At 45.7% G+C, this 288,358-nt stretch overlaps 1 protein-coding gene across 1 annotated transcript; it reads left to right on the top strand.

Moving 5' to 3' along the window:
- Window positions 1-115,456: 115,456 nt before the first annotated feature.
- Window positions 115,457-268,500, top strand: nyap2a (neuronal tyrosine-phosphorylated phosphoinositide-3-kinase adaptor 2a). Its single transcript, XM_078201955.1, has 6 exons — window positions 115,457-115,659; window positions 196,452-196,712; window positions 213,583-214,718; window positions 235,733-235,954; window positions 239,835-239,950; window positions 268,279-268,500. The coding sequence occupies exons 1-6, from the start codon at window positions 115,457-115,459 to the stop codon at window positions 268,498-268,500; spliced, it is 2,160 nt and encodes a 719-aa protein (XP_078058081.1).
- Window positions 268,501-288,358: the final 19,858 nt, after the last annotated feature.

The raw sequence follows: 288,358 nt of genomic DNA, 5'->3' as shown, positions 1-288,358 counted from the left end.
TCTAAAATTATGAAGGGCATAGATAGAGTGAACAGTGGTGACGAACACAAGGGGTCACAGGTTCAAGGTGAGGGGGGCAAGGTTCAACACAGATGTCAGGGGGACGTATTTTACACAGAGGGTGGTGGAGGCCTGGAATGCACTGCCAAGCAAGGTGATTGAGGCGGACACGCTGGGATCGTTTAAGACTTATCTAGATAACCAGATGAACAGACTGGGGATAGAGGGATACAAAAGAATGGTCTAGTGGGCACATGAGCGGCGCAGGCTTGGAGGGCCGAAGGGCCTGTTCCTGTGCTGTATTGGTCTTTGTTCTTTGTTGTCAGCGCAGTCTTGATGGGCTGAATGGCATCCTTCTGTGCTATGGCAATTCAATGATTCTATGAAATCAAACATTGTGAATATCTTGGATCCCACTAACTTTGCCTCCAAATGTTGAGGGGCTGGCGGTAGATTCTCCTCATTGTCAACTGCCTGATTGATTGTATCTTTATACTCACTGCATAGTCTCATGGATTGTTCTAACAACCTTTCCTCTCCTGTGGCTCAGGACGACCACGACCTCCCCTTTCACTCTCCCACCACCCAGGTGTCCACTACCCCACATATCTCTCCCACAACCACAGCTTCCTCACCTTCCCTGTCACCGCTGCCACCTCCCCTTAATGCAGCATGGAATGCTGATGGTCCAGTGAAAAAAACAGAAAGCTAGGAGGAAAACGTCAGATCGACATTTTGAATGAATAAAATAAAAGTAATTTACATGTGAGAAAGAGATTGGGATGAAAATTGCAACAGTGGCATCGTTCCAGAGTTCTGAATGAGCAAGAAATGGGCTGAGAGACTGGAATAGATTTTCCTTCTTTGCCTCTTCCATTATGTTCCTGATCTGTTAGAATGTTTCATATATTGCTGTTAATCAGCTGCTAAATGATCCAGTAGATGAATCTGTCATTTATTGTTCCCTGCTAGCTCTGAAATTCATTACCTTCATCCTTCCCCCATTTACTCTTGGTCCTCTGTCACATTCATGTCAATGTGGCAGAGGACCGACGCAGGCTTCACCGTATCTCTGCAGGAGTAACAGGACAATAATACAGTGACGGCACGGTGACACAGTGGTTAGCACTGCTGCCTCACAGCGCCAGGGACCCGGGTTCGATTCCTGGCTTGGGTCACTGTCTGTGCGGAGTCTGCACATTCTTCCCATGTCTGCGTGGATTCCCTCTGGGTCAAGGGACCTAACTAGATCACAAAAGGCTGAGCAAAATTTGAAAAACAAAAGACCAAAAGAGGTTCTGGGTTATGGTTTGAGGACAGTAAGAAGTCTTACAACACCAGGTTAAACTCCAACAAGTTTATATGGAATCACGAGCTTTCGGAGCGCTGCTCCTTCATCAGGTGAGCGGAGAATTGGGTTCACAAACTACGGCATATATAGTCAGAGACGCAATTGCAAGATAATAGTTGGAATGCGAGTCTTTACAGATAATCAAGTCTTTACGGGTACTTGTAGAAACTTGGCGGGCAAGTCTTCCAAAAGTGATGAATTGGCGGGAAAACTGTTCCAGATCGTGACAGTTCTGACAGGTCAGCTTCTCACCTGAATCTCCGCACTCTGTGCACTGCAGAAGGCCCAGTCGTGAATCTCATTAAAAACCCAGTGGGGGGGGCCTATTCGCACCGGAGTTTGACAGTTCTGGAGCTCTGCGCATGCGCAGTGGCCCCAAACTGTCAAACTCCCATTTGCTGGCCAGCCTGATCACTGGCCAGCCCAGGACCCCCAGAGTGCTCCGCCTCCAGCCCCCTCCATGACCCGATTGCGGCCCCTACAACAATTCCCAGGCCAGCCCTGTCCCGGAGCGCCCCAATGCCCAGGCCCCAACCCCCAGCAGTGGTGATCCACCCACCCCCTCACCCTGGCAGACCGCTCCCCACGCAGACCCCCCCCCCACCCCGGGGTCAGACCCCCTCTGAGGCAGCCCCCCCCCCGGCAGACCACCCTCCCTAGCCCACCCCAATAGCTGCCCTGCCTCCATCCCAGACTGATCCTGTCTGCAGAGTGGCAGCAGGACCCCCCCTGCCCATCCTCACCAATTGCACCTAGGCCCTGCCCACAATAGACCCCATCCCCCTTGGCACTGCCCGATGCCCGATGGGCAGTGCCAAGATGCCCCCTGGGCATGGGCACTTTGCCCCTTTGGCAGTGCCAGGGGGCACAAGCTGGTACTTCCAGGGTGCCCATACCCAGGGGGCACCACCCCCCCACCACCCGACCCCCTGGGGGGCCCCGATTTCCCCGCTTCATTCCGGCGGGGTCTCCCGCTAGCTCCCCAAACGTGTGGAGCTCGTCTGAATCCCGCCGGAATGTAGTACTCCTGGCGGGGTGGGAGATTCAATTGGGACTTGAAAGGTCCTGGTAATTAGCAAATCTACAAATTTAAAATAGATTTTAAAAAGATTTAAATCACTTCCCTGCCTTCCCGCCGGTTTCCAGCGTGGTCTGACTGGCGACTGTTCGCCAGCTCTGGGAGATGCGCATGCGTTCCCCACGCATGCACAAATCCCCGTTCAAGGCTGCAGACGCGCGTCTCCCGGCCGGATCCTCCAGAAAAGTGGCGGGCGTGGATGGGTGAATCGCGGCCTTGATGTCTGTGTCGATATGCAGACCCTCTTGGAGATCCTCTTCACTTTGAGCCAGCGGCTTGCGGTGTCAGTGGTAGCCATGATGTGAAGATACGTCTCCACACTATGGTTTGGGGAGATTGTGGGTTTGGAATTAAGGAGATTGTGAGCTGAGGTTGAGGACACTGTGGGTCAAATCAAGGTCAGGGTGGATCTTGAAGGGGATGGGCTCAAGAATTTACGCATCTCGATATTGAGCTTAAATATTATTGAGATTGAAATAAATCAATTTTCAAACCATAGGATTTCATGCCCTTTTCTTTTTCAAGGGATTCTTAAAGCTAGACAGTGTAGTATGTCTGATAATTGACTTCTCTTACTATTTAAACAAAATCATAAACAACCTGAAGAGAGTCGCAGACTTTAGCCCATCTGATATGGATGCATTTAAATCAGGAATTAGGCACATGGCTTCTCCAAGCCTCTTTACACCACTGGCCTCAAAAGGAGGAAGATGTCTCTTTCTAACTAAGTGAAAATACTGAATTGCGTTTTGTATACTTCCTATATGGTCTCCCTGTTGAGTCTAACATTTCCTGATGTTTCATAACCATTCAAGTGTGTGAGCCAATTGCCATATAGTAATGAGAGGCTGTGTGACTTTTCACATCATATTGTTACTACTTCTCATTGCTTTTCCCGAGCCATAGTTTTATTGTAAACAATATTTGATGTACGCTTCATTGTTATGTATTGCTATTTTTTTGTGCACCATTCTCCTTCTCTTACATTGAACCCTGCTGGGATGAAATCCCATGGTTTGAAAATTTATGTATTTCAATCTCAATAATATTTAAGTTCAATATCGAGATGTGTAAATTCTTCAAGTACTAACTGAAATATCTTTACAGCTCAATGCTTTTGTCCATGATATTCATCCTTCTCTAATGTTATCAGTGTCACTGAGGGAGGAAAAGACAAACCTTTCGAGAACATGATTTAAACCAGTTCTGTTCTGTCTTTGTGAGAATTTGAAGTAACATAAAAAGGATATTGATTTTTCTTTTACAAGGAGAGAGATCCTGCATCAGGGCGAAGATTGAATGAGTCAGGGCGGATTCTGGGTCAGGGGGGAGATTGTGGGCGGGGGGTGGTGATTGAGGATTGGGGGAGATTGTGGGTCAAGGAGGTTGTTGTCCAGGAAAGGTTGTGGGTTGGGGGGGGGTGATGTGTGAATTGGGGGAGGCTAATTTCAGGCTGTTTGGGCAGAACAAAGGTTAAAGTGGGACTGGGTAAAAGTGCAGCCCATGGTATGATGTAGAGGGTCACATGATGGTGTTTAGTAAAGTTTGAAAGGAATCAGCATGGAGACAGCAGCCATGGCTGCTGTCTTATGAGGAGACTGGGTCTGTATTCCCTAGATTTTTAAAGCTTGCATAATTCTTACAGGGTGCAACAGGGTGGGTGTAGGTAAGTATGGATATGTATATCATCATGGGCTACCAATGAAAGCTTTATGTTCAACCAAACAAGCTTCCAGACCCCTTAGTGAGACTCCATGTTGGCAGTAAAGGATGGTGCCCCTAATCCCAGAGAGGCTGGAGAAGGAACACAGACACTGCAAGAGGTGCATCAGAACTGAAGACACAGTGGAGACCACCTAGAAAGAAGTTCCAATACAGACATGGGGGCTGCAGGACTCCACGTGGGCACATGGAGATTCACTGCCAGACCTGATCGAACGCAGAGTCTAGGGATCTAACTGGATCACAAAAGGCTGAGCAAAATTTGAAAGAAGAAAGGCCAAACGTGTAGTGGAAGAATTCACTGAGCAAATGAAGAAAATAATCTGAGTGAGTGCAGAGTCAGGGGCCTGGCCAGATCATAGCAAGGGTGAGCAAAATGCTGTCAAAAGGCAGAGATTACCTTTTAAAATAGGCAGCAATCAGGGTAAGTACAAGCATACCAGAATGCATCAGGAGGAAAGCTCCAAAACAATCAGTCCACAGCCGACATTATAACAAGTGATGGCCAAGAGCGACTGAATGAATGAAATATTTTTTAAAACAGCTGACAAAGCTGAAAATCACATTCCATTTGATTCCCGGGCTTTAGGAAGCCAGCAGCTGGCCCAGACAACTTGTTTTGAAGATTTCCTACAGAGCCTAGTTGAAAGATTCGGACCAGTGAAAAGAGAAAGGGAAGCTGCTATAATACTGTCTTAACAAGTTACTCACCTGTTTGGAAAATGGCTATGGATAGAAGATTAAAAGTCCCAGGTGGAAGAGTCAATTACTAGGGGACACAGGTTTAAGGTGCGAGGGGCAAGGTTTAAAGGAGATGTACGAGGCAAGTTTATAACACAGAGGGTGGTGGGTGCCTGGAACTTGTTGCCGGGGGAGGTAGTGGAAGCGGATACGATAGTGACTTTAAGGGGCGTCTTGATAAATACATGAATAGGATGGGGATAGAGGGATATGGTCCCCGGAAGGGTAGGGGGTTTTAGTTAAGTCGGACAGCATGGTCGGTGCAGGCTTGGGGGGTCGAAGGGCCTGTTCCTGTGCTGTAATTTTCCTTGTTCTTTCTTCTTTGTTCAATCTGAGCTCATGGGAAAGCCAAACCAGACACAAAATTGGGCGTCATGAGAAAAAAATATTGAGATTACAGGAATGCGTCATGATTAAGTAAGAAATCAGAAAAAGTAGAAGTTAATATGTTTTTATACTTGTTAGGAACATGGAAAAAGGGTAGGCCATTCAGCCCAACGAACCTGCTCAATTTGATCATGGCTGATCATGTACCTGAAAGCCACTTTCCCGCACTATCTCCATATGTCTTAATGTCAATAGGCTCCAGAATTCTATAGATTTATGTCTTGAACATGCTCAATGACTGAACTTCCACAGATTCCAAAGGCTCACCAGCTTCTGAGTGAAGACATTCCTCCTCATCTCAATCGTAAATGGACCATTCCTTATCCTGAGATAATGGTTTTAGACTCACCAGCCAGGAAAAACATCTTACCTGCACCCACCCTGTTGCACCATGTAAGAATTGTGTAAGCTTCTAAAGTCGAGGGAATACAGACCCAGTCTCCTCATAAGACAATCCCACCATCCCAGGGATTAATCTGGTGAACCTCCATTGCACTCCTTCTATAGTAAATATATTCTTCCTTAGATAAGGGGACCAAACTGTACATATGATTCCAGGTAAGGGCTCACAAAGACTCTCTACAACTGCAGCAAGATATCCTTACTCCTGTATTCAAATCCCCTCGAATACAGATCCGAATACAGATGTTGGCCTCCATCATACTATACAATGGTATGACGGAGGCCAACATACCATTTGTCTTCCTAATTGTTTGCTGCACCTGCATGCTAGCTTTAAGTGACACATGAGCAAGTCACCTAGATCCCTTTGGACACCAACACTTCCCAATCTCTTACCATTTAAAAAATACTCAGTGTTTTTGTTTTTCCCACTAATGTGAATAATTTCATTTATTCACATTATATTCCATGTTCCAACCCATTCACTTAGCCTGTCGAAAACCTCTTGAAGCCTCCTTGCACCCACCTCACAACTTAGATTCTCACCTAGGTTGGTGTCATCAGCAAATTTGGAAATATTACAATTTGTTCCCATTTCAAAATCATTGACGAAGGGTCATCCTGACTCAAAACATTGGCTCTACTCTCTCTCCACAGATGTGTCGGACCTGATGAGATTTTCCAGCATTTCCTATTTTTGATTCAAAATCATTTGTGTTGGTTGTGGACAGCTGTGGGCCTCGGATCCTCATGGTACCCCATTAGTAACATCATGCCATCCTGAGAATTAGGGGGGGGGGCGGCATGGTGGCACAGAGGTGGCACTGCTGCCTCACAGCGCCAAGAACCCGGGTTCAATTCCGGCCTCAGGTCACTGTCTGTGGAGTTTGCACGTTCTCCCCGTGTCTGTGCGGGGTTCCTCCGGATGCTCCGGTTTCCTTCCACAGTCAAAAGATGTGCGGGTTAGGTTGATTGGCCATGCTTAAATTGACCCTAGTGTCAGGGGATTAGCAGAGTAAATATGTGGGGTTACGGGAATAGGACCTGGGTGGGATTGTGGTCAGTGCAGACTCAATGGGTCGAATGGCCTCCTTCTGCACTGTAGGAATTCTATGATTCTATGATTCTACCTGTTTATCCTGACTCCCTGCTATCTGTCTGATAACCAATTCTCTATCATTACTCATATGTTTACCCCAATCCCATGTGCTCTAATTTTATTTACTCATCTGTGTGTGGGACCTTATCTGAAAAACCAAACGCAGCACATCTACTGGTTCTCCATTATCTCTGCTACAAGTAATATCCTCAAAAAAACAACTTTGTCAAACATGATTTCCCTTTCATAAATCCATATTGACTCTTTCCAATTTTTCCATTCCTTTTTAAGTATCCAGTTATCATATCATTAATAATAAGTTCTAATATTTTCCCTAATACCGATGTCAAGCTAACTGATATGTAGTTCTCCATTCTCCCACTTTCTCCCTACTGAAATAGTGGGGTTGCATTTGCTACTTTCCAGAATTCAAAATGTTTTGAAAGATAACCACCAATTCATTCACTTCCATCTCCTTCAACACTCCGGAATGAAGCTGGCCTGGGGAATTTATCAACCTTCAATCCAGTTAACTTTTCAAGTCCTACCTCTTTACCAATGCAGGGCGGGAATTTACAGTCTCGCTCAGACGAGACAGGAAATTCCTGCCCAATGTCAACAGAGATTTCCGTTGTCGGACCCTCACTCGCACCAATTCTGTGATTTGATTTGATTTATTATTGTCAGATGTATTAACATACATTGAAAAGTATTGTTTCTTGCGCTCTATAAAGACAAAACACACCATTGATAGAGAAGGAAAGGAGAGAGTGCAGGATGTAGTGTTCCAGTCATAGCTAGGGTGTAGAGAAAGATCGACTTAATGCAAGGTAAGTCCATTCAAAAGTCAAACAGCAGCAGGGAAGAAGCTGTTTTTGAGTTGGTTGGTACGTGACCTCAGACTTTTGTATCTTTTTCCCGACGGAAGAAGGTGGAAGAGAGAATGTCCGGGGTGCGTGGGGTCCTTAATTATGCTGGCTGCTTTGCCGAGGCAGCGGGAAGTGAAGACAGAGTCAACGGATGGGAGGCTGGTTTGCGTGATGGATTGGGCTACATTCATGGTTGGTGGGGTGGTAGAATTCCAGCCACTAACTTCTTTTAGTTACACAGGAAAATGTTCATCTCAAAGCTGTTGGAAAAACTCAATCAGATGTACTGCCAGGCACAACAGCAAACAGAAAAGTTAAAAGAAATGTACCGAGAACCATCGAGATGTTAAAAACTGAAATGGCTGGAATGAAAGCCAAGAAGCTAGAATACGAAGAAACATAATTAACACTTGCAAGGGAAAGTAGAAGTTCTCACAAAGGAGGATGAACAGTCTTAGGAACAACGAGCAAAAGTAAAATGAAAGAATATGAGCTTGAAGGATAGCGCGCAAGAATTTGGCTCTGCTAAGGATAACCTGTTCCGTGTAGAGAAGCAACCTTCAGGTACAGAAGATGAGTTTACTAATGAAAAATTAGAACTGGATCAACTTCAAATATCAGATGTGTCTGTTAATTATTTGTGAAAAATGCTTGGCACAGGAAAGGGAATTATTGATTATTCAGAATAGTTGGTTGAATGCAGAATTAAAAACCAAAACTGATGAAGTATTGGAACTTCATAATGGAGGAGAACAATGAAGCCTTTTGAGAAGATGATTGATATCAGCTCTCTTCACATTATTGTTCCGTCCTTGTGAGAATTTGAAGAGACACAAAAAGAGATTGATATTTTTATAAGGGGTGAGATCCTGTATCGGGTGAAGATTGTGGGTTTGGGGAAATTTGGGGTTGGGGGAGATTCGTGGCTAGGGGAGACAGTGGGTTGGAAGGTGATTGTGGGTTGAGGGAATCTGAAGGCCAGAGGATGGTGTGGGTTGGGGGAGGGATTGTGGATTGAGGGAGGTTATGGGTAGCGGGGAGGTCATTGACACGGTGTTCTTGTATTGCAGGTTGGGTGGGGATGGGGGATCCTGATTGCAGAGAGGGAGGCTGATTATGGGGCAAGTAGCAAGTCCACTTGAGGAGCTGAGGGAAGCATTCCTCCTCTTGCTCACCCCCTCCTCCACCTCCTCTTCTCTCTTTTCCACCTTTTCCCCTTCTCATGCCCACTTCCTCCCAGTCCTCCACCTCCTCCTCCTCGTTTCCTCCTTCCCACCCCATCCTCCTCTCCTCTCCCCCTCCTTCTCTTCCTCCCCTACTCTCCTCCTTCTCCTCACCCCTCCATCCCCTCCTTCTCCTCGTCCTGGTCCACAACCAGCTCTAAAAAAGCACTTACCTGATTGATCTCCTTCCTTTCACTTCTGATTTAGAATCATAGAATCCTGCAGTGCAGAAGGAGGCCATTTAGCCCATCCAGTCTGCACTGACCACAATCCCATCTAGGCCCTATCCCCACAACCCCATGCATTTAACCTGATAGATCCCCTGACACTAAGGGGCAATTTTGCATGGCCAATCCACCTAACCCGCACATCTTTGGACTGTGGGAGGAAACCGGAGCACCCGGAGGAAACCCACGCAGACACGGGGAGAACGTGCAGACTCCACGCTTGCTGCCAGCTTTCCCCTGTTTGCAGGTTCAATCAAATAGTCTCTTAAAATTTGAGCGTCACAACCTCATCACAGCATCTCAGTCGCTAACCTGCTTCATTAAAGCTGGTGATTTGCCCAGGCCACCTGCACAACAAGCAAAATTCCACATACTCAAGGTGAGTTTCAGATTTTTAAAAAATGACCTTCCCTGCATCATGAGAGTCCCCCACCTCCTGTATTCTATCTGTGGGTTAGAATGCTGTTTGGATTCATTATTTGTAACCAAAGCTCCATCCCTTTGTAAGTTTATTGCTGACTGTAAGTGTAGCTAATCCAATGCAATGTAATATGTATCCATTCAAATTAAATCAATTTAACAAGCTTTTATAAGGCACTTGACCCCTATAACTGGGTATGATTTTGTTTCTGCTGGTGCTAAGTGCAGGAAAAGCACATTAAAATGCAAGCTATATTTAAGGAAACAGGGAAAGTGAAACATTCATTGGAAGAGAGAAACCGAGGGTTCAGGTATTGCTATATTCCACTGGTGGATGTAGAAATGGTAAAAAAAAAATCAACAAAGATCGAAAGGGTTGCAGAAAGTGCTTTGCTGACTTCAGAGTTTGATTCAGCTGGAATTGGCCTTTGGTTAACGAAGGATAGACAGGAGTGAAGTACTGACGCCGTGGGCGCAATCTTACTGGTCATTCACGCTCCGTTGCTGTTGAAAGTGAGGACAGAGAACTTGGTGCTCAACCAAATCTCCATTTGCAGCAGCGGGTCTGGAAAATCCCGCTGACGTGAACAACTGGAAAATTCTCCCCCGTAAGTGTACAGCAGACTCCCAGCAGGGCACCTGCCATTAAGAAGGAAACCCTGGTGTTACAGAAGGCTCACAGATATAACACTAAAAGAGGCAACTTAAAGTGGCAGAAGTGTCCCGAGGCTTGGGTCAGAGGTTCACCTCTGAAGGCCCTCACACCCAAACCTGTCCAAATTTTGCAGCACTGGCTCTTGAAAAGTAACATTAATTAAATACAATTGCTTCATCTATGCCGAATAAGTTGTGTTTAACAGCAAGTTCTACTGAAAGGAACATGTGGCCCTGAATTTTTTTGGACTTTCTGCGCTGTATAAATGGGGCATCTGGCAATGCAGCAGCAGAGAATACTCAGGAGCAATCGCCGGAATTCTACCACCCGTCTGCCACGGAATCGGAGCGGGCGAGGAGCGGAAAATGGAAATGTCTGTTGTCCTCGGGCAGGATTTTCCGGTCTCGCTCGAGCAAGCCCGTAAAATCCTGCCCAACGTCTCCTCCATCAGCCTCCCCAACTCCTTCCTCTGCTGATGTGAGGCAGCTGCTGCCAAAATGAGCACTCCACTTGCAAGACACAGTCCCGCTGCTATTTAAAAGGACTAAAACGGACTAAACATCAAAGTGATTTACAGAGTTTACTCATACTGCTGTTATTTAAGGTGAAATAATCATTAGCTGACTTACATTAGTCAATAGTTTTGGCTGATAAGTAGCACTTTAGGCTTCGCATGTTAATGCCATCCGTAAGTTTCAATGGAGCAAATCAGTTTATGGACCTAAATGTAGGGCAACATTCAACAGACAAGATGATTCAACCCAAAGCTCTTTAAGATAAATACTCCCAAAGCCTGCCGGGAGTAACAGCAGGAAGAGCCCAGAGGGGAAATGAATGACAGCTCTGCAACCTCATGCAAGATTCTGTTTGTATTATTTATTTATTCCTGTTGGTGCTGCAGGTTCGAATTAACAAGACTGTTACCTACAACTGACAAACCCACCTCCAGTTCTGTAGCAGGGTATGTTTTGTTACATTTGCCTGAAACATTCAGCTCCATGCTCAGCATTGTGCGAGGGAGGATCAGCATTACGCACGCTAATTCCTTCTGCTTTTCAAATTCTCTTTAAATCAACTCAGATTAATTTGGCGGCGCAGCTCTGACATTTGAATGCTTAATGTTTTAATACAGTTCTGGAGGCTAGGATGATTCATCAAGACCTTGGAAAAATTAAGCTCCTCCTCCACATTGACTGCAGTGTGGGTTCACTTGCTCAACTGTGGAGCAAAAATCTGGAGAGGTGCTGGGTTCCCAAACACAGCCAACCAGGATTTGTGACAAACAGTACTTTATTCACAAGCTGATGCACATCAATTTAGACACGAGGCTTGAAGCTCAGTAAATGAAGGCTTTTATTTACTATTAATGAAGCTACCAGAACTTATGTACACTATCCCAGACTGAAGGGGTCTCGGCCAGAGCAGGGACTCTTATACCTCTCCCAGGAGGCGGAGCCCGACTGGGATGTGCCACAGCACTATCATACAAAGGTGTAACAACCCCACCCTAACCCCAACAGCAACAATAGCACAATCCAACAGTAACATATGTACATCCTTGTAGTCCTGGCCAGCCCCTGGCTCAGCGCTATCCAGTGGGAACCAACGATGGTTCACCACATTCACCCCTCCTTTGAAAACAAAGGCCGGCGGGGTACAAAAACCAGAATAAAATGTCAGCAGTCTATAAGTTCAGACGGTCAGGGGGACCGCACCGTCGTTGTGACCTCCTCAATACCGGCGGTGACACCGGAGTAGGCACTCGCGGTGGCGTTCTCCCCAAAACGGCGTCCAGCTGTTCTTCCACGGACTCACAGGCCGGTTGACCCTGAGGTGACGGTAGTCCAGGGGATCCTGACACGCCCTGCGGTGGCGACCATCTTCTGGGCTCAGGCAAGCTGTACATGGGAGTAAAATGGTTAAGCAATGGTCCCGATGCTGCCCGCGCCGTGTCCGGGGAAGAAATGAGAGATAATGGGTTTGTTACTGGGGGTATGGGAGCGACAGGAGTTGCTACGTCCCCTGCTGGCGCCAGGTCTCGGATCGAGACCGTGCCCTCTCGCCCGTCAGGGTATGCCACATAGGCATACTGAGGGTTGGCGTGGAGGAGATGGACCTGTTCGACCAAGGGGTCGGACTTGTGGGCCCTTACATGTCGCCGCAGGAGGACGGGTCCTGAGTACGTCAACCAAGACGGTAAAGAGATCCCCGAGGAAGACTTCTGAGGGAATGAATACATCCTCTCATGGGGAGTAGCATTGGTTGCCATACACAGGAGGGAGCGAATAGAGTGGAGCGCATCAGGGAGCACCTCTTGCCAACGGGAGACTGGAAGACCTTTGGACTTCAACGCCAGTAAGACAGCCTTCCAGACTGTAGCATTCTCGCGTTCCACCTGTCCATTACCCCATGGGTTGTAACTCGTGGTCCTACTAGAGGCAATCCCGTATGAGAGCAGGAATTGCCTCAAGTCATCGCTCATGAACGACGAGCCCCTGTCGCTATAGATGTAGCTGGGGTACCCGAAAAGGGTAAAGAGATCACGGAATGCCTTGATCACCGTGGCAGCGGATGTATCAGAGCAGGGGACAACAAAAGGGAACCGAGAGTACTCATCAATGATATTTAGAAAGTACACGTTCCGATCTGTTGAGGGAAGGGGGCCCTTAAAATCAACACTCAGTCTCTCGAAGGGACGAGTGGCCTTGACTAAATGTGCCCAGTCAGGTCGGTAAAAGTGCGGTTTGCATTCCGCGCAAATCCGACAGCTCCTTGTTACCGACCTGACGTCCTCCACCGAGTAAGGCAGGTTGCGGGCTTTTACAAAGTGTTAGAGCCGAGTGACCCCAGGATGGCACAGATCATTATGGAGGGCGTGCAAACGGTCCTCCTGAATACTAGCGCATGTTCCGCGCGAGAGGGCATCCGAGGGCTCATTGAGTTTCCCTGGACAATACATGATATCGTAGTTATAGGTGGAGAGTTCAATTCTCCACCGCAAGATCTTGTCATTCTTGATCTTGCCCCTCTGCGTGTTGTTAAACATGAACGCCACGGACTGCTGGTCCATGATCAGGGTGAACCGTTTTCCCGCCAAGTAATGGCGCCAGTGTCTGACGGCCTCCACAATGGCCTGGGCCTCCTTTTCCACCGCTGAATGCCGAATTTCGGGGCCTTGGAGGGTGCGGGAAAAAAATGCGACGGGCCTGCCCGCCTGGTTAAGTGTGGCGGCCAGGGCGAAATCAGATGCATCGCTTTCCACCTGAAAGGGGATGGACTCGTCTACCGCATGCATCGTAGCTTTCGCGATGTCGTCTTTCAATTTCTCGAAGGCCAATTGGGCCTCTGGCGTTAGGGGAAAAGTCGTGGACTTAATAAGCGGACGGGCTTTGTCCACGTAGTTGGGAACCCACTGCGCATAATAAGAGAAGAAGCCTAGGCATCTTCTCAGTGCTTTTGCACTAGCAGGCAAGGGAAGTTCAGAAAGGGGGCGCATACGGTCTGGATCAGGGCCAATGACCCAGTTTTCCACCACGTATCCTAGGATGGCTAAACGGCGCGTACGAAACACACACTTCTCCCTGTTGTAGGTCAAGTTCAGGCGAGATGCAGTGCGTAAGAAGTTCAGGAGGTTTGTGTCGTGGTCCTGCTGGTCATGGCCGCAGATGGTGACATTATCCAGGTACGGGAAGGTAGCCCGCAGCCCGTTCTGGTCCACCATTCGGTCCATAGCACGCTGGAAAACCGAGACCCCATTGGTGACACCAAAGGGAACCCTGAGAAAATGATACAAGCGACCATCCGCCTCAAAAGCCGTGTATTGTCGGTCCTCTGGGCGAATGGGGTGTTGGTGGTAGGCGGACGTGAGGTCTATGGTGGAGAACACCCGGTACTGCGCAATCTGATTGACCATATCAGATATGCGCGGGAGAGGATACGCATCCAGCTGCGTATATCGGTTAATGGTCTGACTGTAGTCAATGACCATCCGGGATTTGTTCCCGCTCTTGACCACCACAACCTGTGCATCCACGGACTAACACTGGGTTGTATGATCCCTTCTTTGAGGAGCCGCTGAACCTCAGATCTAATGAAGATCCGATCCTCAGCGCTGTATCGCCTACTTTTAGTCGCGATGGGCTTGCAGCCTGGTACCAGATTCTGAAACAAGGAGGGAGTGGTGATCTTTAGCGTCGAGAGGTTGCAGGCGGGGCGCGTTGGGCAATTTGGTGGCTGCTGCTGTTTTCCCACTGCCAGTGAAGGGAGTGCCCACCGTACTGTAGGATTACGCTCCTCAAGTGGACCATGAAGTTTAGTCTGAGAAGTATTGGCGCGCAAAGATACGGCAACACAAGGAGCTTGAAGCGCTCGTAAACTGTGCCTTGTACTTTCAAGGTTACCACGCAACTCCCTAGCACGGCAACAGACCGGGACCTTGATGCCACAGAGATTGTCTGTTTGGCAGGTTGAATCTGGAGTCCACACCTCTTCACAGTGTCTGGGTGGATAAAGCAATCAGTGCTCCCGCTGTCAAACAGACAATAAAGCACATGATTGTTTACCTGGATATTCATCATTGAACGATCGAGTCTATGAGGCTTGGCCTGGTCCAGGATGATCAACGCCACCGTTGGTTCATGAGCGCCACTGCAGGCAGCTGAAATCGATGCGGAGGACCCCTGCTGGTCGTTCGTGGTCAGTGTCGACCAACATGGCTGCCCCCATGAATCGCACGTGGGTGAGGGCGCCAAACTCCGCGACCCCTGGTGGTCATACTCCTCCGACTCCGTCGACCGTAATGGCGTCGTCCTGGCCTCGCACGTGGACGAACCCCGCGACGACTTCAACGATGATGATGATCCAAGCTCCGAAGAATCGCAGGCCGCACTGCCGTTCCTGGGTTTTGATCGGCACACCTTTGCATAATGCCCTTTTTTACCGCATGCGGTGCACAATACAGCTTTAGCAGGACACTTTTGCCGGGTATGTTTTGCTCCTCCACAGAAGTAGCACCGCGGGCCGCACGGGGCTGCAGCCGTCGTCTGGCCCGAATGGGAGCACGCCATTACACAGCATTTTGAACCCAAGGGGCGAGGAGGGATTTGTGACTGCTCCTGCCACGTTGTCTCCACGTGGTCCTCTGGATATAAGACTAAGCTCTTTGAAGCCGACTCGAGCATCTCTGCTAACTCGATGGCCTGGGTAAGATTAAGGTTTCCCTTCTCCAACAGTTTAAGTCGAATGTACGACGATCCGACCCCGGCCACAAATGCATCTCGGGTGAGGTCGTACATGCTCTGCTCAGCCGACACAGCTTTGCAGTCACAGTCAGAGCTTCCAACGGCTCTCTGACTCAGAACGGTGGTGGGGAGGCGGGGAGGGGGGGTGGAAGGCAGAGGCAGAAGGCGGAGGCAGAAGGCGGAGGCAGGCCAGATCATTCTCTGGTGGGGGGGGAGGGAGGAGGGCAGATCGTTGTCTGGTTGGGGGGGGGGGGATGTGAGGCCAGATCATTCTCTGGGATGGGGGTGGGGGGAGGGAAGTGAGGCCAGATCATTCTCTGGTTTGGAGGGGGGGGAGGAGGGAGGTGGGTCAGATGTATCTCTGGTGGGGGTGATGGGGGAGGTCCACTGCCACTCTGTGGGCGATCAGTGGGGGGAAGGGGGCAGGGGGCAGGGGGTCGTGATCAGTTTGGGTCACGGGGGGATGGGTGAATAAGGTGGACAGTTATGTTGTGGGGGTGGGGTGAAGTCTGTGGGGGCCATTGCTCCCGCTTTTCGCCCCCGGGCCACTTTCTCCGCTTTTTGCAGCCCAGGAACGATGTGACACGGGCGCGATTTTTCAAATTTTTTTCTCACTGCGCAGGCGCAGTTCAAAGCTCTGATGGTTTCGGATGCGCTAAGCCCTGCCCACAGTGCGATTCAGACCCGTGATTTTTTTTCGAGCTGAGTGCGTATGAGGGCGCCTGAAAGCAGATTTCCAAGTCAGATCTGAATTGGGCCCAGATTCAGCACTTAGAATGAAAATGGTAAAATCAGGCCCTCTGTGTGCGTTTTGATTAATTACCACAGAGAGAGAGGCCAATGAATATGTGTGTTGTGTTTGTGAGAGAGGGGGGTGAGTGTGTGCATGTGTGAAAGGGAGCGAGGTGAGTGTGTCTGTTCTGAGAATCAGCTTTCCAGCATTATACCTCCAATTAAAAATGACAAAAGGTAAGACTTCAATTTTTTTTAATAGGAGAACTTTTTAATTATTACCAAATTACCCACTCCTAAACTGGGGACTACTTCCAGGGGTTAATGTTCAGGGGTCTTGGGGGGTGGCTTGGTTAGGGGTTAATATGAGGGGACATATAGCTGTTGAATGTATTTGTGACTGTGATCTTCCTAATTTCTGATCTCTACATAGATATAGCTAGAAAATACTTGTTTACATTTGATTTTTGTGTAATTTTCCCGATTAGCGCGACCTGCGTCTGGTGCAACAGAGTCCGGAAATCTGTTCCTCTCTCCACCGACGCTGCCAGACCCGCTGAGCTTTTCCAGCTTCTTCTGTCTATTATTTAAAATTTCATCCGTCCCTTCTAACAGAAAGGTAAGATACTGCAGAGGATGAAAATTCAAAATAAGAACAGAAAATGGCTGAGGCACTCAGCAATTCCGGCAGCATCAGTGGAGGGAGAAGTAAATTTAATGCGTGAAATCTTCCTGGCCCAGCAGAGACGGGTTTGGAGATGAGGGTCAGGAGCCAAATCTGAAGACAGTACATTGGGTCAGCTCTGCAGCCTGCTCCCCGCTCTGGGGCTCCTGCCCGAGCTGGGATCAATGGGGTAGTGGCTACCTGCCTGGCAGAGATGGGTACCCCAGTCGGGCCACGTAAAGGACAAATTGGGGACAAGATGCTGCCACCGCCAGGATCTTTCTGGGGACCCGCTGAGGCCCAGGTTTGGCCGGTTCCTGGAGGCAGCCTCCCTGCAGCAGACTGGAAGGTCGTGATGCCTCCATTAAGTCTCTCCATCGTGGAGTCATGGGGATCAAAGGCCCAGCTTGGATCTGTTGGAGCAATCAATCAGAGGAGTTTCTCCTCCACAATGGTGGCCTTCTTGTTGCAGCCATTCTCCACTTTAAATTTCCTTAAGACAGTGCCTCCATCTCAAAGAGAAGCTGCATGATGGGCGGCGTGGTGACACAGTGGTTAGCACTGCTGCCTCACAGCGCTCGGGACCTGGGTTCAATTCCCAGCTTAGGTCACTGTCTGTGCAGAGTTTGCACTTTCTCCCCGTGTCCGTGTGGGTTTCCTTCAGGTACTCTGGTTTCCTCCCACAGTCCGAAAGACATGCAGGTTAGGTGCATTGGCCATGCTAAATTCCTGCTCAGTGTACCCGAACAGGGGCTGGAGTGTGGCAACTAGGGGATTTTCACAGTAACTTCACTGCAGCGTGAGGTTACTTGTGGCACTAATAAATAAATCTTTAACTTTAAAACTTTTATCTTTAGCAGCACCAACCCCTGCCCACTGTGCCACTGTGCCGCATCTTCAGCAAGTTGCTTGTGCGTGGCCTGTTTGTTCCCACTGTGGTTGGTTCCACGTTCTGCATTGTTGCATAAAGGGTATAAAGGGCAACCGCTCAAATGGACATCATCGCCTGCGAAGTGATTTGTGATGCCCTGAGGATGGGGCGGCACAGTGGTTAGCACCGCTGCCTCACAGCGCCAGGGACCCAGGTTCAATTCCGGCATCAGGTGACTGTCTGTGTGGAGTTTGCATGTTCTCCCTGTGTGTGCATGGGTTTCCTCCAGGTGCTCCGGTTTCCTCCCATAGTCCAAAAGTTTGTGGATTAGGTTGATTGGCCATGTTGAATTGTCCCTTAGTGTCAGGGGGACTGGGTGGGATTGTTGTCGCTGCAGGTTCGATGGGCCAAATGGCCTCCTGCACTATAGGGATTCCTTGATTGTATAATTGTAGGTTCACCAAGATGTGAACTCGTCGTGAGGATCCCACACCGCCCCCCCGCTCCCCCCTCAATCCCCCACTAAAAGGTTTAAAGGTGAGGGTATCCACCGGGGGAGAGGGACATGGACAGGCAGCACTCTGGAAATATCCTGTGGCACTGGCCCTTGGAACAGGTTGGGCGGCACGGTGGCACAGTGGTTAGCACTGCTGTCACACAGCGCCAGGGACCCGGGTTCAATTCCCGGCTCGGGTCACTGTCTGAGTGGAGTCTGCACGTTCTCCCCGTGTCTGCGTGAGTTTCCTCCGGGTGCTCCCGTTTCCTCCCACAGTCCAAAGATTTGCGGGTTAGGTTGATTGGCCATGCTAAATTGCTCCTTAGTGTCAGGGGATAGGGCCTGGATGGGATCACTGTCGGGCTTGATGAAGGGATTCAATGATTCTATGTGAAAGGTGCTTGATAAACGCAAGCTCTTTCTTTATTTTCTCAGGATCCAGGGATGTAACTTAATAAGAAATGCACTGTTATCTCTGCCTACTGATGAGATACAGAAACGTTTCATCATGAACGATGAGCTTCCTGCAGGATTCCAGAAGCTCTTTAATGTGTTAATCTGTTGTGCTCTATTTTCCCTGTTAAATTTTTTTGCTTGTTCAGTATAAATTTTTGTAACCATGGTAAACAAGTGTAGAGCCAATGAGACTAATTACCTCAATATCCAACTGTGCTCCAGCGCTTTGGGTGAGAAAAGTCCTTCAAAATGTTTTGATCTTTCTATCGCCTGATTTTGAGATTTACTGTCAATCTAAAAACAGAATAAAGTCTAACTATTCGAATGTTTTGATGATGGATTTTATTTGTTCTTTCCACACAGACAGCTTCCCCAACAGAGGAGGTTTGAGCAGTAAAAATGCCACGTTAATGGCCTGAACTGGAATTATTAATAGTTAGTTTACACGTTTGTTGTTGCTCGTTGCATCAGAATTAATGTCATGTTTAAAGGTCTTTCTTTTGTGGTTCACAAGTTACATATAAAAATGAAAGGCCATCAAAGTTCCTGGTGCATGTGGAATCCTTTGATTTACTAGCACCACTGAGGATCGTAACCATATTCATGACCACGATTAACAGTAACCAGAACTCACAAAGGAAATGCTTTTTCCACAACGAGAGTTTAGGCTTTGGAATGCACTGCCTGATAGGACAGTGTCAGTGTCAGGGTGCCAGGGAACAGTAAAAGGGCAGTGTAGGGTGCCAGGGACAGTGCCAGAAGCAGTGTAGGGGCAGTGAATGGCAGTGAAGGGTGCCAGGGATCAGCGAAGGGGCAATGTAGGGTGCCAGGGTAGTGCAAGAACAATGTCAGGGTGCCAGGGAGTGTCAGAATGCCAGGGAACAGTGAAGGGGCAGTGCAGGATGCCAGGGGTAATGCCAGGGGCAATGCTAGGTGCCACAGGCAGGGTACCAGGGGTGGAGATGCCGGTGTTGGACTGGGGTGGGCACAGTAAGAAGTCTCACAGCACCAGGTTAAAGTCCAACAAGTTTACTTGGAATCACAAGCTTTCAGAGCACTTCTCCTTCCTCAGGTGAATGATTCTCAGTGTATCTCCGTGTATGTGGGATGGGGGGAGTTCTTTGCCTCTTGTTGGAGATGCCAACATCACATGAGCCCCACACTGTGTCAGCACCTCTGAAGAGATGGCCGCATAACGAGCGATGGAGCAGCGGAGAGTTTAAGGTTTTCTAACCTTTAACAGCAAAAAAATGGCAAAGGCTGATTTCTTCAGCTGGCAGAGAGTCGCCATTACATGGGGATCTCATGGAGGTTAATGTTTCCACTCAGACTGATTACAGCTCCATTGTGTCCCTCCCATGCTGGCTGCGTTTCCTTTGGCAATACTTGCACTGCAGACACGGACTGCTGGCCACCCTGGCAATGGTGGGCACCAAATCAATTCCATCCCTCCTCAAGCCGCCGGCCAACCCTTATTAGATGGTGAGTTCTTAATTGGGACCTGCTGGAAGATTGAACCGGAAGGCATGCTGCCTTTAGTCACAACCCGAAAATGGTCCAGACGGCTGAAAATATTCAAAGGCTGGGAAAGTCTGCCCTATATTCTAAGTCTGGTATAATATGGATTAGATGCAGAGTGAAGCTGCTCCTTCACTGACCATCAAACATCCCCAGGTTAAATGCAGCATAATGAGGTACAACAAAATCCTCTGTCTACTCAGACTCAACAACATGTGATTGCTAGAGTCTTCCAACAGCAACCCCAAATACTCCTCCTGCATGACTTGTTGCCTTTCGTACAACCAGGATAGAGTTGCCTCCTCAGTCCCAGCCAGTGCTAATTTGCTGATCTCTTTGTATTGAGGGACCATAATTTGATTAACCACATGTTGTGACTAACCAAATTAATTTCAAATTTCAGATGTCAGAGAGGTAATTGCCATTGCATCTGACTGAACTGAATTTGAAGTGAGGTCTCAGGATGTTAGACATAGTTTTCAGTTCTATCTCAATTCTTAGTCTTATCTCAGTTCTAAGTTCTCTCTCAGTTCTCAGTTATTTCTCAGTTCTATCTCAGTTCCAACTCGGTTCTCAGTTCTTTTTCGGTACTATCTCAGTTCTAATTCAGTTCTAAGTTCTATCTTAGTTCTCAGTTTTTTCTCAGTTCTAGCTCAGTTCTAACTCAGCTCTATCTCAGTTCTATCTCAGTTCTCAGTTCTTTTTTGGTACTATCTCAGTTCTAATTCAGTTCTAAGTTCTATCTTAGTTCTCAGAGGGTGGTGACAGTCGGGAATGTGCCGCCTGGGAGGATGGTAGGGGCGAGTTGCCTCACATCCTTTAAAAATTAGCACTTGGCACACCAAAACATTCAAGGCTATTACCAAGTACTGGTAAATGGGATTAGACGGGAGATAAGGTGTCTCTCGCGTGTCGGTGCAGACTCGATGGGCTGAAGGGTTACTTCTGCACTGTATGATTCTATGAACCAGAACAATATGAATAAGTAACTAAAATTCCATTTATGAGCAAAGTTGATTAAGTCTGTGTCTGCAATTTTTACAAGTTCCGCTGCATTCTGAAATTTGTTTGAACAAATCCTAAGCTTTCAGGGAAAAAAACCAGGATCTTGGGTTCATGTCACACTATCTGTAACCCCCATGACTTGCCCTGGGCTTGCAAAATCTCACTAATTGTCCTGGCTGGAGACAATTCACACCTCTTTAACCTGTGCTTAACCCTCTCTCCACTCACATTGTCCATACCTGTAAAGACTTGATTACCTGTTAAGACTCGCAATCCAACCATTATCTTGTAATTGAGCTTGCGTCTATATATGCCTTGTTTGTGAACCCAACTCTTCACTCACCTGATGAAAGGGCAGCGTTCCGAAAGCTCATGCTGCCAAATAAACGTGTTGGACTTTAACCTGGGCTTGTGAGACTTCTTACCATTGGAAAAAATGCATTAAATCGAACTGGACAAAACGTTGTCAGAATTATCCCCCCTCAATTTTCAGGTAGTCCTTTGCTTAAATTGACCAACAGTTTGAAATCAGTATCTTCCGAATTCACAAAATGTTCATAGCCATCCCAGAGGGGATGCGACTACTTTAATGAAAACCTCCTGCTGTCTATTGTTCCATAACCTCCCATAAACTGCTATGAATGTATCTTGAAGGCATGTTGCTGATGACTTCAGACAGGGGCTTTGATTCCAATTCAGGTTGCACAAACATAGTTAAGTACTACCTGCGGGGCAGGTTTGGATGGGTTTAACCTTTATATTTTCACCTTTCAGTCTCTGGATGCCAGCCAAGATGACATAAGGGGCATTGAATGTCTGCTCTCCCCAGTAGCTATAAAGCACAGGCCAGATGCAACGATGTCACCTTTTACCAGAATGTAGCGAGGATGATGTGCCACCTCCCAGGCAGTGAAATAAGAGTAATGTTCCTCAACAACAGAAAATGATCGATAATGTTTGCCAGAGGATTTGTTTACAAATTGACAACTGAAAGAAGCCTCATATATCCGAGGTTTGTGACTATGTTAAAGGGGTGTTTTAGTTTGTATCTAAATCAGCAGGATTTCCATTATTCTCTTAATGTTTAAGGGAATAGGATAAATTCCCTTTATGCTTGCTTTGCTCTATTCCAAATTACTTTGTAAGGAGAATTACATCTCAGTCTGCAACATCAATAAAAGCACTTTATGATATTCCTTCTCACTCAGACACACTGATCAATCTTTTTCCCTCCAAGCTTCTCCCTAAGATAAGCCATTGGCCACAAAATTGATCTCCATAGTGCCACTGGGGTTGGCCCTTCAGAAGCTGGGGCAGTGGAAAATAATGAATGCAACGCACCTGTGTATGACCTGTGTAGCATCCAATGGACTGCATTGGGTCCGAATCCCGCCATGGCAGGTGGTGAAATTTGAATTAAATAAAAACCTGGAATTAAAAGTCTAACAATAACCATGAAACCATTGTCAATTGTCGCCAAAACCCATCTGGTTCACTAATGTCCTTTAGGGAAGGAAATCTGCCGTCCTTACTTGGTCTGGCCTGCATGTGACTCCAGAGTCACAGCAATGTGGTTCACTCTTAAATGTCCTCAGAGATGGGCAATAAATGCTGGCCCAGTCAGCGATGCCCATCTCCCATGAAAGAATTAAATAAAAGCATGGGTGGCAGCAGTCTGAGCTGGTTGTCTGATGGGCAACAGCAAGGACACTGACAGGGTGGTAGTGATGGAAACACAAACATTGTCACCTTGAAAGAGAGCAGCAGGTTCATGCAGCATGGTTTCCCTGGAAACCCCCAGGGTGGTGCCTCCACTGGAGGACAGAATGGTGGACTGCTGTGAAAGTCTCAATGCCCCTTGGAGCACTGAGATCCAAAGCCACGATGGCCATTGTCTGAGCCAGCATTGCACCAAGGAGAGATCTCATGACCCCTGTCTGAGATGGCACTGCAGCACGAGGACATTGGGTACCCAGCACCTGTGCTGCACTGGAATCTAAGACAGTGACCACCAGATGTTGCATCACGGTTGAGTTTGTTAGTACCGCCATAGGGTTGGCTATCGCTTCCATTCTAGAAATAATGGTCTCCAGGTTCTGTGCAAAGCCCTGTGCCACAATGGAGTTGGACTCCTCCATAATGTATACCACCCTCTAAGGCATCCATAGTGCCAGCACCTGAGCTGGTAACAGTGTCAGATAAAGTGATGGCGCTGCTTCATCAGACATCTGCTGTACCTCCCATCCATCTGCGTGCGGCTGTAGTGGGCAGACAGGTGGCTGTTTTGGGGTAACCGAAATCATCAATGCAGACTGGAGTGAGGGAAATTCAATGCGTGGAAAGGAAGAGGTCCAAGTACACGTCGCCTGCAGGTTGCACTGTGGGCCAGATGGCAGGATAAAGCTGAGGTGAGAGTTGAGAAGGAGCATAAGGCAGGAACATGCCACCATCCTGAATGTTCCCAATAATGCCTGATGCAGTAGAATATAACAGAACCATCCTCACCATGAACAACACCATCTCCTCCGTCAGGCTCAGTTGCCTATCCCCCTCTGGCTTTTACTCTCCACTCTCCTGCTACAGACCACCTTGTTCTCTGAGACAGAAGGATGAATGTCTGTGAGTCTGTTCCACAATAGTTGGGTGATATGCCTCAGGCATTGCCTTGAGAGCTTCCTGCCCCCCCCCCCCCCCCCCCCCCCCCCCGGTGGAGACATTGCCCCCCCCCCCCCGTGGAGACATTGCCACACACCTTTCCATCTGAACAAACGTCACCGACCGGACCTGAACCTTAATGTGAGAAGTCCAGTGGTTTGCCTTATCTTGTGCCCAAACTCTATCATGATAGGTGCAATCAAGAAAATGCTGCCTCTCAGGCAAACATAGAACATAGAACAGTACAGCACAGAACAGGCCCTTCGGCCCACGATGTTGTGCCGAGCTTTATCTGAAACCAAGATCAAGCTATCCCACTCCCTATCATCCTGGTGTGCTCCATGTGCCTATCCAATAACCGCTTAAATGTTCCTAAAGTGTCTGACTCCACTATCACTGCAGGCAGTCCATTCCACACCCCAACCACTCTCTGCGTAAAGAACCTACCTCTGATATCCTTCCTATATCTCCCACCACGAACCCTATAGTTATATCCCCTTGTAATAGCTCCATCCACCTGAGGAAATAGTCTTTGAACGTTCACTCTATCTATCCCCTTCATCATTTTATAAACCTCTATTAAGTCTCCCCTCAGCCTCCTTCGCTCCAGAGAGAACAGCCCTAGCTCCCTCAACCTTTCCTCATAAGACCTACCCTCCAAACCAGGCAGCATCCTGGTAAATCGCCTCTGCACTCTTTCCAGCGCTTCCACATCCTTCTTATAGTGAGGTGACCAGAACTGCACACAATATTCCAAATGTGGTCTCACCAAGGTCCTGTACAGTTGCAGCATAACGCCACGGCTCTTAAACTCCAACCCCCTGTTAATAAAAGCTAACAGACTATAGGCCTTCTTCACAGCTCTATCCACTTGAGTGGCAACCTTTAGAGATCTGTGGATATGGACCCCAAGATCTCTCTGTTCCTCCACAGTCTTCAGAACCCTACCTTTGACCCTGTAATCCACATTTAAATTAGTCCTACCAAAATGAATCACCTCACATTTATCAGGGTTAAACTCCATTTGCCATTTTTCAGCCCAGCTTTGCATCCTATCTATGTCTCTTTGCAGCCTACAACAGCCCTCCACCTCATCCACTACTCCACCAATCTTGGTGTCATCAGCAAATTTACTGATCCACCCTTCAGCCCCCTCCTCTAAATCATTAATAAAAATCACAAAGAGCAGAGGACCAAGCACTGATCCCTGTGGCACTCCGCTAGCAACCTGCCAAATAGTGATTATGGAATCTGCAAGCCTTTGGAAATACAGGCATGAGTGACATGTCCAGTTTGTTTTAAGTTTATTTATTAATGTCACAAGTCAACTTACATTAACACTGCAATGAAGCTACGGTGAGAATCCCCTAGTCGCCACACTCCGGCGCCTGTTCGGGTACACTGAGGGAGAATTTAGCATGGCCAATGCACCTTTCAAACTGTGGGAGGAAACCGGAGCACCCGGAGGAAACCCACGTCGACACGGAGAGAACGTGCAGACTCCACACAGACAGTGACCCGAGCCGTGAATTGACCCGGATGCCTGGCACTGTGAGGCAGCAGTGCTAACCACTGTACCACCGTGAACCCAGTCTGCCAGAAACTGTTTTCCCTTACTCCACAAACCGTCCCACTGAGGGACACAAAGCCTTTTCTCAACTCTTCATTACTAGCTAGTTCCCACATGTCACTATTTATTTTTCTTAACTATATCGTGAGCAAATCACATTCAAAAGCCAAATATATCCAAATGCTGAAATATAATTGGCCCTCGGTGTTTCAGATAAAAGATGCAGGACCTGTACTTCATCACTGGCATTGTTGTCACTGTTTGCTTGTTTTTAGTGAACACTGCTTCTTGTTCTGTTCCCCAATCCCACTGTACATCCTTGGCCGTGAGCTGGCGTAATGGCTCACACTCTGAGGACAGCTTGGTCACCGCATCACTGCTGCAGTTCTCACCTTATCAGGATCTGGGTGAAGATAATTTGCTGTCAGTGACCTCTCTCACATGACTTCTCTCACACTGGGGAGAGGCCATTCACTGGCTCTGATTGTGGGAAGAGATTCACTCATTCATCCAACCTGCTGACAGACCAGCGAGTTCCCAATGGACAGAGGTCGTTCTCCTGCTCTAAGTGTGGCAAGTGATTCATTAATTACAATTGCAATTCTTTCTTTCTGAAGCTCTACAGGCTCTTCTGTGAGCTTTCTCTGATTCTGATCATGGTCAACAATAGTTTCTTCCATTGCATCTCCACATCCATACTCTAGCAGGTCATCCACTTTGACTTCCAGTGCAGGAAGGTCACTCACTATCCTACGCTGTCTGCATTGAAATTCTTCTGGAGCCGAGGAAATGCCGGCAAGTGCAACCATCTGTATCTCCCAAATGGTGTCCAGAACATAGAAACATTTTATCCAGCCTCACTTGCCAGTAATCATATTCCGCACCTAGGACAGTAAAGATCTTTGCCATGGCAAGTTCTGACAAAATTCCTTTGATGGTTGGCCTGGGGCAGTGAGATCGCTTCCGCGCTTTATTTAGATCCTTTGGGTCTAAACCCACTCTCAGCGTTCCACTTTTTTCACTGCGACCATGCTGCTAATCCAGTCTGTAGGAGCTGCCGGTCTCCTCCAGATTTCTCCTTTCTTTTCCAGCTTTTCTATCTTGTTTTCTCAGCTGGATGTGAGGGCAGCTGGAAGTCTTCTCGGCAGGTGCTGAATTGGTCTTACACTCTCATCTACTTCGAGATGATATTCACCTGGTAGACATCTAAACCCCTGGGAACACATCTTTATACTCCTCCAGAGCTCAGTGTTCAATGGTTTAGTGTGCTGCAACATGTTGTGAATCTCTTTTGGTACCTTTAGAGTTACCAGTCTAACTTTAGACTTGTTCCACCTGAGGTGAGTGACTTTTTCTACTGGAGCTCTGGATCTTCATTCTTGCGATTGCATTGGGTTCTCGGATTAATTTGTCCTCTCAGTATGCGTATTGTGCCATCATACAGCCTCAATTTTACTCATATGGGCTTCATTTTTGGATCACCTTGTTGAGCCACTTCGCACAGGCCTGTGAAGGTCATGAGGTACCAGTGTCTATCTAACAATTCATGTTCACTTGATGCTGTCCTTCATCATTGTAACAGTCACAAACCATTTACCATCTCCCAGACTTGACAGAACCAACCTGCTGTGTCAGAATCTTCGGCTGATATCTCTCCAGTGGCTACCATAGGCTTGTTTTGCTTCTTTCTTGCCAAACACTTGTGTGAAAAATCAGTCAGGTCCTTGCAGTTGGAACGCTGCTTTCCCCATGTTGGACACATTTTCCTTTCTTCTGTGTAATGTCCTCCGCAGTATTTGCATCCTGCCCTTTGTCCATGATCTTTCTGTTCCTTCAGCCTGGAATGTCTATCAGCATAAAGCAAAGCCTGATCTGTTCTGCCATGAATATGCTCTAGCTGATGGTTTACAATCTCTGTGTTTCTGTTGGGGTCTACCTCTTTCTTGGAAGTAACTTTCTCCTCCCTCAATAGATTACCTCTCACTGCAGGATCTCTTATGCCTAAGACAATCCTATCTTCAAAGAGATCATCTTTTAATTACCCAAATTCATAGATTCTGCAAGCTGCATTACTGCATTCACATTCTGAACAATAGATTACTTTTCACCTTGATCCACAATGTTAAATACATTTTGTTCATAAGTTACATTCACTTGGAGTTCAAAGCTTGACTCCAAGGCTTTCAGGGTTTTTGCTGTCTGTTTTTTAACTGTTCTTCAGAGAGTGGAATAAAATTTGTAAGTCTCTCCCCAAAACGGTTAACAGTGTGTTTTCCTGGCTCTGGCTTGTTAATTAAATCTGTTGGAATCTCATAATTTTATCATTGTAAGTGGAAAAACAGCCAGTTCTACCACATATCACCTTTTAGTTCGAAAGGAGCCAGGAGAGGAAAATTAACAACCATTTAGTCTCACCCACTGATTTGCTTGCTTCTTTTGTTTGCTTTTCCTTGTCAGTGGCTTTTTGCTGCTTTGGACATTTCAGTGTTTCTCTTTCAGTAGCTGTGGCCTCCCTCCAGCTTTTCAAAACAACTTCAGCGCCACTCTTGACACCATGTTGCGAGCTCAAAGAGGGTCTGGTGGACTGAAGTGCATTTGTTTCAATGTGAGAAGTGTAACAGGTAAGGCAAATGAACCTAGAGCTTGGATTAGTACTGGGAACTACGATGTTGTTGTTATTACAGAGACTTGGTTAAGGGAAGGACAGGATTGGCAGCTTAACATTCCAGGATACAGATGCTTCAGGCGGGATAGAGGGGGATGTAAAAGGGGTGGGGGAATTGCACTACTGGTTAAGGAGAATATCACAGCTGTACTGCGGGAGGACACCTCAGAGGGCTCATACAGCGAGGCAATATGGGTAGAGCTCAGGAATAGGAATGGTGTAGTCATAGTGTTGGGGGTTTACTATAGGCCACCCAACAGCCAGCGGGAGATAGAGGAACAGTTATGTAGGCAGATTTTGGCAAGGTGTAAAGGTAACAGGGTTGTTGTGGTGGGAGACTTTAACTTCCCTTATATTGACTGGGACTCGCTTAGTGCAAGGGGCGTGGATGCGACAGAGTTTGTAAGGAGCATCCAGGAGGGCTTCTTGAAACAGTATGTAGATAGTCCAACTAGGGAAGGGGCCATACTGGACCTGATATTAAGGAATGAGCCCGGCCAGGCGGTCAACATTTCAGTGGGGGAGCAGTTTGGGAACAGTGACCACAATTCAGTAAGCTTTAAGATACTGATGGATAAAGAAAAGTGTAGTCCTCAAGTGAAGGTGTTAAACTGGGGGAAGGCTAGTTACAACAATATTAGGCAGGAACTGAAGATTGTTGATTGGGGGCAGATGTTTGAGGGCAAATCAACATCTGGCATGTGGGAGGCTTTCAAGTGTAAGTTGATAGGGATTCAGGACTGGCACATTCCTGTAAGGATGAAGGATAAGTATGGCAAGTTTTGGGAACCTTGGATAACGAGAGATATTGTGAGCTTAGTCAAAGAGAAAAAGGAAGCATTCATCAAAGCTAGGAAGCTGGGAACACACGAAGCAAGTGTGGAATACAAGGAAAGTAGAAAGAAACTTAAGCAAGGAGTAAGGAGGGCTGAAAGGGATCACAAAAAATCATTGGCCAGCAGGATTAAGGAAAATCCCAAGGCTTTTTATACAAATATAAAGAGCAAGAGGGTAGCCAGGGAGAGGGTTGGCCCACTCAAGGACGGGGGAGGGAATCTATGCGTGGAGCCAGAGGAAATGGGCAAGGTATGAAATGAGTACTTTGCGTCAGTATTCACCAAAGAGAAGGACTTGGTGGATGATGAATCTGGGAAAGGGTTGCAGACAGTTTGAGTCATGTTGAGATCAAAAAGGAGGAGGTATTAGGGTTCTTGAGAAATATTATGATAGACAAGTCCCCAGGGCCTGATGGGATATACCCCAAAATACTGTGAGAGGCAAGGGAGGAAATTGTTGGGCATTGAGAGAAATTTTTGCATCCTCACGGCTACAGGGGAGGTCCCAGAGGATTGGAGAATAGCCAATGTTGTTCCTTTATTTAAGAAGGGTAGCAAGAATAATCCAGGTAATTACAGGTTGGTGAGCCTTACGTCAGTTGTAGGGAAATTATTGGAGAGGATTCTTCGAGACAGGATTTACTCCCACTTGGAAATAAGTGGACGTATTAGCGAGAGACAACATGGTTTTGTGAAGGGGAGGTCATGTCTCACTAACTTGATCGAATTTTTTGAGGAAGTGACGAAGATGATTGATGAGGAAAGGGCAATAGATGTTGTCTACGTGGACTTCAGTAAGACCTTTGACAAGGTCCCTCATGGCAGACTGGTGCAGAAGGTGAAGCTGCATGGGATCAGAGGTGAGCTGGCAAGGGGGATACAGAACTGGCTCGGTCATAGAAGACAGAGGGTAGCAGTGGAAGGGTGTGTTTCTTAATGGAGGGCTGTGACAAGTGGCGTTCCTCAGGGATCAGTGTTGGGACCGTTGTTGTTTGCAATATATATAAATGATTTGGAGGAAAATGTAAATGGTTTGATTAGTAAGTTTGCGGATGGCACAAAGGTTGGTGGATTTGTGGATAGCGATGAGGACCATCAGAGGATACAGCAGGATATAGATCGGTTGGAGGCTTGGGCAGAGAGATGGCAGATGGAGTTTAATCCGGACAAATGTGAGGTAAAGCATTTTGGAAGGTCTAATACAGATAGGTGACAGAACCCTTAGGATTATTGATAGGCTGAGGGATCTGGGTGTACAGATAAACAGGTCATTGAAAGTGGCAATGCAGGTGGAGAAGGTAGTCAAGAAGGCATACGGCATGCTTGCCTTCATCGGCTGGGGCATTGAGTTTAAAAATTGACAAGTCATGTTGCAAATTTATAGAACCTTAGTTCGGCCGCACTTGGAATATAGTGTTCGATTCTGGTCGCCACACTACCAGAAGGATGTGGAGGCTTTGGAGAGGGTACAGAAAAGATTTCCCAAGGCGTTGCCTGGTATGGAGGGCACTAGCTATGAGTAGAGGTTGGAGAAACTTGGTTTGTTCTCACTGGTTCACCGGAGGTTGAGGGGTGACCTGATAGAAGTCTACAAGATTATGAGGGGCAATGGACAGAGTGGATAGTCAGAAGCTTTTTCCCAGAGTGGAAGAGTCAATTACTGGGGGGCACAGGTTTAAGGTGCAAGGGGCAAGGTTTAAAGGAGATGTACGAGGCAGATTTTTTACACAGAGGGTGGTGGGTGCCTGGAACTCGCTGCCGGGGAAGGTAGTGGAAGCAGATACGATAGTGAGTTTTAAGGGGCATCTGGACAAATACATGAATAGGATGGGAATGGAGGGATATGATCCCTGGAAGAGTAGGGGGTTTTAATTCAGTCGGGCAGCATAGTCGTGCAGGCTTGGAGGGCCAAAGGGCCTGTTCCTGTGCTGTAGTTTTCTTTGTTCTTCGTTCTCTTTGTTTTTAGGACAATCATTCCAGTACAGTGACTATATTCGAACTGAATGTAACATTCAGGGGGTTGCTTGGCCATGCTAAATTGTCCCTTAATGTCCCAAAACGTCCAGGTTAGGGGAATCAGCGGGGTAAATTTGTGGAGTGGCGGGGATAAGCTCAGGGTAAAATGCTCTGTTGGAGAGTCAGTGCAGACTTGATGGGCCTGTAAGGATTCTATGAATATGGCTATGACAGTGCTCACATGACCATGGCAAGCCTGGTAGGGCCTTAGTGCTACATTACATTTCAATCTAATATAATAAGGCTGGGTGACACATTTTATTGCCTGGGCCTATTAGCTCAACTGAGGCGAAGGTTTGTTGGATCAGGAGATAAGGAACTTTCTGCATTCTGGATCTAGTATGCCTGTCCTCAATAATCAACTCCCCCTCCCTCCAACAATCCGTCCGATCTCCCCCCTGTTCACAACGCCTCAAAGATTTAGGACGACGCAATGGTTAGCACTGTTGCCTCACAGCTCCAGGGACCTGGATTCAATTCCCGGCTTGGGTCACTGTCTGTGTGGAGTTTACACATTCTCCACGTGTCTGCGTGGGTTTCCTCCAGGTGCTCCAGTTTCCTCCCACACAGCAAAGATGTGCTGGTTAGGTTGATTGGCCATGCTAAATTGCCCTTTAATGTCCTGGGATTTGTGAGTTAGAGGGAATGGTGGGGTAAATGTGTGGGGTTGGGGAATCGGGCCTGGGGTGGGATTGTTGTTGGTGCAGACTCGATGAGCCGAATGGCCTCCTTCTGCACTGTAGGGTTCCTATCTCTGACCATTCCTCCACCAGGACTCTATCTCTTCCATTCAAGATCTCTGACCTCTCCCCCTTGAGGCCCTAACCATTCCTATTGAGGTCTCTGACCTCTCTTCCCTCTTTAGGCCTCCAATCAAACCTAGATCTATGATTCCACCAAGCCGCCCCCCCCCCCCCCCACCGCCCTCCATTCCTGGATTTGGACCCTCCCTTTTGTCAAGGCCTTCCAGGTTCTTCAATCTCTGCTGGACCTCTCCCTGCCCAGCTGGAAGCTGAACCTGCCAGTCAGACTAGCTTCCTGTTCAGGAACGTGTAGGTGACTGGACTGACCTCATACGCACACCCCACCATAAACCCTGCAACATGTAGGGAAACCCTGATATTCAGACTCCCATGGTCTGCTACTGCCTCTCCGCTAACCCACCCCACCTGCAATGCCCCCAGTCCCCAGACCTCACCACCCACCCACACGTCCTTCTCAGCTCTTTTTTTAATTCATTTGTGGGACATGGGCATCGCTGGCTGGCCAGCATTTATTGCCCATCCCTAGTTGCCCTTGGAGGGCAGTTGAGAGTCAACCACATTGCTGTGGCTCTGAAGTCACATGTAGGCCAGACCAGATAAGGACGGCAGATTTCCTTCCCGAAAGGACATTAGTGAACCAGATGGGTTTTTCCGACAATCGGCAATGGTCATCAGTAGATTCTTAATTCCAGATTTTTTTTATTGAATTCAAATTTCACCAGCTGCCGTGGCGGGATTTGAACCCGGGTCCCCAGAACATTAGCTGAGTTTCTGGATTAATAGTCTAGCGATAATACCACTAGGCCATCGTCAAAAGAAAGAAAATAATATTTGAATTTAGATTTTTGTTTATTGATACTACCACTGTCTCCTTCATAAACGAGTACAGGTTTTTGTGGCAGCAAGGTACGTCTCTACAAAAGCCTTTGCCAGTGTTACTTTCCGCTACCATTTTTACAGGAGCCCTGAGTTGCGAATCTGTAAGTAAATGACATATTGTCATTTGATTTCCAAGCTGCAGTACAACTTCCCAAGCTGCCTCTCTTTGGCAGATGGAATAAGCGCATGAGTCCATCCCCATGGTAACTGCAGCTGTGCCAGGCAACCAGTACTCTGCTGATTAAAAAAAGACTGCAAAAAAAAAACCCCAAGTTGTGTAGTGATCAGCGACTGGGATCGCTATTAGCCCAGATAAGCGACAGGGAAAGCAAAGGCGAGACGCAGGAGCTATAAATACAGCGAGAGAGAGTGGGTAATTTTGACTTTGATGGAAGTAAATATCAGGAGAGATGTAAAAAGGGCCAGTGATGCGTTACCACCCACTTTCCACTGTGGCACAAAGTGAAAATTACCCCCAGAGAGTGAGATAAACACTCACGCAGAAAACAATAAGACAGCGACTGTGAAAATAACACACACGAAGAGACAGGCAAAAGAGAGTGAGAGAAACACAAAAAAAGGAACAGGCACATAGAGATTTTTTTCATAAAGGATGGTGTGTTGTTTTTCATTCATTTCAAGCGATGAAAAAATAATGAGAAATTTCATTTGAATCAATAGCTCCAGTTGAAGAGGTTCACAAGTTGTAATGGGCTGAATGGCGCCCCTGTGTTCTGTAACTTCTATAATTCAGTGTAAAAATGGAGAGCAGGATTAACGTGGCGGCACGGTGGCACAGTGGTTAGTACTGCTGCCTCACAGCACCAGGGACCAGGGTTCAATTCCGGCCTTGGGTCACTGTCTGTGTGGAGTTTGCACATTCTCTCCGTGCGTTTCCTCCGGGTGCTCCGATTTCCTCCCGCAGTCCAAAGATATGTGGGTTAGGTTAATTGGCCATGCTAAATTGACCCTAGTGCCAGAGGATTAACAGAGTAAGTATGTGGAGTTACGGGAATAGGGCCTGGCGTGGGATTGTGGTCGGTGCAGACTTGATGGGCCAAATGGCCTCCTTCTGCACTGTAGGGATTCTATGATTCTAACTGTACATGGTTTTACATGCCTCAACACATTGAGCTTCTAATTTCCTGGGCACCACTGAACAAAAGAGCAACTCGCAGGAATGATCTTGTTGATGCATTGTCTGTTCGTTATATTGCATCTGGGATGGTGATCTCTGAGATAGGCTTTCTTCTGTAACTGAATAAACATATTCACTTTGCTTTTTTAATAATCCATGCTTCCGGTATCCGGATCCATTGAATATATTTGCTAGGACGACTGCAAAGGTGTGGAAATATAAGCTTAGTTGGAACAGACAGTGATGGTTTTTTTGCATAATCGTTTCTGTAACCTCAGGTCGGCACAGGAACCCTTTTATATTTCACCACGGACACAATATAGCTCTTGTGATCCAAGCTGCTAACTCAAAATATTAAAATAGATATATTTAGAATAACAAACATATATAAATGAGAAAGAACCTGGGGATGCAGCGTTAATCCAGAAAGTATATCTTCATGTTTGCTTCAGCCCATTTATTACACAAATATTAGTCACTAAGAGAGACCCTTATGTTTATCCCCTTGCCTGTTATACTAAATAGGGCTGCACAAAAGCCAGCATGTTCCTCTGAGGATTGGAGCTCCGTGTAAAGGCAGCACTAGCAGCACACTAAACACAGACAGAAACACTGTTGGTCTGGAAGGAAATGTGTTTGTTTCTTTCTTGATCTTGAATCTTAAACCTTAATTCAAAAATCTAAGTTTTTAAAATAGAATTCACATTATCATCAATTATCAGTCCTCTCTCGTAGGCTTTACTGGGGTTCCAATTGTGTTTTTTCCTCCCACTAACCCTGATCTTTTGTTTACAATCTCTCCATCCTGTTCCTCCAGCAGTGATACAAGGCATTCTGGGGATTGTTACCATGCTAATGCACAAGGTGTAGAAAATGGCATTGTTTCAAAATACAAGTCCTCATGAAAAGGAATATGAGAATCTGAAGCTACAAGTATTATTAAAATCAGTGTAGGCAATAAAATGTTGCCACCTACATTTGTCTTGTTTAGGAGTGAAATGGAATGGGTGAGTGCTCGACTATATAATTTATCTCATGGCATAAACTGCTTTGCATTTTCCATTCATTGCTAGTATTCAATTTTCTTCCTTGTTCACATTGCCAGATCATACAAAGTTACACGCTGTCTGAGGTAATAGTTAAAAAAGTGGGGATATAAAGTATGTGGAGCTGACTATATCATGAACTTATGGGCTCGTAATTCTGCTGTGTCCCTGCAGCGTTGGCCCAGAGTGGTAGAGAGGAACCATTACCTTCATGTGTGCATTGTATCTGGCCTCGATCATCCTTCACACAAGTGACATTTCATTTGAGTAGTCAGCTAGAGCTCAAAGTATTTCACTTCTGAGTCAGAAGATTGTAGATATGAGCCCTGGGCCAGACCCCTGAGCACATTTAAGCTAACACTTCTATGCAGTGCTGAGGGAGTGCTGCATTGTCAGAGATGCTGCCTTTCAAATGGTACATGAAACATAACTTAAACTTGCCCATCCTATCTAAGAGGATCCAATAGCACTATTTGAAGAAAACAGTTCTCCCAGTGATTAGTCAATATTTATCCCTTCACCAACATCACCAGAACAGATTATCTACTCTTGCTATTTATGGGATCTTGCTCTGCGCATCTTGATTTGATTTGATTTGATTTATTATTGTCACATATGTTAATATACAGTGAAAAGTATTGTTTCTTGCGCGCTATACAGACAAAGCAAACTATTCATAGAGAAGGAAAGGAGAGAGTGCAGAATGTAGTGTTACAGTCATAGCTAGGGTGTAGAGAAAGATCAGCTTAATGCGAGGTAGGTCCATTCAAAAGTCTGACAGCAGCAGGGAAGAAGCTGTTCTTGAGTCAGTTGGTACGTGACCTCAGACTTTTGTATCTTTTTCCCGACGGAAGAAGGTGGAAGAGAGAATGTCCGGGGTGCGTGGGGTCCTTAATTGTGCTGGCTGCTTTGCCAAGGCAGTGGGAAGTGTAGACAGAGTCAACGGATGGGAGGCTGGTTTGCATGATGGATTGGGCTACATTCACGACCTTTTGTAGTTTCTTGCAGTCTTGGGCAGAGCAGGAGCCATACCAAGCTGTGATACAACCAGAAAGAATGCTTTCTGTGGTGCATCTGTAAAAGTTGACGAGAGTCGTAGCTGACCTGCCAAACTTTCTTAGTCTTCTGAGAAAGTAGAGGTGTTGGTGGGCTTTCTTGACGATAATGTCAGTATGGGGGGACCAGGACAGATTGATGGTGATCTGGGCACCTAAAAATCTGAAGCTCTCGACCATTTCTACTTCGTCCCAGTTGATGTAGACAGGGGCATGTTCTCCACTATGCTTCCTGAAGTCGATGACAATCTCCCTCATTTTGTTGACATTGAGGGAGAGATTATTGTTGTTGCACCAGATTCACCAGATCACCAGATTCTCTGTCTCATTCCTGCACTCTGTCTCATCATTGTTTGAGATCCGACCCACTATGGTGCCGTCATCAGCAAACTTGAAAATTGAGTTGGATGGGAATTTGGCCACACAGTCATAGGTGTAAAAGGACTACAGTAGGGGGCTGAGAACGCAGTTTTGTGGGGCACCGGTGCTGAGGATGATCATGGAGGACGTGTTGTTGCCTATCCTTACTGATTGTAGTCTGTGTCTTTCCGACATTAGAACAGTGACTACACTTCATGTGAACTTCATTGACTGTAAAGTTATTTCTTTCCCCTGATTTGCCGGCTGTGCTGTATGAGAATACCAATGTGCCAGAACAGCACTAGCAAGGTATTCTAGTGATAGGATGAGAAATGTCTGTAACACCATGGTGTCCACATCAGCTTTCCTATCTATTGTAATGATAGTGTGAAAAATGCCATCAATGTTCTTGGAAAAGGATGTATTTGTATTTATTTGTCGGTATGTACATGTGATGACCCCCAGGACTTACATGGGAAATCCCTGATTGACCTCCCTGTAGGACTCGTTCCCAGGTGATTGGTAATTACCTTACCAGGCGTAACTGATATTCCGAGCCCTTTATAAAGCAGGCCCCTGAGTGGGTCCATTATTGTAATGTCCAGGTTGGGACATGTATGTATTAACCATAGGCTTGTAGCTTTGCTTTACTTTAACTTTGTGCAATAAGATACTGTTACTTTACAGCTGACTCTTGGAGTTATTACAGTACACTTGTAGAATTAATTGAAAAATTAATGGAGAGAATCAAGAGCTGTGTACCTGTGATTGTATGTGCCTCAGAACATTTGGACCACAGCATTGTGATGCAACTCCATGTGTGTTCCTGCTCTGGTGGAATGTTGGGATTCAAAATGGCCTCATAAAACCTGATCATGCACATGGATTACCTATCTGCTATAAAATATATTCTCGCAAAATGAAAACAATAACCGTTTATCCGTAACAAAAACAGAAAACTGTGGAAATACTCAACAGGTCAGGCAGCATCTATGGGGAGTGAAATGGAGATAGCATCTAGAGGAGGGTAGAACAATTTGAAGGAGGGTAGTCCTGGAAGAGAAGTGGGAGCGAGTTAAACATTAAACCAGCTGCAAAGTGGGGATGCACAAGGATCAGTGCTGATCAGCCACTGTTAACTGAATTTCTAACTCTGATTCGGATTTAGGAATGTGTAACTCAAATATGCAGATGATGCCAAACTAGTTATAACTGAGGAATAATGCAACATAATACAAGAAGGGATAGAAAACTTGCAGACAGGGCGGTTAAGTGCCAAATGAACTTTAACATAGATAAATGAGAGCTGATGTTCTTTGGGCGGAAAACCAGAAATACCACAGACACCTTAGGAAATGGAAAAACTGAATAAGGTCGATAAGCAAAGGAATCTATAGGCATAAGAATGACCAGCACCACAGGTCAGCAAAGCAATTAAAATGCTAATAAAGCATTGGAATTTATTGCTATGGGGTTAGAATTTAAAAATAAGGAAGTTATGTTAAATTTCTATGGGTGGCATGGTGGCAGAGTGGTTAGCACAGGTGCCATACAGCGCCAAGGACCCGCCCTCAATTCCGCCCTCGTGTGACCATCTGTGTGGAGTTTGTACATTCTCCCTGTGTCTGCCTGGGTTTCCTCCAGGTTCTCCAGTTTCCTCCCACACTCCAAAAAATTGCAGCTCAGGTGGATTGGCCGTGCTAAATTGCCCCTAATGTTCTTGGGGAGAAAGATCAACTTAATACAAGGTAAGTCCATTCAAAAGTTTGACGGCAGCAGGGAAGAAGCTATTTTTGAGTTGATTGGTATTTGATCTCAGACTTCTGTATTTTTTTCCCAACAGAAGAAGGTGGAAGAGAGAACGTCTGGGGTGCATGGGGTCCTTAATTATGCTGGCTGCTTTGCCGAGGCAGCAGGAAGTGTGACAGAGTCAATGGATGGGAGGCTGGTTTGCGAGATGGATTGAGCTACATTTATAACCTTTTATTGTTTCTTGCAGTCTTGGGCAGAGCAGCAGCCATACCAAGCTGTGATACAACCAGAAAGAATGCTTTCCATGGTGCACCTGTAGAAGTTGGTGAGAGCCGTAGTGGACATGCCAAATTTCCTTAGCCTCCTTTTATACTCATGTCAGATGTTTATGTTAAACTCACTTCATAATAAACCCTATTGCATAATGTGTGAATGGAGGGATATCTTTTGTAACTATTATTTCACTGTATGAAAGCAAATGAAGCTTCGGAAGTTGTGAAGTACCATGAGAACTCTACATGGAGTAGGAATACTTTTTATAAGCTTCAAAACCATGCAAGGATATGCTTTCCGATGAACACAGAGGCCTAGGACATAAAAAGGAAATCTCAGTTCAGTCTCAGCATCTTTTCATCTACGAAAGATGATGGACCTGCTGCAAACTAATCCAGATGGGGTGGTTTCATGTGGTGCACTTTTCTGATGACTGCAAGAGGCAGGTTCTGTCAGAAGTGCAGCACATGAAGCTGCAAAGTGTCATTGTGGGTTTTTTGTTGACAGTATTAGTGCTTTTTTTTATTCAACCGTGGGACATGGGCTGTAAAAGTTAGTTTGGCTGGTCAGCATTTATTGCCCATCCCTTGTTGCCCTTGAGAAGGTGGTGGTGAGCTGCCTTCTTGAATCGCTGCAGTCCACGTGCTGTGGGTTGACCCACAATGCCGTTAGGGAGGGAATTCCAGGATTTTCACCCAGCGACTGTGAAGGAACGATGATATATTTCCGAGTCAGGATAGTGAGTGGCTTAGAAGGGAACTTGCAGGTGGCATTCCCATGTACCTGCTGCCCTTGTCCTTCTAGATGGAAGTAGTCATGGGTTTGGAAGGTGGTGTCGAAGGATTTTCAGTGAATTGCTGCAGTGCATCTTGTAGATAGTACACACTGCTGCTACTGAGCGTCAGTGGTGAAGGAAGTGGATGCTTGTGGATGTGGTGCCAATCAAGCGGGCTGCCTTGCCCTGGTTGGTTGCCAAGCAACTGTAGTGATTGTGGTGGTGCAAGCCAGACACACAAAAGGTGTCACATCATAACATTCAGGGCTATGGGCCAAGTGCTGGCAGATGGGATTAGGTGGGAGTTCAGGTGTTTCTAATGTGTCAGTGTGGACTTGATGGACCGAATGGCCTCTTCTGCATTGTATGATTCTATGATTCTATGATTTTCCTCTATCATCGGTGTGTAAAATCTATGACATTGAGATAAATATAGTATTGCAGATGCAAAGCATGATTCTATATTTAATAAGATCGAAAATTGTATTTGTGCCTGCAAGACATGAGGAAAAATTTCTGCTTGACTTCAGCAATTAACCTTTCCTCTATTTTCAAATGTACAATGGTGATGTATCCCAACATCAGAGAATAATACTCGGCTGCCCACGACAAGATGCTGGCCTCAAAACAATGCGTGTTCAGTCAGAACGTTAATGGTCTCCATGCTACCACTGATCGGTCCAAAGTGCTCAGCCGCAAGGAGGATATTACCATCATAAAGCCTAAGGCATTGTTTTCATGGAATTGCCAATAGGATGAATTCGATGTCAGATGATGCATCCAATGATTTTCTTGCAAGCTTTAGATGCAACCTCTAACAACAAAGCAGAGAACAAGAACTATCAGACAAAAGTGGAGCACTTGAAGCTTCTTAAGTGCAGTTAATGTTGCAAAAGTGTATCATGATGCAGGACGATGTGAGGCTAGAAGGCATGCTATGAAAATAAAAAGAGACGAGTGTGAACTTACAAGAAGCGTAATCATGCAATAATGATCCTGTCATTCTGCTGTTGACTACAGTCTATAATCAATCCTGATCAAAAGGATTCTTGGAACTACTGTTAATGACTGAAAAATCAACTCATCTCCATCAAATTCTCGAGGATATTGTCAGGGGAAAGCGCTGCACTAAGTTGGCATCTAACCCAACAGACTGTAGCTTGGATCCATCTGCACGGAACTTGCAGAGGGTTCTATACAAAGAGCTCTTGATGAAACGGTCTGATGGAAGAATGGGCTTCATTCTGTATCACTGAGCTAATGGTGCAGCAAGCAGCATGAACAGTATTTACGTCAAATTTCTAACAGCTGCTCTAGATGGAGGAGGATAGAGAAGTGATCTAATATACCAATACCAGGAGCTATTCCCTTGAAGCTGGGCTAAAAGATTCTGTACGAAGTGAGCATATCCTGAGTGTTCCAGAGCACAATTGACTTCTGGTCAGAATGAATCACAAGTAAGCCTGTAAATTGCTGAGGGATTTTGCTGGCAAAAGCTTGTAAGTTGCTTTTTGTTGAGTAGGTTGTTGAGTTTCACATTAGATGCTTTGGAAACTGATTGAGTAATCAGAAAGGAACATTCTGGATGTTACTTTTATGAAGAATGTGCAATATTGGGCTCAGGAAAAACACATTGGTGCTACTTCCATCGACTTTTCTAAAGCATTTGGTCTAAAATCTGAAGTTTATTCATCAGTTACAAGTAGGCTTACATTAACACCGCAATGAAGTTACTGTGAAAATCCCCAAGTCTCCACACTCTGGCACCTGTTCGGGTGAACTGAGGGAGAATTTAGCATGGCCAATTCACCTCACCTGCACATCTTTGGAGTGTGGGAGGAAACCGGAGCACCCAGAGGAAACCCACACAGACACGAGGAGAATGTGCAAACTCCACACAGACAGTGACCCAAGTCGGGAATTGAATCCGGGTCCTTGGAATGGTAAGGCAGCAGTGCTAACCACTGTGCCACCATGCCGCCCTATTACAGCTTACAGCTGTACAGATCCTATGAAGGAGCTAGAAACTATTGGCAAATATGGCCAAATAATTGATTTTGTCCAGGATGTGTACGCGAGCCTAAAGATTTCAGTCAACATTGAAGGATAGAAACATAGAAACCCTACAGTGCAGAAGGAGGCCATTCGGCCCATCGAGTCTGCACCGACCACAATCCCACCCAGGCCCTACCCCCACACACCTTACCCGCTAATCCCTCTAACCTACACATCCCAGGACTCTAAGGGGCAATTTTTTAACCTGGCCCATCAACCTAACCCGCACATCTTTGGACTGTGGGAGGAAACCGGAGCACCCGGAGGAAACCCACGCAGACACGAGGAGAATGCGCAAACTCCACACAGACAGTGACCCGAGCCAGGAATCGAACCCGGGACCCTGGAACTGTGAAGCAGCAGTGCTAACCACTGTGCTACCGTGATTGGACACTCACTGAGTGTATGTAGGAGAGATCAGATACAGTTGACCCTGTTATCTATCCAATACAATGTTTTCACCAATGAGATGTTGGATATTATTATAAGGGATGGCCTCAGGAATTAAACTGTTGTTGCAAACCTAGTATAGGACTCTTTAAATGCATTTCTGTAACGATCGCACCCCAGCCGCCCAGAAGTCCATTTGATATTAGAAGTTAATGACTGACATAAACAATGGGACATGACAAAGACTAATAAATAAAGGGTCAGTTTTAAAAATAGGCCCAATAATCCACATTATTGTGGGCAGAGGCCTGATACGTACAATATACCCAATGCACCTAATGCATCCAAATGCATCTAGCCAGTGGAATATTCAGTATGTCCTCCCTCTTCCATCCAACAAAAATGTCAGATCAAGGCCTGATCATAATGTCGCTGGAACACTTCAGCATTGCACCACTGTACCCAATTGGCCTTGAAGAGGAGATCTAAAGAAAAACCCTGAGATAAAAGCAAAATACTGTGGTTGCTGGAATTTGAAACAAAGAAAGAAAATGTTGGAAAATCTCAGCAGGTCTGACAGCATCTGTGGAGGGAGAATAGAGCCAACATTTCGAGTCTGGATGACCCTTCATCGGAGCCTTTTTTTGTCAAGTGGTATCATCAAAACAGATGCGGCGAAGGCGAAGGTACTAAGAGAATGAGATGGAGTCCCATTCTGACTCGAAACACTGGTTCTATTCTCTCTCTACAGATGCTGTCAGACCTGCTGAGATTTTCCAGCATTTTCTGATTTTGCTAAAAAAAATCCCATTGTCTTGTTCCCCACATCATCCTTGAGGTCCCTACCATTTCTGTCACCCCCTCACCTCGTTCCACCTTTGACATACTATTTTGGGCTGATTTCCCATCCCAAAATATCCCATTGGTTCTCTGTGGGGAAGCCAGTGGCACTTAATCTGCTGCAGGTGCCTAGAAGTTTGGTTCTCACCATCCCCAGAGAATGGCATGTCAGTTATATAAATGAGAGATAGGTTAGCTCAGATTATCTGAACAGTTATACAGCTCAGTGGGAGCTGACTTAGCAGCACAATAATTAACTGCAAAGGTTCTCAAAACCAAACCTGACCAGGAAACCAGCAGGATGCTTTATGGGTGGAAATCTGGGATAACAAGTCTCCGCTTCTCTTTCTATTCAGTCACGACCACGTCATGCCCATTATTTGGGCAGAACTGATCAAAACTCTCCACTATGATATCTGTGAAGGGATCATGGGGAGGCGATAGACTAGTGGTATTACCGCTCGTCAATTAATCCAGAAACTCAGCTATGTTCTGGGGACTTGGGTTCGAATCCCACCATGGGAGATGGTGGAGTTTGAATTCAATTTAATAAAATCTGGAATTAAGAATCTACTGATGACCATGAAACCATTATTGATTGTTGGAAAAACCTATCTGGTTCACAAATGTCCTTTAGGGAAGGAAATCTGCCATCCTTGCCTGGTCTGGCCTACATGTGACTCCAGATCAATGTGATTGATTCTCAACTGCCCACTGAAATGTAGAACAGCTCGGGATGGGTGATAAATGCTGGCCAGCAGGTGACACCCATGTCCCATGAATGAATTTTTTAAAATCTGCATTGGAGTGACCTAACATGTCTACATCCATTATACTTGAGTTAATTATTATTGTATGTACTGGTTGTGGCATCCCACTCAAGCTTATAATCCTTTGAGCTCACAGAATTACCTTTTCCCAGAAAGAGAATGCTTTTAAGCAGCAGCCTAGATAGGTAGGGGAAAGATTAAGCACCGTGAATTACAAATGTCAACTCTTTATAGATTGATCTGCTCTAGTCCCATCTGAAAAATCTTCATAATAGAATCACAAAGAGATGGTGAGGATAATAATTCAGCGATTGTAAATGCCCAGGTACTTTAGGAATCTTATGCATAACCATCCTCTACAAAGACATGCTGTGCTATCAATGAACGTTCAGTGCTCTCCTTTTATCAGTTACTTTTCAACCCATTAAAGAATGATCCTAGACAAGACAGTTGTATCTTCTGACAGATACCCTTACCACTAAACTGTATTGATTTTTGCTAATCTTTCTATTCAGGAATTCCTGGCTAGTTTTTGCACTGTATTCTAGGTTGGCATGCTGTGCTGTGTGCTGTGGGTTGACCCACAATGCCGTGAGGGAGGGAATTCCAGGATTTTGATCCAGTGACTGCGGAGGAAGAGCAATATATTTCCAAGTCAGGATGGTGAGTGGCTTGGAGGGGAACTTGCAGGTGGTGGTGTTCCCGTGTATCTGCTGCCCTTGTCCTTCTAGATGGAACTGGTCGTGGGTTTGGAAGGTGCTGTCTAAGGATCTTTGGTGAATTGATGCAGTGCATCTTGCATATGATACACACTGTTGCTACTGAGCGTTGGTGGTGGAGGGAGTGGATGTTTGTAGATGTGGTGCCTATCAAGCAGGCTGCTTTGTCCTGGATGGTGTCAAGCTTCTGGAGTGTTGTTAGAGCAGCACCTATCCAGGCAAGTGGGGAGTAGTCCATCACACTCCTGACTTGTGCCCTGTAGGTGGTGGACAGGCTTTGGGGAGTCAGGAGGTGAGTTGCTCGCCACAGTATTCCTAACTTCTGACCTAATCTTGTTGCCACTGTGTTTATGTGATGAGTTCAGTTGAGTTCCTGATCAATGGTAGCCCCAAGGATGTTAACAGTGATTCAGTGATGATGACACCATTGAATGTCAAGGGGCAGTGGTTAGAGTATCTCTTATTGGTGATGGTCATTGCCTGGCATTTGTGTGGCACAAATGTTACTTGCCACTTGTCAGTCCAAGCCTGGATATTGTCCAGATCTTGTTGCATTCGAACATGGACTGCTTCAGTATTTGAGGAGTCACGAATGGTGCTGAACATTGTGCAATCATTTGCGAACATCCCCACTTCTGACCTTATAAAGAATAAAAAACAAAGAAAATTACAGCACAGGAACAGGTCCTTCGACCTGCAAGCCTACACCGAACATGCAGCCCGACTGAACTAAAACCCCATACCCTTCCAGGGACCATATCCCTCCATTCCCATCCTATTAATGTATTTGTCAAAATGCCCCTTAAAAGTCACTATTGTATCCGCTTCCACTACTTCCCCCGGCAATGTGTTCCAGGCACCCACCACCCTCTGTATAACAAACTTGCCTCATACATCTTTAAACCTTGCCCCTCGCACCTTAAACCTATGCCCCCGAGTAATTGACTCTTCCACCCTGGGAAAAAGCTTCTGACTATCCACTCTGTCCATGCCCCTCATAATCTTGTAGACTTCTATCAGGTCGCCACTCAATCTCTGTCGTTCCAGTGAGAACAAACCAAGTTTCTCTAACCTCTCCTCATAGCTAATGCCCTCCATACCAGGCAACATTCTGGTAAATCTTTTCTGTACTCTCTCCAAAGCCTCCACATCCTTCTGGTCATGTGGCGACCAGAATTGAACACTGTATTCCAAGTGCGGCCTAACTAAGGTTCTATAAAGCTGCAACATGACTTGCCAATTTTTAGACTCAATGCCCCGGCCGATGAAGGCAAGCATGCCGTATGTCTTCTTGACTACCTTCTCCACCTGCGTTGCCACTTTCAGTGACCTGTGTACCTGTACACCCAGATCCCTGAGCCTATCAATACTCTTAAGGTTCTACCATTTACTGTATATTTCCTATCTGTATTAGACCTTCCAAAATGCATTACCTCACATTTGTCCGGATGAAGCTCTATCTGCCATGTATCCGCCCAAATCTCCAACCAATCTATATCCTGCTGTATCCTCTGATGGTCTTCATCGCTATCCGCAAATCCACCAACCTTTGTGTCGCCCGCAAACATACTAATCAAACCAGCTATATTTTCCTCCAAATCATTTATACATATTACAAACAGCAAAGGTCCCAGCACTGATCCCTGAGGAACGCCACTTGTCACAGCCCTCCATTCAGAAATGCACCCCTCCACTGCTACCCTCTGTCTTCTATGACCGAGCCAGTTCTGTATCCACCTTGCCAGCTCACCTCTGATTCTGTACAACTTCACCTTCTGCACCAGTCTGCCATGAGGGAACTAGTCAAAGGCCTTACTGAAGCCCATGTAGACAACATCCACTGCCCCACCCTCATCAATCATCTTTGTCACTTCCTCAAAAAACTCGATCAAGTTAGTGAGGCACGATCTCCCGTTCACAAAACCATGTTGCCTCTTGCTAATATGTCCACTTATTTCCAAGTGGGAGTAAATCTTGTCTCGAAGAATCCTCTCCAATAATTTCCCTACCACTGACGTAAGGCTCACCAGCCTGTAAATACCTGGATTATTCTTGCTACCCTTCTTAAATAAAGGAACAACATTGGCTATTCTCCAATCCTCTGGAAGTTCCCCTGTAAGAAGTTTAACAACACCAGGTTAAAGTCCAACAGGTTGACTTTAACCTGGTGTTGTTAAACTTCTTACTGTGTTTACCCCAGTCCAACGCCGGCATCTCCACATCACAGTTCCCCTGTAGCCAGTGAGGATGCAAAGATTTCTCTCAAGGCCCCAGCAATTTCCTCCCTTGCCTCTCTCAGTATTCTGGGGACTGGCCCTGGGGACTTGTCTAGCTTAATGTTTCTCAAAAACCCCAATATCTCTTCCTTTTTGATCTCAACATGACTCAAACTATCTACACATCCTTTCCCAGACTCATTATCCACCAAGTCCTTCTCTTTGGTGAATACTGATGCAAAGTACTCATTTAATACTTCGCCCATTTCCTCTGGCTCCGCACATAGATTCCCTCCCCCGTCCTTGAGTGGGCCAACCCTCTCCCTGGCTACCCTCTTGCTCTGTATATTTGTATAAAAAGCCTTGGGATTTTCCTTAATCCTGCTGGCCAATGATTTTTCATGACCCCTTTTAGCCCTCCTTACTCCTTGTTCAAGTTTTTTTCTACTTTCCTTGTATTCCACACTTGCTTCGTGTGTTCCCAGCCTCCTAACCTTGACACTGCTTCCTTTTTCTCTTTGACTAGGCTCACAATATCTCTCGTTATCCAAAGTTCCCAAAACTTGCCATACTTATCCTTATCCTTATAGGAATGTGCTAGTCCTGAATCCCTATCAACGTACACTTGAAAGCCTCCCACATGCCAGATGTTGATTTGCCCTCAAACATCTGCCCCCAATCTACATTCTTCAGTTCCTGCCTAATATTGTTGTAATTAGCCTTTCCCCAATTTAGCACCTTAACTTGAGGACTACACTTATCTTTATCCATCAGTACCTTATGACGGAGGAAAGGTCATTGATGAAGCAGCCGAAGATAGTTGGGCCTAGGACACTACCCTTAGGGACTCCTGCAGAGATGTCCTGGAGTTGAGATGACTGACCCTCCACAACCACAGCCATCTTCCTATGTACCAGATATGACTCCAACCAACGGAGAGTTTGCCCCCGATACCCATTGATTCCAGTTTATTAGAAGGAGATCAGGAAAACTGGTCTCTAACAGTAGATGCCTGCATAGCTGAGGCGTCCCAATGCAGCTGTGACACACGGTCACATGGTGCAAACCCTAGTCCCTTCTTCCACTGGATTCAACATCCTTTCACCCTCTGTTCCAGGCTTTCCCATCTCTCCATTGCCCCAAAACAAGGTGATGTTAGTTGGAAAGCCAATATAATCCCGGCCAATGTAAGTTTCACTGGAGGAGGTTTGCAGGTGATCGGGAAACCCTTGTGGAGCTGTGGGATTATTGATTAAAATATTCAATGAGGCATTTGATTCTGCTTTTAATCTAATCCTGTCTATTACTGGCCAGAGGGCCAGTTTTCCGAGCTGCCTGAACTTCACCAGGGTCAGCAAAGTGAGAGCACAGCGGAGAGACGTATAGTGCAATGAAACTGCCAGGCTCCAAATAGTTTAAATAGTGAAACTGCATCTCGCATTCTCACACTGTCTACAGAACATCCTGTGTTCACAGCACTGGATCTGAGAGCCAGAATTCCCAATTTCACAGTTGACTTCCAGCTTTTTGGAACTTGACTCACCCGAGCTTCACATTGAGCTTTTTTCCCTGTTGTCAGCCTCGTGGCACGGTGGCACAGTGGTTAGCACTGCTGCCTCACAGCTCCAGGGACCCGGGTTCAATTCCGGCCTCGGGTCACTGTCTGTGTGGAGTTTGCGCGTTCTCCCTGTAACTACGTGGGTTTCCTCCGGGTGCTCCGGTTTCCTCCCACAGTCCAAGGATGTGCGAGTTAGGTGCATTGGCCATGCTAAATTGACCCTTAGTGTTCCGGGATGCGTAGGTTACAGGGGTTAGTGGGGTAAATATGCGGGATTACGGGGATAGGGCCTGGGTGGGACGGTTGTCGGTGCAGACTCGATGGGCTGAATGGCCTCCTTCTGCACTGTAGGGATTCTTTCTATGGTTCAGCAGCATGGGAACAACTACAGCTCAGACATTTGATGAGGAACAAGAAGAGAAGCTACAACAACACCAGCAGAACCAAAGAACCACCCCCACAGCTGCTGCAGCATCCTCTCCTCAGCCACCAGCCCCTCCATTGGGCAGAGTGAATGGGCTCAGGATGGGCTCCAGGAAGTCAATATCTCCAAGACAGCAGCTGTAGGCATAGAATCAGCCCTCAAACATGTGTAAGGAGCAGTGACTCAAGGAAACACAGGCTTTCATTGCATATCATTACTGACAACTGCAGCCTCTTGGACCAAGGTCTCCTTCCCTGTGGCTGCCAAAGCGTCTGTTACTGGAGGCCAACTCCCTCAATCAGCCCCAGGCCTCTGTCACTCCCTAATGTTGTGCACTCTCAGAGCGCAAGAAATGGGTTGTGTGAAATAGAGGGAAGGACATCTTTTATAATAACTTCATAAGTTTATTAGATATAGGAGCAGAATTAGGCCATTCGGCCCCTTGAGTCCACTCTACCATTCGATCATGGCTGATATGCTCCTCATCCCCATTTTCCTGCCTTTTCCCCATAACACTTCAACCCATTACCAATTAAAAATCTGTCTAACTCCACCTTAAATTTACTCACTGTCCCAGCATCCACCACACTTTGGGGTAGGGAATTCCACAGATTCACTGTTGATAAATCATTAATTGTTGGTGATGACTGTATGAGGCATGAGTGTGAGATGGCACAAAGATGAGGTTGAGTGTGAGTGTTGGCTGTTCAGCGACGTGAGGAGGTGCCTGGAGAGAGAAAAAATAGTGGAGCTGCAATGTGTGTTGGGAAGTCAGAATGTGGAGCTGAGGGCCTGCAGGTGTTGTGTCACTCACCTTTCCTGCTCTCCTGAGGTCCTTGATCTGCCTGGGCACTCTCTCCATGTTGAAGGAACTATAATCCTGCTGCTCCCTTCCTCAGCCTCTGCTGTGCATGCCTACTTGGCCTATGAGAATGACTTTTCCTCCCATCCTTGGAAAAGCACACCTCAGCCTCTCAGATCTTACAGCAAGACACCTCAAAGCAAGAGTGAAAGACTCATGGTGCTACCTTCCCCGGTCTCCTGTCCATTCCTGTAGATGCTCCAGTTTAGCAATCCACATTCAGTTCAGTGTTTCTGATTGATGCTGGAGTCCCTTTAATTAGAAATTCTTCCTTTGACAAATTTGGTGAATCATATCCTACCCATCCTTTCTGATTGGTTAGGTAACCTGGAAGTGGGTGTTCATGCTGTGACTCAGTTAAAGCCCCACAACAACGTTCCCGCCTTGCTGCACGTCCCGCCATTTTAGCTGGAATTATCATTTGAAATTCTCCCCCATTGTCTTTGGTTACTGCTACTGTCCACCATTTCCATCTTTGGTAACTGTCTTAAGCTGAATAAAACCATTCACAACCTTTGTGTTGTGTTTGACATTGAGTTGCGTTTCCAACCTACACCATCACCAAGGCTTTTTACATTCACTTCTGTAGCACTGCTAGGCTCTGACTTTCCCTCAACTCGTCCTCTGCTGAAACCCTCCTCTGTGTCTTTATTACCTCCGGGTTTAATTATTCCAATGGCCTTTCATCTTCCCCTCAAATAAACCTCTGCTCATCCATAAATCTGCTTCCCATTTCTTAACTCACTCCAAATCTCTTTCACCCATCACTCTTTGCACTCGCTGGATTTCACTGGCTCTTCCTTTGACAACACATCAATTTTAAAAACCTCACCTACAATTCACAATCCCGCAAAGGTTCACCGTTCATCGAGGTTACAGCACAGAAGGAGACATTTTGACACAAGGTTTTCCTCCAGAATAACTTAGCTAGTCCATTGCTTTTGTACTCTATGGGCAGATTTTTCCCCTCCCGCCTGCCACGGGTATCGTAGCAGGTGGGATACGGACCACTCAAATGTCCATTGACTTCAAGCAGGATTTTCCAGCTTTGGGGTGAGTGCAGCCAGAAAATCCCACCCTATGGCCCTGATTTTACCAGAACGGCCGCCCTGAAATCGGGGCAGGTGAGGCTCGCAAAACGGCATTCCCCATTGGCCTTGGGTGCGATCTTACGAGCCGGTAAAATCAGGGCCTATATGTCTCTATAAAGCCCAGGATCCCACTTGCCTTAACAACTGCTTTCTCAACTTAGCCTGCCACCTTCAATGATTTCTGCATTTATACTCCTCGGTCCCTGTGCTTGTGCATCCCTTTTAGAAGTACATCCTTTCCTTTATATCTTCTCTCCTCGTTCTGTTTCCCATTTTTCTGCATTAAATTTCATCCACCACATGTCTGCCTATTCCACCCAGCCTGGCTATGTTCTCATGAGCTCGATCTCAATCCTCCTCACAGTTCACAATACTTCCAAGTTATGTGCAGTCTGTAAATTTGCTGTGTTGCCTCCTCCAACCCTCTGGGGCTTCTGTGCTCCTCCAATTCTGCACAATCTTGATTTGAATCATTCCATTGCATGGTGAGTGTGCTTTCCCTGTCTTGGTCCTAAATTCAGGTATTCCCTCCCTAAACGTTTCCTCCTCTCTCCTTCTCCTCTATTAAGATGCTCCTGAAAACCTGATCAAGCTTTTGGTCATCTTTCTTGACTTCACTTCCTGTGGCTTGGTGGCAGGAAATGTCAAAGATGTTTATCCCACTCTCATTATATATATTATATATTATAATTATATATATAATATAATTATATGCATATAATATTATATATTATATATATATCATCTATATTATATATCATACCTTGAGATGTCTCACTGAATTAAATGCACCATATAAATGTAAGATGTTCTTGTTTTAGAATCTTTGTGGCCAGCTTCACACTCGCGTATTCTTGGCTAGTTTTGTATTTTGTCTTATTGCTGCTTTGTTCCATTTTACTTGGGGAGAAAAGTGTGTCCCATGGCTTGAGCGGCATGCTTTCCATCAGCCCGTTAGCTTGTACAGAACTCAACAGGTTTCCTGCTGTTTTGCTGAGATTTTAGGAGTCATTTGGGGTGACATTGGTTTTGGGCAATGGTACAAAATAGGCAGTAGCGGATCGCAGCTGCTTCACACCATTAAAGTCAATGGAAAATTAACTCAGCCAGAGTGTAAAATGGGCTGTTAATTAGCTACTGCCCACTTCATGCCACTGCCCAAGACCAATTTTATCTTCAATGAGGAATTTCATGGCGTCTCCTTGATTTTGTAGAACTCCTAAAAAGTGCAGCCTGTGAAGCATAGAGGTAGATGGTTCCTGGCACAAAAGCAGGGTTATGTGGATCTGCATCTGACTTTACGAAATCTTGCTTCTGGATGGGCGGCATAGTGGCACAGTGGTTGGCACTGTTACCTCACAGCGCCAGGGACCCGAATTCAATTCCGGCCTCGGGTCACTGTCTGTGTGGAGTTTGCACGTTCTCCCCGTGTCTGCGTAAGTTTCCTTCAAGTGCTCCGGTTTCCTCCCAAAGTTGTGCGGGTTAGGTTGATTGGCCATGATAAATTGCCCCTCAGTATCAGGGAGATTAACAGAGTAAATATGTGGACTTACTGGGATAGGGCCTGGGTGGGATTGTTGCTGGTGCAGGTTTGATGGGCCAAATGGCCTCCTTCTGCACTGTAGGGATTCTATGATCTATTTTATGGTCCTACGATACATGTTGGCAGACTGCCAGCGTGTAGTGGCAAGATTTCGTAAAGTCACATGCAGACCCTCGTACTCACTCTCAGGAACAGTTCCGATGCGGATCAATTAGGAGAAGTACAATATTAATATATCTAATAGTGAAAAGCCATGTTTGTTGATCAATAAAGGGTGTTTACTTCAGATAACTGAGTTTATAATGTCAATATCAATTCAATATGTGGGAGGTATATGCAGGAATTGCTGGTACAGGAGAAACTCTCAGCTGAGAAGCATATCAATTCTCCTTCACTCATATAGATGTTTGTGTATTTGGTGATTTGAGTGCTGCAGAACTATGGAAATGGCCGATGAAGACCACAAAGCTGTTATAATGAGAGGAATTAAATAGATTGCAATGTTGAGCTGATAGCTACAGAGGTTGTGTGGTTCAGTAAATGGAATTCATAATCTTCTGAGTTCTACAATCTCCCGTTCTCTAACGATATGAGCTCCCCATTCCCTCATGATCCCTGCATTGTCTCATACTGCAGTGTTTTCTCAAACTCCCTCCTCTCATCCTGTTATTCATTTTGCTCTTTTCCACTACTCTGAAATGATTCCCCCAAGAGTCTTTGTGCCCATTACATGTATTTTGGAAATTATTTCTCAGGGTTGCTTTGTGAACCTTGTGCTTTCCACTTGCAGGCTGTGGAGTCTGACTGTTTTCAAGAACTGAGTATGCTTTCCAATATGCTGGAACTGTTTGAGGGAAAATACAAGGGAGCAGTGGAAACAAAAATAATTATTTGTTGATCTTTGAGAGTCAAAAAGATTATTTCAAGGTTTAATGCGTCTAATGTATAACATTTGATAAAATTCTGTGCTCTAAATCTTCAGTTTAAGTTTTTTTACTATTGTCAGAAGTAGGCTTAATTAACACTGCAATGAAGTTACTCTGAAAATCCCCTGGTTGCCACACTCCAGCGCCTGTTTGAGTACACTGAAGGAGAATTTAGTATGGCCAATGCACCTAACAAACACATTTTTCGGACTGTGGGAGGAAACCAGAGCAGCCGGGGGAAACCCACACGCAGATACGGGGAGAACATGCAGACACTGCACAGACAGTGACCCAAGCCAGGAATCGAACGGGGTTCCTGATGCTGTGAGTCAGCAGTGCTAAACACTGTGCCACCATGCTCACAGTGTGGCACGGTGGCATGGTGGCACAATGATTAGCACTGCTGCCTCACAGTGCCAGGGACCCGTGTTCAATTCCCGGCTTGGGTCACTGTCTGTGTGGAGTCTGCACATTCTCCCCCTGCCTGCGTGGATTTCCTCCGGGGGCTCCGGTTTCCTCCCACAGTCTAAAGATGTGCGGGTTAGGCGGATTGGCCATGCTAAATTGCCCCTTAGTATAAGGGGGACGAGCAGGGTAAATACATGGGGTTGTGGGGATGGGGCCTGGGTGGGATTGTGGTCAGTGCAGACTCGATGGGCCAAATGGCCTTCTTCTGCACTGTAGGATTCTATATGTATACTCATAGTAGCTTTAGAATGGACAAATATAATTCTATTTTTGAATGGATATTTTAATTTTTAAAACTCCAATATTGTATTGTTTGGGTTAAAAAGTGGATTTTCACTGAAGAAGTTATCTGTTATTGTTTAACTCATGTCGGCTTCAATAAAAATATGGCAGATAATAATCTCAGTAAGACAATGGCTGGAAAATTTGAAATGTTCTTTCTTCCTGGATGAAGAAACAACACCGCCTCTGGAAAGGTAAATCTCTCCTCACGCTTTAAAGGTCAAAAGCCCTGATCCGTGAACCCAATAGCGTTGATGTGACGTTTACATGAAATATAATAACAGGGTTTATTTACAAGAAAGTGTCCTCTATTAATAGAAAATGAATGCAGATTTGAATGAATTATTCATACACTGCAGTGTAACCTAGAGTCACACTGAGGGAACGGAAAGCAACTCTCTCGTGCTTATTCTTTCCAAACTGGCATTGTGGTCTTTAATTAAAGTGACAAGCATTCGGACGTATCAATCGGATTAAAAATAATAGCCATCGCTGAGGATTGCGTAATCACCTACATCAGCACTGGAGTTCTAACTGTCGGGTAGAGTGTGGGTGGCTTGTTACTGGATCAACAGAGCTGTCTGTGGTACTTGAGCCAGCTGTACTGCCATATGGATCTGGAGCAAATGATTGTCTGAGGGGTGTGCTCACTATTCTGCCATGCCAACCTCGGCACAAGTGTAAAAGAGTGTTGGGGTAACACACTTAACAGAAAGAAAACGCACGAATGTTGCGGCGCATCATTTCCTGTCTATCTGTGCAGGAAAGTGAGAGGAATCTGGAGAATAACAAGGAGAAGACAGATAGAAAGACAGGGAACAGATGCAGGGCAGTCGCATGAAGACAAGTCTTCATATCCCTTTTATTTTAACAAATGCATCGCTGCATTTCCTCGACACAGTGCTGACAATAATATTTTATGCTCTTAAGGCTCAAGACGCACCCTCAAAGAACTGTGGGTGGAATTTTCCCGTCCCGCCCGCCTTGGGAACTGTAGCGAGCGGGACGCGGACCATGCCGAGGTCCATTGACCTTGGGTGGGATTTTCCAGCCTCGGGGCGAGGGCGGCCGGAAAATCCCGCCTCGTGTCTCCAAACGTCCCCGTGTTCTCTATCCGCAGAGCTGAGAGAATTCATGTTGTTCTTAAGTCAGCAAGAAGGCACATGATAATTATTATTACAACACTGAGCATCAGACTGATTGTGGCAGAAGTCCCCAGGCAAAACAAAATGCGAGAGGCTGCCAACTGTTTTCTCCATTTAAAATGCGTACAGTAAATTAAGTCGAATGGTTTCAGCTATGCTGAAAGTTGTCCCACTTAGATTCTGAATGATTGTCTAGGGAACTTTGGGGGCAGGTGGGAGGGGGGGGGGGGGGAAGCACATTTCGATTACAGGACTAATGAAGGACTGTAGCTCATTTCACTTTGCGGCAGCTTACAATTGAAATACTAAGCCTGCTTTAAATAGTTTTCATCTTGCTGAGAGCTTAGACTGAGGGTTTTTTTAATCCGGTGTAATTTATGTCGAGGTGGGGGTGGCGCTGTCAGAGCAAAAAAAAACGAGGCAGTTTCTAAAATTATTTCCAGTATTGTTTCACGGCACTGAGATCGGGCTGATGGATCTGGCGGTTTAACTGCAAATTCGACGCCCTGCACTTAAAGATATTTCACAGCCGTTTGACGGTGTGAATGTGAGTCATTGCCGAGCGGGGAAGATTTATCTCCTCTCTCCCCCTCCCCACCCAAAACATTTCAGTGTTATCATTCGGAATTTGCTTCCTTTTTTTTAAACCAGAAGCGGCAATAATTTATTGTTTGACCCAATAAGCATAAACAGAAGGGTCTCTGCCGCATATCACTGAAGACCAAGCCGACTAGACGTGGTGAACTATCAGATCAAGGCAAAAGTTAATCCTTTTGTGCTTCCATCTTGGCAACTATCCAAAGATTTACATGTTAGCTGAGGGTTAGTGCTGAACACATCAGAGATATTACAATCTGTCCCATCAACCCGGAGTCTCTCAGTTCTCCAATTTGAGATCTACAAAGTAATGTCACAGATGTAACAATCTTTTTCTTTTGCAAATTGACTGTTGTAGGCAGCACTGGATTACCCACAGAATGATTCATGGTTGAGATATTATCATTCTTTTCCTGGCTCAATTTTGGGTCAATTTAATCACTTCCAGTTCAACCAGCTAGAAATTTACAGACTGATTCGATTATTGCTCTTCCATTCTTCCAGCGCTGAAGTAAAAATGTGAACAGTTCTGAAATAAATATTCTCGCAGTGACGGAGGCTGCACAATATTTCATCTCCCCCTCAAAGCTCAGTATGTTCAAAGAGATGATATTGCCCAGTGAAGTCTCTAATGGGAAGAATCTATTGCTAGGAGACAAGATAATTTTATGTATACAGGTTATATTAAGAGGAATCTCATGAAACAAAATAAACAGTGCAAATGCATAATCTAAGATAGACCTGCAATCTACTAGGTGCGTGGCACAGTGGCACAATGGCTAGCACTGCTGCCTCACAGCGCCGGGAACCTGGATTTAATTCCCACCTTGGGTCTCTGTCTGTGCGGAGTCTACACGTTCTCCCTGTGTCTGCGTGGGTTTCCTCCGGGTACTCTGGTTTCCTCCCACAGACCGAAAGATGTGCTGGTTAGGTGCATTGGCCATGCTAAATCCTCCCTTAGTGAACCCGAACAACAGGCGTCAGAGTGTGGCAACTAGTGGATTTTCACAGTAACTTCACTGCAGTGTTAATGTAAGCCTACTTGTGACACTAATAAATAAACTTTAAACTTTATTTTGTTTCAGCTGCATTCGACTAGTAGTTAGCTATGCGTTGCTCAGACACAGCCCCACAATCCATCCCCCTCTCCCCCTACCGCACCAATCGTAACACCAGGCTTGACGGCAGTACAGGGGACAGATATAGTAAGTTTGCTATTGGCTTTGCCATTTTATTTAGCCCTAAAGAGTGTAGAGATTGGCAGGGACACCAAGGCTGGTATATTTACAAATGTTCTACCATAACCATTTCAACATTTAAAGAAATGTGAAGCAAATATCCCCCCCAATCATTGTCATGTTGATATTTCTTCTAAGTATATTTGTGTAAAGTTTGGAGCAGGTTGCATTTTTAAACAGTCTGACTGATGGCTGTATGTTAACATCTGCTTGTATTTTATTTGTTTAACATTCAAGTTGGTTTCTTTTTAGTACAGCCAATAACAACTGATAAGCCATTCCTATGAGATCCAGAGACTACTGAAGGGGTCCTACATACCTATGATTTGATTTGATTTGATTTGATTTATCATTGTCACATGTATTAGTATACAGTGAAAAGTATTGTTTCTTGTGTGCTATGCAGACAAAGCATACCGTTCATAGAGAAGGAAATGAGAGTGAAGAATGTACTTTTACAATCATAGCTAGGTGTAGAGAAAGATCAACTTAATATGAGGTAGGTCCATTCAAAAGTCGAATGACAGCAGTGAAGAAGCTGTTCTTGAGTCAGTTGGTACGTGACCTCAGACTTTTGTATCATTTTTCCGTTGGAAGAAGGTGGAATAAGGTATGTCCGGGGTGCTTGGGGTCCTTGGTTATGCTGGCTGCTTTTCTGAGGCAGCGGGAAGTGTAAACAGAGTCAATGGATGGGAAACTGGCTTGAGTGATGGACTGGGCTACGTTCAAAATCCTTTGTAGTTTCTTGCAGTCTTGGGCAGAGCAAGAGCCATACCAAGCTGTGATACAACCAGAAAGAATGCTTTCTATGGGCATCTGTAAAAGTTGGTGAGAGACCTGGCAGACATGCCAAATTTCCTTAGCCTCCTGGGAAAGTAGAGGCGTTGGTGAGCTTTCTTAAGTATAGCGTCGGCATGGGGGGACCAGGACAGGTTGTTGATGATCTGGACACCTAGAAACTTGAAGATCTCGATCATTTCCACTTTACCTCCATTGATATAGACAGGGGCATGTCCTCCACTACGCTTCCTGAAGTTGATGACTATCTCCTTCATTTTACTGACATTGAGGGAGAGATTATTGTCATCGCACCAATTCACCAGATTTTCTATCTCTTTCCTGTATTCCGTCTCATCATTGTTTGCGATCCAATCCCACTATGGTGCTGTCATCAGCAAACTCAAAAACCGAGTTGGAGGGGAATTCGGCCACACTGACATAGGTGTATAAGGAATATAGTAAGGGGCTGAGGAGACCGCCTTGTGGGACACCGGTGTTGAGGATGATCGTGGAGGAGACGTTGTTGCCTATCCTTACTGATTGCGGTCTGTGGATTAGGAAGTCTAGGATCCAGTCACAGAAGGAGCCAAGCCCTAGGTCACAGAGTTTGGAGATGAGTTTTGTTGGGATAATGGTGTTGAAGGCTGAGCTGTAGTCAATAAATAGGAGTCTGATATTGGTGATGTTTGTAGCATTAATTGTAGTATAAGGCACCTCATTTTAAAATAGTATTTGTGATGGGAGGGGTTTGTTATAGGAGTATCGGAGTGAATGGCTTAAACTGTATTGCAATGGTTGAAACTCCTTTCGAAGATTTACATAATAAGGGCAATTTGCAAATCAAATTGTTTTAACTCTATGTGCAGCTTTTCAAGGTCAATTTGAGAAGAGCAACAAATGCTGGCCTCGCCATCGACACTCACATCCTCGTGAAATAATTAAAAGAAGTAATAGGGCATCTTGGCTTGGATGGCTGTCTTCTCATTTTCAGCAGGAAGTTAAAACGATGGTAATGGTTTTCATAGTGTCAGGAAAACAGCAATTACGGGTCATTATTGGTTGGCATATCCAATTTATAGCAGCCTGCGACAGTTCCTGAGAAGTGAAATGGGACGCTCATTAAACGGTTTCCAGTTCCCATGCAAAAAGAAATGAGCCAAATAACTTGGCAAATCCAGCAAATGAATAGCAATATGCTATCTGCTTCTATCATGGCTTCCACAGTCCGGTGAGGAGGAACAGAACGAATCAGTGGTTAAAGAAAATCTGGCTATCACTCATTTCCAGTTAAGGAAAGCTTCAATAAGATAAAATGCATCATGCATCAGTCTGAATGATAGCTAGTCGCATTGATGGAACTATCATGTCAATCTGCATTGTTTGAAAGGTTACATATACATATGTATGACAATTGCAAAATAAAATATATTGTCTGCTATGGAACAAGTTGTCCTCTCTCTATTACACAAGCATCCACTACTATTATCTGCTGCCTCGCTGTTAATTAAACAGATAAATAACAGAAGGGGCAAAGACAGAATTAGTTAAACAAATTTACTCATCAACCTTTTTAAAAGTTTGCTAATATATATTATGTTGTCTTTCCTTTATTCCCATAACACCATTTGAATATTTTCCTTACAACTAAATCTGCTTAATCCCCTTTTCACTGAAGTTGCCTTAGGTGTCTATTTATCTGAGATTAAACAACTCATATGCTTACTGTCACATCCACGCTTATTAACAACCTTCCAATCTATTTTTCTGGTGCAATCTAAATACGTTACATTCATGTGATGTTCATCCTTAGGCTTTGGAAAATGTCACTTCTGCATCCACCATCTCTCTCCACAGACAATTGTCAAGCTACAGTACCGTGTTCCCCAAGCCCTTTCTGTTTGTGCTGAACACTTGCATTCAATTCTACACGGCCACGTAACTGTTCGTTGACTTTACTCCATTACTTTATTTTGATACATATATTCCATGATCAACCGCAGGAGCCATAGATAAACCCTGAAACTAGTTGCATTGCACAGTTGTGTGTATAATAACCAAAAGCTGAAGAGTGATACTCATGGGCGGCACGGTTAGCATGTTCTCCTCGTGTCTGTGTGGGTTTCCTCCGGGTGTCCCAACATCCTCCAACTGTCCGAAAGAAGTGCTGGTTAGGTGTTTTGGCCATGCTAAATTCTCCCTCAGCGTATCCGAACAGGCACCGGAGTGTGGCGACTAGGGGATTCTCGCAGTAACTTTATTGTAGCATTAATGTAAGCCTACTTGTGACACTAATAAATAAACTTAAGCAATGTCAAGTTTTATTTAATAATTGTGTCATGGTATTGTTTACAGAGGGAATATAGGTCATCTGTTTTAATGTCTCATTGGAAAGAGATGGAGCTCTCTCAGCACTGCACTGGAGCAGCAGGGTGGATTCTATTCTGCTCAGGTCTCTGGGGCAGGACTTGAACCTACAACCGTCTGACTCTGAGGCAAGAATGCTTACCTGTTGAAAAAATCCTGCTCTGACAAAGGGTCATCCAGACTTGAAACGTTGGCTCTTATATCTCTCCACAGATGCTATCAGACCTGCTGAGATTTTCCAGCATTTTCTGTTTTTGTTTATCCAATAATGTTCCTGTAATACGCCTTGGGACACATTACGATGTTAAAGGTGATGTTAGTACAGGTTGTTGTTGTAGTTCCAATCAAATATTAAGAAACTGGTTCCGTTATCTGCTCTAGTTAACCTTGACATTGAAATACATCAGGAGAATTTAGGGGAGACGTTCAAAGATAGTTTTTAAGGAGCGTCTTAAAGGAGAGGTTTAGAAAGAGAATTCCAGAACTTAGGTTCTCAGCAGCTGAAGGTACAATGGTTTGTTCTGGGATGGCCCTTCTATCCTGGACTCTAAATGTGGGACTTGGTTAGAAAACCGACATAGTCGTACTCTAGTACCTGCTTAATACTTGTTTATTAGTACAACATCTATTCAAGTTCCAGAGTGGCCATGTTGTTCCAAGGCAGGATTCCAGCCTCTTGGACGGCACGGTGGCACAATGGTTAGCACTGCTGCCTCGCAGCGCCAGGGACCCGGGTTCGATTCCCGACTTGGGTCACTGTCTGTGCGGAGTCTGCATGTTCTCCCCGTGTCTGCGTGGGTTTACTCCGGGTGCTCCGGTTTCCTCCCACTGTCTGAAAGACGTGCTGGTTAGGTGCATTGGCCATGCTAAATTCTCCCTCAGTGTACCCGAACGGGCGCTGGAGTGTGGCGACTTGGGGATTTTCAAAGTAACTTCATTGCAGTGTTAATGTAAGCCTACTTGTGACACTATTAAATAAACTTCAAAACTTTCTCTGAGAGAGGGAGAGAGAGAGTCTAACACACAACTAACTGATATCTGTGGTACATCATACATGAGCATATCCTATCTTGTTAACCTTTATACTTTACCTGCCCCAAGTATACTATATTACTTTTAACAACAGCATGAAATTATATATTTAACTATTTGCCTTGCATTTCTGTAACTCCTTTCTGACAATTGCAGGTTCTACCCAACTCCAATCTTTACTATTCCACCTGCGGCCGCCCCCGCTCCCCCCACCATCAAGTCACAGTCCTGGGGGATTCAGACTCCAGGGGTGGGTTTTTCCAGCCGCGTTCAACCCCAAAACTGGAAAATCCCACCAGAGATTAACAGACCTTTGCTTGGACAGCCCCCTACGATTCTCATGGTGGGCAGGACGGGAAAACTCCCTCTCCCTATCTCAGCCCTTAGGGAAGGCGTCTTGAAGATATGAGTGCTTTCTTTGCGTGCTAGGGCATCATCACCTGCAGAATAGGACAATAATTTAGCAGTATTGCTGGGAAGCAAAGTTGTAAATTTCAAAATGATGGAACTGCAAGAACAATAAAAGTCTTTTCAATGAAAGACTTCTCCAAGACAGAAGACTGAAGAGAATCAACCGTTAGATCCTCTGGGACTGGAACTCAGGACACTCTGAGGAACTTATTGCTCCCTTATTGCAGACAAGGAAAAACCTTCAGAAGACGAATGACTTTCAACCCCGGGGAAGACTGTCACAGCTTTGCAACCCACTGCTGTGTCAAAGACTGAATAGGCATTGAAGATCCACAATTTCAATGAACTTAAACAATGGAGTTCAAAAACAACCAAATTTCTGTAATACTGTCAAGAAAAGAAGAGGTGATTTTCTAATAATATTTCAGAAGGACTGTCCACTTTCTGTAGGCTCTGATAAGAGAGCCACAATTCTCCCTGTGTGAGGCAGTTCCACCATGGGCAATATGAAGAATTGCTGACAATATGGAGACAAGACGGTCTCATCTTCTGTAATGAGGTTAATTTCCTATAGACAATTAACTCGGGGACAAGATTGCTGTGCAGGATTCTGCAGCTTCAGAAGTGCTAGAAATTTCATGGGCGGCGCAGTGGCACAGTGGTTAGCACTGCTGCCAAACTGCGCCAAGGTCCTTGGTTCGATTCCCGGCTTGGGTCACTGTCTGTGTGGAGTTTGCACATTCTCCCTGTATCTGCGTGGGTTTCCTCCGCGTGCTCCAGTTTCCTCCCACACTCCAAAGATGTGCGGGTTAGGTGGATTGGTCGTGCTGAATTGCCCCTTAGTGTCAGGGAGGCTAGCTAAGGTAAATGCATGGAGTTATGGGGATAGGGATTGGGTGGGATTGTGGAGGTGCAGACTCGATGGGCCGAATGGCCTCCTTCTGCACTGTATGATTCTATGATTCTATGAAATTCTACCGCAGTTTCTGTGCCGAGCTTCAGCTCCGCAGGAAAGAAGATTTTCAGCTGGGGCTAAAGAATGGGTGTCAATTGACTTTCACCCCTGGTAGATACCAGTTCTTTAGCAGTGTGATCCTCTATGGACTCTGACATGGATTCAGGCGAGGCACCTTCTCTGAAAGATAGTTTGTTATGGACAAGAGGAGATGGGCTCGGCAATATGTTGGTCACATCAGTGAAACTAAGACCTGCCCAGCAACTAGAAACACAGCTGACTTCTCTAAAAAGACAACAGAGACTTTGTAAGGTACATCTGCCAATTGGAAAGCGGAAACATCCTCCAGGACCTCAATCTCCAAGAGATTACTCAGAACCGCAGGAGATTCTTCCTCATCACTCATAGAAATACTCAATTCAGGTCCAGCAAGTTTTCGTGGAGATGGTCACCTATCTGCTGCAGTGCTTTCTGTGTCCACCATCTCTGACCTTACTTCATGAAGAACTGACCGATTCATAACTTCAGTTTCCACCCAGCGTCGAGTGGATGGTATTTCTGTGAAAGAAAGTAACTTACTGTTGATTGTATAAACTTCCTCAGTGCCTGAAGGCTGTAATTCCACCACTTTAAATAAAAGGTTGAAGATTGATGTTTGAAAAATACTGGGTCATTCAAATGATGAACATCACCTGATTTGTCGAGCATTTTTAGATGTACGCCAACATTGCCACTCAAAAGGGATGCACATTGATTGTGAGGAACATAGAGAGAGTCAACAACCTGTAACCTCTTTAATTAAGAGGAGCAATAATCCTGCCTTTGATTAGAGGGTCTATGCCACTGGACCAGGTAACTTGATATCTGATGGATGAAGGATCATTGGTTGAGGCAAGTTAAGGCCTTCTGCTAATATGTCAACAGCAACTTCAGCATCAATTTTAAAAGTAGCAACAATGTCTTGAACTTGCACTATAATTGACTATTATCCTGGAATCTTGTGTGGCAAAGCTATGATATAATTTATGAATTGCAATGTAGATTAACTTCCCAGTAACTTCATTGCAGTGTTAACGATAGCCTATTTGTGACACCAATAAATAAACTTTAAATATGTGTTTTGTGTTGGCTGTTGATCATTGAGGAGCAAGGTGCATTGAGGTCAAGGTGACAACGTGTTGGTCAGTGACAGAGGGAAATTAAGGAGTATGAGACTATTGGGGTTGAGGCTAGTTTTTCACATACAGCTGGAGAGAAAGCGGTCGTCTACTTTGCAAGCTCCCTTTCTCTTCTCATATCTTCCTCTTCCTTCTACTAACAGCCTATCTTGTTTCTGTGTAGCTCAGTTCATCTTCCCCTGTCATGGATGGCGTACAAACTAGTTATTCAATTTTAACAAGAAGGTCAACTACTGCATCCTTGTCTGGGAACAGCTAGTTTGTACACAATCCCTGAATTCAGCAAAATGTACTTCAGCCACACCACTCGCTGTAATCTTTCGAAACTTAAAAAAACTCTGGGAAGCACCAGAGCAGCCAGAAGAAATCAACCAGCAACTGATCTGTAAACAGTTGTGCATCCCTTTTAAGTAATACAGGTGAGGATTTTTTCCTGCTGCTTAATATATGTTGAGCTGTGTAAGGTTAAGCGAGGATGTCAGCTTGAGAAGAGATCTTCAGAATGGCAGTTCTAACATCAAATCAGTGCTGCATTGTAGATTGACATGTGGGTAGATCTTCCTACACTGCATATTTCTGGTGGACATTCAATGTATGCGTGCTAACCCCTCTAACAAGATGTGATACACTTTTCATTGGAAGTGTGTGTGCATTGTCGATGCCATTTTGGAATCCTAAGGCACTTGTAGCACTCAGAAAATGGGTGCTACTGAATCCTATTTTGTGCCCAGATTGCACAGAAAAGAAAAACAGTCAATAGTCCTCTTATTCCCTTATTGTAATTAGTGCTGTAATTATTTTATTCCCACAGATATCTAAAGATGGCTGATTGCAGTCTTTTAAAAGTAGATACAACTCCAACATATTCACTCATACCATTTCATCCCGTTGCGAAACTTCTTCAATTTAAAGGTTCCAGCATTTGCAATTTGATTTCCTCATCTTGGCAATTTGAGGTTCTCAGTCAGGGTGTTAAAGATTATTTTCACATTTTGAAGAACCAAAGTTTGGATGCTGTCTGCTATAATCTTTCTCAGTCTGAACAAATCACACTTCCAATTGGAATTGGAGAAAAACTCCCCGCGGGCAAAGTAACAGTTTATGGTGATTCACACAGATGGGAGAATAGTAGAAATGAGAGGATTAACTGGAGCACACCAATAACTCCAGGTTGATCATTGTTATACTTTTTTAGCAAAGTATGTAAAGGCAGTGCCTCCTCAGATGATTCAAGCCAGATTCACTGTTGTATCATGAAAAATAGTTATGAATGATTCTCCAGTCACATCATTTATAATCTACAGCGCCAGTCAATCTGAATGTCTATACTTATACAACCCAGGTCACAGCGAGCACACTTGTGTTACATCGTTCTTCAAAGATCGAAATGTCAGGTGTGGCAGTTGAACCAACATCACCAACTATGACCTCAATTCATCCTCATCAGTCTCCTCATATGTTTAACTCATTAATCCATTTGATTTTCAAATACAAATTTTTCTATGGTCGTTGTTCCTCTAAACTTTCCCAATCAGTTCCTCTTTAATTTTTTTTATTCATTCATGGGCACGGACTGGCCAGCATTTAGTGCCCATCCCTAGTTGCCCTTGAGGTTAGTTGAGAATCAACCATATTGCTGTGGCTCTGGAGAAACATGTAGGCCAGACCAGGTAAGGACGGCAGATTTCCTTCCCTAAAGGACATTCGTGAACAGGATGGGTTTTTCTGACAAGCGACAGTGGTCACCAGTAGATTCTTAATTTCAGATATTATTGAATTCAAACTCCACTATCTGCCATGGTGGGATTCGAACCCAGGTTCCCAGAACATTAGTAGATTAATAGTCTAGCGATAATACCACTAGGCCATCGCCTCCCCTCTTCCTTCCCCTCCCCATGTGCTCACAGTGTTGAAATCAGGATTAATCGTATGACTAAACACAACACAGGAAGATAAAGATAATGATGATCGTTTATAAGATTGGTGGGGCTGCAGTTTTGAATATCCCATTAAAGAAAAAGCAATAGAAATGATGCAAGTAGATTTACTACAAAGATCCGTGAAGATAGCAATATAATGAGACTCAAATGGAGAGGAAAGATACAGTGAGGGTGCGGCCAAAGGAGTTAGAGAAAGATTGATGGCTGCACAGTCAAAGGCAGGTGCCGTGGTCTATCGGCAGGTTCAAGCTGAATGATATCAAGAGCCGATGTTTTGTCAGTTCTGGTTCAAAATCATCTTTAGACTCAAATCGCAGCAAATCATGTTTGTTCCTTGAAAATATGTTGCTAGTAACAACCTGAGCTTTCAATAGCCCAAGCTACTCAGGTAAGTCAAATAAGAGGGAATAGAAATATGTGCTGCAGAGTGGCTAACATTGGTAGAAAGAAATTTTTGATTGAGTGCAGACTACAGAAGTGCTTGACCAGTGTGGCTGGAAGCAGAGATGTAAAGCTGCAGTGAACCAACAACTGACCAGCAGCTGCCCCATGGCAGCTAAGTGTAGCTAAAAATAATCCCAGATTGAAAACAAATTGAAAAACTACCCAGTGAACAGCATTGACCTAGTCACCATTCACAGCAGCTTGGGAGTTGAGTTACATTTGCTTGGGCACTGTATGAGAGAATATTATTAATTTTAATATTTTGGGGGTCTATTGTGTTATTCTGTGAAGCAGGTTTGTGGGTCTGTCTGTGAATGAAAATACATTAAGTTGGGGACTGAATTTCTAACAGGGTTTGAGACATAAAAGGCATGTAGGTGTTAAATGGCATACATTTACAGTGGGTATGACCAAGTGAATTTTCTTTAAGTAAACAAGCAGTGGGCAGAAATTTGCATGAGGAGATAAGGTAAAGGTTTGGATTTTCAACTGTTAAATTTCAAAGGAGAGGAGAAGGTTTTACAATTTGGAAAAGGTTGTAAATAAATAAGGAAAGGTTATTAACTTGTATTTGACCTGAAAGTGGAGGCAATCGGGATAAAATAAAGCATACATATGTGAGGAAAGTTAAGTTCAAAGGCTGCTAAAGACAATGGAAATGAAGGTGAAGGAGAAAAAGGGTATTAAAGGAGAGATGTTGAGCTGTGTTGGGTGGTGGTTTTGTGAGATCTCTTAGATTACAGCTTTGAGTAGGGAAAAGGCAAAAATTAAAGGAGCCATTCCAGAAAAGTGGCTGTTTTTCAGAAAGCAGGGTTTTGTTTATGAAGTTTTGTGAATTTCGATAGCAGAGTTGAAGCGATTTTGAGAAAACATGTGATATACCTTTCCTAGAGCAATAGTGGAGTTGCCTTGTGCTACTATTATTGGAATTTTGTAGTTAAACATCTTTAAGGGAGTGTTGTCCAGAGGGTGCTTATTATGTGTGCCTCGTCAAATGAGGTTCATTTGAGGGACGTTCTGTGAAGCAAATTTTAACTGCGCAACTGTAATCTTGTGTGTTTACATTTTCTTTTATTTTCTTAATAAATGTTCTAATTTCATGTTTAAAATGCCAAAATATGTTACTGGAATTTGTGAATTCGGAGTTCAGTAGACTATTTTACTAATTGGAATACAAAATAAAAGGTTGTGATATGTGAGCCAGGTTTCCCTTTGGGATTTGGTTTGTGATTAACTTCTGCTGAGTCATAATAGTACTTACTCTTATTTGGTAGCTATTATCCACTCCATATTTGGGAGGTGTACGTGGCAGACTGGGAAGTAGAGAGATTTTCAAATCTGTTCAAAATTAACCTATAGCTCACAATCTACTGCCTTTCTGAAGAGAATATCAACATAATCAAGGCAAGGTTGGAATATGTTGACCAGTGATTTTCTATTTCACCAGCAATCACAACTGCCAAATTAGATCAATTTTGTGCATGTCTGGCTGTTTGTGCTCCCCCGGTTTTAATTGTTATACAACTGGCAACCAATTCCTCACCTTCCTCGGCCCTAAACTATGGAATCCACACCTCTCTACCTCTCGTTCCACTTTTAAAACACTCCTTAAAGCCTACCCCTTCCTGTTCTAATATTACTTTACGTGGCTCAGTGTAAATTTTTGTTTGATGATGTGTGAGGGACATGGGATATTTTACTATATTCATGATGCTTTTTTATATTTATCATGGGATATGGGCATTGCTGGCTGGAATTGGTTGCCAGTTGTAGAACAATAAAAACCGGGGGAGCACAAATAGCCAGACATGCACAAAATTGATCTAATTTGGCAGTTGTGATTGCCCATCCCTAGTTGCCCTTGGAGGGCAGTTGAGAGTCAACCACATTGCTGTAGCTCTGGAGTCACATGTGAGGCCAGACCAGGTAAGGACAGCAGATTTCCTTCCCTGAAGGACATTAGTGAAATACAAGCCAATGCGTTAAGCAGATGGAACAACTGGAGGTATGTGTGTATCATTTTCAGTCCCATTCCACAACTATTAACATCTCCCAACTTCCCCACCATCCCAATCCACCCCTCAGTGGAGCTGCAAAGAGATCTTCATTACTTTGGTACAACCGTTATTGCATCAGGACATGTTGGCTCACTGGCCCTCACTGGCTTCCTGAGGGAGTCCTATCTCTTCTTTAGTACAGGCACGGTCCTCTCTTCCTGGCTATCCTGGCTGCCTGGCTTTATACAGGCTGAGGACTCAAATGTCTGAAATTCCACCTCTGGCCTGGGACTGCTCCCAATTGCTGTGGGCATTCTTGCCCTGTAACATGACAGAAGGATTGATTGGCATCCCAATGGTTGCATGGGCAGTTCAGCAGCATGCATGCCCATGGCAGCTACTAAGCCCTTGCCAGTAAGTGATTCAGAAGCAGGATGCCCTGCAACTGATACAACGATGAGAGTATGGAGTGGCTGGCACATACTCAGTGCAGATGTCTCACCTTCTGATGAGTGCTGCAATTCAATCTCTGGTCTGACATCCCTGTGCACTCGTACACTTAGACTGCCTGATGCCCCTATCAGTGCCTGTTTGCAGTGAGTGGATGGTGCACTTAACCTCGTGAAGAGCAGATCAGACAAAGTGCAGGCTGCAAAAGTGAGACACTGGGAGTTGAGTTAAGTGTCGGAGTTTATTGAGAATAAATGTTAATGTTTTGCCTTTTTAAAATCTAACAAACTGCCTGTAATTGGAAGGATAGACATTTAAGTTTCTTTCAGGACCAAAGAAAGTTTTTTTAAAAACAAGCACTTCTATTCTCTTGTATTCAAGAGGCGGCTGGATATAGCACTTGGGGCGAATGGGATCAAAGGTTATGGGGAAAAAGCAGGATTAGGCTATTGAATTGGATGATCAGCCATGATCATAATGAATGGCAGAGCAGGCTCGAAGGGCCAAATGGCCTCCTCCTGCTTCTATCTTCTAGTTTCTATGTTTCTAGTGTTGCAACTCATAGGGGCCGGCTAATTAAGTAAACTGGTTAAATCATTCAACATCCTCTAACACTGCTGGGCATTTCTGTGCCATAGAAACTAGAAGCAGGAGTAGGCATTCGGCCCTTCGAGCCTGCTCCGCCATTCATTATGATCATGGTTGATCATCAAATTCAATATCCTGATCCCCCCTTCCTCCCATATCCCTTGATCCCTATAGCCGGGCTCCCTGGGTATTATTCTTGGCTACAACCTCTGTCTAGGCCACTATGGTCAGACAGGAGGACCTCCCGCTGTTATTCCGGGGAAACCTCCTGCCTTTCCTGGATGGGCTGGAGGAGAGTTTCCAGGGAGGCTTTGCTGAACTGTGGGACCGTGCACTGCTTTCTTCTCTGGGATATTAAAGGACAGTCAGGTTGAAGCTTCTGACCGGAGTGAATGGCTGCCTCGATGCCAGTCCTTCAACCGCATATGACAACGGCAGAGACCGCGACGTGCTGTCTGTCCCCACCACGAAGTTCACCATGCTCCACAAAGACGCATATGTAATGAGCTGAACAGCACAAGATTGAAGAAAGTTGGCATGTCAGCTACGACTCTCACCAACTTTTACAGATGCTCTATAGAAAGCATTCTTTCTGGTTGTATCACAGCTTGGTATGGCTCCTGCTCTGCCCACGACCACAAGAAACTTCAAAGGGTTCTGAATGAAGCTCAGTCCATCACGCAAAGCAGCCTCACATCCATTGACTCCGTCTACACTTCCCACTGCCTCGGAAAAGCAGCCAGCACATTCAAGGTCCCCACGCACCCCGGACATACTCTCTTCCACCTTCTTCCATCGGGAAAATGATACAGAAGTCTGAGAACACGTACTAGCTGACTCAAGGACAGCTTCTTCCCTGCTGCCATCAGACTTTTGAATGGTCCTATCATATATCAAGCTGATCTTTCTCAACGCCCTACCTATGATTGTAACACTATATTCTGCACCCTATCCCTTCCTTCTCCCTTATGTACTCCATGGACAGTATGTTTTGCCTGTATAGCATGCAAGAAACAATACTTTTCACTGTATCGCAATACATGTGACAAAATTAAATCAAATCAAAGATTGTATGTGGTCAGCCCTGCTTCCCCCTCCCCAAGCAAGAATCATTTCCATTTCCGCACCCGCCACCAAACTTAGACTCCAGAATGGAAGGTTTTACCCTCCCTCTTGAACAGCAGTTCAGTCAACAGAACAGTTCAGTCGGGCAGCATGGTCGGTGCAGGCTTGCAGGGCCGAAGGGCCTGTTCCTGTGCTGCAATTTTCTTTGTTCTTTCTTTGTTCTGTTAGCACTGTGGCCATACCTACACTACATGAAAACACTGCAGCGGTTCAAGAAGGCAGCTCACCACTACAAGGACAGCCAGAGATGAGCAATAAATGCTGGCCTTGCTAGAAATGTTCACATCCCATGAAGGATGAAAAGAAATGCCAGCAGCAGGATGTTTAACGCTCTGCTTTCCTTGATGTGAATCCTTCTGAGGATTAACACAGGGGAAACGGCCTCAGTGAAAAAAAAAACAAGAACCAAATGGTGAAATATTGATATAAATTTCAAGGCGCAGAATTGTACTGCCTCGCCTACAAGTACATGAATGTTAAAGGCATCAAACGAGCTGCTTTCAATTGTGCAGCTGGTGGGGGCAGGGAAAAAAAATATTTAGGTTTTGATCAGAGGAACTCGCGATTTGAGAGGGGCTCCTCCCATCCATCAGTGAATTGATTCTCACTGTTCCTGTCACGCGAGGATAAAGGTGATTCCTGGGCAGGTTGCTGCTGGCATGAAAATGATGAGTCCTCCAAGTGTATGCCGAACATAGACAAGAGGATGAGTGAGCAATGATAAGGATAATGATCAAGGAACAGCACCCAAGAAAAGCATTGAAATTGCAGCTTTGTCTCCTGTGAAAAAAGGTGATCAAAACTGGCACAGGCTGGCTCATTGATCAGTTGCAGGTTATTCTCCAGGGACTGAAAGAAATGGGCAAATATTAAAACAACTTGAGTGTCCCAATGTGTTGCAAAATAGCACAGATTATTAAGATGGTCATGAATATTTATTCCTACCTCCTGCATCTTCAATGTACTTGAAGTATGAATGATGTTAAACATTGAGATACTTGCATCTGTTGTCTTTAGATCGTTTCGAATTTTATAATTACAAACAAATATTGATGAAACGGCAGTCAAGGTGAGTGATTGCTGGATTGCCAAGACATGGCTAAAGAAAACTCAAATTTGGGAATGAAACATTGCATGGTGTAACTTATTTAGACAAAAGAGAGAGAGGACAAAAGGGAAGTGGAGACTGTGTTTGTTCAGGATAACATAATGGTGGTAAAGGAAAAAGGTGCAGCAATCAGGACGACAAAAATAGAGCCTGGAATTCTCTGGAAGTTTAACGGACAGGTTGCGGAGAATGTGAAACATCATCGATGGTCGGGGGGGAATTTCCGGCTCTTAGACCAGCGTGGCCGGAGAATTCCGCCCAGAATTTGTGGCCAGAATTTCACCTTCCATAGGCGGGCACATGCCTCACCTGTGTGTGAAATCACACAAAAAGACGCTGGACGCCCGTCCCAATGTCATCGTGTACCCGTGCAATATTTTGGTTGGTGGCATACACAAAGCCCAGCTGCCGACAATAAAGGAGGAAATTTAGCCCATTAAGATGCCAATTGAACGCAATTTAATGTTGCCCGTCGGCTTTTAGAGTTGGCAAGCGAACCGATTAGCCAGGCAGCCACTGCGTTTTATCGGCAACTTTGATCCAAGGTGGGATAAGACCATAAGATATAGGAGCCATTTGGCCCATCGATGAACTGTCAGGGCTGAAAGAAAATTTACAAAGGTGTTGAGGTTTGTGCTTGAATGTGCTGCCCTGATGCTCTTTGCAGCATTTTTCCAATGCAATTTATCTTTTTACAAGTCCTAGGCTCCCTGAGACAACCACAGCGGCTGTTTCCCCAAAGGGAGCAGGTTCGAATCGCCAGCGTGCCCCCTCCCCTTTCTCTGCACTCTCCCTCCCCGGCAGTGTTGAGCCTTTCCCAGTGCGTGTTACACACTGGCTGCCCATTAATTCACCAGCCAGCATGAAATTGTATTCCAGGGCCGCTCAAGGCTGGGAGCATACTTTATACCCGTGTCTGTGCCCAACAAGTGCACGTGCCCAGTGGGTGAAACATTCAGGCCTACGTATATCGAGATAAAAGGTAATAAAGGATCAATCACATTATCAGGTGTAATCTACAGACAATCTAACAGTAGAATGGAGGTGGAGGAAGAAATATACAGATGAATTAGGGAGTTTGTGAAAATCATACAGGGGGTGATCTTAGCTTCTCACTCTGCTGGTTGATGGGCGGGGTGAGCTGTTCAGATTGTGAGAGAGCCGGAAAATCAGGTTTGCGCCCAATTTCTCACCTCTCGCGATCTTACCAGTACCGGATATCGAGTGAGATCAGCCTCGCACCCAAAAAGGGCACGAGGCTGATTGTAATGTTAAAGTCTAGGTAAAATAGAATTTAAATATTACAAGTGAGCCAAGGACACAATCTTCCAGGCTCACTTGCCTTCCAGCCTCGCCAGTGAAGGTCCTCACTAGTGAGGGTCATGTATGGTCTCCACCAACGGGGACCAGATGTGATAGCCCCACCAGTAGGAATGGAGGCCATTGAGGCCCCTTTGGGATGGTCCCAGACTGGCAATGCCAGCCTGGCACCCTGGCACTGCCCACCAGGGACCTGGCACCCCATCGGTCAATGCCAAGGGAAGGCAGGGCTTACTCGGAGGGGACAGGCCTGAAGGGGCAGGGCCTAAGGGGAGGGGGCAGGGTGCTGCGCACTCGGCAACTGGTGATCAGCCAGTCCATGCCGTGGGGGGTGCGCTGCAGGGGATGGTATCTGACAGTCTGTCTACAGCGGGGAGTGGTCAGCTGCAGAGCTAGCTATCGCTGGGGGAGGCAGTGACAGATATCTCTGTTCTTTGCTGTTGCACAAAACAGAGAGATCTGCACATGCGCAGTGGCTCCCTCTGCTGTGATCTGCTGGCTCTCGGGTGATCAGGCCTTCCCCCTGCTGGCAGGAAACAGATCTTGCTTCATTTTTTCCTCAGAGTGTGGTAAGATTCGATTTTTAACTTGTCCAAAAAATCGATGTGATTTTCTCCCGTTTTCAGGCTCATTTGGCACTTAGCTTATTTTTTTGGGAAGATCACCCCAGAACAATAACCATGTGGGATTCAAACTACCCCAATATTAATTGGTTTGAAGAGGTAGCTAAAGGAGATTAGGGAATGGAGGGCTTACATTGTGGACAGAACTCCTTTCTAACCCAATATGTAAAAATCCCAACAAGGGAAAACTAGATTAATAGATTGGAAACCAGTTGATTTTGAAATGTTGAAAATAGAACTTGGGAAAGCAAAATGGATAACGACATTGGCAAACAGTGACATAGAACAGCAATAGGGAACATTGTCAAGGGTGTTCATTAAAGTGCGGAGAATTATATATTCTGCTATAAGGTAGCAACAAAATAAATATTAATGAGATTCCATTGAAGAATAAAGACATAAAGGAACAATTGAGGGTTAAGAAATACGCATATGTTAAGATTGCATGATCAGTCAGAATACAAGGAGATAAATAAAAAAAAAACAATCATGAAGGCAAAGAGAAACAATGAAACTGAATTATCAAAGAACTTAAGACAAAATGGTAACTCATTTTACAAGTACATCAATTAAGAAACGAAAACTGGGACAGGAATAGAACCATTGGGGATAGACAGGATAATACCACAACCAACAACAGAGAGATGGCAGAAATATTAAATACTTATTCCTCTTTGGTATTTACTAGGTGCCTTTGATTAATGAGATGAGCAATGGGATAATTGACTTTACAATAAAAAAGGTAATTTATTGAATAAACTAAACAAACTCCAACAGGATAAACCCCTGGCCCAGCTGGATTGCATTCATAGATTTTAAAGGAATCTAGGGAAAAAATATCAGAGAGAATACAACACATATTTAATATTTTTTTGGAAAAGGTATAGTGCCAAGGGCTGGCAGATAGCTAACGTAATTCCTATATTTTAGATGGGGACAGAACATGCCCAGGAAACTACGGACGACATCAGTTGAGGAAAAATAATGGAATCACTCAGGAAAGAGAGGATCGAAGAACATCGAGAAAATAAATATAATGAATAGTCAATACCGATTTCAAAGAAGGAAACCCTTGCTTAGCCAACATTTTTTTTCGAAGATAAAGTTTTTTTAAAGTTTATTTATTAGTGTCACAAGTCGGCTTACAATTGACACTGCAATGAAGTTACTGCGAAAATCCCCCAGTCTCCACACTCCGGTTCCTGTTCGGGTACACTGAGGAAGAATTTAGCATGGTCAATGCACCTAACCAGCATGTCTTTCGGACTGTGGGAGGAAACCGGAGCACCCGGAGGAAACACACGCAGACACGGGGAGAATGTGCAAACTCCACACAGACCCAAGCCGGGAATCGAACCCGGGTTCCTGGCACTGTGAGGCAGCAGTGCTAACCACTGTGCCACCAGGCCACCCTCAGGTAATAGAGAGAGCAGAGAATGGTAAAGCAGAAGTTGTCATTTATCCATATTTTCCAAAGGGCCTTGATGAGATGATCCATAGTCAACTAATGAATAAGGTCAGAGAATGTGGAGTCAGGGAACAAGTGCCAGAATGAACTGAGAGCAAGCTTCAAGATAGACAGCAGAGAGTGGAAGGACAGGTTAGCTTTCAGAGCAGCAGAAAGTGGAAAGTGATATTCCACATGATCAGTGCTGGGACCCATGTTGGTCAGACCTGAGATTAACAATGTGGATTTTAGAATAAAAAAAACAAATTCTAAGTTTGCGGATTATACCAAATCAATACTAGGGAGTGTTGTCTGCATCATTACAGGTAGATATTGATACATGTGCAAATGGACAAATAATTGGCAAATTAATTTCACCACAGATAAATATGAGCTAGTACATTTTGGTAGACAGAATAGGGAGATAATTTATTACTTGGAAGGTGTGAATCTTGGGTAGAGGAACAAGGGGATCTTGGTGTACAAAGGCAGTAATTACTAAAAGTTGTATCACAGATTAGTAAGGCCATAAAAATGTAAACCAAGCACTATGCTTTATTTCTAGACAAATAAAATTGAAAAGTAGGGAATTTATGCTAAACTTGTAAGGAATCTTGGTTAAGAGTAATTAAAAGTACGGTGTACAGTTCTGGTCACCAGATTACAATAAAAATGGAAATGTAGACAGTGACTTACTAGAAGTTGGGACCTTGAATTTGGGCAGCTAACATGGAGGTTTGGAGATTGGGTTGGAAGGTGATACTAGGCAGCATCGAAGGCCACACGAATGCCATAATATCATAGATTTATAAAATGATACAGTACAGCAGGAGGCCAATTGGCCTGCCTTGTCTAGGCTGGTTCTTTGTTAGAGCTATAGTCACACACCCCTGTTCCTTCCCCATAACCCTGTATTTTTTTCCATTCAGTATTTATGCAATCTATATGTTTACATTAAAATTGACTGCTCTATTTGAATCCAACCATCCAGAAAAATAAAGCTAGGAATGCAAGAAATAAAGAAGAAAGAAACACAACCATTAAAGAGCTAGAAATTAGCTAATGGCCCAAAGAGAGATTGGAGTGGAGGCTGAAGAGACAATCAGGAATCTGACTTCATTTTCAATATGATTAAAAAGCGGATAAGTAAATGAATCCAGACAAAGTATTAAGATAACAATAAAATCAACTTGAGGAAAAGCTGAGGTAGCAACTTAAATACACAATTTCCTTTTCCAGGAAGATTTGTGTGAACGGTCACAGATTGACTACAAAGCTACCCAGTGGCCAGATTGTGTAGTGATAGCACCACAAGTGCACATTGGCAAAACCTACATTAAATGTTAATTTATAATGAGGCAATGTCAACACAAATAATGGGAGAAGAATATAACAACAGGAAGGCAAGTTGAACAGCCAGGAAATGCAAGCTTTTTGAAAAGGTGTAGAAAGTTGATAGATATCCATTAGTGTGCAGAGTCCTCCAACAATGATGGGGAGAATTCTCCCCAAAAAATTCAAAGTGTGGAATTTGTGTGATAACTAGAGTAATTCATTCTGTTTTTTTCAGTGGGAGTTCAGAGAAGAATCTCCCACACTCTGTGCAATGCAGAGGTCACCAGCGTGAATATCATTAAAATTTCAGAGGGCAGGGCCTATCCCCGCTGGAGAGGCTGAAATCAGCGCGCTGAACGGGCCACTGCGTATGTGCCGATCTGTCAGTGCCGAGATCGGCACACGCGCAGTGGCCCAGCACTGCCGGCTTCCCGATTACTGGCCAGCTCGATCGCTGGTCAGCTCCACGACCCGCGCATCACTGGCCCTAACATCCCCCCCCCCACCCCCACATCCCAATTGCTGTTCCCCCAAACATGCCCTGGCCCAACCCTGACACCCCCGCAGTCCCGCAGTTCCGACTCCCAACCACTGCATTGCCGACCTTCTCCCCGGCTGACCGCCCTCCCCCACCGCCGCCCCCCCCTCCCCCAGCGGACCCCCCCCCATCCAGCCCATGCCGATCATTAGCCTGCCTGCTGCTCCCATGATCCCGATGCAGAGTGGCAGCGAGACGCCACACCCCCACTGATTGCCCCTTTAGGCCCCGCCGATTTCCGGTGCAGAGCAGACGCCGTCAGAAATCCAGCGCTGGAGACACAAGTGGGGCACGAACACTCCACAAATCGGCTGACGCGAGAATCTCCCAGCCCGCTGCACTAAAAGATTAGCACGGCAGGATGGGGGAATCATGGCCTACATGTCTGAAGCCTCAGGGTAGCGCGCTCCAGGATAAATCCAGATGTCTCTTGAATTCAGTTGAAGATTTCAGGTCTCATTGTCCACTTGCTCTTTGTCCTGTGGAAATGTACGAATGTAGTTTTTAAAGATAAGACCATCATTCACTGAAACACAGTGAAATCTCTGAAGAAAACTGCTTCCTGTACTAAGGCCGGAATTTTACCGTCCCATCCATCAAGGGAATTGGAGCAGGTGAAGGACGGACCATGGAAAGGGCGGTTAACCTCGGGCAGGATTTTCCAGTTTTGGAGCGGGTGAGGCTGGAAAATCCTGCCCTAAATGTCCTTTATTCTCAAGGCGGCATGGTGGCACAGTGGTTAGCACTGCTGCCTCACAGGGACCCGGGTTCAATTCCCGGCTTGGGTCACTGCCTGTGTGGAGTTTGCACACTCTCCCCGTGCCTACGTTGGGTTTCCTTCGGGTGCTCCAGTTTACTTCCACAGTTCAAAGATTTGCAGGTTAGATTAATTGGCTATAGTAAATTGTCCCCTGGTTTCCCAAGTTGCGTAGGTTAGATGGACTAGCCATGGGATAGGGCGAGGTGATGGGCCTGGGTTTGATGCTCTGTCAGAGAGTCTGTGCAGACTTGGTGGGCCGAATGGCTGCCTTCTGCACTGTAGGAATTCTATGATTTTATGATCATATCAACTATTTTCAATTCCAATATCTTAATTGCTGTGGTCTTGCAAACAGTTCTTTGTGTTAATGGCACAGTGGTGGGGGCCCAGGATCGATTCCTGGCTTGGGTCACTGTCTGTGTGAAGGCTGCATGTTCTTCCCGCGAATGTGTGGGTTTCCTCCAGGTGCTCCAGTTTCCTCCTACAGTCCAAAAGACGTGCTTGTTAGATGCTTTGGCCATGCTAAATTCTCCCTCAGTGTACCCAAACAGGTGCCGGAGTGTGGCGACTAGGGGATTTTCACAGTAACTTCATTGCAGTGTTAATGTAAGCCTACTTGTGACACTAATAAATAAACTTAAACTTTTGCATAGTTCACAACAATTGTGGCTTTCCTTCATCTCCAGAGTTATGCACTTTTAAAGTCATGCAATTTCCGCTATCTTTCCCATCAGGTTCTCACAGCGGAGAATACACCGGGGGGAATTTCCTCTAGGTGCTAATTGTAGAAAAATCACAAACACATCGTCTAATGAACATTTTACTGTTCCATTATACTGATTGCACAGAGGAAGCCTTCCCCCCAGACTTCATACTTTATGAAGAAGAAAGAAGTTGCAATTATAAAATCTCTTTCATTTTCACAAAGCAAACCAAAGCACTTCACATCCAATTAATTACGTTTTGAGTATTGTCACTTGTCATGTAGACAATCCGGAGGCAGCAATCATGTGCAAAGTAAGATCCTGCAGCAATATTTGGTGCTGTAAATCTCAGTGATGAATGACCCAATTCACCTGTTTTAGGTGGTATTAGTTGAGGATGAATATCGTCCAGTGGTCCAGGAGAAATTGGACATCATACTATGCAATTGATCCGCGTAAGGTCAGTTCAACTAAAGGTCCATTTCGGGGGAGGTGATATTCCAGTGGTATTATCACTAGACTATTAATCCAGAAACTCAGCTAATGTTCTGGGGACCTGAATTCAAATCCCACCACGGCAGAGGGTGGAATTTGAATTCAAGAAAAAATATCTGGTCTATTGATGACCATGAAACCATTGTCGATTGTCGGACTATCTGGTTCACCAATGTCCTTTAGGTAGGGAGATCTACCATGCTTACCTGGTCTGGCCTACATGTGTCTCCAGAGCCACAGCAATGTGATTGAGTCTCAATGGTCCTCTGAAATAGCCAAGCAAACCACTGAATTCAAGGGCGACTAGGGATGGGCAATAAATGCTGGCCCAGCCAGTGATGCCCATGTCCCACAAATGAATAAGATCCTTCATCCCAAGAACATCTGAAAGATGGGTTGGACCTGTTGGGTCATTTATCAGGGTTTCCTGACAACCACCTGAAGCAGCTTATAAGGTCCCTTATAGAACATAGAACATAGAACAGTACAGCACAGTACAGGCCCTTCGGCCCACGATGTTGTGCCGAACCTTTTCCAAAACCAAGATCAAGCTATCCCACTCCCTATCGTTCTGGTGTGCTCCATGTGCCTATCCAATAACCGCTTGAAAGTTCCTAACGTGTCCGACTCCACTATCACAGCAGGCAGTCCATTCCACACCCCAACCACTCTCTGAGTAAAGAACCTACCTCGTCCATCCTCCAAAATATTCCATCACGAACCTTATAGTTATGATCTACATCCATACAGCTACATCCATCTGAGGAAATAGTCTCTGAACGTCCACTCTATCTATCCCCCTCATCATCTTATAAACCTCTATTAAGTCGCCTCTCAACCTCCTCCGCTCTAAAGAGAAAAGCCCTAGCTCCCTCAACCTTTCCTCATAAGACCTACCCTCCAAACCCCCAGCATCCTGGTAAATCTCCTTTGCACTCTTTCCAGTGCTTCCACATCCTTCTTATAGTGAGGTGACCAGAACTGCACACAATATTCCAAATGTGGTCTCACCGAGGTCCTGTACAGTTGCAGCATAACCCCATGGCTCTTAAACTCAAACCCCCTGTTAATAAACGCTAACACACTATAGGCCTTCTTCACGGCTCTATCCACTTGAGTGGCAACCCCAAGATCTCTCTGTTCCTCCACATTCCTCAGAACCCTACCTTTGACCCTGTAATCCGCATTCAAATTTGTCCTACCAAAATGAATCACCTCGCACTTATCAGGGTTAAACTCCATCTGCCATTTTTCGGCCCAGCTCTGCATCCTATCAATGTCTCTTTGAAGCCTACAACAGCCCTCCACCTCATCCACTACTCCACCAATCTTGGTGTCATCCGCAAATTTACTGATCCACCTTTCAGCCCCCTCCTCCAAGTCATTTATAAAAATCACAAATAACAGAAGACCAAGCACTGATCCCTGTGGTACACTGCTGGTAACTGGTCTCCAGTCTGAAAATTTTCCATCCACCACCACCCTCTGTCTTCTATGAGATAGCCAGTTACTTATCCAATCGGCCAAATTTCCCTCTATCCCACACCTCCTTACTTTCTTCATGAGCCGACCATGGGGGACCTTATCAAACGCCTTACTAAAATCCATGTATACGACATCAACTGCTCTACCTTCATCTACACACTTAGTTACCTCCTTAAAGAATTCAATCAAATTTGTGAGGCAAGACTTACCCTTCATGAATCCGTGTTGACTATCCTGGATTAAGCTGCATCTTTCTAAATGGTCGTAAATCCTATCCCTCAGGACCTTTTCCATTAACTTACCGACCACCCTTGCACATGTAAATGAATGACTACAGTCTGTTTTAGGCCACTGAAAAATCGGATTGTGCCAAGTGGAGTAGGCACCAAGACTGCTTCATTTTGGATGCATCAGCGTGGTGATTGTCCATTTAAGGATCCATGCGCAGGTAAGGGTCACATGACCTGGGGAACCAATCAGGGAGCAGGGTGGGGGATCACCCTGGTTTGCTTGAGTTCCTGTTCCAGAACTTTCTCGGAAGCTGACTGGCAGCCATGAGGTTGTAAGCCTCTGTATTATAGTTATATGTAAATAAACGTTGCAGTTGTTATTTATCTAACCGGTGAACAATAATTATTACAATCAGCAGCCCCTGCCACCTAACCAGCAGCCGCCAAAGGCATGTTCTAATGTATGCTTTGCTGTCGGTCTGTAAGGAATAGGAATGATGAGGGGCACTGAGGGTGCACTCAGAAACAGATCAGAACTCCTGATCTGAAAAACAGTACCTCAGTCAATGCAACACGTCCTCAATACATCACTGAAGTGTCGGCCAAGATTGTGTGCTGTTTTCGAGGTGAGAGTGTTATTGCTGAGCCAAGGTGACACACGTGTCACACTGTGATCAACCGTTTTGTACCAAAAATGGTCTCTCATTTCTCACTGCTGGAGTTGGTAAAGATATGCAGGCAGCAGCCTAAAATTTTGCTCGTTAGTCAGCCATTTTGCTCAAATATTGTGCCCTGAACAGATTTTTCAAATTGAAGAAGCACTAAACAACAACGATTGCAATTGTCTCAGGACAGACAGTTTTCTTGTTTGTTCCAGTTGACAAAATGAATATTATAAAACTGTATCCTCACTACACTGTTAGCGGGGCGTAAATAGCAACACAAAATAAGAATTCAACAACTGGCGAATATCGAACTATGGTAACCAGCAGGCCACAGACATTGAGGGGGTGATTTTCCAGCCTCGCCGTGCCTGGCACAGATCGCACCGATCCTGGAAAATAGCGTGCAGGTTTAAAAACGGATTTCGCGCTGAGCGCCAAACAGCTTGCGATTGTCCCAGTCCCTTTCTACAGTACAAACCGGATCACACCCAGAAAGGGCTCGAGGCTGATTAACATATTTAAAGTAGTATTTAAATATGCTTAGTCCGTTCAGTGCTGGATTCTCCCAGCCATTGACACCCTCAGGTGGTGGGGGTCATGGCTAGGCAGGGCCCATCTGGCAGTGCCCACCTGGTAGTGCCAATCTGGCACCATGGCAATGCTAACCTGGCAGTACTAATTGGGGACTGATAGTCAAAGAAAACAAAGAACAAAGAAAAGTACAGCACAGAAACAGGCCCTTCGGCCCTCCAAGCCCGTGTCATCATGATGCCCTAACTAAACTAAAGAAAAAACCTTCTGCCCTTATCGGTCCATATAAATTGCCAAGGAGGTGGGGCCTGAGCGGGGATGGGGCATGAGTGGAGGCTGTGAAGGATGGTTCAAGAAGGTGGGTCATGAAGGGTGGATCCTGAAAGGGGGACGTGAAAGGGTGGGGCACGATGGAGTGGGGCATGATAGGGTGGGCATGATGGAGGAGGCATGTTGAAGGTCATGAAGGGGACCCCATTGGGGGACCCCAATCCCCCGATGCTGGTGATCCATGTCATGGAGGGGGGTGAGGAAACATACTCCAATAACAGGGGAGGTGGGTCCCAAAGTCTGTATAGGGAGGGGCCTCCCAGTGCACTGTGAGACCAGGGAGCCCTTTCAAAAGGATGCTTTGCAGCCGGGCTCACCAGAGTGTATATGCCCGGCCCCTCCCAGAACCAACGCACGACTCACCGATCTCCCAACTAATGACTAAATGTGGGATGATTGCAGTCCAGTCTGTGCCAGATCGCTCCAGTTTTCTCGCTGTTATGACACTTCATTTTTGGGGAAAATGGCGGCCTGGATATCTGCCTGCTGTCGCTACCTTCATGTGTCTTGTGCAGATGTTCTTGATGCCGGGCTAATTTTACTTCTGCCTTTCTTTCAGCATCTTGCCCTGTAGTCTACCTCGAGTTTCAGGGGGGTTTTTATTTGCGAATGTTGCTGATGCTGATGCTGCCAGTGTTTCTGGCAGATTGATATGCTCCATAAGAAAACACTGCTGTTTTTGTTGCTTATGCCCGGCTGGTTAAATTGCTGGGGTAAGCTGAAATTTTCTGATTGCTTTACCAGACATATCACATCAAATAAAAGCAAATTACTGCGGACGCTGGAATCTGAAACCAAAAGAGAAAATGCTGGAAAATCTTAGCAGGTCTGGCAGCACCTGTAAGGAGAGGAAAGAGCTGACGTTTCGAGTCCAGATGACCCTTTGTCAAAGCAACTTTGTGCTGAGGTCACAAAGACAGACCGGGGTAACTGTGTAAGGATAGGAAGAGAAGCCATTGCAATTTTAGTTTTTAGTTTCAAGTCCAGATGACCCTTTGTCAAAGCTGCTTTAGTCGAAGGGTCATCTGGACTCGAAACATCAGCTCTTTTCTCTCCTTGCAGATGCTGCCAGACTTGCTGAGATTTTCTAGCATTTTCTCTTTTGATATCACATCAAATCTCTCCTTTGGGTAGAAGGGAGTTAGAAGAATCTAAGCATATTTGGGGCCCCCCGTACTCCAGACAGGGTGCTTATCTCTAATCCATAGTTACACAGCCCTCATTGCAGGATGACTATCTCAACACCCTTTACAGAACCTTTATTATACCATACTATTGCAACTCAATTTATAAAACCTTCATCTTATCATGGTTACCTGATTATCAATTATTGAACCCATATTATTTCATGGCATAAACGACAGGTGGCAGATTTTCCCTATATTTGACAGAGTGCTACAGTGGGCAGCAACACTGGCATTGAAACCGTTGGCATCAACGGTGGTTTCTCCACCGTATCATTGGGAATACAGAAGAAGAAAAGCCAAGAGGCGGGCCCCACAATGTAACCCTGACAGAGCCCGTCCTGCCAATAGTCGTAGTCTTTTAAGTGCGCAAAGGTTCATATGGTACCCCACACACACCCCACACAACAGCCTGGCACTGCCCAATGGCATTGCCGGATGGCATTTCCCCCAGCACTACTCCCTGGTACCCTGGCTAATAGTAACACAACCCTTCTGTTAGCTTGGCTATCTTATTATTGGTTGCATAGCCATTATTCAAAAATGGTACAATTTATGACATGGTGTCTTTATCAACGTTTACTGCAATTCAGTAGTCTTATTGTATTATTGTTCATGGCTGATATTTCTTACAAGTCACCTATCTTTCCAAGAGCTGGTTGGATATTATTAAAATTTGAGAGCACCCACTCTTGGGTGCCCTTGATACTGCTCCACGCTCAAATGATGAGGTCTAAGGAACACCTGAAATTAGCTTTGGGCCTCCATGTTCTAAAGATGGCATAGTGAGAGAACACATCATCAACAAGTTTGGGCCAATGTTGGCTAACGCAGATCAAAACAAAGTCACAATGGAGGCTCGAGGCAGGCATTAAGCCTTTGATTCCTATATAAAATGAAACAATAACTGACTCATGCATAGATAAAGCACACTTTGTACTTTTATTCTTTTTTCTTTATTCATTCGTGGGACATGGACATCGCTGGCTGGTCAGTAATTATTGCCCATCCCTAGTTGCCTGAGGGCAGTTGAGAGTCAACCACATTGCTGTGGCTCTGGAGTCACATGTAGGCCAAACCAGCTCAGGACGGCATTCCCTTCCCTAAAGGACTTATTATTTAGGGAAGGTCCTTATCCCTAAAGGGCGGCACGGTGGCACAGTGGTTAGCACTGCTGCCTCATAGCACAAGGGACCCATGTTCAATTCCGGCCTCCAGTCATTGTCTGTCTGGAGTTTGCACATTCTCTCTGTGTCTGCATGCATTTCTTCCAGGTGCCCCGGTTTCCTCCCACAATCCACCGATGTGCAGGTTAGGTGGATTGGCCATGCTAAATTAACCTTAGTGTCAGGGGGATTAGCAGAATAAATATGAAGGGTTATGGGAATAGGGGCTGGGTGGGATTGTGGTCAGTGCAGACCCGATGGGCCAAATGGCCTCCTTCTGCACTGTAGGGATTCTATGGGAAAACATACTGTGGGAAATTCCTTATATGCCATACCACATTTCAAATTGGAACCGTGTGTATGTTTCTAGCTGGTATTTAGGATCCTCAGGAGACCATGTGTCTGAAACACAGCCCAGTTGTACCCTGTTGAAATCCGATCTCTTCAACGTATTTGAGGACGTTATTGCGTTGAATATGATTTTGCAAGAAGTTTACCACGATTCTTAACTAAAACACAAAATTAGAACAATTATAAAGGTTTGATTGAATATTTTACCCATTTCACACATTTGTGGGTGTTACGAAGAGGAAACATTTTTTACATGTCACTTTTCACATTGCTGGCCTTCATCTCGCATCGTCATACCCGTGTGAGTATTCTCAGACTGTCTCTCGCTCTTTCTTTGCACGGTGCAATTATTTGTGCTGTCACATTCATTTATATGCAGTGTGTGTGAACTAAAAAAGAAAGTTGGATTTGCTTTTTTGTAACAATGGAATAACAATCGTTGAAAATTGTTTTTGTTTTGGCTTTCAATGCAATGGACTCATTATTATAGAACAAATGGACATCATCACACTATTCCTCCCAACAGTAACTGGGGAAATGTCATCATGTGGATAATGGAAAAGCTGACCACTCTATATTGACTTTATCGTGTTGTGGCATGTCTCTGAAAACTACGGAGAACAGGCTTGCTGTTTCAACAGACACAAATTTAATAATCTTTCCCAAGGATGGGAGGAAGAAGCCAGACTCTCAAACCAAGAAGGTGTGTATGGCAGGGACCAAAATAGTGAGCAGCAAGAGAGTAGCTTGTCCCACGTGCAGACAGTGTACAAAGAGGATCAATGACCTGGGAACGGCAGGAAAGCAAGTGGCAATGCACTTTCAGGTACCAAGCTCCACATTCTGACTTCCCTGGTATTTCCTGCACAGCATTCCTCAGCTCCAGTCATTCCCTCTCCCCAGGTACCTCCTGGCATCTCCACGTGAAAAGCTTCACATTCACCCTCATCTTTGTGTCACTCATGCTTCATGGTGACCCCCCACAAACGTTGTCCTTCCCTCCTCTCTGCACAGTCCATTCCTCACAACTCTCTGCTTTCTCTCCTTGTAGAAGAGAGTGTACAATTTGAAGGAGAGACAGTGAACTGGGGGGTCGGTCACCCTCCACCAGTGATGACCATGGGCAATGTGTGCCCACCTGGTCCGCTGGGAAGGAAGTCTTGGTCCAGGTGGCTGCAGGTGTCAGCAATGACCTCTCGTGAATGTCTGAACCTCTTGAGACACTGGTGCTCACACGTGCTGAGAGAGCCGATTGTCTGCCTGTAGATGCTGTGTTGGTGGTCTTCTCTCTTTTGAGTTGGATCACTGTGTCCATCCCCTCTGCCCTCTGACGGGGCATGTGGCTGAGGAGAAGGCAGCTGATGATGCTGCCACTGTTGCCCCTGCTGTTGGTCCTGGTGCTATTGTCATTGCTTCTGCTCCTGCTGTTTGTCAATAGGTGTCTAAAGTAGGGTTGCATGTCCCTATGCTGTGGCGAAGACTTGAGGTGGAGATGCTGGCATTAGATTTGGGTGGGCACAACAAGAAGTCCCACAACACCAGGTTAAAGTCCAACAGGTTTATTTGGAATCACGAGCTTTTGGAGCGCTGCTCCTTCATCAGGTGAGTGCTCACCTGATGAAGGAGCAGCGCTCCAAATGCTCGTGATTCCAAATAAACCTATTGGACTTTAACCTGGTGTTGTGGGACTTCTTACTATGGTGAAGGCTGACAAGACAATGCAGATGACGGTGAGCGAAATGCAAGATGGATGTACTGACTTCCGAGGAATTGGAAATCACTTATCAAACAGTACAAGTATATTCTCAGAAGAAGTGCTGTGAGTCCCAGCCTCTCACCTGGGCATGGCTACAGCTACAACAAAAACAGAAAATGCTGGACAATCTCAGCAGATCTGACAGCATCCTTGGAGAGAGAATAGTGCCAAAATTTCGAGTTTGGATGACCCTTCGTCAGAGCTTTGTTCATGGCTACAGCTAGTCTGTTTCACTGTTTGAAGGCTTCCAAACCTGCCAGTTTCACTGATTGATCCAGGCAAGTTACACACAGCTTGGGAAACGTGTGTGCTGCTTGTTAAAACCAGAATGTTGGGTTAAATCCTCAGTGTATAGCTTAATTATTTACCTGAAGATTCTATAAGTGCTCTTCGTTCAGCTGCACATCTGCCCTTGTTCAATTTGGAAGTGGGTGGGTTCATGTTGGGTTCCTGATGTCACTTTTTGGGACACATATTCCTTCTGTACCCAAACCCACATCCATTAAAATGCTGCTTAAAGTTTCAGTTTGTGGGGCAGGAAACAATTAGAGGAGATAAGTATAAAATAGCCATTAAGACATCTGAATGTGGATCTTGCTGCCGTAAGTAGTTGTTGAGGTGAATAGCATTGATCCATTTAAGGGTTAGCTAGATAAACACACGAGGGAAAAAGGAATGTAAGGTTATGCTAAAAAAGGCTCCTTCGCCTCAGGACCAGGAGCCCCACTCCCAAGACTTAAGCACCAAATCTAGGCTAATACATCAGTGCCGTACTGAGGGGTGCTGCTGTATCAGAAGTGCCTTCTGTTGGATGAGATGTTAAAAATTAGATCACCCATCTGCCCTCTTGGGCGGACATAAAAGGTCTTATTTGCACAGTTTCAAAGTGCAGAGGAATTCTCTACTGATCTCCCAACCAACACATTAGTAAAACAGATTATTGGACTACTTATGACCTCAATGTTCTTTGTGGAAGATTGCCTTTTGGAAACTAGTTATTACATTTCCTTTTGTTACAATGGTGACTCAACTTCGAAAGTTCTTTATTGGCTATAGTGTGCTTTGGAATGTCCTGAGGTTCTGAAAGATCCATATAAATAGAAGTTCTTTCTTTCTTTAAGTACGCAGCAATTGTAGGGCTAATTTCCAAATTGGTCACTCTTGGCGTGGAGCAGCGCTCATCAGGAAATTACGAGCCTGCCCTGCTTGGGGTTTTATCTGTTAATTGTTGTTTAGGCTCTTGGTTTAACCTTATGCCCAGAAGTAGTGAATGATGCAAACATAATCCAGCTGCCAGTACAAACACAGTAAGGTACGATTTCTTCTGCTCTAGTTCCTGGAGAAAGCAGAGTTCTGGAAATAACTGAGCTTAAAATTTTATGAATTATATATTCTTCGGCTTCAGAACGTTAGATGACATGTGTGATATGTGCACACTGCATGAAAAATCAACGCCAAAGAAGCTAATTAAGCTTTGAAAAGCTTCAGAAACAGAAGGAAGCATGGGTGTGCGTGCATTAGATATATATTATAGATATAAACGTATATAGTATGTACAAGGAGAGAGAGAGATAGAGAGTTTACAACTCTCATTAGGCAGCCAAATGCAGTTTCAGAAGATTAAGTTGTCATATTGGAACTGGGAATGATTATCGGATGCAAAGTGAAGGTGATAGTTTGTCACAGTTGTGGGGAAGTGTTTAATTCTCAGCTCTCAGAGTAACAATTCAATAGGATGCGTGTGTCTTTAAAGGTAGGCACATATGAGGTTATTTTCAAAACCTCATGCAAGAGTCGCAAGTCAGTTAATTTATATAGGTAATGCACACAACTAGAAGTATAGTTGATCCTGATTGGAAAAGACTAGTTTCTCCGAAAACATTCACTCAGATCCCGTGCTAATCTGCTATCCAGCTTCTCCCCTTGAGGCATCTAATTTTATCCCAAGCTGCTACCCTCTTCCAGTCATAGCCAATTCCATCTCAGACACGATGTGGTACTTACCAAACCTGTTGCTACGAATCCCATGGTCACCCTTAATCCTTCCCAGTTCTATAGTTATTCCTCTCATGCACATTGTTCCTGCTTCATCCCCATTATTATTCCCAATATTTGTCACATTTTCTCTGCGTTGTCACTGCTCATCTCAAGGTTGCTGTAAATTTGGTCCCAGTACTGCATTTTATTTCCGTAATCACTGTCACCATTTTTCCAAAGTTGTACAGCAGCACAGTGGTTCGCACTGCTGCCTCACAGCGCCAGGGACCCAGGTTTGATTCCCGGCTTGGGTCACTGTCTTTGTAGAGTTTACACGTTCTCACCGTGTCTGCGTGGGTTTTCTCCGGGTGCTCTGGATTCCTCCCACACTCTGAAAGATGTGCTGGTTAGGTGCGTTGGCCGTGCTAAATTCTCCCTCAGTGTAGCCGAACAGGTGCCAGAGTATGTGGCGACTCGGGGATTTTCACAATAACTTCATTGCAGTGCTAATGTAAGCCTACTTCTGACACTAATAAATAAACTTAAAACTTTTATTACAGAGGGAAATCATTCCCCCCAAGTTGGTTGATACCATTATCATTAAAATTGAGAATGTCCATTTTGTTCCACCAAGGACTAGGAAATTGGGCACCAAATTTCCGACCTTGCTGCCATGGGAACGTGGTGTGAATGGCCAGAAAGATCGCGCCCAGAGTGTGGAATCACCCCATGGCGGAGACATTCTGGGAGCTAGCGACAGCCTGGAGGCTGCCATACAATTCTTATTAATAAATAACATTTTTGTGTCCACTAATGGAGTCTCTGGAAGTGCATCATTACACTGTCCATATCTTGTTTTACCTCCAGTAGCTGGAGAGTGTTCTTCTGTCTCCAAGCCAGGAGGCTGTAACTTGCAATTACTTTAATTTACTAAATTAGTAATTAATTAACCAACCAAATAAATCACTCAGTTTAGACATTGATGGACTGGTGGAAAGCCCACAATGCAACATATGGGAATTTGAAGAATTCATTGCCAATCTGGGCACCCAGATCTGTGGTACGTATCCACAGCTTTCTTTCAGAATTGTTAAGTTGGAGGCCAAACTGCAGACATTGCGGAACAACAGCAAGGATGAGAGGTACAGTATCTGGATACTTTGTTCCAGGGGGAAGCAACACTCCTTAGGTTAAGCAGAACTTCAAAGATGGTCAATGGTCAGGAATAGGAAGATGTAACAGGCAGGTATGGGAATCCAGCATGTGGTGATGAAGGAACATCAGTCCTTGATATTGACCAACAGGTATGAAGTACTTGGGTTGGAGAGAGGGGGGTTTGATTCATGGGGCAGTGGCATCATATTCAGGGATAGGGGAGCTGCTCCATTGAGGTGAGCTCTACTTAAACAGGGATGGGATCAGTGTCCAAGTGCATTGTATAGCCAGGGCTGTGGTTAGGGGTTTAAACCAAAAGGGGTTGGTTCAGGTGAAGGAAGAAATTAGAAATCCTCAGAGAAGAGTGTGATGACTTCAATCAGGCCATTGAGGTTGGTCTATTGGAATATGAACTCCCTGATTAAGGAGTCAATTGATGGGCCAATCAGGGAGTCTTTTCCTTATATTTAACTGGGAGTGTCAGTTCCTCTGGCACTCCCGAAAGTACACAATTAACTGTTAGCACCCTGTGTACTGCTGTTGGAATTGTAAATAAAGGAATTTTGGTGAAAGGATTTCTGCCTCTGAACACTTATTACAAAGAGTTAGAATCATAGAACCATACAGCACAGAAGAGGCCCTTTGGTCCATTGAGTCGGCACCGACACATTAGAAACATCTGAACTCCCACCTAATCCCATCTGCCAGCACTTGGCCCATAGCCCTGAATGTTATGACATACCAAGGGTTTATCCAGGTACTTTTTAAAGGATGTGAGGTGATCCGCTTCCACCACCCTCTCAGGCAGTGCATTCCAGACTATCATCACCCTCTGGGTAAAATGGTTTTTCCTCACATTCCCCCTAAACCTCCTGCCCCTCACTTTGAACCTATGCCCCCTTGTGACTGACCTTTCAACTAAGAGGAACAGCTGCTCCTTATCCACTCTGTCCATGTCTCTCATAATCTTGTACACCTCGATCAGGTCGCCCATCAGTCTTCTCTGCTCCAACGAAAACAACCCAAGCTTACGCAACCTCTCTTTACAACTTAAATATTCCATCTCAGGCGGCATCCTGGTGAATCTCCTCTGCACTCCCTCCAGTGCAATCACATCCTTCTGACAATGTGGTGACCAGAAATGCACACAGTACTCCAGCTGTGGCCTCACCAAAGTTCTGTACAACTCCAACATGACTTCCCTGCTTTTGTAATCTATGTCTCAATTGTTAAAGGCAAGTGACCCATATGCCTATTTCACCACCCTACTAACATGCCCTTCCACCTTCAGAGATCTGTGGACAAACACGCCAAGGACCCTTTATTCCACAAAACTTCCAAGTTTCTTACCATTCATTGAGTACATTCTTGTCAAATTACTCCTTTCAAAGTGCATCACCTCACACTTTTCACAGTTAAATTCCATCTGCCACTTATCTGCCCATTTGACCATTCCGTCTATATCTTCTTGTAGCCCAAGACACTCCGCCTCATTGTTACCCGACCATCCAACCTTTGTGTCATCGGCAAACTTACTAATCCTACCCCCCACATAGTCATCAATGTCATTTATATAAATGATGAATAATAGGAGGCTCAACACAGATCCCTTTGGTACGCCATTGGACTCTGGCTTCCAGTCACTAAGTAACAGTTTTAACAACACCAGGTTAAAGTCCAACAGGTTTATTTGGTAGCAAATACCATTAGCTTTCGGAGCGCTGCTCCTTAGTCAGATGGAGTGGAAATCTGCCCGGTTTGAGAGCAGATTTCCACTCCATCTGACGAAGGAGCAGCGCTCCGAAAGCTAATGGTATTTGCTACCAAATAAACCTGTTGGACTTTAACCTGGTGTTGTTAAAACTGTTACTGTGTTTACCCCAGTCCAACGCCGGCATCTCCACATCTTTCCAGTCACTAAAGCAGCCTTCTGTCATCACCCTCTGTCTCCTACAACTGAGCCAATTTTGAATTTACTTGATCAAATTACCCTGTATCCCATATGAATTTATCTTCTTTATAAATCTCCCATGTGGGAACTTGTCAAAGGCTTTGCTGAAATCCATATAAACTACATCAACTGCACTAACCTTGTCTACACACCTGGTCACCTCCTCAAAAAATTCAATCAAATGTGTTAGGCATGACCTCCCTCTGACGAAGCCGTGCTGACTATCCCTGATCAAGCTTTGCTTCTCCAAGTGGAGATAGATGCTCTCCTTCAGAGGTTTCCCCAATAGTTTCCTCATCACTGACATGGAACTCACTGGTCTGTAGTTCCCTGGTTTTTCTCTACAACCCTTCTTAAATAGCGGAACCACATTAGCTGTTCTCCAGTTGTCTGGCACCTCCCTTGTAAGAGTTTTAACAACACCAGGTTAAAGTCCAACAGGTTTCTTACAGTAATTTGACAAGATTGTACTCGATGAATGGTAAGAAACCTGTTGGACTTTAACCTGGTGTTGTTAAAACTCTTACTGTGTTTACCCCAGTCCAAAGTCGGCATCTCCACATCATGACCTCCCTTGTGGCCAAAGAGGAATTGAAAATTTGGGTCTGAGCCCCTGCAATCTCCTCCCTTGCCTCCCACAGCAGCCTAGGGCACAATTCATCTGGACCTGGAGATTTATCCACTTTTATGGCTGCCAACACCTTGTCCTCCCCTATGTCAATTTGCTCAAGAACTTCGCAGTCTCTCTCCTTGAATTCCATACCATGTCCTCATTCTCTTGGGCGAAGACGGATGTGAAGTATTCATTCAACACTCGGCCAATGTCCTCTGGCTCCCCTCACAGATTGCCCCCTTGGTCCCTCATGGGCCTGACTCCTGGTTATCCTCTTCCCATTGATAAACTTATAGGATATCTTGGGATTTTCCCTACTTTTACCAGCCAGAGCTTTCTCATATCCCATCTTTGCATTTCTAATTGATTTCTTAAGCTCCACCCTACACTTTTTATACCTCACTAATGACTCCACTGATTTGCTTCCCTTGAACTTTTTTAAAGCCTTTCTTTTCCTTCTCATTGTATCCTGACTATCTCTGGTCATCCATGGTTCTCCGGGCTTGTTATTCCTACCTACCACCTTAGAGGGAACATGCTGGGTTTGCACCCTCCCCATTTCATTTTTTGAATGGCCCCCACTGCTCTTCTGTAGATTTTCCCATTAGTAGCTGTTCCCACTCTACTTTGGCCGGATCATGTCTTATTTTACTAAAATCTGCTCTCCCCCTATCCATGCCCTTATTCTGCGAAGAGTCTGTGTCCCCTCCCCCTGCCAAATTAGTTTCAACTCCTCCCAACAGCACTAGCAAAATGTCCCACAAGGATGTTAGTCACGGTAGCACAGTGGTTAGCACTGCTGCTTCACAGCTCCAGGACCTGGGTTCGATTCCCGGCTCGGGTCACTGTCTGTGTGGAGTTTGCACATTCTCCTCGTGTCTGCGTGGGTTTCCTCCGGGTGCTCTGGTTTCCTCCCACAGTCCAAAGATGTGCAGGTTAGGTTGATTGGCCATGCTAAGATTGTCCCTTAGTGTCCTGAGATGCGTAGGTTAGAGGGATTAATGGGTGGGATATGGGGGTAGGGCCTGGGTGGGATTGTGGTCGGTGCAGACTCGATGGGCCAAATGGCCTCTTTCTGTACTGTAGGGCTTCTATGATTCTATGATTCTGGTTCAGATGTAGACCATTCTGCTTGTACAGGTCCCACCTTCCCCAGAAATGGTCCTGGTGATCCAGGGATCTAAAACCCTCCCTCCTGCACCAACTCTTAAGCCACGCATTCATCTGCACTATCCTCCTATTTCTGTACTTGCTAGCACGTGGCACTGGGAATAATCCCGAGATTACAACCCGGGAGGTCTTGCTTTTTAGTTTACCGCCTAACTCCCTGAATTCTTGATACAAAACCTCATCCCTCTTCCTATCTATATCATTGGTACCAAATGTGCCATGACCTCTGCCTTATCACCCTTCACCTTCAGAATGCCCTGCAGCAACTCAGTGACATCCCGGGCCCTAGAACCAGGGAGGCAACATGACGGCCACAGTACCACCTATCTGTACCACTGACTATAGAATCCCCTATTACTATTGCCCTACCTCTCTTCACCCCCCTCCCCCCCCCCCCCCCCCCCCCCCCCCTCCTATGCAGACAGGCTGCTTGTGGTGTCAGAAGCTTGGCTCTGCCTGCACTCCCTGGAGGAACAAGCCTTTAAAATGGAATACCGATTTGTGAGCGAGACCCCAGGGGACCCCCGAACTACCTGCCTACATTTCTTGGCCACCCATTCCCTTCCTTCCAGAGGTCCCTTCAGCTGCGGTGTGACCACTCCCCTAAATGTGCTATCCATAATGCTCTCAGACTCGCCGATGCTCCACAGTGCCCCCAGTCACCGCCGTTCCAGCCCCGAAGCTCGAGCTTCCAGGAGGTGCAGCTGGACACACTTCCTGCACACATAGTGGCCCCAGGCACTGGAAATGTGCCTGGAGTCCCATATGGAGCAAGAAGAGCAAACCACAGCTTCAAGCTCTCCTGCCATGATTAAACCCTTTAAGTTTAAAAACTTTATAAGATTTTTTTAAAGAAAGAAATAAAGCAAATAATTCCTTACCCTTGCCTAAACAATGAGTTTCAATTTAATATGGTTTGAAAATATCCACCAGGACTTACTCACCAATCAGCTGTGTCCATTAGTCTCATGTTACTTTCTGACCTGTAATGTCTGTGCCCCTTTTTTTTGAAGTGAAGATGCTGATGTTGGACTGGGGTGGGCACGGTAAGAGGTCTCACAACACCAGGTTAAAGTCCAACAGGTTTATTTGGTATGACGAGCTTTTGGGGCCTGCTCCTTCATCAAATAAATCTGTTGGACTTTAACCTGGTGTTGTGAGGCTTCTTACTGTGTCCTTTTTTTTGGTCAGAGGAGGAGGGAGGGAGGGAAACACTAATGTAGAGTTTCGGGCTTAACCACTCCTTGACTCCAGTTCTTCCTCTTCCCATTTTTTAGTAGATGTGACTGCGCCGACTTCTCCCAAAATGCTCCTCAGTGAAGTCTCTCTGCTGCCTCTGCTGGATGCTCTTCCTCCTGTTTATCACCGGACGGGTTCTTCCGCTTCCCACTTGCCTCTGCAACAATGGAGCAGTCTAGTGATTTGGGTAAAGGTAAGCAGGGTGGGTGGTACAAAGAGTTTAATCCTAACAGGGCATCAGCGAATATTGTTCATGCGACTAAAGATAGTAAAAAAAAGTTAAAAGCACTTGATCTGAAAGTTCTGATAGGTGATTAGTTCAGTCAGGAGCAAAGTGTTAGAATAAAGGATATACTTTCAAGTTGGTGGGCTTCTACTGGTGGTGTGCTACAAGGATTAGTACTGAGGCCTCAGCTATTTACTATCTGCATTGATGATATCAATAAAAAGATCAAGAATAATGTATCTAAGTTTCCTGATGATAGAAAATTAGGTGGGAATGTAAGATTTATGAAGGACAGGCACCAGGACTTATGCACCAATCAGCTGCGTCCGTTGGTCTCACGTCACTTTCTGACCTGTCATGTCAGTGCCCTTTTTTTCTGGTCAGGGGAGGGAGGGAAATACTAATGTAGAGTTTCGGGTTTAACCGCTCCTTGACTCCAGTTCTTCCTCTTCCCATTTTTTAGCAGATGTGACTGCGCCGACTTCTCCCAGAATGCTCTTCAGTGAAGTCTCTCTGCCGCCTCTAGGAAGTTGTAGGGAATTTAAAGTCTGCTAGCTGGAGAGTTGGTAAGAGCCCTGTTTCACCTCACTGCGGGGAAGGCTCACCATATTAAGTGCTTGTAGGACACCGAAGTGACCAATATGGGCCTTCCCCAGGATTAAGGACCCTGGGCCAGCAATTCCTCATTGCTGGGAAAGTAGTGGCAACTGCTGGCAATGTACCTGCCGGGGATCAGTGAGGGACCCAGGCTACAGGTGAGTGAGGAAAGGATGAGGGTTTTGGGGTGGGGTGTCGCTCTCTGAGAGGGCAGGATATTAGAAGAAAAGGCAGGGGCTTGGACCTCAGCAGGCCCCCTCCCCATTCCCAATTTGTTCTTGTCAATGACGGGCCCCCTTTTCCCCTCGAGCCCACAAACCAACACGACAAGGTTTACTTCTCAATCTCCCCATCTGGCAACTGCAACTGACTGAATAACAGCAGAGGCAGGATGAGGCACTGAAGTGTGCAGTGATTGCTACTCAATATAGCACCCTATATATGTTGCGGTACTAGTAATAACAGTTGTATTAGTAATAAGCTTTGATTTAATTTTCAACAAATATAACTCCAGGCTGCATCAGTCTGTACTTGTATTTGTATGACTTGCTGCTATTTTTGGTTCAAATGACAACATTTTGCAACGTGTGAGATTCAATGAATGAAATGGATTTAATTCAATGAGACTTTTTTTACAAAATTGAAACTGGTTCTCAGTAATTAACGCATTCACAGACAACATCTGGGAATTAGCAGCAACATATTATTTCTGCATAACCAAAACAATTTGGCACTACAACACAGCATAAAACTTTTTTAAATCCTCAACCGTTAACATGCTTCAAATCGCAATCTGGCACGCATTAGACTTGATTGGTCGAATGCCAGATAGACTGATTTCCATCAGTGACTCTTCAGCCACCTCGACTGGTCTTGCCTGTCATCCTGGACAGAAATTTTAATTGTGCCTAAACCAGTTTGCTTCATGTGCCACTCATAACAGCCTGAGAACCAAACTAAGTTTAGCCATGGTGGGCTTTGGGCACTAAATGGGCACTGTTTCATTTCTACATTTGCTTAACACAACCTTATCAACCTCAAGCAGATTGATAAAATAGCAGATAAACTAAACATAGGTTTTGATAATTTGAAGATAAAGGATAGGATTGCTCAGTCAGCAGCTTTACTGTAAAGATTCAACAGCTATTGTTAATAGGGACATACAGCTGCAATTCCTTCACACCACATGCCGCTAGCTAAACAGAAACTCCTCTGAACAATGTCTGTGGGTTACATGGTTGATATTACATGGTTTACTTCGTTATTAACATAATATCTCTTAAAGCAATATCACCATAAGCACAAGCTGCAGCCGCAGTTGGAAAGCATAGCAAATCATCTGATTCCTATGCTGAGCTGGCGACTAGGCTGAGTCTGGTCCAGTAAAGGTGGGAGGGTGTGGGGAGGGCCTTGCATGGGCCATCAGCAGATCAGATATTATTTCGCAGTCATAGGAAGAAGACTTGTGAACCCAGAAACTCAAAGTTTCCTTGGTCATTTATTCACAGAATCATACAGTGGAGAATAGGCCCTTTGGACCGTCGAGCTTGCACCGACACATGAGCACCACCTAACCCACCTACATAATCCCATTTACCAGCACTTGGTTCATAGTCTTGAATGTTATGATGTGCCAAAGGCTCATCCAGGCACTTTTTAAAGGAGGGGAAACAACCTGCCACACCACCTCCCTCACTATCCCTTCTGCTCATCACCTCCCTCATTATCCTGCCTGCCTCACCACCTCCCTCACTATCCCACCTGTCACACCACCTCCCTCATTATTCCTTCTGCTCATCACCTCCCTCACTATCCTGCCTGCCTCATCACCTCCCTCGCTATCCCTTCTGCTCATCATCTCCCTCACTATCCTGCCTGCCTTACCACCTCCCTCACTAACCTACTTGCTCACCACCTCCCTCACTATCCCACCTGGCTCACCACCTCCCTCACTATCCCTCCTGCCTCACCACCTCCCTCACTATCCCTCCTGCATCACCACCTCCCTCACTATCCTGCCTGCCTCACCACCACCCTCACTATCCTGCCTGCCTCACCACCTCCCTCACTATCCTGCCTGCCTCACCACCTCCCTCACTATCCCACCTGGCTCACCACCGCCCTCACTATCCTGCCTGCCTCACCACCACCCTCACTATCCTTCCTGCCTCACCACCGCCCTCACTATCCTTCCTGCCTCACCATCTCCCTCACTATCCCTCCCGCTCACCATCTCCTCTCAGCACAGCTGATTCTGTAACTTTTCAGCCAATGTGATCAATCGCTTTGCTGGGATAACATTGGCCAAATGTGAAGTCGCACCTCAGAAACAGATACTTGCTCCCACAGAACTCAGAGTCCCTCAGAAACCATTCACTGGTTTTCAGTGAATCAGACAATCTTCCCAGCTCCTCGAATGATGGCTCGTTTTCTGCACCATCTGCCACCACTAGAGTTCTCCTTCTCTTCCTATATTCTTATTGGGCAAGGAGCCAGCCAATCAGTTGTTGTCACATGGTCTGTCCAGCTGTGAAAAGTGTGATCAGGAACAAAGGGAAATCTGGCCAACGGGGTTGCGCCACACCTTCGCGGCGCATCAGTTCACAGAGCAGCAGAATTCTCTCCATGCGCCATGTGAGCGACGGTAAGTGCAGGGCACTTGATGGATTGGTGCATGACCATGCAAGCATGCTGCTTTAAGTAAACTTAGATCATCAGTATCCTGACCCCATTTCCCAGCAAGGTAGCTGGAAAGAAGGAGGCCAGTCAGCTCAATTGGCTAGATGCCTAGTGTGTGGATCAGTCAAACACTTTTAGCAAGGGCTTTGATCCCCATTTTGACAGGTGCAAACTCGGTCCCTGCATTCACACCCTATTCAAAGAACAAAGAACAAAGAAAATTACAGCACAGGAACAGGTTCTTCGGCCCTCCAAGCCTGCACCGACCATACTGCCCGGCTGACCTTCCCGTCGCTTGCCATTTTAACACACGATCCTGCTCCTATGCCCACATGTCTGCCCTTGGCCTGCTGCAATGTTCCAGTGAAGCTCAACGCAAACTGGAGGAACAGCATCTCATCTTCCGGCTGGGCACGCTACAAGCTTTCCGGTCTCAACATCGAATTCAACAACTTTAGCTCTACCCCACCTCAGCCGCCTTTGTTTTACATAGAAACATATAAGATCAGAGCAAGTGGAGGTCATTTGGCCCTTTGAGTTTGCTCAGCCATTCATTACGATCATGGCTGATTGTCCAACTCAATAGCCTAATTCTGCTTTTTCCCCATAACCTTTGATCCCATTCGCCCCAAGTGCTATATCCAGCCACCTCTTGAATACATTCATGATTTGACATCAACTACTTCCCGTTGTAATGAATTTCACAGGCTCACCACTCTTAGGTGAAGAAATGTCTCCTCACCTCCATCCTAAATGGTCTACCCCGAATCCTCAGACTGTGACCCCTGGTTCTGGCTCCCCCACCATTGGGAATATCCTTCCCGCATCTACCCTGTCTAGTCCTGTTGGAATTTAATCAGTCTCTATGAGATTTCCCCCCCATCATTCATCTGAACTCCAGCAAAAACAATCCTCACCTAATCAATCTCTCCTCATACATCAGTCCCGCCATCCCCGGAATCAGCCTAATTTTGTTTAATTTTTAACTGTTCTCCACATTTTATTTCTTTATTGTCTTTCTTTATTTTTCTTTCTCCCCTCTATCTCCCTACTTTATCCCCCCCCCCCTTTTCTTACCTTTTCTCCCCTTTTGCTTCCCCTTTCTTCCCATATTCATAGTAGAAAATCATGCCACTTTGCCATGATTCACCAATAATTGCCAAGGGCTGCCTCCAGGCAGAGAACTCACAAAGAAGAAGAAAATGCAGGAGAGAGTTCGGAGGACCTGCTCACTTTTTTTTTATACTTTTCCAATTCAATCAAATCAAATCCAATTCAGAGTCTCAACAAGTTGAGACATTTCAGATCCAGGCTGACAAGACAGGGCATGCGACCAAACCATCCTGTCCTGGGCCTGATCTACATGAGCCAAGCTGATTGGAGGAGGGGGAGGTTCCTCCTCCAAGACTTGAGCTCATTTGCATCTTAGCCAAAAGGCCGAGATGCCGCTTCTAAAAATTGCTTCATATGAAACATATGAAGCCTCAGCGTAACCTAATGACCTCAACCAAGTGCGGCCGACCATGGGCTGCCGACCTTACTACACTTGATCTTAGCCAAAAGGCCGAGGACCTGCTCACTTTTGTGATAGTCAGCGCTGCTCCTTCATCAGGTGAATAGAGAGGTTAGTTCACAAACACGGCATATATAGACAGAGACTCAATTGCAAGATAATTACAGATTGGAATGTGAAGAATGGTTGGAATGCGAGTCTTTACAGGTAATCAAGTCTTTATAGGATAGACAATGCAAGTGGAGAGAGGGTTAATCACAGATTAAAGAGGTGTGAATTGTCTCAAGCCTGGACAGTTAGTAGGATTTTGCAAGCTCAGGCCAAATGGTGGGGGTTTACATGTAGTGTGACATGAACCCAAGATCCCGGTTGAGGCCGTCCTCATGTGTGCGGAACTTGGCTATCAGTTTCTGCTCAGCGATTCTGCGTTGTCATGTGTCCTGAAGGCTGCCTTGGGGAATGCTTACCCGAAAATCGGAGGCTGAATGCCCTTGACTGCTGAAGTGTTCTCTGACTGGAAGGGAACACTCCTGCCTGGCGATTGTCGTGCGGTGTGCATTCATCCGTTGTCATAGAGTCTGCATGGTCTCACTGATGTACCATGCCTCGGGACATCCTTTCCTTCAGCATTTGAGATAGACAATGTTGACCGAGTTGCATCAGTATGTACCGTGTACCCGGTTGGTGGTGTTCTCACGTGTGATGGTGGTATCCATGTCGATGATCCGGCACGTCTTGCAGAGGTTGCCATGGCAGAGTTGTATGGTGTCCTGGTCGCTGTTCTCCTGAAGGCTGGGTAGTTTGCTGTGGACAATGGTCTGTTTGAAGTTGCGCGGTTGTTTGAAGGCAAGTAGTGGGGGTGTGGGGATGGCCTTGGTGAGATGTTCGCCTTCATCGATGACATATTGAACACTCCGAAGAAGATGTCGTAGCTTCTCTGCTCCGGGGAAGTACTGGATGACGAAGGGTACGCTGTTGTGCTCTTATTGGGCAAAGAGCCAGCCAATCAGCTGTTGTCACATGGCCTGTCCAGCTGTGTTGAGTGGGATCAGGAACAAAGGGAAATCTAGTCATGGGTTGCACCACACCTTCGCGAAGAATCAATTCACAGAGCAGTAGTTATGGTGAGTGGGCGGGTAAGTGAAGCTGAGTCCACAAAAAGATCAGCCATGATCTTATTGAATGGCAGAGCAGGCTCGAGGGGCCAGATGGCCTACTCCTGCTCCTAGTTCTTATGTTCTTAGGTTCTTACTCTCCGTATGCTATGTGAGCGACGCTAAGTGCAGGGCACTTGATGGATTGGTGCATGACCATGCAAGCATGTAGCTTTAAGGAAACTTAGATCATCAATATCCTGATCCCTTTCCCAGTAAGGTAACTGGAAAGAAGGAGGCCAGTTAGCTCAATTGGCTAGATGGCTAGTGTGTGGATCAGTTAAACACTTTTAGCTTTGATCCCCATTTTGACAGGTGCAAACTCGGTCCCTGCATTCACACCCTATTCATAGTAGAAAACCATGCCACTTTGCCATGCAAAAACAAGAAGGCAGAGCAAAAACAAGAAGGCAGATAACTACCTGAATGGCTGTAAATTGGGAGAGGGGAGTGTGCAGTGAGACCTGGGTGTCCTTGTGCACCAGTCACTTGAAGGTACGCATGCAGGTGCAACAGGTGGTAAAGAAGGCAAGTGGCATGTTGGCCTTCATTGCGACAGGTTTTGAGTACAGGAGCAGGGATATGTTGTTTCAATTATACAGGGCCTTGGTGAGGCCATACATAGAGTATTGTGTGCAGTTTTGGTCTCCTTTTCTGAGGAAGGATGTTCTTGCTCTCGAGGGAGTGCAGCGAATGTTTGCCAGGCTGATTCCGAGGATGGTGGGACTGATGTATGAGGAGAGATTGACTAGGTTAGGATTGTTTTCGCTGGAGTTCAGACGAATGAGGGGGGATCTCATAGAGACTTTAAAAATTCTGGCAGGCCTAGAGAGGGTAGATGCAGGGAGGATGTTCCCGATGATGGGGGAGTCCAGAACCAGGGGTCACAGTCTGAGGATTCAGGGTAGACCATTTAGGACAGAGGTGAGGAGACATTTTTTCACCCAAAGAGTGGTGAGCCTGTGGAATTCATTACCACAGGAAGTAGTTGATGCCAAAACATTGAATGTATTCAAGAGGCGGCTGGATATAGCACTTGGGGCGAATGGGATCAAAGGTTATGGGGAGGAAGCAGAATTAGGCTATTGAGTTGGATGATCAGCCATGATCGTAATGAATGGCGGAGCAGGCTCGAAGGGCCAAATAGCCTCCTCCTGCCCCTATCTTCTATGTTTCTATGATTCGCCAATAATTGCCAAGGACCTGCCTCCAGGCAGAGAACTCACGAAGAAGGAGAAAATGCAGGGGAGAGTTTGGAGGAGCTGCTTGCCTTTGTGATAGCCACACAAGAGAACTCTTTCTCTGACCCTTTCAGAGGCGACAGTAATGTTTGTTGAGAAACCAAAGATGTAATTTGCCTCAGATCAATTTCAGGATTTAGCAGACCTGAGAAATAGACTCTCTTTATCCGGAGAATAATTGTTAAATGTAAGAATCCTTTCAAAGAGACCCCAGGTTCACAGATAGCATAGGGCAATTTGAGAGGCTTTATACTTCAATGACCATCTCCAACAAGACAGAATCTAACCATGTTCCCTTGACATTCATAGAATTCCTACAGTGCAGGAGGAGACCATTCAGCCCATTGAGTATGCACCAACAACAGTCCCACCCAGGCCCTATTCCTGTAACCCCACATATTTACCCTGCTAATCCCCTGACACTAAGGGTCAATTTAGCATAGCCAATCAACCTAACCTGCACACCTTTGGAGTGTGGGAGGAAACCGGAGCATCCAGAGGAAATCCAGACACGGGCAGAAAGTGCAGACTCTGCACAGACAGTGACCCAAGACTGGAATTAAAGTTGGGTCACTCGCACTGTGAGGCAGCAGCGCTAACTATTGTGCCACCGTGCCGCCCAAAATCTCAATGAAATACTTTTGAAACGTGTCATTGTTGCGATATAGAAAATACGGCAATCAATTTGCGCACAGGAAGCCCCCAAAAACAGCAATGTGATAATGACCAGATAATCTGTTTGTACGAGATGATGAATGAGGGACAAACATTGGCCAGGGCACCTGCTCTACTTCAACATAGAGCCATTGGATCTTTCATACTCACCTAAGAGGATAGATGGAACCTCCATTGAATGTCTCATCTGAAAGATTGCCTCTCTGACAGTGCAGCATCTCCTCAGTACTGCGCTGGACTGATTTTTGTGCCCAAATCTTTAACACGTACTTCATAATCCCAAACTGAATTGGAACTGCAAATGTCAATGTTGTTGTGTTCGGTTCTTTCAGGCAATCAGAAAAACTTAACTGGAAATGGAGAACAAAAATGGAAATGAAGGCTGATGTTTCGAAAGAAGTGACCTTGATATTTAACCTGCAGTAAGAAGTGGATCACACATGATGGAAGGTTTCACAAAGAAATTGACATCGTAGCTCTCATCCTGCAGCTGACTGTGATGCAAATGAATCTTCGTCATGCCCCATCACTTCCTGTTTGATAGTTTCAGCCATTACTTCTCTTTCCTTCTCAGAGATGTCTGTCTGAAAGTCTATTTTCACAGCAAAAACATACAGTGCACAAGCTATCACTATTCTAAACACTGGAGCTTGGAGCATACTGCAAAAAACCTGCTGACCTCTGAAGGCACTTGAATCTTCATTTCAACATACCAATAGTTTGCTCCATCCTGATTCCAGTCCAGATGTGACCCAATGCTCCTCTTTCACAACAGTTTAATGTAGTGGGGTCAAGAGACGTGGGAGCATTGGCAAGAATTGGCACCAAGTAGCTTTCGATTAACTCACCCTTATTGTTAAAGGAGCAAGGGCTTAAGACTGCTTCAGAATAAAGGAACGATAGCAGTTCCCTGCAAACATAGCATTAATGTGAAGGAAGGTGTGATGCTAGTTATATAATCAAGGAACAAAATCCCTTAGCAGCTAATTAAATGGTGAGGGTGGATATATCACCGCACAGACATAGTGAGCGGATTGCTCCAACAACTTGGAAAAAACTTGCAATTCTATTAAAGTTAATAGCTTTCTCACTCACTTACCTGCCTCCAGGGTCAAACTGAGATGAACTGAGGCACTCGGACGCATAAGTCATTTGTGCTCTTACTAATGCAGCAATGTGATTCACATTAACTAACTTGACACAAGTCAGCAGTAGCCTCTTGGTATGACGCAGTAATCAAATATTACATTCAGAATTGCTTTCTCCTGTACTGGAGCCTCATCCTTCTTCTTGCTGTGTTCTGCAGCTCATTCTTTTAGGGGAGAAAAGGTCTTCATGGAACCCCTACAGTGCAGAAGGAGGCTATTCACCCCGCCAAGCCTGCACTGACAACAATCCCACCCTGGCCCTATTCTTGTAACCCCACATATTTACCCTGCTAATCCCCTTGATGCTAAATTTAGCATGACCAATCCACCCAACCTGCACATGTTTGGAGTGTGGGAGGAAACCGGAGCACCCAGAGAAAACCCACGCAGACACGGGGAGAATGTGAAAAATCCATACACTCACCCAAAGCCAGAATTGAACATGGGTCCCTGACGCTGTGAGGCAGCAGTGCTAACCACTGTGCCACCCTTCAAGAGTGAAATGAAGCATCTGGAAACATGACGGCAATGAGTTTTTTGGAAATGAACATCATGGCCTGTGTTCACAGGGTACCTCTACAAGGGTTTCCAATCTAGCCTGGTCTCCCTGTTTGAATGACAGCTCATCCTCCCACTCTGCTCCCTCCAGGTGAACAGGGTAGATAAAAGGAATGCATTGAGGGATTTCTTTCAGGCACAGAGACACAGTGGTTAGCACTGCTGCCTCACAGCGCCAGGGACCCAGGCTCGATTCCCGGGTTGGGTCACTGTCTGTGTGGAGTTTGCTCATTCTCACCTCTGTCTGCGTGCGTTTCCTCCGGGTGCTCCGGTTTCCTCCCACAGTCCAAAGATGTGCGGGATAGGTGGATTAGCCATGCTAAATTGCCCCTTAAGGTCTGGGGGACTAGCTAGGGTAAATGCAATGTGGTTGACTCTCAACTGCCCTCTGAAATGACTTATTAAGCCACTCAGTTGTCATGTGGACTACAGCGTATTAAGAAGGCAGCTCACCACCATCTTCTCAAGGGCATCAAGGGATGGGCAATAAACGTCCCATGAATAAATGAACAAAAAGCACAGTAATTTGCCTTAGCTAGCAGGTTTATGGGGATAGGACCTGGGTGGGATTGTGGTCGGTGCAGACTCGAAGGGCCGAATGGCCTCTTTTTGCACTGTCGGATTCTATGATTCTGAGGCACAGTGCCCAAATTGTGCTCAATTGAAATGAACGCTTCCAAGTACAAAGATCCCAAGATGCAGCCTGATTATTTTTTTACCCTAGAAACACCAAAGCAAGAAGAAATCACAATTTCAAAAATAACAACAGAAAATGCTGGAAAACCTCAGCATGTCTGACAGCATCTGTGGAGAGAGAATAGAGCCAACGTTTCGAGTCTGGATGACCCTTTGTCGCAATTTCAAAAATGCTGGATAACATCAGTTTTTGTACTTTCCCTTCAAGAAACCCCTTCTGAATTCACCAGCAGCTACTTGCAGAACTGCCTGTTAAACACGGGGATTCATTCCGCGAGCGAATTTGAAGCCATTCTACACATAATGAGACACCACAACCGGCAGTGAAATGAATATTTAACCGATCTGTTCCAATCATCTACGGCACCAGTGAATTATTTCTCAGCAATAATATTCTTCACATCGCACTGAATAGCGAACCCGACATCAAGCAAACAACAGTGACTTTTTATGTTTGATTTTGATAAGTGGCAGCAAACCTGCCAGTCAAACATCAAAAAGATGATATTGTGGTCACTGCTTTCAGGAGTCAGATAATAAAAGCCAGATATTGCTGTTGGAGAGTGATTCAAGAGTTAACTGAGCATCTCTTCAGCTTTTTGATTGTGAACAAGCATGTTTGTTAACGCAAGATTTCATTATTTTTGGGACCAGCGATAAATTCATCATAATGTCCATTCAGTGGGCTGTTCAATCGAGTGGCAATATTAATAATGAGTGCTAACATCTGTCAGCAATGTTAAACGTCCATTTAAACCTCTGTGGTAAAGCAGGGGAAAGTAGGGCAGCTGGTAAACATTGCAATTTTTCTGTGCAATGGAAGCTGGAAGGCAGCAAAAGGAAGCGTTATGACCAGCCAGTGAAGGAGGGAGAGACCAGAAAGAATGGTAATAGTGGCCACTGCACAGATACGGGAGCAAGTACACACATCTTTCAAAGCTATCTCTGCTACTTGGCAACTCTGTAATGATATGAGGGGGTGAATTTGGTCTTGAGTAATATTACAAAATAGGCAGGAGTGGATCGCCAGCTCTTTGATTCGATTTGATTTGATTTATTAATGTCACATGCATTAAAAGTATTGTTTCTTGCGCGCTATACAGACAAAGCATACTGTTCATAGAGAAGGAAACGAGAGAGTGTATAATGTAGTGTTACAGTTATAGCTAGGCTGTAGAGAAAGATCAACTTAATGTGAGGTAGGCCCATTCAAAAGTCTGATGGCAGCAGGGAAGAAGCTGTTCTTGAAGCTGTTATTAAAATCCATGGAAAAGAAAGCAGGCATGGTGCAAATTGGTTGCTGATTTGTTTTCAGTTGCTTTCGGCTGCTGCCCAAGATTAGTCTCAGCTCCCAAGCTGAGACTAATGCAGCCTAAGGCAAATTACTGTGCTTTCTGTTCATTTATTCGTGGGACATTTATTGCCCATCCCTATTTGTCCTTGAGAAGATGGTGGTGAGCTGACTTATTAACATGCTGCAGTCCACGTGACAACTGAGTGGCTGACTAGGTCACTTCGGAAGTCAACCACATTGTTGTGGCTCTGGAGTCACATGTAGGCCAGACTAGGTAAGGACAGCAGATTTCCTTCCCGAAAGGGCATTAGTGAATGAGATGGGTTTTTCCAACAATCAACAATGGTTTTCATGGTCATCAGTAGATTCTTAATTCCAGATATTTTCCCCAGAACATGAGTTGAGTTTCTGGATTAATAGTCTAGCGATAATACCACTAGGCCATTGCCCCCCCTGCATTACAACCGCTGAAAAAAGTCATATGTAACAAGATTTGCCCAGCTAAACTTTAAATTATTTTCTGCTGAATCATGTTATCGGATAAAAGGGGCTTACCCAGTGCAATATAGGCATTACTGAACTAGGACAATGAATACTCGATATGAATGGTAACGTATGTGTGAAAGGCAATGGAGCAGGTACACCCTGCCTGAGAGACTGCAGAATCAAGCAGAGAGACTCCAGCTTTTCCCAGTCCACTAAGTCCTGAACCAGTTTGCCTACTGATTTGCTGTAAAGCTGGTTTAATGGCAGCTATCAGATCCTGAAAGCTCAGAGACACAGTGGTCTCCACATTCTGAAGCTGCAAATCATTCATGTGCTCTATTCCAGAACTGCAGCCTGTGCGTCTGCTGAGTTGGAGGCACTGATTGACTCCTGGCCACTTGTAGCTGGGGATCTTCTGTCATTGAAGTTGCCACTCCCTCCCTTGGTGACCTTCATGAAAGACAAAATTTCCAAGCAAGCTGCCACCTGTGGTACTTGCTTCTTCTCTCCTCTGCACCAGCTCAGAGACCATTACCTAGGGAGGGTGGGGGGAATTAGATCATGGCATTGAGGGTATGGCACCAAATTATTCACTGAATATGAGGGGCAGGAGGAGTTGGGAGTTCATCGGGATGTGGCACCTTCCCAGTGTAGGCTGAGGATAAGGCTGTAAATGGTTTTGGAGTGGTGGAGCCCAAAACACATGGGGGATGGCCTGAAGAAAGGATGTTTGAAGAGCATTATATCTATGTGAAGGTCAAAGATCAATTTCCAAGGATTTATGGCAACTGAAATGTATAATTCTGCTGCCGACAGGTGTGCATTGCTCTCGCATCGTATGGAGGATAAATTCTCCTGCTTCTCTTTCTTCCCCTCATTTTTATCATCATTATTCTCCTCCTGTGCCTCCCATTGCTATCGTGGATCTGCAAGAAAGGAAGGATAGAAAAGAGTGGGTGATCAATACCCCTTGAGTTTAAGGAGCTAAAGAAAGGGTTTGGAAAGTTCCATCTGAAAGGTGCTTCAGAGGGATGCCAGATAACAATGTAGCTTATTATTTATTAACCTGGCACCAGCAAGATACGACCAAACCTGCCATTGACTGCATCAAGTGTTGAGTCCATGATCTCCAGGGCCTTGTCCCTGAAGAGGCAGAGGATTTAAAGGTGGGGTTGCCCCCAACCCACTTCCCAACTATCCTCCGCCCCCCCCCGCCCCCCCCCCCCCCCCCCCCCCCCCCACCGCTCCCACCCCACCCCTCCCAACCCCTCCTCCCTCCCAGGACGATCTGTCTTTGGCAGGAATTATGCGTTCACTTTGTTTTGAGAAAAGGTAGAGTGAATGATGGTAAAGTTAGTGGTTTGGAAAATGTGCCAGATGGCATAGGCAAGATGAGGAATGAGGCTGTTAATGTGCACATGGGAAAATAATGTACCTGGCTCACTTTAGAACAAGTTGTCATATTAAAAGCAATCTGAAAGTGAGTACAATGTGGTGCCATGGGAGGTCAAGGAAGAAAATCATAGTTTTTTAAAATCCGTTTACGGAATGTGGGCATCGCTGGCTGGGCCAGCGTTTATTATCCATCCCTAATTGCCCTTCAGAAGGTGATGGTGACCTACCTTCTTGAACCACTGCAGTTCTTGAGGTTTAAGTATACCGACAGTGCTATTGAAGAGGGAATTCCAGGATTTTGACCCACGACAGTGAAGGAACAGCAATATATTTCCAAGTCAGGATTGTAAGTGACTTAGAACATAGAACATAGAACATAGAACATTACAGCGCAGAACAGGCCCTTCGGCCCACGATGTTGCACCGACCAGTTAAAAAAAAAACTGTGACCCTCCAACCTAAACCAATTTCTTTTCGTCCATGAACCTATCTACGGATCTCTTAAACGCCCCCAAACTAGGCGCATTTACTACTGATGCTGGCAGGGCATTCCAATCCCTCACCACCCTCTGGGTAAAGAACCTACCCCTGACATCGGTTCTATAACTACCCCCCCTCAATTTAAAGCCATGCCCCCTCGTGCTGGATTTCTCCATCAGAGGAAAAAGGCTATCACTATCCACCCTATCTAAACCTCTAATCATCTTATATGTTTCAATAAGATCCCCTCTTAGCCGCCGCCTTTCCAGCGAAAACAATCCCAAATCCCTCAGCCTCTCCTCATAGGATCTCCCCTCCATACCAGGCAACATCCTGGTAAACCTCCTCTGCACCCTCTCCAAAGCCTCCACATCCTTCCTGTAATGTGGGGACCAGAACTGCACACAGTACTCCAAGTGCGGCCGCACCAGAGTTGTGTACAGTTGCAACATAACGCTACGACTCCTAAATTCAATCCCCCTACCAATAAACGCCAAGACACCATATGCCTTCTTAACAACCTTATCTACTTGATTCCCAACTTTCAGGGATCTATGCACACATACACCTAGATCCCTCTGCTCCTCCACACTATTCAAAGTCCTCCCGTTAGCCCTATACTCAACACATCTGTTATTCCTACCAAAGTGAATTACCTCACACTTCTCCGCATTAAACTCCATCCGCCACCTCTCGGCCCAACTTTGCAACCTGTCTAAGTCTTCCTGCAAACTACGACACCCTTCCTCACTGTCTACCACACCACCGACTTTGGTGTCATCAGCAAATTTGCTAATCCACCCAACTATACCCTCATCCAGATCATTAATAAATATTACAAACAGCAGTGGCCCCAAAACAGATCCCTGAGGTACACCACTTGTAACCGCACTCCATGATGAATATTTACTATCAACCACCACCCTCTGTTTCCTATCCGCTAGCCAATTCCTGATCCAATTTCCTAGATCACCCCCAATCCCATACATCTGCATTTTCTGCAGAAGCCTACCATGGTGAACCTTATCAAACGCCTTACTAAAATCCATATATACCACGTCCACTGCCTTGCCCCCATCCACCTCCTTGGTCACTTTCTCAAAAAACTCAATAAGGTTAGTAAGGCACTTGGAGGGGAACATCCAGATGGTCGTGTTCCCTCTGCTGCTCTTGTCCTTCTAGATGGTATTGGTCGTGGGTTTGGAAGGTGCTGCTTAAGGAACCTTGGTGAGTTCCTGCAATGCATCTTGTAGATGGTACACACGGCTAGCATGTCAGTGGTTGAGGGATTGAATGTTTGTGGAAGGGGTAGCAATCAAGCAGGCTACTTTGTTCTGGATGGTGTCAAGCTTCTTGAATGTTGTTGGAGTTGCACTCACCCAGGCAAGGGAGGACTATTCCATCACACTCCTGTCTTGTACCTTATAGATGGTGGACAGGCTTTGGGGAGTCAGGAGGTGAGTTACTCGCTGTAGGATTTCTAGCCTTTGACCTGCTCTGGTAGCCACAGTATTTATATGGCTAATCCAGTTCAGTTTCTGGTCAATGGCAACCCCCTGGAAGAATTCAATGATGGCAATGTCATTGAACGTCAAGGGGCGATGGTTAGAACCTCCCTTATTGGATGTAGTCATTGCCTGGCACTTGTGTGGCGAAAATGTTACTTTGCCGCCCAAGCCTGGATATTGTCCAGGTCTTGCTGCATTTCGACATGGACCGCTTCAGTCACTGAGGAGTCGTGAATAAGACCATAAGGCCATAAGATTTAGGAGCAGAATTAGGCCATTTGGCCCATTGAAACTGCTCCACCATTCAATCATGGCTGATAAGTTTCTCAACCCCATTCGCCCGCCTTTTGCCTGTAACTTTTGATCTCCTTACCAATCAAGAACCTATCTATCTCTGTCTTAAATATACTAAATGACCTGGACTCCACAGCCTTCAGTGGCAATGGATTCAATTTGCATTGCTGAACATTGTGCAATCATCAGCAAACATCTCCACTTCCGACCTTATGATGGAAGAAAGGTCATTGATGATGTAGCTGAAGATGGTTGGGCCTAGGAACTGGTTGGGCCTAGGAACTAGGAATACCCTGAGGAACTCCATTACTTTACAGATGATTGAGAGTAGACTCATGGGAATATAATTAGCCTGGTTTGATTTGTCCTATTTCTTGTGTACAGGATGTACCTGGGCAATTTCCCACAGTTCTGACGGATGCCAATGTTGTAGCTGTACCGGAACAGCTTGGCTAGGAATGCAGCAAGTTCTGGGGCAAAAGCCTTCAAGACTATTGCCAGAATATTGTCAGGGCTCCTATCCTTTGTTGTATCAAGTGTCTTCAGCCATTTCTTGATATCACATGGAGTGAATCAAATTGGCAGAAGGCTGACATCTGTGATGTGGGGACCTCTGAAGCAGGCCGAGATGCATCACCCAATTGTCACTTCTGGCTGAAGATTGTTGCGATTGCTTCACCCTTATCTTTTGCACTGATATATTGGGCTCCTCCAATATTGAGGATGCGGATATTTGTGGAGCCTCCTCCTGCAGTGAGTTGTTTAATTGTTCACCACCATTCACGGCTGGATGTGGCAGGACTACAGAGTTTATATCTGATCTGTTGGTTGTGGGATCGCTTAGCTACACTTACATACATTTGAATATCATTAACCACCCCCCTCTGTCATCTTATCCCCCGGAGCCATATTCCCATACTCTGACAATGTGGCGTCACATCGATGAGATTTATAACAGGTTCACCCAGACGTGGGGATCCCCCGGGATGTAAAGGTGAGTACTACCCGTGGGGGAGAGGGACAATGCCAGGCAGTGCCTGCGCACTAATCCCGGTACTGTCCCGGCACAGTGCCACCCTAGCAGTGCCACCCTGGCAGTGCCAACCTGTGCCAGGGGGCAGTGCCAGGGGTGGACCCTCGTGGGAACCTCGTGGAGGGGACTCATTCACTTCTGGTTGGGGGGGGGGAACGGATGTGGGAGTGATGAGGGTACTGGTGATTTGGGCATGGGGGGGGGAGGATTCGGAGCAGGCGTAGACTGTGGGCGGGGTGAGGAAAGGGGTCCAATGTCGGCATTGACTGTTTAAGGTTGAGGGGGTTTTTGGGGGGTCCAATGCTGGCAATGACTGTTTGGGGGGGGGGGGGGGAGGGAGTCGGCACAATGCCAGCTTTGATCACAGGGGCGGGGCAGGGTGGAGGATGTCAGCTTTGATCATGATGGGAGGGGGAGCCATCGTGGGGGGCAGGGGCAGGGTGGAGGATGTCGGCTTTGATCACGATGGGAGGGGGAGCCATCCATGTCTAGTGGGGGGGAGGTTATTTTCTCCACTGATCCTTTAAAAAAGGTGCCCGATCTCGGTGCGAGCTTTGCTGGCGTGTTTAGGCCCCCGCCCCTTAACGTGATGGCATAAAACACGCTCCATTTTTTTCTGGACAAAGTGCCATAAGATCTGGCGAGAAAACTGTCCTGTTTCTCTGGATAGAGACATATGGGATTTCAGTCAGACCTTCCCGGACACTTTGCCATGTTTTGGTAAGATTCCGCCCGTTAACTTTGTGACTTCCCAGATGCTGCTTGACCTGCTGAGCCTTTCCAGCACTGTCTGTCTGTATTTAAGGGGAAAAGCTTGTCTTTACCACGTTATGAAGTGCTATCAGACCTTCTTTAGACATGGGGGCGGGGGGGGGGGGGTGCCTGAGGAGGAAAATGTGATGTCGAGGTGAAACAGCATCACACACAGAGAGACGGAGAGAGGGAGAAACATTAAAGCTGAGGCAAACCCAAGCGGCTCACTTCAAACCCTTCAGATATTGTTACAGAAATGCTTTGGTTTGATCACTCACTGTTGTGATCTGCGAGGATGATGCACAGAAGGAAGAGTGGGATCAAAGGAGGAAATAAAAGCAACGGAAAAGAGAAAGACAAAGATAAGTGCTTTTTGTTCATGGTGAGGTGTGAATCTGGGACACTCAGTGGCTTTAATCATCATTTCGTAACTGGCTGAATGCCTTCAAGTTCACTGAACTCTGGTGCTTGTGCAGTCATTGGCTAGGCACACATTTCACAGACCAAGGAATCCACCAATACAGATATTTTTAAAATAAAAGACTTTTCGACATTCTGGCTTTTAAGGGAAAGGCCATACATTCCCAAAGGATCTGTGGTTCAGTGCTGGAGAAGGAGCTGACACTGCATTAGGGACCCCCAGCTGCAGTCACAGCTTAAAAGCCCTTTCTGACGGCATGATAGCGAATAGTATACAATTGTAATTAACTCAAGAAGGGGAGGTAATAGAATTGCACGGATTGGAATGGGAGCTGTGGTCTTTGACGAGCTGTTTTGATAGATGCAATCATTAAAAGTCATTGGCATCAAAGGATGAAAAAAAAACAGAAGCAAAGCGCTGGCGAGGCAGCGGCACTAGATTGCTGTCCATGGTGCTAAAAGGATAGCGCAGAAACTAAGTAATAAAACTTTAATTCTCATTTAAATTTTGGCACCGAGAGGAGGCAACATCAGAAAAGCAGGTTCGACACAACAGACCACCGACAATTTGGACGGTGCTGTTTTAACAAGATTAAAAATGTCCCCAGCTTTTCTCCGGCAGATTAATCTCGGTGGAGAATAATTTGACATTGCACCATAGCGTGGAGGGAGAAGCATTGATGGGCGATGTGGAGCATTGACTGCCTTGTCAGAATGAAGCGGCTGTTCATTTTACAGAAGAAGCGTCACATGCTCAAATTCACCTTTCCCATCACGTGGGAATGAGCCACCTCGGTGAAAGGTTCACTTTGACTGTTTTCCAAGGGAGAAACACAAGGTGTGCCCCCACAGTGGAATTAAGGCAGTCGTTTTAATTCCGTGCCAACCTCGTTCGCTAATTAAAGAGGAAGGCTGCGGGGAGGGGAGGGGAGCAGGAGATGCTGCCTAGACAGCAGCCTCTAATGAGGACCCGACACCCCTGGGAGCTGCTATTGAGAGCAGAGTGAGCTCGCTTTGCTGCTTTCTCTTGCCACCACAGACACCGATCCCCTTCCCTCCATCGATGGGCCCAGCCAAAAGCTGTCCAGAGTGCTGGCATGTTGATCACACGGTCAGTAAATACCTGCAGACTGCACACAGACCGAAACACGAGAAGGTAGGCTGCCTTTTTGTTTTAACATTCAGAATCCTCGATTAATCCGCAGTTAGTTTCAGGGGCTGAAGCGGCTGAGAATTGTAGCCTGCCAGTACTTATTGGGGAGGGGTGAGTGGTGAGGGAGGGAGGTGTGGGGGGGGGGGGGGGGAGGAGAGATGATGCCACAAGACAGAATGCACAGAACCTGCTGCATCTGAAAGGGAGAAGGGAAAGGATGAGAAAGCATCCCTCTGCTCCAGGAGGAAACCATTAGAAGATGCTGCCCTTTATTTGTTTTCCTCCCCTCTTTTTGCCTGGGTGAAATACCATGTGCAAAGAAAGCTGGCTCGGCGAACTGGAGGTGATTGTATTAGGGCTGTGCCGTTTGCTTCGGTGTTTTAAAGTGGGTGAAAAGGATCCAGCTGTCATTTCAATGGACTGAGAAGCAGGGTGTAATTTACAGCAAACCCCCCTTCCTCTCCCCCCCCCCCCCCCGGTTTCTTTCTATGGATGTGGATAAGAGGAAGACAGCACCTGTTCTCAATCTGAGCTAAACCCAACAACAAAGAATCCAAGGACAATTTTTTTGCTCGATAAACAAACGTAGAAAGGGGGGGGGGGGGGTGCCGTGGGGGAGAATAATCAACTTGTCATTTTCCTGCTTGTTTTTGGCGCACTACGGGAATCGACAGGACTTAAAGCTTCATGCAACGTTCTGCAAGGATAGATTGATTTGAAAAGTGTTGCTGGAACAGCGACCACGTTTACAGTATTGGAGAGGAAAATCCTTCAAACTGCACTGAGGTGATCCACAGGGAAGGAGAAGGGCTTTCTTTCAAAGTTCATTTTGTTTAATGCCAACATAGCAGACAGTGGTCTCATAGCTGCCTCCCTTCGAATATCTCAGCACATGTGGGTATGTTTGCTGATTCTTTCTTCCACATTGTCTGTGTGTGTAATTTGGTCCTGTGCTTGTTGGATTCCAATTAACCGTTCGAGGGCTGCAATGGCATTTCAGCACCGAAGTAAAAATTAACATAGATCAAGGTCATTATTCCATCGCTGGTTCCAGGACTAAAACATTCCAGAAATAACATCAATTTTCTTTTTTTTAATTGGCTTCCTGCTTTCTGTGAACCTTTCCTATTATTTCATTCTCAAAATCAAATGGTTCAGGTAATAGACATGAAAGGAAGTGTGTGTCCTATTAGAACAAAAAAAGGCCCTTCAGAGCTCAGAAGGTTAAGTGGAATGAATTCTCCCTCTTAACCAGTGACTACCTATATAGCTGGTACGATGAGTGCAAATCTAAAAAAGATACTAATATTTTTTTAAATTAAAGTTATTACCATGTATTGCCTTCACAAGTTACTTCTTTATTAATAAGCCAATAATTTCTATTAATAATTAATTATAGCTGGCAAACTGAACAGAGCATTTCTACATAGTTTATTAATCATTTATGTTATCGTGGCAGAGTCAACCAGTTTTTGACGAACACCATAACTTCCTCCTGGAATCACTCATTACACATTCATCCAGAATCTCAGTCCATCCGTTAAATGGGATTGCAGTCTGTGATGCCCTGAGTCTTGTACATCCTACATGCAATTCTGACATTTGTTGTAGAATCCATTTTGTTTGCCGTGTGTGCAATTTATTTTGCAGCCATTACGGTATGACACATGAAAGATGCCTTATTTTGAGTGTGCATTAAAAATACTCTTGCTTTGCCCTTGGATTTAACCAGAAAGTGCACTCGGAGTCGATTCTCCCTGGAGCGCCATGCAGAAACTGCATGCACGTGTACCCATGGTATCCACAGCAAGAATGAAATCAGCTTGCCCACATTCTCTTGTTTTTGATTGTGAGCACCCTCCGCACCCATCAAGAGGGATAAATGTGATTCAGAGAGAGAGACAGTGATTTCACATCACTGCCTCACAGTGCCAGGAACCCGGGTTCGATTCCCGGCTTGTGTCACTGTGCGTGTAGAATCTGCACATTCTCCCCGTGTCTGTGTGGGTTTCCTCCGGGTGCTCCGGTTTCCTCCCACAGTCTGAAAGATGTGCTGGTTAGGTGCATTGGCCGTGCTAAATTCTCCCTCAGTGTACCCGAAGAGGCGCCGGAGTGTGGCGACTAGGGGATTTTCATAGTAACTTCGTTGCAGTGTTAATATAATCCTACTTGTGACGCTAATAAATAAACTTTAAACAAATGGTTATTTTGCCTATCCTGGTGCATGCAACTGGAGCAACGGGCAGTGTTGAGACTAATCTCAGACAGCCGGTCATTCTCTTCACTCGCCCTTTCTGATCAAGCTAAAATTTAACATCTTCCAATTCCTGTTTAAAGAAGTTTCTGAACATTAGATTCTGATTTTTGTGGGACTACAGGTAATTTTACTGGGAGCTTCTTATGGTTTCATTTCCTGCGTGTTAGCGATGAAATGGAATCAAAGCTTGGAGCAAATACTCATCGTAACTGTTTAAACCGGTGGGTTGACCCTTTGTGTAACACGCTGCAATAGGGGATTAGACTTACACAACAGACAGAGAAAATAAACCTTTAAGTCTAATTAGGAAACATTTGACTTTACTGCTAATAGCTGTGATGAGTAATTTGAACGTGCTTGCTGTTTTAATAGAGTTACTCTCTCCACATCACACAGAACGTGCTACTCCGTTTCGCATCTGCTTTTTGAAGGAAGATGACTTCTAAGCAGGAAGATGCTGCCTTGACCAATTTCCTCCAGTTCATTGAAGACAAGGGACTGAGGGCTTATGATGCTTTGGTGATTCAGAATGCCTCAGACATTGCTCGTGAAAATGATCGCATGCGGAATGAAACAAATTTGGCATATCTCAAAGAAAAAAGTGAAAGAAGACTGAGGCAAGAGGAAGCAATAAAACGGTAAATATTAAAATACATTTTGCATCTGATGACCAAGTGGGATAAAAAAAAAAGCATATTCCAATGTCAAAGACATTTATGAAATAGTAGCGAGTGCCCGGAAAAGATGTCCACTGTAAGTCATAGAGTTGTAGATTCTCAGAAACTACACAGAAGGGGGCCTTCAGCCCATCATGTTTCTGCTGGCTAAAAGAACAGCCATCCACTCTAAGCTCATGTTTCAGTCAATATTCTTTCCGGCTATAGCAATTCAAGTGCATTTCCAAGTACTTTCTAAGTGTGTTTCTGTCTCTCCCACTCTTAGTTCCAAACACCCACCAGGTGGAACTAATTCTCCTCAATTCCCCTCTACTCCTTCTGCTAACTCCTTTAAATGTCTGTCCCCAGTTGTCGACTCCTTTGCGAAGGCAAATAAGGCCTTCCTTTCCCCTCTAAGTCTTTATAACAACAGTACAATGTGCACAGTACTTCAGTCCTCTGGCATCACACCTGCGTGATTATTAGCATTTGGACCTTGTAGCCTTAAATGAACAGACTGATCACACTTAACACTTTGTCAGTAGCCAAAGATGATATTGTGTGCCATGTGGTTTTATGTTCCAGTCCTTGTACCACACACCGCAGATGGAATTTTCCCATCTGGGACCGAGTCCCACAGCAGGAGTGGCGTCAGGGAGTGTTTCCCGCAGCAGAGGCCACCAGGAATTTGTTCCATATCATGCACCCCGGCCTAATTAAATATGCATGGGGGTGTTTTGTGATCTAAGAGCTCCGAAAGCTTGTGTGGCTTTTGCTACCAAATAAACCTGTTGGACTTTAACCTGGTGTTGTTAAACTTCTTACTGTGATCACACCTGTGGCCAGAGAATTGCAAAATGATGGTCCAAATCTCTGGTATTTTCCCCGTGGCTTCATTCACTAGCCTTGGATAGATTTCATCCAGTTGGAGGACATGGGGTTGAGTTTCCTGTGTATCCATCACCCCTGCTCCGCCCCCCCCCCCCCCCCCCCCCCGCCCACCCTCAACGTCCTGAAGTGGGTTTAATGGTGGGTGGGGAGATAGAATGGGGAGGTCTAAAAATTGGTTTCAAACGGTTTCAAACTGGCATAGAATGGTGGGATCATTGCTCCTGGCCACCATGGCAGGTCACAATTCACCTGAGGTCAGCGTGAAACTTATTCCTCTTATGGGATGCAGATGAAGGCCCGACCGGAATCAAATGTATCCAGAACATGTCTGGACTAATGTGGTGTGCGAAAGTTGGGACTTACCTTAGGAAGGAATGCGGCTGTTTCCAGCGTTTGCGATGGAGGCCTTGCAGCAGTGGGTGAGGGAGGGGCATCTATGAAATGAATCTCCCAGTTTACGTGTCTTCAAGGAGGTCCATTTTCCTTCTTCAGAGTATTCCTGGAGATCCATCTTCTATCTTCAATGGCTTGTCAGTTATGTCTGGATTCCTTTTCAAGATGGTGCCTGGATATGATTGTGGGGCACGAGTTACCCAGCTCGCCCTGCCATGAGAAAGATCACAAAACACCCCCGTGCATATTTAATTAGGCCGGGGTGCGTGATATGGAACAAATTCCTGGTGGCCTCTGCTGCGGGAAACACTCCCTGACGCCACTCCTGCTGTGGGACTCGGTCCCAGATGGGAAAATTCCATCTGTGGTGTGTGGTACAAGGACTGGAACATAAAACCACATGGCACACAATATCATCTTTGGCTACTGACAAAGTGTTAAGTGTAATCAGTCTGTTCATTTAAGGCTACAAGGTCCAATGCTAATAAATAGTAGCATTATGAGGTCAATTAGAGGTTTCTTATGGATTAATTAGGGGCTAATGGTTTGTCAAGTGAGAGCTTTTTGCCTACTTGTGACACTAATAAATAAACTTTTTGGTAATCAATGTCTCCTCCCCCAATCCAGAAAAATGTGACCGGCTATTAGCTGATCTTAAAATTGTTTTCCATCTGTAACAAGGTGTGGCGTTTTAAAATGTGACAGCTCAGGTATGACGGACGCAGATGTACGCTATATGAAAGAAAGACTTCTTTGTTATGTGCTATATATATAAATAGAGTGAAAATGGGCCCATGAGACCATATGACACCGACGCAAATAGAATCCCTTGAAACTGAGTAATGCTTCAAGACTATGCATCAAACAAGATTTCCAGACTGTATGATGTAAATTATGTCCTGACAGATGTGAGTAACGCACTAATGTTTACTTATTTTGTTATGGAAAATGCTTCTGAAATACAAATTGTTGTACCACGGAGTCTTGCACTGCCGGAGATGCTGTCTTCTGAGGGGAGACAATAAACTATTGCCAAGGCTGCTTGATGCAGTGATGAAGGTGAACATAAAAGATCTCAAGCACTATCCTAAAAGTTCTAGAGAGGTTGAGGAAAGGATTGCGGAGTCAATCCTGCTTAGGAGTGAAAGTAATAGGGCAATTGTTATGGGGGATTTTAACTTGACTAATATTGACTGGAATTGTTATAGCTCTAGCTCGTTAGAGGGGTCAGTTTTTGTTCAAAGCGTGCAGGAAGGTTTTTTGACTCAGTATGTAGACAGGCCAACTAGAGGTGAGGCTATATTGGATCTGGTGCTGGGAAATGAGCCAGACCAGGTGCTAGACTTGGAAGTTGGTGTGCATTTTGGTGATAGTGACCACAATTCGGTTACGTTCACCTTAGTGATGGAAAGGGATAGGCATGAACCTCGGGCCAGTGGTTTTAGCTGGGGGAAGGGTAATTATGAGGCTATTAGGAGAGAATTAGGAAACATAGGTTGGACTAGGAGATTACAGGGACTGGGAACGTCCGACATGTGGAGTTTTTTCAAGGAGCAGCTACTGCGAGTCTGTGATAGGTATGTCCCTGTCAGGCAAGGAGGAATTGGTAGGGCTAGGGAACCGTGGTGCACCAAAAAAGTTTCTTTGTTGGTTAAAAAGAAAAAGGAGGCTTATGTTCGGATGAGACGTGAGCACTCGGGTAGTGCACTAGAAAGCTTTAGATTGGCTAAGAGGGAGTTGAAGAGCGAGCTTAGAAGGGCTAAAAGGGGACATGAGAAGACTTTGGCGGATAGGGTTAAAGAGAATCCTAAGGCGTTCTATAGGTATGTCAAGAACAGAAGGTTGGTTAGGGCAAGTTTAGGGCCAGTTATAGATGGCAGAGGGAAGTTATGTGTGGAACCGGAGGAGATTGGTGAAGCATTGAACCAATATTTCTCTTCGGTGTTCACGCAAGGGGACATGAATATAGCTGAGGAGGACACTGGGTTGCAAGGGAGTAGAATAGACAGTATTACAGTTGATAAGGAGGATGTGCAGGATATTCTGGAGGGTCTGAAAATAGATAAATCCCCTGGTCCGGATGGGATTTATCCAAGGATTCTCTGGGAGGCAAGAGAAGTGATTGCAGAGCCTCTGGCTCTGATCTTCAGGTCGTCGTTGGCCTCTGGTATAGTACCAGAAGATTGGAGGTTAGCGAATGTTGTCCCATTGTTTAAGAAGGGGAACAGAGACTTCCCCGGGAATTATAGACCGGTGAGTCTCACTTCTGTTGTCGGCAAGATGTTGGAAAAAATTATAAGGGATAGGATTTATAGTTATTTGGAGAGTAATGAATTGATAGGTGATAGTCAGCATGGTTTTGTGGCAGGTAGGTCGTGCCTTACTAACCTTATTGAGTTTTTTGAGAAAGTGACCAAGGAGGTGGATGGGGGCAAGGCAGTGGACGTGGTATATATGGATTTTAGTAAGGCGTTTGATAAGGTTCACCATGGTAGGCTTCTGCAGAAAATGCAGATGTATGGGATTGGGGGTGATCTAGGAAATTGGATCAGGAATTGGCTAGCGGATAGGAAACAGAGCGTGGTGGTTGATAGTAAATATTCATCATGGAGTGCGGTTACAAGTGGTGTACCTCAGGGATCTGTTTTGGGGCCACTGCTGTTTGTAATATTTATTAATGATCTGGATGAGGGTATAGTTGGGTGGATTAGCAAATTTGCTGATGACACCAAAGTCGGTGGTGTGGTAGACAGTGAGGAAGGGTGTCGTAGTTTGCAGGAAGACTTAGACAGGTTGCAAAGTTGGGCCGAGAGGTGGCGGATGGAGTTTAATGCGGAGAAGTGTGAGGTAATTCACTTTGGTAGGAATAACAGATGTGTTGAGTATAGGGCTAACGGGAGGACTTTGAATAGTGTGGAGGAGCAGAGGGATCTAGGTGTATGTGTGCATAGATCCCTGAAAGTTGGGAATCAAGTAGATAAGGTTGTTAAGAAGGCATATGGTGTCTTGGCGTTTATTGGTAGGGGGATTGAATTTAGGAGTCGTAGCGTTATGTTGCAACTGTACACAACTCTGGTGCGGCCGCACTTGGAGTACTGTGTGCAGTTCTGGTCCCCACATTACAGGAAGGATGTGGAGGCTTTGGAGAGGGTGCAGAGGAGGTTTACCAGGATGTTGCCTGGTATGGAGGGGAGATCCTATGAGGAGAGGCTGAGGGATTTGGGATTGTTTTCGCTGGAAAGGCGGCGGCTAAGAGGGGATCTTATTGAAACATATAAGATGATTAGAGGTTTAGATAGGGTGGATAGTGATAGCCTTTTTCCTCTGATGGAGAAATCCAGCACGAGGGGGCATGGCTTTAAATTGAGGGGGGGTAGTTATAGAACCGATGTCAGGGGTAGGTTCTTTACCCAGAGGGTGGTGAGGGATTGGAATGCCCTGCCAGCATCAGTAGTAAATGCGCCTAGTTTGGGGGCGTTCAAGAGATCCGTTGATAGGTTCATGGACGAAAAGAAATTGGTTTAGGTTGGAGGGTCACAGTTTTTTTTTTAACTGGTCGGTGCAACATCGTGGGCCGAAGGGCCTGTTCTGCGCTGTAATGTTCTATGTTCTATGTTCTATGTTCTATTTGAAGAAGATCAGGGAACTCACCCAGTGACCCGGCCAAAATTCTGCCCTCAACCACAACACCCAAAAACAGGTCATTCAGCTCATTTGCCTTTCATGGAACCATGTTACATTTTAAGTGGTGTTCAATTAGTCTACACAACAGTAGCTTATTTATTAGTGCCAGAAGTAGGCTTACATGAAGTTACTGTGAAAATCCCCTAGTCGCCACACTCCGGCACCTGCTCGGATACCCTGAGGGAGAATTTAGGGTGGCCAATGCACCTAACCAGCACGTCTTTCAGGCTGTGGGAGGAAACCAGAGCATCCAGAGGAAACCCACACAGACACAGGGAGAATGTGCAGACTCCACACAGATAGTGACCCAAGCCAGGAATCCAAACTGGGTCCCTGGTGCTGTGAGGCAGCAGTGCTAACCACTGTGCCACCGTGCCGCCCCAACTGCTTTCCAAAATCATTGCCTGTGAAGAGTGTTTCTAAGGAATGTGGCAAGGTGCACACATTAAACCAATCTTTGCTTCATTTATTCACGATATAATGGCCTTGCCTCTTCCATAAAGACATAAGAAATTGGAGCAGGCATAGACCACATGGCCCATTTAGCCTCCTCTATCGTTCAATATGATCATGGCTGACCTTGGGCTCTAATTCCATTTTTCCGCCCACACCCCATAATCCCTCAAATCCCTGAGAGACGAAGGGCAGAAATTTCCCATTTTTTTGTCAAAGTGTCAGTTCAGGCGGGATTAGCAGAAAGTAGCCCACCAGCTGCACTACTGGCTTCTCCTCACATTTTCTGATACTTGGTCAAGGAAAAAGTAAAGGGCAGGTCCCACGAGGCCACACTGGTGGGTGGGCTTTGATTGAGCCCTCCCTGCCAGCCACTTAGAATTAGTAAAGTAAATAGCAAAAGGGAATGCCCCACAGACATGGACCAGCCCCCATCCCCATGGACAAGGAAACACTGCCCCCTCCCACCATGGAACTACCTCCGCCCACCCACCATGGAACTACCTCCAACTCCTCCTGCCATGGAACTACCTCCCCCCGACCCCCCCCCCAACCATAGAACCCCCAGCACCTCCACCAAGGACCCCCTGCTCCTCCCCTCCCCCCCCCGGCACTTCCCCTGGCATTTCTCTGACACTGCCCAGTGCCACATGCCGCCAGGCATGACCATCTCCCCCCTTGGGGCTATACTTCCCTGTGCGCCTCCAGCAGGTTCTCTTCACCGGGTGCATGACATGGGGTTGGGGGGATGGGGAGGGGGCAGTCATGATTCACATCAGTGTGAGGTCATGCCAATGTGAATGGACAGTCTAATGTGGGGGGAGGATTAGGCGTAAATCCCTGAGACGCAAATGCAGTCAGATGTAAATGGGGATTCCAACTTTTAAAGTTATGTCATTGGAACGAGAACCGGGACAATTGAGCAGGGAAATCCCGCCGGTGCAAAAGCTGTTTTGGACCTCCCACTCAATTCCCCATCCCTTCCACTGTTTCCACCCCCTCCCCCCCCCCGAAAACGGGGACAGAGAATCCGCCCCCAACCGGGCGGCACGCTGGCACAATGGTTAGCACTGCTACCTCACAGCGCCAGGGATCCAGGTTCGATTCCCGGCTTGGGTCACTGTCTGTGTGGAGTCTGCACATTCTCCCCGTGTCTGTGTGGGTTTCCTCCGGGTGCTCCGGTTTCCTCCCACAGTCCAAAGATGTGCGTGCGGGTTTGGTGGATTGGCCATGCTAAATTGCCCCTTAGTGTCAGGGGGACTAGCTGGGGTAAATGCATGGGATTATGGGGACAGGGCCTGGGTGGGATTGTGATCAGTGCAGACTCGATGGGCCGAATGGCCTCCTTCTGCACTGTAGGATTCTATGATTCTAACCTAAATATACTCAACAATGCAAGATCCACAACCCACTGCGGTAGAGAATTCTAAAGATTCACAATGCTTTGACGCCTGCTCATCTCAGTCCTAAATGATTGGCCTCTTGTCTTGAGACTGGGCCCCCGTGTTTTGGATTCCCCAACTAATGGAAACAATCTTTAAGTGTCCACACTCTCAAACCGCTTCAGAATTTTGAAGGTTTTAATGAGATTGCCTCTCATTTTTCTAAACTCCAGAGAATGTTGGCCCAATTAGGTTTCATCCATCACCTGAAAAATGTTTCGCTGTGCAAGGTGCTGAAAGTGCAAACTGGACTGAGGGCTTCTGGGATCTTGATGAACAATGTACTTGATTGGCAAATACATTTGGTTCTGGGCAACACACCTCAGGAAGGAAGTACTGACTTCAGAGTTGGCTCTATATCCCCTTTCCACAGATGCTGTCAGACCTGCTGAGTTTCTGCAGCATTTTCTGTTATTGTTTCCTTTTATTTGTGCCTCCTTGTGCCACGACACTCCGTTTGATGTCGGTACAACAGTTTGGAAAGAAGTTGTAAGTTTTTGATCTATGACAATGAAAGGTATAGTTCCAAGACCAAATGGTGTGCGTCTTGGAGAGGAACTTGCCAGCAAAGCTGTTACCATGCATTTTTGCCCTTGCTGTTCTAGATGGTGAAGGTCATGGGTTTGGAAAGTGCTCTTGGAGGCATGGCAAGTTCCTGCAGTGCATCTTGATGATGCTGCATCGGTGGTGGAAGGAGGGAATGTTTAAGGTGATAGATGAGTCGCTGATCAAACGAGTTTCTTTGTTGGGTGACTATCTGTGTGGAGTTGGCACATTCTCCCGTCTCTCAGTGGGTTTCCTCCGGGTGCTCCGGTTTCCTCCCACACTCTAAAGATGTGCAGGCTAGGTGGATTGGACATTGCTAAATTCCCCTTCAGTGTGTCCCAAGATGTGCAGGTTAGATTGAGTAGTCATGGTAAGTGTGTGGGGTTATAGGGATAGGATGGGGAAGAGGGCCTGAATGAGATACCCTGTCAGAGAGTCGGCGGGCCGAATGGCCTTTTCTGCACTGTAGGGATTCTATGATTCTATGATTTTTTTGTCCTGGATGGCTGTTCAGCATAGTCAGACTCAGGGACGAGCCTCTTATATAAATGCCAATCAAGTTCCTACAATATCAACAGGGCCTTGAAGTAATTTTGACCAGGGTTTGAGCATGGAAGCCCCTCGAGGTCCTGCAAAGAAAATCACAGTCTTTTCCGTCAGACCTCCCTCTCTTTCCCACAAAACAATGCAAAAACCTGTTTCTTGCTCATTGCTTGCAAGCCCCATCTTCATCTGTCAGTCGCCACTCTGCACCTTCCTCTTGTCCATTCTAGATGGGAAGTCAACTGGTGACATTGAAGCGAGCTCCACGCAGGACATCAGATACCTCAGGCCTGAAGCTTGGGATGCCACCACCTGCTCAAAATCAAGATGTTAAAGTAGTCTTTGCTCTTCTGCAATCAGACAGCTGATAATTAACTGTACGATAAGCTCACACTTAAATTATATAAATAGGATAGTTAACAAAAAAACAAAGTGATGCTCTGTTAATGTTACTGTACAAATGGGACAGCTGGCGGGTAGCTGTGTGATAGACCAGTATTTCTCAACTGTAACAATGTATAAATAGAACTAGTTGTGTATTATTTTGGCACATAGAAATTCGTTACACTTCATCAGAATTGTAGGGGCTAATTCCTGATTGTCAGCGAATTATGCACCAACCAGATGACATTTCAAAAATGTGAAGATTTGCGGTTTATGCACTTGTGACAGAGGAACAGGAATCGGTTTTGAAAAGAATTGGAAAACTCAAGCTGGATAAGTCACTGAGTCTTAATGATAAGCATCCCAGGTTGTTAAAGAAAGTCAGAGAGGAGATAGAAGAGGCAATGGCCTAATGGTATTATTGCTGGACTATTAATCCAAAAACTCAGCTAATGTTCTGGGGACATGTGTTCAAATCCTGCCGTGACAGATGGTGGAATTTGAATTCAATTAAAATATCTGGAATTAAGGATCTACTGATGACCGTGCGACTATTATCGATTGTTGGAAGAACCCATCTGGTTCACTAATGTCCTTTAGGGAAGGGAATCTGCCGTCCTTACCTGGTCTGGCCTACATGTGACTCCAGAGCCAGAGCAATGTGGGTGACTCTCAACTGCTCTCTGAAATAGCCTAGCAAACCACTCAGTTCAAGGGTGACTAGGGATGGGCAATAAATGCTGGCCAGCTCGCAACGCCCATCTCCCACGAATGAAGAAAGGAAAATGAATAAAGAATAGCACAGATTCTAATCACAATTTTCCAGTGTGCCTGGGATGGACTGGTGGGTAACTATCGTCTATAACAGAGAGTGTGGGCAAACTCTTAGGATGGGATTTTCCGGTCCCACCTAAGTTAACCATCCATGGCAGGTTCCCCGGTGGCGGTGTGCCATGCAAAATGCCATAGTCTTCAGCGGGACTGGAAGGTCCCATCGGCAGCCAATGTCTCGCTGTATCTGCCGTGAGAAAACCTGCCATGAGTGGGAGGTAGGGGTGGGGGATGGGGGGGGGGATAACAGAAAATTCCAGCCTTAGAATCCACAACTCAAGATCAACTAAATGATCATTTAGAAGAGCAGAGGCTAATCATTATGAGCTGCATGCATTCGTTAAAAAGCATATCAAGATTAATATATTGCATAGGTTTCTTAGAAAATGGAAAGGCTTCTGTATGGCGAGGGATTGCAGGAGTTGTGTTGTATATGGATTTTCAGAAGAGGTTTACTAGATGTCTCACAGGCCTGTTACAAGAATTTAGGCAAACTGTATGAGACCAGGATGAAAAGAAAGGTTATTGACAGACAGGGTTAAGGATAATTGATGTTGCTCAGATTAGACAAGGGTTGGAAATGGTGTTCTCAAGGATCAATGCTATCTCGGTTTTAGCCCTCATTGATCAATGATTAGACTTGGACTTCAGATGCACAAGACTGAAAAGGCAACACAAAAGCAGAATGCTTGACAAATGCAAAGAGCATTGCACAAAATTTCAGCAGGCCAGAGGTTTGCAGAACAGGCAGGCAGGCGACAGGGAAATGTTGGTAAAACATGTTGGGAGAAAAACCCAAGGATTGAGTGTATCTTTAATGTAAAGATGCTGAACCCTGTGGATCACAAAGGAAGCATTGGGGGTTAAACACGGATTTTCTGCGCAACCTGCCACATGTTTCCCGGCCACAGAGGCGTCCGCCATTGGCTGGCGATGGTGGGATCTTCTGGTCCTGCCATTGTCAATGGGGTTTCCTGTTGAATGCACCCTTCGTCACTGGGAAACCCGCAGTGGGGTGCGCGGTCGACAGAACCGAAAGATCCTGCCGGCGTGAACAGCCAGAAAATCGCAGCCTTAGGGTGTGAAATTCAGTCCCGCAAGACCAATTCTAGTTTTATTTTATCTATTTATGGGATGTGGATGTCGCTGGCTGGACCAGCATTTATTGTCCTCCATTTCAGAGGGTATTTGAGAGTGATTGCTGTGGCTCTGGAGTCACGTGTAGGCCAGACCAGGTGAGGGTGGCAGACTTTCTTGGACATTCGTGAACCATATAGGTTTTTACGACAATCGACAATGGTTTCATGGTCATCATTAGATTTATTTTGAATTCCAGATTTTTTTTTAATAGAATTCAAATTCCACCTGCCGTGGCAGGATTTGAATCCGGGACTTGCCCTCGTCTCTGGATTAGTAGTCCAGTGATAATACCACTCTGCCACTGCCTCCCCCACAGCACAAGCCTACTTTGCCTCCCAGGGGCACAGGCGACTCTGTGGGCCGCGCATTGTTCTTCATTGATCCCACTCCTTTCCGAGCTTGGTCATTGAAACCTGGCCCCTCCCCACTCACTGCTGCCAACGACCTTGACATTGCTCCTTGTGCCAACCTGCATTTCTGTTGCCTCATTCGTCAGTATGGACCTTCTGTGTGCCCTCGTGTTCAGTTTGCTAGAATTTTGACTGCAGTGATATGCATGTGCAGCTTCCCTTTAAGAGAAGCCTGTCTGTAGGAGAGAGCAGGCTGGCTGAACCATATGCCGGCCAGGCCTGCTGCTGTGTGCCGAGCTTGCTAGTGGCATTGAAGAGAGGCCACCACAGAAACACGGGCCGTCGCTGAAACTGTTCATATGACGTGGGTAGAGAAATTTGATGCCTTACCACCTCGATCTTATCAGACATGGGTATTCTGCCAACCTTGCCCCCTCCTCTCCCGCCCACAGGGCGAATGAACTTCATGTCCATAATACCTTGAAAACACACTGGCGTAAGTGGGAAAAAAGCATTCATCAGGCTCCGCTCATTTCTTTAATTCATAAATAGGGATGTGGAATACAAGAGCAAAAAGACAACGATAAATTTGTAATTAGACAGTGTGCAATTTTGGATGCCTCATTGTAGGAAAGCATTAAAACCATGAAGAGCACCCAGGCTGCATTCATCAGGAATAAAACACTAATAAGACACAGGGATTGTTTTCACTGCAAAATTTGAGCCTAAGCAATTTCATAAGAGATTTGAAAACCAAATGTAAAAGTTTTGATCAAGTGTGTAGCACAGGACTACTTTCCTTATAGATAACGATGAGGATTCATTAATTTAAAACTGTCCCTGCAAGGGTAGTAGGTGAATTTAGGAGAGATTATGCAGTAAGTTGTTGGGAGTATGAAATGGTGCGCTAGGTGATAGTTGCTGAAATAGAGATAAATGCACTATTTCAGAGAAAAGAGGAACGAAAACTTGAAGCAGAGGAAGATGTAGAATGTTTGGGAGAGAGCGGAACAGTGAGATCAGCTTTGGATCGTCCAGAAAAAGGGCGGATACAGATATAAGAGCTGGAACTTTCCTAGGGCTGCGGAGGTGGGAGCATGAAAACATTTAATGCATTCACATCTCCGAGCGCTTTTGCAGGAATTGGATTAAGGGATTCGATAGCAACCTGCTCAGCAGGGTGGGGGAAGGAGGGGGACGGGAAAGGAAGCCAATCAAGGCTAATAATGAGCCAATAACCTGCAATTATCCTCACTTTTCCCTGGGCCACTGTGTCAGGAATCCGGCAACAGATCAGAGTCAGCTTCACAGCAGAGAGTTAACTGAGGGTTTAGAAGTATTCTCCAGTTGTAATTCACAAAGAGGATCTATGCTCAAGCAATAGGCATGCACTTGCAGCCACCTCCCAGAGACTGAAATCTCTGCTAATTCTTGCCCTGCTTTAATGGCAGCTGCTTTGCTCCCAGTTGATGGCACCGACATGCCATCACTGTCATTCCTACTGATGGCCAGGCAATGACTATATGATGAAGATAGACCGTGAAACCATTGTCAATTGTTGGAAAAACCCATCTGGTTCTACAATGCCCTTTAGGGAAAGAAATCTGCCATCCTTATTTGGTCTGGCCTGCATGTGTCTCCAGAGCCACAGCAATGTGGTTGACTCTCAACTGCCCTCTGAAATGGCCTAGCAAGCCACTCAGTTCAAGGGCAACTAGGGATGGGCAATAAATGCTGGCCAGCCAGCGACGCCCATGTCCCGCGAATGAATGAATAAAAAAGCTCTATCCATAGGCCACACTGATTGGACCTCCTGAAGCTGGAACTCAGCCCCATTCATAATTGATTGGGGGATCCCAGAGGTGGATTCATAATTGGCCGACTCCAGGAAGATCATGTCTGATGTCTTGCCACGCACTCTTCTGAGCTCCTGACCTAGAATTCATCACGATGGTTGGACTAGCAGTCTAGTGACAAAATTCAGCCAAAAAGGTCAACTTCCATCGCCGCTGTAACACTCTCTGGTTCTCTGTCTGCTCAGAAAATATGATAAGTTACATCTCCAAATATGTGCTTAACTAGAGTAAAAAATCTCACTGCCAATCGATTGAAAACGCCAAAGTCAATTATTAACAGCTGATTCAATCAAATGAAACAATGAGTGATCCTTGACAATTGTATCCTACTGCACAACTTGTACAGTACATTCAGCTGCACTAACATTTATTGATATTTGGGATAGAAATCCAAACAGTGATGAGATTTCTTTGCTTTCAACACATGGGCCTCAGTCCATCACGCAAACCAGCCTCCCATCCATTGACTCTGTCTACACTTCCCACTTCCTCGGAAAAGCAGCCAGCATAATCAAGGACCCCACGCACCCTGGACATTCTCTCTTCCACCTTCTTCTGTTGGGAAAAAGATACAAAAGTCTGAGGTCACGTACGAACCGACTCAAGAACAACTTCTTCCCTGCTGCCGTCAGGCTTTTGAACGGACCTACCTTATATTAAGTTGATCTTTCTCTACACCCTAGCTATGACTATAACACTACATTCTGCACCCTCTCGTTTCTTCGTCTCCTATGTACTCTATGAATGGTATGCTGTGTCTGTATAGCGCGCAAGAAATAATCCTTTTCACTGTATCCCAACACATGTGACAATAATAAATCAAATCAAGAGGAGGAGGAGTAAGAAGGAAGAGCTGAATATTCTTACAGGATCGAGAAGCAAAGATTCTTACAGGAAAGAAAACCAAACACTCTTCACCTTGGAAACGATTATGCTTTTCACCGGGTTTAAATCTGCTCGATATTCTGAAAGAAGAAATCATGTTGGGGGGGAATCAGGTCATGTTTGTTATGTACTAAACCTCCACACTCCATTTGGAGGGATTTTAACTGCTGTGGTTCTGAACGTCACCATAATCATAATTGCCTTCATCGCTGGTTTGTTCCTGGCACCAAGAGGTGAAATTCTTGTGTAGATAAGAGGGATTAATAGCGTCCTTATTGAACAATACTTCAACCAAAGCAATCCCTTTAATCAAGCCTCTATCATGAGGCAGCATGATGGGGCTGTTAATATGATCCTGGCGCCTCTTCTCATCAGATGTTGCAGTTCATTTGAAGATTTTATTGTTGCTCCCAGCGCATTACACATGAAGTGTTCATTAAGGAAAGCAGGCCTTCATTAAATAGGAAATAGGATCTAAATGCGTCTTGCATACATTCTCTCTACAGTGTAAAATCTGCAACTGGTGTACTTCATGGGACGTTAAGCACATCAGGTACTGAATAGGCTCCAGCACCATGTAAACTGAAATCATTTCACTCAAAGACAATCGTGATTCTGGTGCCACCAATCATAATTGCATATAATATGATAGTTGCGTGCAGTTCTGGTCGCCACACTACCAGAAGGATGTGGAAGCTTTGAAGAGAGTGCAAAGAAAGTTCACCAGGATGTTGCCTGGTCTCGAGGGTGTTGACTATGAGGAGAGGTTGAATAAACTAGGATTTATTTCACTGGAAAGGCAGAGGCTGAGGGGAGACCTGATAGAGGTCTACAAAATTATGAGAGGCATCGACAGGGTGGATAATCAGAGGCTTTATCCCCAGGGTGGAAGTGTCAATTACAAGGGGGCACAGGTTCAAGGTGAGGGGTGAAAGTTTAAGGGAGATGTGCAGAGCAAGTTTTTCATGCAGAGAGTGGTGGGTGTCTGGAATGCACTGCCAAAGGAGGTGGTGGAGGCAGGCACATTAGCAACATTTAAAAGGCATCTGGATGGGTACATGAATAGGGAGGGAATAGAGGGATGTGGACTGAGTAAGGGCAGAAGGTTTTTCTTTTAGTTTAGTTAAGGCATCATGATCGCCCCGGGCTTGGAGGGCCGAAGGGCCTGATCCTCTGTTGTACTTTTCTTTGTTATTTGTTCTTTACATCCACCTGACATGCACATTGTCACAGATATAGGTCATAAAATATATCAATCAAGAGTGCACAATGGAATGGAAAATGCCACCCTGGCACTGTGCTACTGGACCATTGTTCATCAGGTGCTGCATACCCTGGTGCCGAAGTGAATTGGCCTGATGCGGTAATGTAAACTCAGTTCAATATTTCAGCAGAGCTTTGGGCATTCAGCACTGGCACAAGGGAAGGCCACATGGTTCAGAGATTGGAATGTTGGGTGCGAGCAGCAATTAACATGGATCCCATAAGGGGAAGCCAGATAAGCAAATGAGGGAGAAAGGAATGAAGGAATATATTGATAGGGTTGGATCAAGAGAGATAGAGGAGAAGGCTTATATGGAGCAAAAACACCAGCATGGACCTGTTGGGCTGAATGGCCTTTTTCTGTGCTGTAAAATTCTGCTGTGCTGGTACTGCTGACATCTCTTTTCTCCTGGAAGAAATCGTGGAGTGAAAAGACCACAGTTAAAAGTTATTGGCGCAGGTCAAGGGAATGCAGGGACATAATTGCCATGCATCCTCTCAAGGCATCTTGCTCATAGAATGTACTGTGCAGAAGGAGGCCGGTGGGCCCATCGAGCCTGCACGGACAACAATCCCAGCCAGGTCCTATTCCCATAACCCTCAATATTTAACCCCTAATCTCCCTGACACTAAGGGGCAATTCAGCATGGCCAATCCACCAAACGCGCACATCTTTGGACTGTGGGATGAAACCGTGGCACGGTAGCACAGTGGTTAGCACTGCTGCTTCACAGCTCCAGGGTCCTGGGTTCGATTCCCGGCTCGGGTCACTGTCTGTGTGGAGTTTGCACATTCTCCTCGTGTCTGCGTGGGTTTCCTCCGGGTGCTCCGGTTTCCACCCACAGTCCAAAGATGTGCGGGTTAGGTTGATTGGCCAGGTTAAAAATTGCCCCTTAGAGTCCTGAGATGCGTAGGTTAGAGGGATTAGTGGGTAAAATATGTGGGGGTAGGGCCTGGGTGGGATTGTGGTCGGTGTAGACTCGATGGGCCGAATGGCCTCCTTCTGCACTGTAGGGTTTCTATGATTCTATGATTCTATGAAACCGGAACCCCCAGAGGAAACCCACGCAGACACGGGGAGAACATGCAAACAGACAGTGACCCGAGGCTGGAATTGACCCCGGGTCTCTGGCACTGTGGACTTTAATCTGGTGTTGTGAGACTTCTTACTGTGAGGCAGCAGTGCTAGCCACTGTGCCACTGTGTCATTCTGTATAAATGAGTAAAATTGCAATGTGGGACATTGGTCACTGCACATTGGAGTCCAGCCACTTTGTTTTTCAGTATAGTTTGCCTCACTAACTCAGGCTGGAAGCTAACGGGGTGAAGGGGGCAACTTGGAAGCCTCCTAACTGCATTAAGTGCTCCTCGCGCTATTAATTGCTTGCAGTCGGATTTTCCGCCCATTTCAGGGAGGGTGTCCATTCTACAATTACTGCTGACCATTCGGAAGCCTGGAAGCTCTTCAATCCCAGCAGTGCCTGTGCAAACGGGATTGCAGATAAATTGTGTACGTTGTCAGGACCTGTCAGCCAAGCCCCAGCAAGGGATGGCAGGGACAATCAGTCATGAGAATGGTGCAGGCGTTGTGGGGGGTTTCCCACAGTGGGGTCTTCTATGGGATGGGTGGCACGGTGGCCCAGTGGTTAGCACTGCTGCCTCACAGCACCAGGGACCCGGGTTCGATTCCTGGCTTGGGTCACTGTCTGTGTGGAGTTTGCACATTCTCCCCATGTCTGTGTGGGTTTCCTTCGGGTGCTCCGGTTTCCTCCCACTGTCCAAAGATGTGCGGGTTAGGTTGATTGGCCATACTAAATTGCCCCTTAGTGTCAAGGGGACTAGCGAGATAAATACATGGGGTTACGGGGATAGGGCCTGGGTGGGATTCTTGATGTCGGCTCAAAGGGCCATATGGCCTCCTTCTGCACTGTAGGGATTCTGTAATAGATAACTCTTTGGCAGAGATAGATTACATCTAAATAGAAAACAGGGTCACAATTTGGACATTGTGATTAGAAAATAGTTTTAAAGCAGAGATGGAGCGAAGAAACATTAAACAGGGTATAATAAATAAATGTACTGTCTGAAAATGTTGTTAGGATGGAAATATAATAATTGTACAGTTTACCCTAAAATAGAAGTTCAAATTTAGAACTCAGCTGAACTGTTTTTAATCCATGATACAATAATCTATATTCCTTTATTCCCAGTTGAAAATGATCTATCCAATTTCATTTCAATATTTCAATCAGGTCAGCCATCCAGTCATCATGCTTGCTATTTTTAGCATCAACATCCATTATTTTACCTTTATTAATATTAAATACAATCTGCCTGGATTTTAAATCTATCTTTGAATTTTAATATCATCCAAAATCGCTCAATATCCTAATCTAGAACATTTGGGTCCTGAAATGACACGTCCATCCCATTCCTCTGTCCACAATTTCAACATCTTGTGCAGACCACTTACACTGTCAGCTTTACTTTCCACACTGTCGAGACTAAAGGGTTAGAGGTTGAGGGAGGAAACTTCGCCTCAGGCATTGTCAGTCCCAGTTTGTAGAATAAAGATTTTTGTTCTCCACTGGCTGTAAATCTCCGAAATGAAATAGTCCAGTTTCCAGTGATTGCTCCTTTACAACACAGAGCATTTAGCATAAATTAGTTCTTAATTATGAGTTTCACTTAGAGAGGCCCTCAGGATCACTGGTGTTGGGACAGGGAAATTGAAACTGGCACAGCAGGATGCGTGACCTGAGGGGCGTGATACTGATGTTCAGCAGCAAAATTAGAAAGGCGCTCTAATCCCTATCAACAGCAGCTTTTTTTTCTTTATTCTTTCATGGAACATTTCATTATATCTCTGCAGTGCAGAAGGAGGCCATTCAGCCCATCGAGTCTGTACCGACCACAATTCCACCCAGGCCCTATTCCTGTAACCCCATGTATTTACCCTGCTAATCCGCCTGACACAAGGGTCAATTTAACGTGGCCAATCAACCTAACCTGCACATTTGGGAGGAAACCGGAGCAACTGCAGGAAACCCACACAGACACGGGGAGAATGTGCAAACTCCACACAGACAGTCATCCAAGGCCAGAATTGAACCTGGGTCCCTGGCACTGTGAGGCAGCAGTGCTAACTACTGTGCCACCGTGCTACCCCACTTTTGCAGGCATCATTTGTTGCTCATCACTAATTGCCCGTGGAACTGAATGGCTCACAAGGCCGTTTCAGAGGGCATTTAAGAGTCAACCACATTGCTGTGGGTTTGAAGCCACACGTCGACCAGACCAGGGAAGGATGGCAGATTTTCTTCCCTAAGGGCAAGACAATTGCTTCCAGAGTTTAATCAATTGATTTACTCAGGTGGACAATGTGGTCAAGAAGGCATATGGCATGGTGGCCTTCAGTGGTCAGGGTGTTGAGTATAGGAATTGGAAAATCATGTTGCAGCTGTATAAGACTTTGGTTAGTCCGCATTTGGAGTACTGTGTACAATTCTGGTCACCACACTACCAGAAGGATGTTGATGCATTGGAAAGGGTGCAGAAGAGATTTACCAGGATGTTGCCTAGTTTGGAGGATATGGACTATGAAGAAAGGTTGAACAAACTTGGATTGTTTTCATTGGAGTGTCAGAGGATGAGGGGGGACCTGATAGAGATTTACAAGATTATGACAGGCTTGAATAGAATAGATAGTCAGGATCTTTTTTCCAGGGTCGAAGGGTCAATTAATTGGGGTCATAGACTGAAAGTGAGAGGAGGAAAAGAGATGTAAGGGGCAAATTTTTCACACAGAAGGTTGTGAATGCTTGGAAAGCACTGCTGGAGGAGGTGGTGGAAGCAGATTCAATAATAACGTTCAAGAGGCATTTGGATAGATACATGAATAGGGAGGGAACAGAGGGATATGGACCACGTGGTGGGAAGAAAATATCAGATTAGAGAGGCATCTGTGTTGGCACAGACTTGGTGGGCTGGAGGGCCTGTTCCTGTGCTGTACCTTTCTTTGTTCTTTGTTCTCTTTGATTTAAGATTCATGATATTTGAACCCATGTCCTTGGAGCATTAGCCGGGGCCTTTGGATTGCGAGTCTAGTGACATTACCACAAGGACACCACGCCTCCAGTTATCACCTTGACAGCCAAAAAGTGATGAAAAAAATGTAAATCCATCTAACTGTCTGGAAATGCGAGAATTAATTGTTGGGTACTTCACAGGTCATAGCTGCTCAGTTGAAACTCCTACTGCCTCTCATGATGTTCAGTTTTCTATTATTTCACCAATTTGAAATGCAGTTAAGAATCTTTTCCTTTACTATAATAATTTTAACTTGAGACAAATTTCTTATGAAGTATTTCCTTATTGTTTCCTGGAAATAATGTCTTATACACTCGCATTCACATCCAACTGTCATGTGTGTGGAATGTTTTTAAAGATTGTGCAGAGGATCCGAATTTTTAAAATAATCCAGCATTCAAGTCGTGAATAAAGTAATTGCATCTAGAATTAGAATTCCTACAGTACAGAAGGGGTCCATTTGGCCCATCGAGTCTGTATCGACCACAATCCTACCCAAACCCTATCCCTGTCGCCCCACATATTTAACCTAGCTAGTCCCCCGGACACTAAGGGGCAATTTAGCATGGCCAATCCACCTAACCCACACATCTTTGGACTGTGGGAGGAAATCGGAGCACCCAGAGGAAACCCACGCAGACACGGGGAGAACGTGCAAACTCCACACAGACAGTGACCCAAGCCAGGAATTGAACCCGGGTCCCTGGCACTGTGAGGCAGCAATGCTAACCACTGTGCCACTGTGCTGCTCTTGTTTAAATCCCTAGCCTTTTAAAAATTAAAAATGTAGACTTCCCGTATGAAGTGATTTTGAATCAATGTATTATTGCGTGGTCGCTTTTATATTTCCACTTAGATTAAGAGCGCAGCCCTGGAACGGAAACTAATGAGGTCTGAACTATTCTGTCCTTGTTACGCTATTGTGTGCCACTGGGACTTATTGAAGGGCCAAAGAGATAGGAGTCTACTGTTTTTCCACAAAAAAATTGGTTTCTACCCCCCATTTTAGTGCACTTTCTCACTTCATTTAAGTTGTGAAAAGAAGTTGGGTAGGCTTGGGTTGTTTTCATCAGAGCAGAGAAGACCAAGGGGCAACCTGATCGAGGTGTACAAAATTATGAGGCGCATGGGCTGAGTGGATAGGGAGCAGCTGTTCCCCTTAGTTGAAGGGTCAGTCATGAGGCGACATAGGTTCAAGGTGAGGGGCAGGAGGTTTGGGGAGATGTGAGGAAAAGCTTTGTCACCTAGAGGGTGGCAACAGTCTGGAATGCCCTGCCTGAGAGGGTGGTAGAGGTAGGTTGCCTCACATCCTTTAAAAAGTACCTGGATGAGCATTTGGTATGACATAACATTCAGGGCTATGGGCCAAGTGTGGGTAAATAGGATTAGGTGGAGGTTGTTTCTCACATGTCGGTGCAGACTTGATGGGCCGAAGGGCCTCTTCTGCACTGTATGATTCTATGATTCTATTCTATGACACCTCAATGTTGTGCTGAGAAGGTGCCACACAGTTGGAGGTGCTGCCTTTCAGTTGAAACATTAAACCAAAGCCCCAGTTGCCCTCCCAGATGGGTGGAAAGGATCTCGCAGCATGATTCGAAGAAGAGCAGGAGATTTCTCCTGATGTTCTAACAAACATTTTTCCCTCAGGAAACACAGCTAAAGAAGATGGTCACTTTATTTTATCTCATTGTAGTTTGTGTGACTTTGATGCTCACAGGATTGGCTGCTGTTTCACCTACATTACAGAATCAGTGAATTTTAGATGGTGATTAGTTGTGGTGCTTTGGGATGTCATGAGAATGGCTGTATAAAATCCAGTTCTTTCTTTCTGTTTTTCAATCTCAAATCACCGAGGATGGCTTCACCTTCAGTCAGGTTCACATCCCCAGTGAACTAATCCTCATCAGCCATGTGCTCTGACGAAACGTCATCCAGACTAGAAATATTTGCCGAAATCTTGCTGCAGTCCACGCCAGTGGGATCTTACAGTCCCGCCGACGACAGCATATCCCCGCTGCGGGTTTTCCAGTGGTGAGGGGTGCGTTCACTCAGAAACTCCATTGACAACAGTGGACCATAAGATCCCACCGCCAGTGAGCGGCGGACCACCTCCCGCTGCCGCGAAACACAGGGAGAAAAATCCCACCCACCCACTCTCTTCTCTCTCCACGGATGCTGTCAGACACGCTGAGATTTTCCATCATTTTCTGTCTTTGTCTCCTCGGGCATCACTGGATTCCCACTTGATATGAATATTGGATCCAGTGAAGTGTTTGACAATCCCCAGAGATACAACAGATAGCTCTCTTTTTGTCCTGCTATTTGTTATGAGGCTCAGTTCAACGCTTGCCTTTCCCATCACCACTGCTCAACAGCATTCAGTCAATGGAGTGCCAAGTAATATTAATTCGGAATAGGTTGAAGATAGAGCAGATAGAAAGCTAACACAATTTCAGGAAAGAATAGTGTGAAGGCTTTCCCCATATACGCCATCAACAGTACACCTCTCAACTCAGTTCAGTTGTTCTGCCAACTTGGAAATATCCTCCCCAAAATCACCACAGTGGATGATGAAATCACATCAGCTGGCAAAAGCAAGGTTAGCATTCAGCAGGTTCACCCAGAGGCTTCAGAGAGCAGCTATGACCTGTGAAGTACCCAAGTACCTTCGGAGAAAGCCAGGGGTTTTTCTCAACACAAAGATCAAAGTCTTCCAGGATTTGGCCCTCACCTCATTCCTCTGTAGCTGTGAACCTGCTGACATCAAGTAAAGCAACTAGATTCATTCCACCTTTGCTGCTGAAGATCTGTACAAAGCCCCGAACACTGCAGTTCTTGCAAGGTGCTGCATACTTGGTATTAAAAACATAGGGGAGGTGATGGCCGAGTGGTAATACCACTAGACTATTACTCCAGAAACTCAGCTAATGTTCGGGGGACCAGGTTCAAATTCCGCCACGGCAGCTAGTGCAATTCATAGAAACTAGAAGCAGGGATAGGCCATTTGGCCCTTCAAGCATGCTGCATGATTCATTTTGATCATGGCTGATCAAAAATTTAATATCCTGACCCCCCCAATTCGAATTTAATAAAAAAGATCTGGAACTAAGAATCTATTGATGACCATTGTCGATTGTCGGAAAATCCCATCTGGTTCACTCATGTCTTTTAGGGAAGGAAATCTGCTGTCCTTACCTGGTCTGGCCAAATGTGACTCCAGATCCACAGCAATGTGGTTGACTCTCAACTGCCCTCGGGCAACTTGGTTTGGGCAATAAATGCTGGCCAGCCAGTGATGCCCATGTCTTACGAATGAATTTTTAAAAATGTTTTGCTGGGTCAGTCAGATGGTTCACTGGGTGGATTCCCACATACCAAAGGCTGTATCATACAGCCAGCTGAGCGTGGGAGTCCAATAGGATGTTCCAAACTCAGATCCAAGGATATTCTGAAAACCTGAGCTTGTAAATGGGGCCCCAGTTCATCGGGAGAGAAATAAACAATCCTGGACAGATCCAAATGGAGAAGTCTCTGTCATCAAGTAATAATAACACATGAGGAGAACAGAATCAGGTCCCTACAGGACAAGAGAGCGCAGGATAAAGTTAATGCCTTCACCCACCCCTCCAACAGTGACTTCATATGTAATATTTGCAATTGGATCTTAAGATCATCAGGCGACATCAACGTAGATGATGAATAACTGGTCTCTTCGCTGAACACTCATCCGTTTATGTGACAGGAGGATCCATCACCATACCCAGGTGAATAGAGCCGAGGGTGGGGAGGGGTAGATTTGGTGAAGGATGTTGGTTACTGACCTGACTAAGATTGTGACCATGGCTAAATATGTTAGCTCTTGCTAATGTAACCATTCTCCAATATGATACAATAAAATAATGACTTTGCCAATTGTACTGGATCCTGGACTGAGTACTAAATCACACATTGTAATACTGAGAAACAACCGAGAATACTACTTCCAAACTAGCCATTTTAAAAAATTTATTTGTCTAAGTAGTGAGATCCAATGACATCAACAAGAAAATTAACAATACAGGGAGCTGAATCAAAATGCATAACTCAAATGGCAAAATCACTGCAGCATTCTCACTGAAAGACTGTAATTACCTGTGTTAATTCATCTCCATCATCCCGATAAAGCTAATCAGAATTCTTTACAACTCTTTGTTCTTCTGATGAGTAACGAGGTACCGACGTTAATCAGAGCGCTGTCCTTCCCCTCTCTTTATCCGGACGGGATGAAGTCCCTTCACTGTGCTACACAGAATGGGCCTCCATGAAAAGAGTTTGAGTAGCCACAATGCAGGCCTCAGTGGAGAAGAATCAATAGCACAAAACAATCAGAAATCCACTATCCATCAGCACTAGATTGATAATCCCATCTGGAGAGACAGTCAGGGGATTAGTTTGGGCACTGTTTTCGGCAGAAAGAATATTTATACAGTGCCTTTCATGACACCGGCATGTCCCAAAAGCATTTTGCAGTGAATTTTTTTTGAAGTGTAGTTACCATTGTAATGTAGCGAACCCACAGCAGCTGACTTGCTAACGCCAAGGTGTCTGCACTGCAACAACTGTGATTAAATACAACAACAACTTGTATTTGAGCAGCACTCTTCATACAGTACAACTTCCCAAGGTAGATGTTAAGAAGCACATTTCAAGGAGGAAAGAGAAATAGCGAGGCAGAGGTGCATTGAAATCGCCCAAGTCCAGAGGTAACAAAGACGTGGCTGAGGGTTTCAGCAGCAGATGAGTTGAGATAGAGCAATGCCAGGCGAAGCTACGGAAGTGTACATTGGCAATCGATGATAGTGTGAATGTGTTTGGAAGTTCATCTTGGAACCAAGTATGGCACCAAGGTTGTGAACAGTTAGTTTCAACCTTAGCCAAGTGCCAGTGGAAAGGATTCAGTCAGTAGCTAAGGGAAGGATCCGCTCATGGTGACTGAAGGCAAAGGCTTTGGTCTGAAGGAAATTTCTGCTCACCCAGTACTAGCGGTCGGATAAGCTGTCTGATAATGTAACGGTAATGGTGGAGTTTGAAGAGGTGGTGGTGAGGTTTAGTGGTTGTTATCATTGTACAATACTGTGCCATCGGGGATTACATCCACCCGAGACGGCAGACAGGCTCACATGGTTCATCTGAAAAACTGCACCTCCAACAGTGGAGCATTTCTCCAGCACTGCACTGAAGTATCAGCCTAGATTATCTGACCAATTTCAGCAGTAGACCTTGAGGCCACAAGTGACCGTCACTGAAGCTTCTGATTGTCCTGAGAGTGAAACCTAATGGTTTGTGCCAAAGTCTCCCACTGTACCAGAGGGAAGTACAATGTCACAGGAGAGCGGAGGCCTGGAACTCAGGGCAGAGCATATCCACTGGGTCTAATCACAGAATCAGAATCACACAGTACAGAGGAGGCCCTTCAGCCCATCGAGTCCACACCGACATGTGAGAAACACCTATCCTACCTACCTACTCCCATTTACCAGCACTTGGCCCAAGGCCTTAAATGTTATGATATGCCAAGTGCTCATCCAGGTACTTTTTAAACGATGTGAGGCAACCCACCTCCACCACTCTCCCAGGCAGCGCATTCCAAACCATCACCACCCTCTGGGTAAATAAGCCTTTCCTCACATCCCCTCTAAACCTCCTGCATCTCACTTTGAACTTGTGTCCCCTCGTGACTGACCCTTCAACTAAGGGGAACAGCTGCTCCCTATCCGCTCTGTCCATGTCTCTCATAATCTTGTATACCTCAATCAAGTACCCCGCCCCCCCACCCCCAGTCTTCTCTGCTCCAGAGAAAACAACCCAAGTCTCTCCAACCTCTCTTCATAATTTAAGTGTTCCACCCCAGGCAGCATCTTGGTGAATCTCTTCTGCACCTCCTTCAGTGCAATCACATCCTTCCTATAATGTCTGTGGGGGAGACAATGGAAGTCCTCTTCCTGGAGCCTGTCAAGAGGTGGCCGCATTCTCATGAAACGGGGCACCTCTCTGCCCAGCATGATTCCTCTCTATTCAGCATCATCTCCGAATAACTCCTCTTCCTCCTCCTCTCACCTTGCGTTCCTGCTTCTCCCCTGATGAGCTGTCTCCTTCTGGGACCTCATTGTCCTCAACATCCACACCTCTCTTTGGACCATGTTATAGAGTGCAACAGAGCACCATAGTGACTGAGACCCTTGCAGGAAGGGGGGGCTCCACCTGACTGGTCAAGGCACTGGACTTGCATCTTTAGAACCCCAAAGGCCAGCACAATGATTATCCTCCTCATAGAATCATAGGAACCCTACAGTGCAGAAAGAGGCCATTGGGCCCATCGAGTCTGCACCAACCACAATCCCACCCAGGCCCTACCCCCACATATTTACCCACTAATCCCTCTAACCTACGCATCTCAGGACACTAAGGGGCAATTTTAGCATGGCCAATCAACCTAACCCGCACATCTTTAGACTGTGGGAAGAAACCGGAGCACCCGGAGGAAACCCATGCAGACACGAGGAGAATGTGCAAACTCCACACAGACAGTGACCCAAGCCGGGAATCGAACCCAGGTCCCTGGAGCTGTGAAGCAGCAGTGCTAACCACTGTGCTACCGTGCCGCCCTGGTGGAATTGGTAACATTGGTAACATTGCCTCTGTCTGGTGCTTACATATAGTCAGCGGCCATCTCTTCCAGGGATATCCCTTGTCCCCTTCGATCCATCCATCACTTTGGGGGTTGAAGTGAAGATCTGAGGCAAGCTGGACTAGTGGAGGATGAAAGAGATACGGCAGCTGCCAGAAAAGCAAGCGCTCACATGTAGGAACCTCTTGTCGTGGTTGCAGACCAGTTGGATGTTGGAGGAGTGGAAACCATTCCTGTTGATAGATCTCACTGGCCAATCAATCACTGGGTGCTTTGATGGCCACATGGATGCAACCAATGGTATCCTGGATCTGGGGAAACCGGTGGTGCAGGCCAAACCCAAAGTCCACTTATCCTCCAACCCCTTGACTAACACCTAATGAGCTTTTAATCAATGTTAAATGGCCTCAACTGGGAGGAGAGGGAGATTCCTGTCCTGCCCTCCTTCACCCTGCTGAATATTGCCAGTGCCTGGATCAGTGTCTTGTATTTGAGAAGTCACCTGGTGCCTGCATTTGTGCGACCTCCATTCCCGCCTTCAAAGAGGCTGAAAATTCAACCCCATACTGTGAGAACGCTTGATGCAAATCTTAAAAACTGTTCCCATCCTCCAATGCTGATGCCCTGAAGAACACAAGAAATCGACTGATCCTGATGTTTAAGACAGGAACCCGTTGGTAGGAGTGTTATTCGTTGATTTCCTTCTGAAGTTTCAGTGCAGAGTCTGCTGAATAATTCATTCCAATTTCAAATTATACTTCAGCCTTGCCCTTCAATCAGCATTTTCTCCTCTATTCCAACACTTAATCTGCTGCATCAATCACGTGCCTCACAGTCGGCACGCTTTAATTAGCTCTCCATCTTCGACACCAATGTAGAAGCTGCTTTCTTCATTTACCCAAGCTTCATATCCTGCTCTGGCGTCGCACTTTAGTCTCTGCCCCCTGTTCAATTCGCTTTGGTCTTTATTGTTTGGTGACAGTTTCTGGATCTGTGTCGGAGTGACGGAACAAAGGGGCTGATAATCTGCTTGGCATTAATCTTCACACTGATGCCTAACTTGCGTAAGGATACTGTCAGACAGTAACACCAATGACAGTTTGCATTTGCAATGATGGGTTTAACAGGGTGGCCACATTTTAATACTGAGGGAGGGAACAGTGCAATGTCAATTTGCATTTTCGGTGACAGATTTAACAGAGCGCTCAGATTTTAATGTCAGACAAATATCGTGCAACCATATTCAAAAGATATCCTTCTGACAATTGAACCAATAGGCTCTAACTGAAGTTCAGTGTGAGTCCGTGCAAATTAATTAAAGTGGGAGCAAAAGGAGATGATGGAAGAGTCATGTCAAATCAAAGATACCGGTTATCAACTGGATAAATATTTGAAATCCAGAAGGATCACTAATATAATCTCTCTGTTTAAAACCCTGACAGGATTGTGTGGAATGCTGCTTTCACACTCTCCCAATTTTATTTTCCAATAAAGTCAATTATAGAGTCACAGGGCACTATTTTACCATTTTGATTCTGAGTGCTGGGCAGACTTGAAATTGCGAGGGTTTCAGATCTAACTTTTAGACCTGTTCTCAGTCCGTACACACTCTGCCTGAAAAAATATCAGCAATTCCGAATTGCGCTGCAGATGCCCATGGCCAGGGCTTAACGTGCCCGAAATCCTGCAGCTCCGATTGGCACTTCCAACTGCGCATGCACAGAAAAAAAATGATCGATTGCCACATCTCTCCCGAGCTGGCTAATGCCTCCCCCTGGCCCCCACAGACATTGCCCCACCCCCCCAACATTACTGACCCCCTTATCCCCCCCCACTCCCATCACCCAGATCAATCACGGGCCCCTCCCCTCCTTGCCCCCCACTGATCTCAGGCAGAGTGGCAGCAGATCCCCCCTTCCCCCCCACGAATCTCAGGCAGAGTGGCAGCAGATTCCCCCCCCACTGATCTCAAGCAGAGAGCCATCGGAGACTAGGCACCTACCTCCTCACTAACTGGGGTGCCTGAATTCGACTTTTAAGGAGCATGTCTGTTTCGTGCCAATTCTGGATGGGCGAACATGGTGGTAAAGGGGGAGGTGCCGATAAAGTTGGGGGTCCAGCCCATTAAGGCAATTTAAATGCATGTAAATGCGTTTAAATGACCATCGCGCCCATTACAGGCATGGTCTTGATCGTGGCCATTTTCGGGCCTTGGTAAAGGGGGAACCAGTGCGGAGGTGGGCACAGATCGCGCCACTCATCTCACGCCCGACTTTACCAAATTTTCACGCCTGAAAACAGGCTCAACACGATGGTAAAATTGGGTCCATAGAGTCCTAGAAGTTCACAGCATGGAAACAGGCCCTTCGGTCCAACTTGTCCATGCCGCCCTTTTTTTAACAACTAAGCTAGTCCTAATTGCCCACATTTGGCCCATATCTCTCTACACTTATCTTACCCATGTAACTATCTAAATGCTTTTTAAAAGACAAAATTGTACCCGCCTCTACTACTACCTCTGGCAGCTCGTTCCAGACACTCACCACCCTCTGTGTGAAAAAATTGCCCTTCTGGACCCTTTGTATCTCTCCCCCCTCACCTTAAACCTATGCCCTCTAGTTTTAGACTCCCCTACCGTTGGGAAAAGATATTGACTATCCAGCTGATCTATGCCCCTCATTATTTTATGGACCTCTATAAGATCACCCCTAGGTCTCCCATGCTCCCGGGAAAAAAGTCCCAGTCTGTCCAGCCTCTCCTTATAACTTAAACCATCAAGTCCCAGTAGCATCCTAGTGAATCTTTCCTGCGCTCTTTTTAGTTCAAGGTTTAAATTGGGCAAGATTTAAAAGCAGCGATCCACCAGGGAAAGTGGGTTTCCTGCCCAGGAGTGTGGGTTAAAAACGACCCGCCCATAAGTTTGGTTTGGTTTGAAAAGCTTGTGCTTACACAGTGCTCATCACATCTCTCGGAAACTACTCAAAGCATTTCAGGTATGATGAGCTTGGCAAAAATGCGATGACTTTGTTACGTAAACAAAGGTGGCAGACATTATGCACAAGTTTGCATAAACAGCACTGGTTTGCTCGTCTGCGTTGAGTGGTTTTTGTTGAACCACTGACCACAGGACATCAGCGGAACTTGCTTTTGTTGGTCACCACAACAAGCAGATCGAACCTTGATTCAGTGGCAAACGGAGCTCTGCAGCTCCAGCAGGGCACGGTTCCTCTGGACTGTACGGAGTATCAGCTTAGATTGTGACTTTTCTTGTCAATTCAAGTTAGGATGGTAGAAACGTTGTAGCAGTTTCTCAGCAGTTAGGAGTGTAGCTGCTCTAATTAGTCCAGGCTTGGGGGTTGATTTGTAATCTTATAGTTTTACCATTGTAAGTGGATAAACTACCAGTTTTACCACCAATCATTGTTCATTTCTACTGGAAGTGGGAGTGGAAAATTTACTGCAGTCACTTTTACTCTCGCAATAATTTACTTGCAGCATTTGCTTGGGTTCCTTTTTTTCTTTTGTGTCAGCTTTTCCTTAGACTTTTTGCAGTAGCCTTCTGCAGATTTGAACTTTTCTGGGTGCCTTTCTGAGTTGTGTCTTCTATCCAGCCAGTATTTTGGTTGCAGCTTTCCCATTTTTCCTTTTTTCAGCAGAATTCTTTGCAGATTTGAACCCTTCTATGTCCCTGGGTTCTCAGTGTCTTCTCTGCACCTATCCATGGGGTTCAGAAATCTATTTGTTTTCCATTTCTGTATATCATGTTTCATGTATAAGGACAGCATGTGTTGTCTCAGTCAGATGGTGCAATCTTACCAAAAATATCCCAAGTGCCAAACAAGCGTGAAATTCGCCGTTTTTATTGGACAACATAAAAATCGAATCTTACCACACTCTGGCAAAAAAGCCTCAACAAGCTTGCAATCTGTCAGTAAGGGGGTGTGGGCAGGATCTACATCGTCCACAAGCCGGCTCATAGCAGCAGGGAGCGCAATTGCGCATGCATAGGTTTCTGTGCTCTGAGAGCACACAGAACCATCAGTGTCTCTGCTGCTGTCAGCCAGCCTCCATGGCCTAGCACGCCCACCCCTCCTACTGCGGTCGATTGCACCTTCCCACCCGGAACAATCGTGACCCCGCTCCCAGAACAAATGTGAAGCCCCTCCTACCCACCAATCGCCATTGCAGAGCGTCAGTGGCCCCCACAGCCCAGCAATTGCTATGCAGCAGTCCTCCACCGCCCCCCCCCCCCCCCCCCCCCCCCCCCCCCCCACTGATTGCTCCTGCAGAGTAAGCAGCAATCCTCCCCCCACTGAACGGCCTGTCTCTGGTCCGGCCCTGCCCTCCTCAGGCACTGTCCCCTCAGGCAGCATCCCCTTGGCACTGCCCAGTGCCTGGTGGGCACTGCTACTGTGGCAGACTGGCAATGCCAGGGTGCCTGGTGAACAGTGCCAGGGTGCCAGGCTGGCACTGCCCAAGCGCACCCCCCCTGCCCCCGACCTCTCGAAGGGGCCTCAATGGCCTCTGGTTCTACTGGCAAGGCCATCACATCTGGTTCTCGTTAATGGGGGATGATAGTTGAACCTCGCCGGTGAGAACCTCTGGCAAGCCACTGAGGCAAGTGAGTCTGGACAATTCCATCCCAGGCTCGCTAATTCTATTGAAATAAGTATTTAAATATATTTAAATAATATAATTAGCCTTGCACCCGAGGCTGATCTCTCTGGATACCCGGTGCCATTAAGATCACAGGAGGCGAAAGATCAGGTGCGAACCTGATTTCTCAGCTCTCTCCCGATCTTACTGGCTTGCCCATCCCATTGACCGAGTGGCGCAATAGTAAGATTACCCCCTGTGTCTTTGGTCAAAGTTTTCTGGCCCTGTCCAACTGTGGGATCTCCTGGTCTTGGCAATGGTGACCCGCCATTGTGCATTCTCTGGCAGCAGAGGGTGAAGAGCATGCAAAACCCCATAGCTATTGGTGGGACCAGAAAATACACCACACCCAATGGCAGCCTACTGTCAGAGTGCCTAATGGCAAAGTCACATGACTATGGGCAAGGCAATTAGGTAGCACAAGATTGAGTTTCCAAAACCCAAACAAGCAGCACCTACGTCTCCTGATGGGGCTACTGGGGCTCCAGAGTTGTTGCCCCACCTAATTGGGCTTGCAGCATGGAGGGCAAATATGGTGGTGGCCAACGTGAAGACCACCTGGCATTTGAAAGAGCATTGCTAGAAAGGGCTGGCTCAGGACCCCCAGTTGATCCCAACATTGGTGACCCGAAACCAGGGACAAAATCCAGCCCCAAGAATTTAATTACGTTACAGGTTCGGAAAAGCTTTGCCAGTTAGGTTATTGCATAGATCTTTTCATAAGACTTGTCAAAGTACTGAATAGGGATCGTTAGGGCTTTGCACTGTTTGGATTTCTTAACCCATAGCCAGTACTAACGAAAGTGGAGAGTAAGTTTATGAATTCATGTCTGGACATGAATTTATAAAACTTAATCTTATATCTGAAGAGCTTTCATGTAAGTAACCCAGATTACAGTTCGCAAAGACTTCCAGGCATTTTATAACAGCTATAATGAAACCCTTGGTGCAGTCAACTCTTAGTTTTTGGGTGGAAATGGTTTTGCATTCAGAACTAAATGAGAAACATTTGCAGAGCTGCAGGGAAGGAGCAGTGGAGTGGGACTAATTGAATAGCTCTCTCAAAAATCCAGCACGGGCAGTGCAGCCTCCTTCTTTGCTGTATTATTTTATGATATTTAGTATGATTTCATAATTTTCTTTTATAATTGCATAAAGTATTGTTGCTATAGTCCACTGAGAAAAATAGATTTACCCTCACCAGATCAGACAAGTACCCATCTGAAGTGCCAAAAACATCAAAAATGTTTCTTCATTCTAACACTGCTGCTTTCTTTTGCTAAACAGGAGAATTTTGTCAACCATTCGGAACTCTATAATTATTGCAAATAATTAGCTCTTATTTTATTCCTTTCTTCTCAACACTTAACAGGAAATTATGAGCTTAGGTTCTTCTCATTGCAGCAGGGTAACAACAGGATAGCACTGCAATCCATTGCTACAACCCCACTACAATACACTACAGTCAACCCAATTGTCTGGGCCAGGGTACATCTGGCAGGCAGCTGCCAATGGGGATCTCCAGGACCAAGAGAAAGCTGAACAGGAAAATTCTGCCGTTGCTGCAGGACCAGAAAAGGACACAAAACCCCAAGACTGAAAATGTTAGGATCTTGGGTCCATTGGGGAAAGGGTGGAAGCCACCACTTGGCCATCTTCCTCTGTCGACTGAAGTAGGGTCCTTCTTTAATCCTCTTCTCCTGAAGGCATTGACCAGCTGGGCGATATACCTTTCCCAATCTTCAGCCAACTCAACACATCTGCCTGATTCAGCATCTGCCCAGCCAGTATTGCTGCCCTTGGACCACCTATCTCCAGTGGTCCCCGAAATTGGCTGACATAGTGGATTGTAAAGCAAGAAATTGCCCAGAATGCTCACTCATCCTTTTTTTATTCACTGGTGGATCATGGGCATCGCTGGCCGGCCAGCATTTATTGCCCCTCCCTAGTTGCCCTCGAACTGAGTGGCTTGCTAGGCCACTTCAGAGGGCAGTTGAGAGTCAACCACATTGCTGTGGCTCTAGAGTCACATGTAGGCCAGACCGGGTAAGGACGGCAGATTTCCTTCCTTAAAGGACAGTGGTGAACCAGATGGGCTATTCCGACCATTGACAATGGTTTCATGGTCATCAGTAGATATTTTTGTTGCATTCAAATTTCACCATCTGCCATGGCAGGATTCGAACCCAGGTTCCCAGAACATTCGGTGAGTTTCTGATCAATAGTCTGGAAATAATACCACTTGGCCATTGTCTGCATTTACATAGCGAAGGAGGGGAATGGTGGCCAATAGCATCCCAGCCAAAGTGAGGAGAAATTGAGGTTCGGGCTGGAAAGTAGCAGTGGGCCACAATGTCCAACATTGACACATTTTCTGCTGATATCTTGCCTGATTTCAGATACAGGAGTGAACAAAAATCAAGCCTCATGATATTACAATCAATTATCATAACATGAATTGCTTTGAAAAGAGAATCCTTGCTCCCTCTTACACGTGGAGGATTTTCTTATAAGTTTATTTATTAATGTCACAAGTAGGCTTACATTAGCACTACAGTGAAGTTACTGTGAAAATTCCCCAGTCGCCACACTCCGACGCCTGTTCGGGTACACAGAGGGAGAATTTAGCATGGCCAATGCACCTAATCAGCACATCTTTTGGACTGTAGGAGGAAACTGGAGCACCTGGAGGAAACCCACACAGACACTGGGAGAATGTGCAGACTCCGCACAGACAGTGACCTAAAGCCAGGAATCGAACCCAGGTCCCTGGCGCTGTGAGGCAGCAGTGCTAACCACTGTGCTGCCCCTTGTCACTAGTAATGAAATCCCTCGGAATACAAATGGTTTACTCATAGAATCATAGAGGTTTACAGCATGGAAACAGGCCCTTCGGCCCAACATGTCCATGCCGCCCTTTTTTTTAAACCCCTCAGCTAATCCCAATTGCCCGCATTTAGCCCATATCCCTCTATACCCATCTTATCCATGAAACTATCTAAATGCTTTTTAAAAGACAAAATTGTACCCGCCTCTATTACTACCTCTGGCAGCTTGTTCCAGACACTCACCACCCTCTGTGTGAAAAAAGTGCCCCTCTGGACACTTTTGTATCTCTCCCCTCTCACCTTAAACCTATGCCCTCTAGTTTTATACTCCCCTACCGTTGGGAAAAGATATTGACTATCTACCTTATCTACGTCCCTCATTATTTTATAGACCTCTATAAGGTCACCCCTCAGTCTCCTACACTCCAGAGGAAAAAGTCCCAGTCTATCCAGCCTCTCCTTATAACTTAAACCATCAAGTCCCGGTAGCATCCTAGTAAATCTTTTCTGCACTCTTTCTAGTTTAATAATATCCTCTCTATAATAGGGTGACCAGAACTGCACACAGTATTCCAAATGTGGCCTTACCAACGTCTTGTACAACTTCAACAAAACGTCCCAACTCCTGTATTCAATGTTCTGACCAATGAAACCAAGCATGCCGAATGCCTTCTTCACCACTCTGTCCACCTGTGACTCCAATTTCAAGGAGCTATGAACATGTACCCCAAGATCGCTTTGTTCTGTAACTCTCCCCAATGCCCTACCATTAACTGAGTAAGTCCTGCCCTGGTTCAATCTACCAAAATGCATCATCTCGCATTTGTCTAAATTAAACTCCATCTGCCATTCATCAGCCCACTGGCCCAATTGATCACGATCCCGTTGCAATTGGAGATAACTTTCTTCACTGTCCACTATGCCACCAATCTTGGTGTAATCTGCAAACTTACTAACCATGCCCGCTATATTCTCATCCAAATCATTAATATAAATGACAAAGAACAGTGGACCCAGCACTGATCCCTGAGGCACACCGCTGGTCACAGGCCTCCAGTTTGAAAAACAACTCTCTACAACCACCCTCTGGCTTCTGTCAAGAAGCCAATTTTGTAGCCATTTAGATACCTCACCCTGGATCCCGTGAGATTTAACCGTATGCAACAACCTACCATGCGGTACCTTGTCAAAGGCCTTGCTAAAGTCCATGTAGACAACATCAACTGCAGTGCCTTCATCTACCTTCTTCGTTACCCCTTCAAAAAACTCAATCAAATTTGTGAGACATGATTTTCCACTCACAAAGCCATGCTGACTGTCCCTAATCAGTCCTTGCGTCTCTAAATGCCTGTAGATCCTGTCTCTCAAAATACCTTCCAACAATTTACCCACCACAGATGTGAGGCTCACTGGCCTGTAGTTCCCAGGCTTTTCCCCGCAGCCCTTTTTAAACAAAGGCACAACATTTGCCACTCTCCAATCTTCAGGCACCTCACCCGTGACGATCGATGATTCAAATATCTCTGCTAGCGGACCCGCAATTTCCTCCCTCGCCTCCCACAATATCCTGGGATACACTTCATCAGGTCTCGGGGATTTATCTACCTTGATGCGCTTTAAGACTTCCAGCACCTCCTTCTCTGTAATATGTACGCTCCTCAAGACATCACTATTTATTTCCCCAAGTTCCCTAACATCCATGCTTTTCTCAATAGTAAATACTGATGAGAAATATTCATTTCACATTTCACCCTTCTCTTGTGGATCCGCACATAGATGACCTTGTTGATCCTTAAGAGGCCCTACTCTCTCCCTTGTTACTCTTTTGCCCTTTTATGTATTTGTAGAAGCTCTTTGGATTCTCCTTTGCCTTATCTGCCAAAACAATCTCGCGTCCCCTTTTTGCCCTCCTGATTTCTCTCTTAACTCTACTCCTACACCCTCTATGCTCTTCAAGGGATTTACTTGATCCCAGCTGCCTATGCATGTCATGTGCCTCTTTCTTCTTCTTGACCAGGGCCTCAATATCCCGAGTCATCCAGGGTTCCCTACTTCTGCCAGCCTTGCCCTATCTGTAATCTCCTTACATGTTTGCTCCTCAATTTCCCACCGACTATTTGAGGGCCTATAGTACAATCCTATCAAAGTGATTTCCCCCTTCTTATTTCTCAGTTCTACCCATATGGACTCAGTGGCCGAACCCTTGGATATATCCCCTCTCAGTACGGCCATGATGTTTTCCCTAATCAATAGTGCAACTCCCCCTCTTCTCTTACCCCCTGTTCTATCTTTCCTGTCGCATCTGTACCCTGGAACATTGAGCTGCCAGTCCTGTCCCTCCCTTAGCCATGTTTCAGTAATTGCTATAATATCCCAGTCCCACGTACCCATCCATGCCCTGAGTTCATCTGCCTTGCCCGTCAGGCCTCTTGCATTGAAATAAATGCACTTTAATCTGGACTTCCCTTGCTCTCTGTCTTGCTTTTGCCTGATCTGTCTGTTACTCGGATTACTGACACTGCCTTTGCTACTTAATGTGCTCTCTTTAACAATCCAGATATTTAATAAAAATAGAAGCCAGATTTTGCAGTGGAGTGAGTACTGTTTTAATTTGTTGGTTGCATTAACCAGAGATAAGTATAAAATTGTTTCCTATAATAATCAATATATTTATTGGAATATGTTGAGGAATACTTGGGTAGGCTCTACTTTTTGAGATTTTATTGGTCTGTATTGTAATGATCTTGCAAGGATACAGCTTTGTAATTAAATGGTTATTCTGGGATGTAAGTGGGTGGTTTTCCTTTGGGCTTTTGAGATTTGATTAGAACGATTTGTTCACATGGTGGGTAACCAAATGGCCTGTTTCCAGGTTATAACTTGTCAGTATTTCCCTGTATATTTAACTATTTAGATGCCTTTCCAGAATACAGAACCATTGATTGATTACAACACTGAAGGAGGCATTTTGACTCATTGGGTCCACGTCAACCCTCTGAAAGAGCAACTTAGCGAGTTCCACTCCCCAGCACTCCTCAAGGGGCCTGCAACTGTTTGTATCTTCAGCTGTTTCTCCAATTCCCTTTTGAAAGCAAATGTAGCCAACTGGGGGAAGGTGGTGTGGTGGTGTGTGTGAGTGGCTTTGCTGGGGTGTCATGTGAGTGTGTTTACTGGGGGAGTGTGAGTGTGTTTACTGGGGGAGTGTGTGAGTGGGTTTACTGGAGGAGTGTGAGTGGGTTTACTGGGGGAGTGTGAGTGTGTTTACTGGGGGAGTGTGCGTGGGTTTACTGGGGGAGTGTGAGTGTGTTTACTGGGGGAGAGTGAGTGGGTTTACTGGAGGAGTGTGAGTGGGTTTACTGGGGGAGTGTGAGTGGGTTTACTGGGGGAGTGTGTGTGTTTACTGGGAGAGTGTGAGTGGGTTTACTGGAGGAGTGTGAGTGGGTTTACTGGGGGGGAGTGTGACTGTGTTCACTGGGGGAGTGTGAGTGGGTTTACTGGGGGAGTGTGAGTGGGTTTACTGGGGGGGAGTGTGAGTGTGTTTACTGGGGGAGTGTGAGTGGGTTTACTGGAGGAGTGTGAGTGGGTTTACTGGGGGGGAGTGTGAGTGTGTTTACTGGGGGAGCGTGAGTGGGTTTACTGGAGGAGTGTGAGTGGGTTTACTGGGGGGGAGTGTGAGTGTGTTTACTGGGGGAGTGTGAGTGGGCTTACTGGGGGAGTGTGAGTGGGTTTACTGGAGGAGTGTGAGTGGGTTTACTGGGGGGGAGTGTGAGTGTGTTTACTGGGGGAGTGTGAGTGTGTTTACTGGGGGAGTGTGAGTAGGTTTACTGGGGGAGTGTGAGTGGGTTTACTGGGGGAGTGTGAGTGGGTTTACTGGGGGAGTGTGAGTGGCTTTGCTGGGGTGTCATGTGAGTGTGTTTACTGGGGAAGTGTGCGAGTGTGTTTACTGGAGGAGTGTGAGAGGGTTTACTGGGGGGAGTGTGAGTGTGTTTACTGGGGGAGTGTGAGTGGGTTTACTGGAGGAGTGTGAGTGGGTTTACTGGGGGGGGAGTGTGAGTGTGTTTACTGGGGGAGTGTGAGTGTGTTTACTGGGGGAGTGTGAGTGTGTTTACTGGGGGAGTGTGAGTGTGTTTACTGGGGGAGTGTGAGTGTGTTTACTGGGGGAGTGTGAGTGGGTTTACTGGGGGAGTGTGAGTGGGTTTACTGGGGGAGTGTGAGTGGGTTTACTGGGGGAGTGTGAGTGGCTTTGTTGGGGTGTCACGTGAGTGTGTTTACTGGGGAAGTGTGCGAGTGTGTTTACTGGAGGAGTGTGAGAGGGTTTACTGGGGGAGTGTGAGTGTGTTTACTGGGGGAGTGTGAGTGTGTTTACTGGGGGAGTGTGAGTGTGTTTACTGGGGGAGTGTGAGTGGGTTTACTGGGGGAGTGTGAGTGTGTTTACTGAGGGAGTGTGAGTGGGTTTGCTGCGGGGGGTGGGGGGAGTGTGAGTGGATTTAGTGGGGGGGGGGAATGTGAGTGAGTGGGTTTACTGGGGGGGGGAGTGTGAGTGGGTTTACTGGGGGAGTGTGAGTGAGTTTACTGGGGGAGTGTGAGTGGGTTTACTGGGGGAGTGTGAGTGGGTTTACTGGGGGAGTGTGAGTGGGTTTACTGGGGGAGTGTGAGTGGCTTTGTTGGGGTGTCATGTGAGTGTGTTTACTGGGGAAGTGTGCGAGTGTGTTTACTGGAGGAGTGTGAGAGGGTTTACTGGGGGGAGTGTGAGTGTGTTTACTGGGGGAGTGTGAGTGGGTTTACTGGGGGAGTGTGAGTGGCTTTGCTGGGGTGTCATGTGAGTGTGTTTACTGGGGAAGTGTGCGAGTGTGTTTACTGGAGGAGTGTGAGAGGGTTTACTGGGGGGAGTGTGAGTGTGTTTACTGGGGGAGTGTGAGTGGGTTTACTGGAGGAGTGTGAGTGGGTTGACTGGGGGGGAGTGTGAGTGTGTTTACTGGGGGAGTGTGAGTGTGTTTACTGGGGGAGTGTGAGTGTGTTTACTGGGGGAGTGTGAGTGTGTTTACTGGGGGAGTGTGAGTGGGTTTACTGGGGGAGTGTGAGTGGGTTTACTGGGGGAGTGTGAGTGGGTTTACTGGGGGAGTGTGAGTGGCTTTGTTGGGGTGTCACATGAGTGTGTTTACTGGGGAAGTGTGCGAGTGTGTTTACTGGAGGAGTGTGAGAGGGTTTACTGGGGGGAGTGTGAGTGTGTTTACTGGGGGAGTGTGAGTGTGTTTACTGGGGGAGTGTGAGTGTGTTTACTGGGGGAGTGTGAGTGTGTTTACTGGGGGAGTGTGAGTGGGTTTACTGGGGGAGTGTGAGTGTGTTTACTGAGGGAGTGTGAGTGGGTTTACTGGGGGAGTGTGAGTGTGTTTACTGAGGGAGTGTGAGTGGGTTTGCTGCGGGGGGTGGGGGGAGTGTGAGTGTGTTTACTGGGGGAGTGTGAGTGTGTTTACTGGGGGAGTGTGAGTGGGTTTACTGGGGGAGTTTGAGTGTGTTTACTGGGGGAGTGTGAGTGTGTTTACTGGGGGAGTGTGAGTGTGTTTACTGGGGGAGTGTGAGTGGGTTTACTGGGGGAGTGTGAGTGTGTTTACTGAGGGAGTGTGAGTGGGTTTGCTGCGGGGGGTGGGGGGAGTGTGAGTGGATTTAGTGGGGGGGGGAATGTGAGTGAGTGGGTTTACTGGGGGGGGGAGTGTGAGTGGGTTTACTGGGGGAGTGTGAGTGAGTTTACTGGGGGAGTGTGAGTGGGTTTACTGGGGGAGTGTGTGAGTGGGTTTTCTGGGGGACTGTGTGAGTGGGCTTACTGGGGAAGAGTTTGAGTGGGTTTACTGGGGGAGTGTGTGAGTGAGTTTACTGGGGGGTGTGTGAGTGGGTTTACTGGGGAAGAGTTTGAGTGGGTTTACTGGGAAAGAGTGTGAGTGGGTTTACTGGGGGGTGTGTGAGTTGGTTTTCTGGGGAAGAGTTTGAGTGGGTTTACTGGGGAAGAGTTTGAGTGGGTTTACTGGGGGGTGTGAGTGGGTTTAGTGGTGGGGGGGAGTGTGAGTGGGTTTACTGGGGGAGTGTGAGTGGGTTTACTGGGGAAGAGTTTGAGTGGGTTTACTGGGGGAGTGTGTGAGTGGGTTTACTGTGGGGTGTGAGTGGGTTTACCGGGGGGTGTGTGAGTGGGTTTACTGGGGAAGAGTTTGAGTGGGTTTACTGGGGGAGTGTGTGAGTGGGTTTACTGGGGGACTGTGTGAGTGGGTTTACTGTGGGGTGTGAGTGGGTTTACCGGGGGGTGTGTGAGTTAGTTTACTGGGGGACTGTGTGAGTGGGTTTACTGGGGGACTGTGTGAGTGGGTTTACTGTGGGGTGTGAGTGGGTTTACCGGGGGGTGTGTGAGTTAGTTTACTGGGGGACTGTGTGAGTGGGTTTACTGGGGGGTGTGTGAGTTAGTTTACTGGGGGACTGTGTGAGTGGGTTTACTGTGGGGTGTGAGTGGGTTTACCGGGGCGTGTGTGAGTTAGTTTACTGGGGGAGTGTGTGAGTGGGTTTACTGGGGGACTGTGTGAGTGGGTTTACTGTGGGGTGTGAGTGGGTTTACCGGGGGGTGTGTGAGTTAGTTTACTGGGGGACTGTGTGAGTGGGTTTACTGTGGGGTTTGAGTGGGTTTACCGGGGGGTGTGTGAGTTAGTTTACTGGGGGACTGTGTGAGTGGGTTTACTGGATGTTCTTCAGTGACTACAGCTGCCCCTCAGCTCTGAAAACCTGGACCCAAACTGAGTCAGTGGAGTCACTATCTACCCACGTGGTTCCCCAGGATACATGTCCTGAAGTTCCCACATTGTTCAGGAATTATAAACAACAGAATTCAGCTGAACATCCATGGTCCAAAAAAAAATCTTTATTCCCTCTGTTTGAATTGAGCTGGGATGTGGGGGTCACTGGCAAGGCTGGCATTTCTTGCTCATCCCAAATTGCCCTTGATCCGAGTTGATTGCTCGGCCATTTCAGAGGGCAGTTAGGAATCAACCACATTATTGTGTATCTGGAGCTACATGGAGGCCAGATCAGGTAAGGATGGCAAATTTCCTTCTCTGCAGGACACTAGTGAACTAGATGGGTTTTTACAACAATTGACAATGGTTTTGTGGTCATCATTGGACTTCTAATTCCAGATTATTTTATTGAATTCAAATTCATAGAATCCTTGCAGTGAAGGAGGCCATTCGCCCCATCATAGCTGCACTAACAACAATCCCACCCAGGCCCTATCGCCGTAACCCCACGTCCTTACCTTGCCAGTCCCCCTGACACTAAGGGGCAATTTAACATGGCTATTCAACCTAACACGTACATCTTTCCAGTCGTGGGATTTGAACCCAGGTCTCCAGAGTAGTGCCCAGTCCAGCGACAATACCACTATACCACCACCTGCCCTTTAAACTGGTACCTAGCTTAAGATATTAATTTTAATGAATGCCTGTGGACATCAGCTCCCAGGTTTCATTGTCTCCCACTCCCCCTATCAGGCTGCTTTTGTTATTTTTAAATTACAGAACAGCAGTTCTTCCCTTGCTCGCCCAATTCACCAGGTTTAATATTCTGTACAGAGCTGGACCCCATGCATTAGCTAAGATTCCAAAGTCCTGAGTCAGTCCATGCTGGCAATAATCATCAGTCCCTAATTACCAGTTATCTAATTAACTAATTGTGAAGCTGGCATGAGCAGCTTGCTTATCATGGCCTAACATCATAAAAGTAATTACCAGTTAAGATTAAAGTTAAATGTTAAATGCTAAATTCAAAACTTAAATAAATTTTAGAAAGAGATCAATCAGCCCTTGATACTTTAAAATTCCTTCACTCACTCAGCGAATTTCCTGAGATTAGTATTCTATAGAAACAGTTTAACACAGAACTGGAGCCCATGGAGCTAGTTACTTAGCATTTCTTAGAGTTTGATTAGCTATGCATCTGTGTTTCACTTTGGATAGGTACGAGAAATTTGCAATGCAAGTGACATAAATGGAGTAACACGGAAACAGATTTATGTCAGAAAGAAAGCTCAGAGAAGGTGCTAAATCCCTCTGTGGCCCTGGAGGGATTAAACCTGGATGGAGATTACAGTTGCTTGCTTGTGACCGAAACACTTTGATCAATGAGAACATTTCAAAGAAACTTTAGAACAACATTAACACTCTTTACCATGGATTTATTGGTTATCTCGTCTTGTAGGTAATCTTCAGTGCCTAAAAACCTATGTTAATTACAAATCATTCTGATTGCCATCGCTGCAGGCTCTTGAAGGACCTCGATGTGTTGCAGGGCAGACCCATTTGTGTCATTAGCACCGTGTAGCATTCATATCTCAAAATGCGCTGAAGCACGACAGGTGTCATTCCGCCTTGCTATTGCCCACACTCGCTCCCTTTGTCAGAATTCACTTTGCACAAAGCCGATAGCTGTCGAATGCTATAACCAAGGTTCCTGAGCTGAGTCAGCTCAATATTGATTCTCTCGTCCAGTAAATGCGGAGAAATGCGCTGTAGAGAGTGCAGCCTCTCTTAAATGTGATTACTGGCACAATTAATCATGAGCAATTAAAAGTGCTTGTCCATAAGTAATTGTAATTATTTTCCATGTGATGGCACTGCAGCAGATCCTCCATAACTTCAGGTCTCATTTTTTGCTGAGGCGGCTCAAACACTAGTTTGAATTGAAGTGTGAGATATTAAAATCTTTACAACATTGTCAGCTGTTTGTCAGATAGCATCCCTAAAGATTTACCCGACTATTAGATATTGTTCAAGTCGAGTTGAAACCGCAATGCAAGCTCGCCACCAGTGAGTGCAGCATACACTTCAACCACACAACTGGACACGGGTAAAGACTAGCAATGAGTTTGCAAGCGAAGATTTCAAAAGTTTCAGGCGACATAATAACTTAGATGGTGATTCCGCCTCCCCATCCCCCGCCCCACCCCACCCCACCCCACCCCACCCCGTGGCTTTGTTACCGGTGGCGGAGGCAGCTCACCATTTGTCACTGGCGCAATGTTCCAGTCCCACTGAGGTCCACGGTGTTTTAAGAACATAAGAACATAAGAAATAGGAGCAGGAGTAGGCCATCTAGCCCCTCGAGCCTGCCCCGCCATTCAATAAGATCATGGCTGATCTGAAGTGGATCAGTTCCACTTACCCGCCTGATCCCTATAACCCCTAATTCCCTTACCGATCAGGAATCCATCTATCCGTGATTTAAACATATTCAACGAGGTAGCCTCCACCACTTCAGTGGGCAGAGAATTCCAGAGATTCACCACCCTCTGAGAGAAGAAGTTCCTCCTCAACTCTGTTTTGTATGCTTCACTTACCCTGTCACCTGGGAACCTGCCACTAGGAGTTGCCTTTTTTTTAATATACTTTTCCAATTCAATCAAATCAAATCCAATTCAGAGTCTCAACAAGTTGAGACATTTCAGATCCAGGCTGACAAGACAGGGCGAGCGACCAAACCACCCTGTCCTGGGCCTGATCTACATGAGCCAAGCTGATTGGAGAAGGGGGAGGTTCCTCCTCCAAGACTTGAGCTCATTTGCATCTTAGCCAAAAGGCCGAGATGCCGCTTTAAAAAATTGCTTCATATGAAACATATGAAGCCTCAGCGCAACCCAATGACCTCGACCAAGTGCGGCCGACCATGGGCTGCCGTCCATACACTTGATCTTAGCCAAAAGGCCGAGAAGAGGAGTTGCCTTCGACAGGACTGGAAGAACTCACCAGCAGGGAGAATCATACATTGGAATCATAGAATCGCCAGAGTGCAGATGAAGGCCATTCAGCCCATCGAGTCTGCACCAACTCTCGGACAGAGCAGCTTACTCAGGATCTCATCCCCCAGTCTATATCAGTAACCCCACACATTTCCCACAGCTAATCCATCTAACCTACCAACCTTGGGACACTAAGGGGCAATTTTAGCATGGCCAATCCACCTAACCTGCAAATCTTTGGACTGTGGGAGGAAACCGGAACACCCAGAAGAAACTCACGCAGACATGGGGAGAACGTGCAAACTTCACACAGACAGTCACCCAAGACCAAAATTGAACCCGGGTCCCTGGCACTGTGAGGCAGCAATGCTAACCACTGTGCCACCCAAAAGCCAGCAAATCTCACTCTCAGGCCAGAATCTGACCATAGTTCACGCCGGCAGGATTTCCCCTTCCCGCCGCAGTGAACAGAGATTTAGCTGGCCTCCAAGTTCTCCGACTTTGATGCAGCGGGAGTGTGGCATGAACAGCAGGTAAAATCGCCCTCAGTATTGCAGACCCATTGAAGTGATTGAAAATAGAACCAATTACGACAGAAGGAAGAGCATTTTGGACAGTGTGTGATTAGCATCTGGAATGCACCAACCTGAGAGTGTAACGGAAGCAGATTCAATATGGCTTCCGAATGGGAATTGGATAAGCAGGTAAAGAGACAATAAAATGTGCAGGGCTACAGGGAAAGAGGAGCAAGGGGGAAAGGTTTTAGCTGAGAGCCTCTTGCACAGAACTGGCACAGCTACGATGGGACAAATGGCCTCCTTCTGTGCAGTAACCATTTTATGCTTCTATGATTTCCTGCATAAATGTGGAGATAGGATCTCTCTTGGGAAGACCCTATTTGAAGATAGCAACTGATAGATTTGAGGAAATAGTTCAGTCAATTCAATGAAATGTCCATTCATTATTTGCAGCTTAGCAATTGGCAGTAGGTGTAAGATATATTTTTATTGATTGGGTGAGAATAAGGGACAGTGGGAAACCCCTCATAGCTTCCTGCGCTTCAACACGTGATTGGAGGGTGTAATAATATGCTGATTATGTTACTGGGCTCGCAATCTGGGGACAGAGTTCAAATCTTCACCACATGAGGTGGAGAATTTGAATTTGGTTAATAAACAACTCTGGAATAAAAAAGTTCGCATCAGTAATGGAGAAATTATTAGATTGTAGTAGAAACTCACGTGATTCACTAATTTTCTTTAGGGAGGGAAATCTGCTCTTTGCATAGCCTTTATGTGACTCCAGACCACAGTAATGTGGCTGACTCTTAATACCCTTTGGAGTGGCCTAGCAAGCCACTCAATTAAGGGCAATTAGGGATGGTCAATAAATGCTGGCCTTGCGAGTGATGCCCACATCCTGTGGATAAATATAAAAAGCATTGATGATAAGTAGCTTCATCATCATTCAGATTTTAAATTGTTGTAGCTCTTCCCAGAATCTATATTTAAATAGATTGTAAAATAAAATTGTTCCTTTTATTGCAGCATTTTAACAGATTCCATATACACATATGCTTCTATGAATTATACTGATATATGTAAGTTACAGAGATTTTTATGTGGGTGGCACAGTGGCAAAATGGTTAACACTGCTGCCTCACAGTGCCAGGGACCTGGGTTCAATTCGAGTCTTCGGTGACTGTGTGGAGTTAGCATGTTCTCCCCGTGTCTGCGCAGGTTTCCTCCAGGTGTAGCAGTTTCCTCCCAAACTCCAAAGGCGTGCAGGTTATGTGGATTGGCCATGTTAAGTTGACCCTTAATGTTCCACGATATGTAGGTTAGATGGATTAGCCATGGTAAATGTGCGTGATTACGGGGATAGGGCAGGGGGGGAGGGCCTGGGTAAGATACTCTATCAGAGGGTCGGTGCAGACTCGATGGGCGGAATGGCCTCATTCTACACAGCAGGGATTCTAACTCTGAGGCTGGTAAAAAAAAATCTCAGGTGTCCTGGTTTGGTCCAACACCATAAAAACACGTGTGGTGATTAAGAGACATGTAAATGCCAAGATGGCATAACCACACTCATAAATTCACTTTCTTCATGATATTTGTGCAATAATATTGAATTACTGGCTGGTGGGGTGGCACTGCTGGCAACACCATGCCCCAGATCAATTTTGAGAAGGCCAGGTTGGGCAAGTTGTAGGTAGCCAATTGGTGTAATTAAGGGGCCTATTATTTAGCATGCAGGTACAGCAGACAATAAAGAAAGTGAATGGAATGTTGACATTTATAGCTAAAGGAATAGAATATAAGAACATAAGAGCAGGAGTAGGCCATCTGGCCCCTCGAGCCTGCTCCACCATTCAATAAGATCATAATATAAAGGTAAGGAAGTATTGTTGCAACTATATAAGGCATTGGTGAGGCCGCACCTGGAGTATTGTGCACAGTTTTGGTCCCCGTATTTGAGGAAAGATGTAGTGACATTGGAGGCAGTTCAGAGGAGGTTCACTAGATTGATTCCAGAGATGAGGGGTTTGAGGGGTAGGAAGAGAGATTGAATAGTTTAGGCCTATACTCTCTGGAATTTAGAAGAATGAGGGGAGATCAAATTGAGGTATACAAGATGATAAAAGGTATGGATAAAGTAGACGTGGAGCGGATGCTTCCTCTTGTGGGGCATTCTAGGACGAGAGGTCATAGTCTTAGGATAAGCGGTAGCAAATTTAAAACAGAGTTGAGGAGAAACTACTTCTCCCAAAGGATTGTGAATCTGTGGAATTCGCTATCCCAAAATGCTGGGACAGTGAGTAAATTTAAGGAGGAGTTAGACAGATTTTTAATTGGTAATGGGTTGAAAGATTATGGGGATAAGGCAGCAAAATGGATGTGAGGAGCATATCAGCCATGATCGAATGGTGGAGCAGTCTCGATGGGCCAAATGGCCTAATTCTGCTCCTGTATCTTATGAACTTATAAGGCCCCTCTCCTGGGTGCTGACTGGAATTATCCAATTGGCAGGCAGGTACTGTACTCTGGCTGAAGATAGCCAATGAGATGAGATGGCCTCCAGAGGTTGGGAAGCAACATTTCAATGCAAAGCATTGATGAATCTGCAACCTATCTCGAGGAACTATTAACATCCTTTGACGAATACTTTAATCCTAAAGCTGAGGAGAGTGCAGTGCTTATAAAGAGAGATAGAAAACCCGCAGCAAAACAAGGAAAGGACAAAAGGCAGTACCCAAACAAACCACACATGGATGCCAGAGAGGCACAAAACTTACAAATCCCAGGAGTTTATCTTTTTGAGAAGCCAGAGAGAGAAGTCACAAATTAATAGCTTTTTGAAGACCTAGATAACTATCCGAGCTCCTGGCAGTAAATGATGAGTTGAGCAGTTGAATGAACAGTTAATTGTCCTTCAGGATCAGATTCAAAAAGAGGACATTCCCCTTCAGCAATCCGATGGAATAAAGAATACCTTGAGCAGCAGAATGGCAGAACAAGAGCGGAAAGTCAATTACACTCTGGTACATTGTAAGAAAACTCAAGATGAAGTAATTGAGCTTTGCAAACCTCTTGACGGATGTCCACACGCTACAAGGATCACTTGGGATAGAGTTGATCAGTCTGGAACATTAAGAACTGAAAAAAAATGAATTTAATGCCACTCGGATAGGACTGATGAACCTGTTTTTATAGAAGACTCAGGAATGTTCAATATTCTGGGAGCAAGCCAAGAAAGAGACTGCAACGCTGAATAAAATAATTGTACATTTGGAAGAAACCTTGGAAAAACATTTCCAAAGATGTAAACAAATGATGAAAATCAAGAACGTAGAATGGCAAGCGAAGGTCAAAGTTCTCTCTAAAGAGCGTGAGGTGTTTCAAAAACATTTGGCAAAAAGTGCAGTTACAAAAGGTGTGTTTAAAGGAGAGGGTGAGGAATTATACTCTGCCAAGGAAAAACTGATCAGTGTTGAGAATCAACTTTCATGTACAAAAGATGAGTTTGATAAGGAAAAACAAGAACTGATGAGAACACTGGAGTATCGCTTGCAGGAAGTAGAACACTTAAAATAACTGCTTAAATGATGAACTTGTACGAACAAATTCAACAAAGATAGACCTTCAACTAAAACTTGATGAACTTCAAGCATTAGGCTCCTCTAATAAACATCTTGAGAATTGCTTGGAACAGACGGAATTGCTGAAGGTGCAAAACAGTTGTCAAACCTGTATAAGACTTCCATAAATAACTCTGAAACAAAAACAGCTCAACTTACCAGTTGGTTGGAGTAGATTCCAGTTCAGTACCACTAGGAACCTTGAGTCCGGGAACCAGAACTGCAGAAGAACTCAGTGAGCCTAACATGATTGGACCACGTCACCTTTGGATCTAGAGCTAGACGCGCTATCATTGTGTCACGGGCCCACCTGTAGATTTAAACCTATCAACTCCCATCAGGTATGGACCGGGTGGGCCATGGGAAATCACTTTGAATTGACTTTTGAATGGGCCTAACTGGCCGTTTAATTGTCAGTGGGCATTCTCACCAATTGAGATATTGTGTGAGAGCGCAATGATTTTGGGACTAATGAAGCAAAACTATTATTATTTAAAAAGTGACAAATAAAAGCGCCATTATTCTTTTTTATAAGAACTACTGAGTCTTTTCGGCACCCATCCTCATTGAGTTTGTGGTCAGAATCACCTGGCCCCTAAATTGCACATCATTTATATTGCTCGAGCCTCTTCAGGTGTAGACATTCAGAAAAGAAATAAGAGGAGTTTTGCTAGAAACAGTTGAAGAGCAGAACAAGATTAGTGCCCGTTTTTCCTCTGCTTTGCCCCTGTTTAGTTGGTTGTATTTGGAAGCGGTAGTAAATTGGGCCTGCAATTTTGTCTGATCGAATGGTCCAGATGATTTCATTCACGAAAATTACTTCTTGATGCTATTAATGAAATGTGGTCGGGTTGGATTAATCTGTGATCTTAACAAAATTGCAGTACATTGTGAGGTAATTCCTATGTGTAGTATTTATTCCTCTTACTTTGTTCAGTATCTTCTAATAGCATTTTCTCATTTTCCTGATGGCATGTTGATGACTAAAGGTAGCTTCTGATGACTTTCAAACTGCAGTATTAATGATCATGGTATACTATGGTCAGATTACTGAAATTAAATCTGCAGCTGATTACTGAAGATAATGTGGTTAAAATTTAGTGGCTGCCTTCGATAGTCTTTGTATGTACAGTGATCGTCCCACTAAGAGATCTGAGCATTTGAGGTTTAGGTGTGTGTGCATACTGGCCGATATTTAACAATATGATAGCATAACTCCAGGACCGTTATATTAGAACAACCCTTTGATCTTAACTTGATATTGTATCTTTTCTGAAAGCCAATAAAACACTCGGTGAGATAAGGCCAAATCATACAGCTTCTGCATTTAGTAAACTGCAGGTGAACACAAAGAAGACAATTTTTTTTCTTATTCTTTCATGGGATATGGGCATCACTGGCAAAGGTAACATTGTAAGGCTGAGAGAGACAGATTTTTAATCAGTTAGGGATTCAAGGGTTATGGTAATAAGACAGGAAAGTGGAATTGAGGATTATCATACAAGATGAGTCATGATCTCATTGAATGGCGGAACAGACTCGATGGGCTGAATGACCTACTTCTGCTCCTACCTCTTATGGTCATTTGTTGCCCATCCCTAATTGCCCTTGACCCTTGAACTGAGTGTCTTTCTAGGTTATTTCAGAGGGCAGTTAAGAGTCAACCACATTGCTGTGGGTATGGAATTACATGCAGGCCAGATTAGTGAAGGACACCAGATTTTTCTCCCTAAAGGACATTAATGAACCAGATGGGTTTTTATGACAATCAATGATAGTTTCATGGTCACCATTACTGTGACAAGTTTTCAATTCCACATTATATTAATTGAATTTAAATTCCACCAGCTGCCATGCTGGGATTTGAACCAGTGTCCCCAGAGCATTAGCCTGGGCCTCCTCTAGATTACTAGTCCAGTGGCATAACTACTACACCCCCATCTCCCCTGCTCAATTCTGCTCAATCTCATTCCTCTCATTGAAAATATGAAATAAATTAATAAACCACATGTCCTGTCCATTTCTTGGGCTAAGTTATTTGTTTCTGGCATTATTCTAACTGCAAAACTTGATCTTCGTTTTTGGTTTACAGCTCCAGACCCAGGTTGTGGACACAGACCTGCCTATAAAGCTTGTCTGGCCCTGCATCCCATTATCCCATTCCCTCTATGATCTCTGGCCACAGGAAGTGGAGTGGCAGAGACCCTGGTATCTCACTGAGCAAGGAATTGGCAACAAGCCTCAATAGAAATAATGACCCTCTCACCAAGGAGCATATCTTTTGCAGAACATTCATGCCATGCCATGCCTTGCCATGCCAACATGAATAAAATAGCCCTTGTCGCAATGAGGATGAATCTTTGTCTGATGAACTGAGGCAAGATGGTGTGTTCCTGTGTTCCCTAAGTGTAGGAGCATTTTTCAGAGGCTATGTATTAAGCTGGCTTTCACTCAATTACTGCTCAACTAACACACAGACTCATGGAGACAGTATTCTGGTTAAAGATGCTTCTTTACTTTCCAGGCCTGGTCAACGTATGAAGGATAGCAATTTGGGGCTGTTCCAAATCACTCTGAAATTACATTACACTCAGTATTACAATTATACTATTTTCAAAGGTCATTTGCCCACCCCTTGCTCACCCCAGTCGGGTAGGAACCAATCATTGTTAGTATGGATTATTTACCTTGGCCAATAACATTTGTCCTCTGACTGCATGGGACTACATGAGTTTGTGGACTTCAAGAGTCTTTCTCATAGTCTCGTGATGCTTACTAGACAATGCTTATCTATTGTAATGTATGACCTATTCATTTACCTGTCTGAGATCTCTAGTACTGTCCTTGGTTTAGTGAATATTCTATTCATTCAGAACATCTAAAGATATTGATAAGAATTGCTTTCTCCCTTCACTCAGTAACTATATTGTTCCGAAGAATGTGGTTCTTTTTACTTGACTGCATCCCTTCACGCCTTAGAGTGATGTGTTTTTGACCAAGGTGAATGTTTTTAATACAGAATATAATATGTTTTCAAAAATACATGTATAAATATAGTTAAGACGGTTCTCATAAAAAAACTCGAAGTGAATCCAGACATATTTTTATTATGTAGTGCTGACTTCAAGCATAATAGTTAAGTAAATATGATGGACACAAAGCTGGTTGGAATATTTTATGCAATTTCAAAGAATGAGTGTATATAGTTATGAGATGTGATTTTAAAAATTAGGGATGTATTCACTAAATTGGAGAAGATAACATATTCAAACAGGAGTGTTCAAAATTGTGAAATGATTTGAAAGTATGAATAGGGTAAGAATGTTTCCACTGGCTGGTGATTTGGGAATAAGGTGACATATCCTTATATCATTAGAATACTGAATACTTTACAACAGTTGCTACTTAAGCCAAGCAAATCTCTTTTACTTTTAAGAGAAAATCAGATAAGCATGAGGAAAGGTATTGAAGGATCCAAACAATGTAGAGAAGGTGATGAGGGGAGCTAACTGTATCGAAGGAGTTAGCACTGCAAAGGTGAATGCTCTCTAACAGGTGGCACAGTGGTTAGCACTGCTGCCTCACAGTGCCAGCGATCTGGGTTCGATTCCCAGCTTGGGTCACTGTCTGTGTGGAGTTTGTACATTCTCCCCATGCCCGCATGAGTTTCCTCTGGGTGCTCCGGTTTCCTCCCACACTCCAAAGATGTGCGGGTTAGGTGAATTGGCCAAGCTAAATTGCCCCTTAGTGTCAGGGGAACTAGCTAGAGTAAATGCATGGGGTTATGGGGATAGGGTCTGGGTGGGATTGTGGTCAGTGCAGACTCGATGGGCCAAATGGCCTCCTTCTGCATTGTACAATTCCATGATTCTATGAACTGTACAATTGTTTCTGTGATGTTAACACTGTATATGTTACATTGTGCCCTTTAAATAACTCCAGCCAGCGAAAGAATCCCTACAACACAGCAGGAGGCCATTCAGCCCATCGAGTCTGCACCAACCACAATTATACCCAGGCCCTATTCCCATAATCCCACACATTTACCTTATTAATCCCCCTGAAAATAGGGTCAATTTAGCATGGCCAGTCAACCTAACCCACACCTTTGGACAAATAGCTGATCAAAATATTCATTGAGCAGAATTTTACACCCCACACCCCCCCAGCAGGTTCTGAAGCAGCTGGTGGAGGGCCTGCCCTGACCCAGACACAATTTCATGGTTGGGCAGGCAGAGTCTCAAGCAGAAAGCATGCCCTTTCCCCTATTAAGACCCTTAAGTAGCCATTTTATGGCCACTTAAGGGCCTTTTCCTGCCCAGGTTCAATTTTTTGGTGGGGGGTGTAGGTCAGAGCAGGGCGGGAAACAGTAAAAAGAAACAATTCTCCCTCTTGGGCAGGAAGAGGGTGAGGGGATATGCCTCAATCTGAAGGCCCTTTGAGATTTGGGGCACTCTCCCTTCCAGGACCTGGGAGTTCCAGCCCTCCTGCTCCCCGCCTGCCGGCCTACCCCCCGATGCCATGATCACCCCCTCCCAACCCACAAGGGCATCCCCTAGCCCCCGACCCTTGGAATCCCTGGGATTTACCTTAAGAATGGTCCTCGGCCTTAGTTCCAGGCAGAGCACTGCAGTACCTCTTCTGTAAGAAGTCTCACAACACCAGGTTAAAGTCCAACAGGTTTATTTGGTAGCACAAGCCACAAGCTTTCGGAGCGCTGCTCCTTCATCTGGTGAGTGGGATTTCTGAAATCCCACTCACCTGATGAAGGAGCAGCGCTCCAAAAGCTAGTGGCTTGTGCTACCAAATAAACCTGTTGGACTTTAACCTGGGGTTGTGAGACTTCTTACTGTGTTTACCCCAGTCCAACGTCGGCACCTCCACATCGTACCTCTTCTGGCCAGTGCAGTGCTGTGCCTGGGCAGGTAGGAGAGTTGACCGCTCTCCAAGGAGGAATTCCTTCCAAGGTAGACAGGGGTTCCGTCCACTGCCAATCAGAGCTCAATTGAACGTGATATGGCGGTGGGCTTCTGAGAGTCAGCCGGGAGCACGACTGCTCACCATCCTGAAAATTCTGCCCATTAACCTGAGCTCCAAAATGTGACCAGCCATTTGTGTTGGAAAACAAAAGATTGACATTCTGTGGCAAACAAACTATTTGTGTTATGTGAGTATATCTCACTTGTGTCATTGTGTGTCTGGAGGCATATGACGGTTACTACCAATCCTTTGAGCATATCATCTGTATAATTTATATTTTATACACAAGGGATTCTATAGTCGTATAAATTAAATTGGCACAAATGATTTTCCACTGCTGCAAAAACATCATAATAAGGCACATTATTCTGAGACATAATATGCTTTATTAATATTTCATGATCCTACACACATATAAATTATACCAGCTATTTTCAGGGTGAGCTGCACCATATCACATACCTTTGGATCAGACTGTGCTGAAAAATATTCTCATTAACCTCAAAGTTATAATGTGAAATATCAACATTTAATTTCATTTGACACCCCCCCCCCCCCCCCCCCCCCCACCTGTCTGCTAATTTCGTGGAGGTGTTAACCTATTTATTTGAAACTAGTTAATGGCTTCCTACCAAAATAGAAAAGGAATTTAAGAGAAACATGTCATGCAATTCAGTGGCACAGCGGTTAGCACTGCTCCCTCACAGCACCAGGGACCTGGGTTGAATTCCGGCCTCGGGTCACTGTCTGCGTGGACTTTGTATGTTCTCCCCGTGTCTGTGTGGGTTTCCACCGGGTGCTCTGGTTTCCTCCCACAGGCCAAAGATGTGCAGGTTAGGTTGATTGGCTATGCAAAATTGACCCATAGTATCAGGGGGATTAGCAGGGTAAATATGTGGGGTTACAGGGATAGGATAGGGCCTGGTGGAATTGTTGTCGGTGCAGACTCGATGGGCCAAACGGCCGCCTTCTGCACTGTCGGGATTCTACGATTCTATGACTATATTCTGCAGTCTCTCCTTTCCTTGTACTCTATGAACAGTATATTTTGTCTGTATAGTGCACGAGAAACAATACTTTTCACTCTATCCCAATACATGAGACAATGGTAAATCAAATCAAGTCAAATCAAATCAAAAATTTTGATAGGCCAGGACTGTGAAACCTGGATTATGCAGATTAGACCAGCTAAGAGCAGATCTGAACTCTATCCATTTGTTTGGCTAGCCAGGGTGCCCCTTTGAATCTGGTCCTAGGACATCTTTGGGAGAGGAATGCTGCCTTTGGTGGGGGTCAGGTGCCTTTTGGAGTTGGTCTGCTGCCCTTTGGAATTGTTAAAAGTAGACATAAGTGTGTGTAAAAAATGTGCATAATCTCATTACTGTCAGGCTCATTGGAATAGTCAACAGAGCTGTCAAAAGCAGTTGTCAAAACTGTCAGAAACAGCTGTCAGAGAGAACTGTCATGGCATTTAAAAATCCAGCCCTTTAAATCTTTGGAAAAAAACTGGAATGTTAAAAAAATGATTGCTTGCTATTTCACTCTGTCTGTTGACAAAAGCCTGAGATTAGTGGATTTCTCAACCATCCATTATCACAGTAATGTAAGTGTTAGTTCACTGATTGACAGCTAAACGTGGTTATAGACACTTTGATGTGGGGCTATGAATTCCAGTGTTTCTTGCTGTGAAGAATTAAGCATTTGAATCATACGTCCGTCATTATAAGACTTTATTTAGTAGGAGGGGTTTGTATGTTCTCTTGGTTGTATATTCTTCCTAGGTTGCCTGTCCTGACTTATAAGGCAGCCTAGCCTGCCCCCTGGATCTAGAATCTGACATCCAGGCAGCCATTATAAAGGTTGGGTTCTCAGGGAGTGTAAATCTGTACTTTATAGTTAGAAATGGCTTGTCGATTATGGCAGATGAATCACTAATGCTTATATCCTGTATGTGTGTCTGCCGTTCAATGTGATCAAACTGGTTATTTTAGATTGATAAACATTTCCAAAAAATTAGTGGGTAGAAGGCTGTCATACAAGCAACCCAAAAATTCATCCGCTGTCGTTTTGAGCCTTTACTAACTTTGACTGTGTGGCCAAATTCCTCTCTTATATTGATTAGGGCGGCATGGTAGCACAGTGGTTAGCACTGCTGCTTCACAGCTCCAGGGACCTGGGTTCGATTCCCGGCTTGGGTCACTGTCTGTGTGGAGTTTGCACATTCTCCTCGTGTCAGCGTGGGTTTCCTCCGGGTGCTCCGGTTTCCTCCCACAGTCCAAAGATGTGCGGGTTAGGTTGATTGGCCATACTAAAATTGCCCCTTAGTGTCCTGAGATGTCTAGGTTAGAGGGATTAGTGGGTAAATATGTAGGGGTAGGGCCTGGGTGGGATTGTAGTCGGTGCAGACTCGATGGGCCGAATGGCCTCCTTCTGCACTGTAGGGTTTCTATGATTTCTATGATTTCTCTCCAACTCATTTTCAAGTTTGCTGATGACACCACCATTGTGGGTCAGATTTCAAACAATGGTGAGACAGAGTACAGGAAAGAGGCAGAGAATCTGATGAACTGGAGTGACAACAACAATCTGTCCCTCAATGTCAACAAAACGAAGGAGATAGTCATCGACTTCAGGAAGTGTAGTGGAAAGCATGCCTCTGTCTACATCAACGGGCCAAAGTAGAAATGGTCGAGAGATTCATGTTTTTTGAGGTGTCCAGATCACCAACAACCTTGTCCTGGTCCCTCCATGCAGACACTATAGTTAAGAAAGCCCACCAACGCCTCTACTTTCTCGGGACACGAAGGAAATTAAGGATTAAGGAAATTAAGGGAGACTAAGGATTCACTACAGTTTGCCTATCACCGCAATAGTCCAGAGCAGATGCCATCTTCCTGGTCCTGCACTCAACCCGAGAACACCTAGATAACAAGGACACCTATGTCAGACTCCTATTTATTGACTACAGCTCAGCCTTCAACACCATTATTCCCACGAAACTCATCTCCAAACTCCGTGGCCTGGGCCTCAACACCTCCCTCTGCGACTGGATCCTGAACTTCCTAACTCGCAGACCACAATCAGTAAGGATAGGCAACAACACCTCCTCCACGATCATCCTCAACACCGATGCCCCACAAGGCTGTGTTCTCAGCCCCCTACTATGCTCCTTATTCACCTATGACTGTGTGGCCAAATTCCCCTCCAATTCGATTTTCAAGTTTGCTGATGGCACCACCGTAGTGGGTCGGATCTCAAACAATGACGAGACAGAGTACAGGAATGAGATAGAGAATCTGGTGAACTGGTGCGGCAACAATAATCTCTCCCTCAATGTCAACAAAACAAAGGAGATTGTCATCGATTTCAAGAAGCGTAAAGGAGAACATGCCCCTGTCTATGTCAATGGGGACGAAGTAGAAAGGGGCGAGAGCTTCAACTATTTAGGTGTCCAGATCACCAACAACCTGTCCTGGTCCCCCCATGCCGACACTATAGTTAAGAAAGCCCACCAACGCCTCTACTTTCTCAGAAGACTAAGGAAATTTGGCATGTCAGCTACGACTCTCACCAACCTTTACAGATGCACCATAGAAAGCATTCTTTCTGGTTGTCTCACAGCTTGGTATGGCTCCTGCTCTGCCCAAGACCGCAAGGAACTACAAAAGGTCGTGAATGTAGCCCAATCCATCACGCAAACCAGCCTCCCATCCATTGACTCTGTCTGCATTTCCCGCTGCCTCAGCAAAGCAGCCAGTATAATTAAGTACCTCACATACCCCGGACATTCTCTCTTCCACCTTCTTTCTTCGGGAAAAAAATACAAAAGTCTGTGGTCACATCCCAACCAACTCAAGAACAGCTTCTTCCCTGCTGCTGTCAGACATTTGAATGGACTTACCTTGGATTAAGGTGTTCTTTCGCTACACCCTAGCTATAACTGTAACACTGCATTCTGCACTCTCTCATTTCCTTCTCTATGAATGTTATGCTTTGTCTGCATAGCGCGCAATAAGCAATATTTTTCACTGTATATTAATACACGTGACAATAATAAATCAAATCAAATTTGGCATGTCCACTACAAATCTCACCAACTTCTACAGATGCACCATAGAAAGCATTCTTTCTGGTTGTATCACAGCTTGGTATGGCTCCTGCTCTGTCCAAGATTGGAAGAACCTACAAAGGGTCCTGAATAAAGCCCAGTCCTTCACTCAAACCAACTTCCCATCCATTGACACAGTTTAAAATTCCCACTTCCTCAGAAAAGCAGCCAGCATTATCAAGGACACCACTCACCCCAGGCATTCTCTCTTCCACCTTCTTCCATCGAGAAAAAGATACAAAAATCTGAGATCACATACCAACCAACTCAAAAACAGCTTCTTCCCTGCTACCATCAGACTTTTGAATGGACCTACCTCATATTAAGCTGATCTTTCTCTACACCCTAGCTGTGACTGTAACATTACATTCTGTACTCTGTCCTTTCCTTCCCTGTGTATGTCATGCTTTGCGCAAGAAAGAAACAATACTTTTCACTGTGTCCTAATACATGCGACAATAATAAGTCAAATCAAATCAAATCTTAAAATTAATTTGAAGCTGGAATAATGAAAACCACAGTGTGACCCGATAAGAGGCAGAAAATAACATCAATACCTACAGTATATGTAGAATACTAAAGGAACAATGAAGGATTCAGATGCCACTTTACAAGGTGAACATCCTGGCAGTTTAACAATCATGGAGCTATTGATCTATCCATAATCTAATTAGGTTCCTTTGGACAACATAATAAAGCAGATATTCAATGTAAAAGCTTTTCTCCTTCCAGATGAACCTCTCCAGAAATGCATTTGCAAAATTTGCATTGTTGCAGTAATGGATTTATTCACTGCACTCCTGGGAAACAGGATTGATTTATCTTTCATGCACTGGCACTCGATTACCAAGACCTTCACTACCGACCCTGCCTGCATCGGGTTAACTGGTAAAATTCTGCCCAAACTCCCAAATTATCTAAAACAATTACAGATTCTCCTAGGCAATTCTGATAAAGAAAATCTTATATAACACAGCCTGATTAGCAGAAGGAAGCTCTGATCCAGACGTAATTGGCCAATGAAATAAGTATTTTTTTGCTTGAATGGCTGTGGGCTTTGAGTTATCTTTTCTAAGTAACTGGAAGCTGCCAAAATTGATGACAAAAATCCACTCCCTCCACCACCGACGCTCAGTAGCAGCAGTGTGTACTATCTACAAGATGCATTGCAGCAATTCACCAAAGATCCTTAGACAGCACCTTCCAAACCCGCGACCACTTCCATTTAGAAGGACAAGGGCAGCAGATACATGGGAACACCACCACCTGCAAGTTCCCCTCCAAGCCACTCACCATCCTGACTTGGAAATATATCGCATTCCTTCGCAGTTGTTGGGTCAAAATCCTGGAATTCCCTCCCTAACGGCATTGTGGGTCAACCCACAGAACATGGACTGCAGCGATTCAAGAAGGCAGCTCACCGCCACCTTCTCCAGGGCAACTAGGGATGGGCAATAAATGCTGGTCAGCCAGCGACACCCATGTCCCACGAATGAAGAAAAAAAAATGATGCCGAAATCTTGCTGCCATTTACGCTGGCGGTATCTTCCAGTATTTTGTAACTATATTTTTAGTCCCTTCATCCAAGTTTTTTATATAAAGTGTAAAATGTTTCGGTCCCAGCACTGATCCCTGTGGTACACCACTCATTACATCTTGCCTATCTGAAAAAGACCCATTTATGCCTACTCTCTGCTAGTCAATCTTTTATCCATGCCAATATGTTACCCGCTATAACATGAGGATTGTGAGGTGCTGTCCATCCAATATTTATCTGTTTTGCTGGTTCACGTTGTCAGGATAAATCTTGTTAAAGAACTGGAAAGATCCAATAATATCTTGGTCCACAATTCCCCTCCAGATACTACAGCCATGTAGAGAAGGTGTTTTCCTGGTTGTTCACATCTTTGCTGGTACAAAACGGGTACCACATTTGCATTCAGAACAACTGTAGAAGTAAATTGTGAGTATTTGGCAAATGCAAACAAAATAGTGCAGATACTGGAAATCTGACATAAAAACAGAGAAAATTCTGGAAAAATTCAGCAGGCCTGGCATCATTTGTGGAGAGCCAGTCAGAGTTAAGGTTTTCAGCTGTTATACAGCAGAGATTGATCTCCCCTCTGAGAACTAACACCAAAACACCCAAAGAGGAGTACCTCGCCCTATAATCTGTAAAAGGTGTGTGTGAAGTGGTGTGACCTGCTCTTTAGCAACTTCTAGTGGTTAAATACAAAATAAATCCCTGACACTCTCTCTAAAATCAATACATAACAATTTATTTATCGAACTAACAGTGAACAAATTTACTAATCTATTAACAAACCGAATAAATCCCTTCTAACTATTAATTATTCCTGAATAAATCAAGATCCTAATGGTATGCTGTTCAAATAAATACAATTCCCACTCATTAACAAAAAGTGGAATTTAGTTACTCTCTAAACTACAATCAGGTTTTGTGTCTTCCAGAATATTCTGGGTCTTCCATGTTGATTCTTCTGTCTGGAAACTTCTTTCTTCTTTGGACCTTTGCTATCTAAATGATGCTTTCTGGAAGACATAGATGAAGCTATGAGAGCCAGCGATTCTCTCTCCCTGAGAGCTGTGAGCTGTTATCTCTGGCAGGCGGCAGTTGTTCTCTCTTTTTGTCCCACTGTCACCCTTCTTTGACACCTGTGATGACATACCAATATTTCCCACAATAGGATTGCTCCTATGTTGTCAAAACCATCAGATTTAAATTTAATAGGTTTTTGGTATCTAAGTGCCTCTTTCAAATTGGCTCAATTCAAAAAATTCAAAAGCCTGTTGTCTTGGTAAAACTGCTGCTTGGCCTTTCGATACTAATGTTTCAGTTTGGACTCTCTATGTACCTGCATTTTTAAAAACTCTCTAAGCACAGAAAAAGCACCACCCTTTAAAGGGACCGTGCAATACTTTCTCCCTAGCATTTCACAATTTTACAAACACCAATCTCCAATTACTCTACCCAACTTCTCAACAGAGTGTATATGACTTCTTCAGAGCTGAAGGGAGGTAAAAATGTGATGGGTTTTCTACAGTGGAAGAGATGGGGTGGAGCAAAATAGAAGGTCAAGGATGGGTGAGAGCTCAGGAGAGATTTACAAAGATGCCATGGATACACGACAAAGAGAGTGTTAATGATAGTGTAAAAGGCTAATGGCGGAATGTTACGATTTTTTTTCAAAGTGCTATCCCGGGTGGGAAAAGTGGATGGCAGCTTGCAAGTGCAGGGGTTGAGATGGACACGGTTGACGTATACACTATTAAAATGCGTGCATTTTAGTGATGGGAGAACCTTTGAAACAAGCAATATGCCAATACACAAAATAAGAACACAAATCATGTTAAAAATTTGCTTTGTTCTACTTGCTTATGACATGGCTATGACAAAATGATGGGTCGGTCTTCTCCCTCTCAAAACGAAACATGTCTGTCAAAGCATTTCACAAAGGCAAAGCCCATTTAGTAATTTCTCTCAGGGCCAGTATATATTTCCATCTTTGGATGCATTAGCTTTTCCTGTTCCTGGGGATTAAGGCTAAATTAGAGATGATTTGGTTAATACAATTGAGATGAACATTGATGAACAGATCAGTCATGAATGTAGCAGATAATAGTTTGTGAATTGCGATGCACACAGCTTACCAAACACCCACATGCTTCCCAAAGACAGTCTTGAATTTTGCATATTCTGACATCTGACTGTCCTTTGGAGCAAAAGTGGTTTTTTGACATGATAATCTCATTAGCTTTCATTAGAAATCAACTGACTGCACATGTTCAACTATATCTTCTTGTTGGGCATGAGATCGCAAAGAGCGTAAATAAAACCTTGAACCATGTTGTTTGGGGTAATAGATAGTAATGGATGATTATTAAGATGCATAGCCACTAATTTATGATCCCAGGAAAATGGAGATGTTGTAAGTAACACACTGATTTGGCAGATCAGTGGTCATATGACTAACCTCCCTCCGTGGGCCTTATATTGACAGTTCCTCCTCCTCTGGTGCCATTCTCCACAAACCACTACCAACCCCTCCTGCCCCCGCCCTCCCCAACACCTCCGTCGCCATCTCCCTTCAAATCTGTCATCGTCACCCCTCTACACAGGAAAATTCATTCTTGACCCCATCATCCTTGCAAACTCCCAGCCATTTCTAACCTCCCATTACCCCAGTGCGCCAATGAGTAGTTCCCTTCCAAAACCATACACATTATTCCCACAATTCCATGTTCGAGTATCTCTTATCAGGTTTCTGCCCCCAACTATATTAATGAAACTACCCTTATCAAAGTCACAAATGACTATCCCTCCGCATCCTTCCCAACCTATCAGAAACGTTTGAAACTATCAACCACATTATCCCATCCAACACCTGTCCTCCATCATCCAATTAGGTGGAACTGCTCTTGCCTGGTTCCACTCTATCTAGGGGCTGTCTGAGAGCCTTCATAATCAGAGCCCCACTGGAATGGACTTCACCATGTGACCAGAAGGCCCACTACCGCCCCCGACTCCACCCCCCTAGCCACCCCTACCCCCTCCCAGCCTCCAGCGGGCCCTGCCTTCACCACACCGCCACACGAGGCCTCAAACCTACTCGCTCACGTGCCGACATTCCCCCCCCCCCACCCCAGGACTGGCAGCCCCTCTGTTGCTCCACTTCTACGATTGATCCCCCCCTCCCCTGGAATACCCTCTCTCTAGCTCCCCCCTCTTCTTTTGTCCCTATCCCTTCTGATTGCCCGCATTTGGCCAGCCCTCTTCTGGCAGACCCATTTCCCAATCGCCCCCCTGCTCCTGCACAGACCGCCACCTTGGATCAACCCCATAGCTGCCTGTTGCTATGGCAATCAGTGACTGGCTGCCTGCCCTTCTGAAGGCCCAACTCTCAATCAATATGGGCCTCCAGATGGGGAACCGAACACCGCCATCACTCACAGGCTGGAGTGCAGAATCCACAGTGTGGGGGAGAGCCCGAAAGGTGAGTCAGGGCAGTAAAAATCTCCCATTGTCCTTGGCCCCAATCACAAACTCTGTTCTCTAGTAACTGACTCCATCCCTCTCACTGGCCGCTATCTGTGGCAGAACCAAACTGTCTGCAACCAATACATATCCTCATATTTCTGCCTCCATAACATCACCCGACCCCACCCCAGCTTCAAGCTTTTGGTCACCTGCCCTTACATCTTCTTAAATGATTCGCGTGTCACAACCCTCCTGTCAAACATCTTGGGACGTCTGTGTTCACAGTGACTGAGTTTGCAGAGAATTGAACACATTTTTAACATTTTACCTTCTGAAAAGGAAACACAATTTTGACAGGGCTTGCATTGTCTATTGGGCATAGAATCCCTACAGTGCAGAAGGAGCTCATTCGGCCCATCGAGCCTGCACCGCTAACAATCCCACCCAGGCCCTATCCCCATAACCCCATACATTTGCCCTTCCAATTCCCCAACACTAGGGTCAATTTAGCATGGCTAATGCATCTAACCAGCACATCTTTGGATTGTGGGAGGAAACCGGAGCAACCGAAGGAAACCCACGCAGACACAGGGAAAATGTGCAAACTTCACACAGTCACCAAAGCCGGGAATCGAACCCGGGTCTCTGGCGTTGTGAGGCAGCAGAGCTAACCACTGTGCCAGTATCTTTAAAATAATTAGGTTCCTGTAGGTGGGGAGTTTTGCCATTTATGATTTTTACACTTCCTTTATCACATAGCAAGATCCATGTAATGAGCCTCTGATGTAATGGATCCCTCTGTAATAATCTTCACTGTCAGTGCATGAACACCTTGTATTTCAGGAAGGTTCGTAAGCTGAATGTTTATTTTCCATTTAAGTGGAGTGCATTATGGACCAACATTCTTAATTATTAAGTTGAAGTTTATTATTATCACAAGTAGGCTTCCATTAACACTGCGATGAAGTTATTGTGAAAATCTCCTAGTCGCCACACTCCGGCGCCTGTTCAGGTACACTGAGGGAGAATTTAGCATGGCCAATCCACCTGACCAGCACGTCTTTCGGACTTGGGAGGAAATCCGAGCACCCGGTGAAAACCCATGCAGACACAGGGAGACTCCGCACCGACAGTGACCCAAGCTGGGAATCGAACCCGGGTCCCTGGCGCGATGAGACAGCTGTGCTAATCACCATGCCGCCCTATTTTTCTTATTATGACCTTCACTGGGTTTTGTGAGTTAACTCGGGTAACCCGAGGCCTGACATTGACTTCAAGTAGATCACCAGGAAGTGCTGGCATTTTATATATTATTACTACTGCGAATATTCCAGGTAGCAAACCATCCTGAAACATTGAGTAGGTCAACAAACACAGGGCAATTAGATTTCCTTCAGCTGGACTGTGTAATAAAGTAAATGAATCATAAAAACTGTCAGATTCTACATTATGCCAGACACAATTTTCCAGCTCCAATTGCTAAAAACTTTGAAAGAAAATGATCCAAGCTCTGTTCATATTTCTTTCCTTTTTCAAGCAATCTTCACTTTTCCTCACCCATTCTGAGCACCTATTCTCCAGCCAAGACGGTGATCTATCATTGTACACAAAGGCTATTGCTTCACCTGCTCTTGCCTGATGAGAGCAGCACAGGAAAGTTTATTTATTCGTGTCACAAGTAGGCTTACATTAACACTGCAATGAAGTTACTGTGAAAATCCCCTAGTTGCCACACTCCGGCTCCTGTTTGTGTACACTGAGGGAGAACTTAGCATAGCCAATGTACCTAACCATCACGTCTTTCAGACTGTGGGAGGAAACCGGAGCACCCAGAGGAAACCCACGCAGACACGGGGAGAACGTGCAGACTGCGCACTGACAGTGACCCAAGCCGGGAATCGAACCGGGTCCCTGGTTCGGTAAGGCAGCAGTGCTAACCACTGCGCCACCAAGCCGCCCTATCGTTTTACACAAAGGTTATTGCCTCACCTGCTCTGGCCTGGTGAGAGCAGCCCGCTAGCAGCACAGGAGGTCAATATTCCACCTGATCTTAGCTTTGAATGTAGAAGAGTCAAATCTTCTGCTGGCGATGAGGTTGGAAATGGAGATAAACAGCTGAGCTGTTGTGTGAAATTTTTTTGTAGCTAATGTTTATTTAGCATGTTTACTTATCAGGCTGTGAGCCTTTTTACATTCAGGACCACATAGAACGGAGTCTGGACTATCAGAAGCCATTTATTATCAACTTCATTGATTTCAAGAAGGCTTTTGACAGAATCCATCGGCAGTCAGTCCAGTACATCACCAGATGGTACAGTATCCCAGAGCGCTATGCTAACATCTTCCAAACCTTATATCATGACTTCAACTGCTATATAAAGACCATCTTGGACACCAGAGACTCCTTCGACATCACAGGGTTATGGTGGCAAGGCTGCATATTCTTCCCATTGCTTTTCATCTTGACAATAATTTTGTTATGAGAGAGATATAGACACATAGAAAATAGGAGCAAGAGGACGCCATTCGGCCCTTCGAACCGACTCCACCATTCATTAGGATCATAGCTGATCAACACAACAGCCTAATCCCACCTTCCCCCCATATCCCTTGATCCCCTTCACCTCAAGTGCTATCTCTAAGCGCTTCTTGAGAACATTCAATATTTTGGCCTCAACTACTTTCTGTGGTAATGAATTCCACAGGCTCACCACTCTCTGGGTGAATAAATTTCTCCTCATCTCTGTCCTAAACCTGTATCCTCAGACTGTGACCCCTGGTTCTGGACACCCCACCATCAAAAATGTCCTCCTTGCATCTATCCTATCTCGTCCTGTTAGAATTTTATAGGTTTCTGTGAAATCCTCCCTCATTCTTCTAAACTCCAGTGAATACAATTCTAAGCGATTTTGGCACCGTGTGGTACCATGCGGCACTGTGTGGCAACTCTGCTGATTGACAGACCTGGATTTCACCAGGTGACATCAGCCTATTGACTGAAGAATCACTTGCCCGCTCCAAGACGTGAACATCAATCTCAAGAGTGGCAGCGCCAAGGTTGGTCTACACATCAGCTGAGAGGAGACCAAGTCACCAATGACTGGATGGCAAAAGGCCCTGCCATCACCACTGGCAACAGAACATGAAGGGTGTTGACCATCTCCCCTACCCAGGAAGCAACATCTCCCGCAAGGGCGATGTAAAGATTGACGTCCACACAGGAATCAGCAAGGCATCATCGGACGTCCAGCAGCTCTACATGGTCTGGACATCCAACACCACCAACACAAGCCATAAAGTTGTGACTCTACATGTCCATAGTAGTACCAACCACAATCTATGCCAGTGAGACATGGAAGACAACAGCAAAGGTGTCTCTTAGGTTGGACGTCTTTCACTAGCACTGTCTACCTAAGATCCTGGGCATCACGCAGAGAACTTGAGCACTTCAGCAGTCACGGGCATGCAGCCTCTGATCTTCAGGTAAGCGTTCTCCAAGGCGGCCTTCACGACACACGACAGCGCAGAGTCGCTGAGCAGAAACTGATAGCCAAGTTCCGCACACATGAGGATGGCCTAAACCGGGATGTTGGATTTATGTCACACTATCAGTAACCCCCACAGCTTGCCTCCTGGACTTGTGGGCTGTCCTGTCTGGAGACAATACACATCTCTTTAACCTGTGCTTAATGCTCCCTCCTCCCACGTTGTCTGTATCTTTAAGACCAGGTTGGTTGTAGGGATTCGCATTCTAATCAATATTCTGTAACTTGATTTTGTGTCTCTGTGCCCTGTTTGAGAGCAGATTTCCACTCCATCTGACGAAGGAGCAGCGCTCCGAAAGCTAATGGTATTTGCTACCAAATAAACCTGTTGGACTTTAACCTGGTGTTGTTAAAACTCTTACTGTGTTCACCCCAGTCCAATGCCGGCATCTCCACATCATCACACAGAGAGACAGCAGCACCAATGATGAAGTGTTACAGAGGGCCGGTTAGAGGGGCCTGTGGGACATGGTGACAGATAAACAGCTGACACTGGCCACACATGTATTTCACCTCCCTGGTGTATGCCCCACCAGAGCGGCATTGGAATGGGCACCACCAGACCACCAGGACAAAGAAGACCTGGCAAAGTACATTTAAAGAGGAACGAGTCACCACCTGAACTGGGGCGAAAGAGATTGTGATGGAGCAGGGCTGGCGGTGGAGTCTTGCTGTACATTGAGGCACACAGGAGCAGAGGAAGTAAGTCTAAGAAAGTTTATTGAGCAGGGTAAGGATCCCTCACGATAACAATACGTGGTTACTATTCATTTAGCAGATTAGGAATATATACTGAGTGACTGTATCCTTTATCTGGCAGGGTGAGGAGTATTCATTATGTAACTGTGGGATTACTGTGCATTTCGCAGGGGAGGGATCCCCTGGAGTAACTCTGTTTTGTTCACACAGCAGGGGAAGATTACTCATTGTGTAACTACACCGAATTGGGGGCAGAATTTCCTCTGGAGATTTTCTAGCAATCGGGGTAGGAAGATTCAGGTAGGCAGCTGTTCCCCACACACCAGTGTTGCAGTGATTTTATGCAGAGAGTGACATTAGGTGGCGTACACCTTCATTCTGGTCGTCATGTTGGTGTAAGTGGCACAACGGTTTCCTTCCAATTATGCTCACACAAAGGTGCCCAAAAGTAACATTCAGCCTATGCGGTGCACAGTGTTACTATGGCATGAGGAGGGGCATTTAAATTGTAACGGCTTCAATGTGAAGTGATCAATTGCACAGTAATCAATGAAAGCCCAAAATACTCCTTCCGTTAATTAAACAAAACGTTTTGTTGGCTGCCGCATGTCCGCCGGCCACGATAAGTTGGTGCAGGCGGCTGGGTCCTGAAGACACAATTTCTCTTCTTCCCTCACAAACACTGACAGGAATCCCTCCAATGTCCTGCTCGACATTTTCAAATGATCCGAATCGCAGGAAATAGGGCAGAAGTAGCACGTTTAGCCAAACTACCAAAAGTGTGTGCGTTGTGCGTGTGTGTATGCGTTGTGCGTGTGTGTATGCATTGTGCGTGTGTGTATGCGTTGTGCGTGTGTGTATGCGTTGTGCGTGTGTGTATGCATTGTGCGTGTGTGTATGCATTGTGCGTGTGTGTATGCGTTGTGCGTGTGTGTGTGCGTTGTGCGTGTGTGTATGCGTTGTGCGTGTGTGTATGCGTTGTGCGTGTGTGTATGCGTTGTGCGTGTGTGTATGCGTTGTGCGTGTGTGTGTGCGTTGTGCGTGTGTGTATGCGTTGTGCGTGTGTGTATGCGTTGTGCGTGTGTGTATGCGTTGTGTGTACGCATTGTGCGTGTGTGTATGCGTTGTGCGTGTGTGTATGCGTTGTGCGTGTGTGTATGCATTGTGCGTGTGTGTATGTGTGTATGCATGTGTGTGTGCATGTGTGTGTGTGTGTATGTGTGTGTGGAGGGGGTGGGGGGTAAAATGAACATACCTAGATAATCAACATCTTTTCCCGAAGGTAGGGGAGTCTAAAACGAGAGGACATTGGTTTAAGGTGAGAGGGGAGAGATACAAAAGGGTCCAGAGGGCAATTCTTTTGCTCAGAGAGTTGTGAGTGTCTGGAACGAGCTGCCAGAGGCAGTAGTAGAGGCGGGTACAATTTTGTCTTTTAAAAAGCATTTAGACAGTTACATGGGTGTAGAGAGATATGGGCCAAATGAGAGCAATTGGGACTAGCTTAGTTAAAAAACTAGGCGGCATGGATAAGTTGGGCCAAAGGGGCTGTTTCCATGCTGTAAACTCCTATGACTCTATGACCTGACCAGCCTGTTCTGCCATCACAACATTAACATTGTAATTATGCAGAATGACTATTCAGAGAATCAAAAATTTGCACCTTGTATCACAGAATCGGACAGTGCAGCAGAAACCCTCCAGCCCATAGAATCTTCACCAATATGTGAGAACCACCCAACCTATCCCCCGAATCTCATTGACCAGCACTTGGCCCATAGCCTTCAATGTTATGACCTGTCCAGTGCTCAGTTCAATGATGTAAGGCAACCTGCCCCCAGCAACCTCCCAGGGCATTAAGTTGATCTTTCTCTACACCCGAGCTATGACTGAAACACTACATTCTGCACTCTCTCCTTCTCCACGTACGGTATGTTTTGTCCGTATAGCACACAAGAAACAAGATTTTTCACTGTATACTAATATATGTGACAATAATAAATCAAATCAAATCACATCAAAAAGGCAGCACATTCCAGACCGTCAACACCCTCTTCTTCTAGAATAGCTTGAGATTTTCCCTTTGCATTCCTAATTGCCTTCCCGTACTCCACTAATCCCTCCACTGATTTGCTCCCCTTGTACCCCTCTCTTTTCCTTCTCATCGTATCCTGAATATCTCTGGTTATCCATGGTTCTCTGGGCTTGTTACTCCTTCCTATCACCCTAAAGGGAACATGTTGGACCTGAACCCTCCCCATTTCCTTTTCGAACGGCCCCCACTGCTGACCTGTAGATTTTCCAGCAACTGTTCTCAATCTACCTTGGCCAGATCCTGTTTTATTTTATTAAAATCCTCTCTTCCCCCCATCCAAATCTGTTTTTTTCAACTTGTCCATTTTTTTAGAACATAGAACATAGAAAAACTACAGCACAAACAGGCCCTTCGGCCCACAAGTTGCGCCGGTCATTTCCCTACCTACCTAGGCCTATATATAGGCTTACCTATAACCCTCAATCCTATTAAGTCCCATGTACTCATCCAGAAGTCTCTTAAAAGACCCTATCGAGTTTGCCTCCACCACCACTGACGGCAGCCGATTCCACTCACCCACCAACCTCTGAGTGAAAAATTTACCCCTGACATTTCCTCTGTACCTACTCCCCAGCACCTTAAACCTGTGTCCTCTCATAGCAGCCATTTCTGCCCTGGGAAAAAGCCTTTGGGAATCCACCCGATCTATACCTCTCAACATCTTGTACACCTCTATCAGGTCACCTCTCATCCTTCGTCTCTCCAAGGAGAAAAGACCGAGCTCCCTCAACCTATCCTCATAAGGCATGCCACCCAATCCAGACAACATCCTTGTAAATCTTCTCTGCACCCTTTCAATAATTTCTACATCCTTCCTGTAATGAGGCGACCAGAACTGAGCACAGTACTCTAAGTGGGGTCTGACGAGGGTCTTATAAAGCTGCATCATTATCTCCCGACTCCTAAACTCAATCCCTCGATTGATGAAGGCCAGCACAGCATACGTCTTCTTAACCACCTCCTCTACCTGTGAGGCCGATTTAAGAGTCCATAATTTTGTCCATAATTAGCTTAAATTGCACTCCGTTGTGATCGCTATCACTAAAATGCTCCCTCACCAACACCTCAACCACCTGTCTGGCATCATTCCCCTGAATTAGGTCCAGCACTGGGTCGTCCCTTTTTGGATACTTTACATATTGGCCTAAAAAGTTCTCCTGTACACATTTCAAGGAATCCACTCCAATCCCTCCCCTTAACATTATGTCTATCCCAATAATGTTGGGAAAATTGAAATCACCAAATATAATTATCCTATTTAATTGTTTTTACATACCTCTGCAAATTGTGCACATATTTGTTCCTAAACTTCCCACTGACTATCTGAGGGTCTATAAAAAGCACTTAACAATGTGGCCACCCCTTTTTTATTCCTAAGCTCTGCCCACAAAGCTTCATTCAATGCTTCCTCCAAGATATCAGGCGGGATGCTCCCAAAAAAATTCTAAGTGCCGAATTTGCATAAAAACTGGAGTAACTCCCGCTGGTTCTTTCAGCGGGATTTTCAAAATGAATCTCCCACACTCTGTGCATCACAGAGTGCCTCAGAGAGATTCACACTGAAAATCCAGGGGTGGGGCCTATTCCCGCTGGAGAGCTGGCAGCATAGCGCTGAGCGGGTCACTGCGCATGCGTCAATCCGTCATAGCGGAGATCGAGACATGCACAGTAGCCCCGCACTGCTGGCCTCCCAGACGTCTCCCGAAGTACCCCCCGGAAGTCCCAATCTCCCCAACCCCCCCCCCCCCCCGGCAGCCCCTCCCCTCCCTCTGCCACTGGTCCCAACCGCAGAGTGGCAACAGGACCATCCACCCCCACCGATCTCCCCCCATTGGCCCCGCCCCAATAGGCCATTCCCTCTCTGGTCCCGCCCCCTTGGCACTGCCTGATGCCCAGTGGACATTGCCAAGGTGCTCCTTGGGCATTGCCATTTTGCCCCTTGGGCAGTGCTGGGGCCAAGCCGACACGCAAAGGCTGGCAAGACCCAGGGGGCACCCCCTTACACCAACTTCCTGGGGGGGGCCTCAATGGCCTCCCTTCACTCTAGCGGGGTAAGACCACCAGTTCCCCATTAGTGGGAACTGCTGTAACCTCCGCTGGAGTAAAGCACTGCTAACGGTGCGGGCGAGAGGCTAACGAGCCCGGAGACTTCAGTCCGGATTTCCGGCGTGGAGCTGATGACATCAGAAATCCTGGAGATGCGCCGAGGCCGTGGCACCCAGCGGGGAGCCTGCTAAATGGCCTGCACTGATGTCTCCCGGTCTGTTGCACTGCCCGAGGGGGCTGGGAGGATCGCCCCCATCATCTCTCCTAACTGCAGTAACTGACTCCTTATCGAATAATGCAATGCCTCCTCCTCTTTTATCCCCTAGCTTGTCTCACCGGAAGATTCTATATCCCAGAATGTTGAACTGCCGATCCTGCCCCTCCCTCAACCACGCCTCAACGGGCATAATTTTGATCAAGTGCTGACTGTCCTTTACTTTCTGGTAATATCAAAAGTGTCTACACGAGGTTAGCACTGCTGCCTCATAGCGTCAGGGACTCACGTTCGATTCCGGCCTTGGATGACTGTCGGTGAGGAGTTTGCACGTTCTCCCCGTGTCTGCGTGGGTTTCCTCCGGGTGCTCTGCGTTTCCTCCCACGCTCCAAAGATGTGCAGGTTGGGTGGATTGGCTGTGCTAAATTGCCCCTTAGTGTCCCAGGACGTCTAGGCTAGATGGATTAGCCATGGTAAATGTGTGAGTTTTCAGTGATAGGCCGGGGGAGAGAGCCTGGGTAAGATACTCTGTAAGAAGTTTAACAACACCAGGTTAAAGTCCAACAGGTTTATTTGGACTTTAACCTGGTGTTGTTAAACTTCTTACTGTGTTTACCCCAGTCCAACGCCGGCATCTCCACATCATAAGATACTCTGTCCCAAGCAAGTCAGTGCGAACTTGATGGGCTGAATGGCCTCCTTCTGCGCCAAGAACTGAAACAAGAAAACCCAATAGGAATCGCCCGGACACATTTCAATTTAGATTGCTTTTTTTATCCTGAAATACTATTGACATAAGGGAGCCCTTTGCTCAGAGTCGTTCCACTTGAAGTCAGTGTCAGCAGAGTTATGGCTGGCACACGCTTTCCATTTACCAGCAGCATTGACAGCACTGGTTTATTTGGGGCAGAGGTTAAGTACAAATGAACATTTTCATTTCAAAGTAAGATGCTTGTCAAAGTGTGAAACAATTAACTGCCATTGACTTCAGAAAGTATTGCATGTGCTGCACTGTGGGGCCATGCAGTCCTCAGGTCGACTGGGTGCTGAAGAGTGACTCCATGTGGCCATCTACTGTAGTGCAAGTGCTGAACAATGACATTGTGGGAGCTGCAGGACTGTTAGTGCTCTACAGTGGCTCCATGTGGCCATCCAGTGTAGTGCACGTAACCAGGCCGATCTGTAGTGCAGTAATAATATGATCAATGCTCCAAAATATGAACATTTATTCAAACAATGTCATGCTGTAATGGCTGTAACCCATTATTACTGAAGATTTGCTAATACTGCTGGGTTAGGGAGTGGGCTCGTGAGATATTTTCACCAGCAGTCCACAGGGACTTGACAGTATGGTCAATATGCAACCAATAACGCTTGATGGGCTGAATGGCCTCCTTCTGCATTGAAGGGATTCTATGATTCCATGATTCTATGAATATTGAACAGTGGTGGGAGGAACAGAGGGAAGTAGGCCATTTGGCCCATCAAGTCTGCTCCACCATTCAATGAGATCATGACTGATCTGATCTAATCCTCAACTCCACTTTCCCGCCTTATCCCCATAACCCTTACGATTAAAAATCTATCTCAATCTTGGGGCATACCAAATAACTCAGCCTCTACGGCTACCTGCAGTAAAGAATTCCACAGATTCTTTAGATACAGGTCAGTCCGTTTGCTCACAACAGTAGCTGACACCCCCTGGGTCTACCTCTATCTTCAGTGGTTGGCCATTTACTAACAACACTACTGACACAGTGGCTACTTTGCCCCTTCCACAGTATTTAATGGCAGAATATTTCATCCTCCTGCTGAACAATCCACCATACTACGCTGGGGCTGGATTATTTACTCTGTTTATACTGGGCTGGCCCTGCTTGCTTCAGACATTTGTGTCTTAAATGACCCATTTTCCTGCACCCCGAACACTCTGCACCTCTAAATCTACACACTTGTGGGAGTGGCTTCCCGACATCAAAAACACTCTGTGTTACCCCCAGGCTGCTTAAACCTTCAGTATTTAATGATTCCTCGCGCACCTGCATTCAATTCATTGCTTGAGCTTGATCCCATGTCCTCGTTTCTGGCTCCAATGACTAACAGTTTCCTGTCCTAACTGGTGGCTCTCGATGCTTTGCTCGCTTTGTAACTCCTGGGTATCCTTCTTGGCACTCTATATCACTGTCGCCACTTCCAGTGCCATCTTAAAAGTCTATTCAGACTCAACTAACAGTTTCCTGCATTACTTCCACCACATACCAATCAATCTCTTAACATGTCATTTAAAGCTGACCTGAAGTTGCAATGCTCTGCAATCTGCTTTTGCCTTGCTACAAAGGCTACAATAGTCTACCCTAGGGCCACCCCCGTTGAGTCAAAATTATTACTGTTCAGTGTTACTGAGGCTTTAGGTTGGCAATGCCCCTTTGCTAGCTCAACGAGCTCTGCAAACGTCTTCATGTCGGGAGCATCCAGGGACATTAAACTTCAGATCAAATTACATGTATGGGTCCTACATGCGGTAAGTAAAATGACTTTCTCCTTATCCTCCCCTTCTATTCCAATGGCCCTGAAAAAATACTCCAACCATTCCACATACTGTACCCAGTTCTCAGTGGTCACGTCAAGGGCTTCTCGCTTTTCAAAGGGAGGCATACCTGGTACCTCTGTTTCAGGCTTGGATCAGCCTGTTCTCTTTGAATTCCTCGCTGCAAACAGAGTCGCTCTGATTTACCTTGTCGCCAATGTAGTAATTGGAAGGATTGGCAACCACCAGTTAGTATATAACAAACTATAATGGTTTATTTACAAAAAGATAATATTAGAGCACTTTCATGATGCGAACACTTCCAGCTCTGGCTGCAAAAGCCCACGTTCTGCACAGAGGTCCCTGCGCTCGTTCCCCATTCAGTGACCAGGCCACATGACCCTTCCAGAGTACGCCCCTTAAAGGGGCCAGCTACTACACCCATCTTATCCCAACTTTCTGTCTTCTATTAGTTAGCCAATTCTCTATCCATGCTAATATACTGTTCCCAGCACCACTGGCGCTTAGTTTATTAAGTAACCTTTTGTGTGGTACCTTATTGAATGTTTTTTTGGAAAACCACATGAAGATTAAAATCACCTAGGATTAAAGTACTGCCTTTTTTTAACATGCCCTCATGATCCCCTGATCTATTCTCCATCTTACAGTATAGCTACTGTTAGGGGGCCAATTGATAATGACCACCAATGTCTTCTTCCCCTTGTTACTTTTTACCGCCACCCATATGGATACTACATCTTCTGATCCAAGTTCATTTATGGTATTGTACTTATTCCATCCCGTACTAACAAAGCTACCCCACCACCCTTTCCTTCCTGCCTGTCCTTGCGAAAAGTGACATACCCCTGAATATTTAGTTCTCAGCTTTGATCTCCTTGTAACCACAATTCTAATGGCTATAAGATCACATTTCCACTCCATCTGATGAAGGAGCAGTGCTCCAAAAGGTTATGGTATTTGCTACCAAATAAACCTGTTGAACTTTAACCTGGTGTTGTGAGACTTCTTACTGTGTTCACCCCAGTCCAACGCCAGCATCTCCACATTATAAGATCATACCCATGTGTTATTAATTCATTTAATTTTGTGGACTACATGCTTTAAAATAAAGAGCCTTTAATTTTCCTTTTTTTTACCATCTTTCCTTTTTGACCCCGATTGTTGCTGTTTTTTTTAGTGTTTGTACATTCTGTCCCTTCCTGCCACACTCTGGGCATCATTACCTAAGTAGCTGCCTTGTAATGCTGCCATATCCTTTTGCTTTGTAAGTCTATATATCCTCTCCAGAACGTTTCCTCCTCCATCCCCCCACCGCCCACTCCATTTAGTTTACAGTCTTCACTGCTTCCCTCGCTATGCAATTTGCAATAACACTGGTCCCAGCACGGTTCTTATATAGACCATCCCAACAGTACAGCCCCTAATTTCCCCACTACTGATGCCAGTGCTGTAGATTCAATGCTGTAGAACTGTAGATTCCAACAACAGATGTACATGCTGGCCCTTCTGGATCTATCCTTAACCCCAACCTATTTCCCTACATGGTGGGGAACTGGTGGAGTTGCTCCTGTGAATGGGAGCCACCCAGCACATGGCCAGAAAATCTGGGCAGTGCACTAAAGCCATCAGAAGCAGCAAGGGGGCTCGAGGGAGCAAAACTATCCTAAAGATAGGGTCAAGGCTCTCACTGAAGCCAAGAACCGGGCCTTCAACAAGTGTTTAATGATGTATCGCCAGAAATGCCCATATGACAGAGTACGGGAATGAGATAGAGAATCTGGTGAACTGGTGTGACAACAATAATCTCTCTCTCAATGTCAACAAAACGAAGGAGATTGTCATTGACTTCAGGGAGCATAAAGGAGAACATGTCCCTGTCTACATCAACGGGGATGAAGTAGAAAGGGTCGAGAGCTTCAAGTTTTTAGGTGTCCAGATCACCAACAATCTGTCCTGGTTCCCCCATGCTGACACTACAGTTAAGAAAGTCCACCAACGCCTCTACTTTCTCAGAAGACTAAGGAAATTTGGCATGACAGCTACGACTCTCATCAACGTTTATGGATGCACCATAGAAAGCATTCTTTCTGGTTGTATCACAGCTTGGTATGGCTCCTGCTCTGCCCAAGACTGCAAGGAACTACAAAACGTCATGAATGTAGCCCAATCCATCACGCAAACCAGCCTCCCATCCATTGACTCTGTCTACACTTCTGGCTGCCTCGACAAAGCAGCCAGCATAACTAAGGACCCCACGCACCCCAGACATTCTCTCTTCCACCTTCTTTCTTCGGGAAAAAGATACAAAAGTCTGAGGTCACATGCCAACCGACTCAAGAACAACTTTTCCCCTGTCGGACTTTTGAATGGACCTACCTCGCATTAAGTTGATCTTTCTCTACACCCTAGCTACGACTGTAACACTACATTCTGCACTCTCTCGTTTCCTTCTCTATGAATGGTATGTTTTGTCTGTATAGCGCGCAAGAAACAATACTTTTCACTGTATACTAATACATGTGACAATAATAAATCAAATCAAATATTGTGAATGTAAGCCTGCTTGTAACATTAAGAAAAATTAATTTTAAAACTTTATTGCGCTGAAAGTAAGTGCCAAGTTGAATACAGGAAGGAAAACAGCTAAAAGCCACAGCTCAGATCAACAGGATTTTTAGCTCCTGCTGCTTTCTGCAGATTACAGAATGACTGCATCCCACTTTCAAGAATCTACAACAGGAGGAATATTGAATCCACTCAAATGCCATCGTAAACCGATTAGTTATTAGTAACATGCTTAAGCATGGAGTGGGTGCGTAATGCTAATTTTGAAGTACACATTGGCATGAGCACCAAACAGGAGATCCCACTTTGTATTTATGCTGACTTCTTATCAACAGGCGGGAATGGCTCAGCCTTGGCCACTCCGCCAGCAGAAACACTGTGTAGAAGCAATCACATTGCTGTACAAGCAATCAGGAAAACTGTCACAAGGATTTCACCAGATTTTACTTTTTCCCACGTGCATTCATTTCCAACTATCGAGAAGAAAGTAGTTGTTTATTCTTGTCCAAGAAAATGCACAGCTAAACAATTTGAATTGATAGGAAAAAAATAATGAAAAGCACAGCTTAATATCCCAGGACAGCTTGTCTATGGTTGGCCAGCGAATCGTTTCAGCTGGTGCGTTAGCACCTCCTTGAAGCACCTTTCTGTGAAGTGATTGTGAGTCTTGTTCTTTTGCCTTTTACAGATAGATTCATAGAACCCTTACAGTGCAGAAGGAGGCCATATGGCCCATCGAGCCTGCACCGACTGACAAGAATCTCACCCAGGCCCTATCCCCGTAACACCATGTATTTACCCTGATAGACCCCCTGACACTAAGGGGCAATTTAGCATGGCCAATCCACCTAACCCGCACATCTTTGGACTGTGGGAGGAAACCAGAGCACCCGGAGGAAACCCACGCAGACTCGGGGAGAGCGTGCGGACTCCACACAGACAGTGACCCAAGCCGGGAATTGAACCTGGGTCCCTGGCACAGTGAAGCAGCAGTGCTAACCACTGTGTCCTTGCAAAGAAGGTGGTGAACTGCCTTCTGGAACCTCCATACTCCATATGATGCAGATACCCCCGCCCTGATAGATGATCATGATTTTCCGAGGCTAAAATGTGCTGGCCAAATCTTCAGCCTTTTTCATTAACAGGTGATCTTGAAGCCTATCCTGCAGTTCCAAATGCAGGTAGTGATGGAATGTATAATCTGGACTGGCAACCCAGTGCTGAGCAAGTGTTGTCTTGACACAGTTGCCTTTTTGTGATGACGTGTTAATAGGAGAGATCCCAGTAGCTCTGGCGGTTCAGCTGGACCCTCAGAGGTTCCTGTTCAAAGAGCAGGGAAGATGCCAGTTTCCTGGTCAACATTTCTCCTTCCATCTACAACACTTGGAGCTATCTGGTCATTTGTCCCATTGCTACTTTCAGGATCGTGTTGTATGGAAAATGGTTGCTTTGCAAGTGGATTTTGTTGTTAGGTTCCGAGCATCGCTGGCAAAGTCAGCATTTATTTGATTTGATTTATTATTGTCACATGTATTAGTATACAGTGAAAAGAATTGTTTCTTGTGAATTATACAGACAAAACATACTGTTCATAGAGTACATAGAGGAGAAGGAAAGGAGACAGTGCAGAATGTAGTGTTACAGTCAGAGCTACAGTGTAGAGAAATATCAACTTAATATAAGGTAGGTCCATACAAAAGTCTGATGGCAGCAGGGAAGAAGCTGTTCTTGAGTCGGTTGGTACGTGATCTCAGACTTTTGTATCTTTTTCCCGACAGAAGAAGGTGGAAGAGAGAATGTCCGGGGTGCGTGGGGTCCTTAATTATGCTGGCTGCTTTTCCCGAAGCAGCGGGATGTGTAGACAGAGTCAATTGACTAGAGGCTGGTTTGTGTGATGTCCCATATGTCCCATCCCTGATTGTCCTTGCAAAGAAGGTGGTGAACTGCCTTCTGGAACCTCCATACTCCATATGATGCAGATACCCCCGTAGTGTTGTGACAGAGACAGTTGCAGGAATTTGACCCAGTGACAATGAAGGAACGTTGATGTGTTTCAAATTCAGGATCGCGTGTGACTTCGAGGGTGACTTGCAGATGGTGCCGAAGGTGTTGTGCTTGGTGAGTTGGTGCAGTGCATCTTGTAGAGAGAGGGTACACACTGTAGCCACAGCGCACCAGTGATGGAAGGAGTACATGTTTAAGATGGTGGATGGGGTGCCAGGCAAGCTTTATCCTGGATGGTGTCCACTTCTTGAGTGTTAGAGCTGCACTCATCCAGGCAAATGGAGAGTATTCCATCAACGCAACACAACAGGGACAGCACTCCGAAAGTCATTTATTTAAAATGAAACACTAGCATGTCCTGAGGGATGTGATTGGGTTTTATATGCATATGACCCATGGTGATTGTGCAGAGATGAAATAATGTGTAAATACTGCATTTAGTCAGTTAAACTCTCCATCAGCAATGTTTCTGACATTGTTGAGGAAGAGACAGGTTAAATCTTTGATTTGATTAACTTTTCTCGTGTGATAATTCATGTCAACAGGTAGGACTTTAAATCTATTCATTTAATTAGCTCTTCGTGACATTACGTTGCATTTAGGAGAGTGGAGGTAGAAGGAGATCGCGGGAGGAAACTGCTCCTGTGTATCTCACACCTTTGACAGATATTATGACATGCAATAAATTTAGCGATTTTTAAAACATTAATGCCACTTGACGTTAATAATTCAACTCAAATTCTGCTCGACAACCTGCAACCATTTAAAAGCCGACAGTAACCGTCAGAGTGCACACTGCCAGGTTTGTGATTGATTTGGATGATGTACACTGTACCCCTGGAAATATGCCGTTTGTTTTCCATTTCCAATTGTCGCCCATTGAAACTGGAAAACGTGGTTTTTGACCATAAAGCTATGTCATTTGCATAGTCCATATTTTGGGGAGGCGATGGCCGAGTGGTATTATCGCTAGACCATTAATTCAGGAAACTCAGCTAATGTTCTGGGGACCCGGGTTCGATCCCACCACGGCCAATGGTGGAATTTGAATTCAATAAAAAAAAATCTGGATTTAAGAATCTACTGATGACCATGAAATAATTGTCAACTGTTGTCAAAACCCATCTGGCTCACTAATGTCCTTTAGAGAAGGAAATCTGCTGTCCTGACCTGGCCTGGCTTACATGTGACTCCAGAGCGACACAGCAACGTGTGTTGACTCTTAACTGCCCCCCAAAGGCAGCTAGGGATGGGCAATAAATGCTGGCCAGCCAACAACGCCCATGTCCCATGAATGATGTTGCCGGGACTTGAGAAGCTGAGTTACAGAGAGAGATTGAATAGGTTGGGACTTTATTCCCTGGAGCGTAGAAGATTATGGGGAGATTTGATAGAGGTGTATAAGATTTTGATGGGTATAGATAGAGTGAATGCAAGCAGGCTTTTTCCGCTGAGGCTAGGGGAGAAAAAAACCAGAGGGCATGGGTTAAGGGTGAAAGGAGAAAAGTATAAAGGGAATATTAGGGGGGGCTTCTTCACGCAGAGAGTGGTGGGAGTGTGGAATGAGCTGCCGGATAAAGTGGTAAATGCGGGATCACTTTTAACATTTAAGAAAAACTTGGACGGGTTCATGGATGAGAGGGGTGTGGAGGGATATGGTCCAAGAGCAGGTCAGTGGGACTAGGCAAAAAATGGTTCGGCACAGACAAGAAGGGCCAAAAGGCCTGTTTCTGAGCTGTAATTTTCTATGGTTCTATGAATAAAAAATATATTTTGTTCGAAGCTGATGAATAATCCTAGCTTGATACATGATGAAGGGTCTCACATTTGAGGCCAATTTCAGGAAGATGTGCTGCCTTCCTATCCCTGAATTTGGCCTTCAGGTTCTTTATGACTGGTGAGGCTTTACAACAGAGGCAAGAGGCAAGGTCAAAGACAATGTTAATCATACACCTATGAAATCAACCTCTGTTACATGACATTAATCTTTACGTGCCTGTTTACAGTTCAGAGCAAAACAACTTTTAAAAGAGGTCGTAGTTTGATCCATTTTAGCACAAGGAGAGTAATATATGCCTATCAAGTGATCAGTATGGCCAATTCTAAGTTCTTTAAATATTCTAATAGTTATGCTGGACATGCTTAGGCAGAGGCTATTTGGCAAATGGACGATAATTAGGTGATGAATTGCAGTCACACAGGGAGCACAAAGTAATAACACGCACTGCGGAACAGATAAACAGCACCGAATGCAAGATAATTTATCAGTCTCCTGTGGGTGCTTTACTTTTCTACACTCACACAAACATAATTTATTGCTGTTACATTCGGTCTTGAAGATATAACCTTAGAAAATGCTGTTGGCAATAGATTTGGAGTTAGATTTTCACCTTTACTGTCTCGGCGTTAAAAGTCACCTGGACGAAGCGTAGAGAGTAACGTCTGGTGGCGAGGATCACGTAACACATGGACCTCTCAGGTTGTCCTTGCTTTTGAATTGGATGGAAGGACAAGCACCAGATTCTGCAATCGGTGTGTAATCAGTCTAACTTGTTAAATGCATCTCCACATACATACAAACACGCACGTACACCGCACACCTAAATAATGGTCCAACTTTCAAGTTCCTTCTGTGAATTCCAGGCTTCACCCAATTGCAAAGAATCTTCATATGTTCACTCACCCCAATCGCTTGATCAAACTCCTGCCCAGTTTCAGCTGCCTCATTTCTTTACCTGTTATGCATTTACATTGATCCCTGGGTCTTCCATCTCTGATTGGCAGCTGTTTAATTTGTGATTTTGCTACCAAATAAACCTGTTGGACTTTAACCTGGTGTTGTTAAACTTCTTACTAATTTGTGATTGCACAGGAGCCAAATCACTTCCATCAGATTTGGTAAAAACTGGTTTTAAATTTATTTTATTAGTGTCACAAGTAGGCTTACATTAACACTGCAATGTAGTTACAGTGAAAATCCCCTAGTCGCCACACTCCAGCACCTGTTCGGGTACACTAAGGGAGAATTTAGCATGGCCAATGTGCCGAACCAGCATGTCTTTCGGACTGTGGGGGGAAAAAACCGGAGCACCCGGAGGAAACCCACGCAGACACGGGGAGAGCGTGCAGACTCCGCACAAACAGTGGCCCAAGCCGGGAATCGAACCCGGTCTCTGGTGCTGAGAGGCTGCAGTGCTAACCACTGTGCCACCCATAAATGCCACATTAATGCCACAGAGTTTGTGAATATGCTGTTTTATGACACAGTGCACTGCATGTTGGTGTACCAACAAACAAGCTCGGCAGCAGGATCATGGGGGTTTTCCCCCAAGTAGCAACATTCAAAATTCAAAGTACTGCGCACAAAGGATATAATTCACATGGTGATTAACTGTAATTCTCTCTTAAGCATCACCTCAAACACTGTTACAAGGCAGCACATTTTAGTTCATTCTCAGAATTAGGCAGCACGGTGGCACAGTGGTTAGCACTGCAGCTTCACAGTGCCAGGGACCTGGGTTCGATTCCGGGCTTAAGTCACTGTTTGTGCGGCATCTGCCCGTATCTGCGTGGGTTTCCTCTGGTTTCCTCCCACAGTCCGAAAGACGTGCTGGTTAGGTGCATTGGCCATGCTAAATTCTCCCTCAATGTACCCCAACAGGCACTGGAGTGTGGCGACTGGGGGATTTTCACAGTAACTTCATTGTAGTATTAATGTAAGCCTACTTGTGACGCTAATGAATACGCTTTCATAAAGGATTTGGGCATCTTTACCAAGGAAGATGAAAATACGTCTATGAACATCTCTAGTTGACAGAATTAGTTCGATAGAATAAATAAACCTTTCTCATTCCTATTTTGATTTCCTAATGTTCTGATATGATTGACACCCGTGTACCACCTGGTCTTGAAAAATATATCGGGATGTGGTAAGTAACAAAACAATTCTTCACAGAACAGGGAGGTGATGAAATTGCTTTCCATTGCAAAAGGTTGAAAGATTGGTTTAGGTTGGAGGGTCACAGTTTTTTTTTTAACTGGTCGGTGCAACATCGTGGGCCGAAGGGCCTGTTCTGCGCTGTAATGTTCTATGTTCTATGTTCTAGATTGGAATGAAAATTCACCTCCGGCATTGTAACCATCTCCTGTTGTTTTTCTCCCAGGTTAGGAGGAGAGGTTGGAAAAGGAAGTGAAGGCACTTGCATGGGAAAGCACTTTCGGATGGGATTCATGACACTGCCTGCGCCTCAAGACCGCCTGCCGCACCCTTGCGCCAGTGGCTTCTCCGTGAGGTCGCAGTCGCTTCATTCCGTGGGGGGTGGTGATGACGAAAGTCACGCCTGTGCGCGCAAACAGCCGCCTCCAAAACCCAAGCGAGATCCAAGCACAAAGCTGAGCATTTCGGCAGAGACCGTGAACTTTGGGTTTGCAGCAACATCGGGAACAGGAGGCATGCCGGTCGGAACAGGGTGGGCACCTGGAGCAGGAGGGGCACCAGAAGCAGCCGGGACATCAGGAACGGAAGGGACACAGGGATCAGGAGGAATACCAGCAACAGCTGGAATGGGAGGGACTGCAGTGGCAACTGGAACAGCACTGAAAGAGCATGACAAAAATGCAGGTGAGCAAACCATACGCTGCAGATTCTGAAAGTGTAATAGGTACAGTTTTGACTTTTTGTAAAACAGGAGATGGGGAACCAACAGCTCCCTAAAGTTTAAAAGTTTATTGATCAGTGTCACAAGTAGATTAACACCGCAATGAAGTTACTCTGAAAATCCACTCTCCACATTTTTCTCATTGATGTCAAAGAGGACATAAGACCATAAGACATAGGAACAGAATTAGGCCACTCGGCCCATCGAGTCTGCTCCGCCATTCAATCATGGCTGATATTTTTCTCACCACATTCTCCTGCCTTTTCCTCATAACCCCTGATCCCCTTATTAATCAAAAACCTATCTATCTCTGGTCTTAAAGACACACAATCACCTGGCTTCCACAGCCTTCTGCAGCAAATGTTAAACTTTCTGTTCTATAAGGTTAGCAACTGATAGGGAACAAAGGTGAGTAAATGGGGTTGAGATGCAAATTAGCCATGATCTAATTGAATGATGGAATAGGTTTGAGAGGCTAAATGGCACATGCTATTTCCTATGTTCCTTCCAGACTCTCTCTCGTGCTGGTGTCCTCTTTGACTGATTTCCTTCCTTATGCGACCAGCACACTGTCACCTGAGCCAATAGCACCACCCATCATGCTGGTTGCATCCAGGTACCACAAGAGGACCTACTGCATGTCGTCTCTTGTGTATTGGGTTCAATTTGATGATTGTTGCTGCCGGGTTAAACCCCAGAATTAAACCCCATCCAACAGCAGGTAGGTTTTTCCAGATAAAAGTTGACTCCAAAAGAAAGAAAACGTGAATTTAGGAACCATGCACCATTTGGGATAGCGTGGCGTGGTTCTTTTTTGTTTTCTGTTGTTATAGAAAGTAATGTGGGGACTGTTTAAAAAAAGGTCTTGAATTGTTACATTTCTTCACTCACACACTCTGCTACAAGACACATCAGCTTCTTGATTTGGCATCAACCTTGACTTACCCAAGAGGTTACCATTTCCACCCCTCAAAATAATGGAGAAGCATTTGGTCCTACGTGCAAGTCCATGACATCCAGTCTGCTTGTCCAGGGTGAGGTCTTGACACAGCCCCTGCTTTAGGCTATGATACAAGTAGCTATTGGGCAATGTGAATCAACTCAGGAATGTATGACACCTGGAACCGGCTGGTAGGAATGACCAACGCCACTAAATCACAGAAAGAATTTCCAGTGGATCAGAAATTGTAACACTCTTATCAAAAAAACCTCACATTGTAAAAAACTGTATTGCCCACTGCTGTAACCCAGAATAGCTATAGAACACAGACTCTTTAGATATACACCCATGCACATTTAATTGTGTGACTCTAGTATTTCACTTGATAGCCAGAGGAGGAAAATGGCCCTGGTTATTGAGACAGATACATTCCCCTTTCACCAGGACATCCTTACCAACTTGTGGAATGCCTTCTGTGGTCTGCTCACCTTACACCTCCTCTCAGATATGATGGGTGCCCCCAACATCATACCTCCTGCACACGCACATGCCCCTCCCTGGCGACCTCCTCCCAGGCCAGCATGGCCAGGTGGGAGAATCTCCCGCTCTCATCCTGAGGAAAGAGGACCTTCCATCTGCCCTGGACGTCCTGGAGGAGAATCCTCAGGGAGGCCTCATTGAACTGTGAAGGATTGGAATGTCTTGTACGTTTGATCGGCATTCTATTGTAGATGTTCAGCCCATACCTGGCCTGTGTTATAAGGTGTTGGGCCCAGTTTGGTGGGTCTTATTAAGATATTCGTATTTTAAGGTCATTCAATAGTAAATATTTATTAACTAGGAGAAGCTATATGCATAGATGCAGTAAAGGAAGCTTGTTTCTACACACGGCTCTGTCCACACTTCACTGAGCCCTTTAGGTACGGGTCATGTGTTCTCTTACGTCACTGTGTGGGTAGTACTATACTCAGTCTCCTGTTAACCCTTTAAGTGCCAGATCCTTATATTGCAGCCTGCAGTGAGTGAATGTCTGTGCGGATGCCATTTTAATATGGCGGCAGGACTTTTGACCTCATGGGGTTACAACAGGGCGGATTGATAACAACCGACCCTATCACGAGATTTGGCCAGTTCCTCGCTGATGCATAATTAATGAACTGAAAAGCGGAAAATCAGGCATGAAAATCCACCCTGCCACCTAACAGGAATCACAACAACTTTCCTGCCTACCCACCACACTTTATCTCCAGAATGGGAAATTCCACCTGGGTGATTGTCACTCTGTACTGTTGCTTGAATATAACTCTACAAGCTAGTTTCATTCATTCTTTCATGGGAATGTGGGTATCATAGGCAAGGCCAGCATTTGTTGCCCATCCCTAATTGCCCTGGTATTGAGTGGCTTGCTAGGCCATTTGAGAGGACATTTAATACCCAGCCACATTGCTGTCAGTCTGGAGTCACACATAGTCCAGGTAAGGAAGGCAGATTTCCTTCCCTAAAGGGGCATTAGGATCATAGAATCCTACAGTGCAGAAGGAAGCCATTCAGCCCATCGAATCTGCACCAACCACAATCCCATCCAGGTCCTATCCCCATAACCCCATGCATTTACCCTAGCTAGTCCCCCTAAAACTGGGGTCAATTTAGCATGGCCAATCCACCTAACCCGCACATTTTTGGACCAGTTAGTGAGCCATATGGTTTTTTTAAAACAATGAAGGATAGTTTCATGGCCACCGTAACGATAAGTTAGAATTTTCTGGTGATGGAAATAAAAATCAGTTGTTTTAAGTTTAAAATTGGTGCGGATCGTGCCTGGGGCAGTGACACTAATGGTTCCAAATGACAATCAATGTCATCAAAATCTTAAATACTGGGAAAAACCAACAGTGTAAAGGCAAAATAATTCATTTCCTCCTTTCTGGCTAATTGATTATTATTGAATTTTAGTAATTGAATTGTTGATTTCAGCCTTTATTCATTAGACTAAAGTATAATCAGCCGTAGCTGGATTCAATTTCGGCCTTGGGTAGCTATCTGTGTGGAATTTGAAATCCCGGTCCCCGTATCTGCGTGGGTTTCCTCTGGGTGCTCCGGTTTCATCCCGCAGTCCAAAGGGTCATACTATATTGCCCCTTAGTGTCCAAAGATGTGTAGGTTAGGTAGATTACCTATAGCAAATGCGCAGATTTACAGGGGCAGAGCAGAGAGGAGGGCTTGGCTGGGATGCTTTTTTGGAGAGTCGGTACAGATTCATAGAATCCCTGCAGTGCAGAAGGAGGCCATTCAACCCATTGATTCTAAACTGACAACAATCCCACCCAGGCCCTATCCTTGTAAACTCATGTAATTCCCCTGACACTAAGAGGCAATCTCATCAACCTGTTCGCCAAAATCTCAAGTATTTACCCCACTAATTCCCCCTAACCTACACACCTTGGGATTCTAAGGGGCAATTTAGCATGGCCAATCCACCTAACCTGCACATCTTTGGAGTATGGGAGGAAACTGGAGCACCCGGAGGAAACCCACGCAGACACGGGGACCGGGATTTCATGACCTCGCTCAGGCAAGGCTCGTAAAATGCCACCTGAGGTCAACGGAGAATTCCATTCTGTGAACCTCACCCACCCCAGATTTCCAGCCGTGGGGAATGTGCAAACCCTCATAGACAGTCACCTAAGCCGCGAATCGAACCCAGGTCCCTGGCGCTGTGAGGCAGCAGTGCTAACCACTCTGCCACCGTGCCGCCCCAATGGGCCAAATGGTCTTTTTCTACACTGTAGGGATTCTATGGTAGCTTCATAGGTTGACTTTCATCCATGCTTACTGAGAACCTCTTGTAGCTTTCCAGGCCCAGAGTCGGTCCGGAACATTCTTATTTTCTGTGCATCGAGTAGTCCTCACATTACCTTGTTCGTGGCAAATCAGAGGATGTGCTGTTTTAGGAGGAACAGGCAAAGAAATGGGTATTTTCCATTTCTGCAAAAACTTTGTTCTATTCTGACCGGTTTTCATACCTACTTGTAATACCCTTTTTCTAAATATGGCACAGCAAGTTACACCTGTCACACTGTTGGTGGGATGTTTGATTTCCATTCTGTGGGATGAGCCACCCAAGTATCCAACTAGTGTCTTGTTTCTTCAGAAGGAACTCTTTAAAATGCAGCTAATGAAAATACAACAAAACTTACTCCAACTTATAAATCAAAGAAAGGGTTTAATAAAGAAACTTCATTACTCCAAACTTGGAGCCTCGCCCTGGGCCAATCCAAGCTCCCCACAATTCTACATAGTTCCTTATTTATAGTAAATCAGCTGGTCAGCTGACCATTACATCACTCTGTAATTGGTTCCATGGCTTACTGGGTCAGCTGACCCTTACATCTTGTTCCCATTGGTCACATTACATCCAATACAAAGTTGTCACTGGTTACATTCTAACATGTCTGCCTTATTCAACCAGGAGCTTGAAACTCCAGAAAGGCAGGATGGGAATATGGCAGCAAGTCTACCCTTCATGTCCAGGGGTAGCTCCCCATCCACCCGAGGAAGTCCCATCCACAAAGCTCTAGGTACATCCTTTATGCAAATTATTAGCAGTTTCCCTGAAAGAGTAGTGGCCGGGATTGTCCAGCCCCCCCACCCCCGTCTTTCCGCCATCCCACCCCGCCCTTCCGTCAAATCCCCCCCCCCTCCCCCCCCCCGCCCCGCCCCGCCCCCCCGACCCTCCTGACTTCTTCTGTATTTTCCACTGGCGGAGGTGGATCGCCTTTGGCTACCAGTAGGACCTTCCGGGCTCGTCGAGGTTTGTAGTATTTTGTATGACTCGCCCACCCCACCACTGTGCAGCCTGCCACAGGGATTTGCCTTCCGCGGGACCAGAGGATCACACCAACGGGAAGGGCCGGAAAATCCCACCCAATGGGTGGAATTTTCCCATCCCGCCCACTACGATTCCCATGGCGGGCAGGGCACGGGCCATGCAGAGGTCCGTTGATCTTGGTTGGGATTTTCCAACCTTGGGGCAAGCACGGCCGGAAAATCCCACTCGATGTGCAATCCTAGTCCATATGAGAGTAAATGTGGCAGATATAGAAATTGCGAGGTCTGGAAAGGACCTCAAGATTAGTATGATAAATCAGTGTCATTGGGATTTGTGGGATGAAACATTTTTAATGATTGAGACAAATATTTCCATCTGGGCCATAAAATAGCACTGATATATTTCCAATTGCCTCCATCACTCGCTATAATGTAGTTTTCATAGAAACCATGCAGTGAGGGGCAGTGCACTGACAACAATCCCACCCAGACTTATCCCTGTAACCCCACATATTTACCCCACTAATCCCTCTAACCTACGCATCCCGGGACACTAAGCGGCAATTTAGCATGGCCAATGTACCTAACCTGCACCTTTTTGGACTGTGGGAGGAAACTGGAGCACCCAGAGGAAACCCACGCAGACACGGGAAGAACGTGCAAACTCCGCACAGACAGTGACCCAAGGCCGGGAATGGAACCCGGATCCCTGGAGCTGTGAGGCAGCAGTGTTAGCCACTGTGCCACCGTGCCAACTGAAGCTGCAGATTACTTTGATGCCCTCAGTCCAGCCTTGCCCATTCATCTACTCAAAAATGAATACTGCTCTGCAAATGTCTAAAAGATTGTTATACTTCGAGTATTCCTTCTGTTGCATTGAATGGTCAGCACTGTGGCAGGCAGCTGGGATTACTAGAAACTGTTATAAATTGTTGCATGGGCAGTAATGGATTTGTAATTGAATAATATGAAATGCTAAAATGGCTTCCCTGCTGCCCCGGCGATTTTATGCGCATTCCAGGAAACTCCCAGACTTTTCTCGTCTTCACTGCTGATTTAGTTGAAATCGGCCTGGCTGGTGTTATAATTAATCCCCGTGCTCCTGATCCCAGTGGCTGATCTCTGCCAGCTGTGAGTTTGTGCGGATATCAGATGGATGTGGGAATGGGGGCAGTTGTGACATTACCTATGACCAAATAACATGTCAATGCTCACGCGTGAGTGGATGTTGATTTGAGTGAGAGCAGAAATTCCTCCTAAGCAGCTTAAATACTATTGAGGAAGAGTGAATTATCTTTAAGAGGCAGCGTGCCGTTTTAAGATCAGGAGATAATGTGGAAGATGTGCTGGTTGGGTGCATTGGCCATGCTAAATTCTCCCTCAGTGTACCTGAACAGGCGCCAGAGAGTGGCGACGTGGGGATTCTCACTGTAACTTCATTGCTGTGTTAATGTAAGCCTACTTGTGACACTAATACATAAACTTAAATAAACTTAAACTTAAACAATCAAAATGGCTTAGGGTGAATGAGTTGCATCATAGTTCGAAACATTATTCGCTGCATGTGATTTAACAATACATGGGACAGATCAAATTTGATTTGATTTATTATTGTCACATGTTTTGGGATAGAGTGAAAACTATTGTTTCTTGCACGCTATACAGACAAAGCATACCGTTCATAGAGAAGGAAAGGAGAGGGTGCAGAATATAGTGTTACAGTCATAGCTAGGGTGTAGAGAAAGATCCACTTAATATAAGTATTCAAAAGTCTGATGGCAGCAGGGAAGAAACTGCTGAGTCGGTTGGTACATGATCTCAGACCACAAGATCATAAGGTGTAGGAGCAGAGTTAGGCCATTCGGCCCATCGAGTCTGCTCCGCCATTCAATCATGGCTGATACGATTCCCATCCCCATTCTCCTGCCTTCCCCCCGTAACCCTTGATCCTCTTATTAATCAAGAATCTATCTATCTCTGTCTTAAAGACACTCAATGACCTGGCCTCCACAGCCTTCTGTGGCAAAGAGTTCCACAGATTCGCCACCCTCTGGCTGAAGAAATTCCTCGTCATCTCAGGTGACTTTTGTATCTTTACCCCGACGGAAGAAGGTCAAGTCCACAATCTCAATTTGTTTAGCAAAGTCATCAGGTCTTATCCTCAAAACTATGGACATAATTTTCCAGGCCCTCCGCCATGGCGTATTTTCCAGTGGTGGAGGTGGTTCGCCATTGGCCGACGGTAGAATCTTCCAGTCCCACTGATGCCTACAGCGTTTTGTGTAGCTCACTTGTCCCACCGCCGGGGAACCCGCTGTGGGGATCACCTTCAGTGGGACTGGAAGATTCCACTGGCGGGAAGGGCCTGAAGAACCCCCCCCTCCGTGAATGGTGTCTATTACAAAATCGAGATTTGGTGAACAACAGAACTGTCTCCATCAGGGGAGGATGAAAAGACGGATTAAGAAGATGATTTTGTCATGTTGCATCACGCTGATATACATTTATCAAACATGATCAGGTGGAAATTAACATCAAAGTGTTGTTACAATCTGTCGTAACCTAATCAGCACCCCAGTGTAGGAAATAGGGTTTTCCAGCCCCGCCATGGTGTGTCAGCCCCAGGCGGATGTGGCGAGCCATTCCAATTGCTGTTCACTTCAGCGGGACTATATTATCCTTCCGGGTGGGAGGGAGCATAAAATCCTGACCAAATTAAAGGAGAAATTTAACCAAACATAATTGCAGGACCTTATTCCAGCGTTTTCCTTCTGATTCCCACCCAGAAGGCAGCCAGACTGTCAGGCCGACCAACTGCTACGTGGGTAAGCCAGTGGTAGAATGTCGTAGTTGGGGAACATTTAGGATGGGCCCCAGCAACCAGGAAAGATTGGGTGTTGACTGGAGGGGGCGGAATCAGACTGACCATGAGAAGGGAGGGGGCACCAAGAGAGATTGCAACTTGGGGGTGAAGAGGTCCAGTCAACCGTGGCAGGAGGGTTGCTTGGGGGAACCAGGGAGAAGCAGCTCCTTCTCCTCCTGGCCCTCGAGCCATGCTCCAACAAGTACCACCTGCTGGATCTAGCGGTTCCTGCACCCTTCAAGCTGCCAGGTGTCCTGAGTCCTGGGAATACACGCAATAAAGTTAAATTGCTGCCAAGGTATCACGACAGACCCGTTTCTTCATTCCAGGTTACTCTGACATCCCAGTGAAGTGTTTAAAACTGAAGTAGGTGCATGGTGGGTTTGATTCATGGTTAAATATTTGCCAACTTAACTCCCCAGACCCTCTTCCGTCTGTCATAGAAGCCTTACAGTGCAGAAGGAGGCCATTCAGCCCATCTGCACCAACCCTCCAACAGAGTATCTCACCCAGGCCCACCCCGAACCCCATCCCTGTAACCCCACGTAATTATCTCATTAATCCCCCTAACCTACATATCTTGGGACACTATGGGACAATTTCGCATGGCCAGTCCACCTAACCTGCACATCTTTAGACTGTGGGAGAAAACCGGAGCTCGCAGAGGAAACCCACGAAGACATGGGGAAAATGTGCAAACTCCACACAGACAGGAGACACAAGGCCGGAATTGAACCCGGGTTCCTGGTGCTGTGAGGCAGCAGTGGTAACCACTGTGCCACCCATCATGGGGGAATTAAAATGACCCCAATTCCAAACTGATAAAAGGGAGGAAGTAACTTCGAGTGGATATGTTAAAAATTCCCAAGCCAGTTGCAGAATCAGCAGGCTTTGTCACATCCTCGTTCATCAGGCTAAGTACAACTCACAAGTGCCATCACTATTCATCAGGTAACATTCTTACTCTGCAGGTATACATACACCATGACATCTTCCCTGTCTAAACGCGGCATTTAAAGATATCTTCCAGCAGTTTTTCTATTAACCCCAATCAGAAATATTTTGAGCTGCTGTGGGCGACACGGTGGCACAGTGGTTAGCACTGCTGCCTCACAATGCCAGGGACCTGGGTTCGATTCCCGGCTTGGGTCACTGTCTGTGTGGAGTCTGCACGTTCTCCCTGTGTCTACATGGGTTTCCTCCGGGTGCTCCAGTTTCCTCCAAAAAAGAGTGCTGGTTAGGTGCATTGGCCATGCTAAAATTCTCCCTCGGTGTACCCGAACAGGAGTGTGGTGAGTAGGGGATTTTCACAGTAATTTCATTGAAGTGTTAATGTAAGCCTACTCCTGACACTAATAAACTTAAATTCTGCACAACTATCCATTCAAACAATACCAAATTCTGTGGTCAGCATGTGTAATAGGAGTGAGAAAATCCACAGCAACCTCATACTGGTTCATAGAATCCTTACAGTGCAGAAGGAGGCCATTTGGCCCATCGAGTCTGCACTGACCACAATCCCACCCAGGCTCTATTTACTAACCCCCCATTTTTACCCTGCTAATCCCCCTGACACTAGGGTCAATTTAGCATGGCCAATCAACCTAACCCACACATCTTTGGACTGTGGTGGGGGGAAACCAGAGCACCCGGAGGAAACCCACGCAGACACAAGGAGAATGTGCAAACTTCACACAGACAGTGACCTGAGGCTGGAATTGAAGCTGGGTCCCTGGCGCTGTGAGGCAGCAATGCTAACCACTGTGCCACCGTGCCGCTGGTGATATGGTAATACTAATGAACGCCTTCAATTTGCTTATTCTAAGGGATGTATGGGGGTTTGATCAGGTTAGTGTCACCCTCATGGTGATCAAAGGGGATGTTTTAGATTCTGTGACTTCACAATAAGCATTGTCAGCTTTCATTGCTTAAATTATAGCAGACATATTTTTAAATCAGCCTTTGCCTTATTCTGGGAGGGACTCTGATTCTTCTCAAGACATTCTGACTTTGAAATCTATACGACAGCACCAAGTGCGATTGATCTGGAGAAAATCAATGGCTGATTCACAGAGAGAGCTTCTAAAAGTGGAAACAATCTAAGTAATAGCATCTGCACAAAGGTAATGGAGACAGCCAATAATGACCCAATAAGACAAAGGCATGCTTTCCAGCTGCATCACTCAATTTCACTACGCTGGGGGTGATTTAGAACCCGCACACTCCGTCTGCGGGAATGGCAGCACGCACTCCAAATCTGGAGAGCCCCATTCACGCCAGCGAGTTTCAGAGTTCCAATCTTACCAGGCCCCTCGCCGGCGGAGTGGCGTGATACATGCCGCGGGACCCCAGGAAGCTCATTTTAATATATTAGCATGTCATTAGTGAGCACTCTCTCCAGGACATTCCCCCGCCCCTCACCGGATATTCAGCAGCTGCCAGAATGCCATAATGCCGGGGCCATTCACAATAGGTTCACCTGGATATGAAACTGCCCTGGGGGTCTCCCTGGGGGTGTAAAGTCGAGTATAGCCCCTGGGGTAGAGGGGCATGGCCAGGCAGTGTCCTGGCACTGCCCCTTGGTACAAGTTTGCTCTGCCAGGTTATCACCATGCCCATGCCAACTTGGCAGTACCAGTGCTGGCAGTGCCAACCTGACAGTGTCAACCAGTGTCAGGGGGCTAGCCCCTTTGGGAGCTTCATGGGGGATGGGGGGTGGATTCATTCAGATTTGGTTGTGGGCCGGGAACGGATGGAGGAGCAGAGGCTGCCGGTGATGGCCATTGTGGGGGTAGGTGGGTGCCGGCTCCAACTGTGGGGGGGCGGGGGGAAGGGGCCAATAATCGGGGGGAAGATGCCGATGATCGGGGTGGGGGGTGGGGGGGAGAAAGAAGTGCCAACGCCAATCAGCAGTGGGGGAGGGAGCCCCTGAGACCTCCATGGGGGGCTGGGGGGGCGGGGGGGAGGAATTTATTCCTGTTATAATCAGGGTACCCTTTAACCATGGTGCCTGAATTCAATGCAGCCTCGTTTTGCCAGCGTATTTAGGCCATGCCCTCCTGCATGACGGTGTGAAACATCCCCTTGATTTTTTCTATGCAGACTGCGGTAAGATCTGGAGGGAAAACTAACGTGTTTCTCTGGAGAGGAAAACACCATCTTTCCCGCTGGAAACAGCACTCTGCCATTTTTTGCTAAAATTTCTCTCTGTGTTGGAAATGGGAAAATTCTTAAATGCTTTGACATAATCAACGAGACACATTCACCTCCAGGAGAAATGATTCCCCACTCTTGGTTTTATTGAAATTGCTGTTTAAAAATGTCAGTTCTAATCTGTCAGACGCACATCCCAACAATGCTGGAAAAGCCTCCTCATGATTGTTCATATTGTGCATTTAATATACTTGGGTGTTCCACAAAGGCAACACACAATGAGAGATGTCAGTTAGCAAAGATCTACACTTAGATTCAAGTGTGCATCAAAACAGCAGCTTAGGCATTAGAGCAGATCATTGTCTCATCCATTTATGTGACTTTTGCTTTGCTATTTTTGCCACAGGTATTATTTCATCTATTTATAATAAGTGAAATCCTTTTCAAAAGCACTGAAGCAGCGACAGTGTGTGAGGCTCACATGACGTCCTGAACTCTGTCTCTTTCTGTTCAATGACGATGGGCGGGATTTTCCGGCCACTCACCCGAAAACCGGAAAATCCTGCCAAAGTCAACAGGCCTTTCCATGATTCGCACCCCCTTCCACCCACTACGATTCCCATGTGAGCGGAACGGGAAAATCCCCCCTGATACTTCCAATAAGATTCTGAAAACAAGTCCGTCAATTAATTTTAAACGTATAGTTTTTCTATGTTTCTATTAGGTAGGTCTAGAAGGTAGGGACGTGTTTGGCACAACTTGTGGGCCGAAGGGCCTGTTTGTGCTGTAGTTTTTCTATGTTTCTATATGTTGACAAACAAATGGGAGGCTTATGTTTCGGCAGCAAGTATGAGGAACTCCTTCATGGTTTTATATCACGTGGCTGTGAGATTATAAGCCTTTATTTCATGTCCCATGCTTACCTGTGGGAGTTAATTACAGACACAGGAGCAGCTGATACAGGCACTATGTAAAATCAGTGAAACCCATACAAATTATCTGAATATGAAATTTTGTGGCCACACTTCTCCCAAAGAAATTCTGAGTGTTACATTCGCGGGAAAACTGGAGTAATTCACACTGTTTTCTTTCAGTGGGAGTTCAGACTAGAATCTCCCACACTCTGTACACTGCAGAAGCCAGTGTGAATATCATTAAATTTCAGGGGGCGGGGCCAATTCACACTGGAGAGGCTGAAACCAGCAGGCCTCTGCGCAGTGGCCCCGCACTGTCAGCCTCCCGTTTGTGGCCAGCTCAATCGCTGGCCAGGCCGGGACCCCCACAGTACTGCACCCCTAACCCTCCTCCCCATGGCCTGGTTGCGGACCAGCCCCCCAACCAACCCGCCCCCCCCGGACCACCCCAATCTCCATCCCCCCTCCCCCACAAACAGTTACTAGGCAGAACCCCACTCGGCAGATCCCATCCCCCCCAGCAGACTCCCCCGTTCCCCGGCAGACCTCCCCACCGCCCCCGCCCATCCCGATCGCTGGCCTCCCTCCAGCCCCACCTCCCTGCCGATTTCTGGCACGGAGCCGACCACACTGGAAATCCGGGGCTGGGAGACGTTAGTGGGAACACTTGCGGGGACCCTGCACATCGCCCCATGTGCGATTCTCCCAGCATGTTGTGCTAAAAAACCAGCATAGCGAGATGGGAGAATCGCCCCGTTATCTATTTACTACACTTTGGAAACCAGCTGAGTGAACTACTTTCATCATCATTGCACAGCAGGATAAAAGACACCAACAGGCCTTATCTGTTGCTAATGCCAGCTACGTATTTTTTTCCCTCCTGTACCTCATCATAGTGACGATAGGCAGCCTCTAAAGGCAGATTCTCAGCCACTTTTCCAATGTTCTGTGAAAAGCTGATCCTGCAGAGAATCCGCAGCCTGTATGGGCGGCTCAATGGCACAGTGGTTAGCACTGCTGCCTCACAGCGCCAGGGACCCGGGTTCAATTCCGACCTCGGGTAACTGTCTGTGTGGAGTTTGCACATTCTCCCCGTGCCTGCGTGAGTTTCCTCCGGCTGCTCTAGTTTCCTCCCACACTCCAAAGATGTGCGGGTTAGGTGGATTGGCCATGCTAAATTGACCCAAGTGTCGGGGGGATTAGCAGGGTAAATATGTAGGGTTACGGGGATAGGGACAGGCTTGGATTGTTGTTGGTGCAGGCTCGATGGGCCGAATGGCCTTCTTCTGCACTATAGGGATTCTATGGTCCCTGCTGCAAATACCACAATCACGTTTGATTGAGAACAGAACATGTATGTGTTTTCTGTGAGACAGTTTTATGATGAGGGGACAACACTGCAGATGCCAGAACTCTGAAAGAAAAACACCCATTGCTTAATGGGTGGAATTTACTGGCCACAGCAAGAGGCCTGTCCACCTGCTGAAAAACAGATGGCCACCTCATTCCACAACCATTGTCTGGAGGCCGCAATAGGAGCCTGTATTTCCCAATCAGGCACTTCCCTGCCATTAACAGGCTTCCTGGCTCCAGTGAGAGGAACTCCCCTCCAGAACTCCAAGTGCAGAGCAGATGCATCAACCCATCTCAAGAGCTGCCAGCCAATCAGGCTGGAAGCTTCCCAGTCCTGGCAGCACCACCAGGAGCAATGGCCATTACTGCAGCATGGCCTACACCATGGATTGACAATGGAGTTGTAGGAAACAGGTGAGTCTGGCCCCGACAAGGGCTGCAAGGAGAGGGTTCAATTTAAAAGTCAGGTGATCCTGCGATGACTTTAACAAGGCCCACGATGTGGACCTCTTAAAACACGAGCTCCCTGATTAAGGCAGTAATGCCTCGTCCAATCAGGGAGACCTGCCTCTGTATATAATGTGGAGTCATGATGTGGAGATGCCGGTGTTGGACTGAGGTGGGCACAGTAAGAAGTCTCACAACACCAGGTTAAAGTCCAACAGATTTATTTGGAATCATCAGGTGAATGAAGGAGCAGCGCTCCAAAAGCTTGTGATTCCAAATAAACCTGTTGGACTTTAACCTGGTGTTGTGAGACTTCTGACTACAATGTGGAGTGTCAGGGTTACTGGCACTCCAGGTTTATACACTGTACGAGGAAGTACCTGTCTGAGTGTTGCTATGTAAATACATCTGAATTTGGTGAAGGGACCCCAGCCTGGGAGGAGGAGTTATTTCAGGTCCTTTACTCTGAGTTTCTCTGTTCCTGTCAGTGCTGCTGAATGGTCTCAGTTGGCCTCCAGGTGGAAAGCCCGTTTTGAAGCCTTCTCACCCTGGACGACGCTGTGGAGAGTCAGGAAGGTGGACTGGTTCTCCACCCTGCATCCTCATGCCCAATCAGACGGCTCACCCACTGCCGAACCTGCCTCCAGGGCGGGTATTAAATTCCACCCAGTGTTTCAGATCGATGACCTTTCAGCAATATTGTGAAGAGTTAGAAACGTGATAGGTTTAGGGTGGGAACAAAGATGAAAGGTATTAAGAGGGTGTTTATCAGGAGGATGTTTCCACTTGTGGCAGAGCCTACAGGGGGGGGGGGGCGTTTAAAAATAAAAGACAGAGATTAGAATTTATTTTCTCTCAGGATTGTCGTTAGTATGTGGAATTCGCTTCCTTAGAAAGCAGTGGAAGCTTCAAGGCACAGTTAGACAGATTTGTGACAGACAAGGGAGTCAAGGGTTATGGAGGGCAGGTACAAAAAGAGAGTTGAGACAATACCAAGATCAGCCATGGCATGTCAGAACAGACTCGAAGGGCCGAATAGCCGACTCCTGCTCCTGAGTCCTATGTTCGTATGTTCCTAAAAGAAAGATCTGTAATAGGGTCAATTATAACGGTGTGATATGCTAATGAGACACAGCATACATCATCACAGGAAGTGATGCAATGACTCTCACTTGTCGCCCTCATTGCAAGATGAAGTCTGTAAGTTGTTTCTCGATATGTTTAATGGTTTCCTCACCCTCAGTGAACTCTGTAAACATTCTGTGTTAGCACCACAAGAGCAAAGATATTACCTGGTTGCAAAGAGTGAAAGAACAAGCAATTCTCTGCCGGAAGTGAGTTTGGGGGGGGGAGGGGGGCGGGAAGGAGAGAGAGCCCCTGATACTGCTTTGGTGGTGTGGGGTGTGGGTGGGTGGTAAACCCCCAATGCTGCTGTGATAACAGTGAGGATGGGGCGGGGGGGATGGGGTGCGTGGTCCACCATGCCCATGAAGGGTGGGGAGAAGTGTATTGCCAGCGTAATTTTTGAAGGACAAATATATAGTGGAGAACAAACTTGCCAGCTCTGTCAGGCCCCACCCTGCCAATGTGGCACACTGCGTATCAGGAAATCTGGACAGGAGTTTTACCGTCCTGCCCACCACGGGAATTGGAGCGGGTGAGGGACAGACAATGGAAAGGTCCATGGACCTCGGGCGGTTTTTTATGGTTTCAGGATGAGCGAGGCCATAAAATTCCGTCCCTGGTCTGAAAACTCGGCTGTCCACCTAGCGAGGTACATGCAGGTTTTCGGTCAGAGTCTGACACTGTCTGTATATTCACATGTTTGTTCTCCACCATTTCTTATATCTTTGTCCTTCACAAATTACTGATAGAATGATTCAAGTTCCACATGTGATGTGGACTGAAGATCAAAGTTTATTATTTCTTAGTCACAAGTAGGCTTACATTAACAATGCAATAAAGTTACTGCGAAAATCCCCTAGTTGCCACACTCCGGCGCCTGTTCGGGTACACTGAGGGAGAATTTAACATGGCCAATGCACCTAACCAGCACGTTTTTCGGACTGGCACGGGAGGAAACCAGAGCACCCGGAGGAAACCCACACAGACACGGGGAGAACGTGCAGACTCCGCACAGACAGTGACCCAAGCTGGGAATCGAACCTGGGTCCCTGGCAGCAGTGCTGACCACTGTGCTACCGTGTTGCCCTTTCTTAGGGGATCACAATGGGATGGATTTTTAGTTATCGCTCAGTGTTGATGTGGTGCTAGGTTGCTGCATTCTCAGCAATGACATATAGAGTGAATACCCATGACCAAACCCTACTTGGGTGCAAAACGTAAGTCTTCACTGAGTTTCACTGGGCTTCACTGATGACTCAGCCACATCGTTCCACCTGAATACATTTTCCCCCGAGGCACAATTCAGACTGGAGATCAGCTTTACTCCTTATGTATAATCAATTGTCAAGAGGGTGGCAGAAGGGGTGACCAGCAAACTACTTTCTAACTTCTTCCAGAAAGGGCTTCACATCAGTAGCCTCTGAGTTTCCTTACAATAATGAAATGCCTTACCTTTCTATGGTATCTCTCCACGACTAACAAAGAACAAAGAACAACACATTTCAAGAGTGTATACATGGCGGTGATGGAGATCCTGGCCGGGATTTTATGATCCCGCTCGGGCGAGACTCGTAAAATCCCGCCCAAGGCCAGCAGAGAATTCCGTCCTGCGAGCCTGGGGCGGGCCTGCTGGTAAAATTCCAGCAAGGTCGTAAACCCATTAAATAAAGTGCTTGTTAGCACTGTACACCATGGTGAAGCAATCATTCTATTTATTCCAGGTATTTCAATTGAGAACTAAATGAACTTTAATAAGCATCTTCCTGGCTCTTTTGAAGCATAAGAACATTAATTGAGCTTGTTCAATGGTGTGCTTTTGTGTTTGCTATGTTGTGTGTCAAAACATAATTTAATTTCCACTGGTATGCCCCCAAACAAATATTATAAAATATGTTACTATTCTACTCCCTTTGTGTGGAAGGCTGATGCATGACTCACAAGAATCTTTCCGTTGTAACGCTAAGAATACATTTCTGAGTTGAAAGAGTAATTTATGGGTAGAAAGTCTTGGAGGAATGACTCACATAATAACGCACCTGCTTCACTTTGTCTAGCATCAACAAAACCCAGACCACACAGCGACGAATATGGCAAGAAGATCCCACCTCCGAAACCCCGGCGTGACCCAAACACGCAGCTCAGCACGTCGTTCGATGAAACGTACGGCACAAAGCACGGCAGCAGGAAGGCGTTGGCCATGGCAAGCAAGGAGAACGCTTCGGGGCAAGCGTTCAGTCCAACCCAGGGCACTGAGGAAGATGAGCCTGTGTATATCGAAATGGTTGGGAATATATTACGTGATGTCAAGAGAGACGACGATGATCAAAGTGAGGCGGTTTATGAGGAAATGAAATATCCGATGTTTGATGAGGTGATCCAAGACGTCAAGTGGATCAGTGCGGCCAGTTCAGACCCTCATTCTCAGTGTGCTACTCCTACCGTGCCTGACCTGGAATTTACAAAGTCTTCAGTGCCATCAACTCCAAAGGGCTTATTTTGTGAGATTCCACCTCCGTTTCCAAATCTGCTCCCTCATCGCCCCCCGCTACTAGTGTTTCCCCCTGCTCCAACACAGTGCTCCCCAGCCTCGGACGAATCCCCTTTAACTCCTCTTGAAGTCACAAAACTGCCAGTACTGGAAACAAGCATATCTTTTATCAAGCAAGCTGGTGCTTCTCCATCATCACTCCCAGCTCAGGCTTCTGGATACCAGAAAATAGAAAAAGACTTGCCACCTTCCCATGGAATAGGTGCAACCGGAAGGTCCTCCTCTCCACCACTCCCTTCAACTCTTTATAGGACACCATCACCTCATAGTCTTCAAAGTCACTTTAGTCATTCAATATCCCCATCTCCTGTCACTATGGGGCGCTCCATGACTCCTTTAGGTCTAAAAAGACCCCCACCCTATGAGTCTATACATCCAACCCCAAGATGTTCTTCCGCAGTGCCTCAGTCCACAGTGAAAACCCCAGTACAAGAAGGAGGAAAGACAGGAAATGCTTCTTCTTCTCACGGGGCTACACATACTGGGTCAAGGTCCAGAACACCAACCAGTCCCTTGGAAGAGCTCAGTTGCCTCTTTACCTCAGGAAGGAGTCTATTGAGGAAATCAGCCAGTGGAAGGAAATCCAAGGAACCCATGGAAAGTAAGTGGTCATTCAGTCTTCTAATTCATGAAACAGTAGCTTGCTTGGTAGTCTTCAGCTCCAAAAGTGTAAGCATTTGAGGGGTGGAGGAGTTCTCTTTCAAATCCTACCTAAAACCTTGAAACAAATTGAGTAGTTGGTATGAAACCTGGTTCATCTTCTTTCATCATTGATGGAGGGTTCAAAAAGGTCCAACTGATGCTCTAATCAGGCATACCCTTTTCACTCTTTCCACCTGTATTGCAATCCAGCATGGATATTGGGACACAAGTTTCTTCTCCACTCAGACCGTAAATGGAATAGAAACAAAAAATGCTGTTATATCTCAGCAGGTCTGACAGCATCTGTGGGGAGATAATAGAGTAACAGGAAACTGTGCTGAGAGCAACCAAACCTATTCCACTTACATAATATAAAAGCAAAATACTGCGGATGCTGGAATCTGAAACAAAAACAGAAAATGCTGGAAAATCTCAGCAAAATCTCAGAGCTGACGCAGGATCATCTAGGCTCGAAACGTTAGCTCTATTCTCTCCCCACAGATGCTGCCAGACCTGCTGAGGTTTTCCAGCATTTTCTGTTTTTGTTTCTGATTCCAGCATCCGCAGTATTTTGCTTTTATATTATGTAAATGGAATAGGTCTGGTTACTCTCAGCACAGTTTCCTGTGGGCATGAATCCATAGCAGAAAATTATCCACAAATTGTGCAGTCAACATGGGCTTGTCAGTACAACCTTCATCCCAAGAACAAATACTTGGGCTGTACCCAGTCGAAGATTTGATCTGCCGAAGAGTCATCCAGACTCGAAACGTTGGCTCTGTTTTCTCTCCACAGATGCTGCCAAACCTGCTGGGATTTTCCAGCATTTTCTGTTTTCGTTTGAGATTGCTCTGTGCTGGTATTGGATACAAGAGATGGAATAATGTTCCTTTCCCCCGCATGAGCACTTTTCAACCTCTAAAGGACAAAATTCACAAAACATTTTGCTCTCAGTGGTACCAAACATTCATTACACTTTCCCCGGCCCACAGACTTTAATTGAGATCTTTGCACTGGAACTTTGAGTGTGACATCCAGAGGCTTGAGACTCTACGTGAATGGGGCAAATATTTGAATTTCTCCTTGACTGATCAGATTGAAGACGCATTGAAGAGCAGCCAAGAAGTGTCATTTAAAATATGTAACTCAATGTTTAAATCAGTTACAGAAAGTGAAATAAAGAGAGTGAAAGATAGATTAAGAGAGACAAAATAAAAGAGACAAACAGATTTTTAAAAGTAACTCCACCTTTAGGGATTCAATGATAATTAAAACCTGAGGGAATGCCGCTCCACATTTGTAAAGAGTGAATTTTCAGAGCAGAAAATAAGATTGAATATTCCGTTAAAATAAGAATACAATTAAAATACAATCAGTTGCACTGTAGATTAGCAGAGCCATTAGAAAAAAAACAAGTATTTGGCTTTATTTTTAGAGGGATAGAATTAGAGAAATTATCCTTAATGTTTATGGACCATTGGTTAGATCACATTTAGAAAACTGCTTGGAGTTGGTCGCCATATTATGAAAAGGATAAAGAGGCACTGCAGAGGGTACAGATTAAATTTACAAAGGTGATACCAGAAGTTCACAGCTGGACAGATAAAATGCATTTTTCCTCTTGAAAAAAGACAGGGGTGAACTGAGGAAGGTCTTTCAAATTATGAAAGCTATCGATAGATTGGATACAGAAAGAATGTTTCCAATTGTGAGGAAGAGCATAGAAACCATCAATATCAGATAGTCACCAAGAAATCCAATAGGAAATTCAGAAGAATCCTCTTCATAAAGGGTGGTGAGAATGTGGAACTCACTACTAGAGGAAGTGATTGAGGAATATTTTAGATGCATTTAAGGAGAAGCTAGACAAGCATGTGAAAGAGAGAATGGAGAGAGAAAGATAGAGGAGACGCATGTGAAGCATAAACACCAGCATGGACTGGTTGGACCGAATGGCCTGCTTCTGTGCTAGATAACCTATGTAATCCTCCATGAAAATGTACTTGCACTGGAATGGATAAGCCCTTCCTTTTTCTGATGAGATTCTCCTCCTGGGTACTCGCTAATTAGGAAGGACAGGCAAAAAGGAAAAGGAGGTGGGGTGGCGTTGTTAATGAGGGATGAAATCAGTGCCATAGTGAGAGAGGGTATTGGTTCAGAAAATCTCAATGTAGAATCAGTCTGGGTGGGGCTAAGAAGCAACCAGGGCGGAAAACATTAGTGGAAGTTGTCTATAGGCCTCCAAATAGTAGTGGTAAGGTAGGGGATGGCATTAAACAGGAAATCAGAGATGCATGTAACAAGGGTGCTACAGTAATTATGGGTGACTTTAATCTTGGGTAAACTAAATTGGGTAAACTAAATTGGCAACAATATTGTGGCAGATAAATTCCTGGATGGTTTTTTAGACCAGTATATTGAGGAACCAACTAGGGAACATAGTTTGATTTGGTATTATGTAATGAGAAGGGGTTAATTGATAATCTTGTGTGGGGTCCTTTAGGGAACAGTGACCTTAAAAGGAGAGAATGCGTCATATAAGGTTAGTGTGCAAATGTAAGCGTATTGGACTAGGGATAGGTTATTGGCATGGATTGGGAATTGGTTAGCAGATGGGAAACAGAGAGTAGGAATAGTCTTTTTCTTGGTGGCAGGCTAGTGCGGTACCACAGGAAGCAGTGCTTGGGCCCCAGCTATTCACAATATATTTCAATGATATGGAGGCGGGAAACAAAAGTAACATTTCCAATTTTGCTGAAGACATGAAACTTGGTGGGAATGTGAGTGGTGAGGAGGAAGTTAAAAGGCGATTTGGACAAGTGAGTGAGTAGGAAAATGCACGGTAGATGCAACATAACCATAGAACCATAGAAAATTACAGCTCAGAAACAGGCCTTTTGGCCCTTCTTGTCTGTGCCGAACCATTTTTTGCCTAGTCCCACTGACCTGCACTTGGACCATATCCCCCCACACCCCTCTCACCCATGAACCCGTCCAAGTTTTTCTTAAATGTTAAAAGTGACCCCGCATTTACCACTTTATCCGGCAGCTCATTCCACACTCCCACCACTCTCTGCGTGAAGAAGCCCCCCTTAATATTCCCTTTAAACTTTTCTCCTTTCACCCTTAACCCATGCCCTCTGGGTTTTTTCTCCCCTAGCCTCAGCGTGGATAAATGGGAAGTTGTCTACTTTGCTCGGACAGAATGGCACGGTATTACTTTAATGGCTATGAATTTTGGAAATGCTGTCGTACATAGGGATGTGGATGTCCCAGTACACCATTCACTGAAAGCAAGCATGCAGGTACAGCAGGCAGCTAGGAAGGCAAATGGTACGTTGGCCTTCACTGCCAGAGAATTTGAGTGCAAGAACAAGGATGTCTTACTGCAGCTGCACAAAGTCTTGATGAGACCACTCCTGGCGTGCAGTTTTGGTCTGCTTACCTAAGAAAGGAATACTTGCCATAGAGAGAGTACAGAGAAGGTTCACCAGACTGATTACTGGGATGGCAGGATTGTCGTTTGAGAGATTGGGTTGACTGTGCTTTTATTCATTGGAATTTAGAAGAATGAAAGGGGATCTAATTGAAGCATGTAAAATTCTGACAGGGCTGGACTGACTCGATACAAGGATGTTATTCCCTCTGGCTGGAGGGTATAGAACAAGAGGTCACATTCTCAGGATGTGGGACAAGCCATTTAGGACTGAGATGAGGAGAAATTACTTCATTCAGAAGGTGGTGAACCTGTGGAATTCTCTACCATATAAGACTGTGGAGCCAAATCACGATATATTTAAGAAGGAAATATATATGTTTCTAGACTGTAACGGTGTCAAAGGGTATGGGAAGAATGTGGGAGAGTGCATCGAGTTAGAGGATCAGCCATGATCATATTGAATGGCGGAGCAGGCTCGAAGGGCCAATGATCTACTCCTGCTCCAGTTTTCTATGTTTCCATGTTTCTAAATGGGTATATATCAGTTAAGCTCAGCAACTTCACACTGTTCACTGGGTTTGAATGCTAAATCTCTCAGTGAGATACACATACAGCATAGATTTCTGGAGGAACACGTTGCACAGTGGTTAGCATTGCTGCTTCACAGCTCCAGGGGCCTGGGTTCGAATCCCGGCTCGGGTCACTGTCTGTGTGGAGTTTGCATGTTCTCTCCGTGTCTGCGTGGGTTTCCTCCGGGTGCTCTGGTTTCCTCCCACAGTCCAAAGATGTGCGGGCTAGGTTGATTGGCCATTCTAAATTGCCCCTTAGTGTCCCGGGATGAATAGGTTAGAGGGATTAGTGGGTAAATATGTAGGGATATGGGGATAAGGCCTGGGGTGGGATTGTGGTTGGTGCAGATTAGATGGGCCAAATGGCCTCTTTCTGCACTGTAGGATTCTATGATTCTATGAGCAAAACGGCCAGAATTTTCCCGCCCTGCCCGCCACTGGAATTTTAGCGGGCGGGTTGCAGAGAATGTGAAATGCCACTGACTGTTGGGTGAGAATTTCAGGCTTTTAGACTAGCGTGGCTGGAGAATTCCGCCTGACATCTCTGACAACAACTTTGCAAATTCCATGTTAAGCTGTGCACATGCAGTCACTGGAGGTCTGATTTACACTTTAATGAAGGAGTTCTGATAGTCTGCCTGTTATTCCAGCAACAATATCTATCCGATTGACTAAGTGTCATCCTTGTCAGTGCTGTTACCCACTGATGAATTTGCTGAACAACAGTGACATTGGCCTTTGGGTTTCCAACCTAACTGCTGGATTTGACATTCATCAGTGAAGCACTTGCTGTTGACCTCAAAGAGAGCTGTCCACAAAGATCTAGTCCTCTGTGGTGTGGATTTCCCCTTTCCTGCCATCAATTTCAATACTAAAACAACATGTCGGACAAGGGAATATGAATCTAAATTTAGACTGAAAGAGGTAAATGGATAGTTAAGGTGGAATATTTTCAGAGTTGTTACCATGTGGAATTGTTTGGTCATGATGGTTACGGAAACAGCAAGTGCGGTGGATTTGTTTTGGCAGGCAGGGCTGTTGAAAGACAGCGGAAGTAAAATGGGAAAAGAAGTTTGGAACTGGCCCAGAGTGGAGCTTTATATTTTGATGGATGATCCTAAGGAAATTGGGACAAGTGTTACAGGGACGAGGGCGTTTGCTTAAGTATGTTTTGTGATGGATCATGGGTAGCCATTGTGTCTGAGAACTTGTTTGAGTGCCTTTGGGAGCCAAAGGAATTTCCTAAAACTTTTCCTGAAATCGGCAAGTTATTATTCCCTTTCATTGTTTTCCCATGGAGTTAGCATTCCTAGTATTTAGCATTGCTAATCAAGTTAGGAGGTCTTCAGTTTTTAACGGCATTAATAGAAGCAGTGAGCCACAAAAAGAAAAGTATTTGCAATGTCTACTGTTGCATTTTTTCTCGGCAATGTCCTTTGATTCAGCAATGTGCTAAAAACATGTGAAAAAGGAAATGAAACAAGGTCAGCAGGCCCAACTGTGTTCACCGTATCCATTAATCATGTCTGTGGTCAAAGATAACTTCTGAGGAGATCAGGTGTCACAAGAATCCATTATTCTTCATCCAACTAAACATGACAGTACACTGACCTATGTTCCAGAAAGTGATTAATTGTCGAGTAGTGTTTCATGTTTCTGAGATTTTTTATGTCTCTCCCACTTCCTCATTCCAACTTCTCTCACTAACGCGCCTGATAGACTTGTAGTTCTAGTATTCCTCTTTCCAATCTATGTTTCATTAAATGGTCACACCTTCAGGTTCCACATCTCTCTGCCTGATTTAAGCCTTCCCACCTCCACCCTGATTAAGCCCAGGATGGGAGGGTGGATGGCCTTCCTTGGAGGCTTTGGAGAGAGTACAGAGGAGGTTTACCAGGACGTTGCCTAGTATGGAGGGGCTTAGTTATGAGGAGAGATTGGGTAAACTGGGGTTGTTCTCCCTGGAAAGACGGAGGATGAGGGGAGACTTAATAGAGGTGTATAAAATTATGAAAGGCATAGATAGGGTGAACGGTGGGAAGCTTTTCCCTAGGTCGATGGTGATGTTCACAAGGGGTCATAGGTTCAAGGTGAAGGGGGGGAGGTTTAACACAGATATCAGAAGGACATATTTTACATAGAGGGTGGTGGGGGCCTGGAATGCGCTGCCAGGCAAGGTGGTGGAGGCGGACACACTGGGAACGTTTAAGACTTATCTAGATAGCCATATGAACGGAGTGGGAATGGAGGGATACAAAAGAATGGTCTAGTTTGGACCAGGGAGCGGCACGGGCTTGGAGGGCCAAAGGGCCTGTTCCTGTGCTGTATTGTTCTTTGTTCTTTGTTCTTACCCAGCTGTCAATTGAGGGGGCACTCCAGTGTAGTGCTAAGGCACTGGAGTTAGAGGTGTTATCTTTCAGGTGAGATTTTAAACCCAACCTCATCTGCCTGCCCAGATCAATGTAAATGTCCCCATGGTAATGTTGTAAAGAAGAGGAGAGTCGATATCCTTGGTGTCCTGGCCAATATTTATCCCTCAATCAAAATCACAGAAACAGATTATATTGTCACTATCACATTACTGTTTGTGGGAATTTGCTGTGTGCCAATTGGCTGCTGCGTTTCCTATGTTAAAGTTAGATTACACCGCTAAAAGCAATGGCTGTAAAGCTTCGAGATGTCTGCTGATTTTGAATATAAGTGCAAGTCTTTCCTTTATTTTCTTTACTTGAAGTTCTCTCTTACTAGAGCAGTTATGAAAGGCGGGAGACTATATTGTACATTTTGGGCTACAAGGTGGAATCAGTGAGGATGGGAAGTGAAAACATCCTACTTGGTTTCCTCACACGCTACAGATATAAAGCAACATCTTTTGGGTATCTGTAAAGTGTGGACACTTTCACGATCTTATCAGAACTTCCTTTGAAGAGGAGCAACCAACATATTGGTTTCTTATCCATAATTATGTTACATTTTCATCAGCAACAAGCAGCTTTGATACATCACAAAAGTAAATACAAATGAAATTGGTCATTCGATTCATTTTGAGGAAGGTCAGCATTCCAAGTATACCTATGATCGCACCATTAAAGCATCTAACTATTACTTCAATAATTCCAGAGTTTATGCTTCAATAACCCTATCTGGAAGTTTCAGTTTGCAGAAATAGGTCCTGTCATCAGTCCTGAACTTCTCTTTTACTAGTTTATAACGATGACTCATAGAATCCATATAAATCCCTACTGTGCAGAAGGAGGCCATTCGGCCCATCGAGTCTGCACCAACAACAATCCCACCCGGACCCTATCCTTGTAACCTCACGTAATCCCTCTGACACTAAGAGGCAATCTCACCCAGACCTATTCCCCGCAACCCCAAGTATTTACCCCGCTAATCCCCCTAACCTGCACATCTTGGGACACTAAGGGGAAAGTTAGCATGGCCAATCCAACTAGCCTGCATATCTTTGGACTGTGGGAGGAAAACGGAGCACCCGGAGGAAACCCATACAGAAACGGGGAGAACATGCGAACTCCATACAGACGGTCACCCGAGACCCGGAATTGAACCCGGGTCCCTGGCGCTGTGAAGCAGCAGTGCTAACCACTGTGCCACCGTGCCGCCCATCACTCATTGTCCTTCAGTTATAATTTAACATAAAATACTGTTGGAAAGACTTGTGGAATCAGTGTTTCTAAATTTTCTTAACCAAACATCAGTTCTTTGACATAAGGACATAAGAAATAGGAGCAGGAGTAGGTCCTTTGAGCCCATTCTACCATTCAGTGAGATCATGGTTGATCTTTTATCACAACGTCATATTGGGGGCGGCACGGTGGCACAGTGGTTAGCACTGCTGCCTCACAGCGCCAGGGACCTGGGTTCGATTCCCGGCTTGGGTCACTGTGTGGAGTCTGCACATTCTCCCCGTGTCTGCGTGGAATTCCTTGCTGCATCTACCCTGTCGAGTCCTGTGGAAATTTTCTATGTTTGAATAAGATCACCTCTCAATCTTCTAAATTGCAGAGAACAAAGGCCCAGGGGGGATTTCGTGGGGCTGTTGTGTGTGTGTGTGGGGGGTGGGGGGGGGGGGATGTGGTGATGGGAATTTTATGGGGGGATATTGTGAGGGGGTTATTGTGAGGGGGATATTGTGAGGGGGATATTGTGAGGGGGTTATTGTGAGGGGGTTATTGTGAGGGGGATATTGTGAGGGGGTTATTGTGAGGGGGTTATTGTGAGGGGGTTATTGTGAGGGGAATGGTGTGAGGGGGTTATTGTGAGGGGGTTATTGTGAGGGGGTTATTGTGAGGGGGTTATTGTGAGAGGGTTATTGTGAGGGGGTTATTGTGAGGGGGATATTGTGAGGGGGTTATTGTGAGGGGGTTATTGTGAGGGGGTTATTGTGAGGGGGTTATTGTGAGGGGGTTATTGTGAGGGGGTTATTGTGAGGGGGATATTGTGAGGGGGTTATTGTGAGGGGGTTATTGTGAGGGGGTTATTGTGAGGGGGTTATTGTGAGGGGGTTATTGTGAGGGGGTTATTGTGAGGGGGTTATTGTGAGGGGGATATCGTGAGGGTGTTATTGTGAGGGGGTTATTGTGAGGGGCTTATTGTGAGGGGGTTATTGTGAGGGGGTTATTGTGAGGGGGATATTGTGAGGGGGATATTGTGAGGGGGATATTGTGAGGGGGTTATTGTGAGGGGGATATTGTGAGGGGGTTATTGTGAGGGGGTTATTGTGAGGGGGTTATTGTGAGGGGGATATTGTGAGGGGGTTATTGTGAGGGGGTTATTGTGAGGGGATTATTGTGAGGGGAATGGTGTGGGAAGATGTTGTGGGGAGGATATTGTTGGGAGTTGTTGTCGGGGGATATTGTTTCTGCCCACAGCACAATGGCAGCTGGTTCCACAATCAAATTAATCCACAAAGAAAATCTAAATAACGTTGCTGATTTGCTGTCAGTGCATTTCACACTGCTGGTATTGACAAAATTCATTGCTATTAGGTATCACTTCTGGACCTGTTTTTAGTTATTTAATGCTATTTATTCAATAGAATCTCCCTTCTCCCCTCAAAATGTGACACCCTGTATTATATTTCATCTTATGCGCTTTTGCCTATTTTAGATTTTTAAATCTTTCACAGGATGTGGGCATCGCTGGCTAGGCCATAATGTATTCCCCATCCTTATTTGCCCTTGAGAAAGTGGTGTTGAGCTGCCTTCTTGAACCGCTGTTATCCATCTGGTTCACTAAGTTAGGAAGGGATTTGCAGTATTTTGACTAGGTGACAATGAAGGAATAGTGATATAGTCCCAAGTCAGGTTGACATGTGGCTTCGAGGGAACTTGCAGGTGGGGTGATACACAGGCATTTGCTGTCCTTGTCCTTCTAGGTGGTAGAGATCAAGGGTTTGGATGGTGCTGTTGAAGGAACCTTGGTGAATTCCTGAGGTGCATCTTGTAGATGGTACACATGGCTGCTACTGTACATCAGTCTTGAGGGAGTGAAGCTCTAAGATGGTGAATGAGTTGTCAATCAAGCAAGCTGCTTTGGCCTGGATGGTATCGAGCTTCCTAAGTGTTGATGAAGCTGCACTCATCCAGGCATGTGGAGAGTATTCCATCACACTCCTGACTTGAGCCTTGCTAGAGTGTGGACAGATTTGGGGAGTGAGGAGGTGAGCTACTCACCACAGAATTTCCAGCCTCTGACCTGCTCTGATAGCCATGGTATTTATATGGCTAATCCAGTTCAGTTTCTTGCCAAGGGTGACCCCCATGATGTTGTTAGTGTGGGATTCAGCGATGGTAATGCCATTGAACGTTAAGGGGAGATGGTTCGATTCTCTCATATTGGAGATGGTCATTGTCTGGCACTTGTGTGATGCGAAAGTAATTTGCCACTTATAGCCAGGGTCTGAATGTCCAAGTCTTGCTGTATATAAACATAGACTGCTTCAGTATCTGAGGAGTTGCGACTTATCAGCTAACATCCCCGCTTCTATCCTCATAATGGTGGGAATGTCGTTGATAAAGCAGCTGAAAATTGTTGGGCCTAGGACACTATCCTGAGAAACTCCTGCAGTGATATATTGGGACTGGCTTCTGAATGCCACATGGGTCAAATGCTGCCTTGATATCATGGACAGTCACTCTTGAGTTTAGCTCTTTTGACCATGTCTGGACCAAGGCCATAATGAGTCTCGCCCTTGAATACTTTTTATCAGATGTCATCTCCAGTGGAGATTCCACTCAGTACAGCACCCCAGGTCAATCTCTTTATTATGAATGAAGTCAAATTGTGTGGAGTTTGCACATTCTCCCCGTGTCTGCGTGGGTTTCCTCCAGGTGCTCCGCTTTCCACCCACATGTGTGGGAGGTGGATTGGCCATGCTAAATTGCCCCTTAGTTTCAGGGGGATTAGCAGGGTAAATATGTGGGATTATGGGGACAGGGCCTGGGTGGGATTGTTGTCGGTGCGGACTCAATGGGCCAAATGGCCTCCTTCTGCACTGTAGGGATTCTATGTTTCATTGCGAAAGAGTTTTCTTCCCAAGCTGCAAACAGGCATCTAACCAACGGAAAATAAGCTGCAGTGAGCCCTTCTGAAACCCCTTCTCTGTTGCCTGCCTGGAAGCATGTGTGACACCCTTGTCTTTTCATCAGCCGACTGCCACTCAGCACCCACCTTTAGGCAGGACGTAGACCAGCGGGATTTAACTGAGGCTCAACAGCTAAAATCACGTTGTCAGGTGGGACTCATGGGGTAGTTTCCCAGCAGCTGCGAGTTAAAATCCGATCCTGTATGCCTAAAGGCTATTTGACTGTGGAAGGTATCCACAGCTGAGTCTGTGTCACCCTCATACTGACACTTTGCAGCCAGATAGCTGCCAGGAATCTGAGCCCTGACTCATTCCCCTGTCCAACTGTGTTCAGATCTAACCTTTGTACATGGGATTTTCCTGCTGTGTATGGGATGGAGTTTTTATCATTATCAATTGAATGTTAAGCATGACCTTAGTAGAGGGCAGACAGGGAAGTCTGGTGGGCGAGAATCACAGTGGCTTTCCAAGACAGTAAGGGACAGTATTCATTGAAATGGAAGGAAACTCCCGCCGCGTGGATTGAAAATCAGGCTGGTGTGCGATCCACGCAGCCGGAATTTCCTCTATGCACTCCACTCCAGAAAACCTTATGGTTCAGAGCATAGAATCCCTACAGTGCAGAAGGAGGCCATTCGGCCATCAAGCCCACACCGACAACAATCCCATCCGGCCCTATCCCCGTAACCCCACGTATTTACCCTGCTAATCGCCCTGACACTAAAGGGAGAATTCAGCATGGCCAATCGACCTTATCCACACATTTTTGGACTGTGGGAGGGAATCGGAGCATCCGGAGAAAACCCACACAGACACGGGGAGAACATGCAGACTGCACAGACAGTGACCCGAGGCCAGAATTGAATCCGGGTCCCTGGTGCTGTGAGGCAGCAGTGTTAACCACTGTGCCACCGTGTCGCCCTATGAACCATCTTATGGTTCAGATAGTGAAGACCAAAATCTTACCCTTAAAATTCAGTGCCACAGAAGCGATGCATTAGCGCATTTAACTAATAGAAAGGTGTCAGCTGCAACTGTAATATTATTCAGTTCACTACCAGCCAGTTATCAGATCCATTTTAAACAGTTTCATTTTTCTCTGACAGTGATTATATCTCAGAAGCAAATAATTACGAGGCAGTCTTCTTTTTTATTAATATTGTTCTTCCACCTTGAAGCAAATATTAACTGGAAGCTGAAGGCTGAGATAAGCTTGGATTTTGATTTAAAGGTTTCTCAAGGTTTGGCATCTGGCATAAACCTTCCAGCGATCCAGTTTCTCATTTGCGATGCACCGCTGTCACACACAAACCCTGTGAAGAACAGCCCGTAACCTACCGATAATGAATGTCTGGCTGAGCTCACTGTGACAGTCGGTCTGCCACAGTTGTTACTTAAAATGATTGCTTTAGTTTAAGTACAATATGCTTCGTGTCTGCTGCCTGCCCACAGCCACTAAAATTGATTTAGTTAGCAAGTTCGGTCTGATTGATGTCTGTTATTGACACTAACTCCACTTTGTCTCGATTGTGTATTATGGCAAAACCGGACTGTTGAACCTCCCCCACCACCCCCCCCCCCCCCCACCCCCCAAAACCTTGATTTATAATATATCCCGGTCTCTCTAATCCTTATCAGACATATTGATCAAAATAATTTTTCAAAAGCAACAAGCACGCAAAAGAAAATCACAATTTGTAATTGCATTTCCGAAGGAAAGAACTGTGAACGATCTGTAATTGGGACAATTCGGAATGTGGCTTCATTTTGTATGTAAGGACTAACCATTGTATCAGTACACTTAGCAAGGTTAAAATGTACAGTATAAATGGGATGGGTGATTTACTGCTGCACTGCAAGGTGACAGATTACCGAAGCAGGAATTAGTTCCTGAATACTGAAGCAGGAATTGGTTTAAAAAAGTAATTGCTTCCACCTAAAGCTTATTTATTAGTGTCACAGGTAGGCTTATATTAACACTGCAATAAAGTTACTGTGGAAATCCCCTAGTTGCCACACTCCGGCGCCTGTTCGGGTACACTGAGAGAGAAGTTAGCATGGCCAAAGCACCTAACCAGCACATCTTTTGGACTACTGTGGGAGGAAACCGGAGCACCCGGAGGAAACTCATGCAGACACGGGGAGAACGTGCCGACTCTGCTCAGACAGCGACCCGAGGCTGGGAATCGAACCCAGGTCCCTGGTGCTGTGAGGCAGCAGTGCTAACCACTGTGCCACCATGCTGCCCCACTGTCATGTTGTGGAGTACCTGCGTATCAGCTTTTGCACACGCAAAGAACTAACTTGCATTTATATAACGGCTTTCACAATGTCAAAACCAAAGTGCTTTGTGGATAATGAAGTATAGTCATTGTTTTAATGTAAAAAATCAATGTTGTCTGTGAATTTTTGCCTGAAAGTTTCCTTGCACTATATTTTTGCACCTTTCCCTCTGCTTTTGTATTATTCAATTTTTTGTATATTTTACTTGAATTTATTGCAAAACTTATTCCAATTCAGCCTCTGACCACAACAGGAGTTGACTTCAAATAAACCTTTGGTGAAAAATGAACCATATAGCTCCAACAAACAACAATGTGATAATTTTACCGTCCCGCCCACCATGGGAATCGGAGCAAGCGAGGGGCGGACCATGGAAAGGTCCACTCGGGCAGGATTTTATGATTTTGGAATGAGTGAGGCCGTAATGTCCTGTTCATAGAGTCACCTGCCTCAACCACTTTCTCTGGCGGCTCATTCCATATACGCACCACCCTCTGCAAAGAGAGAATGCCCCTCAAGTACCTTTTAAATCTTTCCCATCTCACCTTAAAACTATGCCCTCTAGTTTTCAATTCCCCTTCCCTGGGAAAAGGACTATCTGCAGGATTTTACGACCTTGCTCAACCCAAAACTAGAAAATCCTGCCCAAGGTCAACAGACCTTCCCATTGACCGCCCTTCACCCACTCCGATTCCCATGGCAGGCAGGGCGGTAGAATCCAGCATATGTGCATTCATCCTATCTATGTCCCTCATGATTTTATAAACTGCTTGAGGCGTTGATTCAGGGGGAAATATTGGCTCGGACATCAGGAGGTGAATTTTCTCATTCCACCCACCACGGGAATCGGAGCGGGCGAGGGGCAGACCATGGAAAGGTCCGTTGACATCGGGCAGGATTTTCCGGTTTTGGGGGCGAGCGTGGCTGGAAAGTCCCGCCCCAGGGAAGGCTCTTCTTCAAATAATGGCATCTTTATGTCTACGTGAAAAGCCAGATAAGGCCTCAGTGTCATGTCCCAATCAAAAGATGGCACCTCTGACATGCAGCACAGTTATAAATGATCAAATTTCTGGATTGGGGCTTGAACCCATGACTATCTGACTCTGAAGCAAGAAAGCTACCAATTGATGACACCAAGTACAGTAGTATGTTTACAGTATACACTGTGTAATGATATTGACCGGGGTTTTCCAGCCCTTCCCACCCGTAGGGTTCTTCCTTCTGGTCCTCCCACAGGCGACCTCCTGCGACAGGTTCCCTAGCAGCATGACCAGTGATCAATACAAATGGCCATTGACTTTGGCGGGACTGGAAGCTCTCAACGGCAGCCAACGGTGGGCTGCTTCCATCACTGGAAAACACACTGCAGGGGAGCTGGAAAATCCCAACCTGCCTCTGTGTTAGCTGAAGTGCCTGTGAAGGAGCATGCAGCCTAAGGATTAAGATGAGGCCTGAGGACTAATTTCCATCTGCCTTTGGGTCTCTCTTTAAGGTGTCCACTGCCAACTCTTGGGTGAAGTCTGAACCCAAAAGTGAATCTATGTGAATTTTTATCCCATTACCTGGTCCTTCATCTCCTTTGATATTTGTAGATTATACCTGGCACAAAGATGATGGTTGAAGTTATTGGAAGCCAGTTATCTCAGTCCCAGTACGTCACTACTGGGGTTCCTCAGGATAGTGTCCTAGGCACAATCATCTTAAGCTGCTTCATCAAGGACCTTCCTCCGTCATTAAGTCAGAAACGGAGATGTTAGCTGATAAGTCATGACTCCTCAGAAACTAAAGCAGCCCATGTCCGTATGCAACAAGACATGGACTTTGGGGAGGCATGGTGGCACAATTGTTAGCACTGCTATCTCACAGCGCCAGGGACCTGGGTTCAATTCTGGCCTGAGGTGACTGACTGTCTGTGTGGAGTTTGCACATTCTCCCCGTGTCTGCGTGGGTTTCCTCCGGGTGCTCCGACTTCCTCCCACAGTCCAAAGATGTGCAGGTTAGTTTGATTGGCCATGCTAAATTGACCCTTAGTGTCAGGAAGGATTAGCAGGGTAAATACGTGGGGTTACAGAGATAGGGCCTGGGTGGGATTGTTGTCGGTGCTAGCTCGATGGGCCAAATGGCCTTCTCCTGCATTGTAGGGATTCTATGAACATTCAGGCTTGGGCGGATAAGTGGCCAGTTACGTTCATGCCAGGCAATGGCCATCTCCAACAAGAGAAAATCTAACCATCTCCTCTAAGCATTCAATAGCATTACAATCACTGAATCCCCAATGAACAACATGCTGGAGGGTTCCCAGAAACTGAACCAGACTAGCCTTATAAATACAGCAAGTCAAAGGCTGGGAATTCTGCAGTGAATAACTCTCCTCTGACTCCTCAGAGCCTGTCCAGCATCAATAAGGAACAAGTCACGAGTGTGATGGATTACTCTCAGCCTTCCTTGATGAGTTCAGCTCCAACAATGCTCAAGAAGCTGAACACAATTCAGGGCAAAGCAGCCTGTTTGCACAGCACCTCATCCACCACCTTCAACATGTACTCCCTCCTGCACAAACACACAGTGGCAGTGCTGTGCAACATGTACAAGGTGCACCTCATGAAACCTCCTTCGACAGCACCTTCCAAATCTCTGACTTCTACCGCTTGAAATGTCAAGGGCAGCTAACACATGGGAACACCACGACTGCAAGTTCCCCTCCAAGCCACACACCATTCTGACTTGGAAATATATCGCCATCCCTTCACTGTCACTGGGTCAAAAACTTAGAACTCCATTCCTAACAGCACTGTGGGTGTACATACAGCAAATGGACTGCAATGGTTCAAGAAGATGTCTCACCGCTACCTTCTCGAGGGCAATTAGGGCTGGGCAGCAAATGCTGTCAGTGATGCTCACATCCCATAATAAAACCTCTGTGTGCAAATTGGCTGCTATTTGCGTACAAAATTAATAATGATGGGAACATTGCATTTATATATATATATATCAGTGACTATCCTTCAAAAAAAGAGTCCATTGAATCTAAAATGCTTTGTACATCCTGCCAATATGATGGGGTGGCACAGTGGTTAGCACTGCTGCCTCACAGTGCCAGGGTGCCGGGTTTGATTCCCGGCTTGGGTGACTGTGTGTGTGGAATTTGTACGTTCTCCCCATGTCTGCGTGGGTTTCTTCCGGATGCTCCGGTTTCCTCCCAGTCTAAAGATTAGGTTGATTGGCCATGCTAAATTGCCCCTTAATGTCAGGGACACTCACTAGGGTAAATGTATTGGGTTACAGGGAATGGGCCTGGGTGGGATTGTGGTCGGTGCAGACTCGATGGGCCGAATGGCCTCCTTCTGCACTGTAGGATTCTATGAGTGCTTTTTAAATGCATGCATTGTCTTTCAGTTAAATGGCTCACAGTTGGCTTATTGCCAACCTTTACACATATCGAATATAAACTTGGTAACAGGGTACATTTCAGTCTCTGTTACTGGCAGAGTGACACCTCTGAGCCACACAGTAGACTTGAGATGAAAAACAGCAATTCTCTCACAAGCCAGTTAAGAGTTAGTGAGTTATAAAAACATAAGAAATAGGAGCAGGTGTAAACTGTATGGCCCCTTAAATCTGCCCCACCCTTCAATGCATTAATGGCTGATCTACTGCCTCAATTCCACTTTCCCCATGTCCCATCATTCCTTGAGAGGTCATAAATCTGTCTATCTTAACTTTGACGGTATTCAAAAATGGAGAATCCACAGCCCTCTGGAATAGAGAACTCTGAAGATTCACAACCCACTGAGTGAAGGGATTTCTCTTTATCTCAGTCTAAATGATCAACCACTAATCCAGAGAGAGATCTTGGGATCTTACTGTGCCCACTCCGATCCAACGCCGGCATCTCCCTATCCCAAGAGAGTGGGCGTAATTATTCCAAACCCCCGCTGGCATGTTGAATGGGGGGCATGGTGGGAGAAGATGGCAGGAGGACCAAAAACCAATTTCATGTTGGCGACTTTACAGCAGGATCTTTTTTTGTGCCCACCATGGTGGGTAGGAAAACCTACCAGAGGCTGACATTCATAGCATGCAGATGAAGGCCCGCCTGCAACCCTGGAGCCTGGACCCTGGACCCACACAGCAGTGGGTCAGGAGGGGCATCTCCCAGATTCAGTGTTCTGGAGTGTGTCCATCTTCCAGCCTCAGAATGTTCATGGAAGCCCACCCTCATTTTCAGGGTGTTCATCTTCTGGTTTCAGAGTGCTCCTGGAGATCTATCTTCAGTTTTAGGAGGTCCACCTTCGTCCTTCAGTCGTGGGTCAGTGATGTTGGACGTCTTTTCAATATAGCACCCGGACACAGTAGCAGACTACATGCCATCCAGATTCGCCACTGAATACAGCGATGGGGAACACTGACACTGCACATTCCTGCTCCCCCCCCACCCCCCACCACCCCACCCCCACCCCCACCACCCTCACCACCACAGCACTTGGTCTCAAAATGGGAAGGTTCCACCCAGTACCTCTGTGCTCTAGGTTCGCAGCCAGAGGAACAACCTCTGCCCTGTCAGGCCCCTTCAGAATATTTTATGTTTAAATGATATAAGCTCTTAGTCTTCAAAACTAGGTAGAGTATAGACCAAAATTGCTCCACCTTTCACAGAATCATAGAATCCTACAGTGCAGAAGGAGGCCATTCTGCCCATCGAGTCTGTACCGACCACAATCCCTCCCAGGCCCTTTCCCCACAGCCCCACATATTTACCCTGCTAGTCCCCCTGACACTAAGTGGCAATTTAGCATGGTCAATCAACACATTTTTTGACTGTGGGAGGAAACCGGAGCACCCGGAGGAAACCCATGCAGACACGGGAAGAATGTGCAAACTCCACACAGACAGTAACCCAAGCCAGGAATTGAATCCAGGTCCCTGGTGCTGTGGGGCAGCAGTGCGAACCACTGTGCCACCATGCTGCCCAGGAACCAACCTACTGAAGCTTTACTGTACCACCTCCAATGTAATACATAGGCCTAGGTAGGTAGGGACATGACCGGCGCAACTTGTGGGCCGAAGGGCCTGTTTGTGCTGTAGTTTTTCTATGTTCTAAACATTACCTTCTTTGGATATAGAGAACAAAGCCACACACAGACTTCCAGTTGTGGTCTCACCAAGGCCCTGGACAGTTGTGCCCAGACTCTCTTATTCTTGTTTTCTAATCCTCACACAATAGAGGTCAAGAAGCCATTTGTTTTCCTAATTGTTTGCTGCGCCTGCACGCTATCTTTGTGTTCCTTGAAAGAGTACACGCAAATCCCATTAAAAGTTTCACACCTTTTAAACCATATTCTCTTTTCTATTCTTATGACCAAAATGAATAACCTCAGACGTCCCCACATTGTACTCCATCTGCCACTTTATTACCCCCTCATTTAAGTCCTCTTCACAGCTTACATTCCCACCTAGTTTTGCGTCATCAGCAAACTTGGATACATTACCGATCATTGCGGCCCTCGACTTGAGGAACCTCAGTTATGAGGCCAGATTGGAGAATTTGGTCTGATCCCCTGGAGAGAAGGAGGTTAGGAGAAGATTTGATAGAGATATTCAAAACCATGAGGATCTGGACAGAGTGAATAGGGAGAAATCGTTTCCACTTGTAAAAGGATCAAGAATGAAAGGAAATAGATTTAAGGTGATTTGCAAAAGAAGCAGATGTGATGTGAGAAAAGCTTTTTCACATGATGAGTAGTGCGGGTCTGGAATGCATTGCCTGGTGGGGGCAGGTTCAATTGAGGCATTCAAGAGGGAGTTAGATGATTACTTGAATAGAAACAATATATAAGGGTATGGGGAAAAAGCCGGGGAATGGCGCTAAGTCATAATGCTCAGACGTGATGGGCTGAATGGCCTCCTTGTGCACCATAAGAATTCTGTGATTCTGATTCTATGATCCATATAAAAGCTATATAACACCAAACTGGACTGAAGAATCCATTTTAACATTGTAAGTACTGTACTGGTAACTGGAAGTTGACACTAAGGCAGGTGTGTGTCACAAGTGAAAGCTCTGTGGCAGTGATTTTACGCTCCCATTTTTGGGGGTGGTGGGATCAACCGTGGGGCGGAAATTTCGGTGGGAGTCCCAAACAGATATAACACTGGTGGGATATCCTGTTACGCTTGTCTCCGCCACCCCCCCCCCCCCCCCCCCCAGGCTCCCCCACCCCCCGTCCCTCACCCCACCAATAACATAACCAATATCCTGATGTTGAATGTCGGGATCTCCATTTTAATATATTTACATATCATTAGCAGGACTTTACGTCTGATAGTCCCTCCCCCAGATTAAGCTGTCCATTCATGTCAACCTGTCCAAAATCTCAACAGGTCTCCCATAATGTTCACCTAGCGAGCAGAACCCACCGAAGGTGTACAGATGAGTACAGCCCCCCTCCCCTCCCCTCCCCGCCCTCCCCACCCCGGGGTGGGAGGGGTGCAGAGGGTGAAGGGCATACCCCAGGCTCTGGCCCCTAGCAACACCCAGGGGTTTTGCTGGGGGCAGTGCCGTGGGAGTGTTCTGTGAAGTGGGTGTGCTGTGTGGCTGGGTGTTACATGGGCAGGGGGGGGGGGGGGGGGGGGGGCACGGGGAGGTGGTTGTTCCATATCTTTGGTGGGGAGGAAGGGCTCTATGAGTGGGTGGGAATTGCATGGTGGGGTGGATGGGTACAGTTGCCTGGGTGGGGTTTCTATTTTTATTTTTTTAAAGGTGGTGGATAGGGTGGACGCCCCAATCTTTTTCTGAGCCCACCTTGCCAGTGCGATGTCGTGACCCCCCCTTCCCCAACTTAACATATTTTGATTAAGTGGCTAAAAGTACGCCAGAGGAAGCCATCCTTTTGTCCAGAGGGTTCCACTCCCCCCTCCCCCCACTCCGCCCCTGTGCCACTCTGCAAAGATGTGATAAAATTCTGCCTCTTGCTCTAAAGATGACTGCTATTATAACCTTGTCTGTGAGAAATATTTCCACATTTGGCTCTGAAAACCAGTACATGAGTGAAATAGGGATCAGTTAATCCCATCACATTTAAGAACTGGATAAGGTCCATTTCATAATACCAGAATACTGTCACAAAGAAGGAACAGCAGAACAAGTACTGAATATTAAATCTGTGCTGATGAATTCATAGCTGGCATCAACAGGCAAGCTGAGCAGTCTGCTAAAGTAAGTCCCCTCAGCTGGAAAATGGCAACAGTCCTCGGAATATTGATCATTTTTGCAATTGTGTTAGATATTTGTAAACGGGACTCCACAGACCGACAATATCACTTTAAGAATGTTTCATAGTAGCTTGCCTGAAGATCTAAGAAGCTGAGGTGATGTCACCCTTGCAATGACAAATTCAATAACACAAATTGCATTTGACTGGAGGCTATGATTTGCATTGAGTGCTCACTTCCAGTATCCACTGGGACCTCTCCACGTGTATAAGATGTGATCTCAGGCCCCGACGGGACCCATATTACTCAATTTGGAACATTTGTGGTTTGGAAACTGAATAATATATATCCATTGCAGGGCAAGTATATATTGTACCATATTGACTCACTTCAGTTAGGTCTATACTGCTTCCTGTTACAGATATATCTGTGTTGCAATCATATGCAGGCTTATGAATAATTCAATTATATTTATACCAAGAAATGTTTGAGTGTTCTGCTGTGTTAATTCCGAATATAATATGCAGATATCAAAACCTGTCTACACATCCAAACAGAAGTTCGAGGAGCAAAATCTTGGTTAGCTCTTCCCTCCCACTCAAAAGAAAAAGGTTCACGTGTTTATAGTCTGTCCACAATCTCTAAAGTCGTTGCTGATGAAGGTAGGTTCCAGTCTGCAGACTACTGGAGATAAAATTGATGATTTTGGCTTTACCCACGGCAGCAGAGCCATCCGGGCGTGCAGCGCTGAAGGTTATCACGGCTCGCACATACTTCTGACAAAGTCACTTAAGATCCTTATCTCGAATGTGGGCTCAGGCTCTGAGAGCTCAGATAATTCGCTTAACTTCATTTCATTGCAGAGCCTGGGGAGGACCTAAAAGGACGGAGCTTCAGCACTGAACTGGCGCCAAAGGCAGAGGGCAAAGAGAAAGGGGCACACGGTGCTTCAGGAGAGCCAATCAAATCTCAGGAATGGGATGGAAGCCCTGGGCCCCCAGCAGCGGTGTCCAATCGAATGGGACGATCCTCTGTCAGCCCAACTCTGTTAGCAGGCCACAGCAGCTCAGACACCATGCAGTCAGGTAACTAACTATCCAACCCTGTGCTAACCCGGACATGTATTTCAATAGAGTGACCTTTGAACCACTTGCACTTCATTCATATTTCAGTGTGGTTCCATTCATAAATTTACAATATTTGCCGGTGTAAAATTGACCCCCCAACCCTAATTGACTTTAAACACAACGTTCTCGGAAATCGTGTTCAACTCAGTGTTGCATTTTGAAGGAATTTATTCCAGTCATTTTCTTTGGTTCAACATCTCAGATCGCTTCCACAGCCAATGTCTTGCCCTCTACCACATTGTGAGTTTTTACCTGCCTGATGTTGAAATAATATATCATACATCCAACAGAAGACTCGTTTTATGATATTGCAGCTTTCTGAGTTTGAGAAGATGGCACAACAGCTAAATCAGGCCAGAGAGGAATACACCGTGGCTTTGAAAAATTCGTGGGGGTGGGGGGTGTCAGGCGGTGGGGCATCAATACCCAAGCACCAATGTTGGCATTAACCCACCCATGGTTTCCACCACTGAATTCAACAAATTATGTAGGATGAGGAGACAGGAGTAATCGGCATTTCCAAACCTGGGGAAAGATTCCTGACAAAGGGTCATCCAGACTCGAAACGTTGGCTCTATTCTCTCTCCACAGATGCTGTCAGACCTGCTGAGATTTTCCAGCCGTTTCTGTTTTTGTTTCAGATTCTAGTATCTGCTGCATTTTGCTTTTATCTGGGGAAAGATTTGTCAGGTTCCCAGCAAGAGAGGGGTTAAAAATACTACCTCCAGTGGCTTATCAACATGCAAACATACAAACTAGGAGCAGGAGTAAGCCACTTGGCCCTTTGAGCCTATTCCACCATTCAGTAAAGACCATGGCTGATCTGATTGTGGCCTCAGCTCCACATTCTGCCTAACCCCAATCACCTTTGACCCGCTTGTTAGTTCAGAGTTTACCTACCTCTGCCTCCACCATTCTCTGGGGAAGAGAGTTCCAAAGATTTACTATCCTCTGAGAGGAAAGATTTCTCCTCACTTCCACCCAAAAGAAGAAAGGTCACATGTTTATAGTCTATCCACAATCTCCTAAACTTATTTTTAAACTATGTCTCCTAGTTTTAGTCTCTCCCACAAGAGAAAATATAACTTTAGCATCCACCCTGTCAAGTCACCTCGGGATGTTTTGAATAAAATCACCTCTCAAGCATTTATACTGCAACGGATACAGGCCCAACCTGTCCAACCTTTCCTCAAAAGACAATCCCCTCCCACTGCACCCTCCACCTCATCCCAGAAATCAGTCAAGTGAACTTTAATGCATTTGTATCCTTTCTCAAATAAGGACACCAAAACTGTACAGTATTCTAGATGTGCTCTCACTAACATCCTGTACAACTATGGCAAAACATTCCTACTCTTAGATTCCATTCCCCTTGCTAACAGTTATTGCAATAACATTCAATCTACCTTCCTAATCATTTGCACTTTCTGCACACTAACTTTTTCCTGATTCATGTACCAGGATACCCAGATCCCTCTGTACCACAGGGAGTTTGTCAATTTCTCTCGTATAACTAAATATGCTGCTTTATAATTCTTCTTGCCAAGGCGGACACGTTCACATTATGTCGGAGGCTATTATAAAATATTTGTCCTCTGAGTTTAGGTCCACCCATTTTGTCGAGGTACATGATCACAACACGAGTCCCCGCACTAACCCTACGTTGTCATCCTTAGCTCAGTCGTTGCACTTGTCTCTAAGAGTCAGGCAGTTGCGATCCAAACCCCATTCCAAAGACATGAGCACACAATTCAGGGTGACACTTTGGTGCAGTTGTGAGGCAGTGCTGCACTGTCAGAGGTAGCAGCCTTTATCTGCCATTTCGGTGGAAGCAAAAGTTTCCAAGATATTACCCAAAGAAGAACAGGGCAGATCTCTGTGTTACATAGACATAGAACATAGAACAGTACAGCACAGAACAGGCCCTTCGGCCCACGATGTTGTGCCGAGCTTTGTCTGAAACCCAGATCAAGCTATTTCCTCCGTATCATCCCAAAATACTCCATGTGCCTATCCAATAGCTTCTTAAATGTTCCTAAAGTTTCTGACTCCACTATCCCTGCAGGCAGTCCATTCCACACCCTAACCACTCTCTGAGTAAAAAACCTACCTCGGACATCCTTCCTATATCTCCCACCATGAACCCTATAATTATGCCCCCTAGTTACTGCTCCATTCACCCGAGGAAATAGTCTTTGAACGTTCACTCTATCTATCCCCCTCATCATCTTATAAACCTCTATCAAGTCTCTCAACCTCCTCCGCTCCAAAGAGAAAAGCCCAAGTTCCCTCAACCTTTCCTCATAAGACCTACCCTCCAAACCAGGCAGCATCCTGGTAAATCTCCTTTGCACTCTTTCCAGTGTCTCCACATCCTTCTTGTAGTGAGGTGACCAGAACTGCACACAATATTCCAAATGTGGTCTCACCAAGGTCCTGTACAGTTGCAGCAGTGTTATGGACAATATTTATCCCTTGACCAGTATTATTAAAAGATCTTATCCATTTGGTGTATCTTTCTACTTGTTAACTTTAGAGGGGAAAGAGAAAGATCTGAGGAAGTATGTGAGGGATATTATTGCATCTGCCTTGAACTAACCACCTATCTCTACAGATTAATAAATACCGACCTGTGAACATCTACCTTTATTGCTTGTGTTTCACTCAAAAGACATTCAAGCAAATTTGCAATCTATTTAATTCAAGCCTTCCTAAAGGCTTTGGGATAGGGACAACACCACAAGAGGTTGTAAAGGCCTCGAATTTATGAGGTGACAAGATAAGGCATTGTACCCCATCTTGGGCTTGATCGGACGCTTGATCTTAGCCAATAGGCCATTTAAGTTGCTTTTTGTGCTATTTTAATGAAGCCATTGGTCCATTAACCTATTTTAATGAGTGTACATCAAGTTAGCAATGTCGTTCAGTGATATTAACAAATGATAGTTTAAAGTTTATTTATTAGTATCACAAGCAGGCTTACATTAACACTGCAATGAAGTTGCTATGAAAATCCTCTCGTCGCCACACTCCGGTGTCTGTTCAGGTACACTGAGGGAGAATTTAGCATGTCCAGTGCACCTAACCAGCACATCTTTCGGACAGTGAGAGGAAACCGGAGTACCTGGAGGAAACCCATGCAGACATGGGGAGAACATGCAGACTCCGCACTGACAGTGACCCAAGCCGGGAATCAAATCCGGGCCCTCGCGCTGAGGCAACAGTGCTAACCACTGTGCCACCGTGCTGCCCTGTGACTGATTAATGTATTCAAATGGCATTCCTGTCTGCTATTTTAATGACATTATTTTAGAAAGTAAATAGGTTAATACCCCATTAATGTAATAAGAAGAATAAGGTCATAAATACAATGCTAATTCCTAAGCTATAGAAAGTGTGTTCACCAAGCAGTAATAACAATTACTTCAGAATCCTTCTATCCTTTATCCAAAGCCATGGTATATCATTAAACGTGGCACTAAATGGGACGGCACGGTAGCACTGCTGCCTCATAGCGCCAGGGACCTGGGTTTGATTTCCGGCTTGGTTCACTGTCTGTGTGGAGTCTGCACGTTCTCCCCGTGTCTGCGTGGGTTTCCTCCTTGTGCTCCGGTTTCCTCCCACAGCCTGAAAGACATGCCGGTTAGGTGTATGGGCCATGCTAAATTCCCTCTCAGTGTGTCCAAACGGGCGCCGGAGTGTGGCAACTTCATTGCAGTGTTAATGTAAGCCGACTTGTGACACTAATAAATAAACAATAAACAAACAATTATCACGCTGCTGTGGTTTTAACTTCCCGAGCACCCACGTCTTTTCTAACTCAGCTTTACCTCCACAGAGACAAAGGCAAGCTGCAAGCTGGGCCGATCTGCTTCAACTTCAGGTGTGCCTCCTCCATCCATCACTCCTCTCAGGCAGTCCAGCGAGACACAACAGAGCCAGGTACCATCGCTAGCCACTCCAGAATGACCTCACAGTTCAACATGCCAAAACAAAAAAGTTGTTCACATGTCTGTCCTCCATTTTATTACCAGCTTGTCGCCGTCTCCCCCTCTGTGTCAATCATTGGCAGTAGCAGGTTGCCGAAAGGCAGGACGCTCTCTGTTTGTGGCTCATCTTTCAGTCTTTCCTTTTTTTTTAACTTAAAAGAAACAAAAACTTTTCATCCAGTGTGTTACCTGACTGTGAATGAGATGTACTCTACATACATAGATATAGAGACTTTTCTGACTTCTTCATTGTTTTGTGTGTTTTAGCAGATTTGTGTGTCTTTGAAATGAACAAATCTGATAAAAAAAATGTCTCCGATCTGTCTTTGCTGGTGCACATTTTTTTCTTCGCTCTGTCGTCATGAAGACTTGCAGTGTTGTGATGTTTTGTTGCTAACTTGTACATCTTGTAGTGAAGTCAGTCTTCTTTATCGTTGTTTCTTAGTCGTTTTGATGTTTGTCTGTTCTTTTGTGATCATATCACATTTTGTGTACATTATCTTTATTAAAACTACTAAAGAACATTTCACAAAAGGCGTTGGGAGCATTGAAAATCTTTGCGATGAGTTCATTACGATGGGCCACCTGCCAAAGTTCCTGGTACGGAAGGAAAGGTTTTTCAGAAAGGGTGTCGGAGGCAGGCAAGAATGGAGAGACTTCTGAGGGAACTCTAAATTGTATCCCCATGATTATATTACATCTTTATAACCGAGGCTGCTCGTCCGTGGGTTTTCATATTAAAATGAATGGAATTACAGAATCAACCCGCTGTCCCCTAAACTTTCTCAGGAAGCTCACAGGTGGCACAGTGGTTAGCCACTGCTGCCCACAGCACCAGGGACCAGAGTTCAACTCCGGCTTCAGGTGACTGTCTACATGGAGTTTGCACATTCTCCCCATGTCTGCGTGGGTTTCCTCGGGATGCTCCGGTTTCCTCCCACAGTCCAAAGATGTGAAGGTTAGGTTGATTGGCCATGCTAAATTGCCACTTAGTGTCAGGAGGATTGGCAGGGTAAATACGTGGGATTACAGGCATAGAAACAGAGTAGGCCATTCAGCCCTTCGAGCCTGCTCCACTATTCATTTTGATCATGGCTGATCATCGAATTCAATATCCTGATTCCCCCCTTCCCCCCATATCCCTTGATCCATTTATCCCCAAGATAAATTTCTTCTTGAAATCAGACAACTTTTTGGCCTCAACTGGGTGGGATTGCAGTCGGTGCAGGCTTGATGGGCCGAATGGCCTCCTTCTGCACTGTAGGGATTCTGTGATTCTATGAAATCTGGTAATTCCATTCATTAAAATAAAATCTGCCTGATTCATAAACCTCTACCCCAATTATAAATGCATAAAATTGTGAGAGGTGATGTCATGAACATCAGTAAAAGTCCGGAGATCCCGTGTGACAAAGATGCATTGTGACTAATTCAATCACACTCAACATCTTGCAGCATATTTCATGTATTATGTAATGTCCCTGAAGGTTTTTGAGGTTTAGATCTCTTTATATTGAGTGTCTTCTGTTACTAGGTGCCGTCACCTGCATCCACCCAAGCATTTTGGCAACTGCTGAACTGGCCTTAACCAGTCAGAGTACAATCCTTGTTAATGGCCCCGTGATAAGCAGAAAGCAGATTTATAGTCGGTGCTAATGTTATATAACTGAAAGGAATTCAGTGAAAAATTAGCATTTGGCATTCGCAGCAAAATCTTGTAAAACCCCATGATGGATCTCATGGTGAAATTGGTCTAAATTCGCTTTGGGTCAAAAGTATTGTAACATCATTTTACCGATGATATTTGGCACAGTGCATGCACAAGCGAATGACATGCCAGAGATTTCCAGACATGGTAAGTAATCAAATTTCTTTTTTACAAAAATTGGCACAAAGTGGCATACTATTTCATTTGTTAATGAATACATTCCTTTCGAGGGTGGCTTAGCTTTGAAAACAACATTGTGGTCCAAGTATCGCTGCCCAAGCTGTACTCTGACAATTTTTGGTGTCCCAGGAACCTTGGAATTGCTTTTCCGCTTTTTTAAGTTTCCCGTCAGCAATATTGGCCGCGATTCTCCCATCACGGCCTGCAACTTTTCTGGTGGGTCGCGGTGGGAGATGCGCATCGCCGGCCTTGTTCCGGGATTTGCACATGCGCCGGGAATGCATGCGCATTTCCCAGAGCCGGCGAACAGCCGCAGGCCAGACCACGCTGGAAATCGGCGGGAAGGCAGGTAAGTCATTTGAATCTGTTTTTAATATGTTTTGAATGTAATTATTGGGAACTTACCGGTCCCAATTGAATCTCCCACCCCGCCAGGAGTACTTCATTCCGGCGGGGTTCAGAGTAGCTCCTCACGTTCAGGGAACTAGTGGGAGACACCGTGGGAGTGAAGGGGAGGGGCAGTCGGGGCCTCCCAATGGGTCGGGCAGCAAGGGGGTGCCTCCTGGGCATGGGCACCCTGCCAGTGTCAGCCTTTTCCACCTGGCACTGCCCAAGGGGCAAAGTGCCCATGTCCAGGGGGCACCTTGGCACTGCCCATTAGGCATCGGGATTGTGGACGGGGCCGAGGGCCAATCGGTGGGGAGTCCCCCTGCCATTCTGCATGGCGCTCGGTCTGGGATGGAGGGAGGCCAGTGATTGGGGTGGGCTGGGGGGAGTGGTCTCCCGGGGTGGGGGTCTGCCTCCCAGGGGGGGTCTGACCCCAGGGAGGTCACGGGGGGGGGGGAGTCTGCCGGGGTGAGGGGGTTGAGGGGATCACCACGACTGGGGGGGTGGGCTAGACATCGGGGTGCTCCAGGGCAGGGGGGGGGGGGGGTTTCGGGCTGGTGCGGGAATTGGCGTGGGGGCCACGATCAGGCCATGGGGGGGCTGGAGGGGCAGCACTGCGGGGGTCCCGGGCTAGCCAGCGATCGAGCTGGCCAGCAAACAGGGAGACTGACAGATCGGGGCCACTGAGCATGCGCAGAGCTCCAGAACTGTCAGACTCTGGTGCGAATAGGCCCCGCCCCCCTGGGTTTTTAATGAGATTCACGACTGGGACCTCTGCAATGCGCAGAGTGCGGAGATTCGGGTGAGAAGCTGAACTGAAAAAACAGTTGGGATCTAGTTTTCCCGCCAATTCAGCGCTTTTGGGAGAATAGCAGCCATTCTTTCCATTTCAGTCCACAATCAATTATTGATTAGTTTTATCTTTGGAATGCCTCTTCCAAGCTTGCAGGGTGGCACGGTGGCACAGTGGGTAATTCTGCTGCCTCACAGCGTCAGGGACCCAAGTTCAATTCCGGCCTCGGGTCACTGCCTGTGTGGAGTTTGCATGTTCTCCCCGCGTTTGCGTGGGTTTCCTCCGGGTGCCCCGGTTTCCTCCCACAGTCCAAAAGACATGCTGGTTAGGTTGATTGGCTATGCTAAATTGACCCTAATGTCAGGGGATTAGTGGGGTAAATATGTGTGGTACGGGGAAAGGGCCTGGATGGGATTGTGGTTGGTGCATACTCGATGGGCCAAATGGCCTCCTTCTGCACTGTAGTGATTCTATGATTCATGTAATTATTGCGACCAACTCAATTAATGAGAGACTGTGGCTTGTTCCGACAAAGTAAATGAAAATCGTATGGCTCCTGTAACAAGCAGCCGATCTGCAATGTTCGATTTATGCCTCGGTGGGCAAGTTGGAACCCTACCTCAGTATTCCTAAGGACTAACACAACCTAGCAGCCTTCTGAAACATTTTGGAGTGGGAATGGGAAAGAGGGGGAGTATTCAGTGGCCAATCAACCAACAATTACCAAGCAGTCAACTGAACATTAGAGCCATGTCCAGCTTACATGAGTCTGACGTCAAAGTGGGAATGTCCTCATTAATCCTTGCAATTAAACATGTACACAAAATCTAGTGGATAAACAATTGATTATTTAACTATTTGTTCCCCATTTTACATCAAGTACGTGATCAAAATCTTTTTATTTAATATGCATTACATAGAAAGCACAGAAGTAAACCATTCAATCCAGCTGGTTTGGTTGGGCAGCACGCTGGCACAGTGGTTAGCAATGCTGCCTCATAGCGCCAGGGACCCGGGTTCAATTCTGGCCTTGGATGACTGTGTGGACATTCTCACCGTGTCTGCTTGGGTTTTCCTCTGGGTGCTCTGGTTTTCTCCCATAGTTCAAGATGTGCAGGTTAGGTGGATTGGCCATGTTAAGTTGCCCCTTAATGTCTAAAGATGTGTAGGTTAGGTGGACTAGCCATGGTAAATGCAGGGGGTTACAGGGCAAGGGGGAGTGCAGGCTCGGTGGGCTAAATGGCCTCCTTGTGCACTGTAGAGGGTACTATGCTGGAGCTTGTACTCCACACAAGCTTCATCCATCTATAATTACCTCCTCCTGCAACCCTCCATTCACTTCTCCCTCATGCATGCAGCAAACCTTTCCTTAAATGTGTCAGCACTGTCTGCTTAAGCCACTCCATGTGGCAACAAAGTTCCACATTTTCACCCTTCTGTGGTAACTTTACATTTTTGAAATCAAATTGGGGTTAGTCATTTTACCACCTCATTAACACAGACCATGTGCCCATTATTCCAAATGCTTGCTGCTGGGATGTCAGGAGATTCCTGACTATTTCCGGCAAGAAACTATGGGTAGAATCTTCTGATCGCTGGTGGCGTTCTGGGAGGTGGAAAGGCATTTACCGAGGCAGGGTGGGAGCGTACCTGAACCTTCTTCATCTCCATCAGAATTAAGTTTTGATCAGCAAGGCCCATGGGTGACTTCCCACCCCACTGCCAATTGAGGCCTTTAAGTGGCCAATATAGGCACTTAAGTTGCTTCACCCACCATCGCTGGGATTACCCCAGCCAGAGCAGACCTGTCGCCATGTGGCCTGCATGACAGGTGAAGCTGTGCTTGTCATGTCGGGGAGGGGTTCTCTTGATCATAGCCAATCTGTGTCTGATCAAGGGATTGGACATCGGGAAGGAAGTTCATTGAGAGATACCCCAGCTCTTGCTTCCAAACCCCTGCTCCCCTCTACCCATGGCCCCCGCCCTAAGAAACCATCCCCCCCCTCCCCACCCCCAACTAACCCCTACCGTGCCCCACATTACTTACCTCTGGCCTGATTCCTCGGTGATCTTGGGACTCCAGGGAGTGTCCTTCCGTCTGCTTCCTCAATGATGCAGCTGGACGCAAAATTGGAAGAGCTGCCCCACAAGCCTGACATAGTCATTCATACTCATGTAATCATACCTTACAGATAATGTCCCAGACACCACCATCACCATCCTTGGGAATGTCCTGTCCCACCGGCAGGACAAACCCAGCAGGCATAGTGACACAATGGTATACAGTTGGGAGGGAACTCCCCTGGAAATCCTCAACATCTGGACCCCATGAAGCCCCGTGGCATCAGGTCAAGCATGGGCAAGGAAACCTCCTGCTGATTGCAGGCCACCCCCATCCCCTATCCCCTGAGTTGATGGATCCATATTCCACCATGTTGAATACAACTTGGAGGAAGCACTGAGGGTGGCAAGGGAGTATTCCGGGTGGGGAACTTCAATGTGAATCTCCAAGAGTGGCTCGATAGAACATAGAACAGTACAGCACAGTACAGGCCCATCGGCCCTCAATGTTGTGCCAAGCTTTGTCCGAGACCAAGATCAAGCTATCCCACTCCCTATCATTCTGGTGTGCTCCATGTGCCTATCCAATAACCACTTGAAAATTCCTCAAGTGTCCGACTCCACTATCACAGCAGGCAGTCCATTCCACACCCCAACCACTCTCTGAGTAAAGACCCTACCTCGGACATCCCTCCTGTATCTCCTACCATGAACCATATAGTTATAGTACCATAGACCGAGCTGGCCAGGACCTAAAGGACATAGCTGCTCGACTAGGACCATGGAAGGTAGTGAGGGAACCAACAAGAGGGAAAAACATACTTGGCCTCATTCTCACCAATCCACCATTTGTCCATGATATTATTGGTAGAAGTGACAACCGCATAGTCCTTGCGGAGACAAAGTCCTGTCTTCACGTTGATAATCCCCTCCATCGTGTTTTGGTTGTTAGAGGTCAATCATCTCAGTTTCAAGAGTTGATTAGGGAACTGCCCTCGGCCCAACCATCTACAGTTGCTTCATCAATGACCTTCCTTCCATCAGGTCAGAAGTGGGGATACCCACTGATAATTGAATAATGTTCATCTTCTTTCGCACCTCCTCAGATACTGAAGTAGTCCATATGCAAATTCAGCAAGACCAGTTTGGACTGAAAAATGTCAAGTAACGTTCGTACCACATAAGTGCCAGACAGTGACTATCTCCAACAAGAGGGATCTAACCAAGGCCCCTTAACATTCAATGGCATGACCATTGCTGAATCTCCCACTGTCAACATCCTGGGGGTTACCATTGACCAGAAACTCAACTCGACTTGCCACATAAACACAGTGGCTACCAGAGCAGGTCAGAGGCTAGGAATTTTGCAGCAAGTAATTCACCTCATGACTCTCCAAAGCCTGTCCACCATCTACAAGCACAAATTGGGAGTGTGAAGGAATTTCCTGGATGAGTGCAGCTCCAACAACACTCAAGAAGCTTGGCACCATCCAGGACAAAGCTTGATTGGCACCCCATCTACAAACATTTACTCCCTCTACCACTGACGCAGAATGGCAGCAGTGTGTACCATCTACACGATGCACAGAAGTAACTCACCAAGGCTCCTTAGATAGCAACTTCCAAACCCACAACCTCAACCATCTAGAAAAACAAGGGCAGCATATAGATGGGAACATCACCACCTGATTGGCATGTGGTTCAGCAGACCTTCCCTAAGAGGCAGCGTGCGTCTCTCACCAGCTCTCCAGCCAGCAGGCAAGACGCCCAATGCCACAGCAAGATTTTGTCCTGCTTTTAATGGGCAAATTGGTCTTCTGAGTCATAGAAGCAGCAGCAATTGTCATGTTGGCAATGTAGCACACTCCTACCAACATCACTGGTGAGGCTGCCAAAGGGGCATTAGGTTACCAAGGTGGATGGTAACCATGGTGATGTTGGTGGACTATTACCCAGAGGCCTGCTGTAATGCTGTGGAGCAGTGAACTCAAACCCCAGCAGGGCAGCTGGGAGATTATAAAGTCATTAATAATAATCATGAAACTGTTCAGAGATCTGCTGTCCTTACTGGCTGAGGCCGGTAAGGGAATTAAGGGTTATGGGGATCAGGCGGGTAAGTGGTACTGATCCACGTCAGATCAGCCATGATCTTATTGAATGGCGGGGCAGGCTCGAGGGGCTAGATGGCCTACTCCTGCTCCTTTTTCTTATGTTCTTATGTTCTTAATGTGACTCCAGACTCACACAATGTGAGGACTCTTAACTGCCCTCTGCAATAGTCTAGCGAGTCATTCAGGTGTACGTGGCTCACCACTACCTGTTCAAAGTCAGTTGGGAATAGGCAATAAATATTGCCCTTGCCAGTGAAGCTCACATCCTAAGAAGGAAAAAAATAGACTTATTTTCCAGGATCCAGAAAAATAATCTGTGCAATTGTGGCCCCAGGTATCCCCCAACCACCCCCATCTGCCGTCTCCCCGCAATTGTGACCCTTTTCTGTCAGACCAGCATCCATTCAGCTGCCTGGTATTGTGTTGGCATAAACCTGATGAGCTGAATTAGGATGCCCGTTTTCGACAGGCAATTCACCATTGCTACAGAATGAGACTGAGGAAGGATGTCCTTGCTACATAGGGTGTGCAGCAAGCTCGAAGGACTAAATGGCCTACTCCTGCTTCTAGTTTCTATGTATGTTTCTATGTATGAGGCATTGGCCTCATACTTGGTGGCAAGTGAGATTAGGTGGGCAGGTCAGGGCCTTTCATGCGTCGGTGCAGACTCAATGGCCTTTTCTGCACTGTGGGATTCTGGCCTCAAAATGGCTCCGGCCTCTTCGGTACCAGAACAGATGCTCTCCTCTGATTGACCAGTCAAAATCAACATCCCAGACTAAAGGAAATCCTTCCAAGTTCATAATTTGATCTGTAACTGACTATCTTCTATTTTTGTGCATTACACCAGAAACTACACCTCAAAGGTACTCCTCTTACTCCAAAGTATTTTGGGACATCCTGAGGTGTTGAAAGGTGCTATAGAAATGCAAGTCTTGCTTTTCAATGACCCGCCCATCCCACGGGATCCACCCAAAAATAAAATGTTTCTCCCACTCTATTGAACTCCCTTCGAAGGTTTTTTTTAATGTGGCACCATGATGAAGGGTCACCAGGCTATTTTTGAGAATCCAAATTCTTGCTGCACAAAGATTCTTTCAGACTGTTGTGACTATCTGAATGATTAAACCACTCACGGAGCACAACCAGTCTATTAGTTACTCACAACACCTCAGTGCAACCCACACACAAACACATTTCACACTTACAGTCTCCACCGTCAAAATACTTCCACCTCTGGGTTCACAGGCAGGCCAGGCCAGGCCTTGTTTTCTTATGCTAATGCTGCACCACTAAAGTGAGCTTTTTTTGAAAAAGAATGATTTATTTTTCTCTGTCTAACTCCATTCAAGACGGCAGTGTTAAACATTGACCACAACCAAGATATCCTTATCCTCCTTCAGTATTTCGTCAGATGATTCTGCAGCGTGTGACTGAGCGATGTGCATTTTTACTGAAGCCTCCATGGAATCATAGAATTCCTGCAGTGCAGAAGGAGGCCATTTGGCCCATTGAGTCTACACTGACTCTCTGATAGTGTATCTTACCCAGGCCCACCCTATTTCCTATGCATGTAATCCTACGCATTTACCATGGCTAATCCATCTAACTTGCACATCTTGGGACACTAAGGGGCAATTTAGCTTTGGCAATCCACCTAACCTGCACATCTTTGGACTGTGGGAGAAAACTGGAGCACCCAGAGGAAACCCACGCAGACACAGGAAGAATGCGCAAACTTCACACACAGTCACCTGAGACCAGAATCGAACCCGGATCCCTGGCGCCATGAGGCAGCAGTGCTAACACTGTGCCATCGTGCTACCATTGTCAAGTTCATTCTGTCCAGTGTGGTCCTGTGTTGAACTAGGTGTCATGTTTCATCAAAGAGTCCCAGTTGCACGACTAGCAAAAGATCACGGCATCTCTGTACCTCTGTGCCCCACGTCGTGCATTTTTGTTCTTGTTTTGAACACCTGATTTAAATGCTTTTGGATTTTGTGTAAGGTGTCTGAGTTGTGAATTTCTTTTTTCTTCCCAGCAGTTTTTTTTAACTATTTCCAAATCGCTGCAGGTAATCTCTTATTATGTCCGTGCTAGAACATCCTGGACCGTACCATCCTTTAGAAACATGAGTAGGGCAATCAGGTCATCAAGTTTGTACAGTAATGATAAGATGGTCATGTCATTCTACTGATTGGCCATAATATTGCTTTGCACTCCATGAGAGCAAGCCAGAGACCTATGTTCAGCAGGTCTTCTCACCCTGTACTGTACCCTCTGCTTCCCCACCACTTTGGGGATATCTGAGCAGCTTTCGTGTGTGTAAATCAGTACAGATTTATACATTTCTCAAAACAGGTTGCTGAAAGTTGCTTTTTAAGTAAATTGTTAAGTAAAGTTAGTGAAGTTGTTAAGTAAAGTTAGAATTTAAATGCTTCATCACATCACAAGTAATTATTCCTGATGATTTCTTAATTTCTATATATCTCAAAAATGTAATTTATCACAAATGAGAAACTGTACCTTTTTGATTTGAACAGATCTTTTGGTGCTTTCCACTGGGGCAATATGGCATTACCTGTGGGAATATTCCTTTTATTAAGAAAATATACAATGGACATCATTGTTCCTCTCAGGCTTACATAACTTCTGGGTGAGGTCTGATCTTCACACTCACTGCTTGTCATGCAAAACTGACCTTCATGGAGTTTATTCAAAGTCCCTCAATTCAGAGAATTGAGGATGGTCAGTCCATCCTTTAGAATGAAATCTTTGATTAGCTGTCAATTCTCCAGATATATGCTGGTACTGATTTGATTTGATTTATTATTGTCACATGTATTGGAAGACAGTGAAAAGTATTGTTTCTTGTGCGCTATACAGACAAAGCATACGGTCCATAGAGAAGGAAAGGAGAGAATGCAGAACGTAGTGTTACAGTCATAGCTAGGCTGTAGAGAAAAATCAACTTAGTACGAGGTAGGTCCATTCAGAAGTCTGATGGCAGGAGGGAAGGAACCGTTCTTGAGTCGAATAAAAATTAGAATAAAAAGAATAAAAAGAAGCTGTTCTTGAGTATTGCTCCATGAACCTTCTGAAAACTGATTTTTCCAATTACCTTTTCAACAATAGCTGCAGGTCATCTTTCTTATTTTGTCCCAGCTAGAACAGCCTGGACCATAACATCCTATAGAAACATGAGTAGGGCACTCAGGTCATCAAGTTTACTAAATTATAGAATCTCTACAGTGCAGAAGGAGTCCTTTCGGCTCATCGAGCCTGCACTGACCACAATCCCACCCAGACATTACCCCATAATCCCATGCATTTACCCTAGCTAGTCCCCCTGATACTAAGGGGCAATTTAGCATGGCCAATCCACCTAACCCACACATCTTTGGTACTTGTGTCAGCCATGGCAATGCTCCTTTAATCCCCATTCTTTAGACTTTTAATAGCTATACTTTCAAAATAAGTATCAATCTTCCTCTTAAACTCTTCAATTGACTTGGTATCTGGGCAGACTGGTGTAAATTTCCGTAATCCTTTATATATATATATTTTTGGATTTGCTTTTAACAAACCAACCTTCAATTCTATGATCTTGTTCCCATGTTCAGAATTCCTTTGCGAGAGGCACATACAAATATGTCCACGTCTTCCTGAAATTCAAACTTCATTAGCCACACCCTCACCTGTATTGAGAGCTCATGAGAAATTGTTGGCGTTATTCGGTTTCTTCCTAGTATGTATGAGATGCTATACTCATATCTCCCTCGTCCTGTGTCATCAGAACCTTGGCAGAAATTCAACCAACGTCTTTGTCAGTTTGCACTGCAAACTGTTGGTCGAGCCTGCACTGACCACAATCCCACCCAGACATAACCCCATAATCCCATGCATTTACCCTAGCTAGTCCCCCTGATACTAAGGGGCAATTTAGCATGGCCAATCCACCTAACCCACACATCTTTGGTACTTGTGTCAGCCATGGCAATGCTTCAACCAACAGTTTGTCAGTGGCTTCAACACAAAAAACTCTCCCAACGAGTTAGTTCAAGAAAGGGAGATTGTTGTTAAAATCCATTATTCAGAAGAGTCAAAAGCTTGGGAGGGGTGGGATTTTACAACCTCGCTCAGGCGGGACCGTAACATTTCGCCCGAGGCCAGTGAGGATTTCCGTTCTGCGAGCCTCACCCGCACCGATTCCGGGACAAGCAAGGGAGTTAAATTCCAGTGGAAAGTCATGTCTTTGGGTAGGATCTTGAGCCCATGTTCCCCATCTGTGGGATCAACAGCGAGGACTCAATATCCGGCGAAAACTGGAAGTTGCAAATCTCGCCGGTGAGATTGTGACTTCCAATTTTCAACACCCCTCGCTGGTGACGTAATCAAGTCCACTCCCACACAGGGTGTGAACCCAATTTAAATACAGTTTATTTAAATATTATTAACATGTCCCCTCCAATCCGGGGCACGAGGAGGGGCAGGTGGGGGAGCTCCTGAAACCTCTGTGGTGGGCTGCGGTGAGGGGATGTTTATTCATGTTCTGATTGAGACACCCTTTAAACTTGGGACCCAATCTCAGTGTAGCTGGGCTTTGCCGCCGTGGTTAGGCTCCGTCCCCTACAAGAGGTCACAAAACTTGCCCAGCTAATTTTTATTTGACAGAGTGTGGTACGATCTGGAGAGAAAACCGACCAACGCGCCATTTTTCTCACCGGAACCAACACTCAGCCAAATTCTGGTAAGATCGCCCCCTACATTCCAGGACTGAGCACATAAGTGAGACTGAAACTTCAGTGCAATGCTAAGGGAGTAATGCTGTGTCAGTGATTCAGCCTTTCTGTTGAACAGGTGAACTAAGGACTACTCAAACCATATAAAAGACTCTGTGGGACTATTCAAACAAAGAACAAGGAATTCCCCTGATGTTGTGGCCAAAACGCCTCCCCAAACCAGTAGCAACAAAAGCAAATTAAAGTTTATGGACCGTGCTAAATGTAAATCTTTCCTCTGCAACAGCAGTGCCAGTATTTCAATAGTTTTTCTTTACTTGTGAATATCTGTGCGATATCCTAAAGATGTGATCAGTTACTTTATAATTGCTTGTGCACTCAAGTGTCAAGATACGTTGCTTTAAATTTTCAACCCATGAAGCAAGGGTAGTAGAGACACATGTGTCAGTCTATTCCACATTCACTGTAAACTGCTGAGTGACTAGAAGTCACAAGACCAGCAATTAGCAATAGCATAGCATTAGTTTTGCAGTTCATCTGCACCCAATACCTTACAAGCAAGGTTATCTCCCACAAAGATAAACAATAAATGTGGAGGTTCCGAAGTTCTCAGACCTCTTTCTGAGCTTATTAGTCTACAGGACACTTAAAATAACTGGGTAATGTTTAATCATCTTGCAGAAATAGACCAGTGAACTAACCCAGTCTAAAACCTGCCTGGATTGGAGCATTTCAGCTATGAAGAGAAGCTGGGTTAGGCTGGGGTTTTTCTCCTTAGAGCACAGAAGGTTGAGGGAGGACCTGATTGTGGTGTACAAAATTATGAGGGATCTTGATAAGGTAGATAGTAAGAAACTTTTTCCCCTTAGTAGAGGGGTCAATAACTAGGAGGGGGGGTACATAGTTTTAAGTTAAGGAGCAGAAGATTTAGAGGGGGTTTGAGCAACAACATTATTACCCAGAGGGTGGTGGGAATCTGAAACTCACTGCCTGAGAGGGTGGTAGAGGCGGGAACCCTCACAACATTTAAGAAGCATTTAGATGAGCACTTGAAACGCCATAGCATACAAGACTACGGACCAAGTACTGGAAGATGGGATTAGAATAGATAGGTGCTTGATGGCCACTATAGATATGATGGGCTAAAGGGCCTCTTTCAGTACTGTAAAACTCTATGGGCGGGATTTTCCAATCACACTTGCTCTAAGGCCGGAAATTCTTGACTGAGGTCAACGGACCTTTGCATGGTCCGTTGACCTACAATTCCCATGGCGGGCGGGATGGAAAAATTCCACCCTATAACTCTATTGATTGCTGTATGCGATACTTAATACGTCATAAAAGGCTTAATTTTTGAAATTTTGCTTTCAGAATCTGAGCATGGGCAAGGTCATATTCCCCATCCTTAAGTGTCCCGACAACTAAGTTGGGCAGATGGCATGAAAAGTTAATAACATAGTGTAGGTATAGGCCCAACTGAGTGGCATTGGAATTCCCCTGCCCTGAATGGCATTGGGTTTTGGGGTTTTTTTACTGGGAACTTTTGTTGAAACTGACAGCCAAACCAATGGTTCCTCTTGTCCAACGTTTCTGGCAAAACCAGTAAAACCAATAAAATCCATGCTTGTGTTTAAATTCAAGTTCTTGTGGCGCAATGGTTAGAATCCCTGCCTCTGAGTCAGAAACTCCAGGTTCAAGTCCCACTCCAGGACTTGATGACCAAGGAAGGTGCATTCATAAGGCAGTTGTAACAAGCTTGCTAAGGCCAGTCTTCTGTCACAATCATGGGGAGATCAATTGATGATCCTCCGTGGCCATCATCTTGCAGTCACAAAAGTTGAACATCAACCTGCAAATCCTTCCAAACACACCAATGGCTGGCGGTGAGAGGAGGGTGAAATAACTCCTTAGAAGCCGCTATCCCGTTACCAGATTCCCTTCATTTCCAAACTTGTCTCCGATCCTAAGAGTGCTTCAGGTGCAAAAGTCGGAACCCGGAGTGTCAGTAGCCCTGACACTACTCACCATGTACACAGGTGAGATTGGACAGACAATCATTACCTCAATCAGGGAGCTCATACTCTAAGAGGCCAACCTCATGGACCTGGTTGAGGTCATTACACGGGAGAGAATGCTGGTCAGCGGTGTTTGATGTGGAGTGGCGCTCCTCAAGCTATTAGTCTCTGGCAACAGGCTAGCGGCCTGTTCCAAGAATTACTAGTGATAGAAACAAGCTAAAGTCTGCTTCAGTGCACCACTAGGTGCAGGAAGCGATTTGGAGTTATACATACGTTAGGTGCCTTAATTGACATTTTGGCAAGTTTATATATTTCAGCTTTGTTTCAGCTCACATAAAAAAGGGATTGCGATCATCAATTGCTTTAGTCCACTTGCTAACTGAAGGTTGGATCTTCCTCACTGAAGTTCTGCCAGTGAGTATGAGCAGCTTCTGCTTATCATGTTCTGGATGTGTTTATCCAGCTGTTTGTCAGTTGTGGTGCTGATGTGGCCACAAATGCCACACAGAGACAGTAAAACAACAGAAAGAAAAAGGCCTGTGTGTAAAATTCAGGCGATAGATCCCATGGACAGTCTGCTGGAATGAACAGTCTAGGCTGGATTCCAGTGGCAAGCTGTAATCTGTCACTTTTGAAAGATTGATGCAAGTTTGGTGTTTCCTGTTTTCTGCCATAATTTTCATCTGAATTAGAGAATGTGTTATTAAAAAGCGGACTCACTAATTCTCTCCTGTGAGATTTCCGAATCCCCTTTTGTCACTTAGGAAACAAATTTGTTTTACAGTCTGTTGAGAGAAATCTGATCTTTGTGAAGCCCGAGGCAAGACACAGACCCACTTTTTTCTCCCACATTATCGGAATCTGTATTTGCAACCACCACATGCACAAAGATGGACTTCCTGGAAGAGATCTGGAAATTAATCAGTAGACATAGAATGACACTGCCTTAATGATAAAGGCTGCAGCAAAGTTTTCTTTGGGAAGAGAGAAAACAAGGAACCCTGTGTGTGGGTACTTCTTTATAAATTAAATCACAAGTCATAAAATTCAGTATCACATGTTTGCCATTTCATTCTGCTCCTGTCAAGCATTCCATACCCTTGCTTCCGATCTACATACCTCACTAGTCATTCAGACAGATTGAGACAGTGCACAAATGCAATGTTCTGTTCCATTCTGATCAAAGCTTCTATATTCAATCCATTAGCACATACTTATCTCTGAACCATTCACAAACACTTCCCTTGTAGGCCACTTAAATTCCTCACCGTGCAAGTGTGACTTGTCCAAATGTCGACAACACACATTCTGTCCTGTGCAATGCTTGCTCAGCTATCACCTTGTCTTTGCTGACCCCCATTCGCTCCACATCCCCGGTGATGCATCAAATACAAAGTGCTTTTACTTATTTACAAATACGTCTAGGAGGACCTCTTGTGGAACCTTCTGCAATCTCCTCCCAGTAATACTTGCCAGTACTCGCTTTGTGGCTGTGAGCTGTGTGTGTACATTATATGCTCTCAATGTTTTAACTGTAAACTTGCAGTCATTTTAGTCTCTCATTCTTTAAACCTCTTCACCTTTTGACTTCCCTTCCTAGCATTCCAAACTTCCTCACAAGCTACTTCTTTGATTGCTCCCTCAGCTAACTCCCTAAATATTCTGCTGCTTAGTCTACCTCTCCTCCTGGGGAGGTACTTTGAACATTTCTTTTCTTTTATAAGCACTATAAGGTAGTTTGACAAACACTTGTTGTGCAGTCACTTTGGAACAAAAGCCTCGTAGGCTTCTGATCATGTCTTTCCTGAGAATTGGTCTCCCTTGTGTTAAAAAGATCAACCTACTAAAAACTGTAAACACTGGACTGTATACTGATGGTTAACTAATGAATCAAAGTTTAACTCTTTGGGTGTGAAAGAAAAGTCATCTTAGTCTCAGATGACCATAGGCTGCTTTCCCCTTTGAGCGAGAGAGCTGACTGTCGGTGATTTAACCTGAGGATCACCACTCCTCAGGCAAGGTGCAAGTTTGAGGCCTTTAGGAATAACCTCAGCCAGTACAGGAATTGAACCCATGATGTTGGTGTCACTCTGCATTGCAAACCAGCTGTCCAATCAACTAAGCTCAGAATCACAGAATTCCTATGGAATACAAGGGGCCAATCAGAGCATCGTGTCTGAGCATATTGACTTAGTGCCATTCCTCTGCCTTTTCCCTGTGCCCCTGCACATTGGGGCAGCACAGTGGCACAGCAGTTAACATGGCTGCCGCACTGTGCCAGGGACTCGGGTTCGATTCCGGCCTCGGGTCACCTTCTGTGTGGAGTTTGTACATTCTCCCCGTGTCTGTGTGGGTTTCCTCTGGGATCTCCAGGTTCTCCAGCTTCCTCCCACAATCCGGAGACGTGCTGGTTAGATGCATCGGCCATGCTAAATTCTCCCTCAGTGTACCCGAACAGGCGCCGGAGTGTGGCGACTAGGAGATTTTCACAGTAACTTCATTGCAGTGTTAATGTAAACCTACTTGTGACACTAATAAAAAACATTGTTTCTATTCAAGTAATCATCTAGTGCCCTCTTGAATGCTTCGATTGAACCTGCCTTCAACACACTTCCTGGCTGTGCATTCCAGACACAAACCACATTTGCTTCTTTTGAAAATCACCTTAAATCTGTGCCCTCTCACTCTTGACCCTTTTACAAGCGGGAACAGTTTTTCCTTATATACTCTGCCGAAGCCCCTCCCACTCTCAATTAACTACCCTGTTTTGCAGATTCTTCTTTTTCAGATTTTTTTTCCCCAGCTAATTGTGTATAGTTGTACTTCCATCTCACCTTCCATGAAATGAATGAACAGTTACTTATCATAACTGGAACTGAATCAAGCCTCTAGAAATTCCTCCTCTTCACAACATGCCACCTTTCCTTCGTGCATTCTTTTGGCATCCAATAGAGGGAGCTTTTATATTCCAGAATAAAAGTTAAAGTTTATTTATTAGTCACAAATCGGCTTATATTAACACTGCAATGAAGTTACTGTGAAAATCCTCCAGCCGCTACATTCCGTGGCCTGTTTGGATACACTGAGGGAGAATTTAGCATGGCCAACGCACCTAACTAGCACGTCTTTTGGACTGTGGGAGGAAACCGGAGCACCCGGAGGAAACGCACACAGACACGGGGAGAACGTGCAGACTCTGCACAGACAGTGACCCAACCTGGGAATTGAACCCGGGTCCCGGGTGCTGTGAGGCAGCTGTGCTAACCTCTGTGCCACTATGCACAGTGTTAATATTAACTACAAGTAGCACCTTGTGTCACAATCTATTACAATTCAAAGTGTGATATATATATATGTATATATATATATATACATGTTATTTTCAACAGTCCTAAGAGGCAAACATATTTAGTTTGATGGAGCGATGTTAATGAAATGTTTTCATTTCACTGTGGCTAATGTAAATCAATATCAGACACAAAAGTGGCAACCTCATGAAAATTGCTTCAAACCTTTGCTGGAATTCCAGTTTGGAATGTTTGAGTGGGATTTTCGCAGTGACAGCTTCAGTGTAAAGCCTACGCTTGGTTCTATATTAGCAGCTTCTCCCCAAGACGCACATCACCTCCTTGGAAGAGTGTGAAAGTAATATCAAAATTAATCTCTGTCAACGATCTATCTTTAGATTAGCACCAGAGCAAAGCCAGCTTTACACCTGCATTAACTGTTTCTTCATTCCACTACTCAATAACAGATTCTATATCGAACGGGTCACATTTTATTCTCCTCCTCTCAGCACAGTCAGTTGATCCCTGGAATGTCGGATTTAAAAAACAAAAAGCAAAAACAAGAAGACGGATTGCTACCTGAATGGCTGTACAAACAAAGAACAAAGAACAATACAGCACAGGAACAGGCCCTTCGGCCCTCCAAGCCCGCGCCGCTCCCTGGTCCAAACTAGACCATTCTTTTGTATCCTTCCATTCCCACTCCGTTCATATGGCTGTCTAGATAAGTCTTAAACGTTCCCAGTGTGTCCGCCTCCACCACCTTGCCTGGCAGCGCATTCCAGGCCCCCACCACCCTCTGTGTAAAATATGTCCATCTGATATCTGTGTTAAACCTCCCCCCCTTCACCTTGAACCTATGACCCCTCGTGAACGTCACCACCGACCTGGGGAAAAGCTTCCCACCGTTCACCCTATCTATGCCTTTCATAATTTTATACACCTCTATTAAGTCTCCCCTCATCCCCCGTCTTTCCAGGGAGAACAACCCCAGTTTACCCAATCTCTCCTCATAACTAAGCCCCTCCATACCAGGTAACATCCTGGTAAACCTCCTCTGTACTCTCTCCAAAGCCTCCACGTCCTTCTGGTAGTGTGGCGACCAGAACTGGACGCAGTATTCCAGATGCGGCCGAACCAACGTTCTATACATCTGCAACATCAGACCCCAACTTTTATACTCTATGCCCCGTCCTATAAAGGCAAGCATGCCATATGCCTTCTTCACCACCTTCTCCACCTGTGACATCACCTTCAAGGATCTGTGGACTTGCACACCCAGGTCCCTCTGCGTGTCTACACCCTTTATGGTTCTGCCATTTATCATATAGCTCCTCCCTACATTATTTCTACCAAAATGCATCACTTCGCATTTAAATTGGGAGAGGGAAGTGTGCAGCGGGACCTGGGTGTCCTTGTGCACCAGTCACTGAGGGTAAGCATGCAGGTGCAGCAAACTTTAAAGAAAGCAAATGGTATGTTGACCTTCATTGTGAGAGGTTTTGAGTACAGGAGCAGGGATGTGTTGTTGCAATTATACAGGGCCTTGATGAGGCCACATCTAGAGTATTGTGTGCAGTTTTGGTCTCCTTTTCTGAGGAAGGATGTTCTTGCTCTCGAGGGAGTGCAGCGAAGGTTTACCAGGCTGATTCCGGGGATGGCGGGACTGATGTATGAGGAGTGATTGACTTAGTTAGGATTGTTTTCGCTGGAGTTCAGACGAATGAGGGGGGGATCTCATAGAGACTTATAAAATTCTAACAGGACTGGACAGGGTAGATGCAGGGAGGATATTCCCGATGGTGGGGGAGTCCAGAACCAGGGGTCACAGTCTGAGGATTCAGGGTAGACCATTTTGGATGGAGGTGAGGAGACATTTCTTCACCCATAGAGTGGTGAGCCTGTGGAATTCATTACCACAGGAAGTAGTTGATGCCAAAACATTGAATGTATTCAAGAGGCAGCTGGATATAGCACTTGGGGCAAATAGAATCAAAGGTTATGGGGAAAAAGCAGGATGAGGCTATTGAGTTGGGTGATCAGCCGTGATCGTAATGAATGGTGGAGCAGGCTCAAAGGACCAAATGACCTCCTCCTGCTCCTATCTTTCTATGTCCTCCCTGAGACAGCATTCAGTTTAACTGTTTGTTGTATATCTCAGCCCTTGCTGGGGAATCCACAAGTTTAGAAATTGGGTTAGTTGCATGTTGGTTGCCTCAAACAATGTCCTAATGGCTCTCACTGACATTTGGGTGGTACGGTGGCACACTGGTTAGCACTGCTGCTGCACAACATCAGGGACCCGGGTTCATTTTCAGCCTCAGGTGACTGTGTGGAGTTTGCACATTCTCCCCGTGTCTGCGTGGGTTTCCTCCAGGTGCTCCGGTTTTCTCCCACAGTCCAAAGATGTGCGGGATAGGTGGATTGGCCATGCTAAATTGCCCCTTAGTGTCAGGGCGATTAGCAGGGTAAATACATGAACTTACGGGGATACAGCCTGGGTGGAATTGTTGGTGGTGCAGGCTCGATGAGCCGAATGGCCTCCTTCTGCACTGTAAAAAAAAGTCTATTTATTAGTCACAAGTAAGGCTTACATTAACACTGCAATTAAGTCACTGTGAAATTCCCCCAGTCGCCACAGTCTGACGCCTGTTTGGGTCAATGCACCTAACCAGCACGTCTTTCAGAATGTGGGAGAAAACGCACCCAGAGGAAACCCACGCAGACATGGGGAGAATGTGCAAACTCCACACAGACAGTGATCCAAGCTGGGAATCAATCCCAGGTCCCTGGTGCTGTGGAGCAGCAGTGCTAACCACTGTGCCACCATGCCGCTGTAGATTCTGTATTGCATTTATATGTAACGTAGCAAAATTTTTAAATTGTGTTGAATCCAGCTTCAGGTGATTAATATTAAATAATTATAATTGATTGTTAAAATAGCCTTTCGAGAAAATATAAATTTAATTGCTACAATCAATATAGCGACTGTAAACATCCATAAATCAAACCGAGATTCTGCTATCAACACTGACTACACTTCAGACACCCTTTAGTAAGGATTTTCTGGCTGCGTTCACCCCAAGGTCCCACCCGAGGTCAACAGGCCTTAGCATGGTCCGTGTCCTGCCTACTATGATTCCCATGGCGGGCAGGATGAGAAAGTTCAGCCTGCGTCATGAGAGGCACTACATAAATTCAAGTCTTTATATTTTTTTAGAATGGGCAAGAAAAATCACGTTAACACTTCAATCCTCAGCATAGGGGATTTTCACAGTAACTTCATTGCAGTGTTAATGTAAGCCTACTTGTGACTAATAAATAAACTTTAACTATATCATTTCTCTGTCTTTCAAATACAAATTGCCATTAACATGAATTTTCTTAGCAGTTTTATGAGTATCAAGGACATTCTAGTAAATTCTATGCCAGAATAGGTGACAAAGTGCAAGTGAAATGATGAGTACAAGAATTCTGTGACGATCTAGCATGTGGAGTGAGAGTTAGGAAACCTTGCTTGACATTGTAATCAGAACCTTGCATCCTCTTCCATTTGTGACACCCAGGAGAGTCCATTGTGACTGTTAAGCTGTTACCATAATTCTTAATCAACCTGGAACAAGGTTGTTCTTGGAATACAACCATTTGCTGTGCGTTTTACTGCTGGCTTTCTTGGTCAATGAAATAGGCAGACTTTTTAAAGTTAGGGCGGCACGGTGGCACAGTGGTTAGCACTGCTGCCTCACAATGCCAGGGACCCGGGTTCAATTCCGACCTCGGGTCACTGTCTGTGTGGAGTTTGCACATTCTCCCCGTGTCTGCGTGGGTTTCTTCCGGGTGCTCCAATTTTCTCCCACAGTCCAAAGATGTGCGGGTTAGGTGGCCATGCTAAATTGACCCTAGTGTCAGGAGAATTAGCAAAGTAAATATGCGGGGTTGCGGGAATAGGATCTGGGTAGGATTGTGGCCGGTGCAGACTTGATGGGCCGAATGGCCTCCTTCTGTAATGTCGGGATTAATCTAGTTGTATACCTAATCAGGGCAATGAAAAGCATGCCAAGTTTGATTGATTCTGTAACCTTAAAACCCCACAGATGTCAACATAGCACCACATTGCCAGCTGGATTGAAATATTTTCACCTGCTGCTTGCTTGGTGTAGATATTTGTTGAGGCAATTATTTTCTACAAAATTATATTCCTTTGCATGTTGGTGATCACAAAGACCGGTAATGGTCTGTGACCATATCCATTGGTTTAGAATTTAAACGGGGAACATATCTTGGTTAACCAGCAAAAAAACAGGTCAAAATTTGCTTTTGCGATGTTAACAATGTCATCGTTTAATACGTGCCCTCCAGCAGACAGCAAACGAAGTTCCCTTTATTGCCACTAGGTGTCAGTAAATGTTCCTATAATCATTTCCCTCCACATCATGACAGTGATAAACTGCATTCTTCCAAACTTTGATATGTTTATCGTATCAGGTGCTGGGCATTTTGTGTTGTGGAGCCAGCAAAGTCAGTATCTTAATTGCACAGAATCTATTTCTTGGCAAATAAGCAAGTTCCACTTTAATTTTACAAAAAAAAATACTTCAACCTGACAGCTTCATTACCGGTTGTCAGAGAAAGATAAGAACCCCCTAGTTTCAACAGATAATGGTACGAATCTCTCATCAAGTATTATGAATGTTTTATTATTATTTTCATTTCAAAGAAAATACAATTTTTTTCCAACTTTCCTCATCTCTCCCCAATATGGACAGAAAAACAAGTATCACCTTAGACGTATTTTGAATTTAGTTACATAATAGTTTGTACAGACTATGTGTGTCAGTATCACGACACATTGTGTTATCTATAGTTACTGTAGATACAGTACCCTCTATATACTATGCATACACAAGCACAAAAGCATCGGAAAAGGGCAACTACCTTGTAAATATTTCCACCTGCAAGGTGGCACAGTGGTTAGCACTGCGGCCTCACAGTGCCAGGGACCTGGGTTCAATTTCCAGCTCGGGTCACTGTCTGTGCGGAGTCTGCGCGTTCTCCCCGTGTCTGCGTGGATTTCCTCCGGGTGCTCCGGTTTCCTCCCACAGTCTGAAAGACGTGCTGGTTAGGTGTATTGAACCAAACAGGTGCTGGAGTGTGGCGACGGGGGGGAATTCACAGTAACTTCATTGCAGTGTTAATGTTTGCCATACTTGTGGCTAATGACTGAACTTGACTTTACAATATTACAATGACGAGGATGCAGCATCCTGGACTTATTGTTTAAGTTTAAAGTTTATTTATTAGTGTCACAAGTAGGCTTACGTTAACACTGCAATGAAGTTACTGTGAAAATCCCCTAGTCACCCCACTCCAGTTCGGGTACACTGAGGGAGAATTTAGCATGGCCAATACAGCTCAGTCTTTGGACTGTGGGAGGAAACCCACACAGACACGGGGAGAATGTGCAGACTCCGCACAGACAGTGACCCAAGCTAGAAATCAAACCCAGGTCCCTGGCACTTTGAGGCAGCAGTGCTAACCACCGTGCCACCGTGCTGCCCTGTAAAACAAGAAGCTAATATTGCACATCTCTTGTGTTTATTTTCTGGCGACAGTATACAGCTCCTTTTACTGTCAGAGAATCCTGTCACTGCTGTGTTCTTTGCAAGAATGGTTCAAAGCAACTTGCAAATATTTTTCTTTTAATTTCCAAGTATTTTTCAGGAAGTTTACGATAAGAGTGATGATCATCAGACTGATTTGCAATCAGGCACTCCACAGTGTATCCAGGCAGCTTACTTCAAGTGGTTTCACAAACAAACCACTTTGCCTTCACCGGCCTATATTTTAAGCAAAATTGATGATTTTCTTCCCTCAAAATTTCCCTCTAGGGCAGTGCAGAGCCCCTCTTGTACAGTGGCACAGTGGTCAGCACTGCTGCTTCACAGCGCCAGGGACCCAGGTTCAATTCCCAGGTTGGGTCACTGTCTGTGCGGAGTCTGCATTTTCTCCCCGTGTCTGCGTGGGTTTCCTCCGGGTGCTCCGGTTTCCTCCCACAGTCCGAAAGATGTGCTGGTTAGGGTGCAACGGACATGTTAAATTTTCCCTCAGTGTACCCGAACAGGCGCCGGGTGTGGCGACTAGGGGATTTTCACAGTAACTTCAATGCAGTGTTAATGTAAGCCTACTTGTGACAACTAAACTTTAAACTTTGAGGTTCAGAGCCAATAATCCTAAATTCTAATGTGGAGTACAAGCTGTCCAGGTGCAGAGATAAGTGGTGACCTCGAAATAACTGGAAAAAAAATTACTTTTTCAAATTGTGTTATTGGCCTTTTCGTTGGTCAGTGAAATGTCTGTTATCATTGGACTTGTTCTGCAAGTTTCCCAGCCACGCCTGATTTGAGAGGCGCTAAACACAATCTTCAGAGCTAGCTCTCACCATGAAGGGAAAACATGTCCATGATAGTCAAAGTGTTAACTGCCAGCAGCAAGCTGTGGGAAGTCATATTTTACAGTCCTCATTGTTTACTACAGTCATCCCTCACATACAAAATAATCCATCATTTTAAAAGCCCAAGTTGTTTTGATACGCGTGCAGATTTGGAATTTCTGCGGCAATGTGACCTCTGCTTAGCGATTCTAACACTTTTTAAACGGCCATTTCTGCAGCTTGTTTTCACCGGGCAGAATTTGGGGACTTGCTCAGCCTGGCCTTTGACCTTTGCTGAGTAACCTTCAGGCAGTTTGAATCATGGGCATTCCAAATATGTCTCTCAGAGACCAAATAACTGACTTTCGCTTCTTCCCCCTGTCTTACTGTTGCCCCGTCCTTTAATATTCTGTTCTGTCGTCCTTACAGAGAGCAGAGTATCATTAACTGTGGTCAGTTTGTACGCATATCCTGCCACTTCTATCCTTTCCTAGATGTAGCCCATCGGGGAATCTCCATAGCAGCTGATTTCTGTCATCCACATGCATGCTGTAAACATAGCACAGACGCTTTTGTGGAAAGAGCAAGAATATGAGCAAGTTGTTTATAATTTTGTTGCATAAAATATGCTGATATTTACAGTACGCCTGCAAGGTCATCATAAATAGACACGTTTCAGACTCATAAGCAGTAGATCACAGCTGAAAAATAAATATGACATTTACTGGAATATTTAAACTCTACATTATTCCACAAAAACAACGTATCTGGAACAGCCTCACCTGTTTTAACGAGCAGATATAGATGCTGCCATCCGAGATGGAAAAGTAACTCTTCATCAACTGAAGACTAAGTGAGAGCTGGAGAGAGGGCGAGTGCAACTGGGAGAGTCAGGAAGCAAACAGGAGAGGACACAAAACAAGCAAAGAGAACAAAGAGTGGGGATAAGCTGGTAACAGAGAGACTGGGGCAGAGACTGAGAAGTGAGGGAAAACAAGGGGACAGAATTGGGTGATAAGAATGAGCAAATAATGTTTAGGAGGCAAGAAATACAATAAAATGCAGGGAACACATAAAACACAAGAAATAGCAGCAGGAATAGGCCCCCAGGCCCTTCAAGCCTGTCCCACCATTCAATGCGATCATGGCTGATCTATGCCGTCCTCAACTCATTTCCCCTTAGCCCTCTATCCCTCGATCTATCAAATATTTATCCATCTCCACTTTAAAAACTTCGAACGATCCAGTCTCCACCACCCTTTGGGACAGAGAATTCCAGAGAGAAGAAATTTCCACACACCTTAATTTAGGCGGCACAGTGCCACAGTGGTTAGCACTGCTGCCCCAATTCCAGGGACTTTGATTCCCCGCTTGGGTCACTGTCTGTGTGGAGTCTGCACGTTCTCCCCGTGTCTGCGTGGGTTTCCTCCCGCTGTCTGAAACACGTGCTGGTTGGATACGTTGGCCATGCTAAATTCTCCAGTGTACCTGAACAGGCACTGGAGTGTGGTGGCTAGGGGATTTTCACAGTAACTTCATTGCAGTGTTAATGTAAGCCTGCTTGTGACACAAATAATTAAACTTTAAACTAATAAATTCACTCTTTATTTAACTGAAAAATTGGCTAAATTGATTAAATTGACTCCGTTTAAAACATAAATAATTGCACTGAGAAAAGGTATCGGTGAAGGAAGGGATCCTTTTTGGATTAATCTTCTTGTACCCAAGAGTTGACAACAGCGTCCCACCTTCGAGAGCTGCCGGCCAATCAGATTGGCCGACAGCTGTCCAGTCCTTGCAGCAACAGCACTGCAGTGGACAGAAGAGGAACTACATGAACCCGCGCTTCATTGCCAGATCTGGAGGAGCAGGTAAATGGAAAGATCCCAGGGTAGGGGATGGGGATGCACGGGGCGGAAGACCTGGGGAAAGTCGCGAAGGGGTGATCGAGGTCTTGGCGGAGAGGCCAAGGATGGAGGGAGGTCCGGAGGTCACAGGGCCATAAGGGGAAGGCATCCCCCCAGAAGGGGGCTTCTGGTGTATGGACAACTGCCATCCCCCCTCCCCCTGCTCCCCTCGCCCCCAGCGGCCTCCTCCCCCTCCCCCTGTCCTGCCTGGGATCTAATTTTGATTCTTTCCAGCCTTGCCGCACAGAGGTTGAATGCCAGTCTATAAATTGAGGCTGGGCAGGAAGAAACCCCTTGGTGGCATTCATTGGCCACCTATGGGTTTTACTTTGGGCAAAGGTGGGCTTCCCATCCGAAGCCTTGCCTGCCCCAACCTTGCTGTGTTTCCCAAAGGGAATCCCATCCCTGCAATTTCACACCCACCCACTCCCCCACACCCACCACCGGTGAGGGAGCGTAAAATTCAGGCCAATAATTCAAACTTCAAGCCTCTGTTGTGCACCAGATGCCTCCATTCTCAAATGATTGAGTGCTGTTAGCTGAATGTTCTGTGAACTGAGCAGTAAGTAGCTGCGATACTAAGATCCTGTACTTGTCATGTTAGCTTTGTGAGCCTTAAAATATGTAAATCATGGCTAGCACCTACAACCCAAAATGCAGCAATTCATTTGCCCACAGCCCATGTAAGACGGTTGCTGCAGGGACACTTTTCATGTTGAGACTTTGCTTTTAAAGTGCCTTGATTTGTATGGACTTGTTGTGAGGGGTTGCAATCTAATGGTCATGGCCTAGTGACATTATCGCGAGACTATTACTCCAGAAACTCGGCTAATGTTTTGAGGACCTGGGTTCGAATCCCGCCACGGCAAGTGGTGAAATTTGAATTCAATGAAAAATATCTGGAATTAAAAATCTAATCATGAAACCAATGTTGGAAAGATCCATCTGGTTCACTGATGCCCTTTAGGGAATGAAATCTGCCATCTTTACCCTGTCTGGCTTAAGTGTGACTCCAGAGCCGCAATGTGATTGACTTTCAACTGCCCTTGGGCAACTAGGGATGGGCAATGACGCCCATGTCCCACGAATGAATGAAAAAATATTATTTTCCACCTATTTTAGTGTTTCTTTTCTGCTTTGCCACAAACAAACATGCAGCCAGGTTTTTAAAGCCACACTCCTTAAGCAGCTCTTTCCTCAGTGATTTCTCATAATGTGCTTTTTATGTGGGAGCTCTCTGGGCACCTCACCACATTTACACGTTTGTTGGAGAAGGGTCATCCTGAACAGGTATGAATGTACTTTCGATGCCCAGTTAGTAATTGTCCTTATTCTGCCAACTGTGTGTTCAGGGTCAGACATGGTCAGATCTGAATGAGGCTAAAGAGTCCTTCACCTGGAGACTGTGATTTCCCTGAGGCAGTGATTCCCAAACTTTTTTCACTGGGCCGCACTTGCGGAATAAAAATTTGCTCGCGCCACACCGAATATTTTATTGATAAGAAATGCATTCAAAAACAAAAAGAAACAACTCCTAGCAGTGCTTGATTCATAACATAGAACACAACTACTTTATAATATGATCATGGGACATCCAGAAAGTATAAAACAATGCTTGTTTAAACCATGTTTAAATGTTTCTTTGATTGTCCTTGAATCTTCCCGCCACACTTGCCATCCTCTCTTGCCGCACCAGTGTGGCGCGCCGCACCCTTTGGGAACCACTGCCCTAAGGGGTCATGCTGTACAAATTTTGGTAAACCATTTTGTCTGCAACATATTGGTAGCAATTAAGTTAACATCTGACTTGAACTTTTACACCACTAGGTTCTTCCAGACTTCAGTGTGAGATGTCCGCCAAAACTCGCCAAGTTCCAGTGCACATGAAATAGAATTGGTTTGGCATGCATTTGGCATGACAGTCTGCATGTATTTATCTGGCACATGGATTTATTAGGAGCTTCCCTGTGCTTGTGTCAGGCACCTGCTTGTCATATTTGACATGATTTCTGGCTGCATCTCATGATATTGCACTTAGCATGCACTTGTCATGATACACTGCATGTACTTAGTCCTCATCTGACCCACCCACTGGAATGCAGTCCTCTCACTGAGAGAGCAGGGTCCTTATCGCTGTGACTTCTTTTCAGGGAACTGGTATTAAAACAGTGGATCAGGCAAAACACTCCCGTTTGCTATGATGGGGGAAGAAAGGGTCTAATTACATTCGAAACCTTTGTTAAATTACTTCATTGACATATACCGGCAATAATAAACATTTGCCAGGCTTCCAACATGATAGAGTTTATTGATTATGGGGAACAGTTTACCCTCCTGAATAAACAAGAACGCCACAGAGTTGTAACAACAGCAGTAATGTGCGTCTTAATGAACAAAGGATAAGCATTCAAGGTCATCTCAGTTAACACTAACTGGTTTTGTTTCATGGCAACTATCTGATGAATCAGCAGTAACTGAGCATTTTGCCGCCCCGGTTATGCTGAACCGTATCTGTTATTGATCTGAACACTGATGTCAAATGAAAAATGGCCAGAAAGAAAGAGAGAGAATTCTTTGCCATTAACCCCAGAATCCAGCAGCAGGATTTATGCCTTTTGTTTTCTCTTTGCCCTTTTCCTTTCTTTCTTTCAAACCAGGCATTGTATCAGCAGTGGTTCTACGGAGACAACACAATACTTGAAATGATTGAGAAGAAGCGATGCCTGTGCAAGGAGATCAAGTCGCGGCAGAAGCCAGATAAAGGCCTTTGTAAACAAGACAGCATGCCCATCCTACCAAGCTGGAGGAAGAATAGCGTGACAAAGAGCCTGAAGCTGACGGCACCCCCCTGCACAAAACAGCAAACTGTTCTTTGGGACACTGCAATTTGACAAAAGTCCTCTGTGAAGCATGCTTCCCCCAAGGTTGTGACCTCTGACCATTACAGGCACCCTCGAAGGGTCATTTCCTAGATGACTGTTGTGACCTTTGATATCCACATTGGTCTGCCCACCTGGGCTCTCGATTAATTCAGCTCCATGATTCCGTTGCCTTGAGAAGACCATGGTTCACTGTGACTGGAGCCAACTTGTCACATGACAGAGGCTGAACCGATCACCTGCAGGTCAACTGCGGCAGCGGCAAAAGTCTTTGCTGCCTTCCAGAAGCACTGTAATGAAACGTTTTAAAGTGACACTGTTATAACAATAATCATTAAACAGCTGTGCTGTTACGTGAATGGATTTAAATATAATTACTTTTATTGTCAGCTTTCAAGGAATTGCAATCAATCAGAGGAAGGCATGGAAGGAGTTGGGTGGCAGAGGGCAGCTCTATTCTTGACCACCCAAGGGGGACAAGGGGAGGGGTGGAATCTCTGTGTGTTATGTGCAGCAAAATTATAAATCCGTTCTCGATTGACAGATTTACAATTCTGCTGCACATGGAACGCTGGATAAAACCTTCTCGTCCTACTCGGAATATTTAGTTCCACGAGCACTTTCCTAACCTGTTCCTGAGACAAGGGGAGATGACACTCAGTCTGCGGGAGAACACACAGAAATTTGCATCTCCGGTCACTGATAAATCTCAACAGGGTTCTGTTCTGCCCTGCAGACTTCTCTCAAAGGGAGGACCACTTTGCTTTCCTATGCAAACACCAGCAGAGCTTGGTGGTCTGTATTGTCATTGTCCACTACAAAGCCCCAGCACACCCCACCCCTTTCCACCCCACAGGTCCCCGTGTGAACTGCAGTAAGTGGGGTTTTTAAAAGAAAAACTTTTACCAATGCTCAGAGCATTAAGGATCAAAGTTTCAGAATACCAAACGGTCAGGATTAGTTTTTCATTGTTTATAACTCAACAGAATAACATAGGAGAGATTTTCCTGGTCTGCACTCCAATGCACCTAGGCCGCAAGGTATATTTACGTAGCCCATGGTGGTCCCCTGTAATGGACCCTATTGATTCATCCTCGACAAGATTCATAGAATCCATACTGTGCAGAAGGAGGCCATTCGGCCCATCGAGTCTGCACTGACTCTTACCCAGGCTCTAATCCCATAACCACGCATATTTCACCTCGCTATTCCCCCTAACCTATATATATATTTTGGGTCGCCCAGAGGCAATTTAGCATGGCCAATCCTCCTAACCTGCACATCTTTGGACTGTGGGAGGAAACCGGGGCACCCGGAGGAAACCCACACAGACCCAGGGAGAGTGTGCAAACCCCACACAGACACTCACCCAAGACTCACCCTAGGGTCCCTGGTGCTGTGAGGCAGCACTGCTGACCAGTGCCGTGCTCAGAGCACCTTTCCCAGGCCCACCCAATCCCCGTGACCGCACGCATTTATCCCACTAATCAACCTAAACCTACACATCTTGGGACATTAAAGGGGCAATTTAGCATGGTCAATCTACCCAACCTGTGCATCTTTGGATTCCTTAACTGCAAGGAGTGTGCCACAAGCCAGCTGATTTGGTAACATTTGGAGGACCTATATAGGCAGTGCCATGCAGTTAGTGTGGAAACACAAGAAAATCTCTCCTAGCTTGGACAGAATCTGTGCAATGTAATTTCAAAGGTGGTTGTTAGTTCAAAACCTATTGAAAGGTAATCAGGAGGAATTGAAGGCTTTTAAATATTTTCTACTGATGTGTATTATTGACCTATGATATATCTATATATAAATATATATACAGACTAATTATGATGTTATTGTCTTGTATTCACTTTTCTTGATTTTTAATAGTATAATTGAATAATAGTGTGAACTTTATATTATTTTTGTGTAAATCACACTGTGATTATAAAAGAAAGAAAGCACAGTCAAGGCACACAGATTATCATAGTCAATGCATGCACCCAATACTGATCATAATGCATCCACTCAACACCGATCACAGTTCTCACCCCTAATTCTGATCAGAGAGCATAAACCAGACACTGATCGTATTGCTGATCACAATCCATAAATCAAACATTCATACTCCTTACAACAGTACTGGTCGTCGTCCATAAATCCAATAGTGCATACCACCCAAAGGCAATGTTTGTGATGATAGCCAACAACAGAGTGCGTGCATCCATCCAATGTCACTCATAGCTTATACACCCAACTATAGTCAAACCGCATATACTCTATCATACTGCATCCAACCGACACCTATTATAATACGTACACCCAACAGCAATCATAGTGCCTTTATCTAACACTAATCATAGCGCATATACCCGACACTGACTAGAATGCATGTATCCAACGTCAATCAAAGAAACCAACACCAATAGAAATAGATGAAATGAACGTTCATCACAGTCACTGTATAAACCTTCAGCACCAATTACAGTCAGCATGCATATCTCAACGTCAACTAGTCAGCACTCACGCCCCAACATAAATCAGAGTCCGTGTACACATCCAACCATCAATCGCGGTCCGTACTGTATCCCAGTCAATCACTGTCAAGTACATATATCGCAGCATCAGTCAGTGAACAAACATACCGCAATATTAAGCAGTCAGTGCGTACGTGTCCGTAATAGTAATCACAATCAATGTATACTCCAGTGTCACTCAGTTAGTACACATCTATCAGAGTTGGTATATGCACTCTAATATTGATCAAATTAGTGCACGCATTCCATATTCAATGCACACACCACATCATAGTCACCCCCACATCAGTTAAACTCAGCTCTCACACCAGAGATTGATCACAGAAAGGCTAACCACGTGGAGGTAGAGTGGTTAGTCAGAGCTCACATTACAGGCGATGTCCTCATAATGGATCAGTCAGTCTATTCATTCCAGCATTGATCACATTCAGAGCATTCAGTTTAACATCCATTCTCAGTTAGCACCCGTAACCCAACACCGATCATTATTGGTGCCTAAATCCAAATGTTGATCACAATCAGTGCACGTGCTGTCATTTTGACCGTAGCAAGAATCCGTATTTAATAATCCCGCGTTCACTGATGCATTTGTCTTAGTGGGTCACACGCACACAGACCTGAAGTGATGTTACAGAGACACTCACCTATCAGACTATACACGCACACCTACATAGTAACAGCGTTGATATACACAGACCTATTATGGAGTACAAACGCACAAAAACATCTACCACAGTCAGAGAAAACACACACGAAGGTCTAGCATGATATCAGTTTGGAAACACACACAGCTATTGCAGTCACAGGGTGGACACACACACACAGCTACATAACAGTGCAAGCACAAACGTACTGACCATGGTCAAAGCAACGCTCCCACGCACATACACGGATACAGTAACAGTAAAGTGGACGCACGCAGTTTGGCCACAATCACCAGGCTAATATACAAATATGTGTACATCAGGCAGCACGCATGCATGCGCACACACCCACATCTATCAATATGACCCACCCCTGTCTCATAGTCATTTTAAATATCATTATACCTGGTTTTGTTTTAGAGAAAGTTGTCACTTTCAGCAACTTCAACGAAAGGACAGGAACTTTGGAAGAAAATACCTGTCCGGATAACGTAACTTGATGGTTTGTATTTTTGCAGTTTCTTGGGCACAAATTGCAGAAAATCCCTCAGTGGCCTATTTATTATTCATTGTACAGACAAGAACTGAAATACGTTTCAGTGCTGCGACATATTCATTCCAACGTAACTGTTTACAAATAAACCTAACAATATTGAATGTTCTTTCCATTCTTCAGTGATGTTTTTGCAAATGTTAATAACTGGTATCAGATTCAATAAATGTGAAACGGGCCAAGGATTCTTTTGAACTGATAGAATGAATGGATGTGTGTTCATTAACTCACTGTTCCTCACAATAAACACAGAAATTTGATATTAAACATTTGTCCTCTTCTTGATGGCCTTTCTTTTCAATGTTTATTGATGAGTAAAGCCCAGTGGATTAAGCTGCCCATGTTTCATTTCAGTGACGCAGTGTGTTATGTTGACCTTTACACTGGTCGGACCCCACATGCATATTTTCAAATGCAGCCTGCATTATGTACAGGGGTGGCTCTGCTAAAATAGAAGAATGCCCTATGAGCACTTCATCCCCTTTACTGCTATTATAAAATCGTAGAATAGAACCATAGAATCACTACCGTGCAGAAGAAGGCCATTTGGCCCATCAAGCCTGCACCAACAACATTCCTACCCAGGCCCTATCCCTGTAACCCCATGTATTTACCCTGCTGATCCCCCTAACAATAAGGGGTAATTTTGCATGGCCAATTACCTAACCCGCACATCTTTGGAGTGTCGGAGGAAGCCAAAGTACCCAGAGGAAACCCAAGCAGACACGGGGAGAACGTGCAAACTCCGCACAGTCACCCGAGGCTGGAATTTGCACTGTGAGACTGCCGTGCTAGCCATTGTGCCACTGTGCCACCCTCAAAGAATCACCAAAGAATTACCATTGTCACCAAAGAAATTATGGGGGAGAAATTCCATAAGGCCCTATCTGGCACAGGGAGTGTCATACCTGAATACCCAGCGCCTGGTCACATTGAACATCACATTGAATAGAAAAAACAGGAGAAGGAATAGGTCATTTGGCCCACCCTGTCACCCAATAAGATATTGGCTCATCTGATTGTGCCTTTCATTCCACTTTCCTGCCTATTCAGTCACTCCATGCTCTTCGACTCCCTCGTAGATCAAAACTCGGTCTAGCTCAGCTTTGACTACAGTCAAGGATCCAGTCTTCTCTGCTCTATGAGGTTGTGACTTACAAAGGTTAATGACCTTCTGAGAAAGGAAATTCCTCCTCATCTCTTGCCTTAAATCGATGTCTCCCTATTTTTAAACTCTGGCCCCTCGTCCTGGATTTCCCCAAGAGGAGAAACATCCTCAACATCTACCGTGATATCTTTCAAATGATGAAAGCTGCACACAAGTCTCTTTCTGGCTGGTTATCGAAATGATGGGCGGGATTCTCTGATCTTGTCCATACCTGCCCCGCTGCAAGTGAGAATGGAGAATTGGGCATTCCAGCCAAAACTCCATTCACTTTCAGCGGCACCAGAGAATCCCACCCACGAACGACGGCAAAGGTTTTCGGTGGATATTTTCTATTCTTTCTTAGAATTTGAGCACCATGGCTAGGCCAGCATTCAGTGCCCATCCCTATTTGCCTTTGAGAAGATGGTGGTGAGCTGCCTTCTTGAACAGCTGCAATCCATGTGGTGTAGGCAGCATGGTGGTACAGTTGTTAGCACTGCTGCCTCACAGTGCCAGGGACCTGGGTTCGATTCCTGGCTTGGGTCATTGTCTGTGCAGGGTTTGCACGTTCTCCCTGTGTCTGTGCGGGTTTCCTCTGGGTGCTCCGGTTTCCTCCCACAGTCTGAAGGACGTGCTGGGTTAGGTACAGTGACCCGAACAGGCTCCAGAGTATGGCAACTAGGGGAATTTCGCAGTAACCTCACTGCAGTGTTAATGTAAGCCTACTTGTGACTAATAAATTAACATTAACATTAGGTACATCGACAATGCTGTTCGAAAGGAAGTTTTAGGATTTTGACTCAGCGGCAGTGAAGGAACAGCGACATAGTTCCAGGTCAGGATCGTGTGTGTGACTTGAAGGGGACTTGTAGGTGGTGGTTCCCCCAGCATTCTTTGCCCTTGTCCTTCCAGGTGGTAAAGGTGGAAGGTGCTGTCGAAGGAGGCATGGTAAGTTGCTAGAGTGCATCTTGTAAATGGTACACACTGCTGCCACTGCGAATCGATGATGGAGGGAGTGAATATTTAAAGTGGTGCACGAGATGCTGATCAAGTGGGCTGCTTTGTCCGGAATGGTGTTGACTTTCTTTAGTGTGAACTGCACTCATCCAGGCAAGTGGAGAGTATTCCATCACACAGCTGACTTGTGCCGTGTTGGTGATGCAAAGACTTTAGGGAGTTAAGCGGTGAATTGCTCGCTGCAGGATTCCCAGTCTCTGATCTGCCTTTTTAGTCTTCATGTGGCTGGTCCAGTTAAGTTTCTGATCAATGCAAGCCCCCAGATGTTGATGGTGGGGCATTCACCACTGATAAAACCATTGCAAGAAATAGCAAGAAATATTGAAAACAGACAGTAGGAGCTCCCAATATATATAAAAAGGACAGTAACTAAGTGAACATTGGTCTCTCGGAGGATGAAACTGGGTGCAGTAGAATTGCCCTTTAAGGGGGAGCGGGTCCTGAGGACCTCATGATCGATAAGGACCCTATGAATCGTCTCAGCTGGAAGCTGAGCCAATGGACAGGAGGGTGCATACCACAGGTTGAGGAGAGACTCACAGTTGAAGCCAGGGAGTCAAGAAGAGCAGTCACATTTGTAATCTAGTCTGACCCTATATATATTTATATATTTTTATATATATATATGCAGGCGGCATGGTAGCACAGTGGTTAGCACTGCTGCTTCACAGCTCCAGGGACCTGCGTTCGATTCCTGGCTTGGGTCACTGTCTGTGTGGAATTTGCACATTCTCCTCATGCCTGTGTGGGTTTCCTCCGGGTGCTCCAGTTTCCTCCCACAGTCCAAAGATGTGCGGGTTAGCTTGATTGGCTATGCTAAAATTGCCCCTTAGTGTCCTGGGATGCGTAGATTAGAGGGATTAGTGGGTAAAATATATGGGGATAGGGCCTGGGTGGGATTGTGGTCGGTGCAGACTCGATGGGCCGAATGGCCTCTTTCTGTACTGTAGGGTTTCTATGATTTCTATGATTTCCTCTGTGGCAATAAAGCCATTTATTGTTAAAGATGCATCAAGTTGTCCTCAATCTGTTACACTGGTGAATTAATAACAGGAAACAGGGAAACGGCAGAGGCTTTGAACAAGCATTTTCTATATCTGTCTTCACAGTAGAAGACAGAAAAAAACATTCCAGGAATTGTAGAAAATCAAGGGGACAGAGGAAACTAAAAACAATCATGCTCATGAGAGAAAAAATATTCTGGAAACTAATGGACCAAGTCCCCTGGACCTGAAAGCCTGTATCCTGGAGATTGACAAGAAGTAGCTACAAATATTGTGGATATATTGGGTGTAAGCTTGCAAAATTCCCTAAAACAATATTTCAGGTGCGGTCTCACCCAGACCCTGTTTAACTGCAGCAAGACATCCCTGCCCCTGTACTCACATCCTGTGGAGTTCTCCCCATGTCTGTGTGGGTTTCTTCCGGGTGCTCCGGTTTCCTCACACAGTCCAAAGATGTGCGGGTTAGGTGGATTGGCCGTGCTAAATTGCCCCTTAGTGTCAGGGGGACTGGCTAGGGTAAATACATGAGATTAAGGGGATAGGGCCTGGGTGGGTTTGCAGTCAGTGCAGATTCATTGGGTCGAATGGCCTCCTTCTGCACTGTAGGATTCTATGCTTCTATCATCCTCTCACTATGAATGCCAACATATCATTTGCCTTCTTTACCTCCTGCTGCACCTATATGCTTACTTTCAGCAACTGGACACAGGAGATCCAGGTCTCATAACACATTGTCCTGTCTCAATCTATCGCCATTCAGATAATGACCTGCCTTTCTGTTTTTGCTAACCTCACATTTATCCACATTATACTGCATCGGCTATGCATTTTCCCACTCACTCAACTTGTCTGAATTACATTGAAACATCACTATATCCTCCTCACAACTCATATTCCCACCCAGCTTTGTGTCATCTGCAAATTTGGAGACAATTGTGAATAATTAGGGTCCCAGCTCTGATCCCTGCGGTACCCAACTAGTCACTGCCTGCTATTTGGCCGGGGCCGCGATCGGGGTGGGGGGAGGGTAACAGCTCGCCCAGTATACTATGTACACTGTGCAATGGTGCCCTAGAGCTCAGCAGTCAGCCTCATGAGCAGGCTGAGATTCAACTCCCCCTACTGGCGAGAATCACATTATAGCCTCTGTATTGCACAGAGTGACTTAACTTGCTGAAAAAACGGGCGAGAAAACCTCCCATTTTCTCAGCCATTTTGCATTTAGAATTTTGTTGAGAAAATTCAGCCCAATGACTTGGAAATATGATGCTGTTCCTTCATTACTGCCAGATCAAATTCCTGGAACTCACTTCCTAACAGCACTACGGGTGAATACCTTCACCTCACACATTGCAGCAGTGTAAGAAGGCGGCTCATGACCATCTTCTTAGGGACAATGAGGGATAGACAATAAATGTTGGCCTCACCAGCGATGCCCACATCCTGTGAATGAATAACATAAAGGGAGGCAAACCATTGGCCTTCAGCACTAATGTGATAGTCTGGAGCTTGACTGGAGAAGTGTCCCAGTCGAACCAGGTAATCTCTTTATCAGTAATAAACAATTGGCTTCTAGAGAGGTAACCTCTTCAAAGCTTGTTCATTGCAGCAATCTTTTATGGGCAGTTTTACTGGCAGGTACTCGCAAGTCAACATACTTAAATATGCAAGATTGTTCCCAAATAAGGGGAAGATGGGCGGAATTCTCCCAAAAAACAACTATGTCATAATGGCGAGAATTATAGATGGACCCGCATTGGTCTCCCAGCCAGACTCTGCACCGCAATCCTCCCATACTCAATCGCTCTTTTGGAGAATTGGGAATTTTGTGCCATTATGGGGAGTGGGTCGGGGTGGGGCGGGGGGGGTGGAGGGGGGGTTGCCCAAACACACTGGTGAGCCCGGCTTCAGAGCGCTCGGGTGCCATTTTGCAAGGCTGCTCCGATCTCATTGGGAATGCCCCATCGCTCCCCCACGGACAGAGACCCCTCTCATCGGTGGCATGTTCCCCCTCCCTGACATGGCAGACCAGCATTGAGGCATCGGGGGCCACCTGATGGGTCCTTCTGCCTGATCCTCAACATGCCCCCCTCCCATAATGACCCCCGACATGATCCACCCCTACATGACCACCCCCTGTATGACCCTCCCTGCACAGCCCCCCCATCAAAGCTCCCCCGTCATAGCTCTCTGCCATAGCACCCCATCATAGCCTGTTTGTCATAGCCCCCCCCACAACATAGCCCCCACACAGGCCCAACCCCCTTGGCACTGGGGTGGCACACTGGCAGCGCCCAACTGGCACTGCTGGGGTGCCTGGTGGCAACTGTTGGAGTGCCTGGTGGCCACTGCCAGTGTCTGGTGGACTGCCAGGGTGTCTGGTGGGCACCGCCAGGTGGACACAGCACAATGGGCACCACCTGACCATGCCCCCAACCACCTGAGGGCTTCTATAGCCTCTGATCCCCTGGTGTGGCCATTCCTCCAGGTCTCTGCGAGTGGTGACCTGTAGTGATTTTCGCCATTCTTGCTGAAGGCTGGAGAATCGACTGGGCCATGCTACTTTAAATATGCCAATCGGTCTCGTGTCCTTTCTGGGCTTGATGCGGTTCGCACCATTCGGGAGGGGCCGGGAGAATCGCAAACTGTTTGGCATCGGGTGAGAGACCGATCTTTAGGTCCAAACGCTCTTCTCTGGGATCAGCGCGATCTGTACCAGGTGCGGCGCGGTCAGAGAATTGCCTCTGATATTTCTTTTTTCCCTGGTAAAAATAAAGAACTTCAGGAGAAATAGGCTATCTTTAGAATATTCATCCCTGTTTTCCTATCTTTCTGCAATGATCAAAAAGGAACCCAGTTTTGCCAAGTCTCACTTGTCTCAGAATTAGATTTGTTGCAAAGGAAATATCAACCTTAAAAACTCCGTACACCAGGGATTAATTTCCACACAAAGAGACAGACAAGCGGGAGGATATTTGGAAAGGTGTAGCATGAACCAGGCAAATAGAAGGCACACTCCGATCGGAATATGCCTGCTTTCTTGGACAGTGATTCCAGAGCATCCGAGAAACCTCCTGCTGGCAAAGATTCGATCCAGAAGGAACAGATTAAGTTTGTTAGTGGGAGGCACTGTTCTATACAACAGCTTAAACCATATGCACCAGACCACAATGTCAGTCCGCCCTGCTTCAGCATTTCCCTGGATGGCAGAAAAAAAATACATTGATTTGCTTTTCATTTGGTCCCGTAAAGAAATGAGGATTTACAGTTGAGTTGCATAAATATCTCATTCCAGCTCCACTGTAACTGCCAGCACCATTGTCATTGCCAATTCCTGATTCAACCCCTCTCTTCATACAACTGAACATCTTACCAAACACTCAGCAATTTATATCCATGTTGCAATATCCAGCATATCACTTTAATGAGGATTGAGATCGCGAGGAGTTTAAGTTTTTAAGTTTAAGCTTATTTATTAGTGTCACAAGTAGGCTTACATTAACACTGCAATGAAGTTAAAGTTAAATTTATTTATTAGTCATAAGTAGGTTTACATTAACACTGCAATGAAGTTACTGTGAAAATCCCCTAGTCGCCACACTCCTGCGACTGTTCGAGTACACTGAGGGAGAATTTAGCATGGCCAATTCATCTAACCAGCACGTCTTTCAGACTGTGAGAGGAAATCTGAGCACCCGGAGAAACCCATGCAGACACGTGGAGAACGTGCAGACTCTGCACGGACAGTGACCCAAGCTTGGAATCGAACCTAGGTCCTTGGCGCTGTGAGGCAGCAGTGTTAACCAAAGTGCCACCGTGAAATTCCCCTAGTCGCCACACTCCGGCGTCTGTTTGGGTACACTGAAGGAGGATTTAGCATGGCCAATGTGTCTAATGAGCACGTCTTTCGGAGTTGTTGTGCTCTGTCTGTTGTACCTTCATAGCCTTTTGAAATAAATGTTTTTGCTTATCAGATTTGTCACCTCTGTTTCAGAGAGATTTAGACCTGTTGGACTTTAACCTGGTGTGGTGAGACTTCTTACAGAGAGATTTAGACAGCTCTTCCATTCAAGTGAGTGATTAGCCCCACTCATTCATTTTTGTTATAAAGCTTAATTATAGGTAACAAATGAGAGCGTCCTGCGTGATTGGGGAATTCTCATATCAGGATACTGTCCTAAAAACTAAACTGTAAGCCCACTCTTAACCATTTTAATTTAAGAAAAGGTGGGTTTGTGCCAGCCTTATTTTTATTATTCAAGGGGATGTGAGTATCCCTGACAAGCACTTCTTGCTCATCCCTAATTGCCCTCGAGAAGGTGATGATGATGTACCTTCTTGAGTCGCTGCAGCCCATCTGGTGTAGGTACACTCACTGTGCTGTTAGGAAAGGAGTTCCGGGACTTTGATCTAGCGACTGTGAAGGAATGACGGAATCATTTCAGGTCAGGATGGTGTGTGGTTGGAGAGATCATGCTGGTGGTGGCGTTCCATGCATCTGCTGCGCTTATCTTTCCAGGTGGTAAAGATGGGGGCTTTGCAAGGTGCTATCGAAGGAGCCTTGGCGAGTGGCTGCAGTGCATCTTATAGATGGTTCACACTGCTGCCACTGTGCGTCAATGGTGGAGGGAGTGACTGTTTAAGATCCCAATCAAGCAGGCTGCTTAGTCCTGGATTTTATCCAGCTTCTTGAGTCTTGATGGAGCTACATTCATCCTGGCAAGTGGAGAATATTTCATCACACTCCTGATTCATGCATTGTAACCAGGCTTTGAGGGGTCAGAATGTGAGTGACTCAACTCAGACTTCCCAGCCTCAGACAGGCTCTGGTGGCCACAGTATTTGTCAGGCTGGTCCAGCTCAGTTTCTGATCAATGGTAACCCCCAGGATATTGATAGTGGGGCATGTTGAAAAAATAATGCCATTGAATGTTAAGGGGAGAATGTTAGATTCTCTCTTGTGGGAGATGGTCATTGCCTGGTGCTTGCATGGTACCAATGCTACTTGCCACTTATCAGCCCAAGCCTGAAACTTGCTGCATGGGAACATGGAGTCCTTCGGTGTCTGAGGAGTTACAAATGATACTGGACATTATAAGATCATCTGCAATCGTCCCCACTTCCGACCATATGATGGAGAGAAAATCATTGCGTAGTATGCCATTGTCATTTCCGGTGCCTAAGGCAATGCCAGGTGGTTCATTCAATTTTATTCCTTTTTGACTTTTCACTACAGGTTTGGTGCAGCTAGATTATTTTAGAGGGTAGTTAAAAGTCAACCATATTACTGTGGGTCTGGAGTCATATATAAGACTAACAGAGCTGTGGTTAGCACTGCTGCCTCACAGTGCCAGGAACCCGGGTTCGATTCCTGGCTTGGGTCACTGTCTGTGCAAAGTCTGCACGTTCTCCCCATGTCTGCATGGGCTTCCTCCAGGTGCCTGGTTTCCTCCCACAGTCCAAAAGACGTGCTGGTTATCTGCATTGGCTATGCTAAATTTTCCATCAGTGTACCCGAACAGGGGCTGGAGTGTGGCAACGAGGGGATTTTCACAGTAACTTCATTGCAGTGTTAATGTAAGCCGACTTGTGACACTAATAAATAATTTATTTTAATGTTTTTTTATGACACTCTAACATTTATTGTGGCAAGCTTTTAATTCCAGATTTATTAACTATTTGAATTTTAAATTCCAGCAGCTTATATGGATGAATTTGAACTGGGGTTCCCAGAGAATTGAACTGGATCTTAATTGTATTCCCGGTCTGGTAATATTACCATGGTTCAGCTGCCCACATCCACATTACGAGTGATTCCGGAGGGAGATGTCTCAGGACGTGATTTTTCGGCCACGCTCACCCCAAAACCGGAAAATTCCACCTGAGGTCAACAGACTTTTGCATGGTCTGCCGCGGGATGGGAAAATTCCCCCCTCTGTGTCAGGGCCTCTCACAGCCTCGTACAAGCTCTCCCCTGCACACATGGATCCTCCATCCATCACACTCACTGACTGTCCCGAGCATTTTCAATGCTGTCTATTGGGAATCTCCTGCAGTTATCCATTTGAGCTGATCAGTATCTCCTCCCACCCACTCCCAATCAGCCCGTGACCTTCCATCAGGAACCTCCACTCACTTTTGATTTGCAACAATGGTACTTGGACTTAGCTCCATCCTCATTTCCCCTCCCCCCATCACCCATGTCCTTTCCTTCATCACCATAACGCTTGCTGGCATCACCTTTGACCTCCCCTCCATCACCCTTCAGCCACAACCCTTCTCTTTCAATGACCAGGTGATTCATGTTCCCTACCCCTCCCTAAACACCGCAGCCCCACCCACACTGACTCATTTCCAGCCCTAGGTTCTGCACATTATGCCTCCCGAGTCCCCAACAACTCTGTGTTGTCGTGTGTCGTGAAGGCCGCCTTGGAGAACGCTTACCCGAAGATCAGAGGCCGAATGCTCGTGACCGCTGAAGTGTTCCACAACAGGAAGAGAACACTCTTGCCTGGTGATTGTCGAGCGGTGTTCATTCGTCCCTTGCTGCCACTTCTACCCATCCCGATGTACCCTCCCACCCTACCAGTACCCTCTGCCCCTTTCACACTCGTGATGTGGAGATGCCGGCGTTGAACTGGAGTAAACACAGTAAGAAGTCTCACAACACCAGCTTAAAGTCCAATAGGTTTATTTGGCAGCAAAAGCCACTAGCTTTTGGAGCGCTGCTTCTTCGTCAGGTAAGTGGGAGTTCTGAGTCTGCATGCAGACGCCACGACAATGGACGAATGAACACCGCTATGGGGTGAATTTTACCGCCCCGCCTGCCACGGGAATCGAAGCAGGTGAGGGGTGGGCCCTGGAAAGCTCCATTGATGTCGGGTGAGATTTTCCAGTTTCAGGGCAAATGAGGCCAAAACTTCCTGTCCTAACGCAATAGGAAATTTATACTCTAAACTACAGGAAAATCCTCCACTTAACATTTAAAATGACCAAAAATCCGTTCCTTTAAAACTCTGTCCCTTTATTCTCCAGGAACCAGTCCAAAGTGATTCCTAGCTCCTCTTTCAACCAGGTAACATCTGCTACTCAAATTGACTTTCATGACGTGGGTTATCCTGGAGTTCCTTCCCTCAAGCCAAAGCTAGGCAAATCTTCCAGCTTTGTTTCAACCCTCATGACCTTGAACTCAATCTCCCACCTGCCGGTGAACAATGGAGACTTACTGCCTCTATCTCTCTGCTCTTTCCCTCTCACTCTTGGATTCTTGTGGACCTCCTGCCTTTAAGGCTCAGTGGTATTTTTTAGGTCTGGGTTCATGTGGAGCGTAAACATTGACATGGCCTCTTGGGTCAAATGGTCTTGTTTCTGTGCTGACTATTCTATGTAATTCTAAGTAAAATGGCAATGAATAATCCAAATCAGGCCAGGAGCTGTCAGTAATATACAGCTGCTAGACTTATTGCGCTATATTGCGGTAGAGCGTTGTCAAGAATCAGATTAATAATCTGACTGGACTGCAGTTTTTTCTCACATTATTACATGCTTACCTCTCACACTCGGAGCATTACACCAGGTGTCCAAACCTGATTCAGGAGTGTGAGAATGAACCCTGGCAACAAACTAAAGAATAGCACTGCTTTCAAGTCGGTGCCAAATGCAATCTACAGCCTGGAGGTGCAAATCATCTGTATCAGATCACCCTGTGCTTGGCCAAGTCTAAACCACAACGAAACCTATCATTATCCAAAACATTAGAATGCAACGCCGCCTTTCACTTCAGTTGCGTTTGTTAGTTAACCCCGTCGACGCATGAAGTGCAGCAAGAATCTTTGGTGGTTACAAATGTTGCGGTGTTCCGTTTACAGTAAAAATTCAACTGAGTTTTCGGAAACATATGTTGCATGGCCATAAACTGAGGAACTGTAGTTGTGTTTGGATCAAGTTCTCTCATTTTCAATAGTCAACACGCAAAGCTCTCTGACATTGCTCATTTCGTAATTCATTTGGGGCTTCAGAGTAAACCAAAGTAAACAAAATCACTCAGCAAAGCAATATGATAGAGTGATACAACACAGAAGGAGGCCATTCAGCCCAACGTGCCTGTGCCAGCTCTCTAAAAGAACTATTCCATTAGGCCTACCCTCCCTCTCTGTCCCCACAGCCCTGAACATTTTTACCCTTCAAGTATTTATCCAGTTCTTCCTTAATAAGTTGCTTGCATCAGCTTTTCAGGGAATGTATTCCAAATCATAACAACTTGCTCCTCATCGTTTCTTATCCCCCACCCCTCACTCACCCACCCCCAGTCCTTTCGCCCACATCTTTGCAAAAGTAGTTTAAATTTAATTTTATTTATTAGTGTCACAACTGGGCTGACATTAACACTGCAATGAAGTTACTGTGAAAATCCCCTAGTCGCCACACAGACCACCAACTCAAAACACCCCCAAGAGGTTTGAGAATGTTACCACCCCCTTGGAGACCTGAACCTTTGATGACCAGAGGCTGCTAAAGCATCTCTCCAGCCTTGGGATGCATTGGCACATGTGTGATCCAAGACCACATGAAACCCACACACTTAATCCCAACCATGGGTGGCCAGCCTCCTCAGTGCCTATTCAGCACAATGCCCACTCAGTACCCACTCATGCCAAGCACAGAAGGTCATTGAACCTCTACCAACACTGGATCCAGGTTCTCCTTACCAGGTCATGGCTGTTGACCTCTGCTGCCATTCGATCCATGCCTTCTTGGTGAGGTGGCGTGGCCTCTTTCTCCCATCCCTCAGCATCAAGACGCCTCTCCTTTGCGTGACTGCCTCAACCAGGGCTCAGAGGCAGTGCTCCAGGAAATGGGGTGTTGGCTGGCCCCCCGATCTCACCTCCTGTCCCCTGTGGCTTCCGACTGCTGCCATTGGGCTGACAGGGATTATTCTGCAGCCTGTGGAGGACACTTTTGAAGTTTGTGACAGGTCGCCATTGGACAAGGTGTTCGCTGCATGCTCACTCTCACCGGCCTCACTCGGCTAATTTAGACTCGCGGCAGCCAGCATAATGTCACAAGTTTTGATTGAATTCGGGCGAGACCAGAATTCACAGCTACTTCCGGTTCTGCCCATCAAGCGCGCACATCCAAGACCGCAAGAAACTACAAGAGGTCGTGAACGAAGCCCAGTTCATCATGCAAACCAGTCTCCCATCCATTGACTCTGTCTACACTTTCCACTGCCTCGGCGAAGCAGCCAGCATAGGGACTCACGCACCCCAGACATTCTCTCTTCCACCTTCTTCCGTCGGGAAAAGGATACAAAAGTCTGATGTCACCAACCAACCGATTCAAGAACAGCTTCTTCCCTGCTGCTGTCAGACTTTTTGAATGGACCTACCTTGTACTAAGTTGATCTTTCTCTATATCCTAGCTATGACTGTAACACTACATTCTGCACTCTCTTCTTTCCTTCTCTATGAACGGTATGCTTTGTATAGCACGCAAGAAGCAATACTTTCCACTGTATACTAATACATGTGACAATAATAAATCAAATCAAATCAAAAGAAAGGGTGCAATTCTACCCTATATGTTTCAATAAAATCACCTCCCGTTTTTTAAACTCCAATCGGTATATGTCCAACCTGATCAAACTTTCTTCATTAGATAAGCCCTTCATTCCAAGAATGAATTGCATGAACCTTCTCTGAGCTGCTTTTAACACATTTATATACTTTTTCAAATAAGGAGACCAAAACTGTACACAGTATTCCAGATGTGGTTTCACCAATGCCCTATACAGCTGCAGTAAAACTTTCCTTATTTTTATGTTCCATTCCCCCTGCAAAAAATTCCAACATTCCATTTGCCTTCCTGATCACTTGCTGTTCCTGCATACTAACTTTTTGTGATTTATGTACCAGGACACACAGTTCCCTCTGTACCATCGAGTTCTGCAATCTCTCTCAATTTAAACAGCATACTGTTTTTCTGTTCTTCCTGCCAAAGTCCTGCATTATACTTTACCTACCAACTTTTAGCCCACTCACTTAACCTTTCTATAGCCCTTTGCGGACTCATTATCTCCTCTTGACAACCCACTGTCCTACTTATCTTGCTGCCATCAGCAAATTTAGCTACCCTACGTGCAGTCCCCTGATCCAAGTCTTTGATATAGATTGTAAATATTTGAGGCCCCAACACTGATCCCTGTGGCACTCCACTAGTTGCAACTTGCCAAACCAGAACTGACTCATTCGTCCCTACTGTTTCCTTTTAGCTAACCAAGCCTTTTTCCAGGCTGATAGGTTACCCCACAAACTCTTGTGTCGCAACCGTTGATGTGGCACCTTATCAAATGCATTTTGTACATCCAGTGTTCCACATCTACAGGATCCCTATACCCGTGTTGTTTGTTACTTCCACATATAACTGATAAATTCGCTAGACATGATTTCACTTTCACAAAACCGTGTTGACTCTGACCGATCCCATGATGATTTCCTAAGTATCCAACTATAACCTCATTACTAATGGATCTAACAATTTCCCAATGATAGATGTTAGCCAGTTTGAAGAATCATAGAATCCCTGCAGTGCAGAAGAAAGCCATTCGGCCCATCGAGTCTGCACTGACTCTCTCTGACAGAGCATCCCCCTAACCCCACCACGTATTTACCCCAGTAATCCTGGCTAACCTACACATCTTTGGACACTAATGGGCAATTCAGCATGGCCAATCCGGCTAACCTGCACATCTTTGGACTGTGAGGGGAAGCCGGAGCACCTGGAGGAAACCCAAGTAGACATGGCGAGAATGTGCAAACTCCACACAGACAGTGATCCAAAGCCACTTTATTGACACCCCATCCACCACCTTAACTCCCTCCACCACCGATGCACTGTGTACAGCAGTGAGTACCATCTACAAGATTCAATACAGCAACTCACCAAGGCTCCTTCAACATCGCCTTCCAATACTGTGACCTCTATCACCGAGAAGGACAAGAGCAGCAGATAAGAACACCACTAGCTGCAAGGTTCCTTGTAACACACACCATCTACACTTGGAATTAAATCGATGTTCCTTCATTCCCGCTGGGTCAAAATCCTGGAGCTCCCTTCCTAACAGCACTGTGGATGTACCTACATCATATGGACTGCAGCAGTTCAAGCAGACGACTCATCACCATTTTCTCAAGGGTAATTAGGGATGGGCAACAAATGCTGGCCAGCCAGCGACGCCCACATCCTGTTGAAATAATAAATTCTTGAAAATGCAGCTTAGTGTCAGACCTCAATCAGATAATCCTTTGTGGGGTATCTCAGAATGTTTTCCACGTCAAAGACACCAGATAAATGCACCTCCCCACCATGCCAAGAAAGCATGTCAGCATAGAGTTGACATGCTCCACGCCAACCAGTTGCTCAGCCAGAAAGTGCTTCTGGGTGGGTTAACATGGGCCAAGTGGGACATCCGCCCCTCATGGGTCCTAGTGGTCCTGGAAAGGCATCAGTGGCAGTTGCCAGGACTACAACAAAAGGTGAAGATCAAAGCCCATGGATCCCCGGAGCAGTAAGTCCGGTTCTTTGGCCGGAAGGGTTTGGGTAGGTTAAGGAGCTGGGCAGAGGCGGGGGGGTGGGTGGTTTAAAGGAAGAAGCCGGTTGGAAAGGAAGGGGTGCTTGATGTACGGGGTGCCACCCCTGATGGGCCAGGGGCAGTGCCCGAAGAGTAACCTCCCACATCCTTACTGTTCGTTAAATAAACGGGCCTCTTGTATTCTGCTGGCCACAGCAAACGTCTTATGATATGGGCAGCATACTATCAGAGTCAATTGCTTGAGAATCAGCCTAATTGACCTCTAATCAATCATCCAGATATGACAGGCGGTCTGCCCGCCCACCGCCACCTCCCCCCCCCCCCACCAAATGATGGGGGGCGGTGGTGAGGTCGGGGTGGGTGGGAAAGTGGCGGGATGGGCACACTCACCCCCCATCACCACCACCACCACCAGAGGAAACGCAGCCACCAGGTGGCACGCAAAATAAAACTCGTGGATTTTCATTTCATTTTGCGTGTACATTTGTTAAACCTGCAGCAAGGTGGCTCTGTTGTCCATAGCCAGATTGTGTTAAACAGGTTTTAAAATCAATTTAAAAGCTGATCACAAATACAGAATATTGATTTGTGTGGGAGAAAATTAATCCATGTGAAGTAGCACAGCATGGAAAAAATTAAGACAAAAGTAAGCAACCAGCAGAATTCCTGCCTCTGGAACTCTTTGAGCAATTTCTTAACCAACTACTGAATTTCCTTTGCAGGCTACAATAACAGTTATCTATTCAACCATGAGATTTCTAATTTAATTAATAGGCCATAGCTCTTAAAATATACAGCTTTTCATTTTCAAAATCTGCGTTCAGCGATCACATGCTGCTGGCAACTGGTATGGCCAGCAACTTCCTTTCTTTATTCTTTTATGGGATGTGGGTATCGCTAGGAAGGTCAGCATTTGTTGTCCATTCCTAATTGCCCTTGAACTGAGTGGCTTCCGCTTCAGAGGGTATTTAAGAGTCAATCGCATTGTTGTGGGTCTGGGGACAGATGTAGACTGGACCTGGTAAGGACGGGAGATTTCCTTCTCTACAGGGCATTGGTGAGCCAGGTGGGTTTTACAATAGGCTATGGTTTCATCAAGTCATACACTGCAGAAAAAGTCCTTCGGCTCATTCATGGTCATTGCTCAACTTTTAATTCCAGATTTTTTTTTATTGAACTCAAATTCCACCATCTGACGCGGTGTGATTCGAACCCGGGTCCCCAGAGGATTACTCTGGGTGCCTGTTTTACTAATCCAGTGACAATACCACTGTGGAACCAAAGAAAGGATTTGCATTGGCATAGCGCCTTTTGAAAATTCAGGATGTCACAAAGCATCTTCCAGCCAACTAAGCACTGTATTGCAAGAAACGCGGGAGAGTCCGAAAGC

Source organism: Mustelus asterias, chromosome 3 (genome assembly GCF_964213995.1).
Source record: "Mustelus asterias chromosome 3, sMusAst1.hap1.1, whole genome shotgun sequence".
NCBI classification, from domain to species: Eukaryota; Metazoa; Chordata; class Chondrichthyes; order Carcharhiniformes; family Triakidae; genus Mustelus; species Mustelus asterias.
This window is presented reverse-complemented; position numbering and strand designations above follow the sequence as displayed.

What these genes read in the sequence shown, in the direction of transcription:
- nyap2a (XM_078201955.1), top strand. Translation starts at nt 115,457, where the DNA reads ATGACTTCTAAGCAGGAAGATGCTGCCTTGACCAATTTCCTCCAGTTC. An exon ending in GCAGAGACCGTGAACTTTGG is followed by an intron (nt 196,713 to 213,582) that starts GTTTGCAGCAAC and finishes AAAGTCTTGGAG; the next exon opens with GAATGACTCACATAATAACG. An exon ending in ATCCAAGGAACCCATGGAAA is followed by an intron (nt 214,719 to 235,732) that starts GTAAGTGGTCAT and finishes ATTTCATTGCAG; the next exon opens with AGCCTGGGGAGGACCTAAAA.